This window comes from Pholcus phalangioides, unplaced genomic scaffold (assembly GCF_987345545.1).
Source record: "Pholcus phalangioides strain wild (caught in Gottingen) unplaced genomic scaffold, Ppha-v1.0 ptg000003l_1, whole genome shotgun sequence".
Classification (NCBI taxonomy): Eukaryota; Metazoa; Arthropoda; class Arachnida; order Araneae; family Pholcidae; genus Pholcus; species Pholcus phalangioides.
Window position 1 is genome coordinate 11,956,764 of NW_028301596.1, and position 288,358 is coordinate 12,245,121.

Consider the following 288,358-nt stretch of genomic DNA (forward strand, 5'->3'; position numbering starts at 1 on the left):
TATGAAGATGAGACCGACAATGAATAGAGGAATATTCTCATGAGAATATTATTAATTTAAAGGTAGTAAGGTCTGTCACTCGGTCATGAAGCAACAATTTCATGCGGTAGCTTGTTCTTCATCTTGTGCGGATGCCACCTATTTATCTCACGAAAACGCTATTGTAAAACCCAGGGACGCAGGAACCAAAGAGGCGATGGGACAGAAATTTAAAAATAAATAAAGAGGAAAATAAATTCAGGAAAAAGCAAAAACAGTAATAGAAAAATATCTTCAGTAAATATATTCCGAAAATACTAATTCAGGGACAAATTCAGAAAAGGGATAAAAAAAGCTAGAGCTGAAAAGCTAGAGAAATTCAGAAAAAGTGCAATTGAGAGATAAAATCAGGAAAGAGCATTCAAGAGACAAATTCAGAAAAGAGCCAAAAACGAGTAGAGAAATTCAGAATTGAGGGACAAAATCAAAAAAAGGGGAAAACAGTCGATTGATTCAGAAAAGAGCAATTGAGGGACGAATTCAGAAAAGTTGAAAAAAAGTAAAAAAATTCATGAAAAAGGGCAAAGAAAAGATAAATTCAGAAAAGGGCAAAAAGAGGAAGGGATGAAAATTCAGAAAAAAGACATTTATTGAAATGACTTACTTCAACATATTGTCATGCTTTTCTGGACTAAAACATGGACATGTCGTGACACATTAAATATACCGTATTGGATAAGTAATAGAAAAATATCCTTTGCCTTTTTTCTGAAAAAGCAGCACCCCCCTCCCGCTTTGCAATACTGGAGCCTCGAACTTCCAAAATTTAGGCTGTATCCCTTGTAAAAGTGAAATCATTTCTAGATTTTTTTTCAGTGGAAATTGTAAGATATAGAGGTTTAAGCATATGGTTTAGTAACTTGAACAGAATTGACACAACTGACAAAATCCCAAACCAAGTTTTATTCATGAAATAAGACCAGATACACTACGATGAATGATATAATCAAAAGTTTTGATGGAAAATGAATCAATAATTTTCCTAATAATACTGGTAGATCTTAAATTCAATCATACACATAATACACATTACTTCCCGTATAATTAATGCATCTTTATTGTAATCAAAGGAGTTCTTTATAGTGTTGTTGATCCATTCTAAGTTTACGGCTCCCTTGGTACGAAACGGAGCTGAAAATCTTCGGCCGGATGAACGGTGAAATTCTGTAAGACCGCGCTGATGAATAGAAATACTTCCATCTGTGCCAATGCTTCACCGGCGCAGGATCGCTTACCTTGAAGAAAGAAGAAAATACGCATAAAGTGCTTCAAAATGTCAGCCTGGGATGTTATGAAACTAAGACGACGACCTGATCCAGTGGTTCCCAACCTCTTGCGCTTTAATTCATGGGATCTTAAAAAGGTTCCATGGACTTTGGGGTCCTTGGAAAGGTTTCTGAAGGTCTATGAGAACTTAAATGAAAAACCAGTTAACTTATTGTTTTACTACTGGTTATTCTGTGAAGAGGTTCGTGGCTTCCATCTTAATTGCGATGCTTTTCATCTCTTCGGCTCACAAGCGGTCTGGGAAATATAAAAGGCAGAGAAAGCCTGCTTTAAATACCCCCCGAAATCACCTAAAAAGCTTTCGTACCCCTAGAATAAGCACAAGAAAGCATTCACACCCCTAATAGAATTTAAAAAAACAAAACAAAACATGCATACCTCCGGTTAAAATCTCCTTCGAAAGTCTCCTGCGTATAGTGGCAGGAGGCTTTCGTATTCGTATAAAGATGCAAAAGGATCGCATACTGCTAGATATTCGTAGGGAACTTGCTACTATATAATGCGTGTTTTCTTATCCAAGCCTAGGACCCCTGAAATCTTTCCAAGGAACCCAAGTGCTAAGTGGACCCTTGGCTAAGAACCCCCTCTCCATGATATACGACTTTTTTCATTTTACTAGTTTTTCTGCCGTTGATGATTGTTTTTTTTTGCATACTCCTGAATAACTTCTAACGTACTTCTCAGAGAAGGGGGTAGGTACACGTACCACAAGTTGGGAGCCACCGATTTAATCAAACAAGTAAAAAGTTGAGATTTCCTTACCAACGCCGAATGGTACGGGTAGTTCCTGTTTCAACCTTCGCCCATCTTCGGTAAGGAATCTGCAGGGGTCGAATCTGGATGGTTCCGGGTACGCTCTTGGGTCGTTATTGACGCTGTACAAGTTGGCTACGATTAAACTCCTCTTCGGGATGTCGTATCCACGGATGGTGGTTTTCTCTGAGTAAAGAAATTGTCGTAATAAAAATCAGTGCAGATAGATAAAATTGAATGTGTGGTGGTGCATTCATTATCACAACGATATTTGGCGACTTTATTTTTTATTGGCGAGATTTATAATTGTCTCGGAGCCCTGTCAGCCCTACCCTGTTATATCTATAGTAGTCTGGCATGCTATCTTAAATGAAAAACTTTTTTTTTTAATTTTGGGCGATTGCTTTTGGTTAAGGTGAACTATTTGGCGATTTCGTTGTTCGATAATGATTTTATTTTGGCAACCAAATTGTTTATAACTCTGCTGATCAATGGATATAGGAAAAAAACGTTGAATTTGCAAAAAATATCGATAAACTGGAAACCCTTTTAAAAAAATTCGCCAACTTGCACCTGATAGATAATTTTTACTTCATTTTTATTTTTTGAAAGTTGAAAATGTTGAACTTTTCTTTGCTCCGAACCACAAGCTTTGGTTGGCCACAATTCATAAACAAAAATATGGAAAAGTAGCTCCTAATCTTGGTCATATGTGCTCAACCTCGGGCCCGCGGACTAAATGCGGTCCGCCAGGAGGGGGGAGGGCCACAAAAGATGTTCCGGTAAAATAAGTTAGCGAACTTTTAATACAAACAATGCGATGTATATTTCTATGGCTGACCATCATGGTCCCAGATCCTTTGGCTGGGATCTTTGGCGGGTCTTCAAGCCAGACTTTTTTATGGGAAATTTTCTATAGCAAATTTATTGCACGAAAAAAAAAATTATGGCAACTATCTCGGAACCCTGTCAGCCCTACCCTTGGGTGATCTGACCATATTTCTTCAATAGAAATACGGGAAATTCGGAATTATCACGGTGTAACACGACTCATCGTCAATTTTCACCAAAAACTTTGCCAAAAGCATGCAAAACTGCCATTTATCACTGAAAAAAACCACCAATGGTGAGAGTTAAAGTGCCACTGCAAATTGGAATGAATTAAAATGTAATTCCCGAGAAAAACATTCAGTTTGACAAACATGTGAGTTAGTGAGAAGAATATTTTACAAAGGCTACAACTAATTATGATTTTTATAGTCGTAATCTATCAAAATAATTTGATTTTGGAATTAATTATCTTGAAGAGCTCGTAATCAATAACCAACCAAAGTTGCAATAGTAGGAGCTGACGGCAAATACGAGACTCGTCCGGAACAGTTCTAGTACCAAGGCTTCTATGTAAGGCAAGTTCTTCTTGTCGGACCAAGATGGCAGCCGTTCACGTCCGACGACATCGTCCAAGATTTCCTGAGCTTTCTTCTGGACGTCGAGATGCTTGGATAAGCCATTGAGTAGTGAAACCGTCGTACTGCTGATGGTTATGGTTCCTTCTATGAACATCCCCAGGAATACTTTCCGAAGACGAGTTACTGGATAAAAAACAAGAGATATTTATAAATGTCGAGAATACTTTATTAATATATATACACTCATTGGCCCAAAAATTAAGAACATCCCTCACTCAAACTCAGACTCGTCCGGGCACCACGTGTGCTAACGCAATAAACAAGATTTGCCGATAAAAAGCTTTCTCCTGATCATAAGCACCAGCTAACATTGCAATTTGCCTGTTCATGAAGAAAAGATGTTTGAGCGACTTTGAACTCGGCATGATTCTTAGCACCAGAAGGGGCGGTTCCAGTACCTCCGAAGCCGCTGACCTTCTTGGCTTTTCTTATAAACCAGCATCTCGAGTCTTCCAGGAATGGCAGCTAAGCAAAAAGACTTCGAGTGAAAATTGCTTGTAAATGAAAGAGGTGCCAAGCGACTGGCATGCATTGTGTGCAGCAACAGAAGAGCTACAACGCAACAAATTGCAGCGCAATACGACTCAGGATAATCGCAAAACATATCCGTAAATCTCGCCGCAGAGAGCAACAGGCCTGCAACGGTATACTATTCAATCATTACACTTCGTGAATAGTTAGAAAAATTGATGGCAGATGGCAGCATTACACTTAATAAACATTACATGGAAACAGACTTCACGGAAGATTCACTCCACCACGCACATTCCAACATGTACCAATTCGTTCCGCAGAGGAAGAGGTACATGTCTGGTTTAGTTGTAATAGTAGCATATCCGTACGCTCTACTGAAAAAAACCATCTTAAAACGAATTGCTTCTAATAGCCGGCAGCCAACAATAATCCCTTTGATTTCGCTGCAAAACCGAAGAAAGCGGCTTTTGTGGACCAGAGAACGCTGAAATTGAACACTTTGATGAATAGAAGAAGGTTGTCTGATCTGGCAAGTCAAGATTTCTTCTTCATGACGTTGATAGCAGGATCCGTGTGTGGCGCAAGTAGCACGAAGCCATAGATCCAGCATGCCCCATGACAACTGTTCAATCGGGTGGTGGTGGCAGAATCACAGTCTGGAGGAGCATTATCTTGGTATCCTAATTGGTCTCTTATTTCCATTTGTTAATGCCAGCACCTACCTCCACATAGTTGCTGACCACGTGCACCCGTTTATGGCCATAATGTTTCCTGATGATGATGGGTATTTCCAGAAGGACAATGCACCCTCCCACGGGGCTGGAATTATCTCAGATTGGTTTGAAGAACATGATTCAGAATTTCAATTGCTTCAATGCACCTCCGCCCAGTCACCCGATCTCAACCCAATGGAGCATTTGTGGGACGAGGTTGAAAGGTCTGTTAAAAGCACCGAAACACCATCTCCTAATTTAGGAGAATTAAGAGCTGCCATTTCATTAGCATGGGCAAATATCCCCCTTCTCATGTTCAACAACTTCTAGAGTCCATGCCTAGAAGAATATCTGCTGTCATCAAAGCCAGAGGAGGTCCCACATGATACTAGTGGTAAGTAGCAGGGTGTTCCTAATTTTTTGACCACTGGGTGTAGATATTAATATGTATAGATATACTGTATGTGTATATATATATAATTAACTCTTTAAGCGGTTTTTAAAATTTTAAGGATCCGCATTATAACTGCCACATTCTAAATTGTAAAACCTCCCACCCCCCAACAATAAAATTGACTCCATCCATCGCTTTTATTTCCCTCACTATGATATAAAAACCTCTGTCAAGACGTGTGTGGCTTTCTATAGGAAGAGAAATATTTTTTGGGAGGGAAAAATTCTTTTTGTATTACTTATACTAAGAGAGAGTACATATTTCTTTACTGCGCTGAAAGAAGGTGGGAAAACACACGCGCACGCACACACACAATCGCCTTTTTCTCATTTTTTCTCTTATCTAACCTTGAAAAAGAGTTATATTTGACTGTATATACACAGTCGATTCCCGTTTCAACGAATACCCCGTTATAGTGAAAAAAAATCGCGTTTTAAAGAAACCTTTTCTAATCCCCCAGATAAGTTTACATAGGAACAATATAAAAAATCTGGAATTCCTTTATAACGCAATTTTATTATTATGAAATGATTTCTCCGGTCCCTTGGAGTTCTTTGTAACGTTATTCGACTGTATATATATTTTTAGAATATTTCATTTTTTTATTATTTAGTTTATTTGAATACCACATAGGTGGCGCCAGATTCACTTACTGCTGAATGAACTGTTCTTAAGTTCGCCTTTGTCTTCGAGGTTCTTTATGTGGATCAAATAACTGTCGACGAAGTCTCTGGGGTTTTCGTAGTCGATTGTTAGGACGTGTTCATCTATGATCTCATCTGTCATTTTCTCTAGGACCAATTTAGTTTTGCCCATGCTCCGTCCTTCTGACGTGAAGTTCATCATCAAACTAGTACATGAAGAAATACAGAATAAGATTTAGAGATTGATCAAATAAGCGATTCTCACCAAAAAACGTTGCCACTCAAGAAAAAATAAATGTTTAAAATTAATAGGAAAATTAGTTTGAGAACCGACAAAAAATAGTAATAGGAGGAAATTTTCTTCAACATACTTATCGTATTTATATTCTGTTATTATACAGAATGGTCATAAAATCTCAAATTTAATAATATAATTAATATATATTTAATAGCCCCCCCCCCCCACCAGGCCACACAGCCACAAGCCAACAAGTAGCAGGAACCCCTCCCACAACTTCACCTCCTCCCTCCCCCCACACACACACACCATTCTTGGGCCAACCCCCCTTCCAAGTGGGCCCTGTGAGGGTGCACCTGTTGCACCTGCCTAGTTACGGCACCGCCTGTAGCACCATAAACGCCAGCAATAGGCGCAGACAAATAAACGTGGAAACAACCGATGCAGTCGCATTTCTGCTGCCAGAAGTTATTTTCCGAGACGTTAGCGCACCAGCTACTTCGCGATGCCTTCTTTGTCTGCGTCCTGCGCTGGCGTTTATGTTGCTACAGGTACCGTTCCAACGCTAGTCATGGCTTTTTACCGCGGCGATCACTTGGCAATGCATAAAAGTGAGTAATGTCATTTGAAATTTTCGAAATTTTGTTGCCGTAACTGCAAGAGAGCTAGCTATAATACCAATTATGTTTGCTGCAGAATTTCAGCAATTATTTTCCGTATGCCGAATATGACTGTAGCTGGAAAGTAACAGGCAATAATATACAGTAAAACCCCTCTTAACGGGCATCCCTCAGATGCGGTCACCCTTCTTTTACGACCAAATAATAATTTCCTCTTGTACAATAAAAGTATGCATTTCAAACTCCCACCCCCGAGCAACTGCCACCCCTCTCTTAAGGACGATTTTTTTTTTTTTGTCCCGCTGGTGAACGCAAAAGGGAGGTTTTACTGTATTTTACAGTGGTCAACCGACTACTTTGTGCAGTTGTCTTCAGTTTTAGTAGAAGACCGCAGGTGTTACATTTAAAAAACACATACCTACCCGTACTATACAATTTTTTGACAGTAAATTTAAATTAAAAATTATAGTAGTTTTAGTCGTTGGACATTGTGGGCATCGTACCGGACTCTCATCGTGAGGAACCAGGCTTGAACCTCGTTGGACGACATAGTGGGTGGTGGTCGGCTGTAGTTTGTTTTCGGCGGTCTTCTAACTCCAAGGCGCAAATGCGAACCGGTCTCCCATTTGAAAGTCTCACCTGAAGTTTTGCTTATCTGAAATCAAGGTTAGTAATCTCGCCCTCGACTATAGAAATTTCAGATTTTTGCCCTATAGTCCGTTTCAGGTTAACTTTGCAGTGAAGAGGAAGCTACGAGGGAACCGCATCACTCGTTGCTATGACAACGAAAGCCTCTTAACCTATGTATCGATGCGCGGCCTCGGTAAGGTATGGCTGATTCTCGCCAATCTCGCAGAAAAAAAATATTTTTTTTCGTATAACGTAATGCTTGTAGAAAAAATTGCAATCAGTAACAATTAGCTAATAAAAAAAAAACCATCGTCGATACTTTCAGAAATTAAAGTGCGGTTTTCGAAAAAAAAAATTTTTTTTTATTGAAAAGTATCTTAGTAACTCCTATTAACCCGGTTTTCACATTTGAATTTGGGAATAGCCCCAAATAATAATAATAAAAATGATAAGGAAAAATTTAGAATTCTTTTACTCACTTTTCTTGCCGCAATTTCCGTCGCTCACCCACCCGAACGCATATACGTCGATGCCACTTGTTATCACTACAGTTTTAGTCATTTTTTACAGATTCCCATTCACTTGGAATCCTCACTTGAAGTTGTAGAACTATCGGATTCTCTATTACTTATTAATTGTTGTTGCTCCAACATGTGTTCCATCAGGCCATCTGCAATCCAAAATTCCTCTTCCTTTCAATAACGTGCTTTATGCATTATTGCCAAAAAGAACGGAGAACGTTTTAGCGTGTCTATCTCTGGTGAAAAGATACAACTGTCACAGAAGGAAAAAATACACTGCAAGCCTAAACCATTGTGGGTCTCTCTCTCGCTCTTGCTTATTTATATTTATTGAATATTCGTCGTAGGCCTATAACTACATTCAAAACTGAATGGAAAATTCAACAAAATGACGATATAATATATATATATAATTGTACAACCAAAAAAAAAGCACGACAGTGATATTGGCGAGGAAAATTTCTTGGAAATCGCGCCAAAATGTTCTTGAGCTCGCCATGGATTTTTGATAATGGTAACCAATATTTTTTTATAATTTAAAAATTTTAAACAAATATACATTGGTTCAAAACAGTATTTTTTCAGTATCTTTTTCGAAATCATAAAAAAATTTGAAATATTCTATATAAATGATCATCAGAAACCTCCGATGTATGGGAACTATATTTTGCGGCGAAGGAATACACTCTCTACCTTTCTCTTCACTGCAAAGTTAACCTGAAACAAACTATAGTACTTACTCGACTATCAGTCCAGTCAGCAACATCCTCCTGTCAGCGAGAACCAGAACCATCTCGAGAAGTCTCTGGTTCGTTTCGTTGAACTTGGAATCGTCCATCGAGAAACGCTTGCCACACAGGACCCTCGATATAACATTGGCGCTGACATAAGAGAGATAACGGTGGACGCTGATGGGTTTCGATCCGTGCTTCTTGAGCTCGACCATTATCTCTTGCATCCGCTCGTGTATGAAATCCTCCAAGTCCAGCTTACCAAAACCGTGGACTTTGGACGTCGAGATGAAGAACCGACGTTGCTCTTTCCAGGCTTTACCTTCTTCCTGAGCGATGCCTGCGTATTGATCAGAACTTTAGTCGTCAATTAAGATACACTGTTTGTTTACCGTACTGAGTCTTTTATGAAGTGGTAATCGATGAATGCAAATGATACCAACCGTTCCCCATTTGCGTTTAGTCATTTTTTAGAGCTTACTGGAGAAAAGGGTCCCAAGGAGTCGTCCTCCAAAAATTATGAAAAAATTCAAGTACATTCATCTCACACCCAGATACACATAAAAACAGAAAAATTAGTGCCGGAATGCAATTACTAAAGCCACAAAAATGTTTTAAAAAATTACAACAATCGGCTACTTATCGCCTCATTCGCTTATTGGTGATATGTATGAAAAAACTTTTCATTCTCACACACTCTAACTCTTCTTTTTCTTTGTCCGTACTAAGGCGACTAGATAAGGATTCAGCCCCGGACTATAGCCCTTATTCTAGTGGCTATAGTCCGTACTATACTTGATCACGTGTTGCTCGAACGGGTGTAGGTCGATTGCGCCGAAGATAAACCGTTTATAGGTCGATTGCACTCACCCCGATTTCCAAAAAACCCAATTTCCAGACTCGGCTCAATCGACCCGTTGGGGGAATACAAACACTCCCATTTTCGGCGCAATCGACCGATAACACCGGGGGGTGTTAGTGTTTTGCTGACGTTTGCTGACAAGGGGAGGAGGGGGGGCTAAAAATCTGCTGGCGTAATACTTGAATGGCCCCATATATATGGGGCGTAATTCGTAAATAGATTAAAAATTCATGAAAACTGAAGGAAATGATGTGGATAAATTCGCTTTGCGAAAAAGTTGTTATCACGACGGGGACGGGGGGGGGGGGGGGGTGGAGGCTGTTTGATCGAGAGAAAAAAAATTAGTTCGATATTGACATTGGTGAATGTAGCACTATAGGTGAAATTGCTTCATCTCCGGCACGAATCGCCTGATGAGGCTTTACGAACGCTTCGGACACGGAAAAGATTGAAAAAATGTTCAGGTCGGAAATATTATTATTATTATTTTTTTTTTTTTTGCTTTTTGTACAGTGTCCTCTATCGACAAAAGGTTGAACTAGTTTTTCTGTATAAAAAGAGAAAAAAAAGTCTCCTTTATTGAGAATATCTTTTTTGCAAACCTCATTCAAATATAGTAATCAATTTTATGAAAATTTAAATTGCTTAAAAATTTATGGGACACTCTTTATATCAATGCATATATATATATATATATATATATATATATATATATAAATTGACGACTATTGTAGATAGATATAAATAAATTTGCTCAGTAATAAAAAATATTATGCATTACTGTACTTTCGTAATTGCAAAAGCTCGACCATTGTAGGATGGATGAGTGTATACGTGATCATCACGTTGGTAATTCAGCTTCCCAACTCTCTCCGTGGTGCAGATCAGCACCTTCTACAGATAGAAGGTCTTCGCACGGGTTGCCAAGTTTATCCGCAACGTCATTAAGACTACCTAGCAAGTTTGCCACATTTTGTACCACAGCGCCCTATTTCGTTTCTTCTTATTTTGGAGTAGAATCTTCCTGGTTGGCTCACAAATACCGCATGGTGATTGGATATGGGGCATATAAATCGTATATTCTGAGCCCGATCATTTCTTTTTCGCACAAAGATGATACTGGCACGAGCAGGGAATTTTCTCCCCTGAATATTCTGAGGGAAAATGGACCACTTTCTGACGTCACGAGTAGCGTGCGGAGGTCTCCTATCTCTAGGAGGTGCTGTGCAGATGCAGATCGTTCGAAATCTTTGCCATTAATAAGAAGCTCATCTACGACAACCCAAGCAGTTTGCACAGCCAGTGCTACAAGAAGCGGATCCATAGTTATTAGGGAAGGGGAGCCGTATGCAAATGATGGCGCTCTAAATGGTTTCTTGATCAAGAAAGGATCCACTGGAAGAGTCGGCTGGTAGATGGTTTCTTGGCGACGACGAGCAACTAAATGATGAGCTGGTGAGTGGTTTCTTGGGCAAGGGAGTAGGGGGGAGGGGGATATTTTGAGGACCAGCAAAAAATGTATGAATGAGAGAAATAACTCGTGGAATTGTAAAAAATTGATAATTTGAAGAAGAAATAATTTGCGGACTGGCAGAAATTAAATAAATCACAAAAACAACTTACGGAGCGGAACCACAAAAAGTAAATGAATGGGAAAAATAATTTGCTGACCGGCGTGAGGGAAAACATTTACAACGTTAAAACTGAAGTAAAAGAAATTACACAACGCACAATTCATTAATCCATGCATGTAATAGGCTTCACTTACCATATCCGTCATCGATCCATTTCAAGAAGTTATTCTGCAACGGTCTACCGATGAATTCATCGGCCCTGGACACGAGAACTTCTCTGATAGCGGAGATGCCATTCAAAACGATGAACCTAGTACCACCGAAGCTTCGGAAGCTAAAAACCTCACCGTACTTTTCGTACAATTCCATAAATGAACGGTAATGAAATTGTTCCATGTCGAAGTAGGAACCGACGACTGGCCATCCCCAAGGACCAGGTGGAACATTGTAACTTTTAGACCATATCCCAATAATTATAATGGCAACCACTGCTACGGACACCCAAAGTAACCATTCCAGTGAAGCCTCCATTTTTACAATGGTCTGGACGACTGTACGTAAACTAAAGGGGGGACTTCAAGGAAGTTCTAATATTAGTACGCACGTCTTACTTTTGTTAAGGTTCTCGAGCGACCTTGGATGATGTAATAATTCAATAATTACCATTGTTGACTTCCATTGGCTCAATCAAGTAGTTTTAACTTTAGTATGGAGGTGTTTTGATTGGCAAGGTCAAGATTATGCGTGCGTGTGTATGTGTTTCTTGGCAAACACAATTATGTGATTTCCCATATAATTTATTTTTTCTTTCTTCTCATTATTATAGCACGTTATACATTACGGCGAGTTTTTAAATCGCCAAATGGCCAACTGAAAGCTGTTTGAGAAATCCAATGCTATCGTGGATGATACTCGTCGTTATAGGATTATTGACTAAGTACCGAAAAATAAAACTTGTTTCTTCGTGTAATTGCTTTTACCATTTCGGCTTCTTTTGTGATTATGACTTCGTGACGTAATTCCTTTGAAGATGATTACCGCCATCTTGGGATCGTGTATTACAGTGAAACCGCTCTTTTTCGGGCACGTGCGCCAAAAAAAAAATTGTCCGTAAAAGAGGTGTGAGCGTATCGGGGGGGAGGGGGGTTCCTGTTGAATTGGATTATACAGTATTAACAATAACTGAAATGGTTCTTTACTTGAATATGAATGAAATTCTTACAATATGAGATGCATTTCAAGTCACGTAAAAATACATAATTATCGCGTAGACACGTAATTAAAACTACGAAAGCAATATTATACAAAGTTTACATACTGAATTTACATCTTTTGGAAGAACTGATCAATCGATTTTTGGTAGGTATTCCAACTACTTCCAAATTAACGGCGAGACGTAGTCCAATGACTTTCCGTCAGTGTGTTTAATCGATGCATTCAGTTCATTTTCAAGAGCACGAACTCCAATTTTACGTTTTCCAATGTATTCCAGACATCAATTTTTTTTCTCTTAGTGATAGCGAGCGATTATTAGATCATTTTTGTCGCACCAAGGTCATTTTCTGCTCACGAGGGCTAATTAGACCGGGACTTACAATTTATTGCCGATTCCGAACGGCAGGCTTGTTTTTTATACTCATCGAGAGGTTGGTGCGCTAACCCCTCGATGGGGACTCCCTGCTGTAGCAATTTTTTCTGCGGCCATGTCGCCGTTTTTGTTGTACCCCTGTTCAAGGACGAACCGGTTATAGAACTCGCGACACCTCTAAACACCCTTTGATACTTTAGGCGAGTATCTTATCGACCTGGGCTACCGCAACCCGATAGAGGGCGATGATTGTACTTAAGATGGCCATATTAAACAGAGTGGAATAATGTGAAATATAAGAGTACAACCAGAGCAACAACGTGATTTCAGATTCTTAACGGACATCAGTTGTGAAACATTAACAAACTTCAAGACGCAATTTTAGTCAAACATAACTAATAAATTCAGTGCAGTATAAAATAATTTGATCAAATATATTAAAATATTTGCTGCCATCTAGTGAGTGTAATTCCAACCAACATTTCAATTTTTTGGTATCCCTACAGAGGTTTTATCCAAATGATATGGGAAAGTGGTGTCCATGACGTATCTGAGGGTGACCGTTAAACAGGGGTTCAAAATACATTATTTAAATAGAATTTTTGTCTGGAAATTTTTATTTGGCTGTAAAAGAGGGGGATTTAGTCTCTCTCTCTCTCTCTCTCTCTGTACTAATATTACGGATTCCAGAAAAAAAACCCTGGATAAGACAAGCTGTATAAAGGGGCCATTCAAGTATTACGTCAGCATCGATGTGGGGGTTGGGGTCCAGATGTGCTGACTTTTAATAACAAGGGCGGGGGTTGAATGATGCTTACGTCATCAATCACCCTTTATAAAAATAAAAAATATTCTTAATGACATCTTACTGGGTGCGCCTAAAAACGAGAAAAACCTTTCACTAGTTTGTGGGCACATGAACAACATTCCCCCTATTGATAAGTCCTCTACAGAGCAACTTTAGCGATCTCTAAATGTTCCGCGGATCCTTCAAGTGGGCCGCTTAAGCCCACTATGCTGTGCTATCAGTCAGTCTTCAACTACAAAGATGACTGACTGATAGCACAAGACCAGTATAATGTCATGGAAATCGAACGATTTAAATTGAGGATGAAATCGATTATGAATTTTATCTGATTTATTATTGATTTCAATATGTGATTTAGGATTTTATACTCGAATTAAGATTTAATATGGAATATATAGGATTATGTGCTTGATTTCCGATTGTATACGTAGATTTGTGATCTCGCAATTGATTTTATACTTAGATTATGATTTTATAGTTGTTATGATTGTAATGTATATTTTGTAATGTATGCTTTTTTATGAATAAATTGCCAGGGGTATCCAGTCCGTGTGGACAATGAGCCGATATTGCCATATGGCGATGTCGCCTGGGTATCTTTCGGTTTGACGGCCGCTTAAGTGTTATCTTATATATGCTACAGTGTGATAATTACAATGTAAAATACAAAACTTAAGTGAAGCAGTCATTATAAACCCCAGGGACACTAAATTGCTGCTCGCGAGTTGTTAATGGTTGCTCCCTGGGGTAAGATGTAGAATTGATGATGATGTGTTTTTTTTTTGTGGAGAAAATAAATGCTCCCTTCGGGGAACCCCGTATGGCGAACTATGTTTGCCGGGCCGGGGATTAGTATCTCTTAACTGTGCCGCGCGTCCCTCAAGTGATCCGTAATTATGCCGCGGATCTCTCGAGCAATCTGGGAATGTGCCACGGGCAACTTGAGTGATGCAGAACTGCACTGAGGGCCCGCTTAAGTGCTCTATTAAAACTGTGCTACATGTCACTCAAGGACCCCTAAACGTGCCACGGACCACTTAATCGTTCTGGAACTGCGTCGCGGGTCAGTCAAGTGATCTGAGAATGCGCCACGGGGCCTCTTAAATGCTCTGGAATTGTGCTACAGAACAAGCCTAATGTTGTGCTACAACATTAGGCTTGAAGTGGTGAGCCACATCACAGATACACCCGAGGGCCACATTAGGTCCGGTGATTTGTCTTCTCCGGGAATCGAACCCGGGTCCCCTTGCAAGTGCGCTAACCAATACACCGGTGACACACTTTTCAATTCCTTATAACACGCATTATTAGCGTGAAGCGCTGAGTGCAGACATTGCACCCTCCCTTAACCACAGCAATTTTCGCCACAGGTGGCGTTTTGTATTAAGAGATGATATTTCTTTTCTGCATAACATACAGAAAATTCAATTTCTCAGTATATTTCGGGCCGGAAAAAAAAATACCATTTCTTAGCCTGTACAATCAAACCTCGTTAGTGCGTCACCCGGTTAACACGTCACTCCGCTTACCGGGTCACTTTTTGTAAGTCCCAATTGTCCTCATGCAGGAATTGGCACAGCTATGGCTTACTCCGCTTAAAGAGTCACTCCGCTTACTAAGTCATATTTTTCGCCCCCCCCCCAAGAGTGACTCATTGACGAGGTTTGACTGGAATTTTGAAATTTTAAAATGAACCGTAGAATTTATATTCCTTTTCGGTCAATTATGGTGAAGCAGCCTATGTATCAAGCTTGCTCAAAACTTCAGGAAATTACGATCCTAAACACGGGAAATCATTAAATTTTGCAAAAGAAATTACAATTCGTTGATTTAAATGGAATTTGCTAATTCGAGGATGACGTCACTCTCCGCTATCCGTACGAAGGTTTTTAACAGCTGGCTGATGCGAAGATATATTTTTGAAAAAGACAAGGAAAAAAATAAATTCAACTGCCCCTGCGGGGAATCGAACCCACGTCCTTTCACTTTCAATATTTCTCTCTTTCCAAAATTTATCTTCGCATCAGCCAGCTGTTAAAAATTTTTGTATGGATAGCGGGGAGTGACCAGGCCCGTCATTTGGAGGGTCAGGGGGGGGCCGTTGCCCCCCCCCTGCGTATGGTTGAAAATGGTATATATATACAGGGTGATTATAAAAAAACTATCCCGACATATGGGCCCCTAACTATCATACCATTCACAGAAACTGAATGATATTTTGGCATAAGGTATTTTGATGTATGCGCTCAAGAATGATATGGAAAACAAGTTTCACTCTAACAGTTACGGTTACAGTGAGAAAATTTCGAAAATATCAAATGGCAACACCAAGTTTTTTGTATTGGAATGTGATCTCCATTGTGAAAAACAATAAATAGCGTTCGAACGGCAACTGTAGCATGAAAATCACCGGCGGTAGATAGGCTAAAAGTGAGGACAACCAATAAGGACAGAGAAGCAGCATAAAATAAAGCATTTTATTGTGTTTTCCACACGACCTTGTGGAGGACTAATCAGGCTGGGATCTCAGCCGAAGAAACGGTGTGACGAATGAAACGGACATTAATGCTCTGGTGCACGGCAAAGTCCTTTTTCCTTGCCTAGCTCCGGGGATTTTCGTGCTACAGGTGCCATTCCAACGCTATTTAGTGTTTTTCAGTATGGAGATCGCATTCCAATACAAAAAAACTTGGTGTTGCCATTTGATATTTTCGAAATTTTCTCACTGTAACCGTAACTGTTAGAGCGACACTGTTGTTTTCCATATCATTCTTGAGCGCATACCTCAAAATACCTTATGCCAAAATTTCATTCAGTTTCTGTGAATGGTATGATAGTTAGGGGCCCATATGTCGGGATAGTTTTTTTATAATCACCCCGTATATATATATATATATATACAAATATATACATATATACGTACATTGAGTACATGCTGTTTGCCCCCCCCCCCCAGAAAAAGTTTGTCCTCCCCTGGAAAAAGTTGAAATGACGGCCCTGGGAGTGACATCATCCTCGGATAAGTCACCATCTGGTGGCCTTGTGAGCAATTGTAAGCTTTGACCTGAGTAAGGTCCGACCGTCCATGTACGGTCCAGTTCAGTGCACACGAGCTCCAAGGAAAGATTGAGATATTCGTTGCCTCTGTAGTCTAGGCAGGGCGTTCACCCGGAAAGTGAAAGAACGTGAGTTCGATTCCCCGCACAGGGGCAGTTGAATTTTCTCTCTTTCTTATATTTTATTCAAATATATCTTCGCATCAGCCAGCAGTTAAAAGCCTTTGTAATTTGCTAATTACTGCTAAAATTGTTGGAAGCGTGGAAATAAAGGGCTGCTACAAATCACAGTAAACAAAAATGTATTTGAAAAAAATATATATATTCAAGTGATCTGATGACCATATTTCATTGAGAAAAATAAACTTAGGTTAACTGTGTGTGACCATAAATAACAATCCCTGAAATGCGTGACATCGGCAATTGTCATCGAAAACGTTGTCAGAAGTAGGCACAATCACACCAATAGCAATTAACCCCCCCCCCCGTTAACGAACAAAACGTTAAAACTGACAATATATTTGAGATGAATATCATTTATAATTTCTGCCATAATTATCATAACATAATTTATATTATGAAAACACAAGCTGTCGACTTCAGTGAATATTACAAATTCAAATGGATATCATTAAAAAAAACGGGACAAACGTATGAAAAAAAAAAACCGGGGAAATGAAAATTACAGGAATGTTCTTGTAATACGGGACACAAAAATGGTCTGCCAAATTATTTCAGACATTTTACTGGTCCTTGTCTTGTAGAGAAATACTGCACTTGAGTGATCAGTGAATGTTCCTCAGGCCATTTACTGAAAATACGGGGAAAATGTCCCGCAATCCCAAAAAAACATATTTTCCCTGAACGTAATCATCTCTAATTCCAGGAATTTCTTGAGGAATCACCTTGGAAACAGAAGCAAAAGCTACGAGAAATGTGCCGTTATATCCGAAGTCATTGTGTTTTCATCGACTCTATAAGTCAGAATCATTAGCAACATTAATCTCTATGTCAAGGGCGTTCAACTGTTAGGAGAGTGTGGGCCTCTTCAATGATTTGAAAAAAAAAGAACGTGTAAGGGGCCACTTAATTTAAATGATCTGGAGCAGCACCGCAGGTTCTTTTAAGTTATCTATAAATGTGCCGCACTGCCGAGTGGCATGGTGGTAAGGTGGTCGTCTACGGCAGCGAAGGTTGCCGTAAGGTCTCAGGTTCGATCCCAGGGAAGAATATAGATAATTTTCCCTAATGTGAGCTTGAGGCGACGACCGATAGATGACACCTTCATTTCCAACCCAACTGGTTAAGGCAGTAAGTTTCGTATAGCGATATGGCCGGAGTTGGAGTGTGGTGAAATGTATGGTGGAATGTAAAAATGTTCCGCAAGCCGCTCGGATGATCTAGGAACATGTCGCGGGGCACTTAAGTGCTCTGGAACTATGCCGCCATGATCTGTAAATATGCACCGGGTGACTTAAGTAACTTGGGAATGTGCCGGGGGTCACTTAAGTGTTTTGGAAGTGTATCGCAGGTCACTCGAGTAATCTGGGAATGTGCCGCAGTCCACTCAAGTGATGTGGAACTGAACTACGGGTCACTTAAGTGATCTGGAAAAGTGCTGCGGGCATTTTGTGAGATTAGTAAAAATCTGGGCTACTCTTAAGTGATGTGGGAATATGTCACAGGTCACTAAAATGATGTGGGTATATGACTCGGGTCACTAAAATGATGTGGGAATATGTATCGTGTCATTGAAATGATGTGGGAATATGTATCGTGTCATTGAAATGATGTGGGAATACAACACCGGCCACACTGAAATGATGTGGAAGTGCACCGCGGGTGACTTAAGTGATCTATAAATGCGCCACTTGATTAATTTTTTGAAAATTAGGGGTTTCAGGTCAAGGGCTGCATCAAATGACTCCGAGGGCCATGGGTTAAATATGTGTGCTCCATGGGAATAAGTCGGGATCGAAAATCATTTACATTACGATGGAAGTCGTTATAACCGAGTTTGAGTGTACTGATGTCATAAACGACAATTTTCAAACGAAGAATGAACAATCGAAAAATAGCGTTTCGACTTTGGATACAGTCCAGATCTATGAGCACTCTCTCGGCACTAGACGGAGCTTGTAGTCTTCGGCTGGATATATAGTGAAATGATGCAAAAACATACAGATGAACAGAAACACCTCCATCTGCCCCAATGATTCGCCAATGCAAGATCTTTTTCCTGAAAGAAAAACAGATAATTGAGTGGTGGTGAAAATGCCTTTAAACAGGTCGGAATAAATTTAACCGGTATTAAAGCGGCCAAGAAAAAGATTAGTACGAGAAAGGATCTCTCTTACCGACACCGAACGGTATGGGTGCTTCCTGCTTCATCCTTTTCCCATCTTCATTAAGGAACCGGCCGGGATCGAACCTGGAGGGATCTGGATACGTCTCCGGATCGTTATTGACACTGTACAAGTTGGCTATTACGAAACTTCTCTTAGGGATACGGTATCCACGGATCTTAGTTTCCTCTAAATGACAAGAAATTATCATCTTAAAACCCATTGGTAAAATCATTAAAAATGCGATAATTTAGCAAAAAAAATCCAAAATCGGAAATTTCACATTTACTCGCAAAAAATGAAAAAGTAAAAATTTTCAAGTTAAAAAAAATTTGTGTTCATCCGCACAAAAAAAAAATTCGTATTCAAAAAAAAAAAAATTTCAAATCAATAATTTTGCATTCATTTGCAAAAAACAAAAATGATAATAATTCACAAATTTCACATTCATACATAAAAATATTTTTTTTCAAATTGAAAATTTCACATTCATCCGCAAAAAAAATTTCAAATAAAAAAAATTCACATTCATCAGTAAAAATAAAAAATTTCAAATAAAAAAATTCACATTCATCAGTAAAAATGTTTTTTTTCAAATTGAAAATTTCACATTCATACGCAAAAAAAATTTCACATTCATCCACAAAAATATTTTTTTCAAATTGAAAATTTCCCATTCATCCGCAAAAAAAAATTCCCATTCATCAGTAAAAATATTTTTTCAAATTGAAAATTTCACATTCATCCGCAAAAAAAATTTCAAATAAAAAAAATTCACATTCATCAGTAAAAATAAAAAAATTCACATTCATCAGTAAAAATAAAAAAATTCACATTCATCAGTAAAAATATTTTTTTTCAAATTGAAAATTTCACATTCATCCGGAAAAGATTTCACACCGGAAATTTTGTATGCATCGCCAAAATATTTTTCAAATCAAAAATTTGACATTCATCCGTATAAAAGCATTTTAAAAATTTAAAATTTTGCATTCATTCGCAAAAGCGAACTGAACTTACTCGACACAATTTTTAAAATATTTTAATTACGTGGCAAGTATTGAAGTATGTACTTAATTGAAAGCTCTAGAAATTCAAGTGCTCAGTAAAATTACTACCTATTTCGCTTCAAAAAGTGTAAATTATTAAGATTTCACGAAAAAGCACTCGAATTCAAATTTTTGCATTTATTCATCGAAAATGGCGAATTTCGCATTCGCATCTATTTCGTAAATATGAAAATTACGCATATTTAGTGATAGCTCATCAATAATTCTCATGTTTAAAGGGGTTTTGCTGTTAACTTTAAAGTATACCCTTCTTTCTTACGGCCAAATAATAATTTCCCCGTGTATAATAAAAGTGTTTTTCACCGTTAACGGTCACTACCCCGCTTTTACGGACGAATTCTTTGATGTACGCAAAAAAGAGAGGAATCTTCACTGTACTTAATTTAACAACTCACCGAAATTGCTGTAGTAGGTGCTGACGGCGAATACGATGCTCGTTCGGAAAAGTTCTAATATCAAGGCTTCTAGGTACGGCAAGTTCTTCCTGTCCGACCAAGACGGCAACCTTTCACGTCCGACGACGTCGTCCAGGGCTTTTTGGGCTTTCTTTTGGACGTCGACGTGCTTGGACAGGGTTGCCAGTAGCGATATCGTTGTACTGCTGACAGTAACGCTTCCCTCGAGGAACATTCCGTAGAATACTTTTCTCAGGCGAGTCACTGTCGTGAAAATTTGAAGCATTTTAAATAACGTTGATGATGGGAATAAATATAGGGTATCCATCAAATTCGTAAATGGTTCGAAAATTCATGAAAAATGAAGGAATTTGTACAAGCTGGAAGGACTTTTCAGTTCCTTGAGGGTACAAAGTGTTTGTATTATGTGTGTATGTATTTTTTTGTATATTATACAGGGTGTCCCACAAATGCTAATGCTGCCTTTATCTCATGAACCATTCATCGTAGAGGTAGGATTTCAATTTTAGAAATTCCCAAAATGCGTTCAAAAATTATCTTGTACCAGTTTTAAGAGTGTGAATACAGTGTGCCACCAAATAAAAAAATCAACATTTTTATATGCCCCCACCCCCCATCCTCGAACCTCGATTAGAAAGTTATCGTCCTGTGTTTTCTGAGCACAACTACAAAAATCCTATGTTTTTAAGTGCAATACGAGTATTCGCTGAGATATGTGAATGCAAAAAAACCGAACAGTTTTTGGAAAGAATAACAAAGATTAGCGGACAACGCTTCAGCATCCCATTTGTTGCTCATTCCGGACTTTTCTTCCCGTTTTGTTTTTAAATTCAAATACCTCAGCAAATATGGCACTTAAAAACAGGATTTTTCTTGTTTGGCTCAAAAGCGAAGATCTACAACTTTTTAATTGAAAGTTAGAAGACTCGGGGACCGTTTAAAAATTGAGATTTTTATTTTATTTTGTGACACACTATTTCTACTCTGAAAACTGGTACAGAGTAATTTTTGAACATATTTTGAGCATTTTTCAAATTGAAACTATACCTCTACGAAGAAAGGTTGGTGAGATTGAGGTCGCATTTGCACTCACAGGCAGTACCGTGTTAACGCATGGGCCCACCCGGGCACGGCTCGAGGACCTCAAGAGAAGAGGAGCCTCACAAAAATGACAACTGAAATTTTCCAGAATTTTCCAGGTAGGGTCCCAGAAAAATCAATTGGCCCGGGGGTCCCATGACGCTCTTAAGACGGCCCTTCTCACAGGATACCCTGTATAATAATTATTTGTGTATTATACGCTTGAATTTGTGAATATAAGTTTGTATTTGTGACAAAAAAAAAGAATGTGGTTTGCGAAAAAGTTATTCTCACGAAGGGGATTATTATTATTATTATTTTAGTAAGGAGAAGAAATTAGTTCAATTTTTTGTCGATAGTGGGCGCTGCACAAAAACAAATCGCTGGAAATATGCAAATCAGTGTCCTGTAAATTGCTGGGTTTACGATTGACAGCTCAATTCTGAATTTTTCCTGTTACTGGGGTGCTTACATAAGGTTTTCATTGTGATGTTGACATTGGTCGATAAAGCACCCATTGCCAAAGTTGTTTTGTCTAAACCACGAATCACTGGCTGAAGCTTTACGAACGTTTTGGACTCAGAAGGGATTAAAGAAAGGTTCAGAATTTTGGGATTTGTTTTCACGCAGATCCCTCTATCAACAAAAATCTGAATTAATTCTTTTTTTCTGCACCTTCATGAGAATAGCGTTTCCGCAAACCACGTTCAGGTTCTCCTTCTGTTTTTGTTTTTTTTTGCTTCGATTTTTATGAATTTTTAAAATATTTACGAATTTATGGAGATTCCTTGTATTTGATATTTGTTTCAGTCTTACATAGATGGCACTGCCGAATGGTGTGAAGTACTTACTGCTGAATGTGCTGCCTTTGAGTTCGCCTTTTCCCTCGAGGTTCTTCAAGTGGATCAAGTAACTGTCGATGAAGTCTCTTGGATGTCGGATGTCGATTGATCGTAGATGTTCATCGACTATCCCATCCGTGAACTTTTCGACTGCCGCTTTCGTTTTCTCCATATTACGTCCGTTTGATGTCCAGTTCAGAATAGGCCTTTACGAAATTGTAATAAAAAATAGATAAATTTTAACGCCATCTTTTATTTAACAAAATTATATTTACTATCATTTACCCGTTTTGAAATACAAATATATCGATCTGACGTCAGCATTTGTTCCGTGATTCTGACGTTATAGAATTACATTTTTATGGCAAGAATTGAAGCGTAATAATTCATTACTTGCTCCCCCCCGTTAAAAAGTCCCGCCACAGAGATCAACAGGCCTACAACGGTAAAACCTTCAATCATTACACATAGTTCGAAAAATAGGCACCAGATGGCAGTACTTAACAAGCATTACACAGAAACAATCTTCACGTTAGGTTCACAACACGGCAACCGGAGTCCCCCAGCTCATTCCACTAAAATCGTTTGGACGCTCCTGTGAACGCCAGCGCCAAATGGTTTTATAACTGAATTATATATGGATTTGTACGAACAAAGTTTAGGGAGGGGAGAACTCTTAGTGACGGACTCGCATCGCGAGGACGAGGATTCGAATCCCACTCTCATCACAGTGTTGGTCGGTTAAAGTTGGTTTTCTGTATTTCCCAACTTCGAGGCGCGAATGCAATCCGACCTCCCCGTTAAAACTTTCGGCACAGAGAGCAACAAGACTACAATGGTGCAATTATTCAATCATTGCACTTCACTCATAATTAGAAACATTGATGGTAGACGGCAGTACCACATATTTATTATTTATTTTAATATACAAACCTGTGCAAGGGCAGTAGGCTGTAACTTCACATGTGCACATAACAGAAACAAACTTTATGTTAGGTTCTCAATCACATACACGCACATTTCAACACGTACCAATTTCTTAGAAGTTCCGCAGAGGGATATGGACGAGATGCGTGTATGGTTTAGTAGTAACCAGTAGCCCCTAAACTTCAGCAAATGGCCTTTCCTCCCCAAATGGCGATAGTAACGAGATTGAGATGATCTTGATTTTTTTCCTCAGCCCAATAATTGTATGAAGAGAAGACTTGCTTCCGGATATTACGCCGGGGTGAACTCAGGAATCAAAAGGGGGGGGGACACACTCATACTTCCGGCACAACTCAATCGGTAGTAAATTGCCTATGGCGATAGACCGGAGTTGTGCTCGGTTTGAATGAATGAATGAATGTGCCTGACCTTCAGCGTGTCACGTCACAGAGCGTAAATAGGAAAGGGCTGGTCGTATTTTATGTGGTGTATAGGCGCTTGCCCGGATTGTAAGACCACGAACATAACGAGGCGACAAAGAGGTACGTGAGTGTAGAATATAGATTAGTGACGAAAACATTTGTATTGTTTTGTTCTATACCACACATACTCGAAGAGCGAGACAAAAGAGCGAAATAGACTACTCAAAGCGGCGCGCGACTTGAACAAACAAGTTTGTTTTCATCTCTATCTGCTGATTGGTTCGTTTTTTTTCTCTCCCTCTCTTTAAGAAAGGGCTTTTGCGGAGGGATCGCCATCATCATCACACAGCCTTACATTTCAGAACCCCTCTGGTCATTTTCTCTATCTTCCCTCCTCCTAACTATGTGCGGACATCTCTTCCTAAACCTCGATGCGTTTTTTTCTTCCTAGTCTCAATTCTTGTATCTCGTTCCTGTTCGTCATACTGTATGAGCGGACTGGGTTCTATTCCCAGCGGTCACTACTACTACTAAGTCGTACATGCGCACCTTCCCTACATTCCTCTGCGGAATTTCTAAAGAATTTGGTACATGTCGGAATATGCGTGTACGTGTTGTGAAACTAACGTGAATTTTGTTACTGTGTAAGGGGCCGTTCAAGTATTACGTCATCATCGATGGGGGGGGGAGGGGGTTTCCGATTTTCTGACTTTTAATGACAAGGAGGGAGAGGGGGTTTGGATAATGCTTACGTCATCAACCACCGTTTATGAAAATATGAGTTGGATTCAGCGGGGCAGAGCTGATGACGAAATTTTGCTGGCGGGGGGGGGGGGGGGTGTGTCAGCGTTTTGCTGACAAGGGGGGGGAGGGGGTCAAAAATGGCTAAAAATTTGCTTACGTAATACTTGAACGGCCCCTAATACTTGTTATGTATAGTGTGCTGCCATCTGCCATCAATTTTTATAACTATGGCTGAAGTGATGTGATTGAATAGTTACAGTCGAATCCCGATGTAACGAACGCCAAGAGACGGGAGGAATCACTTCGAATTCAGGTTACCCAGCATTGTTTCTAGGTAAACTTATTTGAGGGATTAGAAAAGTGTCCGTTAAAACGAGATTTTCGCTATAACGGTATTCGTTAACGGGATTCGACTGTATATCGTTGTAGGCAAGGCCGCAACTAGGCAGATACAACAGGTGCACCCGTACAGGACCCACTTGGAGAGGGGGTCCAGAAGGGGGGCCTAAATTCAAATTCTTTCACCGGACATTCACAGGACACAAGAATGGCTAGCTACGGCCCAGGTTGTAGGCCTGTTCCTCTCTGAAGCGAGACTTTTTAAAGGTGAGAGATCTGCTCGAAGTTGCGATCCACAGAAAACCAACTTCAGATTACCACCACTGTGGCAACGGTGGGGTTTGAAAAATCTTTCTTTTATACAATTGAGCGAAAAAATCGAAATCATCTCAAACCCACTAAAACTAATTTTGATTTTTGACTTAATGTACCAACTTACTTCACTGTCCAACCTGTCAATAACATCCTACGGTCAGAGAAAAACAAAAGCATATTGAGGATTTTCTCAATCATTTCGTGGAATTTCGAATCGTCCATCGAGAAACGTTTGCTACAGAGGACCTTGGATATAACGTTAGTGGAGACGTAAGAGACGTAAGGATGGACATCGATTGGTTTCTCTCCGAGCTTTCTAAGTTCGACGACCATCTCTTGCATCCTTTCGTGCACGAAACCTTCCAAGTCCATCTTGCCGAATCCGTAGTTTTTGGCCGTCAATAAGAAAAATCGACGTTGATCTTTCCAAGCTTGGCCTTCTTCTTGAACGACGCCTGCAATTTCAATACAGGTTTTAATACGTCTGACACAAAGAATAATTAAGAAGTCAATGAAATTGATAAAATTGAAGAATAAAATACAGTAGAATCCGTGCTATCCGGCCTAATGTGGGGGTAAGGCGGGCCGGATATAGGCCGCACTTCTATAAATGCTTACTTAATACCCCCCCCACCATACCATCGAAAACAAAATTTTAATACCAAAAACTACTCCTATTCATATTTTGAGGTCTTAAAATATGGGTCAGTACTTTATATATAAATGTAATGTATTACTTTAGCATAAATGTACATATAATGTAAATGTTTGTTACAAATCGTACTGTACGCTTTTAAACATTTATTACAGAAAAGGTCCAAGAATATATAAATATTATTACGAAAAATTACGTAAATAGTTCTTATCTATCATTTATTATGTCATTTTTTCGCCTGTAAATAGTCATTATCTTACGTAACAATGAAAATTAACGAATTCCACTGCAAATATCGCCAAATTGGCAACAAACTTAGCCGAAGTTTAGAGGGCGACAGCTCCAATGATTTGGTGATGTCATGAAGACAGGAGGCTAGGCCAGATAGTCAAAAGTCTACTGTTGTTTTCAAACGATTATATTGTTCCCCACAATTACATGACTTCTTAACCCTTAAAGCGGCATTGGCGAGATATCTCGACTAACTTGATGCTTTTTATTCCGGTAATTACGAGATACCTAGAATCCTTTAAACCCTCTCGTTTTGGCAATGACGGGCCTGGATACTGCGTTTAAGCAGGTAATACTGGTTTTTTTTATACAGTCAAATATGTTTTCTATCCCCTCAGCATGTCAGATCAACTGTCAGTGGGAAGACTCTGCTTTCGTTCAAAGTTTGATAGCAGAAAGAAAGAAACGTGTTGCCCCCCCCCCTCCCCCACGCAAGTATAAGAATCTCCGCACAGTATATAAGTAATAGAAAAAGCCGGAGTACACAGTGATACCTCTGCTAATGAAGATGATTCGTTCCGGCATCACGTTTGTTAGCCGAAATCTTCGTAAGCCGAAACGTGATTTCCAATAGGTTTCTATAGAGCAGCGGTTCTCAACGGAGCCCTAAGGGCGCCGCGGCCGCTCGAAGGAAATAAAAAAAGAACAGTAAATTTGAAAAAAAAATAATTATCAATATTTTTGAATTAATTAATAAGTCAGTAACTTTGATGAATAAATAAAAAATAGGTCTACGGCGCTCCGCCATAGAAATTACACACCGGAAAGTGCTCCGTGGGTCAAAAAAGGTTGAGAACCGCTGCTATAGAGAATCTTTTGATTCGTTCCAGGAACTGCCCAAAATTTGAAGATAAGATTTTTAAAACGCCGAGGAATGCTATAAATAAGACAGATACTGGCTGAAGGCTAAAATGAACAGCTTCAAAGTTAGGTAAATGAGGATCTATAGCAGTGTTTCCCAAAGTGGGTGATGATATGGTCCAGGGGGGGCGATATAAACTATAGACTTAACATTGGATCCTATGGGTTCATTTGAGTTGGGGTGCGATGAGAAGAAAAAAATTGCTGATGAAGTGGGTGATGGAATGCAAAGTTTGGGGGAAACAAATGATCTATAAGAAGATGAGAGATACTGAAGATCTTTTTTTTTACACTTATGTACGCACACACACGCAACCAACACAAGCTTTTGTGGACTAAAACTAGTGTTGGCAAAACCCAGTCAAATTCGTAGGTGTCCCCACCTATTTGTGATTTGGCCATTTCTGTGTCTGATACAAGCAGATAAAAAAGATAAGCTCCTATAATGCCCGGACTGATGAGTTTGATGCTAAGAATCTTGCAATGGAAAGAAAGCACACCCTCTAAAAACATATGCTTCTTTTTTTTCAATGTATTTTCTATTAGCTGAATCTCCCATTTTACATGAAATTATAAAGTTTCAGAAAGTGATGTAGAGGTACATCTGGGAAAATATTTCGAGGTATGAGTTAATTGCGCTCTAGTGATGTAATTTTCTCTCTGATGATAATTGCGCAAAAATTCAGCTCTCAACGCTGTTGTTTCATGTTAGTATGTGCATTTATGTCAACGAAGATTTTCGTTAGCCGAGGCGGACAAAAAATCTTCGTTAGCCGAAAAATTCGTAAGTCGAGTCGTTCGTTAGCCTAGGTATCACTTATGTTTCTCTTCCTCTGGTTTTTTTTTCATTATTCTTTGAGTTGGGGGCGGGGAGGTGGGAAGGCACTATCATATGCACAAAATCAAGGGGAAAAAATATTATTTTTGAAAAAAAAAGGTATGGCATTTTGCAGTGGGTTTGATGATTTTCACTGTGGCAGTTATAATGCGGATCCGTGAGATTTTGAAAACCGCTTAAAAGATTAAGGGAATGACGTTCAAATTTTTGACGTACGGTTCTGGCACATATCGGGTGTGGTATCCAAGAGAATACTAGCACATACGGTATTAAACAATCGATAATACAGTATGATCTCGCCGAACTGTGTCCCCTTCTGGAATAGCCTGACATTTCTTCACACTACTCAGCGTCGATCTTCGGTCTAGTTCTGTCCGATAAGATAAAATATCTTTCTCTAGTACCATGAATGAGACATGAAAAAAAAAAATGTAAACTATTAAAAATATTGTTTTTGTAGGATGTGTAGAATACACTCACCATATCCATCATCGAGCCATTTCATGAAATTAATTTCAAGCGGTCTTCCGATGAATTCGTCGGCCCTTGTCACGAGCACTTCTTTGATGACGTCCATTCCGTTCAATACGATGAACGTGGTACCACCGAAGCTTCGGAAACTGAATATTTCACCGTACTTTTTGTAAAGTTTCATAAAAGTGACGTAGTGCATTTTATCCATGTTGAAGTAAGAACCGACGATTGGCCATCCCCAAGGACCCGGTGGAATATTGTGATTCCTCACCCATACATCGACAATTAGGATGACAATCGCCGCTACGGACACGTATGGCAACCATTCCAGTAAGTTCTCCATCTTCAGTCTGCTATTAACGAAGTAGATGTTCCCTGAATGGACTTATTTGAGAAGTATGTTTGTTTTATCTTTTTTGTTGATGGCTTTATCGTTTTTTTTTTGTTTTTGTATGAACAGAGACCTTCACTGCCGAAATTATCGCACAAGGCCACGATGATTGACATGGTGAAGATTGTTTTCGAATGTCCATTGCAATCAGCTGCAAATATATATTTTTCTATTTTTATTGCGTATTTTCATTGTTATTACTTACTATACGCCAACACATTGCATTCTCACAGTTTCACCGATTTTCCCTGGCGGTAGATTAAAGTTATCAGAAATTTCATAGTGTTATCATTTCGACCAACGTCGAATGAACGTGGGTGTTAATGACTGAAAAAAGCGTTGTCAAGCTTGATGGAATTACATTACTTTTTTTTCTAGTTAAGTAGGTGCACATTAGGTCTCAGTGAAAAGTTACATTTGCTTGCATACAGGGTGATTCTCAATTCATGGGAGGAACTTCAACAGGTGATAAAAGACACCTGAACAAGCATTTTTGGTCATAGATTGTGGCCAACAGCAAAGGCGGTGAAGGGTTTTTTAATGAGTACTTCGGGAAAAAAAAAATTCAATCATATTTTTCGACGTATTTACTGCGATATGTGCTATTAATCATTCAACTGTGCGGGGAGGGGGGGGGGTTGTAATGTGATAGGCTTCCTCGTAGTGCAACCTGGGTAACGCCAAATCTACCACAAGTCATTGTACCGCTTGTTACGGCAAAGATCCAGAGAGGGGCGATGGGGGTGATCACTCCTCTCAAGAGCTGAATAGTATGGAAAAAATTGCCGTGTCCCGTATTTTATAGAACAATCAAACGAGCCTACACAATAAATCTCTAAAAACCTCCCAACACATTTTTCAATTTTTAACTTGGCACATGGCAACTTCAAATCATATCTTAAGAGATTCAACCTCAGAAGAGAGTGACTTATGTAGTTGTAGAAAGGAAAAGGAGGATCCGGAACATCTGACCTTTGAGTGTTAAAATGGGGAATAAACTGCAATTGCACTCGATCTGTGCGAAAGATGCCGATCAAACTGCCACCGGTACCATCAAAATTGGTGTACTCGAAAGAGACTCTGTGTGCCCTTCAAAGATCTATATATACTATAAAGGACTGAAGCTTCTGTTTTCTTTCTTTCGTGCTGTTTCCATCGTACATACATGTGTATATTAGAGGCTTTTCACACGGAGCGGATGCGGGTCCGGAGGAAGTTTTAACAATTGGAATATACTGAGCCTTTCAGACGAGCCGAAATATCTCCGCACCTAGGAAATGTTCATGCGGGTCCGGACGTCGTCCGCACGTGTCAAAACCTAAGTGCGGGTTCCGCATCCGCGCATAGAAGTTTTGACAATAGGTTTATTCGGGGCTATTCACACGATGCGGATGCGGAGCGAATTAGTCCGCATCTTTGGCTACTTTTTAAAGCTTATTTTGCACTGAATTTTTTTAATTATTTGCCATAAATATCCTTAAAAACACCATATGAGGGTCCCTGTTCATCAAATATGATGTACCCACATACGTGTATCCCTTTGTTTCCTTCTGAGATTGAGATATAGCAACTTTAACTGCCTTTTGTCCATACTTTACAATTTTATACAATAAAACCTGCCAACAACGGCCACTGACGGGACCGAAATTATAAGTCGTTCTGTTCATTACGAATATTTTAATTGACTACATACTTTAATAACTTTTAAATCTAATTTGAAAATGTTTATTTTTTTTTATTTTTAAATTTTTTAAATTATTTAAAAATATAAATATTTGAAATATTATTTTAAATATTTATTATTTTTTTAAATTTTTAATCTTTTAAACTTAAAAAAAATACTTTTATTAAACAGCGTTATCCACGTACGGCGTTGACTCGGGGCCGGATTAAGACAATGGCAGGCCCTAAGCACTTGAATAGTTTTGGTGCCCCCAATACCTACAAGTATATTTTACTCGATATTGAGTCTATAAACTGAAAAAAAGTGAAATTTTATATTTCAGAAGTGACTAATCTAAGGATGGGACTTCACTCTAAAAAGTTTATGAAAGTTATTTTATAAAACTTGAAAAAAGCAACCAATTAATTTATCAGTTGCATTCGAGCAAATGCAACCGATCAGCTTATTGGTTGCATTTTTAAGAGAATTATTATAAAATTTTTATAGTGCAATATGGGCTTAAGGCCGGGATCACACTATAAAGTTTTATAAAATATCTTTTATGAAAGTTGAAAATTCAACCAATAGGCGCATCGGTTGCATTCAAAGCAAATGCAACCGGTGATCTTATTGGTTGAATTTTTCACGTTTTATCAAACAACTTCTAGAAAACTTTTAAAGTGCAATCCCTTTTCTAAAACTCAAAAAATTCAACCAATAAAGCTCATAGGTTACATTCGAGCAAATGCAACCGATAATCTTATTGGTGGCATTTTTCAAGTTTTATAAAATTACTTTTATCAAACTTTTACAATGTAATACCTACCTTAGGCTGGTATTACCCTTTAAAACTTTGATTAAAAATTCTTTTATGAAACTTGAAAAACGTAACCAAACACATCTGTTACATTCGAGAGAACTTAACTGATCCGCCTATTGGTTGCCTTTTTCAAGTTTTATAAACGAACTTTTATCAAACTTTTATAGTGTGATCCCGGCCTAAGACCGAATTGTGATGTGAATATTTCTAAAACACAGGCATTTTGAAAGTCTCCACCCCTCCCCTTTTTTTCTACTTGCAAATTCTTTGATATCTCCTGAATATTTTTTTTTTTTCTGGAACATCGAATGTTTTGGATGTTTTTGGATTGGATTTTTCCAACATTGGATGCGTTTTTGGAATTTTTCTTTCATATTTTTCCGAAAAGACAGATTTTTTTTTTTCAAAATCTTTTGAAAATATCTGAAGACATTTTCTCCCATCGACTACTTGTGAGGATCGGAATGAAGCCATCTTTATTCCCATATTCTTTATGTGGCTCTAGATTAAACCACCAAAGAATGGCTCTGGGCTGCCTATGGGCACTGAATCAGGGGTGAAGGAGAAAAATAATTACAAAAATTGCGAAAAAATAGTTTTTATGCACGAATTTCAAACTAAACATGCGGGCGAAACATCCGCATCTTTAGTGCTCGTGTGAAAGGGTATGCGGACCCGCGTCCGCTCCGTGTGAAAGGGGCCTTACGTATTTCGTTTCCTTCCTTTCACGTTTTTATATACTATTTTTTTTTTTTTTAAGTGTTTATACCATACTTTCCCAACCTTTTTTGTCCCATCGCCCCCTTCTTCAGAAATTTTTTCCTCTGATCGCCCCCCAACGAAATCTAACCCATAGGATTGTATGTTACACCCGTAGCTTCTATCGCCCCCCTGGAACATTCCATCGCCCCCCCCCAGGGGGTGTTAACGCCTACGTTAGGAATCACTGGTTTATACGCTTACAACTTTTGTTTTTACTCTTTCCACTATTTTTCTTTTCCTTCTCTTTTTATTACTTTTATTAGTTTATTTTTTTTTAATAATAATTATTGCTTTTTTTTTCTTTTTTCTCATTATTTTCATGATATTATTATCGTCTTTATTATTTTATATTATCATTATTTTATATTATCATTATTTTATATTATCATTATTTTATATTATCATTATTTTATATACAAATGCAAATACAAGGGCACAACAGGCAAAATTTCCAACGAGGTGGCTGAAATACAGATGCAAATATTTAATTTATTGCGGTTTTGGTGGTCCTGAAGTGGGGGATCGGCTTATAACACGAGTATATACGGTATGTTTCTAATGTTTTAGTCAACGGTTGAAAGTAATATGCTGTGCAATTTGAGACAGCCTGTAATCTCAAGAAGTTGAGAGAATTAGTGAGACATCACACGGGGGGAAAAAAAATCCTATTTTATTGGTGACATAAACGATAAGCATCCAATAATTACATTATGCAGCTGTAAAAATGCGCCAATTACTGTGTCTCAGAATAATTAGCTTACATCAACATTTATAATATGTATATACATTTTGAAGGGTAAGATTGCCCCTTATAATCAACAATCAAGTCTCGTCATTTGGATGAAATTCTAATCTATAGCTAGCTCTCTCGGCACCAAACGAAGCTTGTAATTTTCGGCTGGGTACATCGTGAAATTCTGTAGAATCGTACAAATGAATAGAAATACCTCCATTTGTGCCAATGATTCGCCAATGCAAGCCCTTTTTCCTGAAGAAAATAGACAAGTGAAGGGTTGAAAATGCTTCAAAATATTTAAAATACGTCGGCAAATAGTACAAAAGTAAACTGGAGAGACTTAGGTATAGATTTTGAGAACATTTTTTTTGTATTATCTCTCTTCTGAATTAACATTTTTCACCAAAATTTGAACCACTGGAGAAAGAAGAAGTTTTTAGTTATTTGTTTATACACGATAATATTATTTTGTAACTTATTATAGAATTTAGAATTTTGTAACTTATTATAGAATTTAGAATTTTGTAACTTATTATAGAATTTAGAATTTTGTAACTTATTATAGAATTTAGAATTTTGTAACTTATTATAGAATTTAGAATTTTGTAACTTATTATAGAATTTAGAATTTTGTAACTTATTATAGAATTTAGAATTTTGTAACTTATTATAGAATTTAGAATTTTGTAACTTATTATAGAATTTAGAATTTTGTAACTTATTATAGAATTTAGAATTTTGTAAGTTATTATAGAACTTATATAATTATGAAAAATGAATGCAAAGTCGTATCCAAGCCACACCATCTGAAGAGGGGGATGACTACTCCATTGCCTCGATGTTTCGCTTTTCGATGCGCATGTTTCCATCTCACCCAAATGGAAGTAATTGGGCACAAACAAAAGAAAGCATGAATACATATAAACTTTGCTTTTATTGCAAATTTAAATACGTTGAATTATTGTTTTACGTCTGCAATTTAAATTGACCGTGTAGCGACGCCTGTTTTGGTGTCAATCTTCAAAAGTTGTGCTAATCTCTTAAATTAGTTAAAAAGTTAATTTGATATTCTGTGTAATTTCTATAGGGCGTGGAGTATAACATTTTCGTGGCGTCTGTATAACTGTGTATTTCTATAGGGCGTGGAGTATAACATTTTCGTGGTGTCTGTATAACTGTGTGTGCCTGTAACGGATATAAAACACTGTCCTCAAGTCCCTCCGCAAATAATAAACATTTCACTAATAAAACAACCAGCAATTAACAAACTTATTTAATTAGGTTAATTATCATCCACATTTAAAACAATAAGTGCACTTACGAAAGCAAACTCCCATCAACACCACTACTACTAAGCCGCACATACACCCCGTCCATATTCCTCTATGGAATTTCTAACGAATGAGTACATGTTGGAATATGCATGTATATGTCACGAAACGTAACGTGAAGTTCATTTATGGATATTGCTTGCTATAGTGCTGCCATCTGCCATCTATTTCCCGAACGATGAGTGAAGTGTAATCTGTATCGTCGAACTTCCATCAAGACTGTAAGACGCAGCAACCACTGAGCTCTGTGATCAAAGTTTTGCAATTTTTTCATGATACCTTAAAACAGGGTTAATGGTAAAAGTATGAGGGGGGGGATGCGGGCTAATTAAGATAGATTTGGACATAATTTTTAATCATTCAGGCTCGTTCTTGAATCTGGAATCATTTTAGTATTTCATCTACGATGGCTATGGCGTCATCCTAGATAAGAAATTAGAACAAATGTGCTCAATCTCAAGAGAGTGCGGATCACTTCATTAGTTTGAAAACATGTCACGGGCCACTTGAGTGATCTGGAACCGTACCGCGGTTCTTTTAAGTGATCTGTAAATGTGCCACTTATTTAATTTTTACAAAATTAGGTTTGAAGTCGTGGGTCATGCCAGATGACAATGAGGGCCACGGGTTGATAATATATGAACTAGATCGTGTACCAGTCACCCCGTTTCACGTGTATAACCGCCATATCGTAACTTCTTACGAGGTTCACCTCGATTGCCGCTGTGATGGTCGAGTGTTCATAGTGACGGACTCGCGTTGCGAGGTCACGGGTTCGAACCCCACCTTCGCGACAGTGGTGGTCGGCTGAAAATGGTTTTCTGCGGTTCCCAACTTCAAGGCGCGAATACGAGCCGATCTCCCCTTTAAAAAAAGTCTCGCCAACATCCGTTCAAATGTAATTCAATCATAACACTTCACTTCTGAAATATAGACGGCAGCACTGAAAAATCAACAACACTAAATACGCAGTCAGACTGTTATGTACACACACAGTTACACTTCCGGCACAACTCACCAGGTAGTAAATTGCCCATAGATGGTGATAGACCAGAGTTGTGCTCGATTTGAAAGAAAGAAAGGTTCGCCTCGATTGCCATGATCGTAACCTCTTTGCGATCACGGGCGGGCTATTACGCCATAACACCAACGTGACTCTGTTGTTCCTGTTCTGTGACTCATCAATGAAACATGTTTTCTCTCCTCTCTCTTCCCCATTGCGAAGCTTTATAGTAGCAATTGCTTTTTTTCTTTCACTATTCACCCAGTCATATAATGTATCTTTCTATACATGCAAGAGCGAAAGAGAACACGTAGGATATATTATATTTTTCTCCCCCCCCCTTCCGTTTTGTTCACGTGCGGTTAGGTTAGTACAGGGTTGCCAGATTTATTTCCGATTCGTCAAATATTCCACCCTTTTTTCGCAAAAGTAACATACAGAAAAACCGAAGCTATCTTACCGACACCGAATGGTATGGGTGCTTCTTGCTTCATCCTTTTCCCATCTTCATTAAGGAATCGGCCTGGATCGAACCTGGTTGGATCTGGATACGTCTTCGGATCGTTATTCACGCTGTACAAGTTGGCTACAATGACACTCCGCTTTGGAATGCGATATCCACGGATCGTGGTTTGTTCTAAATGAAAAAAAAAAAACAATTAACCATAAAAATTTATTGTTAATGGACATAATATATACAGGGTACTCTGTTAATGAATGGATCGACAAACTCAGGGGGTTGTTAGTAGGTATCAAGAGGAACAAAAATTTCAATGGAACATGGTGTCTACGTTGAGAGGGTGAAAATCGCGTAAAACGCATGCAAGTTTCGAAGTCGCGCTGTAACTACAAAAAGTACAATAATTACTGCAAAAATATTTATTTGATTAATTATTACAATAGTTGTTGGAAGTGGCTGCCGCTGACGTTATTGTACGGTCTTCAACGACGTAAAAACGATTCCCGAACGCGCTCGAAGATACCAGGTATGCTTTTGACGCCTGCCGCAGCGACGACTATGAGATCCTCCTGTGTGTGTCTACAGGCGTGATCCTACCCCAACGCATGCGTTTCGCGACGCTACTTACGCCAGATATGGGTGAGCAAACCCACGAACACATTCAGTGATCAACTGACATCCACTTTTCGTCTCCTCTGGACACGCTCTAGCGCGTTTCGAAACGGCCGCTCAGCAAACGGGGAAACGGCATTCCTGTTGAAATAATTTACCGGGAGAAAAAGAACATCTCATGCATGCAAATATAAACCGTATGCAAATCTGCGTCCCAGTGAATAAAAGGCGCGGACGCCCATCCCATACGTTACAATTGTTAGAACGGTTTTGTACGCTTGAATAATTTCACAGGGATGGCCCAGCACCTCCTAGAGATAGAAGGCCTCTGCACTGTTTGCCATAAACGTCATTCAGACTACCTAGCAAGTTTGCCACATTTTGAAACACAGCATCCAATTTCGTTTCTTCTTATTTTGGCGTAAAATCTTCGTGATTGGCTCACAAATACCGCATAGTGATTGGATGTGGGGTATAGAAATCGCCAATTCTGAGCCCAATCATTTCTTTTCCTCACAACGATGATAGTGCCACGAGCAGGGAATTTTTTTTCCCTGAATATTCTGAGGGAAAATGGACTACTTACTGACGTCACAAGCTGAGTGCGGTGGCCTCCTATTTCTAGGAGGTGCTGGATGGCATCCACGCCTTTTATTCACTGTTACGCAGATTTGCATACGGTTTATTCTTCTTCTTCCCCAGGTTATTACATTTGCATGCACCGTGTTCTTTTTCTCCCGATAAATTTCAACAGGAATGCCGTTTTCACGTTTGCGGAGCGGCTGTTTCGAAACACGCTATCGCGTTTGCGTTTCATGTTAGACCACCATTCTTTGATGAGTATTGGTTGTACTGGTGTACACCACACCTCTTAAAGTTCCCCCCCCCCATCTTTTCGGAATCACCCTGTATAACAACATTCTCGCAACTAACATTAAATGGGTGACTAACCGAAATTGCTGTAGTAAGTGCCGACTGCAAATATGATGCACGTTCGGTAAAGTTCTAGTATCATGGCTTCTATGTACGGCAAGTTCTTCTTGTCGGACCAAGATGGCAACCTTTCCCGTCCGACGACGTCGTCCAGTGCTTTCTGAGCTTTCTTTTGGACGTCGAGATGTCTAGAGAGGCCATCGAGCAGTGAAATCGTGGTGCTGCTCACTGTTATAGTCCCTTCAATTACCAAGCCGAAGAATACTTTTCTCAGGTGAAGCACTGCAACAAATCAAACAATAAGAATAAGGGATCTTGTTCGTTTGCATTTTTATGCATTAAAGCAAGGATGCTCAACCCTTAATAGAGTGCGGGCAACTTCATTGATTTGAAAGACGTGAAGAGGAAACCTCAATTTTTTCAGTCATCGGGAACTGCGCCCGATCACTAACTGATGTGTAAATATGAAACAGGCCATTTAAGTGTTCATTATATATGCCTTAAGTCACTTCAGTGATCTTGAACTGTGCCGCGGGTCACTCAAGTCAATCTGTTAATATGCCGTGGGTCACTCGAATGATCTGGGAATGTGCTGTTCGACACTTGAGGAATCTATAACTGTGTTGTAAGTCATTTATGTGACACTTGAGGAATCTATAACTGTGTTGTAAGTCATTTATGTGACACTTGAGGAATCTATAACTGTGTTGTAAGTCATTTATGTGACACTTGAGGAATCTATAACTGTGTTGTAAGACATTTATGTGACACTTGAGGAATCTATAACTATGTTGTAGGTCATTATGTGTAAATATGCCGCGTGCCACTTAAGTGATCTGTTAGTATACCACAACCACACTTGAGTGATCGTGAGGCAGTTCCGCCCGTCGTTTAAGTGTTCTGGAACTGTGCCGTGGGATCTATAAATATGCCGCGAGTAAGTTAAATTATCTGGAAATATGCTACTGATCACTTTAGTGATGTCGCATTTCAATGGGTCTGTAAATGTCCACGCGACAGTTAAGTGATCTAAAAATGCGCCACGGGTTGCTTAAGCAGTCTCGAAATGTGCCAATAAGTTCATTTTTGCAAAATTATGTTTGAGATCGCGTGCCACATCAGATGACTCCGAGGGCCACATTTGGCCAACGGTTGATTATGTGTGCGATAAAGGATATCAAAATATTGCTTACTCACTGTCGTATGAAGTGCCTTTAAGTTCTCCTTTTTCCTCGAGGTTCTTCATGTTGATCAAGTAGCTGTCGATGAAGTCTCTGGGATGTCGGACGTCAATTGTTCGGACGTGTTCATCTACGATCGCGTCCGTCATCTTCTCGAGCCTATTTTTAGTTTTGTTCATGCTCCATCCAATTGGCGTAATTTTCATGACCAGCCTTCACGAAATAATAAAACAACATATAGCACATACACAGTCAATTCGCGATAACTCGAACTCCGATAGCTCGAATATCTGTTTATGTCGAAGTTTTCACTCAGCCCCAGAACTTTTTTCCGTATTTTCGTGTTAAAGTTTTCCTTTAAGTCGAAGTTTTTGGGAATGAAAGAAATTTAAAAAATAGCATTTAGTAGGTAGAATTCAGCAATGGAAAATAGCATTTAGCAATGGAAAATAACATTTAGCAATGGAAAATAACATTTAGCAATAGAATATATCATTTAGCAATGGGAAATATCATTTAGCAATAGAATATAGCATTTAGCAATAGAATATAGCATTTAGCAATGGAATATAGCATTTAGCAATATAATTTAGAAACAGAATATAGCATTTATGAGTTATTCGGCCACTGTTGCAATATTGGTGATATTAGTGTGCTCATACATAAGCTTGAGATAACTCGTTCGCAGGGAGGACTCCTTGATGAGAAACAGTTACGTTCGCTGACTATCCATTCCACAGGTCACTTCAACTTGGCCATCTTCTTCAATTGACAATTTGAGTCTCTTGAACAAGGAGTCACTACCACTACTTATCCGTACATGCGCCTTGTATACATTCCTCTACGGAATGTCTAACGGATCGGCACATGTCGGAATGTGTGTTCTGAGTGTAGGTGTAGCCCTAACGTATTTATGCTGTCGAGTTATGTATTTATGTTGTTATGTTGACGCGGAGTCACTGACAACATTAAGCTAAACTGTAAAAGGATCTCTTCGAACGGGGAAACTTAAGTCGATCTCGAGTACCCCAGAAACAGGCGCGTGGATCCAGGAAAATGTGTCGAGAGGGGCGAATCGTTCAAGTTCTTTTAATCATTTCACGGGACAGACAAATTTTCCCATATTTTTCGACTCTTGGGAAGAGCAATCGTGTTACTATTCTTCCTCCCCTCCACTGGATCCGCGCATGAGCGAAGGCAATGAATGAATGGACGCCAGGGTCTCTGCCACCGGACTTATCCCGTTGCCGAGATCTCTTCCAGCCCAGCTTTGTGGCTGAGTCTGGAACAAAGTGAGTGCACCTAACAGTCTGAGTGTGTAGCTAGTGTTGTGTATGATATTTCAGTGCTGCCATCTATACTTTAAATTGTGAGTGAAGTGTAATGATTGAATATTTGTAACGTTGTAGGCCTGTTGCTCTCTGTGGCGAGACTTTTTAACGGGGAGATCGGCTCGCATTCGCGCCTTGAAGTTGGGAACCACAGAAAACTAACTTCAGCCGACCACCACTGTGGGGTTCGAACCCGGATCCTCGCATCACGAGTCTGTCACTATAACCACTCGACCACCACAGCGGCGCATGAGCGAAGGCAGTTATCTTCAGCTGTGAAGGGAGCTAAGACATATATTCAGCTGCGAATGAAGGTAAGACAGATATATTCAGCTGCGAATGGAGCGGAGACAGATATATTCAGCTGTGAATAGGGTATAGACGGATATCAGAGAGAGAGAGATCTCGTCAAACTTGATCTGTTTTATTTCAGTCATTCCGAAATATCTCGGGTTCTCCAAACGCTTTTATTTCGGCATCGGCGAGCTCAAATAGGCATTGAAGTTGTTTTTACAGTCAAAAATATTTTCCATTTCCCCCCCCCCCCCCCCCCATCATCACACCACTCGTTCAACTGCCAGTGGATGGAATCAGCTTTTGCTCAAAGTTAGATAATAGATAACAGAAGGAGAGAGAAAGAGAGCGAAACTGCATTTTTCCTCTTCCTTTCAGCACAGGAAAGAAGTATACGCTCAGTATAAATAAAGTGTGTTCCAAAATGATAGGAAAAACCAAAAAATACAGGTGGCTCTAAGTAAATATAAGTTTATCCTGATAAGAGCTGCTATTATAACACCCATACCTAGTTTTTATTAAATCTTTTTGAGGAAAAAATTTTGTTGAAATTTCAAAGGATTATATATATATATACATAAATTTACCGAATATATATTCCCTCTCAAAGAAAGTGTCCCAAAATGATATGATAGAGCCACCTAGAGGCTTATCGCGTCGTCATGCAAATTTCACCGCGTTTGCGCAGTGAGTTTTCGCTGCTAGACTGGAGAGGAAGAAAAAAAAAACAGTTTTATATTGTATCGACAACTGAGTAGTTTTCTGTCTCGAATTTATTTTTGTGCTTTTCTTCATAATGGGTCTAAATTATGAATTAAATTTAAGTTTGAATTAATTGAATTAAACTAAATTTAAAATCGAATTAATGAATTGCATTGGAATAAGCTGCCATTCCGAGCGATTGCAAAGTTAATTTTTCTATCTCGAGCAGTAGTTTCTAATTATTTGAAATTAAAGGGACTGTATGAGGCACCAGAAAGACTGGTCCCGTGTTGACGAAACGCCAGGAAAGTGTGATTCTACGCAAAGTAACTCTTCCGTAAATTTAAGAAAAATAGAATCTTTCCCTGACTTGAATGCATCTAAATTTTCAGTTCATCGAAGTAAACACGTCTGCCATCGCAAAATGCTTACTCCTCCGAAACTTAGTGAGCATCATAAACAGGAAAGACTTCGTTGGGCGAAATATCAATATGTCATGGACTTCCAAGTGGCATAACGTCATTTGGAGTGATGAAAAAAAAAAAGTTCAATTTGGACGGTCCAGATGGCTGGAAATATTATTGGCATGATATCAGAAAGGAAGAACTAAGTTACATTAAGCGTCAATGAGAAGGCGGAGTTGTAATCGTCCGGGGCGCGTTCGATGCTAGTGGAAAAGTGCAGTTAGCTCTGTTATATCTGAACGTCTGAATACCAGTGCCGTCTTAACGCATGGGCCCGCCAGGGCACGGCCCGGGGGGGCCTCAAGAGAAGAGGGGGCCTCACAAAAATGAGATCTGGTTGAAATTTTCTAGAATGTACCTGATAGGACTTCAGAAAAACCACTTGGCCCGGGGGCCCATGATGCTCTTAAGACGGCCCTGCTGAATGCTCAGACATATCAGGAACTGTTGAATCAGTATTTAATTCAATTTTTTGAATCTCAAAGTGGCTCCACAGCTCGATTTCAACAGGACAATGCACCCACTCTTTCCTCACAATGCAAATTCGACCTGGGAAGGGTTTCTTACGAATGGGATTCCAGTGGTGGACTGGCCCGCATGTTTTCCGGGCCTCAATCCGATGGACAACGTGTGGGCTACAGTGTCACGTAAAGTGTATGAGCATGGCAAGCAGTGTTTCAGAACTTGAAAGGGCGATCTTCAAAAAGTGTGGGAAAGATATTCCTCTGCAGCATTGCCAAAAACTTGTTGCATCGATGTCTAGACGAATGTTTAGCATTATAGACAACAATGGAAAATTCATTGGACGTTGAAAATATAACTGAACATGAGTTTTATCATTATGGCTTTATTATTTTGGGACAGGTTTTGATTCCACTATTCGATCTAATTTTTTTTCCCTGTCATAAGAAATGTAGATATACTTTTATTATACAAGGGGAAATTGTTATTTGGCCGTAAAAGAGGGGGGGTGACTGCATCTGAGGGGGTTATCCGTTAAGAGCGGTTTTATTGTAATATAACACCAACGTTTCTTCTTCCTAGAAAGCCTAACACTTCCTGGCAGGTGTCTTTGTATCATAGTAAGGGAAATAAAAGTGATGGGCGGAGTCTGTTTTCTTATTGGGGAGGGGGGTGCCATTTATCAGCTCCAATCGGGTGGGGGGGGGGTTGTTCTTGAAAATAGGTGGCAATTTCTAGAAAGTTTAGTGATTTCCAATGGGCACTTATAATACGTGTCCGGAAAATTCACCACCAGCAATTTCCTGTCGGAAAATTCACCGATATCAGTTCGACATGAGTGAATGAATGATTGAGTAAGCAAGTGAAAAGGTGGGTGAATGAATAAGTGGGTGGATGAGCTACTGAGTGAGTGAATGAATAAGTGGGTGGATGAGCTACTGAGTGAGTGAATGAATAAGTGGGTGAATGAGCTACTGAGTGAGTGAATGAACGCGTGAATGAATGAACGCGTGAATACATGGTCGAGTGAATGAATGAATGGGTGAAACCGGCTTGTCTAGCTCGCTCTCGCTAATTCACCAGGCCACTCAATCAATCACAAGGTAGATCGTTCTATCACTCATTCACTTGGTCGCTCTCTCTGTCACTCACTAGGTCACTCACCAAATCCCTAGGTCGCTCATTCACTCACTAGGCCACTCATTCTATCATCATTTCACATCATTTCACTAGGTTTCTCACTCTGTTATATACTCAATCACATGGTCGCTCAATCTGTGAAGTAGAGATATCGCATGCGTCGGCCTACTATATCCAATGCCTACAGTTGAAATAACTCCTTTAGTGACCTCGCGAGCTTCGTGCGGAGGCCTTTTGCTATAGATGGTATTGTCCTAGGTCACTCACTTACTCACTTTGTCATTCACTCACTCGGCCACTCTTCCTATCATCAACTCGCTATGTTGCTCACTTTATTATACATTCAATCACCTGATCGCTCACTCTGTCACTCGCTCACTAACTTAGTAGGTCGCTAACGCTCACTCGATTACTCATTAACTTCGTCGCTCACTCTGTCACACGCACCCAATCACCAGGTCACGCACTTTCTCACTAGGTCTTACAGTCAACCACTGGGTCGCTCACCCAGTAGGTTACGCACTCACTCACTAGGTCACTTACTGTATCTATGGTCACTCAGTCTGTTACTCGTTCATTCACTCAGTAGTTTGATCACTCATCAGCACTAACCACTCTGTTATTCACTAACTAACTACTGCATCGTTTGCTGACTCACTCACTCGGCCATTCCTCGCTCACTTATTAGCTCACTGACTCCTATAACGAATTGTTGCCGGTGAATCTTCCTAGCGGTGAATTGCATGGCGGGAGGAATTGTTGTCGGTGAGTTTCTTGAGGTTCATTTTCCGTAAACCGTTATAATGCGGATCAGGAAAATTTCAAAAACCTCTTAAAGGGTTAAGGGAAAAAAATCTCTGTAAGGGAAAGGGGATGTTAACCCTTAGACTTTTGGCCATATGGTGTACATACCTGAATATCCAGCCAACCAGCAACATCCTGCGATCGGAAAAGAAAAAGGCCAACTCCAGGATTCTCTCATTCATTTCGTGGAACTTGGAATCGTCCATCGAGAAACGCTTGCTGCAGAGTATCTTCGATATAACATTGCCGGTCACGTAAGACAGATAACGGTGGACATGGACGGGTTTCGTCCCGAGTTTCTTGAGTCCCACGATCATTTCTTGGATCCGCTCGTGTATGAAACCTTCCAGTTCCAACTTCCCGAATCCGTAAAATTTCGCCGTCGCGATGAAGAACCGACGTTGCTCTTTCCAAGCTTTGCCTTCTTCTTGGACGATGCCTGTAATCCAATATGTATATGCAGGGTGAGCAAAAAGTCCGGAAAAACTTTAAAAATTCATAAAAACCGGAAAAATAACCGAAAAAAAAACGGTTTGCAGGGTTGGCATCTTTAAGTCACTGGAATTTTTTTAAGACAGGAAAAAAAAACTAAAAAATAGTCGACAGGTGGCGCTGATGTACACAAGTCAAAGAAAAGATAACGAACAGAATGTCTCCAAATCGTTTATTACAGCAGTATGTGTTCCACTTGGCCACCACCACCACAGGGAATAACACATTGCAGGCGAGTCACAAATCCAGCAATGGCGGAGTGCAGCAGGTCCACACACACGGTTTACAATGGTGAACTGGTTGTGGATTAGGAGCGCAAGTTCTTATAACCGTCTCATTTGCATATTTCCACCGAAGTCGCTCGTACCAGTGCCACTTATCGACTATTTTTTGAGGTTTTTTTTTCTGTCTTACAAAAATTCCCGTGACCTGGTGATGCTAACCCTGCAAACCGTTTTTTATTTGGGGTCATTCAAGTATTACGTCAGCATCGAGGAGAGGGGGGAGTTCGGATTTGCTAATTTTTGATGACAAAGGGGGAGGGGGGGTTTGAAGGTTGCTTACGTCATGAAGCACCCCTTTTTGAAGATATGAAATATTCTAAGCTGCTGACGCAGCGCGGGGGGGGGGGGGGGTCAGTGTTTTACTGACTTTTGCTGACAAGGGGTTGGTCAAAAATGGCTGAAAATCTGTTTACGTAATACTTGAATGGCCCCTTCCGGTTATTTTTCCGGGTTTTATTCATTTTGAAAGTTCCTAAGGAATTCTTCCCACCCTGTATATATGTAACAGTAAATCATAAATCTATTATGCATACTTACCAATCGTCTTGGTAAGTTTGATAAATACTGAAACATTATCACTTTTACCGGTGATTATGCATAATACCCTTGTGTAATTGGTGAATTTAATAAATATGAAAAAGAATTCCATGTGAGTCTGTGTGTGATACAAATACAAATACAACGCCACAACAGGCAAATTGCCCAACGAGGTGGCTGACTTAAGACATCGTGGATCCCCGAGCCCTACCTACTACTGCTACACCACATATGCACCCCCTCCCCCGCGGAACCCCCCAACGAATACATGCGGGAATGTGCGTGTACGTGTAGTGCAACCTGACGTAAAGTTTGTTTCTGTGTAATGCTTGTTATGTGTAGTGCTGTCATCTGCCCCCAGTTTTTTACTAACTATGAGTGAAGTGTTATGGTTGAATGATTTACCGTTGTAGGACTGTTGCTCTCTGTGGCGAGACTTTTTTAACGGGGAGATCGGCTCGCATTTGCGCCTTGAAGTTGGGAACCACAGAAAACCAACTTCAGCCGACCACCACTGTGGGGTTCGAACCCGGATCCTCGCATCACGAGTCCGGCACTATAACCACTCGACCACCACAGCGGCCAATGATGAATATAGTCAAACCCCGATACAATAACAAGTTTTTCGATCGTACCCCTATATAATGATACAATACATGCGGGAATTATTACGTATAGTATATGATTGTTTGCGGCTCGCGACTAACAATAAGCAAAATTACTGCGTATTAAATTGTTTTTCTCATCATTCTTAACACAGCAGACCTGATTAATAGACTATTTGCATTCATTATTTCTGTTGACGGTAGTAATTAGCTATGTTCTCATCACATTGCTTTTCCGTACACACGTATTGCTATTTTTACGTCATTTCTTTCCGCAACCTCGTTTTGCATGTTGTCGCTGTATTTTTAGCTGAATGCATATCTGGTGTTCTGCTCACAGTGACGAAACTTTTTCGAAGTAGATGCCAACTCACAATGACACCTCCAAACTACAACCGTACTACAATATATATACAGGCTACAAACAAACTACAACTATATACAGGCTATACAGAACCCAGTACTTCCAGAGCAAAAATGTGTCATATGGGATGATCGGGTACACATTCTGTCATTAAGGGACAAAGGACGTTGAAATGAAAATTGCTTATTACAGTAAGTTTTTTGCTAAAAATGCTTTATATAATGACATTTCAGTATCAATATAACAATTTCAGGTCTCTTAGTTTAAAAAATATGTATTTCAACAAGCTTGTGGCTCCTTATTTAGACACTAAAAGGAGCCAAACTGGAGTCATTATTAAGTGATTTTTTGTTCCCTGCGTTTCGAATTTCACTGGAAGGCATCAATCTTTTTGTCGTTTGCTCTGTAGACATATATCAATAATTTGTATCATCCATTTTACTGTACGATTTTATTTCCATGATAATTTTGGGAAAAGGAGTTGAAAATGATGAAAAATTTGCAAATTTATGCCACAAAACAACAAGTTTATATTTTTTTATTCATTAATGGTTTCTCATAATACAAAATGCATTACTACCAGTCGTTGATATATGCCTATAGAACAAAATAAAAAAAAATTGATGCTTTTCAGTGAAATTTGACACGCAAAGGATAAAAATATCACCAAAATATGACCATTCCAGTTTGGCACCTTTTCGTGCCTAAATAAGGCGCCAAGCTTGTTGAAATATATTTTTTAAACCAAGAGACCTGAAATTGTTATTATATTGATACTGAAATGTCATTAAAGCATTTTTAGCAAGAGATACACAGCAATTAGAAATTGTCATTTTGAACGTCCCTTGTCACCTTAAACAATAGAGTTCCACACCCAGACACGATAATTTATTTTGTGTCGAAAACAGAGAAGTAGTAATCTCTAAATTTCGACATAGCCAACGTTGGTGACATTCCGCGTTGAAGAAGACTAGCACTTTCTCAAACCAAAGCACCGATATTCTGTTTAAATTTGATCATTTTTGTCGCACCACGGTCATTTTCTGCACACGAGGGCTAATTAGACGGGGACCTACAATCTATTGCCGATTCCGAACGGCAGGCTTGTTTTTCATACTCATCGAGAGGTTGGTGCGCTAATCCCCTAGATGGGGGACTCCCTGCGGTAGCAATTTTTGCTGCGGTCAAGTCGCCGTTTTTTGTTGTACCCCTGTGTCAGGAAAGTTTTCTGACAAGGACGAACCGGGTATCGAACTCGCGACACCTCTAAACATCCTTTGGTACTTTAGACGAGCATCTTATCGACCGGGCTACCGCGCCCATTCTGTTTAAAGAAAGTAATAAGTAATAAGAATGCATGTATCCAAATCTGGTTCCATGTAATCTCATGAGCATACAGAAGCAGCAGGTAATGATGCGTGTGATCATCTTTTCACATCTACAGGTAGGTCCATGTGAAGCTAGTCTATTTTATCTCGGTACCATCAAGGGTAAACCCATTCCGTATAGTGTATATTATCCACACGACTGGCTTTTGGCACGCTTTCCATCCCAGTAATAAAACTCCTTTCCAAGTCTACTTGAGCGTCTATTCGATCCCTGTGTGGCCCAATTGGTTGCCAAATCAGGAGTTACGGATAAAAACAATTGCAGAAAATGTAGAAAAAAATATTTTGTCTTTAAAAGATTCAAACTACAGATGACTTGATGAATGTTCATTCGAACTATTGAATGGATTAATTTATTTACAATTTATTATTATTACAATTATTGATTACAAACAAATAATTAGAAAAGAAATTGAGTAATTTTTGATGCATTGCATCTGCAAGCTGGGAACCAGATATACAAACGATATGCATATCATATTATGAGGAAATGGAGCCCGAGATAAAATTTTAAAGGCTAAATTGCCCACTTTTCACCATATTGCTTATGGCGGACACAAATCTGCGAGTTTTCTGGGCCATTTTTCTGATGCGACTTATACACCGGAGTGTTGTCCCTATTGCTGCCCGGGAAGCTGCAGCTGACTATTATGTTGCCCTTGAATAGTGAGAACTTCGCAACCCCGGTATACCACATAGTACGATTCATCATGTTTACCAACGACTCTACGCTTGGGGAACTATGCATAATCGCCGGTAAACTCTTTTGGTATTTATTAAATTTACCAACGACGCTTGGGTACTATGCATAATCACCGGTATAAGTAATGAATTTATGGAAATTTACAAAACTTACCAAAATGCTCAGTGATTATGCATAATAACCGATTATTATGTATAATAGGATGAATCACGTGCACCGTAACATATATATACGATTAAATAAGTAAAATAAGACTAGTTATTTCGTAAAATATTGTTACTACAGCACACGCCGCTTATCAGAATCACGGATAATGATGTACTTTTATCACTTTCGAAAGAACCAAACGGACCAATATCATAACATCGGAAAAAATTCGTTACAGTTATCAGGACTTCGGTTTATCATATCAATTTTCTTTTCTTTCATGCATATTTTGAAACTAACGGAAAACTTTCCAAGGGATCGTCGAGAAGGGATCACATTAACAAATGTGCCATTTCTTAATAAAATGCCCTCTGGTGGCTACATGTGCAACTAATTTTTTTTATTTTAAAAAAGGGATTTTTCTGCAGTCTTTTAACACCCGACTCTTCAGAAATTTTAGCAAATTTGTCATAAATTGAATTTTTTGATTGACTTCATATATGATATTGCGATTTCCAGTATTTTCTTCTATTCTAATAGATATAGTTACCCTAAGTATGAAGCTCTAATTTCTATTTGAACCCATAAGAATATTATAAATATCAATAAAAATATTTTTCATTTCGTTAGAATTCAAATAATCAAGTCTGCCTGCGGACCTCCTGTACCATCGTCGCGGACCATAGGTTGAGAAACGCTGGCCTACGTATAGTGAAGACAAACTGCAATTTAAAAAAAATAAGCCCCTTTCTTCAGTTCTTGGTCAATTTCTTACAGTTGACCAGATTCACAGTCACTCGGCCCCAAAAGCCTTTCTCAAAGGATTTATGGAATGTACATTTGAAAAACATTATCATAATTCGTAAAACGCATTTTAGAGTTAGATAGTTTTATTAAAACTCTTTATAATGGCTGAATAATAATGATAACAAACGCAAAACTATTATCGTTGTTAAAAAATATCTTGGTTTAGAACAATATGAAAAAAGAAAACGTCATGATTGAACATTTTGCAATCAGTTATGTGAAGAAGAAAACCATAGCTGTCCCGTTCGATCAAACAAGATGTGTGGTTATCTTATCCGCATTTGGATTTCTTTCGGATATAGTTATCAATCGGTTATTGTTAGGACTGACCTTACCAGACGCGGGGCCTGGTGCAAAAATATTAGCGGGAGCGTTGCCAGTTGTGTCTTGATAATTTCGGGGCCCCCTTAATCCCGAGTTTTATATATCCTGTGGGACGGGAGAATCGGAAAAATCATGACGAGTAGAATAAATGCAGGAAATAATTTCATCATCCATTAAAAATCAATAAATGCACAGGAAATAAATTCCATCATCTGTTAAAATTCGGAATAAATGCGAGAAATAATTCCAGGACCCACGAAAATTCAGAATGAATGAAAGAAATAATTCCAGAAACTGTTAAAATTTCAGAATTAAAAAAATATTGAGAGTTCAGAAAATTATAGAATTTATGAAAGGAATTATTATTACTGTAAGTGCGGGCTTCTAAAAACGCGGGGCCCGTCGCACACCTCTAAGGGTGGTTCTGGTTAGTGTTATCTCAGAAACCACATCAGCGGCGTGCACTGTATTTAATGTCTTAATGTCTTCCGTTGTGAGATTAAATAAATCAGCAAATGAAGAAAATGGGGCAACTTCCACGGGCGGCAAAAATTAAGGATAGGCAGTTTTAGGTGGAAACAAAGAATTCCGTTGTAAAATTATCGAATTTTAATGTTTTTTGCTGAAAAAATCCTAGTTATATACGGTCCCGATTAAATTGTCAAAAAACTGGAGCGTAACATAAACCGTTTTACTTACCATATCCATCGTCTTCCCATTCTAAGAAATTCATTTGCGGCGGTCTTCCGATGAATTCATCGGCCCTTGTCACGAGCACTTCCTTGATGACGTCCATTCCATTCAACACGATGAACCTGGTGCCGCCCATGCTCCTGAAGCTGAAAATTTCACCGTACTTTTTGTAGAACTCCATAAAAGTAAGGTAATGCAATTTTTTAATGTTGAAGTAACAACCGATTAATGGCCATCCCCACGGACCCGGTGGGACATTGTAATTTTTCGACCATACTTCTATGATTAGGATGACGATCACGGCAACGGACACCCATGGCAACCATTCCACTAACGCTTCCATTTTTACGCAGCTCTAGACGAGCAGATATTTACTGAGCCGACTCTATTTTCGTGTGCCGGGATGTTGGTTAACTTTTATGAATTCTTTCTATTTTACTTTCGTCCTTCAGTCCATTGAGTTGATCTCGTCGGTGTTGATTGGCACTGTCGGCGAACTTCGACGTTGATAAGGCGGCCCGACGATTGCCAAGGTCAATATTGCGCAGATGTGTGTTTAATAATAAGCAGCGTGAATCTTACACCCTGCAACTCAATATTTACTTCGATTTTAACAGCGTATTTTATTGTGATAATTTTTCCAATTGCGTTTTGGCAATTTATTAAATCGTCATGGTCTCTTTTGTGCGTTGTCCTTGATATATTTGACGCCATCAAGGATACATTAAGACTAGTTTTGACTAGAAAAAAAAAACTAGCGCTCTCTCTCTCTCTCTTGGCAGCTCAAGACTGGCTCATTCGCCATATTTGTAAGACGTGTGACGTCAAATCCCTGTACAGCCTTTCTTTTAAGGATTAGACGGCACTGTGGACAGAAAACTGATTTTGCCAGTCTAAGGGTGTGAACATTTTACGTACGTATTTCAGATTTTCGAAACCCGCGTCGTCTCCGATTGGTTAAAAACCTGAATTTCAAGTTAAAAAAAAAGTTGAAATTCTGGTTTTTAACCAGTCGGAGACGACTTGAGTTTCCAGAATCTGAAATACGGACGCGCTATGTTCACACCCTAAGGGGGTACGAACATAGTGAATGCTGGTTTCCGATTCTGAGAGTCGGCACCGTTACGGATAGGTTAAAAACCCCTAGATCCAGATTTTTTTTTTCAATTAGCAACGGCGCCGACTTGCAGAATCGGAAACTCGTATTCACTATGTTCGTACCCTAAGATGGAAGACTATGAGCAGTGGCGGCAAGTTCAGAGGAACGGTAGATTTGAGGAATGAGTGGCCGAGAAAATTAGTGGAATGGGAGAAAGGCGGTAAGATATGTGTAGCCCTAAATAAATCCGCTTCCTGCCGAGCAGTGCCGTTTTAACGCAAGGGCCTGCCCGGGCATCGCACGTGGACCTCCTAAAAATGAGATCCGGTTAAAATTTTTGAGAGTAAGCGTGTAAATTGTACGGACAAGCATTTCTAGCCGGGTAGGGCCTCAAAAATGCCACTTTGTCCAGGGCACCTCGATACTCTTAAGATGGGCCTGCGGCCGAAACAGTAAGGGACTATGTGAGTTACAAAAAGAGTGACCCTAGAGAAATTGCAAGCACTTGAGTGGGCAAAACACGTGACTAAATAACTAAAATGTGATTGACTAAATGAGTGGCTCAGAGAGTGTGTGAGCATGGGAGTGTGACCAAAAGAATGATTTAGAGACGCCCGCAGGCGGCGGAACCGCCACCGAAATTATTGAAATAATTTCCGAAACAAAAATTCAAATCAAATGAAACAAGTAATTCTAGAATTAATGAAGGAAACGATTTCAGGATTAATGGAAGAAATTATTTAATTATTTAATTATTATTATTTCAGAAGAAATTATTCAGAATTATTTAAAATTTCTGGGAACAATGAAAGAAAAAAATGGTTCTTTCTTTTTTTTTAAACAGATCCTCTGTTTGTATTACACCTTTATTTGCGATTGTATCATATACAATGAAACCTATACAAAACGGAACGTCAAAACACTGAAGCAATATTCCATTTTAGACAGGTTTCCATTTCATAAAGGTGTGCGTACACACACACACACACATAAAAAAACATTAATCAATGAAGGGACAAATTTTTTTTTTGATTCCGTATCTCACACAGTGTTTGTCATAGATAAGTTCAACCCATAGACTTAAGATATAAATAGACCGCGCACGCTATTCATAAAACTTGTCGAACGTGAAGAAAAGATGAGCAGTATTGTCGGGGAAAGAACAGGTTCTGCGCTATTACATTTGGCGCGTTTTCGCAGAAGCTAGGATGTTGCTGTAACGAAATTTGACTCAATTCGATCAAGTTGATGAAAACTTTCCTTCATTTTTTCAATGAATTTCACTCATTTTTATGTGAAATATTTAGGGAATATCAGATTTGAAAAAATAAATTCTATAAAACGGAACAACGTATATGTTGTAAAGCCTAATTCATTTATATTTTTAAATATTCTCTTCATTCACTTTGTCGCTTTTAATTTCGAAAATTTATTTATACTAGGGGTTATTAAAACAAAAATATATCTTTCCAGAACATTACAATTACTCTATATACTCATAATTAATGTATAATTAATTATAATGCATCATATTATGTTATGTAATGTAACACATTCACACTCATACCATATTCAGTCATGAAATAATATTCAAACAATAAGAAAAAGTTTCATTTCTAACATTCCTGAAAAACCTTTTATAACCTCATCACACAAAACTGTAAACACTTACATAATATTTCAGGATTAAAATAGATTTTACTCAAGAAAATTACAGAATCTCATCATCAATTTCTCTAAATTATAAGAATTAAAATTCCATGTAGAGTATATATGTAATAATTTAAAGTGTGTATATATATATATATATATATATATATAATATTTCAGGATATAATATTTCATATATATAATATAATATTTACACATGTCACATATATATATATATATATGTGACATATGTAATCTCTTCGCTCCAAAAGTATGCATATGTTAATCTTAATTTAAGGTATTAAATCGTTTTTAGAATGATTCTTTTTCAAGATAACATCTGAGGTACACAATATATGACTTCAGGTCTTAGTACAGATATTGACTCAAAAAATCAATTGAATAATTAATTTTCTTGTTTGAAGCGGCAATTTCACATACAACAAACATAAATTAATGAATAAAAAAATTTCTTTTCTGTAATAGTTTTATCTCAGGTGTGAAGAGGGGTAAAAATACTATTATTTTTAGAGGTTGTTATGCATTTTTATGAAAAACTGCAATTGTCTAGGGGGGGGGGGGGGAGTTTTCCTCACATTCTATTTAAATAGAATATTTTTCATAAATTTCTCCTTCTGAAAAGCATATTTTCTTCCAAGTTGAGCGAAACTCGAATGAACTCACTAGCTCGCCAAATCTCGCCAAATCTTGCGGAGACGTACATTTCAGTTAAAACTTCATAAAACTCACAATTTCAATCATTTATTGCCAAAAATTCTATTAGAACATTTAATAATGATTCATGACATTTGAATTTTACCAAAACTTGGAACTTTAATTGAATTAAATCCAAAATGGAGTCGTTAAAAACTGAGATTACGTCAGAAATCCATTGCATCGTCAATTTAATATTCCAATTTTTAATTTATAAGAAGAGGAATAAGCAAAAAAGTATTCCCTTGTGAAAGGATACTGGTCCCCCTTTCCTAAACCGCTCAGAACATCCGAAAGCTGCGCAAGTGTTGGCCATTCTAATCGAAAATAAGACAGCGCGTGTAGATCGTCATACGAGTAGCCATAAGGAAAGCATTGCCAGCGAGATTCCCTGACCAGCCTTTCGACCGGAGTCACCTGACTCCGGATCTTTGCTTCACATTGTAACCACTCGCGCGCACTCTATAGTATTATTACTCTGTGGTTCAACCTCGGCTAATGAACACCTCGGTTTACGAAGTTTTCGGCTAACGGATGTGATTCCGGAACGAATTATCTTCGTTAGCCGAGGTATCACTGTATTTGCAAAATATGAGTTTGAGTGCCATCTATCTTTCACAAAAGACAACTGAAAGAAATTTTACTCGGCCGTTTTGAGAGCAGCTTTTCTGCGACTATTACAACTAGCTACCTTAGGACTGATATCGAAATTTTTTTCTTTCTTCTTTTTTCTCTTCTTTTTCCACTCTTCATAGGCCTTCTTGGCCAGTTCGTAAGCTGACAGTCGTCCCCAAAAGGATGGGAATCGGCTCCAAATTCTATTCTGGTCTGATCTGGTCTGATATCGAAATTTCGAGCTGGGTTGAAAAAATTTCATAATATGAAAATTACTGATAGGAAATGTGTTTTTCATTTCACACATATATATGTACATTCATTTGACATATTCTGTGGTGTTTAGTTAGAACATGATATATCCAAAGTCACATTTTCATTGTTATTTAAAAATCCGAAATAAAGCATACACACAAATGCAAATTAAAATATCATACGTCAGCATGTATTTTAGCCGTACGCACACATTTGTGTATTTATCTCACTTCTAATTAGTTATAATTAGCAGGATTTACTACTAGATCAAAAAACTATTTTTTGGAGATATCATGTTCTGACCAAACACCACAGATATATGTACTCTGATAAATGTTTAATCAGTTAAATGAGGCTCTTCTCCCTTGGCTTCGCTTTCACCTGGCCATTTTCTGCTGGATAAAGAGTAAAATTCTGCATCAAAGCCACGAGTATGATGAAAACCTCGACTTGTGCCATCGCTTCACCAGGGCAGGAACGTTTCCCTAAAATAGATAATATAGGAATATTAATATAGTATGTATATACATATATACAGTCTATACAGATGTTCATCAGAAGTTTAAGAACTCCCTACAGGGTGTGACCGTATGCATAAAATGACCGTGAATGGTTATACCGAACATTTTTTGACTTTGTTACGTTTAGAGGCTAACTGTTGAATGATCATGTGACCGTTAGCCCCGTTTTTGTCCTCACACAGAAGCTTATTTACATGGGGGGGGGGGGGAGGCTTAGCGGGCAATACCCAGGGCAGCAAGTTTGGAGGGACGGCAAATTTGATGAATAAGTGAGCAAGAAAATTAGTAGAATGAGAGAGAAAGGCCAGCAATAGTTTTGTATGTTGTTACCAGGTGGCAAAACCATAAATCCGCCACTGCCTAGGGACGAGGGACTAGATCAGTGAGTGACCAAGAAAGTATGCAAGTGACCAAAAGAGTGATCTTGAGAGTGAGGGAACATGTCTGAGTGACCGAAAGCGTGACTTAGAGAATGTGTAGCATAGGAGTGACCAAAAAAGTGTATAAGCATAGGAGTGATAAAAAAATGACCTAGAGAGCGAAGTCAATGAACGACCAAAAAGTGACCAAGAAAGAGTGCAGGCATGTGAGTGACGAAAAGAGGGACCTAGAGCATGCGAAAGCATATGAGTGACCAAAACAGTGTGTAAGTATGCAAGCAACAAAAACAGTGCGCACGCATATGAGCAACAAAACCAGTGTGCAAACATGTGAGCAACAAAAAAAAAAACAGTGTGCATGCATGTGAATAATCAAAAAGAGGGACTTATAGTACGACCAGGTCAATGAACGACCAAAAGCATGACGTAGAGAGTGTATGAGAATGAGAGAGACCAAAAAAGTAACCTAGTAAATGAGGCCTCATGGAAGTGACCTAGATAGCGCATAAAAAGATCAGTGAATGACCAGAGAGTGATAAAAAAAATGACACCAAGAAAGTGTTCAAGCATGGGTGTGACCAAAAGAGTGAGACTTGGAGACAGAGACGTATTTGCAGGGGTTGGCGCTAAGTGGACTGTAGGCTAGGAAGGTAAATTTGAAGAACGAGTGCTCAAAAAATTAGAATAGAAGAGGAGAAAGGCGACAGAATTTGTGTATCCCACAGGTGGCAAAACCATAAAAATACGCCACTGCCCTCACATCCACCTCCACTGCCTTTTTTTCCCCCCTCTCCAACTAGTTTTCTCTTTTAAAATATCAAATCCATTCTTATCGAATTTCAAGCATGAAAATATTACGTATTGGGTACCACACACATACACACACAAAACACTCAATCCCGCCGAGAATTATACAAACTTATCCTATACTGTTCTATTCAACCCGTTCTCAAGAATTCCAATTGGATGATGAAAATTGGTCCAAAATCTCTGAAATCTTACCTATCCCAAACGGGATCGGGCCTTTTTCTTTCCAGTTAACAGCCTGCGGGCCTAAAAATCTGTTTGGGTCAAATTTTGATGGCTCTGGAAATGTCTCGGGGTTGTTCGATATTTCCCACATGTTGAAGATTATATCCGTTCTTTCTGGAATTCTGTAGCCACGAATGGTTGTTTCACCTGCGAGAATGCAATAATAATGGCACAAATAGGAATTAATACCGAGATACACTGCCCAAAAAAATTATGGGGGAAATGTAGTTATGTAATTGCGATTTTTCCCCATTTTAATTGATTAAATAGTGACAAAAAACATTATTAGGTATTCACAAAAGAGTTGTGTCACAAGAGTTAGTCGTCATCTAAATTTCAATAAATTTAAATAAATAAATTTAATAAACCTAAATAAATAATGCATTTGTTTTGAGCGGTGAATCAGTGTAATTAAGTCTAGATTTAACGGGCTAAAAGGGATCAAAAGTTGCCATTAAACCCCGAATTTTCTTTGATAAACAAAATATTGTGATCTGGGAATGTGTTTTCCGTGAACCACTTGAGTGATCTGGAACTGTGCCAAGGGTAACTTAAGTGATCTGGAACTGTGCCAAGGGTAACTTAAGTGATCTGGAACTGTGCCAAGGGTAACTTAAGTGATCTGGAACTGTGCCAAGGGTAACTTAAGTGATCTGGAACTGTGCCAAGGGTAACTTAAGTGATCTGGAACTGTGCCAAGGGTAACTTAAGTGATCTGGAACTGTGCCAAGGGTAACTTAAGTGCTCTGTAAATGTGCCGCTTAGTTCATTTTTATGAAAATTAGGTCGTGGGCCACATAGCCCACTCCGAGGGGCATATTTGACCCGTGGGCCATGGGTTTAGCATGTATAATTTAATGCACTGACTCTCAAACTTTTGAAACCCACGGTTCCCTTACCCAATTTATGGTTTATCTGCAGTTCCCCAGGAAAGTCCGATAGGTATTTCCCCCATGTGAAACAACGACTTCAAAGCAGGAGAGAATAGGCACACAAATCAATATCGCCAGCTCGACGATTTTCTCTGTGTGGTTACTAAATTGCACAAGCTGAGAGCAGCACAAAATGTTTGGAATTTATGGCAGCATGTCTGCCTACATGAAAGAGGATCACTGTGCCCTGAAAAAGTAAAAAAAAAAACATTTGGACCTTTTCTCTTCTGGTAAAAACAAATTTCTGGCGCCTAGATTTTTGTTTTGCGATTTCTTCAGTCCTGGTTTAATGTATGACGTATACATATGATAATGCGTCATATTTTTGACAGAGCATACTCACGGTGATTGTTGTAGTAGGTACTAATGGTGAACGGCCAAGTTACCCTGAAGAGTTCGAGCAGAACGGCATCCGTGTAAGGCATCTTAGGCTTATCGGTCCAGGATGGCAACCTCTCTTGACCGATGACTTCGTCGGCTTCTTTCTGTAGCTTCTGCTGGACGTCTTCGTGTTCCGCCAGCTTTAGGAGAACCAGGTACAATGAGACTCCCGTTGTTTCCATTCCTTCGATGAACATCGCGAAAAATATCATGGTCAAGCGACGTCCTGCGGAGAGAGACACAAATGCTAATTTTGTTCGCTTCATCTGAGGACATCAAGGAATTTGTAAGGAGTGAACGCGTCCGAACTTGTTCGGTTCATCTGTGATTATCAAGAGATTTGTATGGAGTGAACGCGTCCGAACTTGTTCGGTTCATCTGAGGGCATCAAGGAATTTGTAAGGAGTGAACGCGTCCGAATTTGTTCGGTTCATCTGTGATTATCAAGAGATTTGTATGGAGTCTGAGGGCATCAAGGAATTTGTAAGGAGTGAACGCGCCCGAACTTGTTCGGTTCATCTGAGGGCATCAAGGAACTTGTAAGGAGTGAACGCGTCCGAACTTGTTCGGTTCATCTGTGATTATCAAGAGATTTGTATGGAGTGAACGCGTCCGAACTTGTTCGGTTCATCTGAGGACATCAAGGAATTTGTAAGGAGTGAACGCGTCCGAATTTGTTCGGTTCATCTGTAATTATCAAGAGATTTGTATGGAGTCTGAGGGCATCAAGGAATTTGTAAGGAGTGAAAGCGTCCGAACTTGTTCGGTTCATCTGTAATTATCAAGAGATTTGTATGGAGTCTGAGGGCATCAAGGAATTTGTAAGGAGTGAACGCGTCCGAACTTGTTCGGTTCATCTGTGGTTATCAAGAGATATGTATGTAGTGAACGCGTCCGAACTTGTTCGGTTCATCTGTGATTATCAAGATATTTGTATGGAGTGAACGCGTCCGAACTTGTTCGGTTCATCTGTGATTATCAAGATATTTGTATGGAGTGAACGCGTCCGAACTTGTTCGGTTCATCTGTGATTATCAAGAGATCTGTATGGAGTGAACGCGTTCGAACTTGTTCGGTTCATCTGTGATTATCAAGATATTTGTATGGAGTGAACGCGTCCGAACTTGTTCGGTTCATCTGAGGGCATCAAGGAACTTGTAAGGAGTGAACGCGTCCGAACTTGTTCGGTTCATCTGTGATTATCAAGAGATTTGTATGGAGTGAACGCGTCCGAACTTGTTCGGTTCATCTGAGGACATCAAGGAATTTGTAAGGAGTGAACGCGTTCGAACTTGTTCGGTTCATCTGTGATTATCAAGATATTTGTATGGATATTTGTATAACGCGTCCGAACTTGTTCGGTTCATCTGTGGTTATCAAGAGATATGTATGTAGTGAACGCGTCCGAACTTGTTCGGTTCATCTGTGATTATCAAGAGATTTGTATGGAGTCTGAGGGCATCAAGGAATTTGTAAGGAGTGAACGCTTCCGAACTTGTTCGGTTCATCTGTGATTATCAAGATATTTGTATGGATATTTGTATAACGCGTCCGAACTTGTTCGGTTCATCTGTGGTTATCAAGAGATATGTATGTAGTGAACGCGTCCGAACTTGTTCGGTTCATCTGTGATTATCAAGATATTTGTATGGAGTGAACGCGTCCGAACTTGTTCGGTTCATCTGTGATTATCAAGATATTTGTATGGAGTGAACGCGTCCGAACTTGTTCGGTTCATCTGTGATTATCAAGAGATTTGTATGGAGTGAACGCGTCCGAACTTGTTCGTTTCATCTGTGATTATCAAGATATTTGTATGGAGTGAACGCGTCCGAACTTGTTCGGTTCATCTGTAATTATCAAGAGATTTGTATGGAGTCTGAGGGCATCAAGGAATTTGTAAGGAGTGAACGCGTCCGAACTTGTTCGGTTCATCTGTGATTATCAAGATATTTGTATGGATATTTGTATAACGCGTCCGAACTTGTTCGGTTCATCTGTGGTTATCAAGAGATATGTATGTAGTGAACGCGTCCGAACTTGTTCGGTTCATCTGTGATTATCAAGATATTTGTATGGAGTGAACGCGTCCGAACTTGTTCGGTTCATCTGTGATTATCAAGAGATCTGTATGGAGTGAACGCGTTCGAACTTGTTCGGTTCATCTGTGATTATCAAGATATTTGTATGGAGTGAACGCGTCCGAACTTGTTCGGTTCATCTGAGGGCATCAAGGAATTTGTAAGGAGTGAACGCGTCCGAACTTGTTCGGTTCGTCTGAGGACATCAAGAGATTTGTAAGGAGCGAATGTTCTAACTTACTGGTAAAGCTGCTTCCCTGGAGTTTTCCCTCCGCCTCCAAGGTCTTCATTTGCATCAAGTAGCTATCTATGTAATCTCTAAGATTGTTCGGATCGAAAGTCTCGATATGTTCGTCAATGATCTCGTCGGCAAATGCATACAGACCCTTGACTGCTTTACGTACTGAGTGTCCTGTGGGAGTTAGGTTCAGGTACAAGCTGAAAATGAGAATCAAGAAAATTAATTTTTTCTGCACGTTTAGTACTAAAGCTAGATCAACATCCGATGTGGAATAAATTGTGTACAGGTCGGCACTCGTTATAACGACCGTCCGCTACAATGACCATACCATTATAACGACCAGTATGACAGGTCCCAAAATGTTTTACTATTTTTGCCATGTTAATTTTTATCCAATATAACGACTAGTTGATATCATTCAATCCTGTACAACAACCAAACTCAGCTCGGCTATCCCATTTTTGTTGTTGTTGTTGTTTTTTGCAAAGAAATGGACGAAATCCGTCGTGGAGTGTGTTTACTGTGGGTGCTCGAGCATCCCCAGTTCCGATGCCACTGATAATTTGTGTACTGAGTTTAACGTTAATATATATATAATAAATGAATAATAAATATAAATTATATGCATATTTTTGTATTTGTTATTGATAATTTCAGCTACCACTCTGGCTGTAGTGCCATGGAAAGTTCTTGAAGGCTTTTGCAATACATTTTTGGTTGTGCTGCCGTCTATATTTTCGATTTTGAGACAAATTTTGCTGAGCAATGGAATGCTGCCGGATATGGCAGGTTGTATAGCGAGTAAACATTAAATAAAGCTGACCTGCATTTTTTCTGTAGCATCGCGAGTTCAGAAAGCTTCCCGTTGTTTAACTGGTAGAGGCACTGTTCACTTAGATCAGGATGAGAAAAACTTTAGACCACAGATAGACCTTTTAGACCTGCAACGCTCAAACCATAGCCGTCGTGTCAAATGTGGCTCGGAGCCACTTAACGTGGCCCGTGATCTCAAACATAATTTGATTGTTAATGGATAAGAAAATGTGAAAAATTCACAAAGTCAGTATTATTTAATGGCATGGTGGCTCAACACAGAAAATCCTGCGGGTGCCAAAATCATTTTACATTTCATCATAATGGCACTCCCTATACTTTATGCAAGATATAGGAAACCGGATAGAATGTAGATCATAGTTTCCCAACCTTTTTTTGTCCCATCGCCCCCTTATTCAGAAATTTTTTCTTCCGATCGCCCCCCAACGCAATCTAACCCATAAGATCCTATGTTATACCCGCAGCTTCTACCGCCTCCTAGAACTTTCCATCGCCCCCAAGGAGGCGTTAACGCCCGCGGGAATCACTTCTGTAGATGATGATGATTTTTATAAGGGCCTCTACGCCAAGGGTCTTCAACTCATGGCCCGCGGCGGGGTCAAATGTGACCCTCCGAGCTTTTTTGTGTAGCCCGCCGACCATTTTTAAAAAATGGTTACTTGACATAGAAAAACGATTAAATTCCAAAACAAAAAAAAAAGCGCTAAAACAGCGCCACTGAAATCTGTACTGCTGTATTAGAATTCTGAGGTACTTTCAGATTCAATAGTAATGCTGTGCATTTGGAGGTGCTGATTTGATATATTGAAAGGGCCGTCATAAGGAATTCGCGGGCCTCTACTTTTTTTTTTGTGAGGCCTATAATTTCTTACAGACTACATACTTCTAGACGACAAATTAGACATCCAAAAGGTTTACAGAATTAACAGAAATGCTAAAAAAACACCTTAATGAAAGAAATAATTTTAGAGTTATTGAAAAAAATAATCTCATAATTGATGAAAATGTATAATTAATGAAAAAATAGTTACAGAATTACTGAAGGAAATAATTGCAGAATTACTGAAGAGGAAATAATTGCAGAATTACTGAAGAGGAAATAATTGCAGAACTACTGATAGAAATAATTTCAGAAATTTTGAGAATAATTTCACAATTGTGAAGAGTAATTTAAGAATTGTGAAAGTAGTAATTTAAGAATTGTGAAAGTAGTAATTTTTTTTTCAGGGAGAAAGAGTTAACAATTTTTTAAATAAATAATTTCATAATTAATGAAAATTTAAAATTAGTTAAAAAATAACTTCAAAATTATCCGGACAACTTTTCGTGTTCAATAAAACAAAAATAACTGATTAAAAAGAAGTAATTAATTAATGAAAGGAAGTTATTAACAAATAAAGAAAATTCGATGAAATATAAAGGTATTCAGAGTAAATATAAAAGTATTGAATAAATTTGGGGAATCCGGTTTAATAACCGAGAATGCCATGGTGTGACTGAGGGGGGCCCCGGCCTAGTGGAAAGTTTAATTTGGTCCGCAATGTCTGAAAGGTGTTGGAAACCCCCTTCTCTCTCTACGCAAAACCGAACAACGTGTCGCCATCTGATGACCAACGGCGTTTACGAGCTACCGTATCAGCTGAATCGTGTCCGATTGTGCATTTCACGACGCTATCTACTTGCACTGGCTTTAAATCGGTATCAAATTACATTTGAAGAACTGAATCGATGAAAAATATTTCCAGGAAGGCGCGCGCCTTCAAGACCTCCTTAGGATCAGACTCAGTTTAATCGGTTTTCTGTGATTAAGTAATGGCTGTCATAATTGGAACGTGGCCTTTCAGTTTTCTCTGTAAATGCTGAAGGGGGAGGGGGTCCCTTCTCTGTTTTGCACTCTCGCTCTCGAAAAAGTTGAGCGTCCGTTTCAGACGTTTTGTCCTTGTGAATGACTATTCGTCAAAGCACCTGCATGGTCTCAAAAAGATCTGTCTTGAATACAGGTGTAGGAGCATGATTTCTCGGAGGGGAGGTCATCACTGTTTTTTCTGACCCCCCCCCCCCCCCGTTAAGTTTTTCCCAGCAAAATAGCACTATAATTTCGAAAAGAGGCTAGACCTTCCCCCCTCCCCCCTTCCGTGACGTATTTACGGAGGGGGGGGGGAGGCTTGGCGGGGCTGCAGCCTCAGGGCGACAAGTTAAGAGGAGAGGCTAATTTGAGGTATGAGTGGCCAATAAAATTAGTAGAACGGAAGATGGACGGTAAAATTTGTATAACGATAAATAAATCTGCCTCTGCGATACAGTAAGGTACTCAGTCAGTGAGTGACCTACAGAGTTTGTGAGTGAGCAAAAGTGGGACTTAGAATGTGAATGACCAAAAGAGTGACCAAGAGCATGGGTAAACGTGTAACTGATCAAAAAAAGTGACCCATAAAGCAAGGAACCATGTCGGTGAGCGAAAGAGTGACCTAGAGCGTGGGCAAGCATGTGAGTGACCAAAAGAGTCATCTAGAGTGCGTGCAAGCATGTGAGTGACCAAAACAAAAAAGTCATCTAGAGTGCGTGCAAGCATGTGAGTGACCAAAACAAAAAAGTCATCTAGAGTGCGTGCAAGCATGTGAGTGACCAAAAGAGTCATCTAGAGTGCGTGCAAGCATGTGAGTGACCAAAAGAGTCATCTAGAGTGCGTGCAAGCATGTGAATGACCAAAAGAATGTGTAAACGTGTAACTGATCAAATGAGTTACCAACAAAACAAGGAACCAGGGCCGTAGTGTGCATTCTCGCCCCCCCCCCCTTTCCGAAAAGGTTGTTATGCAAAACAAGAGTAAGTTTTTTTTGTAAGGCCCCCATTCGGCTCGACGCCCCGGTTGCCCCAGCCTAGTTACTTGCCTGCGAGGAACCATGTCAGTGAGCGACCAAAACAGTGACCTAGAGCGTATGTAAGTATGACAGTTACATACAGTTAAAACAGTGTACATATGTGATCAAAACAGTGTGCAAACACATGTGAGTGACCGACGGTATTGAATGACTTCTAGAAGAATAGCTCAAACTCGAATAAACTCACTCATAGACGAATCCTCCGACGAAAAACAGCAACGGGTGGAACAGAGACAGCATCTTATTGGCGCTCTCCCGGAATCCCAAATACTTCGGATCATCTCTCGAGAACCGCTTGCTGCACAGGAGTTCGCTGAACATGCTGCAAGTGGCGAATGAAATTGTCGAATGGAGATCAAACGTTTCGCCATTGTAAGACTCAATCTGTTTGATCAGGTCGTTTTCTATGACATCGTGCATCAGCTTTTCGTGTACTAATTTACCAAATCCATAATTCTTGATATTCGACAGGAAAAACCTCCTCTGTTCCTTCCAGACATCACCGTCCATGTTCGTCATACCTGGAAGGAAAAAAAACAGGAATTCACCCAGTGAGTATTTAGAGAAAGTCCCGGGGTAAGTTCGGAGGGACGTCATATTTGAGAAATGAGTGATCAGAGTGAACAAACGAGTGAGATATAGAGTTTGCAAGCTTGTGGGTAAACAAAAGAGTGTGGTCTAGAGAGCAAGAGAATAGTTCAGTGAACGATCAAAAGAGTGACCTGAAGAGTAAGTATGTGGGTGACCAAAAGAGTGTGAACTAGAGTGTGTGTAAACATGCAAATGTCCAAAAGAGTGACATAGGGAGTTGGGGGAACCAGGTCAGTGAGCTACCAAAAGAGTCACCTAGAGAATGTGTGTGGGCGTGAGAGTAACCAGGTTAGTGAGTGATCAAAAGAGGGACCTAAAGAGTGTGTCAGCATGGACGTGACCAAAATAGTTATTCATAGAACAAAGAATCAGGTCAGAATCTAGAGCTTGTGCATGTGAGTTACCAAAAGAGCCACCTAAAGAGTGTGCGAGCATGTGAGTGACCAAAACAGTGTCCTAGAGACTGTGTGAGGATGTGAATGACCTAAGGAGCGAGTGGCCAGGTCAGTGAGTGACAGAAAGAGTGGCCGAGAGCTTGTGCAAGCATGTGAGTCACCAAAAGAGCCACCTAGAGAGTGCGTGAGCATGTGAGTGACCAAACGAGTGACTAAGAGATAGATACGTATTTACAGGTGTGAGGTCCAAGTGGACTTTTTTGCACAGGGTGGCAAGTCTGAGGAATAAGTGGTCAAGGAAACGAAAGACTAGTTAGAATGGGAGAAGGGGCGCTAGAATTTGTGCAGCACACACGTAACAAAACCATAAATCCGTCTCTGGATTCATTGGTTCAAAAAAACTTCAGTTCTTACTTAGCATGTCGTCCGCCCAGTTCAGAAAATTGCTGTCCAACGGCCGACCGGAGAATTCGTCACCCCGGTTGACGAACACTTCCTTCAGGATTGGCATACCATGCAGGACTACATACAGCCTTCCACCTAACGAACGGAAACTGTAGATCTCACCGTACCGTCCAGCCAGTTCCGCAAGCTTGACGTGATTTTTGCCTCTCAAAAACGGGTAGTATCCCAATAGCGGTAAGCCCCAAGGACCGGGAGGGAGACCACGGTTTCTCATCCATGTCCGGAACAGCAGTATCACAAGGACAGTGAGCACCAACACGCACCAATCCGACAAGTACAATTCCATTGCAGATCCCGGAAGGACGAAGGAAAACAACAAGAGATCAAAATTTTCGTAGCGACACGTGCTTTCGATATAGGCCTTGTGTGTGTGTTTGAACTCTCTTCATCGGCTCTTTTTTGGCGGATTTCCAAATGTTGAGTGCGTTCTTATCGCCTCTGACGGCTTGTCGAGATAATGAAGTATATGTACATGGAGTAAATAATAACAATGAGTAAAAACATTGCGAAAAAAAAATGGTGAGAGGGCGTAGATGTCAAATGTGCGTGGGAGAGTTTTTGAGTGATGGGCTCGTGTTTCGGACGCTGTAAAGTGTTTCAAGGGCTTTCTTTCATTCGCTTTTATACTTTGTTCATGCCCCATTATCAAATCACGTAGAAAATTTCGTGTAAAATCTGAAGAGATTATAAATTTAAAGCTGTTTGGTTGATGGAGGTTGAAGAGCGCAAGTCTCGACCACTGTTGAATCACGGGGTTTTGCCATTGTTAACCCTCGAAGCCAGTGGTTGTCAACCTTTGGAAGCCCTTGGCCCGGTAAATCTCTTTCGTGTAAGAGAAAGGCCCGGTCACAAACACAACTAACGAGAAATTAATGGAAAAAATGAGACTGAAAATCACTCACGGCCCGGTGTGACTAGTGTTAGGGGCCCTGTACTGGGCGGCCCGGCGGTTGAGAAACACTGCTCTAAGTGGCGATGACGAGATACAGTCAGCCTCGCTTGATCGGGCAACGGATAGACACACAGATAGCCCGCTTAAAACGGATAGAATCCTCAAGCTAAAAAATGTCTCCACACACAGCGGATATACCGTTTTACCCGCATTTAATGCTGTTTTTTTTTTTTTTAACTTTCCTTCGTTTTTCGAATCGAATATATCAGTGAATATTGCACTTAGAGACGTGTAATTTTTATGTTGGCATCAGAAGAGACAGTGCAACAACTTTCTGATTGGTTTTTTGCATACAGGGTGTCCACATAAAAAGTTAATTTTTTTAAATATTAATAACTATACAGCCCCCCCCCCCCCCCGCTTTGCAACATGAATGGCATATCTCAATACTACACGTTATTTGGATACTTTTTCTAACTAGAAGTATGCCTCTAGGATCAACGGTTCGCCAGTAAAATGTTATACACCCTTTGTACCCTGTATATATATTTCTGTACGGAAATTTGTTAGCTTTTTTTTTCCTGAATATTTTGCAATAATGTATAAATTTTTGGATATTTAATTCCCCCTCTCACATAATATATAGAATCGGAGCCAAGGGGGAGGGCCCCAAATTACGCATTAAGATGCCTCTGGCAGCGCTATTTTTGTACTAGGCCCCTCTTCCGGTAAGGGAAGGGCCGTAGAAGCATCTTAATAATTCGATGCCCCTTAGTGTATATTTCATATATTGTGTGGGAGAGGGCAATCGAAAATTCATAAAACGAAAATCATGAAAATTCAGAATAAATGAAAAAATAATTGCAGAATAAATGAAAAAATAATTTCAGAATAAATGAAAAAATAATTGCAGAATAAATGAAAAAATAATTTCAGAATAAATGAAAAAATAATTTCAGAATAAATGAAAAAATAATTTCAGAATAAATGAAAAAATAATTTCAGAATAAATGAAAAAATAATTTCAGAATAAATGAAAAAATAATTTCAGAATAAATGAAAAAATAATTTCAGAATAAATTAAAGAAATAATTTCAAAATTGATGACAATTCGGGAAAAATGAAAAAAAATAACTCCTTAATAAATGAAAAAATTATTTTCAGAACAAATGGAAGAAATAATTTGAGAATAAATGAAAGAAATATATTTTAAGAATAAATGAAAGAAATATATTTTTAAGAATAAATGAAAGAAATATATTTTTAAGAATAAATGAAAGAAATAATTTCAGAACAAATGAAAGAAATTATTGTTACAGTAAGTGCGGAGCCCGGGGTCTCTCAACACCCACTAGAAAACAAATTCTCTAATACAGGCATCTTCAACCCGTTGCTCGCGAGCACCATGTTGCTTCCTTAAGTACCCAGAGTGCTCGATGCTTGTGTTCGATTTTGTGCCCACTAATTTTTTTTGTAGGAAAAGGTTGAAGACCTCTGCTTTCGTAGGTGTCGGCCCAGTGCGGCCCGCCCCGCGCCTGTCGCTCATCCCTAAGGGCGGCCCTGAGGAGAAAGAAAATCGCCCTTCATCTGAAAAAAATATATATATATGTATTCAGGTCAGGAAAAAAGGGTATTAAAAACGCGGTTCTGTTCAATTTGTTTTTCCTCCTATTTCCCAAGGGAAACAAGTAAAAGAATTGGAAACAAAAAAATTGGAAGAAATGCCCAGGGAAAAAGAAAGTAGATGACGTCATCAATCTCACGTGACGTACTTACTTACTTCCGACGTAGGCGTGACGTCACTTCCGCTAGGACCGGTTGCCCCGGTTACGGAATACTACGAGAAGGGGGGGGGGAAAGAAGAGGCTCGCAGTGATCGTCGATCGTCGTCGTGATCTTTTCAACCCGCCCGCACTCAGTCAGATTAGCAGTCGGCCGAGAAACACAAACACGGTAAATAAATGGCCGACAGTGCTATGTTTTTTCCATTGTTTACGGATTGAATAAAACTCATTGTTGTCCTGTACGATTGTTGAAAATGGCCCTGAAATTCGACAAGAACTTACAGACGCTCCTGCTGTCATTATTACTGCTAGTCATCTTCGGCCTCGACGAAGTCATCTCATCCGATTATGGAGCCAAAACATTACCTCTTTTAATGCCAGATGTGCGTCCACTGAAAGTGAGTTGTTCAATTTATTTAATTTTCCACTATTTAATAATCGATTTATTTATGAGTTATCGAAAATATATAGAAAATATTTCATTCATATTGTTATTAGATCCTCGAACAATTGGTTGATCGATTGTTATTCAATCGTTCAAGTGACCATATGGTTGATGAATGTCATCGACAATTGCCTTACCCAGATCATGAATCTTGATTGTTAGTGTGATTATTTTTATATATATTTAATGAAAATAATTTAAATTCATTTGTCGTGAATTAAAAACGTTATTTACTATTTTGATGAGTATTTAATGAAACTATTTCATTGAAATTAAAACTGTTTTAATGACCATTACAAATATTTCATGAGACTATTTAGATTAATTTGTCGTGAATTCAAATTGTTATCGACTAAATATTTAATGAAACTGTTTCATTAAAATTCAAATTGTTATTGACTATTTCAATAAATATTTAATGAAATTATTTGAATTCATTTGTCGTGAATTCGAATCCCGTTAGAATTCACGAACCTGGATAATTTCGAAATCGTAGATTTTAGTGTCAAATATGGACGGAAATTCCATCCTACGGGGTCCTAAATTGTTGATGATATTTACAAATATAAATACATACACTGTAGAAGGTTTTTAATGTATAAATTTTTCAAGGGCTCCAAAAAAATTCTTGTTCCCTGGGCATGGCCCCCACATCCTGGAGCAAGGCTCCTAGGCTAGTACCACAGAGTTAGAATAATACCTAATTATATCTTGTCTATGGCTGGTACCTTCGACGCTTTCCCCCTCCCCCAGAAGTTTCACGGGTCCCTCTATGGTATATTTATAGTTCTGAAAAAGAAAAAAATTAGAATTATCCCGGGCCCTGTCAGCCCACCCGTGTGGGGGCCCTCAAACTAAAATGGCCCTGACTTATTACTATTGACCCTCAATTGATTACTATGGTAAGAAAAATTGGTATCAATTTTGGTGGGGGGTGGTGGTTCTATCTAAATCCCCTCTTACAACAATGAATTTTCAAACAATGCTCTTAGAAACAATAGCTCGTGTTTAAGGAAATTGTTAGTGAAACGATTGTCAGGCACTCGTAATATTTTTTTTCCAATTAATTAATTTTCCAAATAATTTTAATAACACTGTATATATATATATGTATATGCAATAATTTATAATTTTTTTAGTTACTTTAATGAATAAAATAACAAATTTAATGAAATTTTTTTTAATTTATCTCATTATTCATGAGTAATGCAATTAATATGATAATGTAGAAAAATGAAAATTGGGTGAATTATTAACAAATGAAATTGGAGAATATTTTCTGAAAAAGTTTTTTAGCAATAAGGTTTTTTTTCCCTTATCTTATCAAGTCAACAGTCCTTGGAACAGCTGTTTTCCAACAATGATTTTACGTTTATTTAATGCACTATTTGTGTTATGTAATATTGTATTTTCTCGTAACAATGCTTACTTGACTTCAACAATGACTCTCAGAATGTTTACTGTTTTGTGACAATTTTTTCGTAAAATCTCATCGATTGTTAATCCACAAATCTTTTTTTCAACATATATTTGTGTATGAAATATTGTCATTGTATTGTGCATTTTCTGGATGCAATGAATTTCTGGCTCCAACAATGACTTTTTAGACAAGAATTTTTACTGTTTTTGACTCTTTTTTTTTTTTTTTTTTCATTGTCATCATAATTGTTATTCAACAAAGCTTTTTCAACAATGGTTCAACATACTATTTCATATATTTGTTTTAGGTCTTTGTGTATTGTATTTTCTAGAAACAACTTGGCTTCAACAATGATTTACAGAATGCTTAGTTTTGCGAAAGTAATGTTATTTTCATCTCATCTTGATTTTTATTCAACAAAGCCTTTTTTTCATATTGCATTTCATATATTTGTTTTAGGTCATTGTATAATATTGTTTTGGAAGCAATGACTATTTAGCTCCAACAATGTCATTCTATAGAATTTCACAGGTTTTTTGTTTGACAGATCGGTTGCTGAAGTTAGTTTTCTGTGGGTTCCCAACTTCGAGCATATCTCCCCGTTTAAAAAGTCTCGCCACTGGGCAAAAGACCTGCAGCAATACAAATATTCAATCATTACACTTCACTCGCAATATGAAATGTAGATGGCAGCTCTGAAAAATCGCCGGTATGGTGGTCATTGTCACGGACTCGCATCGCGAGGACCCGGTTTGGAACTCCGCCGTCTCCATAGTAGTGATCGGCTGAAGTTGGTTTTCTGCGGTTGCCAACTTCAAGGCGCGAATGCGAGCTGAACGCCCGGTTAAAAAGTCTCGCTGGAGAGAGCAACAGGCCTACAACGGTACAAATATTCAATCACTGCACTTCACTCACAATTTGAAATGTAGATGGCAGCACAAGCGATTCACACACAAACACTATGTACGCACTCAGACTATTAGGAGCACACACACACACTTCCGGCACAACTCAATCGGTAGTAAATTGCCCACAGCGATAGACCGGAATTGTGCTCGGTTTGAATGAAAGAAAACTCTGAAAAATCATTCGACACAGAGAGCATACAATTGTTCAATCATTGCACTTCACCCATAGTTAGAAAAATTGATGGCAGATGTGGCAGCACACGACAACGTGCGCGCACATTCCAACATGTACCAATTCGTTAAAAGTTCCGCAGAGAAATATGGACGAGGTGCATGTGTGGTTTGGCAGCAGCTCTGAAAAATCAGACACAATACTAGTGTAGCACAATTCGTTCCAGACTCTGCCACGAAGCTGAGCTGGTAGAGATCTCGGCAACGGGAAAGTTCGGTGGCAGAGTAATGGCGTTCATTCATTCGTATTGCTTTTTACGATAATGTTTTTTTTGGATTTTCTCCATATTGCCATGATCAAAATGAGACCAATAGTCAATAGTCATAGTCTTCAGGATGAGACCAATAGTCATAGTCTTCAGGATGAGACCAATAGTCATAGTCTTCAGGATGAGACCAATAGTCATAGTCTTCAGGATGAGACCAATAGTCATAGTCTTCAGGATGAGACCAATAGTCATAGTCTTCAGGATGAGACCAATAGTCAATTTTACTTGGAGAATTTAAAACCAATAGTTTTGTTCTTATTTAATAGGTTGCCACCTATTAAATAAGGTGGAAGGGGGTCACAGTAAGGATAATAAACAGGGGTCCCAGCGTACATTTTTTTTAATATTTCAATCAATATTTATACGCATATATATTTCTCTTTTCCGTACAAATACTTTTGAATACCGTTACAGCGAAAATCTCGCTTAAACGAACACTTCTAATCACCCAGATAAATTTACATAAGAACAATGGAAAAACCTGGAATTACTTTATAACGAAATTTTCGTCATAACGAAGTGATTTCTCCGGTCTCTTGGAGTTTGTTATAACGGGATTTGACTGTACATTATAACGATTCCTATTCAGGCCCTGGAAAAGCATTAATTTTTTTTTTGGGGGGGGGGGGGGTCCCCCTTATATACAGTGTTCTTTGAGATTTTGCTACAGTGTATCGTGATTAAAGAATGCGTAAGTACTATCAAAATAAACCCCCGTTCGGCAATATTCTACGGAAACTGGGGAGGGAGAAAGAGACGGTTAATTTGTGTGGGGGCCCTGGGCACGTGCCCCGTTTGACCATGCGAGATACAGGAATTGGGTTGAAGAACACTGCTCTAGAGTTTGATGGGCTGGATTTTTCATCGATTACGTGTACATATAAAAGTTTTACTTTATACGGATTCGAAATAATATTTATGCGATTATTATTTCTTTTATAAAATTTTCGATATTACATTACATTCTCAACAACATCGTGCGCACCCACCGGGGGAAAAACGATGGTCGATGGGCCCCCACCAGGCTAGAAGTAGACTCTTGATAATCGTGGGCTAGTACAGGGTCGCCCTCACCAGACGCGGGGCAAGGTACGTCTCAAATGTCTGGCGACAAAAATGTTTGAGAGACTCATTGCCCCGTTTTTTTTTTTTGTTTGAGTGGAATCAGCATCTATTATTTCAAAATACACAGGAATGCTGAGAAATATTCATACAAAATATTTTAAACACGCAAGTAAAACGTAAATTAACAGAAAAATTGACGAAAAAACTGCGCTGAAGGTAATTTTATACTAATGAGAAGAAACAAATTTCCTTATACCAATGAAAATTTTAGAATTTATGAATTAAAAATAGTTGAAAGAAATAATTCCAGCACCGATGGTAATTCAGAAATAATTAAACTGATAATTCCAGAATTGATAAATGAAATAATTCCAGAATTGATAAATGAAATAATTCCAGAATTGATAAATGAAATAATTCCAGAATTGATAAATGAAATAATTCCAGAATTGATAAATGAAATAATTCCAGAATTGATAAATGAAATAATTCCAGAATTGCCCACAGTCAATAGTCATAGTCTTCAGGATGAGACCAATAGTCATAGTCTTCAGGATGAGACCAATAGTCATAGTCTTCAGGATGAGACCAATAGTCATAGTCTTCAGGATGAGACCAATAGTCAATTTTACTTGGAGAATTTAAAACCAATAGTTTTGTTCTTATTTAATAGGTTGCCACCTATTAAATAAGGTGGAAGGGGGTCACAGTAAGGATAATAAACAGGGGTCCCAGCGTAAATGAAATAATTCCAGAATTGATAAATGAAATAATTCCAGAATTGATAAATGAAATAATTCCAGAATTGATAAATGAAATAATTCCAGAATTGATAAATGAAATAATTCTAGAATTGATAAATGAAATAATTCCAGAATTGATAAATGAAATAATCCCAGAATTGATAAATGAAATAATTCCAGAATTGATAAATGAAATAATTCCAGAATTAGTGAAAATAATTCCAATTGATGAGAGAAATAATTCCAGAACTGATGAAATAATTCCAGAATTAATGTAAAAAAAAATCCGCAATTTATGAAAATTAAGAATTAAATTCCACAATTTTGATGAAAACTCGAAAGTAACAGTATAAAAAATTTTCATTATTGATGAAATTTCAGAATTAATGACAAGAAATAATTTAAGAACTGGTGAAAGCCTCCAATAATTTACCGTAAGTGTGGGCCTGACAAAGTGCAGGATCCGGTGCAACCGCCCCTGTATCACACCCCTAAGGGTGGCGCTCTGGGTCTGTCCAGTAATCCAGCGTTTTTAAGTGGATTTTCTTTGAGTCCCGTAGAAGGAAACATGTCGCAATGCGTGCGCAAAAGTTTACATTATTTAAATGGGCTTTTCCATTTAAATTCCGGTGATGCGCCCGAGTAGCGTGGTGGTAAGATGCTCGTCTACTACCGTGAAGGTTGCTGTCACGGTCGCAGGTTCAAACCCAAGGGAGGGTATTGATAAGATATTTTCCCTAACGAGCTTGAGGCGAGACCACCGGTAAGTAGCGCCTTCATTTCCAACCCATCTCATTAATGTCAGTACATTTCAGTATAGCGACATGGACAGGACAGAGTTGGTGTTTAGTGAAATAGAAATCCTGTGATTTCGATAATCCACCACACCCTGGTCTGACCTGGACCGCCACAGGTCTGATACGTGCCTGAATAGCGAGAACCCGTTTTCTTTTTCATTTCATACACGGCCCAGGCTCGATAGGCAATTGCAAATTTCAGCTATTGCCCCTGCTGGGCGGTGTTTGGGTACTTTATTATGCATATATAAATTACAAATGTATTACATGCACGACAATAAAGCTCATTTTACAGATAGCAAAAAATCACAATAGCAATTACAGAAAAAAAAATTCACATCACAATAATTTCACAATAGCAATAAATTTACAAAAATTACACCATAGCTCTCGGATATCGTCGCCACGCGAACAGAAACATCATTTAGCGCGGCTGTGTGCTTTTCAATTGCCTTGTCTCCACGTTTGCCGAGTGCCTGCCGATAGGACTTCGTATTGCGGGCTCCTAGTTGAGCCACCCAGAGCTCGGTTGAGCTTTTTTCAGCCATTTCTCGACGTTGCTAGCGAGAGCCTCCTACTAATTACAATCTCTCGAAAATCACAGTACCAGATATTATTCTCATGGGGGCCACAGGCCCATGCGTTGAAACGGCTGCGAGTCAGTGTCATTGATGGATATCGAAGTAAACTCACCAAACTTGTCCATCAAGCAAATGTCCTCTGGAAATTCTCAAGGACCATCTCGTTATTAATTGACAGCTGTAATATATCAAAGGGAGTTGGTATTACATTGACCCAAAATAGATGCCGAATCACATTGTGTATGACGTTATTTCCATGTCAAAAAGAGGTGAATAATACATAGAAAAGAATGAGGAAAAAACATTTCATATAAAGGGAATGCAATGAAAGAGGCGAGTTAAAATTCATATGCACATTTTCGCGTGACAAAAGAGTTCAGGGACTTTTTTTCCTTCTCCATCACGATATTACAGTTACCAAAATACACTGGATATTTATGTAATATTTTTTCGCACCGGGAATTGTCTCATTAGACTGCGGGGAACCAAATAACGGGATCGGAGATAATGAGCTCAACTCATGTGAAGCGAGTTAATTACTGTAGCCTCCATTTTTTCAGAACGTTCACCTTATTTTTTATTTTTCCTGTGGATTCTATGCCCTTTAATTGAAGGGGTTTTTTTTTTTTTGGTACTGTATTTCTTTTCCGTTCCAGAGTTTATGTTGTGAGCAGAACTGGGTTTAGAGCCGCAACTGGATACAGTCAGCCCTCAATTTTACGAACTTAATTCGTTCGCAAACCGAAATACTTTTTCCCATAGGAATCAATGTAAAATGAATTAATCCGTTCTTGGGACTCCGAAGATTTCTTGTGTGATCTTTTCTGACAGCTCCCGTACATAACTAATGGTTATCATTAACCCTTTTTCAGCGGTTCTTAAAATTTTCATGATCCGCATTATAACTGACACATTTGAAATTGCGTAACCTTCGCAAATTGCCACCTATTTTCAAGAATTACTTTTTTTCCGATTTTTTTTGCGAGATTTCCCCCGCTTTCTAGGAAGAGAGATACTTTTGGAAAAAATATTTTTGTATTATTTATACTGTGGGGGGGGGGGGGGGTGAATATTATCTTATCTTTATACAGTGCTGGAAGAAAGGGGGGTGAGCACACGCAGTCTTTTTTCCTCGCTTCTTCTCGTATCTAATCTCGAACAAGAGCTGACTCCACCCACTGACAGTTGATTTATTGGAGGGGGGAATGGAAACCATATTTTACTGTGAAACCAATTTCAACTCGTCTTAAACGCCGAGATATTTCGGGGTGGCTGAAATAAAGCAGATCAAGTTTGACGAGATATCTCGGGATTGCCGCTTGAAAGGGTTGAACTACCGCTGAAAAAATTACCGCGATTCAAAAGAGATGAAATGCAAACGGAATGGAAACGATGTCTGGGCAAAGTCTGGGGGTGTACCACCTGGTTTTGTGAATCATCTATAATCTGTCAAAGCCCTCAAAATCTCCATTAGAAACACTATCTCCAACTCCAAGCCAAATTGATAGTTGTAATATTGATAGATCTGTAAGGCTGTATTACACTATAAAATTTCCATGTAAGTTCTTTTATAAAACTTGACAAATGCAGTCAATAAGCCTATAGGTCACATTCGCTCGAATGTAACCAACAAGATTATTTTATTTTACAAAAAGAACCTTCAAAAAACTTTTATAGTGTAAGAATGGCCTTATGCCGGGATTATAAGCATATCTGTTACATCCGAGAAAATGAAACACAAGATTATTGGTTGTACGGCCATGTTTTATGAAATAAATTTTATAAAACTTTTATAGTGTAATCCCGGCCTTAGATACTTGTTGCCAAGCTTTGTAAATAAAGCCGGGATTACACTATAAAAATCTGATAAAAGATCTTTTACAAAACTTGGGGAAAAAACAACCAGTAAGCCTATTGGTTACATTCGCTCGAATTTAGCCGATACGCTTATTGTGGTTCCTTTTGAAATTTTATAAAAAAAAAACTTTTATCAAATTTTTATATTGTAATCCCGGCTATAGAACAAACAGTCAGAAACCTCTGGAAACATTATTTTGTCTTACATTGCAAAAACTTTTATAGTGTAAACCCGGCCTATGTCGGATATTATTGCAAAACATCTCTGGAAAAGTTCTTTTATTCCGAAGCTTCGTGAAGTTTGAAATGATCTGCTTTGCTGATCCATGGGGGCTGGATATGAGGAGCTGCATTTGATTCTGAATGTTAAAGTTTGCTTGATTTTACTATCCGCTATCGAGAGTGTCCACCACTACTACTTAACCGTACATGCACTTCGTATCGAGTGTCCGCTAACGGGGAATGAAATACATTAAAGCCCTATTCCACGGAACTGGGGATCAGAAAAGTGTCCGTTAGGGGAGCTTCCACTGTAGTGACTCCCCATCTGTGTATTTCTGTTATGAGAACTCGTAAATTAACAAAATGTTTAGTTTCAAAACTAGCGAAACAAGAGTCTGGGGCAATGATTCCCAACGTGGGTGTTAACGCCCCCTGGAGGCGATGGAATGTTCCAGGGGGAGGCGGTAGAAGCTACGCGTATAACATAGGATCCTATGGGTTAGATTGCGTTGGTAGGCGATGGGAAATTTTTTTTTTCTGAAGAAGAGGGCGATAGGATAAAAAAGGTTGGAAAACACTGGTCAAGGGCATCTTAACAGATGGACCAACAGGGTCTGAGTCCAGGGGCCACGAATAAAACAGAAAGGCCCAAACTAACAAAAAGCTTTCACTAATTCTGAAATTATTTTTTTTATAAATTCCAAGTTTTTATTAGTTCTGGAATTATTTCTCTCATTAATTTCAGAATTATTTTTTAATAATTGTGATTATGCTCTTTAATTAATTTCAAATAATCATCGTGTCTGAATTTTCATTAATGGTTTCTTTTTTTCAAATGTGTTCATATTTTTATATAGGCTTAGATAATTTTCAGCATTTCTGTGTGCGTGCGCGCGCTCTTAAATATTGTTTTATGACTTCTCCCCCAGCCCCCCCCCCCCAAAAAAATATCGCGTATGATATCTTAGAGGGGCCGCAAAAATGTCCCGGTTCAAGCTGTCAAAACCAGCGAATCGGTTCTGAAATCAGTGGTGCAAAAAAATGTATGAGTATTTATGATCGAACAATTAGAAGTGAATTAATATGACCCATCTCAGGAGCCGCCACAGTGGCGTATTTAAAGGTGGGGCTTAGCGGGTTATAGCTCAGGGTAGCAAGTTCAGAGGAGTGGAAAATTTGAGGAAGAAAATTAGAACGGCAGAAGGGCGGCGAAATTTGTATAAACCCTAAATAAATCCACCTCGACCGATACAGTGAGTGACCTAGAGAGTTTGTGAGCACGTGAGTGAGCAAAAGAGTGACTTAGAGCCTGAGCAAGTACGTAGATGACCAAGACTGACCAAGATGACTTAGAGTGTGAAAGCATGTGAATGACCAAAAGAGTGATCTGGAACATGAGTAAACCTGCAAATGATAAAAAGGATGGCATTTAAAGCAAGGAGCCATGTCAGTGAACGACCGAAAGAGTGACCTAGAGAGTGTGCAAGCATGTGAGTGATTAAAACAGTGCGCAAGCATGTGAGTGATCGAAACAGTGCGCAAGCATGTGAATGACTAAGAGTGACTTAGAGAGTGTGTGAGCATGGGAGTGACTTCGAAAGTGTGTGAGCGACCAAAAGAGTGACAGGCTACTCAGGGCCGCCCTTACCAGAGCGGGGCTTTTTGCAAAAATAATAGCGGGGTCAAAGGCGTCTTGATAATTTCAGCCCACCCCCTCCCACTCTTGGCCCCGAATTTTATATTGGGAGAATATATGCTGTGGGAAAAAGGGGGAATCGGAAATTCAAAAAATGAAAATCACGAACGATATCATTCAGAATAAATGCAAGAAATATATTATAATTCCAGCACCAAAAATTGATGAAAATTCAAAATTCCAAAATGATGAAAATGCACAAAATTCCAGAGCTATTTTCTTTCTAGATGAAAATCCAGAATTCCAGAATTTATATGAAAGGAATTATCATTACTGTAAGTACCGGGCCTCCCAAAATACTTGCGATCCGACCGCACCTGTCGCACACCCTTAACGGCAGCTCTGAGGTTACTTGCAGGAGTTGGGGGGATGCCTTATAGAGCACAGAGTGGTGAATTCGAGTAAAGAGTAGCCACAGAGTAAGAATAATATCTTTAGTCTATGAGAGTAGCCAAGGAAATTAGAGTATAATGGGAGAAGGACGGAAAAATTCGTGTAGCCCACGGGTGGCAAAACCGTAAATGCGCCTCTGAGGAGCCCCGTTACCCATAAGTTATGAAAACCTTTGTTAAAGGATGAATTCGGTCCTTTCTGTATTCCAGAACTTCCATCTAGTTTTGGCCCTTATTGATACTGTTATGTCTTCATATATTATTATGGTGTTTTTGGTGAGAGAGAGAAAAATAGAGGTGTGATTTACCCTCGACTAATAATGGCGTGGTCGGCGCACACCAACCTTCGCCTCCGGTTCGATACATCTGTATTCGAATCCCGGGATTCCACCGTTCAAAATAGGCTCTAAACCAGTGTTCCCTCAATACCATTCCCCACATCGATTTTTCAGGATACCGTAGAGTTCCGCGGAACCCCGATTGGGAAAGACTGCTGCATACTGTACGTTCTTTCTAATCAGCACTCGTAAAATTAGTGTGGTGTCACAAAATTGACGAAGTTTCCGGCTAGTAATTTTTTTTTAATTTGGAATACGGGGTGTTCATTTTCCCAGATTTCGGTGATTCCAAGGTGCCGCGAAATATTTAAGGATGGATTATTATTGAGGATGGATATTAAGGATTAATTATTAAATAATTCAGTTTTTAGTGGGAATCAAGACCCTACTCCTAGCGAGTGTTTCGCAATGAGGCATTCTCATCTGTCAAGTTGTATTGGCACAGTGAAGTGAAAAATCCATGATATTTTCTAATTGATCAGGTGACATGGAGCTTGGACCACGGTTTGCAAAGAACCTAGGCTCCAACCGAATATTTTAGGAGCTTTTAATCACACATGGGAAAACTCTATGCTCCAATACCAATTTTTTAGTCACCATGATGGCCTGCCACTTGGGATTTGTCAAGACCCGGCTTAGACAAACCCAGATTTTTTTAATAAAAAGAGGCTAACTTGAATCAGCTCTCAAAATGAGCACACAAATGCATTTTGTCTATGTAGCTGCCTCATGTACGTCTCCACATTTGAAACTTTAAGTGTCTGCTGACTGTGTGCTCAGCTGCCTGGACGAATCTGAAATCATCCTAGATTTGCTGTTATACAAATACAGCTGCTATTCAGAGGTTCATCTTTCAGTTCTTTTTATAGCACGTTTTATGAGTGTTTTCTGATAGGGCCGTCGTGATGAACGCATTGAACTTAATCCTCTTTTAATCGGTGCATAATATCTTACTAAACCAACAAATTCTCTTCCAAGAGTTATTTGCATACAGCAGGGCTTGGCAAATTGAAAATTGGCGTGAGCCAAATTTTCTAGGAAGCAATGTTTTTTTCCCCCTCCAGAAAAAATGGCCAAAATAATTTTTTGGCGATTGAGCCTCGAGATGAGCTTCTCTCACGTGGTTAGAGAGGCTTACATGAAGTCCGTAATTTTCGCGTCGTCCTGACTCCAATTTAGTCATCATACATAGAAAATTTTAAGCCCCAATGCCGATTTTTTAGATGTCATAGTGGCCCTTGGGATTCGTCAAGCCCTTATTTACAGCATGTAATTGTAAATTGTGCAGATCTTAAGTCGATTGTATTCAGTGTCCTGGTGAGCCAAATACAAAGTGTCCATAAAATTCATAAATACTGTAATTCAAAAATTCATAGAAATTGAAAGAATTGGTACATTTGAATGTGGTTTGCGAAAACAAATTATTCTCACTGAAGGAGGGAGGGGGGGGGGGGTTGTACAAAAAAAAATAGTTCAAATTTTTGCCGATAGAGGGTACTGCTGAAATAAAATCACTGAAAATATGCAAATCAGAGTCATAAAATGCAGGATGTACGATAAACACCTCATTTCTAAATTTTCTTGTCACTGGTGTTTGCATAATGTTTTCATTGTGATGTTGATTATTGGTGAATGAAGCGCTATTAGTGAAGTTGTTTTACCTCAGACAAACAAACCGCCTGCTGAAGCTTCATTAAAGTTTCGGACACAGAAGAGATTGAAGAAAGGTTCAGATCTCCAATCATGTCATTCCGGTCGGACATTTGTGTATGGCCTCTATTGACAATAATGAGAACTAATTTTTTTCGGCACCCAAAAAATCCCTCTTTATAAGAATAGCTTTTTCGTATAAACTGCATTCAAATTCTCCAATTCTATGAATTTTCAAACTATTTACAAATCCATGGGATGCTCTGTATATAAAATCATAAGCCACATGCTGCCCAGATCAGATATTATTGCTCCCCAACAAGCAATTTCAAACTTGCATAATAGTGTTTTAATTTATATAAATACTGTTTTGAGCAGATTTCAAGTATATTCTGCCCCAAAAAAATGAAAATGAAAGAGCTTTCATCCATTTTTCCTCACTTAGAATAGCGAATTCAAATGTGGCTTCAACAGCTATCTACTTGCATTAAAGTGCAATTCAAAACACTTTTCTTTCCAATGTATCTGAAAAAAACAAAAAGCTTGGACACACTTATATTAAACTATCATTATTTTAGGTCGTGTTTTGTTCAGTTGCGCTCAACTAATATTATTGTTCGAATAATTACTCATGGCTTGTGTATGGACAAACCAAAACTAAAATTGCTCAAAAGCCTAAAATTTCCCTACCACTGATGGTCTGTTCTCAAGTGACAAGATCGTATCAAATTACTAAATTAAGTTATTTGTTTGACATAGGAATAGCATTTTTTATATTAATTTAAAGAGGTGCTGGGATGTCTGAGCTAGAGATCTAAAGGACAATTTTCCTTCTTCCCCCCCCCCCCCCCACCACCACTTCTTTTTCCAAAAGGGAGCTGCTGCTACTACTACTTATCTGTGCAAATATTCGTCATTCCTCTGGTGAATTTCTATTTCTAACAGCTTGTGCATACGCTGTACATGCCAGAACGTGACATATTTATGTTGTTTTAGAGCTATGCTTGTTTCATGCTATACAGGTGCTGCGATCTGGCTTTAATATTTTGGAAGGAGGTGATTGAAAAATAAGAGTTCATTCGTCCTGGTAGTTTGGATTATTTTGTAGAGTTTCAGTCATTTTAGCTCATCACTGGGCTTCGGAATTTGTAAGATATGAAATTTTTATGGCTTGTAACACATTTGTTTCCTCAACATATGTCAAACAGTGGGCTCAGGAACACTCCAAATGATTATTCCCTGCTGCTGAATCAACCTGTATTTAAAGGATTTAAGAATCGCTCTTTTCAGCTATACTCAGCCCCCCCGGAAATGAATAATAAAATTGAAATGTGTGTGATTCAATGCATTCACATGATTGTATCATATTGCAAACAGGATAAAATCTTGATGCTAAAGAAATGTTAAATTTTTTTTACGAACTTTTAACGAAGATCAAGATTGACTAGAGCCCCGTTTACATGTGCAATATTGCGGGGTAGCATTGGGAGTTCCAGCACCCGCTTGACGACTTTTTTCCTTCGTAAGGAAATAAATAGGGAGCAGATGGCCATACATCCCGTATTTTCAAGAAAATTCTCATGTTTTCACATAATTTAATAAAAAAACTACTGAAAAAGACAAGAAAAACAACTAGCAACTAAATGGAACTTGAAAAATAAAGTCTTCTATACCTGCCAGGGGATTTAGGACTATTGATAAATAACAGCCATTTTATAACAAAGAACAATCCAAAGAACTTGAATAAATAAATAAAAAAAACACTTATGAAAAGAGAAAAAAGGAAGAATAACAACAAACAATAGATATTATAAAAACATGAAAATAGAAAAATATGATACAAAATCTAATTGAACATGAATAGACAAAGGCAAAAAACTAGAAACAGTTTTAACAAAATTAAATAAAAATATATGCAACAAAAAACTAGATGGGTATTTTTTCCAACTTAGGGTCGTATTCACCGACATGGTTTAAACTGTAGTCACAACTTTTGGATAAGAGATCAACATAGATTGGTTAAAAACCTGAATTTAACCAATCCGTGTCGATCGCTTATCAAAAAATTGTGACTACAGTTTAAACCATGTCTGTGAATACCGCCCTAAATGGTAAAAAAAGACCAGATTTAGTTGGAAAATAGCTAGGTTGGCAAAACTACTCACATCGCGAGGTTCCAGGTTCGAACCCCACTAGCGCCACGGTGATGGTCAGCTGAAGTGGGTTTTCTGTGGTTCCCAACTTCAGGGGCGGATGCGAGCCAATCTTCCTGTTAAAAAGTCTCACTATAGAGAGCAACAGGCCTCATACAAATGGTACAAATATTGAATCATTACACTACACTCATTTCACTTCTAAAATATAGATGACAGCACTGAAAAATCAGACACAACACCAGATACTCACTCTGACTGTTAGGTACACACATTTATAACATTTATACTTCCGGCACAACTCACTAGGTATTAAATTGCCCATGGCAATAGACCTGAGTTGTGCTCATTGGAAAGAAAGTACCTATCACTTGTATTACCTAAAAAATTATATTTTCTTTGGTGAATTTTTTTCTCTTCTACTACTGCCAAAAATTGGATTTATAACTCTGCCTCCTGGCTGGGACAAAGAACTACCAACTCAATCACACAGGATGTTTTAGCTCAATAGGCTATAACATCTTCCACAGAATAATAATTGTATGGGGCATTTTAGCTCAAGGGGCTAAAAAATGCTCTTTACAATATCTCTGTATATCTCAATATTTCTAGAATTTACCAGGTGAAGCCTCAGAAAAACCACTTGGCCTGGGGGCCTATGATGCTTTTAAGATGGCCCTGATTTAACTTCTACTTCAACATTATAAGGAGGCGCCAAAATGTGTGCTTTCTCCAGCTAACCAAGTTCTAGTTGCAGCCCTGACAAAGATGCTAGTGCGTCACGTTTCCGAGTCGCAAATTTCAAAATAATCTGCAGTTGATTTACTCCTTACCTTAAGTATTATGCTATAGCGCTTCCACACAACATCAATGTTTTTGTTCACTCTGCTTGTACATTAATGTTCATTTTTTGATTATTAATCAAATTTTTCTGTGCTTTTTCTTTTCCAGAAAGAAACTTATTTATGTACAGCTTTTAAGATGCCAAAAAAAGATTACCAATACATAGGTATGGGCTGCTAAATTTGTTATTGCCTGTATTCATTCTATTTTTCTGAAAAATAAACTCGTATTTCAAATTTAGAAAGGAATTTATTGCATTGGAATGAATTATACCTGTTTTTTTTTTTTAGTTTTTAATTGCGTTTTTCTTTTTTAGTCAAATTTCACCCGAATGCGACAATGCACACAGCCCATCATATCTTGATATATGGCTGCACTCTTCCTGGATTGTGGGAGAGAGACACACCCAGGCTTGTATGGGACTGCGGTGAGATGAGTGGGATGATTTCTGGATTTCGCAGAGGACCTACGTGTTATAAGGGGTCTCAGATTATTTACGCTTGGGCGAAAGAAGCTCCACCACTAACACTACCCGATGGTAACTAAAATTTGTTCAGTATTTCTTTTTTTCGTATTCTATAATTATTTGAACTGAACATCACAATGAAGAAAAATTACTAAAATGCATTTAATGCCAAAGAGAATCAGAATTAATCAATGGTTCCAGCACATAATATTGAATCAAGCTGAGTATTTGATTATGTGTTCACACTGTTGCATATATGTGATCACACCATTAGTATAGTTTGTAGAATGTCTTAATATTTGAAAAATAATTAATGTCTAAAGTATTTTAAAAAAATAGTCTAAAAATTTCAAGTCTGTCTTTTTGGGAAATGTGAAAGAAAAATTCCAAAAAGTTTCAAAGATGTCCCAAAAATAAACAAAAATGATCCAAAAGATATTATCAATGATTTGCAAGTTGAAAATCTCTCCTTCCCTCTTTTTTTTCTATGTCCGTGATTAAAAATATTCAAATCATAATTCTGCCTTAGATTAATTAGTTACTTCTGAAATATATGAAATTTCATTTCATGTTTTTTTTCCCTTTATAGATTCGAAATCGAGTAATATATACTTTTAGGGACGTCAAATCATTCAAGTGCTTAGGGCCTTCAAATGTTTTAATCCAGCCCTGACCAGATGGCTACTTATCCAAGGATGGTGTCACTATCCACTTTCCATACGAAGGTTTTTTGACAGCTGGTTGATGCGATCAATTTGTTAAATTCCACGCAAGGGCAGTTGAATTTCCTTTCTTTCCCAAAATTCATCTTTGCATCAACCAGCTGTTAAAAACCTTCATATTGAAAGTGGAGAGTGACATCATCCTTGGATAAGTAAAAATTCTAACAATTTATAGCAATAAAAGTACTGAAAATGTGAAAATTCTGACTCATTAAATATAGCCTATTTTTCCACATTTAGGTGTTGGTTTCAAAATTGGAAAAGGCACAGAAATAAATTACTTAGTCCTTCAAGTTCACTATGCAAATGTTGATAAATTTTTAAGTAAGTTATTCAGATAATTCCAGCTCTGATGATCACTTATCCCTGATTTTTTTATCATTATTTTTATGACAATATTATTTGCTTCACTGTTTATATAAACATTTTGATTGATGGATCATGATTGAAATTTATATCCTACTGAAGGTTCCAATGAATTGAGAACTTTATTAGTGAAGACTATTTTTTCTCTTTGATTCACAATTCAAGACGTATGATTTTCTGTGATTAATATACACTTGTTTTTTTGTTATGTGTGTGTACAGGTGGAGGAACTGATGACTCAGGAATAATTTTGAGCACCCTTCCAAGCTGGACTCAAAAGTATTTGAATTCTTATTTACTCTGATTATCAACTAAGTTTTATTTACAGATTTATTAACAAATAATTTAGATATTTTCAGTTGTAATTATAGTAGACTCTCGTTAATCCGACACACACCAGGGTGTGCCAGATTATCGAAATCACTGGAATTTATAGTTGAAAAAGCCCATTTGAATAATAACGTAGACTCCACTTATTAGAATCATGGATAATGTTATTTATCGTTTGGATATTGTTATGGCTAGGGCTCGAATTTTGATGACAAGTCATATTTTAGGCATTTTCACTCAATTAGTCATATTATTACCGAAAATTTAAATCCATAGGTATTTTCTTCAGAGATGTAGTTACTCCTACTTACCATAAATTACTGTTACTGACTTATAATAATGACTTAGTATATTATTGTCAGTCAGAATATTATAAGTAAATTATTGTCTTTTTTTCCGAAAAATAATTTTTGCATTTCCAGTGGCCACTTTTTTATTCTCTGATGATCCTTTTGCTATGTTTCTGAATGGCATGCCAAGCACTTTTGAAAGATTTTATTTAATTGGGCACTCAAAACTTTGGGTTCAATGCATTTTAATCATGCCTGAACCACAGGTTTCCAAATAGTGTTTCGCAGAACCCTGTGTTTCACGTGAGCAAATACCACAGAACCGTTAAAAATCCCAGAACCCAGAGAGCTTTCGAAGAAAACTTTCTTGTTACTAATAGCCTACTCACAACTAGGCTAACACTGTTCTCTGTTTTGAATTTTAAGGCAATAGAGTTGTACAAAAAAACCCAGTCCACTTTTGCATGGCTAACCTGTAACTTGTGCAAGCATGCAAGTGAACAGAATAATTTGTGCAAGTATGTGAGTGACAAAAAGGATGACCTGGTGAGCCAGGGGATGAAAACATTGACATATAGAATACGAAAGCATTTGAACGACCAAAAAAGTGGCTTGAACACAGAGGCATATTTACAGTGTTGGGGGGAGGGGGAAGGAGCTTAAGGGGGCTATAGTCTAGGCTAACTAATTTAGAGCAATGAGTAATCAAGAAAATTAGACTGTGAATGGTGACAAAATTTGTTAGCCCATATGCAATAAAACTATAAGTCAGCCTTAGAAGGGGGAGCTGGGCAAAGTTTTCATCAGCGGGTCCTAAAATTTTGTCACCTTTTGTCAGTTGCTCAAATTTCCATGCGGAAAAATAAGACATTTGCTCCATTAACACCTGCTATTTATCATAGCAATTAGCCCTGTTATGGTGGAGTGCACCTGAGCAGGTCCTCCAGGTTGTGCTTGGCAGGCCCATGCATTAAGATGGCCCTGGAGTATATTAAAGAATCAGGTGATATCTTCCTTCTTCAATTAAGAAAAAAAAACCGAAATGGGTGAAACAACGCTCAATGCCAGATAATAAACAAACAATCCCCATTAAAAAGCACTGTTATAAAAATTATGCATATTTTTAAAGCAGTACTGTTTTGGTTGGAAAACAAGGCGCTGTTTCTCTGCACATAGAATTTCAATACCAGTTCTGTAAGTCCAGTCGTGGCCCAGGCTCTATCCCATGAGGGATATAAGCCTTTTACCCCAAGGGGTAGGACCACAACAATCAATACTAGTTTGGAATGACAAAGTAACATGCTTATACAGTTCTGGGAATTTTTTTTCTATGCAGCAAAAAACTACACTGAAGCATTCTCAGTTTCTAAACCTCCATACATTGCAAACTTATTCACCACTTATTCACCTTTCTTTGTTACTTTTGTCCATAAACGTATAAAAGTAAAATTTTTTTTGGAAAAATATGCCTTCTAGAAAATGTTAAGAACAATCAATCATAGTACAGTATTAATTATATTACATATGAGAAATATCAATGAACTGAAACACCTTCCGCCACCTATCAGATGAAACTGTAATTATTCTTTAATTGAAATTAGCAAACGGTTTTTGATTAATGTGTAGTATGCAAAACTCAGTATGATATGATCATTAGTTAATATATAAGCAATAATATCAATCAGATTATTGAATTCATGTCAAAATTTTAACAGCTGTTATGTATGTGGGGTAAAACAACATTAGTATAACCTGCAAACTTTAGCCACCCTTGACCCAATTGTATAACAATAACAAAAAGCCAAGGACAGCTAATCCAGGTGAGGAGTTGTACTCATGCAGTTTTACCACACACATATAACAACTATTAAAATATTGAAGCAAACTGGATAATTTAACTGATATTGTTACTTATAAAATATTAACTGATATCATATCATATTGATTTCTTTCATACAACAAATTAATCAAGAACTGGTCACTAATTTCAATTAAAGAATAATAACAGCTTCATTTGATAGATGGCGGAAGGTGTTCCAGTTCGTTGATGTTTCTCACATGTAACATAATTAATATTGTACTTTGTATGATTGTTTTCATTATTTTTCTAGAAGGTATATTTTTTGCTAATAAAAATTTTATTTTTATCCGTTTATTCATTATGGGGGAAAAAAGTAGGTAACAAAGAAAGGCACCCTTTTTTCATGATTAATTAGTTTGCAAAATATTCACATTTAGAAACTGAGAATGCTTCCATGTGCAGTTTTTCGCTGCGACAAAAAAAAATTCCCCATATTGTATAAGCATGTTATATTGTAATCCGCACATCCAAGCAGGTAGGGAAACAGGTCTGTGCGAGTGAAATAAAAGACAATGTGCACCCTATCTGGAGAAAAAAAAATTCACATTTTGTGTAAGAATAAAACTTTTCCCGCTAGCATCTTAGTGCTCATCGTGTCTCCTTCATCCTGGAGCTGGCCCCCCACCCCAAGAATGAGATCTGTGGTGCCGCTTCCTCTTTAGTGAATTTATAGTATAAAAAAAAGGTTTGTCCCAGGATCCCATGCTAGAACTCTGCCAGCTTACCCTTGTGGGGGGGGGGGGGTAATGTTGAGAATAGATGCTTGATTTTGTACTCAGGAGATGTTCACTGACAACTCAGATAAACGCTCTATGGTTCAATGATTAGCATTTTGATCATTTCAATTAGTCATATTTCAGAGTTCTTGTACGGGTGATTTTCTTCTCTTGATTGTCATAATCAAAGCTTTATCCATGAATATGCCTCCCGATAGGCTCTAACCTCGTGAATCCCAACCATGAGTTAGACCAGGTATGGAGAGGCCCCACATCCCGTAATAGGGCCCCTAGGTCAGACTCTTCATGGTTGCCTCTATTAGGAATTTGTAGTGGGAAAAACAAAGAAAATCGTGATGAGCATAGTTTCGGGTCCCCTGGGCAGGAGCCTAGCTAGACCCATGTCCATATAAAAAATTCATATAAAAAATGTGCCCTTGTGGGGGGCCATGCAGGAACTTCAGGTGAATGGGAGCTTCCACGATGAAATCTGGCAAAATAATTTGACAATAAATATGCAAATTAAGAGGTGGTGCCTAAGCCCTCTTTCATTGTGCTCTGGAGCTATGATGTTGTTGAGACGGCAGTAGGGGCACTTTTTGTACTATAATATTCAAAAAATTTTGTTCTGTAGCACAGCCTCTATCATCAAGGGTTATGTGAGAAACTTTATGTTGGAAACCCTTGGCCAAAACTCACAGGGATTTTTTTCAGGAGAAGAGGTTTGGTTTTGCCACTGCTTCCTGTCACTGTAAAATTCCAAAGCTCTATAACAAGATTTTTTGCATTGTGTTTTGAATTTAAAAGGAAATTTCCCTTTCTTCAATTCTAGCACTGCCTGAAATTAAATACTCAGAGTAAGTTACAGAATTTTTTCCAGGACTTTGTGGAGAATATTTTTATCATCGATGATAGCCACGCTGTGCGGTCATGTAGGCATTATGAAACATTTGCATCCTGAGAACATGGGTTCAAGTCTCACTGGTAGCACAGTGCTGGTTGGCTGAAGTTGGTTTTTTTGTCGTTTTTCAGCTTCACAGGCACTAGTGGAATAATGCCAATTAAGAATAGTAGTTCTATCCAGGGCCACATCTAGATACTTAATCAGCTGGGGCTAGCTCGAACCTTAATGCCCCTGTATAATGTTGAAGAAGTGATTGCAGAAAGAATTCAATGCCCCCTCTGGTTTAGCACCAGACCTGAGACTGCTCTCTTCCCCTAGTTGCAACCCTGGTTCCATCTAATTTGATAGTCGCTTATTAGATTAGATGTGCAAACCAAATTTTCTGTCCCTTGAAGATTTTTTATAGCAGGTTGCGACTGTATACCAAAGAAAATAAGTTTGATAATACTTAGATATGCAATATCATTATCTTGTGACTCTATTTTTGCTGGAGATAACAAAATATTCTTCGATCTGATAGCATGTAAAAATTTCTCGTTTCTGCTGCTTGGGTGTACTAACTATACATATTTTATGCTGATAGGGTGACAAAGAATGCTGGTGTATTACTTCTAAGCACTGGTGGCTACATACCTGCTAAAAAAACAGGTAAGAATCAGCAAACCATACATTTATAATTAGTCCTTTCTGAGGTGTGATGTGTAACTCTGAGTAAAGTTTATTGCGGAAATTTTAGAAAAGAATTACTGGTGATATGTTCTCGTCATTAAACAATTGACGATAGTTTTTAAAATGCTAAACCCCCAGTAACATCACATAATTAATGAACTTTCATCACACATAAATGACTGAAAATTAAGCAATGATTTCTTCTTTTTATTTCAAGCGCACATGGAAGCAGCTTGCACGATTGATGAACCTATGGCTATTCACCCATTTGCATTCCGCACGCACGCTCATGCTTTAGGTAAGTAAAATATTTTCTTTTTTTATGTTCATTACTCACTTATATAAGTTATATTTTTAATGCAATAAATATACAGGGTGGACGAGAAAATCCTGGACACATTTTAAAAATTAATAACAAATTAACCAGTTGACATAAATAGATGTGTAATGATACAATGAACCTCTCCAGTAGAGAAACAAAGTACAATTGCCTGAATTCCAAGCGAAGATGAATTTCGGGAAGGAAATTCATTTTTGCTTGATGAATTTCCATCATTCCTTTATGGGGGAATAGAACCACTAACCTCTGAATGTCTGGGCAAATGTTCTACCGTTAAGCTACAAATGAGAGAATACAAGGGAAGAAAATTTCAACTTAGTAGTTTAATGGTAGAGCACTCACCTGGAGAGGTTTGTGGTTTGATTCACCTACAGACAAATGTGAGTTTTCTCCCCAAAATTGATCTTTGCTTCGAATCCAGGTAATTGTACTTTTTAAAAAAGTGTGCGCGGTTTGCACTAAAATACTTATCATGGAGGTTCATAGGGTTTTATTTTTGAAAATTTAAAAAACATCCAAATTTTATTCTCTAGTAACACTGTAAAACAAAAAACTTGACATAATATATAAAATGCAGCACAAACAATTCATAATTAATGCTTGTGACAATTTGCATAACATAAAACTGTCACATTTCAATATAAACATCCTTTTAGATGTAGCTTGAGCTAGAAAAGGGCGCTCATTTTGAAATGTGATAGTTTGATGTAAAGCAAAATGTCAAACACATTAATTATACACTGTTTGTGCTGTATTACTAGCTGCTGGTTGTAAGGTATCTGGAAACACCGGAAAAGAACATTATTACTGGGCAGGTGATGGCAACACCTGGGGAGAACATAGATTGTCAATGACGAGAATGGCTACCTGATCCCGGTCTCCAAGAACAAGAATATCGCCATTTATATTTTATTATTGTATAATTATGTAAAGTAGTTTAATAAAACAAATATCCCACACTGGTAATACTCTGTGGCTAGTATACCCAGCTCTCCCTGGGTTTTCTCAATATACTGGGAGCATTGTTCATAAATAAATAAAAAAAAAAGGAATAAACATGTCTGAGACATATTGTTAGGGAACCATGGCAACAAAAGTAAACATTTTAAAAGTCAAGGCCGAGGATTTATTGTTGCATGATAGTTTTTTTTGCTCATCTCTAAAACTTTTAGAGTAGCCTATCATTCAAGTTGGGTCCTGTTTGTATATATGCAAAATTTGGCGATGATCAATCTAAAATTGTAGATTTGTAAAGAGAACAGACACACAGACAATCAGCTTTATATACAGTCGAATCCCACCTTGACGAATAACATTACAGTGAAAATCTTGTTTCAACAAACACTTCTTTAATTCCCTAGATAAGTTTACATAAAAACAAAGCAAAAACTTGAAATTCCTTTATAACAAAATTTTATGATAAGGAAGTGATTTCTCCAGTCTCTTGGAGTTCATTATAACGGGATTTGACTGTATGTTGAGAGTTAAACAAAACACTCAATATCATTGAGTTTTTGTTTTACAGCGTCACCTGCGAGTGAAATTTGAACTTTTTAAATTTTATCAAAAAAAAAACTCTAGACCATGATAAATGTTTTAATGCAAACCATACCTTTTCACGTCCATTACTTGATTTGCTAAAATATGTCCAGGACTCCTTGCTACCCTGTATTGTATGATTAAAAGACATGTGGTGTTTTTTTTACAGGTCAAGTTATTTCCGGTTATTTCATTGACAGAAATGGGAAATGGACTCTTGTCGGCAAACATAGTCCTCAGGAACCTCAGGTAAAAAATAGTAAAAGAAGAGTGCTATATTTTTTCCTTAATGTATTATTTTTGAATTATCATTTATATTTTTACTAATTCATTAGCAAATAGAAAGAGTTACATACTTTATCTCCATTACTTGATAATTCTAGCACTAACTTAGGTTTGTAAATTAACTTCAAATTTGATGATAATTACTCAGAGAAGATCTCTGCACTAATTGAAATCAGTGTTTATATTGATTTAATGTTCTCTACACATATTAGGCCTTGGAAGAAGCAGTTTCCGGCCTATATAGCCTGCTTAGACCATTTCAGCAGTGATTTGCGAATGGGCTTTTGAAATTCACTGCTCATGGACAGATGCTGCAGATAACTCAGCAGTTTCTATTAGCAAATGATGGGAGAAAAAACTATTAACTTCCCATGAAGTACCTTTTTTCAAAAAAAATACCAGAAATGACTTGTTTTTCACCGAAATCTATTTTAAACAACTGCATAAAATGGTATTAAAACACAGAATTCTCTCTTACAGTAGCACAGGTCTAAACAAGTTCAACACGTGCCTGAAAAATAGCGCAAAGTTTAAAGCTGCTCATCATCTGTATAGCCTCGTTTACATGGACAAGATTGCAGGATGAAAGAAACACCATCTATAGCTAAGATATAGGTGGTGTGGATAAAAGAGGGTGCAAATCTGGAATATTACAGCTTTTTCTCCCATAAGGAAAAAAGGGAGAATGAAAATTGGGGTGAATTAATGGGAGTTCATACCTCTTTTCTCATAAATGAATAGGTGTTATTTTTCCCCTATTGCCTCCAAAATGCTGGCTTTTTTATTTCCCATGTAAATGGGGGCTCATTGTCATAAGCAGGATTAAATACACTGAGATATACGTTACTGACAAAAAATATATTCTAAATGTTATGGAGACTGTTACTCAGAACATAAAATCGTAATTTGTATTGTAGATGCTTTTCTTATTTTTCTCTTTTGTTTTTTTTTAATTTCCAGATGTTTTACCCTGTAGAAAATAAAAATTTAGTTATCCATGAAGGAGATGTTATGGTAAGTCTAAATTAACTTTGACATACTGTTTTAGGGGTGTGGGGGTTGAAGCATTGATGAATTGTTTTATGGTGATAAACCATATAGTTTTGAGCACACTATGGTTATGGGGCCGTTCAAGTATTACGTCATCATCGATGCGGGGGGGGGGGGGAGGGGGTTTCCGATTTGCTGACTTTTTATGATGGGGGGGGGGGGGGTTTGGATAATGCTTACGTCAGCAACCACCCTTTATGAAAATATGAGTTAGGATGCAGAGGGGCAGAGCTGATGACGAAATTTTGTTGACAAGTGGGGGGGGGGGTCAAAAATGGCTAAAAATTTGCTTACGTAATACTTAAACGGCCCCTATATCTGAACCCAGTGTTATATTTTCCATGTAACTTAGAGATTAACAAGCAAATTAATACCATTTATCTGAAGATGCACCTGCAACACTTAGGAAGAGTAATATTTAGTCGATTACTTTTAGTTTCAGACTTAATGAAGGAATCAGTAAAATATTTAAAATTTGTTACTCGTACTACTCAAAGCTGCAATTTATCAAAACAAAACACTTTGAACAGTGTTTGTTTTAAGTTAGCTATGTTGCTTCAAGTAAAAACATTAAGAAAAACTAGTACTTCCAGGTTTGTTGCTGGGTTTCAATAAAGACCTTGAAAATTCTTATTGAACGTTATAAAAATGTTGAACCTGCTGTTCGAAACAATCAATGTGAGTTTTACATGTGTATAATATCAGGGCTTTTGACAAATAGGAAAAAAAATTAGGCACGAGCCCGATTTCTTAGGAGCCAAGCCTAGTTTTTTCTAAAGAAAAACTATCTTAAAAAAACTAAAAGGCTTTTTCGACCATTCCAAGACTTAATACCCATTCCCATTTTGGAAGACACACTGTCATGAAATCAGAAAATGTTCTGTTGTTCTTGGACTCTAATTCAGCCATCACATATAGAAAATTTTAGGTGCCAGTACCAATTTTCTAGGCATTATGGTGACCTGGCGCTTGTCAAGCCTGTTACAACATTCAAAACTGTGTGTGTGGGCTGAGATGGTGCATGCGAGAACCAAAGAAATGACACCAAAAGTGTGAAAATTGATTCTTAAGGTTGCTACTCTGACGTGAGATGGGACCACATCGTGCCAAAGTAGTACATAGCAGCCTTTAGATTTATGCGAAAGAAGCAAATTTCCACAATAAATGATTTATTAGTTTCAAAACCTCTTAATAACTTCTATGGAGATATTGACTCGTATCAAAAAAATGTTGTTACTCCAAATAGGAGAGAGAACTTTTTCATATTGGGAAAGTTATACCGTATAGCAAACAAACTTTATATTATACGTACAAAACATAAATGAGAAAAACTGACATTGCTCAAAAACTTTATTTCCAGGCCGCTCGATGCACCATGCATAACTTCCGCAACAGAGATACCTATATTGGGTAAGCTAGACAATGTTTCAATTTCAATTAAATATCTTTCATTAGTTATATCATGATTTTTCTTTGCCCCTCCCTCCCCACAAACAAGTAATATAACAAGGATTTTGCAATTCATGTGAAATAAAATAAATAAATAATGAGTTTTGTAATTTTGTGAAATAAATCTCTCCTTACACCTCTCTCCTCGACACGAGGTGTCGAGGAGATATGATCGAAGTGTTCAAAATTTTCAATGGGATGGATAGGAGGGACCATGAACTTTTAGTACACCGCCAATCAACCGCTTTTACAAGGGGACACCAGTATCGATTGGTGAGGGACAATGCAAGGTTATGGTGTCGCAGGGAATTTTTCTCTAATAGGGTTGTTAATAAATGGAATAGCTTACCCCCGGAGGTAGTAAATTGTAACACAATTGACACGTTTAAAAAGAAATACGATAAACATGTTGGGGTAAATCGAGAAGCTATCCATTCTTAGAATAAGACCATAAGTATTCTTTATGGGCATTGTATAATATTTTATCATGTGTATATATTGTTTATAATTTGTGTTAATTGCATTTTTAATGGGGTTGCTGTATTTTTGAAACATATGACATCCATATTTTTATGGGCATCTTTTTATCAGCCACCTCGTTGGGCATTTTGCCTGTTGTGGCGTTGTATTTGTATTTGTATATGTATTAAGTCTCGCAAAATTTCGATATATATATATATATATACATTTGAAATATACTTATGTACCTATTCGAAGCAATTCAGATATTTTATTAAATAAAATCTTTTATTAAAAGTTACAAATGCAAAATAAACTGAGTAAAACAGTGGGGTTACATGCACAAGCTGGGATTTATTTCCTTGCCTCATCAACATCATTATTTCAAAGATCATAACTCCCCATCAGCCCGCCCCCCCCCCATAAATTCTGGTACACCTCCGGGATCTGTCCTTTCCCCACTAGTATTCTTGATATACATTAACGATCTCCCAGAAACCCTTAATTACACTATTAGAGTTTTTGTGTTGATTGTGCAATTTACTGCGCCATAAATTATGAATCCTATCAAGAACTTCTCCAGCATAATCTGACTTCCATCTCTGACTGGTGCTCATTGTGGCAAATGTTTATCAATATTTCAAAAACTGTTTGCCTGAGAGTTTTTCATAAATTGCTTCCACTTGAATTTTCATAATTGATCAATAACTTTTCTACACCTCGTCTCTCAAATACCCTAGACTCGATTTATATCCTACGATGGAATCTACATGTTGATTACATTCACCAGAAATGTCTCCAAAACCTTTCTATTTTTGCTGCAGCCTTAAGCATTCTACTCACATTGTCTGACTCCTCCGTCATCATGTACTTACATTTTTTACCATACTCTCCTATACATCATAATCTGGGACCCATATACCTCAAGTAATATTGACAAGCAATATAAAATAAATCGTACCACTTTATCCACAACTGTTGGCCCTCCTTTGCGTCTGTTTCCAAACTTAAATGTGAACTTAATCTTCAGCCTCTTATTACTCACCATCTTATTTCTCAATTAACTATGCTGTATAAAAATTTCAATGGGCATCTAAACTTCGACACTTCACAACGAGAGTCCTGATGTGATCACACTAAGCAAAGTGCACTGTTGATAAAATAAAAATAGCGTCACTGTCTGACCTGTGTGTTAAAGAACCCCATGATTTTTAGGCTTAAAATTTGGAAAAATGTTTTCCTTAAAGATATTTTTTAAGATACAAAAAAAATGTCTTTATTCATCATAGAAGCCATAAAATTTCTCATCACTTTCACCTGATGCATCAACTAGTTCAGTATCATTATCAAAGTCAATCTTATAAATTTCAAGGAATTGAGTAATTTGTTAATACAGTAAAATTTGGTTAATTCGAACTTTTCATAATTTGATACAATGCTGGTGTATCATTAAAATTAATCACACTTTATAACAAAGAAATAAATACCCAGGTTCTAATTCTTGTAACAGCTGATTTGATTTATTCCACATCCAATTCCACTTTCAATTAACAATATTCAAATTTACATTTTAATTTAATTCATTGCTAGGTAGCAAGAAAGGGGGGAGAGAGAGAGAGAAGGAATGTGATAGTTACTCAATATCAGAAAGATGATCCTTCTTTTGTCACTGTCCAAGTCTTTCCGCTCTTGTTAGAACGAGTCGTCTTGCTCAAACTGTCACCAATTCACTGGCCTATCACCAAATGGTATGATCCTGTGCACCAACTGGTGTAAAATCGCACTTACAAATTTTCCCTACATCAAATTCAAACTTGTATGAACTCCCCTTGAGTTTTCTATCTAATTTAATGTTAAAATTTCTTGTTTAATTCGAATTTTTTTTTTCAAACGGGATTCCCAGGTATTCACAAGGGATCAGCATGATCCATCCAGGGAATTTTGTTAAGAGTAGGTACACACACCCAAACCAGGATTTGAACCCCAACCTGCACAGTGAGAGGCTAGCTCCCTAACCATTCGATTGCCAGGTGGCGAATTTCTAATGTTTTGGATAATTCAAAAAATTAAGATTTTTGTATGAGCAACTTTAGTTTGGGAAATTTTCAAAAGACTTTGCTTTTGTTTTATTTGACAAATTTTCAAAACAAAAGTTTTGAAAATTCTCTTCTCTACTCTTTCTTTGATAACTTAAAATGCCTATTTTAACATTGTTCAGCTGGAGTGCATCAAGAATGTATACCACATAATACTGATTATGTTGTTCAACCTGTCGATCAAGGTGTACCATTAAAAATCTGAATCTTTTTATCATCATTAAGAGTATCGGAAAGTATGAATTTTGTAATATGGTAAAATGGAAGTATATTTCCATGATAGCAAACATAAGAATGATAAGCAAAATTTGGGAAACAGTTTAGTAACGGATGATCATGAATTACCATAAATTAGGCTTTGAGTATGGTGAAGAAATTCTGAAGTGATTTTGATTCCAGAAGAATAGCTAAAATCTATTGTTATTTTAATAAATTATAAATTACTAAAATTTAGAAAAGTTTCGTAACAGCATAAAATTTAATAATTGATAATTATTATCCTACCTATATGAATGTTGATAAATTAAAAATTACTAGTATAAATCAGTGTGCTAGTAAAATTGTAGTAAAATTTGAGATGAAAAAAAGGTAAAAAAAATTCATTATTTTTTCATTTGCAATCTATAAATTTTAATAATATCGTAATTTTGATTCATATTTTAATAAATGCTATATTACTTTAAATTTATACATGAGGTGATGACTTATTGAGGTTTTACTGTGTGTGTACATATATATTTTGTGAAGACTTCACGCACTCAATTTTTTTGCAGCCAAGATGATGCAGTGAATATATTATTCATCTTCTCTCACAATTTTTTTTCCAGAATTTTATTGATAAATTTTGTGATAGTGCCTCTGGGAAAAGTGTGATTTTTCTTCTGAAAAACAAAAACCCTGAAAATTCAATTTTAAGTGCTGCCCTCTAATGAAAACCCCCTAAAGTTCATATTCATCATATTTCTAGCTCAAAACTTACAGAATCCTTCAAGTCAGGGGTTAACTTCCTGAGCTCAAAAGAAAAAATTCAACAGCGAGATAAAGCAACCCATACATTTGTGGCACCAGGGTCTGATAAGGTCAAGTGTTGAAACTTCATTATTTGACGAATATATCAGTAGAAAAATTTACTTTGACTTACATCCTTGGTCTTAGAACATTACTGATCCAAGTAGAGATTACTGAGATTATAGATTTTCTTACTGAGATATAGTCAGGATATAACTATCAAAATCTTCCCCTATAAAATCAGTTTTTTTAAATGTTTATCCCTCTGATTTATGTTGCAGATCAACTGCTGAAGACGAAATGTGCAATTTTTACATGATGTATTACGTGGATGGTGGGAAACCTCTCAAGAAAAAGTATTGTTATACTGAAGGGCCACCAAATTATTACTGGAAGTGGGACGAAAGAATTGAAAACATTCCAGACGAAATAGACATCGATGCAAGCAAACTGGACAACTGAATAGGAATGGAAGAAGTCAGAGTGGTCTAAGATCTGCAGTTATATTTACATCTAGATGGAGATATCTTGGCATGTATTTCCCCTAGTAATTTTATGTAATGGGGAGAGAGAGAGATTTCTTAATTTCTTCTCACATGCTATACTTGTACTTGCCAATATTTTTCCACCTAGATCTGTTGTATAAGATTGCAAGTCATTTTATGTGTTTACCAAAAAAATGAGCGAACTTTGATTCCTTGTGAATCTTTCCATTGAAATGTATCATTTTATTTATTTCCATTTCTCTATATTCTTCAGACAGGTGGGGAAAACATACCTTTTATAGATTAGTTTTAATGTAACCTGGATGCCATTTTAAATGATGTGATCTGATTGAAATTGCCAATTCAACTGGCAGCAGGCTGCAGCTGAACCTTCCAATACTATTTCTATAACTTCAGATTTTTTACAGTAAAGACCCAGGAAAATCCTTCATGGTTACTTGTAGGGCTGTTCCATACTTATGGACACACCCAGGTGGGACCCATTATAATCTTTCATTTGCAATTATATCTTGACAAGCTTGTAAAGGTTTCTGTAAATTGCTTTTCTTGGAGGACAAGATACTATCAAGATAGTCTTGCTTACTGGTTAGCTAATGTGAGTCGTCTTTTTTTTCCACAAAGCTCATTATATGCTGGTGCATACTGGATCGTTTTACTTATTTATATAATAGCGAACCATAAGCAAGTATAATAAGTTAGTTCTTACAACCATTTTTCCGATCTTTGGGACAACTCTTTTGAGTGGGTGGCTGGTAAGAAAATGGGAACTGAGGCAATTAACTCATCTTTATCAAAAAAAAAAAAGATTTATGTGTTAGCTTTTAGTATACAATTAGCAATATGTGTTCTAGGGGAAAAACTCAATGAAACAAATTACTGCATAAATCTCTGGACGTCAAAATGTCAGTAGCCGGATCCTTGCAGTTGCACGCGATTGGAAATCTCTTCAGCTATATTGATGCATACACCTATTTTCACATGATGTTCTGTTGAATTTTTATCTTGTAGAAGACATTATTGTTTGTGGTTAAAGTGATTTATTCTCCCTGTGATCGACCCCTATATTGTACAAAATTTTATTTTATGTGTACAATGTGTAAATATCTCTTATAAATGTTACAAAAAAATTAAATTAAAAGAAGATATATGCTTATTTGTTAATGATATAGAGTTCCTTTAAATAAAATGTTCAGTCAATGGTTGGAAATTCTTGTTTGTGTTGTCAAAGAAATAATTTCCATTGAAAATAGCCAAATACATTATGACTTCTATAGTGATGAGTAACTATATATATGATCTACAACATACGTAACAAATATGATCCTGCCAGCGTATTTCTTGTCTTTTAGGATAATTTGATGCCCATTTGATGTAGGTTGTTAGCTTAGTGGTCTTTTTATGGTGACAGCTCTTACTTTTGACTCAATGACTGCAAACCTCTGCTTAAAATTAAGTTTCTGAAGTGTTTCTTCTTAAGTTTCCCATGGTAAAGTTAGTTTTCTTCCAAAATGCCTACCCAGGGCCATAACTAGATGCTTTGTCAGCCAGCGCATGTGCATAATTTGGCGGCCTTGTATGGTCTGTAGCGCAAAATCCACCTACTGTTCCCTAGTTGTGGCCCTGTGTGTGTGTCTACCATTCCTTCATAAAGCTTGATCTGAGCCATTGACCCCCCACTTATTTTAGATACAATATTAGATATACAGTATTTTGGGATTGATCGACATCCAAAAAGGCAGTCATGAAATTTGCAGAAATGTGCTCATATTTGATCATTTTTGTCACACCACGGTCATTGTCTGTACACAATGGCTAATTAGACAGGGGCCCACAATTTATTGCAGATTCCAAATGGCAGCATTCAAAATTTTGCTTTTTTAAACTTGCCAAAAGTTTGGAACGCTAACCCCTCAATGTGAGACTCCCTGCAGTTGCAATCTTTTTCTGTGGTCATGTGGTGAAAGTTTCTGACAAGGACAAACCAGGTATCAAACACCTCTAAGCATCTTTTAGTACTTTATGCGAGTATCTTATTGATCTGGGCTACCACATCCAATGTGCTCATATAAAATGAGAATTTTTGAATGACATATTGCACTTATCAATTTTCTGATATCAGAAATTTGTCTTTCATTTTAAGCCTCCTGTTTGATGTGGAGCTCCTGGGTCTCATTGGCAAATTCGTCAAAATGCCACTGAGCTGAATAGAATACCCATGGATTTAACAGTTATGTTGCCCCCTACCCCATAACTGCTACAGAGAAGTTCGTGGACAAAGGTTTATGCAATAAAAACCAGGCAGCTTCTTCGCTACTGATCTTAATAGTACTTACCATTTTGATATACTTGATACTGCTTTTGTTGACCCCAACAATGTTTATAATTTGCACCACTTGATGCCGCAATGTACTTATGCTTTCTGTATAATATATTCATATGTTGATGCAAGTTACGCAATTCAACAGTATTCATCCATATCAAATCGTATAGTCTCTCTCGCTAATTCGTGTTATAACTTTGAGATGCTGGAATTTTTAAAATTATTTCTTAAAATCACACTGTGCTTTTCCAAGAATGAGTTTCATTTTACCTTTGTGTGCAAATAGTTTTGGTTTGAAGGGGCCATGATCCCTAGATTGGGGTCTTCGTGGACAATCCATGCCAGAATTTTTTTTCACGGGACATTTACTAAATTTATAGTTTGAAACAATGACATCAAGACTTTGTCATGATTTTTGGCAGTTGCATAAAGAATTAACTGGCAAATTAAGACCAAAAAACGGTAGGGGGAACCCATCCAACACACTCTAAGGTAAGTCCAGTTCACCTCGGATTACCCAGACTAACTTACTATACCTGATTATATATATAGTCACTAAGTTTAATAAGAGGGCAGCCAAAAAATTAAATTGGTCAAAATACCAAAGTTCTCCCAGGGAACACAGAAAAGTTGGTTCAACTTTTATTCAACATTCTGCACTCGCTACTCATCATAATCAAAAGTTAATATGGGGCCGTTCAAGTATTACATAAGCAAATTTTTAGCCATTTTTGACCCCCCCCCCCTTGTCAGCAAAATTTCGTCATCAGCTCTGCCCCTCTGAATCCTAACTCATATTTTCATAAAGGGTGGTTGATGACGTAAGCATTATCCAAACCCCCTCCCCCCATCGATGATGACGTAATACTTGAACAGCCTCTATGTACTTTTTTGATGAAAGTTTCAAAAAATATCTGTCCTAAACACAAAATGATTTCTGTTGTGCAATCATCATCTTGGAAAACAAGTGACGGCCGAAGGAAGAGTGTTAGCGCTACCTGTCGGCAACTGCATGAAACGTGATCCTCCCTCTTTCCACCTATACATTATTCCATCAAAACTGATTAAAAGCTGAATAGTTATGATTCTTTTTGAAACACCCTGAATTTATTCTGAATGAAATTGACTTAGTGTACTTCATCAAAACATCAATTGAACGTCTTATCACCAAACAAAAAGTTACATCAACGACAAAAACATTCAAGCATCTGGAAAAACATTTTATTGCATTTCATGCGGCATCTCTAATTACAACCATATACATGAATATAAAATTTGATTAGAAACATTTATAGAAAAATTCTAAGTTATATCTATATAATGTGTGTGTATATGTATAATATTATATACAATTTCTACAAATATAATACAAAAATGAAAAAAAAGCTATGCATTGTTATAAATTATTTTTCTGCTTCATCAAGAAGCATCTGGATATGCATATTGACAACAGCACATCATGCTCATTATATACAAGGGGTAAAAATTCAATAACTAAGCTTGAATAAATGCGGTATCAGGGTTTATTAGCAACTCTCGCCTATACTAATCGATTAGTCAATCTCGGGTAATGATGGCACTGAATCATTTGATTTATTATGGGGTTATCTTTGGGTTAAGCGGTTAAGCGAACTTCCACAAATAGCTTATTACATTTTACTTACAAAAATTTCAAGCTGTTATAAGTTATCACAACTGTATAAAATACAGAAATACTAATGATCAAAATTCCAGCACAGCTGGTAGTATTCTATGAAAAATTCTAATACTATACAAGAGGGAAAAGGGTGTATATTTGCATTTAAAAAAATGCATAAAGACATATAAAAAATATACAATTCCTTCATTTCCAGTTGATCCGATATTAGTTTAAGCATTATTGATGAATATTTGATAGAAGTGATGAATATTTTTGAAAAATGCCAAAAGGTATATTCAACGCTAACTCCTAAACGTCTCGACAATCACTACTCGATGAACTTAACCTATTATACCTGACACTATCTCATAATTAGAGTTTTCCAAACGTCATTAAAAGTTGAAATACACAGCTTTCATATATAATTACTCTATATGCAGATACAGAAGTTGAACGATTTTCGTTCTCTTCCCAAATTGAACTTTTTTATACAATATTAGATCAAAGATTTCTTGATTAACTACTAGGCACGAATTCTACTGCTTCAGAAATTTCATTGAAAGACTATAAGGCACCTACACAGTAAGGTATAATATCGAATACCGTTGTGACTTCCTACCATTCATTAATGAATATTTAGTAAATAAATAAGCATAATGATCAAATATGACGGTTTCGATAATTTACATTTTATTCAAATTTCCACTGCAAAATATTGCGATGAATAAATTCATAACAAAATTTTTAGTTACAAAATACAAATTGTATTTACATAAATGGAAATGACAGAACCTAAACCGTGTTAAAAATAGATTTTTCTTCCAAACACTATGGTCAGTGGATTAGTCTAATCATTTTGCCAGTTATGTCACTTGTATGACATTTCCACATGATTTTAATAAAATTACATTTTCCTCGACGAGATCTTATAAATTAATAATACATCAAAAAATATTTAATAATTTTTGTGGTAACAAAAATGTTCTTTATTCAGAGTCATAAAACGGGCAGTGATTTTGGATTTATTTATGAATAAGGGGAACTTTCGGATCTTCTGAATTTTGGCACTTTGTGGAAGATTCTTTCAATAAAAGGCACTTTAGCATCATTTAAGAGTTTCTGTCATTGAACAATTCCCTCGAATATTCAAAAACCTCCATCACCTTGCAGTTTCTCCACGACATGCTTCACCCAACCTTTGATTCTCGGTGGTCCTTCAGGCAAAGCACAATTTTCACTTGCCAAATGCCTGTGAGCGGGTTCCATGACAACTGTGTTCACTGTTGAAGCTGAATGTTCTGAGCTGGTTTCACTCTCTTCGCACTCCCGGCTGAGCACAGTGGGACACCATTTATCTGAATCTGGTTTCTTGTCGACAGTTTTTTTGGGAATATTTGAGATTAAATAAGGGTGTTCCTCTCTTTGGCTTTTGACATTTTCTTCCAATATGCGTAAACGTTCAAGGATAGCTTGATTGACAGGTCTTTTGCAGATCAATTCAAGCTGTTGTGGTATCCGGTAGCCATTTCGCTGCAGCTTGTGTGATGGAGTGGAATCTTTTTCTGCAGTTTGGGGTGGAGGATTGAGTGGGAGCTTAGGAACTTCCTCTGTGTTAAAGTCTGCATCGTCTGGATCACTGTAAATGGCAGAATCCCTAAACATATCTTCAGCTAGAACATTTTCTATGGCATCGAAAGTTCGTTCATAATAACTGTCTGCTGAGGACTCGCTAGCTTCGGAAGCGCTGTCCTCAGCATCTGCCTTCAGCAAAGTGCCTTCATTCACTGCTTTGTCTCCGTCACTGGATGATGTCGCATTCGAATACTCCGAGAATAAGCTGTCAGGCCTGAGATCATTTTTCCACTGCTTCAATTGATCAGGAGAGATGATATGCTTGGGGACACTGTACTCCGATTCCAAAGGATGGGCCATTCGAGCCCCAATCAAAGAACTCTCCGATTTATAGTTCTGCATTGATTTGCTTTTCTTCATTTTGAGATCTAATATTTTCTCTGCAGTTTTTATATCACATTTTCTCATCCTGTGCTTCATGACAGCAGAATACGCTTTGGCCACCGAATGAGCTAATCTAGAAGTCAGAACTTTGTGCCCTGAATCGCCTTCACTTTTTATGCTCGTTCTGCTGTTGCAACGCCCTATGTCTATTTTTGAATCATCATCGTCAGCAGAATTCACATTCGGCGACGAGTCTGCCTGCTCACGATTCATAGAATGAGAAACTACGGCTTTCAAACTGGCTATTTTAGAACTCATGCTGTTGAATACTTGTTTCAGAGTTGAGTACTTTGAAGCAGCTTGATGATAGATCTTCAGCTCTGGGTGGATAGTGTTAACATTTTCCATGCTGATAGCTGGAGTATTTGTGCACCCAGTGGTCTCTATGTCATAATTATCCCTCCGAACCAATAAACAATAGTCATCATCACCATCTGGAGAACATTCGAGAACAAAACATCCAGCATCATTACCACTAAATGCTGACTCTGATGGATTATCAGAGGCTATAGTGAATGGCCGCTGTTCAGCGTAAGAGCACTTTTGGTTATCATTTCTTAATCGAGTCCTATTCAGTTCAGATTTCGATGAATCAGACTTTGACTCATCATCATCAAGAGAATCAGACCCCATTTGGAAACTCCGAGGCAATGACCCACTCTTCTTCTCTGCATTGGCAAGATGCTCCTCTTGACGTTTTAGCCATGTTTCGGGTGCAGTTGGGCTCGATATCTCATTTTCTGATGGAAGAACTATATCACCATTCAAAGGCACATTTTTATCACTTTTTGGTCTGTGTGCAAAACCTGGTTTGGAATGATGTTTGAAAGATATGTTGTGATGTAGGGAAGACATCTTTGCTTTTGCAATTCCTGTGAACGACTGCACCCGACGCACAGCAGCACTCTGTTTCCAGGAATAACTGGAACTACAGCTTTCAGAATCCTGATCCTTGATAGGAATATCTTTTTTGGCATAATTGGTGTTACATGTCTTGCTGTTGTGATTCTCAACAGGAGAAGGTGTGTTGGGTACCGTTGTGCATTCACTATCTGCACTGCTGACAGACTTTTTCTTGTAATTTGATCGGTCTGGACTGCTCTGTGCAGAATATGGACCAAACTGCGCAATTTCTGGCATATCTCTCGTAGCATAGCTGTGTGCATAGAAAAATGTGACATATTCCCCGCTGCTGTCATAGGGTTCTTCCATAGACTCGCTCTCGAAAGACCTACATCTATAGTTTCTGTTATTGCTCTCCCTATCTGCAGCATCTTCGTTTTCTGTATCAGTAGTTTCTTCAGGTACGCTGTTCCAAGTCCTCCATGATGGCCTTGATCTAACTTTAGTGGCTGATCTCTGTGACAGACTAGGTTCTGGAAGACTGTGCCTTAATCTTGTATCACGGCTGAAAAGGAGGTTGTACGAGCCTCCTCGTAAGAAAGACAATCCACTTTTGCCACTGAAATAACCATTTCTGTGATCTGCGTTTTGATTCACATCATTCTAGAAAGAAAATTGTGTGTTAGAAAAATTCTCTTGATGGATTGATAAAATTAAATTTGCAATAAACAAAATTCACCAGCTAACATTTTTTCAAATAGATTTAATCTGTAAATTAATACAAAGCACCTAAATAATTCATAACATTTTGGCACATTATGTTTGTTTAATGTAAAAAAGCACCTGATTGGACTGGGACTAATAGTTCACCAAGTGGTGACCTCTACCTCTCTCATCATAGAGACATGTCCATCATACTTCCCTCACCCCCACTAAAAGATGCAGAGTCATGCAAAAACCAGTTTTTAACAGCAAAATCACCTCAGCCACACCTCATAAACAGGTTTTTCAGTGCCATGGGTGAGCACTGTGTGTGGAACTGGATTTACAGAGTGCCGAGTCTGGTGATTTGCATTTTATAAGGAAGGCAATTAAAATTTCTTTTTTCCCCCTTAACTAAGGATGAAATTTAAAAAAAAAAGGCTCAGAAAGATGAGACAAACCCAGAATTGGTGATGCATCAACCACTTGGCTTTTGGGTGGCATTTTTGTCCTTCAGTAACTTTTTAATAGACACAGTTCAGAATATTATTTTGTTACATGAAGTTATTGGAAATTGTTATTCCATATAGTAATGCATATAGTATAGCATACAACTGAATGCATTATTTTCATTGAAATGCAGCAATAAAATTTTCGTACCTGACTTCTAGACCAGCAGTTATGATCATCACTAATGTCCATTTGGCTGGACCAACTCTCTCTGGAATATCCTTCCTCTTCTCGAGGACTGCTGCAAACAGAGACACTCTTCCTACGACCAGATGAACTGACCTGTAGGAGAAATCATACAAAAAAAAATTTAATACAACTAGTCACTGTTCAGTGTGTTCTAAAATAGTCAATATTTCTTTTTTGGTACATATAAAATTTAATTTTTTTTTTTTGATAATTTTAAAAGTGTCTAAAAGCTTATAAAGAGAGAAACTTGTGAAGAGACTTACATTTTTTCCATTGGAAACATGTTCACCCTGCAACACAAGTGAACAGAGAATTAAATTTCATGTATCATCCAACATTTCGTACAAAAACTAACAACACATAGTACATAATGCTTGCAAGAAAAATAAAGAAAATCTTTATTTTTAAATACCAAACCCCATATGTAATGGTGACTAAAAACTTAATATTAGCGCCTAAATTTTTCTGTTAGCAATTATTAAAATGGAGTCTGTGGGGATAACAGATAAGTTTTAGAAGTTTTATCTACGGCATGAAGTTTCATTCTTAGTCATAGAAAGGGAACAAAATATATTTTACACTGGTTTGTTGGCTTAAAGTTATTTTTTAGCTTAAAATTTATTGCAATGAGTAAATTTTCAAAACATCAGCTTAATGATGAGCAAAAGAAATTGATAAAACGCAATCATTAAAAATAACTTGAATTAAGTAATACCAACATTGAATTACTGTATTTGCTGGTGAAAAAATTAAGTTAACAAGCTTTATCCCTGTATCTTAATAAATTAATTATTGGAGTTCAGAAATTTCCATAAATGTAAATCAAATACATACTTTAAAAAGTGATTCTTAATTATAGTAACATAGAATACCAATAGAGAACTCACCTTTTTAGGACCTGTTGGGAATGAAAAGAGAAAAAAATATGTTAGAGTTTGTTACATTGAACAAAATATTTATAAAAAATATATAATTTTCATAATTTTCAAAAACTGAACTGAATGAAACAAAAAAATTGAAATTTTAGATTTTCATTGAAAGTATCATACTAATTGGGAAGGTTCAAACTATCCAAGATCCTTGATGCAGAAAAATTATTTTGCCAATTGGTAAAACAGTTCAAGTTTATTATTTTAATAAAACAACCATTTTTGATTTGGATTGAAAACTCAATCTCGTAAAAATAAAAGAATCATGTTCCTGTGATTACAGTTCTATCACACAGTTGCATATGAACCAATTGGAAGTCATTAAGGAAAATGCCAATTATGTTTATCCCAACACACACACAATCATGCCTCTAAAATGGATCTCTATATTCATAATAATTGGACAACTAATGAACGTTAAACACCATGACCAGGATAGTAATTACCAGATGCAGTATTTTACTGTTCGTGAACTTTCAGAACTGTATATGTTAAAGTAAATTGGTTATTGTGCATATAATAACCAGTTATTATATATAATTACCAATCATATCTAAGTTTGATCATCACTTTTACCAGTGAGTATACATAACACCCAAGCACTGTTGGTACTTGGCTGACCAAGGTCGCTAAATGAGATATCAGGGTATAATCCTAAAATGTCAAATATGAGCTCACTATATCAAGGTCCAGTTGTAGAATTCATCAAATAGGACTTAATCACATCGTAATCTGACTGTATATGCACAAAAAATTGTGAATAAAAATCTAATACACCATGTTACACATGACACTTGGGCATTATGCATTACCATCTGTAAAAGTGGTAAATTTATCAAATGTGTGATCCGAATGGTCAGTGATTATGCTTAGTAACCAGATTTATCACATTTATAGTGACATATATGTGTCACCAATATTGAAGAATTTCCATGCATATTGATCAAGTTTTTAACATCAATAGATCATAAATGCAAATAATGATTATAGCTGAGAACAATTTTCCTCATTAAAAAATTGGCATAAATCAAAGAGTGTTGGCTGAATTGTGTTGTTCAATAGATTCTTTGGTGAGAGTGATTCAATGTTGATACAAAAGATACTAACCGTTCTTTACTTTGAGCCCTCTCTTCAAATTTATTTCAGATTTTCGCCTCTCCTGCTTCCTCTTTTCTAAATACTCAGGAGCCGACAGCTGTCTCTTCGATGTTGTCTTTTCTGTAGCAGAGTCTGTGCGAAGAAATGTATATACGCACCATTAAATTTTAATACTACTAATATAAATGAAAAAATCTGTATCAACAGTAGAAAAAAATTGTTCAGTTCCGATTTTAAAATGAGAGACAATTATCTTGCTCACCATCCGTTTTACTCTGGCCTAATTCCATCACTAACTGCCTTGCATGTGATGGAATAACAGCATTATAGTTCTCAAGTATCACTCGTTTAAGCTGGAGGCACCATTCCCGTTTCTGGTCCAAGTTTCTAGCCTAAAACAATAAAAGAAAGAAAAAAGATAAATTTTCAAAATTCAATATCATAGTTCACAATGAAAATTTAAAATATTTGATGAAAATTTCAATCATTTAACAAGTTGCTCATAAAATGTAACTTTTGTAGTCCTTGAAAGAGCACACCCGCTGTGCGGTTGTGTGGGCATCCTGCTGGACTCTCATCCTGAGGATCCAGGTTTGAACCCTGTAGACGGCAGTGGTGGTCGGCTGAAGTTGGTTTGGAAGTTGGTCAGCTTCGAGGCATGAATATGAACCGGTCTCCCATTTAAAAACGTCTCTCCCTAGAGAGCTGATACTAGCATAACATGAAAAATCAAGCATTTCCATCTTTACTTTAGAAATGGAAGCAAGGTGGCAGCATGAGTACGAAACAAGCGCAACTCTACAACATAGATTAAGGCCACACATTCCGGCATGTGCCAATTCGTTAGAAATTCAGAAGAGTAATGTGTACGAGATGCATGTATGGTTCAGTAGTACTAGTCCTTGAGAGAATGAATATTGTATCAAAATTCTTATGCAGTACGCTGAAACGGCAAGGAGGACACAAATACAGAAATTAACCATTCTTTGAATCACACAATGCAATACTTCACCAAAAACCAACTCTGACCATATCGCTATTTTGCAATTTACTGCCATTAATAAAATAGGTTGGAAATGAAGACAATGTCTATCGATGGTCGCCTCAATCTCGTTAGGAAAAAAATATCGATATCCTCCCTCCAGTTTGAACTTGGGACCATGGCAGTAAACTTTACAGTAATAGAGCATCTTACCACCATGCCACTCTGATGCAATTCAATACACTGTCATATTTCTGAACAAATTATTGAAATAAGAAGATAAACATATCAAATGCATCTCAAATCAATATGAACTTATCGAATAAGAGGCAAGTAATCCCTCTCCTGGCTCAGGTATTCTTGAAAATTGCTGCACCTTTGATTTGAATAAATCAAATACTCCTGACATAATTAGATTGTTTTCTCACATCATATTTTGGTGATGTTCAAAGCATTTTAAAGTTCTTTGAAAATTTATAAAATTACTCATAATCAACACAAAATGTACATTTTTCTCCTTAATACGCAGAAATTTTAGATGCTGATATTGATTACATAGTCACCCTGGCAACCTGGCGCCAGGCATTTATCAAGCCCTTTTCCATGTGTGTGAAGTTATGAGCATTCAATCATTGGAAAATTAGGAAAAGAACAGTAAAAAATTAACTTATATTACTGGCATATTTAAAATCAGTGAATTTAAAAAAAAAACCCATTTCGAAATCAAAATTCCTATTTATAAAATACAAGTACACCAGAACCTCCCTATAACAGTTTTCTCCCAAATTTATTTAATCTCATCTCTTACTTGAAGTGATCTTATTATGCTACTACTAAATTATGTATATATGTACAGAAAGTTATTCATAGTACAGTAGACTCTCTATCCAACCATGCACTAATCCATCCTGTCTAGTGATCTGCTGTTTTTAGACCGTTTTTTTTTTTTCGAGCATAGAAGAGGAAAACATGTCACTTCTGTCACGTACACATCTGTATTAAGAAGTGTATATTATTCAAATGGGCTTTTCCAACTAACTTCCAGTAATCCAGCAATTTCAGTAATCTGACACACCCTGGTCTAATATGTGCTGGATTAGCAAGAGTCTACTAATTATATAAGTTCCTATTGGCTTTACACTGCAAAATCTTATTCTACTGTAATTTATTTGGTCAGATTTTAAATGGTGTTCATATGGTGCAATAGCTCATTACAAATTAATGAGTGCCTAATGGATTCAACATATTATATATACATAATTGATTTCGCAACTTCCCTCATTTAACTAAATTTTCTCCATATGGCTGGCCCTCAGTCCTACTTAAATCGGATAAGAGGTTCTAGTGTAGTATGATTGAATTTTAGTTTGAATTTCTTATCATTGCTCTTGAATTCTCATAAAAATATGATCAAAATGAAGTAAAAGAAAAAAAAACTAACCTGGAATGTGTACTGGTAACGAGGATTATCAAATGGGATGACATGGAAGCAAAGTGGTTCACCTTGTATACTTTCGATAAGCATGAGGTTGGAACACTAAAATAACAATGAAATGATTGATTACATATTCAACATGAACTTGCATACATAGATCATTTCTGCACATACAAATATATAAAGAAAAGCATTATTTGTGTGAAATATAAGTACACGGGGGTCTCTTAACAATCTTTGAATGTTAGCTATCTGCTTAAATTAATTATTCCTATTTTATTTGTAGGTAATACCTAAACCTCAAAATTGAAGTGGATGTTAAAAAAACATTAATTAATGGTATTTGTTTTCTCATTTTTTGTTTAACAGCTACCTCATTGGGCTTACAGACTGTTGTAGTACTTGATTTGTAAATGCAAATGCTAATTAATAATAGCATGCCAAAAAGGGTTGTTTTACAATCACAGGAGGTTTTTATAAATTAGTTATTTTTACCATAATGTGCGTTTTGTAACTGAGTATCCCTTCTTCTTTCTTCTTTGCAATTAACAGCATCTTATCAAATAAAAATAGATGACGTAAAGCTTTGGCACGATACATTCGGAAGGCACCTTCAGCTACCAGCTCACCATATGTGGTCAAGTCTTGGCCCTAATTTGAATAAGACAAAAAAAACAAAAAACAATTTAAATTGAGCACATGCAAATATGAAATGTCTTACAAATAACAAAGCAAGTGGTAAACATGAAGGCACTATCAATTAAATAAAAAAAATAACAAACCTCCCATCCATACAGCAAACTCTGGATTTCTTGCACACGAACGGCATGCTCATGCTTCCTCTTCATGTCATTAATGTGATAAGCTATGCCAGTCATTACGGAGAGCGCATTCTTCACATCTGTACATGCATTGCTATCCTTCTCTGAATGTTTAACTAAATTCTATGGAAAAAATGAACATGAATGACAATATTTTGATAATGTAAAAATTTACCTAGCACATTCTGAGATGATATGCATATAAAACTGCTCTATGGGTTAAAAATTTTCCCTTACTTGTAACAATAAATGATATTTTAGGATCCTCTGAACAGGTTTCAATAAATAAGATCCTAATGGTAGACTGTGCTGTAATGCTACTTGTCGCTGCTGTAAAAATCAAAAAGAAAAACAAAATTCAATCATATTTAATTCCTCCTTTACAACAAGCCTTAAAATAGTTTCAAGTCTCAAACTAAATCACAATTTTATTAATTGTTTTTCTATATTACATATTTAGCCCATTATAAGAATATTTACTTAATTCCATCCGCTATTCAAAAAAAAAATACCAAAGTTATATTTTTCATCAGAAAAATATTTTTTTTAAGTTGATTAATTTATCTGGAGAGAAATATATTTTGAACATACCCTGAATACTTCAGCAGTTTCCAAGTTTCCCATCAACTCCGTCAAAACAGACACAGTTCTATGGAGAAAAAAAAATATATAAAATGGAAATTTAAAATAAAATACTGTATAAAATTTTCAACCTGCTGTTGACATTTTAATATCTATAAAAAATTAAAATCACACCCAAGAGAATAATTATATATAAGAATAACAGTGCCAACATACATTGTGGTCACTTTACTGATAAAATAAAAATGGTGACAGTACAGTTGGACCCATTTAATCAGGTAACGGGTAAATGAATATCCTGTTTATTTGAATAAAATTCTCTGAAACCAAAACTTTTCTCATAGAGACTATGTTAACCTTCCTCGTTTAATCGAATAGTTCAGCAACTTCTTCCAACTTAATCAAACATTACAATTCAAGAAAAAAAAACTGTTAATACACATTAACCACAATGTATATGACATTCTCATTTGATAAAACATTTGAAATTAATGGCGAATATGTTGCCAAAATAAGACAGAAAAAAACCTATAGACTTGAGAGTTATTAACGGTTCCAGCACACAACATCCAATTGAGTGGGGCATTTGATTATGCTGGAAACAATTCAATTGCTGTTTAGCGTAAGTTAGAAGAGTTTATGTATTTAAAACTGATGAGAAGGATCAATATTAATAAAGCATCTGGGAATAAATCAGACATCAAAATGAAATAAAAATCATATTAAATTACAATGATCACAATACCCAAGATTTCTACTTTTCGTTTCAAAAGTTATTGTCTTCTATGGGCTCAACACAGAGCAATAATAAAATAATTGAATGTACATACTGAAAACAACTTGGACACTGCTTTACCGCACACCAACTCTGGTCATATATATCGCCATATAGCAATTTCCAACCAGAGGAGTTGGGTGGGAAATGAAGTCTCCGTCCATCTGTGGTCGCCCCAGGTTCGGTAGGTAAAGAACTTGCTTCAAACGTTCTATGCCTGGATTCGAACCCATGGACCTTGATGGCAACCTTCATAGTGGAAGACGAGCATCTTACCACAGCACCACTAGGGCGCAATTTGGACACTGAGGCCAGTACCTCTTATGTGAGCATACAAAGGGGGGGGGGGTTCTTCATTTTTATTAGTCTTCTGACTTTACAAGCAGATTGTCATCCTCAGTTTTATAGCAAAAAATTCAAATCTAGTCAAAGACCATAGAAGATTCTGAGAACAGCAAACCGATTCTCCAATATTTCAGAGTCCATATCACATCCCAGAATTTTGTCATAAATTGTTTAGTTTTGCTTTTTTCTCTATCAACCTACAAATTTTACTGCTTTTTTCTGAATGGGTTGATGGGCTCCACCGCAAAAACTTTGTTTTGATGTGTACTATCACCCCAGTTATCAGCGGGATTCAACATTACTCTGCATAAGATGAAAATATTGGTAAAATACCATACATCAAGAACTTAACAAATCCCAGTCACCATGGAGACTAAGAAATTGGTATTGGAGTGCCTAAAACTTTCCATGGGTGATTACTACATTTAAGTCTGATTGTGATAGAAAATTTTCTGAATTCCCCCCCCCCCCCCATGACAAAATTCTTTACCGTGTTCCAGAAAAAATAGAGAAACAAAATTATTTCAAACTGTTTTCTCTATCAAAAAAATATATATGTTTGGCTCCTCCTAGCTGACACCCCAAATTTTATTTTGTCAAGCCCTTCAATACATACAAAGCCTCCTAATAGACAAATAGATATATTATTATCTAATAATATTTTTCACCTTGGATAGTTTGTGCAGTACTGAGTGTACACTTCAAAACCATTGCTGTTTTTAACAAAACAACCTGCTATTGCTACGGCATCCATTCCACACTGTTCAAGTTGTTCTGCAAACGAACTGAAAGATTCAAATGAATTGCATGAGACATTGGTAGAAAATAACACAAGTCATACATGGAGCACGAAGAGAATGAAATGTATATTTCAGTGTTTTTTTCTCTTTTTTATTTGACAATAACACTACAAGTACAATCTGATACAAAAGGACAAAAACAAACAAAAAAACCACACATGAATACATAGATTAGGAACACATTCACTCTGTGACTCTAACGGGCTAAGGTGTCCTTCCAGTAGATCTACAAAAATAATCTATTGTCTGTATTTTAGTGTTTCTAATCCAAATATTGGTTACTTATTTTGAATGTGCCATGGCTCTATAAATGTCAGGGGCGTAGCCAGAAATTTCGTTCGGGGGGGGACCGCTTTCATTTCGGGGGGGGGGGGGACCAAAGTGACAGAACAATGGATTTGGCCATCTTTTTCCCTTTTTTCGGTCATTTTCTCACATTTCGGGGGGGGGGGGGGGACCAGACCCCCAAGTCCCCCCCCCCCTGGCTACGCCCTCAATAAATGTGTCTTTTCTCAAAATGTACAAGGAATATTCGTGGGTATAGCTCGAATGTACGTACAATTATATTACAATCACACTTGCCAAGAAAATTTAATTGTTATACCTGTTGAAACTGTAGATGTCTTCAATATTGCTGAAAAGTTCGTCCAAGCAATCATTACTGATCATAGAATAATTGGCTTCTTTGACGTGCTTTAAATAACCCTAGTAGAGCATTCAAAAATGTAGTTATTAGTAGCGCAAGTGCATGTTTTCACATACATGCATAATAGTAATATATTGATAGTATTTCAGATAGTGTAAAATGTTATTTAGAGTAAAAGTCTGATATGACATTTACGACTTAGAACAAGAATCTTGGTATAACAAGCGATTGTGGAACAGCTAATGTTAAAGATACAAAATAAATTTATTATAGCGACTTGAAAATTATGAAGCATTTTCTATAATGTCAAACAAAAAATTCTTAAAAATGCCAGTTTTTGCTTCTCCCTCCTCTCAAGAATTAAACATGGCGACACTTATCATGCTCCTTGTAACAATCACTCTGAGGTACTTCTAACAAAGAATGGACACAGAAATGTAAAATCGTCATAACTCTTTCTTCCTATTTTTGTGATAACCCACTCTACATAGGTTGTGATGATTATTTTATTAAACTTTTGTTTCTCCTAGTGGCTAAAAGACTAGTAACCAGAACTTGCAGTTTAAGTCTTTTCCAAAAATGACTGAAAAAATGGTGGTAAAAAAACTTCCGGATTAGTGGGGAAAATGCTGATGAGTCCATACAGTCATGGAAGTGAGCAACGATATAATCACATTCAAGTTGACCAATTGAATCGCTTGGATGATTAAATCAAAGCCAATTAAAATTAAAGCATCTAAAAGCATTTTAATGCAAAGCAGTGATTTTCTACAATTTTATAACCTGACAGAGCAAAAAACGTTACATTTCCTTATAACAAGAAGTTGTTTTGCAACAAAAATTTCCCTTGTGATTGTGAATTGTTGTTATAGCAGACTTTTACTGTATTCATCACATTTACATGATGACTACCAATGACATCTTCATTTCGTATAAGTATATATATACAGGGTGTATGTAGTTGAAGTTCATTTATTCATAGCTGTCTATAACCATAACTATTCATCACAAAATCATGGAACTTTATTAATGACTCAATGAAGGGATTTGGGGGAAGGGGGTGCCAGTTCTGACATTTATTCTGACATTGTTATCTATGCAAACTGTAGAGCATGTGTTAATTTTCTGTCAATGAAACATCTATATTGATGGTACACAGCATTTGAACATCTCCAGCAAAACCATTTCTTCACTAAACAATAAGACAATGAATTCACAAGAACATTCTTTTTTGTGAAACTCTTTGGGACCCATTCAAGTGATACATAAGCACCCATGAAGCAGAGGGAGGGGGGCGGGTTCACATTTGCTGACTTTTGATGACAAAGTAAAAGGGGAAAGGTTCAAATTAATAGGATATGAAAAAATGAAATTGAGACATTATTTCCAAAAGCATGTATGTTAATTGGAAGGTCTTATCCTTCCCGTACTTGCAATCATATAAAGGGGTCCCCAGAACATCAATTAAGCAGTGGAGGGCGGCCCATGATGCTGTTAAGTTTTACAGTAATATACAGTAATAGCAAGATAGGGATAAACAGGGAAATGAAAGTTACATGTCAAGGACGGCAATCTTGAAGAGACTGCAAATTTGGGGGGGGGGGGGCATTTTCAAGTTCACCTTTATGGAGGCAGATCGAAAGCTTGTGGGGGGGGGGGCAGGTAGGGTAAACATTCTAGAGAAGTTATAAGTTACAATCTTTCAAAAAGGATTTTAAATTAATAGAAATTGACTAAAATAATACATAAAGGTATTTTTTCAATATACTGTATTTATATATTTCTTTTAATCTATATATATAAAATGACGTCCTGACTGATTCATCATCGCCGAGCCAAAACCACTGGAGTTATGAATATGAAATTTGGTAAGTAGTTTTATTTTATGAAGCAAAGAGACCCATTAAGAAGGGGTTTTAAAAATTTGACCCCTCGTGTGTCATAAGAGGGTTCAATGGCTACATAGAGAAATCACACCTAACCAAAACCAGTGAAGCTGTATTTATGAAATTTGGTCAGTTTTATTTCATGACATAAAGACTCACTCCAAGGTTTTCCAAAATTCGACCCTTAATTAAGGGAATCATTAGGGGGTTGAAATGCTATGTAGAGAAATCATGTCGAGTGAAAATAGCTGAAATTATAAATTTGAAATTTGGTTAGTATCTTCATTTTATGATGCAAAGACTCGCCAAGAGGGGATTTCTCAAAATTCACTCCCTAATGGGGTCGAAAGGAGGAATTTTCGGATTACCAAATTCACGCGAGTGAAGCCGTGGGCAACAGCTAGTATAATATAATCTTCAATATTTATATTTCTTTCTTCAACATGAAAGACTCTCCTTATGTCCCTACATAATCTTCTTCCTTATGTCCCTACTTAATCTTCTGGGGGTCGGCAAAGTCTCCTAGATAGGTACCTGCACATTTCTAGGAGGCTTTGGCACAGCACACTTAATTTTACTGGAAAGGGGGAAAGGTTAATGCTTCACTCACTTTTGCTGACAAAGCGGGCGGGCGGGCGGGGGGTAAAAATGACTTAAATTTTTTGCTTATGTAATTCTTGTATGCCCCCCCCCCCCATTTTATAAGCACATGGTGTTTACGCATCAAAATCTAAAAATCTATGCTGAGATTTCCGATCCTTGAAGGAGGGGGGCCTTAGAAAATTCTCTCCATCAGTTCATTATGTTCTAAAATTTTTATAATTTTCTGATAGGTGAGGCTAGAGACAGCATGCTAACTTTAACTATAGACATCCTGCACATGATAAGACAGTTTTATTTACCTGGATGATTTCATCCAAGTCGCGAACATACGTTCTTTCCGTGTCCACAATCTCCAGCAGCACCCGATCGGTATGACTGAGGTTAGGATCGCACCACCTAGGTTTCGACGACTGAAGACTGCTCAAGACAGAGCCGCCAGAAACTGGAAGCTGGCCGCGCTGGTGATGATGGTGCAACAGCTGGTCGGCGGAGGACGAGGCAGCGGCAGACCCTTCTTCGCCGGCGAAGTGGTCATCGTCATCCAACGACTCGATGCTGGCCAGATACGACTTCTTGACGTCCAGGCCATTGCGGGGCAGCGACGAGGACGAGGAGCTGGAAGACGACGAGACCGAGCTGGTGCTCAGGGGTCGCTTCTTCTCCTCGAACACCGACTCGGAGTAACTTCGCTGCTTCGAGCTCCCGCCGCCGTAAAGCCTCGAGGGCCGTCGACGACCCGTTGAACCTATAAGATTGTAAACACATAAACGATTACACAAAGACTAAAAATCACGAATACAACAGATAAAATTTACATAGGTACATCGGGGTCGCGAGTCTGGTGCCCGAAAGCCGAATTCACCCTTTGGCTTCCTCAGATTCCTCGCACAAGCTGGAGGGAGGGAGGGAGAGTCAAAATTCATACTTGCCCTGGTTGAATAGAATGCATTTTTCTAATTAGATGAATCCCGGTGCACGGATGAACTTGGTCACTTTGCGGCCTAGTGCCTTTCTAATGTTTATGTGAATTTCGGTCACGAGGGAAACGATAAGGCTCTAGGCCGGGAACAGTGCTCGTTTCTCGCATGGGTGAATGGGGGCATGTGTCCAGGGCCCACGAATTTTCAGAGCCCCTTAAATTGGTTGTTTTTTTGTATTTTAGGCACGGCCCATATATGCCCGCTTTCCCTTCATACGCCTCTGCCACAAATGCGCACCAGGCCGTAAAACTGAATTTCAGTGGATTAGGTAATGAATACTTCAACTGCCATGGCTTGAAATTCTATCGATCTATAAACAGGGATTGGCAAATCCCAAGCGCAAGGTCGACTAGAAAATCGGTATTGATACCTAAAATTTTCAGTCTATGGACTACTGTAGTACAAAGCACTCGCGTCAGAGTAATCTATAGTCAAGTTCAAGTACCTTCACACTGTGCAAACGTGACGTGTCACGTAAACGTATCGACAGAAGACTCATGGGTGGAATTTTATATCACATGCATTACAACGTGATCCCACGTCACGTCATAGTCTGCCTATAGAGTACTCTGACGTGTGGATCTCTGTACTACAATAGTCTATAGACTGGAAATTTTAGGCGCCAATACCGATTTTCTAGTCGAACTGGCGCTTGGGATTTGTCAAGCCCCGTCTATAGACCGATAGAATTTCAAACTATGGCAGTTGAAGTTAGTATTCATTACTTAATACACTGATGAAATTCAGTTTTACGGTCCGGTGCGCATTTGCACTTGCCTGAATAACTATATTCACCTGATTGATATCCACTTGACAGATGGACCGCATTGTTCTTGACGGACGAGCCACAACCTCCAGGATCACACGGTGGTGCCGAAGCACCATCATTCTTCACCACCAAATTCTGGCTCGCAGGCGGTGGCGGCGTCGGTTGCCGGCGACTGAATTTCCCGTGCAAGGAAGAATCAGTGCCGCTGGATCCTTCTTTAGTAGCACCATCGCTATCGCCGACGCCACTGGAAGAGATACCGTTCTTGGCAGCGATCGCGTCGAACATGTCCAGCAGGCTAGACGTTATGTCCGTCGACGTGCCTACGAAAATACAAAAACAAAACAATAAATACACAAGACCTCAAATCAGACAACACAAAAACAGGATGTATTAAACCAAGGGTGCTCAAACTTTTGGAGAGTGAGGGCCAATCAGTTGGTTTGAAAACGTGTGGCGGGCCACTTAAGTTCTCTGAAAATCTTTTGAAGGCCGCTCAAGCGATCTGTAAATATGCCGCAGGCCACTCGTGATCTGGGAATCAGCCATAGGCTACACTCAGTGATCTGAACCTGTGCCACGGGTCACTCAAGTGACCTGGAAATGTTTTGTAAGCGCTCAAATGGTCTCAAACTGCGCTGCTTTTCACTCAAGTGATCCGTGAATATGCCGCAGGTCACTTAAATGATTTGGAAATTTGCCGCAAGCCACTAAGTAATGTGGAACTGCAACGCGGGTCACTAAAGCGATCTGGAAATGTGCAGCGGGTTACTTGAGCGATTTGTAAGTGTTTCGCGAATCACTCAAGTGATCTATAAATATACTGCGGGGCTCTTAAGTGATCTGGGAATGTGCTGCTGACCACTTCAGTGATGTGTAACTGCGCCGCGGGCGACTTAAGTGATCTATAAATGTGCCGCTTCGTTCGTTTTTTACAGAATTGGATTCGAGGTCGCGGGCAACATCAGATGAGTCCGAGAGCCACATTTGGCCCGAAATTCAGAAGAAACAATAAATATTCAAGATTTCCCCCAAAAAAAAAAATCACAGATGGTGTCAAAACACAAATAAAACTCACGAAAACAGGATGTATTACATACTTAGGCTCAAAAAAAACAACAAAAATCACGGATTTCACGCCAAAACGGAGTTGTTCTTATTTTTCCATCCAACCAATCCAGTCAACAGAGCAGGATGCCGTCGCCGACACACACACACACGACAAAATATTTGCCTAGCAGTAGACACAGAGAGCCCCACCAAAAATCATTAACTCTGCCTGTGGTAGAAACCAAGACTAGGCACAACATATATATATATATATTTCAATAATCTTTTTGCCCTATCCTTTTCTGGAATGGATCAATAAAAGCCTTGGCACGGATGTCCCCGTCCGTCATGGCTGGAGGTGGGAGAAGGGGGGGGGGGGTACTTTCTTAATACTGGGGTGGCTTTTCCTGTCTCCACTGAAACAGACAATACCATACCAAAAGAACAAAACAAAAAATTAATTGCACTTTCACAAGATAATACATTGCCGCACGCGATACGGAAAAATTACCCACGAAAAAATTCGATTTCCATTCTCCCGCGAGAAGGATCTAATCCTCGTAGATTGGATCCGACTCCGCATCCATCATATAGCACCAATTTTTAGAGAACATATTCGTCACACACTGGTTTCGAAGTTGCAGTAAGTAAATTAGTAACATAGGCATTCCAACTTCTGCTCCGCGAGACCATGGGAGATTTTCTGAGATACCGCAGTGTCGGGAGCTATTTACAAAACTGTCGACACTGCGAATTTAAACTTCTAAAATGAATTTTTCATTGAAAATATCAGTATTGGAGGCATGTTAATAATGTATGTTTGGGTTCAAAGAGGAACAGGGTGGACGCACTTCAAAATTTAATAGCAAATCAACAGTGGATTTAAAAAAATGCGTTTGCGCTAAAATTAGGGCTGGGAATCGATTAAAATTTCACAACGGTTTAATCAAAAAATTTTAATCGAATATTTTCAAATGCAATTTCATTCATAGCAAACGTAGTATTAGTAACTATATAATATCAACTGATACTATAAAAATATAATCTCTTTTCATGTTTCACGCATCTGTCTACTGAATGGAAACAAATACAGAAATAAATTAATAAAAAAGGGCAGCGCCCGCTCGAAGCTATTTAACCCCCTTGAACTGAAAATGAGCTCGTTGCCTGAAAATAAATTGCAGTTCGAGGAGTCCCCTTTTGCCAGAAACATGAATGTGCAAATTTCTAGAACTTGGAAAACGACTTTTGAATGTTTTACTCTATGGAAGTTCTCCTAAAACGTTTTGTAAAATGTGTTTCAATAGGGAATATACATTTGCGTTTCTGGAAAGACAGATAGCAAAATAAGTGATCCAATCAGCTGTTGAAATAAACACAGTGATAAAAGTGAAAATATGCACATTCATGTCTCTGGTATAAGGAGAACATTATGCTGAACATGCTTGTCATATCCTGGAATTTCTTAACTTGGATTTTGTCTGTCTTTTAAATTAGTAACTTTAGAAATCATCACTAGCTTACGTTGAATCGACTTGTGTGTCCTCATGTCGAAAAATTTGATCGCGATATTGATTCAAATACGTTCACTTATCTGAAATGTTTGGTATAGGAACATAATCTAATCGGTTAAGTCAAATAAATCAATTTTATAATTTAACTTTTAATAAAAAAATTTTGATCGAGACGATTATCTCAGCTAAAATTTTCAACTGCGATTAATAATTGATCGATTAATTGGACCAGCCCTAACTAAAATATTTATCATGGTTGGAGTTTTTTTAAAGTTCAAATTTTACTCAGGGGTGGCGTTGTAAAACGGAAAACTCGGCATAACGCATAAAATGCAATACAAACAGCGCATAATTTATGTTCATGCCGATTTGCGTTACATAAAACTATCACATTTCAATACGAGCAGCTTTTTTTTTTTTTTTTTTAGCTCGGGCTACATCTAAACGGGTGTAGAATGTTGAAATATGGTAGTTTTATGCAACACAAAAACATTAATTATGCACTTTTTTATGTCGCATTTTATGTGTTGTGTCAAGTTTTACAGCGTCAAATCTGTGAGTGAAATGTGAACATTTTTTTCGAATTTAAAAAAAAGGAATCGGAAAAATTTCAGGCCATGATAAATATTTTAGTGTAAACCACACCTTTTTATGTCAATTGGGGTGTATTTGTTATTTAATTTTTAAAATGTGTCCAAGACTTGTCCACCCTTTATTTTTGGCCTACGGAAAATCTGTTTAGCCTCAGATTTGTTCAAAGGTTGATCGAGGGTTCCTCGCGAACTGAATTAAACCACTAAATTAGAGGATCCAATAGCCTTTTTAAGTCATGGTACGAATACTTCTGGGAGCAGAGGTAGGGACATGGAGGGTGGGGGCATGTACCCCCCAAAGACAATCAAAAATTACACTTCATGAGCGACACAGCAAAGACCACTACACCCCCCTTCAAAATGTCAAATTGTTTAATGAAGTAGGCTTTCTTCCAATTTTCACCTGGGGATTTTGGGTAAGGTGTTCCATCGCGAAATAAACTTTACAAAAAATCTGGGCTTGCTAGTGCTAAAATAAGAGATGTTTAAGTAAGCGAGATATCTCGTCAATGTCGCTTAAACAGTTAAAAATTTACATGGAAACATGGGAAGAAAATACTTTTTATGTTATCGAAATTTCTGTTGATTTAAAGGTTTTTTTTGAAGGTTAGTAACACGAAATTTCTTACGAGATTTCCTATGCTTCTCCTTGCCCAACTTCCCCCCCCCCCCCAAGGGTCAATCCAACGCACGCCCGTTTTGGAGAATGTGATTCGCCATTTAAGGGAGCTCACGAGAAATCATAACGGCAAAGTGATAAACTAATACAAAACGATATCGTACAATGTATGAGAGTAATACACAAGTCACGTGAGCAGGAAATATTCGAAGCATTATAAAATACAAAGTACCCTAAATAAATAATACATAAATATTGGAGATTTTGGAAAATAAGAACCAATCTTCATACGTCATAGAAAAATGAACAGCAAAATTATCAATTAGATACATGGACGTTTGAAGTTATACATTGACTCAGGACAGTTGGGTCACATTGCAACTAATAAAATAGAAAAAATGAACTTCAAAGACATGAAAGTTCTCAAAAACCAATATAAACAGATCAATGTAAGACACAGGATTGCCGTAAATGAATCTCCTTTTAACTTTCTTTCTCATCATCTTCCTGGCAAACTGTTGTTACACAGGACGAGTAAACTCACCCACTCGTAGTGAGATTAAAACTGAGACTGAATGACTGTGAAAAATGAAAAGTGGGACTTTCGGTATCCAGCCGAAACCGTCTTGGTACGGTGTGGACGTACCCACCGTACTGGGACCGCCCACGATTAAGATAGCATTTGCACGAGTAATAATCAATCAGGAGACAGGAATTATAATTTGCTCAAATCGTTGCTGCGGCTCACTTGAAATCAATCAATCTACATCAAAATTGTTCAACAAAAATTTAAAAAAAAATTGACACATAAAAGGTGTTTTAGATATTTTTTCTCAATTATTGTTGGTTTAAAATCCTGTTTGAAGCAGCTCAAAATATCTCAAAAAGATATTCCTTGAGCATCCCCATCAAACTCGGTGTGCACCTCCTAAAGTCGATCCCGAGTATGCCCTGGGCTTGGGCGTATGCGTCATTTAAAGTTCCAGAAAAAATAAAGTAAAGCTATATGATGACAACACGTTAGTTATTTTGCAATATACGAGGATAGTACGTAAGTCACCTGTGCAGGGGTTACTCGAAGCATGAAATTGGGAGCCCCCCTGAGTCAAGGCCATGTTGAAAGCATCATAGCCCCCCCCCCCAGCCAAGGGATTTTTCTGAGGCCCTATCTGACAAATTCTTGAAAATTTTAACCGGTTCTCATTTTTGCGAGAACCCACTTCTCTCGAGAAGTGACACAGAAGTTTACACAGAACGAGAAACTCACTCGCTGAGATCAAAACAGACTGAATTATTGGAATGAAAAGTGGGACTTTCGGTATCCAGCCGAAACCGTCCTGGCGCGGTGTGGACGTAGATAGACGATGCCTTCCACTGGGATCACCCACGATTAAGATAATATTTACACGTGTGATAATCAATCACGACAGAAATTATTATTTTTCAAATCGTCGTCACTGCTCACTTGGATCAATCTACATGAAAATAGCTAAATATGTTTTTAAAAAATTAAAATATCGAAAAAACACCTTTATAATTGTCAACTCAACCAATTTTTGTTGATTTAAAATGTTTGAAGTAACTCAAAATGTTTCAAGAAGAAATTGCTTTAGCCGCCCCCCCCCCTCCTCCAAACCCAGTGTGTCCCACCTGAGCTCAGGTTTCACGTGCGCCCCTTTTTCCGAGTATAAGATAAATAATTTAAAAGGCCAAAAAAAGGTAATAACATGAAAGTGATTATGATACTGTATTATAATGATACAAAACGTTAGTTATTGCACAATATACGAGGGTAGTAAGCAAGTCATATGCGCTGGAGCTACTCGACAAGCATGCAAATGGGAGCCCGTGGAACAAATATCCTAATTCGCTATCTAGAGACCAGATATACTTACAATAAGACGAACTTTCATAGGTAATATAAAAAAATTGACAGAAAAATTAACATTCGGATACACGGATAATTGAATTTAGATATCGCCTTGAGACAGTCGAGTCACGTGGTAATAATTAAAATTGGAGAAATCAACTTGAAATTTCTCAAAAGCCAAGATAAACAGATCAATATAAGAAAAAAAAGGGATTACCGTAGATGAATCTCCTTTTACATTTCCTTCTCATCTTCCTCCTGGCAAACTCTGGCATGACCATAAAAACCCGAAACAAACACTATTACACGGGACGAGTAACTCACCCGCCGAGATCAAAAACTGGGACTGAACGATCGGAATGAAAAGTGGGACTTCCGGTATCCAGCCGAAACCTTCTCGGCGCGTTGCGGACGTAGATAGACGACGCCTTTAGCTGAAAATCACCCACGATTAATAAGATAACATCTACACGTGCGATAATCAACCAGGAGACAGGAATTATTTGTTCAAATCGCTGCTGCTGCTCACTTGAATCAATCTACATGAATGAAGATAACGTGAAACAGTGACGTATATCATTTCAGAAAGAGAAAAAAAAAAACCTAACCTCGCCCTGAATCTGATAAAGAAGTCCAAGAATTTTTATATTCAGCAGCCATCATCGAAAAGAATCTGTTGATGATGATGTGGATGGACGCCTGCCGTGACCGGCTAATCTTGATTCCTGGCGTCAGCCTGGCTTATCATAACTGTAGCGATGACAAACTCCGTAGAAAAACATTGAAGAAAGTCCTCTTTTTCCTTTTCAGAAAAGAAACAGATTTTTCTCTTCTTCATATCCGACCTCGTCATTCGTCAGTTTCATTCCACTTAGACGTCTTTTTTTGGCCAAAAACAAAAGACAAAAAAAATTTCTTCCGTGGCGCCGATTTAAGAAAAACAAGTAAAATAAAAAAGGCCACGGGGGTAATACATATATAACATCATTATACCCCGGTAGTCCCTTAAGAACTCAGACGTACTTAAATGATTTAAAAAAAAATTACGCTGGTTAATGAAGAGCGTACAAATAAAACGATCATCATCAAGAAGCAAAGTCATAGAGAAGTCATTGACCCTCATATTCGGAATGCTCAAGCGCCTGGTCTCGTTGGTTGGTTTGGCTGGTTTTTGGGTGGGTGCCCAGTGCCACCGAAAAACGGACCACGGTGTCCCTGGCGCCAATTACGCCCGTCTTCGCAAATGGACATTTTTTTCCCCCTCTTAAAAAATTATTATGACAGACAAATCTAGTTCCACCAATTGTAAAGACGCGTTTCAGTTATCCAAAATGAGGTTATTATAACATAGAACAAAAATATTGACGTAAACACTTCGACCACAATTTTGGAAAATTAGTAATCGTAACAAATCGTGAGTCGCAGATTCTGAGGATGTCACCTAACCTTGGTGAATGGTAACAGTAAGGCTGAGGATGTTGATGACTGTCTTCAAAGTGATTAGTAGAAATTAGATTTGAAACGACCAATTTCCACAATTTTTGCTGCCGTGAAAATGTGACTGGTTAGGAGCAAACATCGCTGGTTAATGATCACTGGGACAAGATGTGCATAAGCGGGAGCTAGGGCAAGAAAAACGTAAGAAAATTATCACTGGGACAAGACGAGCACATAAGTGATCACTAGAGCAGAGAAGACATACGTAAATCAACACTAGGGTGAAGAAGATGCTGATGAATGATCACTGGAGCAACAGAAACGTGCATAAATGGTTACCAAGAGCAAGAAAGGCACGCATAAATAACCACTAGAGCAAGGGAAAAATGCATGAATGACCGCTAGAGCTAGAAAGATGTACAACAATTATAACTAAAGCAAAAGGAAGACGTACATAAATATACTCTAGAGCAAAGTAGACGTGCTTATGAATTAGTGTAGAATACACTTTTATATGAACTAGTGCATTCTACACTAGTTCAAAGAAGACATGAATGAATGAATGATCACTAGGGTGAAGGAAACAAATTATCACTAAAAGCGAAGAAAATATGCATAAATGATCACAAGAGCAAAGAGAATGTGCACCAATGTACACTGGGGCAAAGGAGACACGGACGAATGATCACTACTGGTGAGAAAATATTCATAAATGATCGCTTGAGCAAGGAGGGCATACACAAATGATCACTACTGGTGAGAAAATATTCATAAATGATCGCTTGAGCAAGGAGGGCATACACAAATGATCACTACTGGTGAGAAAATATTCATAAATGATCGCTTGAGGAAGGAAGACATACACAAATGATCACTACTGGTGAGAAAATATTCATAAATGATCACTACTGGTGAGAAAATATTCATAAATGATCGCTTGAGCAAGGAGGACATACACAAATGATCACTAGAGCAAGTAAATGTGCATTAATAATCAGTAAGAGCATAATTGTGCATAAATGTATACTAGAGCAAAAGGAACATGAATGAATTATCACTACGACGAAGGAGACGTGCACAAGAGCAAGCAAAAAATGCATAAATGATCACTAGAGCAAGGTAGCAGCAGATTAATGAACGCAAAGACAAAGGGAGCCGTGATTGCCAGAAGTTTGAGAGCCACTGTCGCAAAGTGTAACTCAGTGTTGGCACACGTGTATTGGATAACAGAAAAAAACACCACCAAAACATCTGGTGTTGAGGTTAAGATCCATGCACGATTACATATGCATGGCCTTGGAAGTCTGAACGCGATTCTCCCAGCCTATGATTTAAAAAAAAAAAAAAACCACAAAATCATTCACGATTATCCTCAAGCCAGCCTTCGCGTACGAATTTCAAGGTTCCGCGAGATCCGTGGGTGTCGTTGGCAGGATTGAATTGTCTCCAAGCAGCAGGTGCAAATCTAATTAACGGGAAAATGCACAACAAAAAAACCGACTCTAGGCATAGATACAGAAAATTGGCAAATTACCATCTCATCCCGACGTACATAGGGATGAGTGAATAGGATGGTAATTTGCCAATTTAAGCATCCATCTTTTCCTAAAAGAACGAAACTCTGTGGTTTTATTTCCAAGTATAAAACAGATGCGTGAGAGTTTCTTCAAAGTGGGCGATATCGCCCCCCCCCCCCCATAAACACTGGAAAGCACCAGACTGAGCGGGAGAAGTTAGATTTCGTGTAGAATCACACTCTGCGGGTGCTGAAAAATAATCAAAAGGGTACCCACCCTTTTGAGGAGCAACAGATAGAATAAAGCAGGGGTGGCCAACAGCTGGCCCGGTGAGGTGGTTTTGTGCGGTCTCAGACAAGGTAAAAGCACCGTGTATAAAAAAAAATTTACGATCATTATTTGGACATCACTTGGAGCAGCAAAACCTCGTCTTTGCTCAAAGATGAATGATGAGTCCTCTCACCTTTAGGCTAGGATTACACTATAAAAGTTTTAGAAAAGTTCATTTATAAAACTTAAGTAATGCAACCGATAAGCGAATCGGTTATTTTCCAGCAAGTGTAATCGATGCGCTTATTGGTTGAATTTTTAAAGTTTTATAAATGTACTTATCTAAAACTTTGATAGTGTAATCCCAGCCTCATAAAAGCTAAAAAAAAAACTAAAGCACTATGATAACCGAGTGGGCTCATCGTCCTTAATCTTGGAGCGGCAAACCCAGTTTTGTTTTTGCTCAGTGACGTCTAATCGTTAAAAAACTGCATAAGGAACAGCGATTGGCTATAGCAGTGTTTCCCAAAGTGGGCGATTGAATGGTCCTGGGGGCGATAGAAGATAAGAGTATAACATAAGATCTTATGGGTTCACTTGAGTCGGGGGCCAATGTGAGAAAAAAAAAGTTCTGAAGAAGGGGACGATGAACAAAAAGTTTGGGAAACTATGGGCTAAAGCAATAATACTGACGTCGCACTTGGCGCAAAGATGGCGGATAAGTCAGCCTGGGTTTCCTAGCGCCCGAGAGGAAAAACAGCTCGTTCCGCGACGCAAAAGCATTAAATTCGCCTACCTAATGGTCTGACATTCAGCGAGTAACAGTCGAGGCCATCCAAATACTAAAGCACCAATGCTGCAAAACACCGAAAATACACAACAGCAAAAACAAAACAATAACTCAGACATACTCTTGAGATCTATTTCTTTCATCTTTTTTTTTTTTTTTTGGAAAAAACACGAAAACAAAAATATATTCAACGTGTGATCTGAACCAAGCTCTAAACACGTTTCAAGGATCGACAACAAGTGTTTTACATAACGAGAGGGGAAAGTACCGGTTTCCTATAACGAGACACTATTGGGTAACACGATATTGAAAATTTCTTATATATGCAAACAAGTGCTGAAAACAAGCGAGTTCCAGAAAGTTGTAATGAAAATGAATTGCGTTGTGAACGGATTATTAACCTTGTCACATGCAGTGATCGGCAAAAAATAAAATAAAGAGACAAACAAGCGCAGGATTTATGATCAGGCCTTACTCACAGTAAAAACTTGTTTACGTCCTGCCCTCCAATATAGGCCCACACTGGATGCCGTCGTCCGTCGGCACGTATCACTTTTCCATCATCTTAAAGAACTGCCTGTGTGTACTCTCATTACGCAACACATTCCCTCTATTTTTTTTCATTTTAACACCACACGAAGCACGCCGACGTCATTAAATTCAAAGCACGCTCGGAACGGGACACTATTTTTTTTAGATTTTTCGAGAAAATTAGACATGTGTCACTGAAACTAAATATTTTTTTTTTATTGCATAATGTGATAGAGGCTCATTCGAGAGATTTCCTGTCTCCATATTTCATACGCTGCACATCAATTGAATTTTGAGAAAAGGGAATTTAAGTTATTAATTTGTTCTCTAAATTACCGCTAGGGGCGTTGATAAAGTTTCTATTTGAAAGCGTAATCTTTATTTAATTTTCTTTGCTGTGCTCTTATGTTTGAGAATCATTGTATGGATCATTTACGCTAATGCGTGTAATGATTTCTGTTGAAAATATTGTTGAGCGTCGAACATTTTTAAAGGCATTGTTGAGCGTGGGAACTTTTTTAAAAGTATTGTTGAGCGTTAGAATATTCAAAGGCATTGATGAGCGAGAGGAAAGTTTTGAAGGCATTGCTTTTAGAGTGGGAATTTTTTTTAAAAAAGCATTGTTAAGAAACTTTTTATAGCCAATTCTGAGTATTTACGAATTTTTTTAAAGGTGTTGATCTCGGGGAATTTTTGAAAATGAGCTGTTGAGAAACTTTTTAAAGGCATTGATTTTCAAAGGGAATAATTTTAAAATTATTGCGGTACAAAATACAAAACTGAATAATTTTGGACGCGTCTTTCCATTTTTTTTTTAAACGAATATTCTGTAAAATTGAAAAAGCAATTTGAACTCACTTATGGTGTGATAATGCAAAATATTCTTGAAAACATACAAATTAGCTTTCACTGATCCTGGAAATTTTAAATTGTATTTATTAAAATAACCGCTTTCCGAAATATCTCATGGGAATCGTATATAAATGGGAAAAGGTTTCACGAAAAATTAAAAGGTTGAATAGCACTGTAAACAAAAGAATGTCATTCCTAGACTTTTAAAATAGGTGCAGTATTTGTAATTCAGAGCTATTAGAAAACGCTGCTTACTGTGTTTGAGTAACAGTGTTGTTTTACTAGTTGCGTAGTTGATTGAGCGGCATTGACAAGCCTAGATATTTTATAAAGATAATTTCTCAATGAAGCACTTCCCCCCTCCCCCTTAGTTTGCACGTGCTGAAGATTAGAATAAAGACTACTTCAATAAAAATATATATAGCATTTTACAGGGGAAGGGGATATAAAGTCCCAGAAAATTTGAAATTTTTTTTACAGTAATTGGGATAGTTTTTCTTGGGAACAAAACCATGCATCATGGCTCCTAAGAAATTTGGCTGGTGCCTAATTTTTTTTTTTTTTTCATCAAGTTCCGACTAATATTTTAATAGGTCGACAGCGGGAAAAAGACGGCCATAAATACCAGAATTAAAATGAGGGAATTGGTGCCGAGAGATCTGAACATTCGACCAATCCATAGTTTCCCCAAAGTATTTGTCCCATCGGCCCCCTTCAATATTTCTTGCTCACTGGTCCTAAATTCAAGCTAACACACAGGATTGCATACTAAACCCATAGGTCCCACCGTCCCCTGGACCATTTCCATCGCCCACCAGGGAGCGATGCTTTCCACTTTGGGAAAAACTGGAGTAGATCCGGAGAGATCCTCGACAAGATCCCAATTATCCCCTGAATGATGGATCCGACGAGATGAAAATAAAAGGAGTAAAAAATTCACATACCATAAAACCTTTAAATCTCCGATGGACATTTTACACAAGTTCTTCAATCCAGTAAGACTCCAACAACATCTAATCAAAGGTAAGGGTAAGTTGTATCCAAGAGCCACGAAGACAACGTACGACGTCTTGAGGTAATCAATTTATTTGAGGCACGTTCCAACGTCGTCACATTGAAGAATTCCGTACACGCACATGACATTTCTCGCGACATTAAAGATAGAGAGAAAACAAAAAAAACTTCGCCAAGGGCTCAATCCCATGCATTTCAACAACAACCAAATGAATGCATTAGCAGAAGAGTTTAGCGAGAGGAAAAACTTTAATTCGTTTCTCGTGGCGCCCCTAGAGGCTTGACCAATTAACATACCAAATTGCTCTGAAGTACCAAGACACAAGTGGGGGAAGAAAAAAAGAGAGAGCAGAATATGCTTAAGTAATCTTTAATAACCCACCAGCCACCATCATCTACTTTTGCTTTCCACTGGTGTTGGTGGTTGATCATTTTATATTTAAGAAGGAAAAAAAGCTCCTTAAAGTCATTGCTTCTTTCGCTGCAAGAAAATGCGTTCACACAAAAGAAGCCGTCGAATCTCACGACTTCCACCCAGACACAGGCACAACGAGAGTAAGTATTATAAGATAAAAAGATTGCGCATTCTACTCCACTGCTCGAAATTACTTCCCATTGCCTAAACACATCAGCCGATCCTAACACATTAGCGGCACAATGGCTATTTCGGTTCAATTACCGTCGAAATCAATTTGCCTGCTGTTCAACACAAGAACGGATCTTTTTTTTTCCCGGGAAAAAAACATTCTAATGATGCTCAGCAAGAGACTTAATTGGATTTTTTTTGGAGCTTTCTTCGATAAAAAATTCATTAATAAGGCTTTTACAGCAAGTGTTATTTTGCTGTACCTAATCGTCCAAGGCTGGAACTTTGGTGCCTACAGAATTTCCCGCTTATAACGTTCCCACTTAGAACGTTTTTCCCGCTTCGTTTGATTTATTTTCGTGACTCTCAACTCTAGTCATCGAAATTCTCCGTTTAAAGTCGCTTACGACGTTTTTTTTTTTGAAAAACGTTATAAGTGGGATCCACTGTGAGAATCGGTGTTTGTTAGCAATGTTCTTTGATTTTTTTCGGTGTTCTTTGGACTGTGATTTCCTCTCGTCATAGTTTGAAAAATAGACGGCAGCAAAAAGTTTAGGAAACTGGTCATTACCTTAAAAATTTGTTCCTTTTTCAATCTTATGTAGGCGTCAAGCGTGATAGCTGGCGTTATGGCCCCCTTTCCATCCAAGATCATTTTTAATTATTTTTTTATACTTTGAGGTCAAGAAATACTGATTCAAATCATCAATAGCTTAGCATATAGTCAACACTCGTTAAAGCGATCATTTCGTTATCATGGCCGGTACAAAAAATCCCAAAATTTTTCATAGGGACTATTCAAAACGTTTTCTTTCCGATATAATGACCACCTTATATAACATCCGTTTTGGATGGGAGTCGTTACAACAGGGCTTAACAAATCCCAGGCATCAGGTTGCCATTGCGACTAGAAAATTGTTAATTACGTGCCTAACATTGTAAACTGGTGTCTAAAGATGACAAAAAAAAAAAAAAATCGATTACATGACGGTGTTTCTTTCTACAGGAAAAAGCGCCAAGTCACGGAAAAGTTGAAAAAAAAAAAACAAAAAAAAACCCTTATTTGAAATCATTTTACTTAAGAAAAACCATACTTGTGGTTCCAAAAAAATTCACTATATATATACTGTTCATACTCTGACGACAAAAAGATTCAGATTTTGAATGTTTCACCTTGATCTGGAGATTGTATACCACTTAACACCGATTGTGCCTTTCAGTCTCGACGCACTCCAGCTGAACAATACTAAAACGGGCATTAAATCAAAAGAAGAGCAGAGAAAATCAGAATTTTCAAACTCTGGTCATTAAAAATTTGTTGTTCAACAACTTGATCGAGAAAAGCAAAGTCTGTCTTCTTGTAGAATTTTTCCAAACTAAATTTGCTTATACGAAAATCATTGTTTCCTTTCCCCCTCCCCCACCCCCAACTTCGAATTATCTATAAAAATTAAAACAAGTTCGAATTAAACAAGAAATTTTAAGATTAAATTAGATATAAAACTCAAGGGGAGCTCGTAAAAGTTCAAATTATCCAAAATTCGAATAAACCAAGGTCGAGCGCGCGTGCGTGTGTGCGTCTGTGTGTCCGGCCGTTATACCGGAACTCCAAGAGACAGGAGAAATAATCACCTCGTTTCGACAAAATTTCGTTATAAACGGAATTCCGGGTATTTGCATCATTCATATATAAATTTATTTGGGAGGTTAGAAAAGTGTTCGTTAAAACGAGATTTTCACTATAACGGTATTCGTTAAAATGGGATTCGACTGTATACACATGTATATATATGTACAGTACAATATATATATATTGCAATTTTGTTATTTTAAATCATATTTTTCACTCCCGGCGCTTCAACCACGTTTTCGGTTATCCGTGCTCCCCTTCCCCCACTATTAGCCCGGATAATCGAGGTTCTACTTCATTTACGATCACACACCAAAGCGGAAAAACAAAATTTTCTGAAAAGAGTGGAGAAATATAAAAAAAAAGCAAAGACCACGAGAGCTTTCTCTAAAATTAATAACAAACAACACAACAGTGTAGGCGCTCGACTGAAACCAAATTCCTCATTTAAGACAAAAAGAAAAGAAATACAATACCACTACTCTTTCCTAAGTTTACAAAAGCCTTCGCCTTGGTACTCGGGGCTGGCAATAAAAAGAAAATGACAGCGGAAAGAAGATGGAGTCCGGTCTATTTTTAGACTGGAACTTTATGAGAGAGGAGAAAATATAAGAAGAAAACAAAAAAAAAATGTCTCAAGTTGAGGGTGTTGGCTGGTTGGTTGACTGAGTAGAAACACCGAAACCTCTGTGTGTGTGTAGAGCGGTATATTCCTTGAATTCGCTTCCATCTTGTGCAAATTTTCTTTTTCTTACCCTCAACTCTTCCATCTTATATAGCCTTGATTTTCGACGCAATGTCGCGACAACTGGGAACCCTATTCATTTCCATGCTTTTTTTTTTTTTTTCTTTCCAACGTAAGCATTCGTAACGCCCGAATGCTGTTTTTATTTTTTAATACATTAGAATAACGAGATATTTACGTTTTTTAATAAGACAGACTTTCTTCCATAAGCAGCTTATTTCGCGGTAGATCTAAAAAAAAACCATAAATAACTCCCCTTGAATTCTTCAGTACAAAAATTATACCGCTCCTTTTTTTTCCCGGACTGACATGTTGAAATATACAAAATAATGAATGAGTTCGAACAAAAATACGCTTTCTAGTTAGTTATGTCATCGTTAATTAGCGTCAATGAAGGGAATATTCGCTTTCCCCGCACCCTCCTACACTGCGAGCGGTACTGCCATCTGTTGTCGCGCCACGAAATACACTACTACTACTACTACTACTTAAACGTACATCAGGGCTGGATTAACCATTAAGCAAAATAAGCACGTGCTTAGGGCATGAAGAGAAAAGGGCCACCGCAAAAAATAATCAAAAAATATTACTTTTTCATTTTTTAATTAACAATTTTTTTTTCAAGTATAAACCCATCCGGTAGAAAATCCTAAAATTTTGAAAGCACTTGATTGTACAGTTGGATATCTTTATCGAAAGATTGACCCAGGGCTGGAAATAAGGTAGGGTAGAGGATGGGGGGGGGGGGGGTCTGGTGCCCGGGCACTGGACTAGGAAAGGTGCTGCGAGTTTTCTATTTTTCGTTAAAAATTGTGGGGAGAAGGGGGAAGGCACCAAAATGGATACAGATTTCCCCCAAGTAACGGGGTAAATGTTAGTTTTCTCAGTTACGGCCCTGAGGGTGACACAAAAGCAGGGAAACTAAGTTAATGACGAACAAGAGCTCGTGACAATACTCTCAGTTTTTGGATTGAAATTTGCTCTATTACCATGGTAGCGAGTCAAAATCGGACGGGACATATGCGGACAACATGGAAATAGGGTCAAAATCGGACAAATTTTGCCGCGCCCTCGATGTTGGCGCTGTATCTCCCATTTGTTTCTCCAACCTGTTAAATGGCGACAAAATGGATACAACAAGAAACCGGGTCAAAATCGGACAAATTTTGCCGAGCCGGCGATGTTGGCGGTTTATCCCTAATTTTTCCACCAAGCTGCTAAGTGGCGATTTTCTCTTGGATGGACATACAGAGAAACTTTTGATGAAATTTGAACAATGAAAGACATGAGTCGTCTACCAGTCGTTAGAACAAGTTAAGAAAAACCCGTCCTCTTTGAACCACTGACAAGTGATGGATTGCTACACGAAAAAAAAAAAAAAAACGCCGACATAACCAACACTATAATAATATATAGCTTCAGTAGAACTATTGTCATTATTATTACTGGGCTCGGCGCGGAGGTGATCATAAGTCCTTATCCCGAGGGATTTCTATCCTAGGAAGGGTCTCTACAACTAATCTCGCCTGAGTATTATCAGCAGAGTGCGTGGACTACGGCATTGTCAAACCAAAGGAAGTTGATTGTTTCATAAGAGGGAAAATTAGTAAAATCATACATAAATTAATGAGCACTTATACGATCATATACATAAACGATATCGATTGATCGTACATGCAAGATATATCGTGGGAAAATAAAAATAACTACATCAACTGAACTAAATTTAATCAATAAAAATCACGGCAATTCACAGATGTCACACGTGGATAGAAATATGATAATATAGAAAACATGTGAACTAGTTCGACAGAAACATTAAAAAAAGATTTTATTCTAATGAAGTGATCTAAAACTATGCACACACACACACTTATTCCGATTACAGTCAATCCCGTTTTTAACGTTCCCGCTTAGTACGACTTATTTCTGTGGTCTCAACTCTAAGTACAGTGGATCCCGCTTATAACATTTTTCAAAAAACCTGTCACAAAAACATTGTAGGCGGGGAAATGCTTTAAATGGAAAATCTTAGAGCGAATTAGTGAGTTGGAAACACCAGAATAAGTCGTACTAAGCGCGAAAACTATATAAGCAGGATCGACTGTAATTCTCATTAAGATTTCCCATTTAAAGCGGTTCTCGCTTACAACGTTTTCCATGACAGTTTTTTGGAAAACGTTATAAGCGGGATCCACTGTATTATTTAATATTTATGCATTTGCATATAATAGGTGGTCTATTAAAAAATCTTTGAGTTGAGCATAATGAATCGAAATGATAGATATCAAGTAGATACATGCGATCTTCATGCTTAATTAATTCAGAATTGAAATTCTATTACCGTCTTATTAAGGATGGGACGAATAGTGATTTGAGCGAATAACCGAATACTCGGCGGCCGAGTATGTATTTTCTTAAAATTCAACACAATCATATATAAAACTGGTGTTTTTAAATGAAAATAAAATTATTTGTAATTTCAAATGATTGACATTGAATTTTAGTTATACTATTTATTAGTTAAATAAATATTAAAAGATTTTTATTGCCAAGATAATGACAATCAAATTTAAGGATGATGTACTGTATTTCAATATTACTTATGGAATCAATTTTGTTTTCAACACTCGTTACCAGTTTCACGTCTTCAATCAAGAAAATGTCTCGGCCATTATTTACTCCCAACTATATAGTAATGTATCATAAAATTTACGACTTATTTTCTTATTTTTCCTCTCTTTCCATGTTCTTTGTCTCATTCAGGAGCTCAATACGTATCTGGTCTAGGTACAACCTTCAGTTAGTGGAACTTGCGTAATTCATGCTAGCTTCCACCTTATTGAAGAAAAAAATAAGCGTGACCATACGTCCCACGTTTAAATAAACTTACCCGTTTTGTGGTCCAGGATTTTTTATTGTTCTTGATTATGCTTGATAACTTGATCCACATTGCAGCTCTTATTGATGAACCATCATTAGTTACACTTGTCCGAAAATGGGCGAAGAGCACGAATAACTACATTTACTAAGAAATTTATTTCAAATGCTCCAGAGGAGTACGGACCGGAGGAGGAGGCCGGACACCCTTTGCTTATATTCAATCGTTCGAGAAAAATTACTGGGATCACTGGTCGAAAATCTGGGGGTGAATGGCACCGAGACTACCTCAAATTACCAAGGACTAAGATCAGGAGTTTCGGAAGTGTTTTGAACCAGTAGGTACTCATCTTTGTTTTAAACAAATAAATTTGCTTTCTGATCGATTCTGCAGGTGTCGGATGCATGCCAAAAATTACCATTACCATGGGTGCTCAGAACCCACAGCTCGGATTATCCGAAAAACGATAGAAAACGACTCTCGAGAGGGGGGGGGGGGGCTATATTGATTTAAAGGTAAATATAATAAAAAATGTTAAGAAAATACTACGTTTATCCTGGGTCACAAAGCTGGAGCCCCATCCGCGTTCTACTTGTGTAGCGGCATTTGAAACATGAGCAGTTAACGGCTATAAGGAACTTACTTCCATTTGATGACATACTGTATAATAATTACATTAAAACAATTATTTTTCTAGTTTCTCTTCTTTGGACCTGCCTATTCAGACACAATCTCCCCTGCTTTGTTATTAATTCAATAACTTAATTCGTTACAGATTAGGACTGCGAATACCCATGAAATCTTTATAAGGGAGACTCACATGGTTTACAAATATATGAATGCTATATTTTTTGTTTGATAGCACAGTAAATTAACTATTATGCTTGTGAAAAATTTTAGCAAATTATTATAGGTACACGAAAGACCCCAGTTCAGGAGAAGACTCCTTCTGTCCCAGTCTAGTTCAAACGGGAACTGTAAGTACATTGTGTGAGCAGCGAATTCCATTCAGTAGTGTACGGAAGATTTTCTCATGAGTGCGGGGGAGGAGAGTAAACTTTTTTTTCGTCGAAGGAGAATGATAGTTAACTTACAAAATAGGGTGGATAGATCTGTTGGTTTTACATGGCAGTCTCGGTTTTTGTCCAATTCGGATCCCGCTTATAACGTTTTTGAAAAAAGTCATAAAGAACTTTGAATAATGAATAAAAAAAATTATAATAAAATAAATAAAAACGAATTCCCTCAGAGATAGACAGCCAGACTGGGGCAGAGACAGGGAATGTCTAATTTCGTTAGAAGTGTTAAAATATCCTCTATAACACTGCTCAAAACAAAAAAAAATCGGTTTACCAAAGAAACTTCAATGGTTTTAGGGTAAAGGTTTTAGTGGGCTGCTGATTCCAAAACTGGTGTTGGTTTTGACGAAATGACTCTAGTTTTGAGATAGTACATATTGTCAACATTCCAATGCAGTCTTTAATCACTATTTTTTGCGGCAGATTTTTACTTTTGTTTTTTTATTTATTTTCCTAACTTATTCTCAATATTATTGCGTTCATATCATCATTAAGGAAGCGTAATTTTCATATTTACGGAATAAATGCGATAAAAGTGAAATTAGCCGATGTAGATGAGTAAATACGAAAATTTTGATTTTTATAACTTTTCCTCAAAATTTCGAAGATTTACAATTTTAAGCGAAAATAGGTTGTGATTTTGCTGAGTAAAATGCTTTTGAATTCTAACTCGTGAATTAAGAGTTCAGTTGCCTTCCGTTTCTAAGTTCTGTCCGAAAATTATGGATCTTATTGACTATTTATAGAAGGACCAAACTATATATCCATTTGCGCACGTTTTGCGCATCAAGTTAATTTTCTCATGAACGCAAAAGTCAGAGCCATTTTTTTCGAAAAGACAGAAAAAAGTTTGACAGCAGCAGAAGAGTTTAAATACATTTATTTTACACGATATTCGACGCAACATATTATTATTGCGTCTATAGTTGCTGCTATAGTTGCTATTAATATTGCGTCTAGTGTTGTCACGGCGTCAGATAGGCCTGACGCCGTGACAACACTTACATCAACTTTGCACCCAAATTTTGTGCTTTGGAAAGCTTCTCCAAGATAATATTTTTTGCAACGTTATGGCATGGTATGAAGTCATTGATAAATAGAATCATACTACTTTCAGTAGTCATCTAAAAGACTTCTGTTGATGGCCATGCACATGTTAAATATAATGAAATTCCACTACCTACTTTGCAAAGGCAGTTATTCAAAGTCTTCGTAGTCCCGCTAATAGCAAGAATGCTGACACAGTCAACCTTCGGTTTACGAACGTCTCGGATTGCGTATAATTCGGTTTACCAACAACAAAAATTGATTCGGTTTACGAACACGCAAGCAGGAAAATATTTGACTAAATTCGAAATGATAATGGAGAAATTGAAGTGTCTACGGCCGCATTTCGATTTTTTCAAATGCATTCCTCCGAATTCGACACCTTTTATCTAGCTCATAGATCAGCTTGTCATTTCAAATTTTGGGACGGTTTTCATCGAAGAAATTTTTGAAACACGTTTTACAATAACCTCTGACACATATATAATTACTACTATCTGATTTCTAGAAACATCATTTTAATGTCCCACATTGCTTATAGAACTTATTGATGAAGTTTGGCAACAAGTGACTTATAAAACCATGAATTCGGTTTGGAACGCATTGTAGCCAGATTGCTTTGCAGGTAGAAATTTCGAGAGCTTTGACACTGAGATTAATCAGACTAGACATGGGTACAGCTCTGCCCATATATAGCATATATGCCCGTTTTCTCGTAAAGTCTGGATTTTCTCTGGAAAAAAGTGTTCTTAGTGTCAGTATGATTATTTCAATAGGTTTCGAGTTATTCACTTGAGCGTGAAAAAGTGCAAAAATTGACACTGTAGGAATCTTCGGGGTCTTAGAAACGAATGAATCTATTTTTACATTAATTCCTATGGGCAAATGTGTTTCGGTTTGCCAACCTACCTCAGGAACGAATTAACTTCGTAAACCGAGAGTCGACTGTATTATGTACCTACAACGCCGTTACTACTCACAGAGGGAAGTACTATTAAAGAAGGAGATATGGAGAGAAATATTAGCTTTTAATTAAGTACTTTATTACTTCGCTTCAAAATGAAACCTGAAGGAAAAATATATCGTTAGTTTTGTTCATTTTTGCGAATAAATGCAAAATCTCCGATTTAGAAAATTTTATTTTTGCGAAATTTCGAAATTTTATGCGCAAGATTTACGTATATCACATCATCAGACATTCGTTATTTTTCATGATCATGAGCTGATGAACCTCTTACTGGGACAACAAAGAAAATATTTTTAGAGAGCCAGCGGTTCATAGACAAAATACATCTCCCAACACTTCATATAAAACTCGGCTTAGTGAAGCAATTCGATAAAGGTGCTCAATGAATAAAGTGGCGAGTGCTTCCAATTAATTTGTAAAACGTTTCCTGGACTGAACAATGAAAAGCTGTGAGCAGGGATTTTTGATGGTTCTCAAATTCATAAATTTCTTAAAGATTCGAAATTTTCAGCATTTTTGACGGATATTAATCAATATCCGTCCAATCCGGTCGATCTTCAATTTGATCATGTTTCGTATCGGTTGTTGAGAATTTTTTGAATGATTACAAAGCAGAGAACGATGAAGAATTGCAGTAAAATACGATTAATTTGTAATTTGAATTTAAAAATTTTCAAACGTTTGAAAAATAGGCTGTTAATATGAGCACAAAGGCGCATTTTCTTCTTAGTTACTTGGTCCAATTTCACAGACAATCTGAGTCATTTTAATGACAAGAGAGGCGGTTTCATCAAGATATGAAAGTAATGGAACAGAATTATCAAGGCAAGCTCGAGCCTCGCGTATGATGGCTGATTACTCTACCGAAGCCTCCTATGAAAGACATTCAAAACCCATAACAGAAAATCATGCAAGTGCTTCCCCTTGAATTAATTTAATATCATTTTGTGTTCATTTTAGTGGACAAAATGCAACATTATAGAGCATATTATTACTGCATTGATCTATTCTGATATCCTAAATATATTCCCTTATTTTCATTCCCTATATTATACGATATATAAATGTATACACGATATGTATAATGTATATTATACATATATTGTTTTACTTTTATACAAATACAAATACAACGCCACAACAGGCAAAATGCCCAACGAGGTGGCTGATAAAAAGATGCCCATAAAAATATGGATGTCATATGTTTCAAAAATACAGCAACCCCATTAAAAATGCAATTAACACAAATTATAAACAATATATACACATGATAAAATATTATACAATGCCCATAAAGAATACTTATGGTTGTCTTATTCTAAGAATGGATAGCTTCTCGATTTACCCCAACATGTTTATTCTGAACATAAATGTACCACAAATTTCGTGTGACGTGCATTGCTTGCATATTTAAATCTGATAATTGAGTGGAGTGTTTTTAAAGATGTGCATTTATTGATTTACAAATACGCATTATTTTATTATCAAGGACGGGATTAAGCATTTTGTGGCCCTCGAAAACGGAGTTTCCTAACTATAAACACCCTGGAGCACGCCAGGTTTACATAGGCAGAATGAACATCAAACTACTATTTCATGGTCATAGAAAAAAAATTATTCAACAATAAATTTAAACGATATTGCCCGCTGCTTCCAGGCATTTAAAGGTTGGAGAGCTGTCGGGGAAATTGAACCGATTACCTACCCAGGACCTCAACTTCATACTCTTTCAGCCGGTCAAGTATGCATTATGTCTACCTTGTGTAATTTCTTAAATTTTAAAAGAAGAATTTAGCAACCCATCATCCGGAGCACTAGATCCACCTCCATCCTTTACTTGACTTGGAGGAAGGGGTTCTGTGAAAACCCTAGGCAAGAGGAATAGGGTTCGATGTCTGAATTTTAAAGGATTTAGACAAAATTTTAAGCTACAGCGAAACCTCGATACAACGACTCTGCAGACCAAGAAAAAATGTCGTTGTAGGTTATGTAGGGATTATATATCGTTATGTCGAGAGGTAACAATTTAACATTAGAGTATAGGCATTTTCAAACAAGGCTTGAAAAAATATCGTTATAGAGTAATTTATCGTTATATTGAGTATCGTTGTAGCGAGGTTTAAATGCATTCGCTTTGTTGAAAACGAAGTTTTTAAATTAAAATGCAATCAAAGTATTTTCTTTCATCACGTTTTTGCGGCCCCTAACATTTAACGCCCCGGTTGCGGCCAACCTTCACACTTGCCCAAGTCCGGCCCTAAATATCATCAGTATTGACTTATCTTCCGATTTATGTATTGATTACTTTTCATGATTAAATTGATTACTTTTCATGATTAAATTGATTACTTTTCATGATTAAATTGATTACTTTTCATGATTAAATTGATTACTTTTCATGATTAAATTGATTACTTTTCATGATTAAATTGATTACTTTTCATGATTAAATTGATTACTTTTCATGATTAAATTGATTACTTTTCATGATTAAATTGATTACTTTTCATGATTAAATTGATTACTTTTCATGATTAAATTGATTGATTCATTCCATTGATTCAATCTCTCTAGTGATGTAAACTCCGCTCGCAGATTGAAATGCGATTTGTGTGCTGCTTATGTAGTACTACTGAAATTTAGTTTTCACTTTATGTTAAAAATTAGAGCGTTTGAAAAACAAATAATGCCAGATTCACACACAGAATCAGCACTCAAAATTACCCTGAAATCACTAAAAAGTTTTTGGCAATAAAATTAGTGTCAAAGCACTCGAAATTTCTGCCTGAAAAGCAATCTGGTTATAATGCGTCCCAAACGGAATTCATGGTTCTGTAAGTCTAGAGCCGCCCTTAGAGGTGTGCGGCAGGTGCGGTTGCACCGGGCCCCGCACTCACGGTAACTTATTGGAGGCTTCCATCAATTCTTAAATTATGTCTTGCATTAATTCCGAATTTTCATCAATTCTAGAATTTTTTCTTCCGTTCATTCTAAAAAAAATCAATTCTGTTATTATTTTCCTAATTCATTCTGAATTTTCATTGGTGTTGGATCCATTTCTTACAGTTATTTTTAATTCCTCAATTCTAAAATTTTCATCAGTTTCTGGAATATTGTTTCCTCTCATTACTTTGAAACTACCTTTAAGTACTGAATTATCATTCATTTTTTTATTTACATTTTATTGCGTATTTAAAATTTTTTGTTAGGATATTTCTCAGCATTCCTGCATATTCTGAAATAATAGCTGATGATCTCTCCCCCCCCCCCCCCACAAAATATATAAAATCGGGGCTAAGGGTGTCCTAAACATTTTTGATGCCTCGAAATTTTTGAGATGGCCCCGTGTCTGATAACGGCGCCCCTGTGTAAGTCACTTTTTGCAAAGCTTCACGAATAAAAATTATGAGGAATGTAGTGTATTAGTGTATTAAATTATGTTTGCAGAAGTCAGCGATTGTGGCAGAGATTATTGCAAAACACCTTCTTAAAAGTTCTTTGATTTAAGCCTTCTCAAAGTTTTAAAATTACTTTTTTATCCATGGGCTGGATAAGAGTCGTATTTGGAGGTACGGACGGCAATGTTAGAAAACGACGTTTCTCAGAAGAAAACAAGGCAACAATTGACTCTAATCTTCCCAGCTCTCAGTCAATTCATTCTTCTTCGTAGTGCAATCTCCCATGGGGTCGGCAGCTGACATATATTGATTCTTCTTCAAACTTTCCAGGAACTTATTCTCTCCCCCCCCCCCCTCCATTCAACACATATAGAAAATGTAGCTCGAAAAATCGCCAGAATCATTCGCCAATAAGTGTTAAATTATCGGTAAACATAAAATGTCCGATTTTGACCCGATCGCGACCAGAGAACGTACCTTGAAAATCGCCAGAATTACTCGCCAGTAACGTTTGATTATTGGTAAACATAAAATGTCCGCATATGTCCCGATTTCCGACATGTCCGCATATGTCTCGTCCGCTTTTAACCCCTAATCATTACCATAAAGTAAGCCTAGAGCCGTCTCAACAGCATCAAAGGCTCCCGGGTAAAACAAATTTTTTCAAGGCCCCACCTAGCTATAAATAACTGCCTATCAATTTGCGAACTCCCTCCAAAACTTTAACCAGATCAAATTGCCATGAGGCCTTCCCGGCATTCGAGGCTCCTGAGCCGTGGGATCATGGGCCTCGTGTGAAATGATTTTTCTGAATCTCCCCCTTACCAATTTACATACTTATTCTTGAAATTTTTAACCAGATCTAATTGTCACGAGGTCTCGTCTCCATGCGTTACGGTTAAAAAAAAAGGGGACCGGGGGGGGGGCCCAAAATCACTTGTGTGCTTAGGGCCTTCATATGGATTAATCCGGCTCTGTACATCATACCCATGGGTAAATGTGAAACTCGAAGTCATCAGATGTGGCCCGTGACCTGAAACTGAATTTTGTTAAAACGCACTGCAGTTCCACATCGCTTAAGTGGTCCGACACATTTTCAGGTCACTTGAGTGGCCCGCGACGCATTTCAATATGTGTGTGTGTGCATAAAATTGTAACACCAAGCGTATAAATCAACACAATAATTATGAATAGTGTAACATAATGTATTCGGAACAGTACTCAGTGTAATGTCTATCGATTTTAACGTCGTTACGTCTACAACGTCATTTTTTAATTCTTTTCTGGCACAATTAGCAAAATCGGACATTCCTTAAATCACCCCACCTGTAAAGTCATTTTCATTCTCTCCCTCTCAGGAGACACGTTATACCGAGATTTGACAAATATTTTGATGACGATTGGCAACATTTCGGTGAGAATTGGCGATGTCCCGTATATATGATACGAATTGCCCGCACTTTTTTCGATCAAATATGATCACTCCGATTACAATGAAACAAAAACTTCACGCTCAGCATTTAATAATATTTTTCGTCAAGAATGGGTTCTCGAAAACGTCAAACTCGACAGAATTCCACAGAATCTTCGATGTCGTTATAACCGAGTTCACTGACTCGAGTTTTCGCTTATTTAATACACCAATGGCCATTTCAACGATAACATATGTGCTGGTTCATACACAAAGCTGCACATAAATGAATAATTTCGTAATAAAAAAAAATTCTAAAACTTTCGGAGGAGATAGGGAATCACGTAAACAATATTTTAAGATCCAGGATATCTTGAGAAAGACTGAAAAAGAAGAGTAGATAGCATATTTCGCAGATAACGCAGTAAAAACCGTCAAGAATAATTGCAATGATTCACTCGCGGGGAGTCCCACCCATTTCGTCCGTTCTTTTACCCAAATGCAGAGATATATATGCGCGAAAATATATATAGCAATAATAATAACACACCGGCTGGCAAATATCCAACACGGAACTCGACACTAAAAGAAAAACAAACGAGGACGACGAAAGTCCATAAGATACGAACGAAGGTGATAAAAATACATCAAAACACTTCATAAAGCACTAAAAGTTGGGTATCTTCTATGGGAATCTGAGAAAACATTACCCACCTCCGAATCAATATAACAATGTCGAGTTTCAACAAGGATGCACGCGTAGATTCAAATCAAAGCAATAGAAATATAAGAATCAGTACAACAAATAATGTAAACGTGAAATCAAATGGAATCAGTCGCAACGCCCGGATGTCCAACAGAGAAATGAAAAGGGGGACAGAAATAGAACCAGTAACAATGTTCTGATCAGTTCAAAAATAATGCACCCGTAAATCCAGATAAAATCAGAACAGTGCCCGGTAGTTCAACACGGATGAATGCAAGAATTCACATCGAATGAGCAGTCTGGTTAAGTTCAAAAAGAAAGTAAACGTGAATTCAAATCAAATCAGTAACAATGACCGGATGAGTGCAAAAAGGATCCCTGCAAGAATTCAAACTAAATCTGTAACAATGACCGGATGAGTGCAAAAATAGTTCATGCATGAACTCAAATGTGACCAGTGACAACAACGCCAGAATGTGTCCAGCAAAGACGTAAACTTGAATTGAGAAAGAATCCGTAACAATGGCTAGACCACTTCAAAAAGAATGAACCCGTAAATTCGAATGGTATTAGAAGGATGCACGAATGAATTCAAATCGAGGCATTAAAAATATTAGGATGAGTTCAGCAAGGATGCAAACGTGAATTCAAATCAAATCAAAAACAACGCCCGGATGAATCCAAAGAAGAACTACCAGGATGATTGAAAAAGAATCAGTAACAATGCCTTAATCAGTTCAACAAGGATGCATTCATAAATTCAAATCGAATCAGTAACAATGAAAGCAAGAATTCACGTCGAATGAGCAACGCCCGGTTAAGTTCAAGAAATAAGTAAACGTGAATTCAAATCAAATCAGCAACAATGCCCGAATGAAAGCCAAAAGAATTCATGAATGAATTAAAATCGAATCAGGATGAGTTCAAAGAAGTAAACATGAAATTAAAAAAAAAAACCAGTAACGATACGCTGATCAGTCCAACAAGGATGCACACAAATGGAGTCAGTAGAAATACTCGGATGAGATGAATAAGGATGCACGCATGTATTCAAATCAAATTGGTAACAGTGTCCGGATGAGCTCAATAAGGATACACAAAAGAATTCATGTAGAATGAGCAATGCCCAGTTAAGTTCAAGAAATGAGTACACGTGAATTCAAATCAGTAACAATGACCGGATGAATGCCAAGGAATTCATGCATGAATTAAAATCGAATCAGTAACAATGATTGGATGAGTTTAACAAAGCGATATCAATGAATTTGAATCTCATTCTGAATGATTTTCAGCTTTTTTTTTCAAGAATTTCGAAGCTCAGTCCTCTGCCAATTTTTTTTTTTTTTTTTCGCTCCGACATTGCATCTGCCTCTGTGGCACCTCGGATTGCTTGTAACTGGAAATAACGTGAAATGAAAATACAAAATCACTGACAATGCCTAGATGAGTTCCACAAGGATGCACGCACGAATTCAAGTCCAATGAGAAATGCCCGGATGATTTCTAAAAGGAAGTAAGCGTGAATTCAAATGAGATCTATAACAATGCCAGGATGAGTTCAAGGATTCACACGTGAATTCAAACCAGTAATTCAATCCACCAATATGAATTAAATGAAAAATATATTGATGAAAAAAAAATTCCCCCCCCCCATGTTAAGCGTTTATTCAGCAAACTCTGCCCGAGTATCAACTCAATTAAGGATGAAAATAAAAAAATGAAGTGACTAGTGAACTCGTCAACGCACCGTGTTCAAATCCAAGGGGTTAATTAATCTAAAATAGTACAAAAAGTGTCGCGAAATGTCCTGACATGTACACAAATCGTCTCTTAACTTCTTCAAAATAAAAAGTCAGCACTTTTTTTTTCCACGCATACAAAATATAGCGATTCTCCCTTTTTAATACAGTATATAAATACTAAGAACACGAAGAAATTTGCAGTTTCCAAGGAATGGGAAATATTTCTGGTCGCGGAGGGAGACGAAAATAGGGTCCCCTCTGTTCAAAAGCAGTATTTTATAATATTTTTATTTTTCCTCAACCGACAGGAAGAAGGCGGAGTGAATGAACGCAGGTAAGAAATACACTCCGGAAATACCAATCTCACACAAGAAGGATCCATAGTAGTATTTATAAAAGGCAAAAAGGCGGGGGGAGGAAACCTGCAGTATTGAATTTTTTTTTTTGTTGGAGATGAACCAGAGAGAATGCGAAGTGAAACTTACTGCATTGTTGGAGAAGAAAAGGATTCGTTTTTATTCCCATGGGCTACAGAAGCATCGAATCCAGCATGCACATACGAGAAGTATTCAGTCAATTCACGATAACGAAAGTTTGGTATCTGTTTAAGTCGAAGTTTTCACTCAGCCACAGAACCTTTTCCGAATTGTGCTGAAATATTCCCTTAACTCAATTTTTTTGGGGAATGAGAGAAATTTGAAAATAGTGCATTTAGTACGTGCAATTTTGCAATAAAATTCAGCATTTAGTAATAAAATTTCGCAATAAAACTCAGCATTTAGTAATATGGTTTTGCATTTAGCTGAATATAGAATAAAATATAGCATTTAGCAAAGGAAATCGGCATTAAGCAGATTCATTTTTCTGCTTGCAAATTGCGAATGAATTTCTCACGAGAGATAGGCAGTCAAAAATCACGGCATTTTTTGACAGAAAATAATCGTGTATACATGTATACACGATCTTAACGATATAATTAAAAAGCTACTAAACTAACTCCGAAGTCGAACTAACGATAACTCGAAGTTTTCTGCTCGGCTGCTGCACATTCGATTTATCGAGATTTGACAGTACAATGCGGTGAAACCTCGATATAACGATACTCTGCGGACCAAAACAAAATATCGCTGTAGAGCATAGTCTCCCAAACTTTTTGTTCCATCGCCCCCTTCATCAGAAATTTTTTCCTCTCATCGCCCCCCAACTCAAGTAAACCCATAGGATCCTATGTTAAATCAGTAGGTTGTATCGCCCCCCTTGGACCATTCCATCGCCCACTATGGGAAACACTGCTGTAGAGGGACTATCGTTATATCGAGTACCGTTGTAGCGAGGCTTCATTGTGTACCAAAGCGTATTAAATATTATTAATACGCTTTGCTGCATACTGTATCAGTATCCTTTCTGTAAACCATCTAAACCAGTGTTTCTCAAACCTTGTTCCGCGGAACACGGGTGTTCGATGTGGATAACGAATTCATAAAAATATATCCATCATTTTATATTTCTTCTGAAAATATACAAATATATAAAACATATAGAAGTTTTTCAGAAATATCCTTCGTAGAAAATGGATCACAAAAACACATTTCAAAAGCGTGAGTCAAACCTAAACAATTTTTGTTGAATAAACATCTTATACTGGTCTTTGTAATATTTTAGTTTAGCTAAAAATTATGTTCGTTAACTGCAATTGTTTATCAGTGTTCCGTAAAACATTTTCTGAAGAGTAGAGTTATTTACGGTTTTGAATTTTTAAAATGTTCCGGAAAGAAAAGAATTTTCTTTTTAAGGCAACAGCAGGGCTGGACAAATCGCAAAAAAATCTAGGCGCCAGAAAAAATATTTTTAGGTGCCAAAATATTTTTTACCCAGAAGGTCCAAAAATAATGCTTCTTTCGACTTTCTCAGGGTATAGTGATCCTCTTTCATTTTGGCAGATAGGCTGCTTCAAATTCCAAACGTTTTGTACTGTTGTTCTCAGCCTGTTTAGTAACCATACGAAGAAAATTTCAGGCACCAACACCAATCTTTAAGTCGCCATGGCAACCTGGCGCCTGGGATTTGTTTAGTCCTGGCCAACGCCATTTTTGAAAAATTCTTTCGACAACGAATGGATTTAGAAAAATTCTTTCGACAACGAATGGATTTAGAAAAAATGCTTCCGACAACAAATGGATTAAAAAAAATGCTTTTGACAACAAATGGATTAAAAGAATGCTTTTGACAACAAATAAATTTCCAACAATGCTTTTGACAACAAATAAATTTCCAACAATGCTTTTGACAACAAATAAATTTCCAACAATGCTTTTGACAACAAATAAATTTCCAACAATGCTTTGGACAATTTGAATTCGAAAAATTCTCTTTGGCACAATAAATTTTGAGCAATGAATGCTCCGTTGCAAACACCTTGAAGAAATTTCGAACAAACATTGGTGAAACAATAATCATTTTTTCAAGCAAACTCACATCATCTTTTACAAGGTCTTTCTCTGCATATAATGTTACTCCAATTAGTGGGTCTTTAAAACCAATATTTGAATGGGTTATTCCGACGATACTCCAAACAGCAGCAAGCTTCTTTCAACAATACCCCGAAAAACAATGGTTTTCTCCAACAAAATATTTAAAACACCAATGGCTTTTTTTGAACCATACTCTCACCTAATAATGTTTAATAATCGAAACACAATCATTCCTTTCCCATACCATATTTCAAAGCTTTTCCCGACAACACATCAAAACGCAATGAGGGGTTTGGGCTATCAATATTTCACAAACAAATTTTTTTTTCTAATAATACTTGATATCCTAATGATATATTCAACAATTCTGGGAAAAACACGCATTTGCTTTTCAATCAAGTGCTACTAATGGCAATGACATGTATTCATTCCAGAAAAAAATCACATAATACGCACTACATGCTTTAGTAACGAACAACATATAATTTCTAAAACTTTAATTTTCAAAGTTTTCCTTTTTAAATATAACAACAATTTTCATATGAACCTAATATCACAAAATTAGACAAAACTAATACACATAGATTATTTCCCGCGGATTTTCTAAAAACCACGTATTTCATAAAAACCCATAATCGACATTCAATTTTCGCTTCGGTGAAGTAAATTATAATTCCACAAATTTCATACTAACGTGCATTGTTTTCATTTGAAAATCATTATTCTCCCCATATTCTCAATAAGAAGTCAACGACATACAGTTCTTTACAGCTCTACGAGATGAACGCTTTCATTAAATAATATATATATATATAATTACTTAGAATGGATACACCAATAGATGAGAAAAAAGCAATTCTTTCATTCATTATAAATATCACAAGACCAATGAAATGAAGATTATATTGATATGTCAATTTCCCCTTGTTTACCAAACACGCATAGAAAAGTAAACAACATGGAAAGTGAAACTAAAAATTATAGTTTACACCGAATGGGAACTGAATACGGGGTCTCCAGTCAAATTAACTTCAACTTTTACTTCTTTTATATAAATATTACGTACCTTGGAACATGGAATTGATGAAGAAAAATCTATTTACACAAGTAGCAAAGTAATTGAAAAATTCCGAACGCGTGACGACCTCTAATAACAAAACAGATATTCAACGATGCAGTCAGCCATAGTATTATGTGAAAAAATAACAAGAAAAGAAGGTCGTGGTACCGACGTATACGACTGGAGAAAATAAAATGATTGGCTACTTACTCACCTAACTTGAAACCTGCTGAAATACATTTCGAAACGAAATACTAAATGGCCCGATGTTAGATATGAAATTGACGGTTTTTCAAATGCCGCGAGAGAAATAATTGTATTTCGCACAGATTATTTCAAGTGATTTCTTGTTACTTCAATGGCCATCAACAGCAAACTTTGCTTTTTCTTCAAGCACAGTTATTCAGGTAATCAACTAGAATTCACGAAAAATTTCCATAGTGTGTCCCAAACGTTCGTAAAGCTTAAGCCGAGATTCATGGCTGAGGTAAAACAATTTCCACTGTAATCCGGGCCTTATCCGTCAATGGAATACATCACAATGAAAACCTTGCGCCAGTGACAGGAAAATTAACAAATGAACTAACTGTATGTCGTATACCAAGCATTTTATAGGACTCTGATTTGCATATTCCCAACGATCTGGTTTCGTGCAGCGCTCTTTATTGACAAAAATTTGAACTAGATTTCTTTTCTGTATCAAAAAAATATTTTCGTGTGAGAATAACTTTTTCGCGAACCGCATTCAAAATTTGAAATGTAAAAATTCATTCAATTTTTATGAACTTTTAAACTACACTGTATTTACTAATTTATGGGAATACTACTGTACTATGCCGGTATTAATAAATGCCATGAAAACAAGTCCATCCAACAATTACATATTTCCTTAATATGTGTTTGTGTTCTGGATAAACATGAATTTTCGGGCCTAAATAATCAAACAATGCTTTCAAATTAGATTATGAAATATGCTACAGCAGCGATTCTCTCAACCTCTTCGTAATATTCACTCAAGTCCGCAGTGGTCCATCCAGTTTTTTCAGATATTTTACTGGCCCTTGGGCTCAAAAGGGTTGAGAAACGCGGTGATACGGGATTAACTTAATTGACAACATATCACTGCGTTCACGAGCACCATTCGAAAATTCAACAAGATGAGAAATAAAATTTGTTGGAACATTTTAACTCCTGGGCACGTGCTCGATTGTCATTTTGAGAAAGAAAATGCTACTGAGCTTGAGTACATGTCAGAGTTGCGCCACATACGCGCCCGCGAGCGATCTTCTCTCTCAATTCCTCTGAAGAATTTTTAACGAATTGTCGCATGCCAGAATGTGTGCTGAGGGTATCTGGGGAGCCGTAACGTATTTATGTTGTCAAAGTTATGCATGTTTCGTGTTCTTGTGGTGCTGCCATCTGCATGCAATACTTTGAAGTGCAAATGGCAGATGTTTGAATTTTCGCGTAGAATATCCATGCATCAACAGCCTGCCGCTCGAGAAAAATTCGCGCATTATGGCGCTCAAGCACATAAGAATGATCGATGCTCTCGTCGAGTTTTGTGCTGGTGGAGTCATGTCTGATTGACATCCCAATTAAACCACCATATTATTCAAAACAGGCATTATTTTGGTCTGAAGTTTTTGAACATTGCATTTACAGTGAACTTGATTAATTCGAACTTTTATGAACTCTTCTTGAGTTTGCTATCTAATTTAATATCATGATTGGTTTTTTGGTACGGACAAATTTAGTTTGGAAAAATTCTACAAGAACTCAGACTTTGCTTTTCTCGATAAAGATGTTAAACAATAAATCTTTAAAGACAAATGTGAGACAAAAGTTTGAAAATTCCGTTTTTCTGACCCATGCTCGAGAAATCCTGCATTGATGTTGATTCCAGAACAGTGGTTTAATGTAGCAGCTCAGATTAATTATTATAATCATAAATTATTAAAATTTGGGAAATAGTTTTTTATTCTATGTGAACGCTGATGATCAAGTTACAATTTGTTGTCATTTTACGGATCCGGGATGTATTTGGATAATTCGAACTTTTTTTCAGTTACTTTGGACTTCGAATTAACCAAGTTCGACTGTATTATATTAACCCATAAAAGCGGAGTTGCTAAATGGGTGCTTTCCTTATTAGACTGGGCATAAATAGTGCTCATCAATCGAAAAGGATGAAAATCCCAGATCCCTTACCCATAAAAATTCGTGAATTCATAGGGAATTAATTATCACAACACTCCCAAAATTTTCTCGAACCACTTTAGACATCTTTGTATCAGTTTTAGGAAAGTCATTGGACATTATGAGAGAAGGACGGACACAACCCGCTTCCCATCTCAAGCAGATATCGAAGCGTTCCCCGAAAGATGGGGGTGTGCCCGGAATTTTATTAAGTAAGTGTACGCATTTTTTGTTTAAATATAAATATGTATAATAGAATAACAAGAAGTTTTCGGACTAAAACAAGATTTAAAAAAAACAAAGATCCCAGGACTGAGTCACCAAAGATAAGCTAATGATATATACAACCGTGTTTTACATGACCCCCCGTTATATACCACACACGGCCAGGTCCTTGAACCATATAATACGAATACAAAAAAAAAAAATCCACACACCAAACCTACCGAATATAACATATTTCCTGGTCCATTGAACACGCTATCTATCAATTACATCCTCATCGGTCGTCAAGATGCATCAGCCACTGTCTTAGTCGTCCGAGTTAAAAAAAAACACGACATTTCGTCACTGTAATCGATTTTTTTTTTCTCATGCAAATAATTAATTCAGGTATTCGATTTTCGTTCATTTTGAAGTGCAATATCTCAAGAAAGGAAGTATAGGATAGTTTCCTGTAGGAGAAACACACCCTGGAATTTCCGAAGAAGACAATGGAAGGATCACACACACAAAAAAAGATCAAAGAATACATTACCATAACATGGCGATGAATTCGCACACCCTTAAGACAAAAATAAGAGAAATCATTGGTTGTCCGTGAAAATAAGATACAAACAAACACTGGACAGGTTTCAGCTCTTTGGAATAAAACAAGTTCCATTCAGAATCGTATTGAAAGTGGTTTTTCTTTATGCCTAAACTGCACGCAGCGGCCAATGGCCTTAAAGTAATTTCATTTCACTCTGTCCCTATCTTTTTTTTTATTTTAAAAAGCAACATCCCGTTTAAGACAAAAGTAACAGGAAATGAGCTTTTTAGTGTTACCCTCAAGAACAATAATTATTATCATCAAGCAAATTCCCTTCATTTGGCGTAAAGACGAATTATCACGAAGTCACCGTGCCCGGATGATTATATACAGAATGGTATCAAGTGGATAGACTCGGTCCGGAGCGGAATCGATTACGTGAATTAGGGGTTGTTGTTGTTGTACTATTTTGTATGACTGTCACGACAACATACCAAGGTGGTTACGGTAATCACGTGCATTAGTGTTTGCTCGTTTTTTTACGTAGATAATACATTATGAAAACACTGAGCTTAAAAAACATCATGAACGTTTGTGGTGTCGTATCATAAAAGTCGTTCCGGCGGCGTTCGAAATGAGCGTCGCAAGTACCAGGTACGACGCCGAATTTTGTCGAAGGTGTCGCACGGAGCCAAATATATTGATGTGCGTCTAAATAGTGATTAGTTAAAATTAGACTTTACCAGACTACTCTGACGTGACGTGAGTGGTGTGTAGCGGCCGTTAGAGCAAGAGTAAGTGATGGCTAGGTTAAAATAACAAGCGGGAAAATGATGGGTAGGGCAAGGAAGCAGTGGGTGAATATTGTCAAGGGGAAATAGGGAAAGGAAGCACGAAATAAATGGCGCCTAGGGCAAGGAAGCTGCAGGTAAATGAAGGGGTAAATTTATGTAAAACAAAAGCTGGTAAATTATGGCTGGGGCAAGGAAGTAAATGATTGTTGGGGCAAGGAAGTAAATGATTGTTGGGGCAAGGAAGTAAATGATGGCTGGAATGAGGAAGTAAATGATGGCTAGAATGAGGAAGTACTGATGGCTAGAATGAGGAAGTAAATGATGGCTAGAATGAGGAAGTACCTGATGGCTAGAATGAGGAAGTACCTGATGGCTAGACAAGAGCAAGGAAGTAAATGATGGTTAGAGAAGGGTGGCTTATAACGGATGGAGTACGGAAGCGGCTGGTAAATGATTACTCAGCATGGAACCCGTTAGAAAAGACCGCTAGTGCAGTAAAGCCCGTCGGTAAATGATGGCCACGAATGCCGTGTGCGCCAAAGTCAAAGAGCCACAGCTGTAAGTTTGACTTTCGAGCATTAAGTATGGGAACAGGACGGAAACAAACGTCACCATCACTGATGGGTCCGTACTTGCACATCCACTCGAATACGTGCTTTATTACTTTCCCGTTGTCCATATAAGTCAGCGGAAACGTCACGATATTTTTTCCTACCAGAGCTCAGTAATAAACAAGAAAGTTGTCATGTTGTCATATTTCAAGGTAAAGATGCGATCATCAGCCAAACAACTCAAACACTTCGAGCGGCTTGTGTCAATTTCGGCACAAATAAATACGACGAAAACGCATAACATCCGGTCCAACGCAAAACTACAAAGGCAAAGGCGTGAAAAGTATAATGATAATATGATATTAATCCTTCCCTTTTTTTTCTTAATAATCCCTATGACAACATACCTCATGTGCAGCTGTGCATCTTATACTATAAAGGTCACGGCGAAAAGGAAATGAACATAAAAATAACCGTTATTTTTTTTGCCTCCAATGCCATGTTTCACGACAACTTACGAACCGAAGGTCGTACTTTACGTCGTTGAAGACATGCAGTTGATGAGAGGATTCCATTTTATGACACGAACGCCAGGAAAAAAAAAACCATCACCGAACTTATCTCTTTCAGCCTATGGCAGAGATTAGGATCCCATTTCGGAAAAAATTCAGGTTTCAGAACAGCATCTCTGGATGAATTTTGCCTGTTGTGGACTTGTGTAACCGGAGGCGGATTTATGGTTTGGCCGCCAGTGGGCTACACAAATTTTGACGCCATTATAGTCTAATTTTCTTGATCACTCTTTCGTCGAATTTGCCACCCGCTTCTATGCATACGCCGCAGTCTCTAAGGGGCCGTTCAAGTATTATGCCATCATCGATGGGGGAGGGGGGTTCGATTTGCTGACTTTTGATGACAAGGGGGGAGGGGGTTTGGATAATGTTTACGTCACCAGCGACCCTTTATGAAAATATGAGTTGGATTCAGAGGGGCAGAGCTGATGACGAAATTTTGCTGACAAGTGGGGGGGGGGGGGTCAAAAATGGCTAAAAATTTGCTTACGCAATACTTGAACGGCCCCTAAGTCGCTCTTTTGGTCAATCACAAGCTTGCACGCGCTTTAGTCACTTTTTTAGTCATTCACTTGCTTGCATACTGTTCTGGTCACTCACGTGCTTGCACACTGTTTTAGCCATTCACGTGGTTGCACAGTGTTTTGGTCGTCAACATACTTGCACATGTTCTTGGTCACTCTTGGATCTCACAAGCTTACACATGCTCTAGGTCACTCTTTTGGTAGCTAACAATGCTTGCACAGGCTCTAGGAGTGACCAAGAGCGTGTGACCTGTTTTGGTCACTCACTAAGCAAACACACACTCGCTCTCTTGATCATTTATAGCCTTGCATACTCTTTCGACCTTAACATGCTTGCACACGCTCTAGGTCACTGTTTCAATCACTCATTCGCTTGCACGCTGTTTTTGTCGACAATATGCTAGCAAACTCTCTAGGTCACTCGTTTGGTTACTCACTGGCCCCCAGTCCACCGCTATCTACCGCCGTCCACCACAGTGAAGGTTGCCGTCAGGTTTCAGGTTCGAACCCGGGGGAAGAATAAAAAGTTCTCCCAACGAGCTTGAGGTGAGCTCCGATAGATGGCGCCTTCAACCCAATTCGTAAATGGCAGTAAATTGCGTACGGATATGGGGCCCGAGTTGGCGTGTGTTGAAGTAGTCGTCGCTATGTATTCAGAGGTGGATTTACGGTGTAACCACTACTGAGCTATACAAATTAATCCGCCTTTCTCCCATTCTTCAGGTTTTTAACAATTCATTCAGCAAATCGACCGCTAATCCGAATTTTCTGCCCAGGGCTATAGCTCGCTAACCCCCCCCCCCCCCCGTAAATAAACGCTTCTGCCGGGATCCAAAAACCATACACAATCTTACTTCTAGAAAAAAGTGGAATACGATCTTGGCACAGTGACACCAAAAAAAAAAGTGGGGGGGGGGGGCTACATTAACATAATGGCTACTGGAATATCCAGTACAAATAGTAAAATCATTAATCGCAACCGTTGTTTTCTTTTTACACTGAAAAATCCCCCGGAGGGATTTCTCCGAGGTGCTTGACTTGAGATTCAACAGGCGTCGATCATATTGCATGTTTTCGTTGCCGCTTGCTCGCTGCCATTTTATTCTTTTCTTTCCTTCCAAGATGCAAAAGAAAGCAGCAGTAAAAAAAAAAGGCAGAAGATTATTATTATTCCTATTAAAAAAAAAAAAAAGAAGAGGCTAACAGACCCACGTCATGAACCTGAAAGAATACCTACGCGGTGAGTCATCGGTTGAACCTCAACAGAGAGAGAGAGAGAGGCTCTCGCATGTTTTAACTTCTACTCCACGTATCCTATACGTATTATACGTTTACCTTGTTATCACCACCTGAGCATATCAACTAACGCCAGGTGAAGGAAGACGTGACTAAAGAAAAGAAAGATAACCTGTCACAATAATAACAAATGAGACAAAGTGCGTCGCGATGATTTTCTTCCCGCGTGATTCATAAGAAATCCGGCTCACGTGAAATTTGATGGGAAGAATGTGTTTCTACAAAATTCAGAGGAACTGTCCAGAGAACCGAACCATTTTAACGGATGGGTCCATCCGCGCACGTTGGTCTTATGGCATAGAGGGCCCTACACGATGAGATAAGGCACTATGATTTTCGAGGGTAAAGTATAGAAATATGTAATCTGTAACTTCCAGTTACGTACGGGGGGTCCCAAAACATGACTATGCTCGGATTGCCATAATTTTGAGACGCAGGTCTGCAAAGAACCCCCACAACAGGTAAGCTCACTCTAGCAAAAGGGATGGGGGTTCAGATTACTACGTTATGTATAAAATTTCCTATATATATTCATTCAAAAAAAATCAAGAAGTGGAGAGTGTCTCGCTACTGAAAATTGAAGAGAGAGGGGTTGGATAAGACGGGCCAGAAGAAAATGCGGTCCAAATGTGCGAAAAAATAGGGTTAAGAAACACTGCACTAGGTGATACATATTACAGACTTTACTCGACTATAAAAGCGTAATGATCGGTAGGTCAAGGGAGCCGAGGTCGCCTACAACTCGAGAACCACCGCTTGTACATCGAAAAATGAACGAATCCCCAGAACCGACATGGTCTTCGGAAAAAGATCGCACAAAGAGACCCCATTATCCATATTTTTTTTTCCGAAATGACTTTTTCGATCAGCAATTAAAAACCGATTGGCTTCAAGAAAGACAGGGAAGTATATACGAGAATATAATTACCTATTTAGTATTTATTTACACGGAAACCGTCGTCATCGCGTTTCGAGTTGTGACGTTTCGTCACAACAAGACCGTGGAAAAGGGCGTCTCGAGGTAATTTACCGAGAGAGAGAAAATATCATCTTACACATGCACAATAATAATGATGATAATAATAATAATGACATTTGATGTTATACGCGGAAGAAGGAGCATGAACATAAAAACTGCTCAGTTTCATAATTTCGTGGAAAAAAATAAATAAACCGGTTCTCGTTTCTGAAGGTCCTGTCACTTATTAGAAAGAATAAAATTCACGCTCTTCAGAAATTATCGTAAATTAAAACATATATTGTGCAGGTAAGATTGGCTTCTCGTGCATGGGAGGAAGAAAAAAACTCACACCCACGTCTGACAGCTGCAAACGTCTGAACAGCAGCTGCAGACAGCTTTTAATAACTATTCTCGAGAAATTCCGGATGATTAAACGAAAACAAAGACCTGCAACTACGTGACTTGTTATTGTAATAAAATCGATTTATAATTCGCTATCACTACCGGGATCCGAATCCCGAATAGATCCTGAATATTCGGCCATGATACGGGCACGTTGCAGAATGGGCACGAAGGTCATCAAAAAATATATATGGCGGATCCCGCTTATAACTTTCCCTCTTAGAACGTCCCCCCTCTTTTGGTACGATTTTGCTTTGTCCCACAACTTTTCCAGATTTCTCTTTCAAAGCGTTTTCCCGGCCTGTAACGTTTTTCCTGAAGGATTGTTGAAAAATGTTATATAAACGCGCTATCCACTGTATATTCCTTTTTACGAAGATCGAACCGTCTTGGCGAGTTCGGGGCGGAACAGCATTTGAGCCAAAATTACTTATTTACAAATGATATTTTTCACATGCGTGCTGTCACAAATCTTCAATAATTTTGTGACAATTTTTGACACTGAGCCCCGTCGGCCCCAGTTGTTGAGATACTATTAATGGGGGGGGGGGGCTATTTCGAGCTTTAGCCATATAGATTAAACATTCGTCAATAACTGACCAGCAAGAGACAATTTCGTACGAAGCAGTCTTTAGAACTTGTCTCATCGCCCTCTTTCCTCTCAAGGAAAAATTTATTTCGCCCCCCCCCCCCTGCTAAGCTCACCCATAGGATCCCTGGTTGTACAGGGGAACTTTCCATAACAAACACTTTTTGAATTATGCTGAAGAGCGTTTTAATGTATTTTAGATTAAAGATTATGATACATTAACGGTCACTTCTCTTTGTCGGACAAAATTTTCGGTTCCGTAGTGCCCGTTATCGAGAGGTTATGCTGTATTTGTCACTTTCACTAACCCCCCAGTCCATTTCTCGCCCTCACGGTACAATTTTGCCCACTTTGAGAAACACTGACATAAAGGTATGCAAAAATCCGTACAGGCATGGTGGTATAAACGGGTTCAAGAACCCCGAGGAGGGAAATGTTTTGCCTTGGCAGGATTTTAATTTTTGGAGTACAGAAGTCGGCATCCAAAAATTCATTTATATAAAAAAACGTAAGAAAAATTAATTGAAAATTCAGAATAAAGTTTTCAACAATTTTGAGTACCGTCGTTCTACTTGGGGTAGTCGTTGGCCCATTCATTAAGGCGACTGACTACGTGCGGGGTACTTTTTTTTAAAAAATGTCATTTTGGATGAAATGCATATGTTTTTAGTTTGAATATGGAATGAAATTAAGAAAATAAATGTTTTTTCATGAATATTTTGGCAAGAAAAATTTATATTGCTAATTATATGCCTAAAATTAGCATAATTTCAGTGTTTACGCTAAACATGGTACATGAAATACTACTGCTTATATAAACTTGTTTTTCACACAGAATGTTGCTATGGTATTGTTCTGTGCAATGAACTAGAAGTTTTGGAGTACTATGAAAACTTTTTGAGATATGGTTGTTTACGTGAAAAAATACACATTTTTCGTTTAAAAAACTTGATATTTTGAATTCAAAATGATGTAAATCCAAAAGTTTCAAAGATATTGCTTAGATCCTAGTTCATTGCACAGTCAGGCTCATATAGAACCCACTAGAAAAAATTCATATTGATATCTTGTAAAGTTTTGGAGATATCATGTTTTCCGCTGGCAAGAATAACGTAAATCGCAGTTTCTCAGAAAACGCATTTAAAGATTTCATTTGAAAAAAAAAAGGTTTCTCATACACTGTAAACATTCAGAATTCTCCACATTTGTACGTCAGACCTTCCTTTGCTTCAAATTTCTCCAACTTCGACTTTCTTGCTCCTCTTTTTTTTCTTCTGGCCATTTTTGCCATTGGCGTTGCATGGTATCTCGAACACTTCACCCGCTCTTCATCCAACCCAGAATAAGTAGATGCTAGTTCTTCATCGATTGGGATTCCTAGGTTTTTAAGAACCGGCAATATGCCCACATAACCAGAATTGAAAAGCAGAACTGCAATATTGGTCCCCAGCAGCATTGTTTGTAGTTCGACAAAAGTGCCCTTAGGCAAAATCGTCCAAATCACACTGTTGAAGCTTTCGTTGGAGTTCTGTGTCATGCCGTGCAAGCACTTTGAAAGCAGGGATTGTGCACAGAGACTCATGTATGTTGGCTTTATTACATTTATGATGTCACTAGAGAGACCAGGAGATTTATCAGTAATTTTATGTCCTTCATGTGCAGCTTTCTGATGCTTACACCAACTGTCGGGACCTCTTGGACATTGTCCATGCATGTTCTTTTTATCACTGGAGCAACAATGAAAAAATGCAGCTATGACGGCAGACTGCATATTTTTTAAATTTCCCACATTGCTACGAATAGCAATGCCATAGTAATTTTGGAGTTTATCTATAAGTTTATCGGTTAATTTCCCTTTACCACTCAGTCCTTTCGTGGTTTTCTTGAGTTTCCTCAAACGCGCACCAACCCTCTTCTGAACATGGCCAATGCATTCCAGTTTAGTGACACTATTTCTGCCATAGATGTCCTTTACATTCATATATGCCTTGGAGTCACCATCCCCATAATATTCTGCATATTTTAGTTCCCGCTTTAGAATTGATCTTTCGAAAATTCTATATGCTCCAACTACTTCCATACTTGCAGACGAGCCCTTGTGGTTGGAACACACATGAACTGTTTTTAAAGATTTTCCCCTACAAATTCTGCAGTACTGCGACATCACTTCCAAATCTAATATCTTTCCAGAATCAATAGAAATAGCAGACACACAACCATTTAGAGATGTATGACCACGTCGCTGCCAGGTACCGTCGACAGACACACCACAACTTGGTATTTTTTCTTGTCCAACTTCCTTCAGTGCTCTTATCTCATTAGCAGCCTCTTTCATATTTTGCTCAGTAGCAGAACGAACAGCTTTTTGTAACAATAGTTCACGGTCCCTGAATGCATTTTTTGAAAGAAAAGGTAAATTCAAAGTTACCAGGAACTTTCTACCAGCAGTGTAGCCTTTGCCAATAAGTCTCAATCCAAGGACCACTAATGAATTTATAACATTTTTGCTGCTGCTATTTTTTCCAGTTGAGGTAAATGCTTTCGAATACCCACATTTACAAGATAAGGCGAAGTTCGAGCACAGTCCGAATCTTGAATCTTCGTTCAGTTTCATACCAGTCTCGTAACACATTGGGCAGCAAAGAACAGAAAACACAGATACTAATATAGAAATATCAAATATTCTATTTCCCTTCAACTCTCCACACTGTGGAGATGTGGCTTTCTTTTTATCAGTATAAATGTTCAATTTCGATGAACTAGCAGTCATAATAGGTGTGTCAACGGAGGCAATGTTAGAATCAGGGGAGACAGCTTTCGTATGACGGTTTCCACAAAATGAACGTTTTTTGCTCCTCTTTGCACGTACCTTCGGCATCGTGAATGTTCAAAAAAGCGTTACAAAAAATTATATAGAACTTCAAAACCAAAAATTCGAAGAAATACAAGTTAAAATAACAGTTGTTTGGTATACAACGTGCAACTAGAATGTAAACAAACAGTGTTTTCGATTTTGTTGCCACTCGCCTGATTATGTGAATTTAACATTAATATTTATTTATAAACATTACACAGAAATATTTCTAACTAATCCATAAGTAAAAAATATGTGATTCAAGGGTATTTCTATGCAAAATAAGTATTTATTACAACAGAAACGTCATTGTTTACATATTTTAGGCCCTTTAAATAGTACTTCCGGTGCTGGAAATTATCACTTCCGGTTAACTAAATGAGCTATAACTTCGGTTCTAATTAACGTAGGAACAAAAACAAACCATTTTTAGATTCCTGAATAAATATACTTTCAAATGAGCAAATAAAAAAAAATTCGCAAATTTTCAAAAAAATGGCCGTTTCAACGTAGGCAGTCGCCTTAAGAAGCCATTACGTAGAGGGCAATAATCATTGACAGTAGTTATCGTGTCCATCCATCTCCTGCAGCCATTGATCATTTCGGAGAAGAAAGATATATTTATATACGCATTGCCCCGGGTTTATCTACAGCGTCCTTTTATGGTAATGTTGGGAGGTGTCCAAAAAATAAACGACCTGGGCGGGATGGGGGGTACTTCTCATTTATTGCAACTTCCGAAAAACATCCGGGTGATTTATGCCGGTCGCTTGTGACTCGACAAACAAATAGATCGATTGAAGTACAATGCAATACAGCTGAAGTAAATATGCAGTAATTCCATCGTTGGTAAATCGAGTTATTAACCACATCCTTCAAATATACTACAGTAAAACAGACATGAATAAAGCTTGTTTTCGAACAATTATAACTATTGTCAAACTATGATGTAACCAGATCAGGCCATAAAATGGGCTTGAAATACAGAATGTTGATCCAGTATTTTCACCTTGATTTTCCGGAACGTGATAAAAATCTCATCAATAAAAATATGAGTCTTACGCTTTATTTACGAACGCGCATGCACATAAAAACCAGGACCCCTTCTTCCCCAAACCTTCTAGAGCGCGCACCCCCCCCCCCCCACCACCCCAGAGACTTCCTAATGAACGTATAGAATAAATAATTTGGGGATTTTGGAACTTGATCCTCGGACTTCTAGATATCGCGAAGCACTGGCGTACACAAGAACGGGGTTTCGTGTTCACCCCCGCCCCCCAGCGGAGATTTTAGTGCTTGTTTTCAGTAAAAAAGAGACCCCCCCCCCACCCCGTCACAAAAAATCTGGCAAGAATTTACAGCGTGAAAAAACAAAAATATAATCAGAATCGCCCAGGATCCCCCGGCTGTGAGGGCATTCATTCCTCGCATGGGCAAACGGGCACGGCACCCAAATTCCCAGAGCCCCAACAAAATAGGCGTCTTCTTTCGATGTTTAATTTTTTTTATAAAAATATTAACAAATATGTTCAATTTTTGATCGTCTCGGAGGTCGGACACGGACCCTCCATGGCTCTCTACTCCTTGCGTACGACTCTGCCTCAAAGAATGCTATAAATAAAGGGCCCCAAAAAAGTCGTGTTTGCCCAGTGTCGGGTCCATGTAAGTTCAAGCCCCGTGCAAACACGAATTAAGAATCCCTGGTTTTGGGCCCATTCTAAGAAAAACAACACCCACATGACATTTCTAACTAAAATAAACATGACTAATTCTAGCAGGTCCGTAAACTAGACTGAGAAATTAAAAATAAAATTTACTCATTTTATATAACAATAACCCCACCCGTTTCAAGAAGGTGGAGGGCCCCCGAGAAAAAGTCTGTTCTGGGGCCCTGAGAAGGCACGCTAAGGCCATGAAATCTATGAGGATATTTGAATGGAATCTTAATCAAGAAATGTATCGAGACAAGCACCGCCGTGATGGATAGGTTGCGAACCACAACGCGATCCAAAACATCGAATTGTACATTAATGATTAATTTCTATGAATATGCATGAATGCATGAAAATTAGTTGAAATTTGATTTATTATGATCGAATTGTACATCAATGATTAATCATAATACATCAAATTTCAACTAATTTTCATGCATATTCATAAAAATTCGAGCGAAAAAAAAACCGTTAACATCAATCAAACTCACCAAAAATAGCATAGGTTCGTGAAACTTCCAACATTTCACAGGAAACGAAAAGAAAAACTAAAATAAAATTATTAGACGACGTTGATTCAGGGCCGAACTTATGAGAAAACAGCCCCTGACCCACGAATTAAGAATCCCTGGTCTTTGCCCATCATGAGAAAAATAACACCCACGTGACATCTCATACGCAAACTAAAATCAACATGACTAATTCTAGAAGGCAATTTAAGCTATTTGAATGATCCTATATCAATGAATGCATCCAAGCAAGCACGGCTGTAGTTAGAGCCACCCTTACCAGACGTGGAGCCCAGTGAGAATATAATAGCGGGGGTGGGGAGGGGGGGGGGCTAGCCCCGATTTTATATTGTATATTCTGTGGGAAAGAGGGAATCGGCACATCCAAAAATATCCTAATTATACAAAAAAAATCCTATACATTATAGGCCTAATAAAATACACAGGAATGCTGAAAAGTTTCCACACAAAGTTATAGACACGATAAAATTTGAATCGATAAAAAAAATTTAATGAAAATTTCTTACAGAACGAAATTTTAAAAATTAATGGAAGAAATAATTTCTAAACCAATTAAAATTGGGACCAAATGAAAGAAATTGTCTGAGAACTAATGTAAACTCAGAATCGATGAATCAAAAATGAGAAAAATAATTAACAGAGATAATCCCAGCATCCATGAAAATTATCAGAATATAAATGAAAAAATAATAATAATTCGAGACCTGATAAAAATTCAGAATAAACAGAATTGATGAAAGAAACACTTCAACAATTGATACAATTGCAGATTTCCCTAATTGATGAAAATTCAGTATTCCAGAATTTACGAAAGACATTATAATCTAATTACGGTGGGGGGGGGGGACAAAAAACGCGGGGACCAGTGTGACCGCACCTGTCGCACACCCACTAAGGGCGGCTGTGGTGGATAGGTTGAAAAAGTGATCAAAACATCAACATAAATACTATATACAACTCGATCATAATAAATTAATTTTCATGAATATTCATGGAAATTCTTGAAAAAACACATCATTAAACTCACCAAAAAAATACCATAGATTCGTAAAACTTCGTATTCACAGGTCACAAAAAAAAGGACTTACAATTATTAGACGACGTCCATCCGAACTCACAAACCACCATCGATGAGAAGAGATCACATATGATTCCGTACGTACTTTATAATAAATAAATAATAAATTTTCTCACAGGGTGATCGGTACACGCTACGGCCAATGTCAGAAGATGCTTTCGTGTTCATTTCAGCCCACGGGGCAACAAGAAGAGAAAAAGACCATTGGAGAAGTACATCCGTTTTGCTGGTTGTTGTTATGTGGACTGCAGGCACACACAAGCTCCTCTTTCTCTACCCCCTCGAGGACAAGAAACCAACCAAGCAATCATTGCACTTTCCAAAGGACGGGGGGAAGAAGAAGAAAATAAGAAAAAGATGACGGACGAGGGAAGAAGATCTTTTAAGGGACATCTGGCAAGATCTGGCAACTTCTTTTTTTCCCTAAGATAGGGAAGATGGAGACTTTTAAGAGAGCAGGAAGTCCCTTTGGAATTTCTTATATAACTGTTCCTCTCTGTCTCTGTTCTTCATAATTCATGGCGTGGCCGTTGTCCATTAATGGCCAGTCTCTGGTAAATGTTACTTCCCTCTCGAACTTTTCTTTTACTATATAACGCAATTATACGTTATAAATGGGGTTGCGTTTGGCAACGCAGAGAACGGCTGGAACACTTGCAGGAAGCGTGTGGAGATCCATTCTGCGTCTTTGGATGTGTGACGATTTGTCTTTTTTGTTTACGAAGTAACATACCCTTGATGGGAATTATTTTTTTTATGCCCACCACAGAAAATTTTCTGAAAGTCTTGAAATCTCATTGAGCGAGAAAATATTTGATGCTTTGAAGAGCGAGCAAAATGACAAAACGTTGACACAACTATGACTGACTTGAAATTGTCCTGACCAAAGCATCCCAGACATAGCTCAGATTTTCGGTTTGTCAACGAATACAAGGTGTCATATAAATTCGTAAACGTTTAAAAAATTTCATAAAAATTTAAAGGATTGGTATACGTTGTATACAGCGGATCCTGCGTATAACGTTCCCTTTTAGAACGTTTTCCCCGCTTAGTACGACTTATTTTCGTGGTCCCACTCAGAGCCGGAACTAAAGGGGAGGGGGGGGGGCAATTGCTCCGGGTGGCAAAATTTAAGGAGCAGCAGTTTTAGGTGGAAACAAAGAACATCGTTATAAAATTATCGAATTTTATGTTGTGGGGGGGGGGGGGGCAAAAATCACAGTCAAGGTCCAGTTCCCACCTCCTACTAATTCTTATTGAGATTTCCCTTTTAAAGCGTTTTCCCGCTTACAGCGTTCTTTATGACGATTTGCTGAAAAACATTATAAGTGGGATCCGCTATATTTTGGTGTAGACCATGTTTTTATGTCAATTGGTTGATTTTTAACTAATTTTTGAAATGTTTATCCAGGTTTTTTCACCCACTCTGTATAATTGAAAAAAAAAATGTCGGATACAACGATACAATTCGGGCCTCTAGGTTACATTGTGTACCTCTTTCACGTGTGAGGGACGACGCAAACAAATATTATAGAGGGCCACAAAAGTCCCAAGCCTAATAGTACAGTACATCTTAGAGCACGGTCTGGGAAGAGCTTCATGATAAGTTCTGATTAGGGTTAATTTCGAAAGTATGTAAATTGAGATATCTCTAGCCAGGTAAGAGGCCCCAGAAAAATCGCTTTGTCCTGGGAGCCTATGATGCTATTAATTCGGCCCTGAAGCCCAGCCCTGTACACGATGAACCCTCAAACTTGATATGATGGATTTCCAAATCCACTAACTTCAAACCAATTTTTCGTCTCTTTGGGGATAAAAATATGGGGAGAAAGCGTTCATTCACGAAGGACTCAAACACCCCTCCTAAAGGAAGCAAAGAAATAAAAAAGCGGGTTTTTTTCGTAGAAATCCACAGAAAAATCGGAAAAACAGGTTCGAGGGTAGGGGTTCCTCCCTTCTTCAAAAATTGAGCCACAGGAAACGGTGCACCAACTGCACAACAAGGAGACGAAACAGCTGTTGCTCGCACTCAACCGATATAAGCGCACGTATAGGATACCCATACGTCTTGGTTCCTTTCTATATCAACCTCATCTGCTACACACACACAAGCTTCTTTTCCAACGCAAGGTGCCAAGGTTGGAGCATTGGAAACAAAGAGCCTTGAGCAGTTTGGGGCCCGCCGTCATCCATATGATCCCCCCTCTATGAACCATCTCTACTCCTCCTACTTCTTGCAAGATCAGGTCCCTGCACTAGACGGCCAGGTGGTGTCGCGTGCCTGAATTCACCATTTCCATTTAAAGAGATGGGCACGGGGCAGAATGCAACAGCCCCGGTAAAGGAAAAAAAAATGCTTTTCTTTGATCAGCTGACGTTTCAAGGAAAGTTACTGCGAATAAGCCGAAAGCGCCTCTGAAAAAAAAAAGTTGGCAATGATAATACGGCATCGATGGCATTCAATACATTTCAATGCATTCTAAGCAGTCTAGGTTTCATTTTGACTGCTCGCAATCAACCGCAGACAGTTTGGAATGTTCTAGCATTCATAATCCAATAAATAGAAAAGTCTTACACAGTCGATCCCGCTCATAACGTTCCCATTTAGAACGTTTTCCCGCTTACAACATTTCTTTATGACAGTTTTTTTTAAAAAAAGGTTATAAGCGGGATCCACTGTACACGAAATAACTAACAAAAACAATGGTTTTAGATCAATCTACTTTATCTACCCATTGGTGGGAGTTGACGGGCTCCAGGACGATTTGTCGTGTTATATATATATATATATTTTTTTTTTTTCACATTACAAATTCACTATATTGGGGGGGGGGGGGGGTTGATAGGCTGCTACAGTAAGATGGCACACCAGACAAAAAGGTCTGGAAGACTCGTACTGCCAAACACATGACAATTTCACAGCTACTAATAAACACAAGCACCTCTCTCGTCCACATTCTTCTGCAAAATTTCTAACGAATTAGTACATGCCGAAATGTGCATGTACGTGTTGTGAACGTGAGGTTTGTTACCGCGTAATGCTTGTTATGTGTGGCGCTGTCATCTTCTATCAATTTTTTTTAACTATCAGTGAAATGCAATGATTGAATAATTGTACCGTTGTAGTCCTGTTGCTGCTCTCTGTGGCGAGATGTTTTTAAAGGGGGAGATCGGCTCACGTTCGCTCCTCGAAGTTGGGAACCAAATTTCATAGCTGCCAGCTTTGGAGAATGGTTATTAGGGAGATTTTCATGCAGATCCAAAAAAAATTCAAAATTAAAAAGGGATCTTTCGAAAACGAGACGCAGGCATTTTTCATTGATGAAAGAAATTTTACGGATTTCTCCAGGGTCACAACCGGGGGGGGGGGGGGGGCTGGCGAAGCTGGTGCCCAGGCGCTGGACAAGAGAGGGGGGGGCGAAATTTCACTCTTTAACCACTCCTTCAACACCACGGAGGCGGGGGAGTCAAAATGCGTGCTTACCCCAGCTAACCAAGCACCTAGTTGCGGGCCTGGATTTTTAATTAATGATAGTAAAATTCTAGGGATTTTTACCCTTTGCGAAAACTCGACATTGTGCAAGCCATCGCTGATTAGCACCGAGTCACCAATCATCACCAGCCAGTAGGTGTAATTCCCTGTCGTACTCTTAAATCAAATCATGAGAACAAAATTCGCCATCGGGCCTGAAACGGGGCATCTCTTAAATATTTGATGCCGAAAAGCCGAATTGATTCTGGCTGTTTGTCGAATTTTATTCCCCCCTCAGCGAAAATGAAATATTTTTCTGTGATTTGACGCAATGGCGACAATTTACGTCACACTTGTGACGTCATTTTGGGGATTAAAAACAAAAGCAACGTTCTTTTTTCCCCCGGTAAATTCTTTGGGAATAATTTTATTTCCTCCAAAAACCGGGATTTTTTACTATCATGGTCGAAATTCCGGAAATGCAAGAATTTTTCGGGAGTCCAGGAGATGGGGCAGAGAATCGGGAGAGTTGGCAGGTGTGCAATTAGGACCGCTCCAGCGAGTTTAGAAGCCCATATATTTTTGAGACCCTTTATTAGCTTTCGTAATATAGTCTTACAGTCAAAGATTACTGAATCGAATCGCCAATGGCAAGAAATGAAATATTAACAGGATAAAGACTTATTGAAAATTTTACGTGGTTATGCCATGTTCGAGTCTGTATTACGGATAACGTTTCGTCCACTACTGCGGTAAACATTGTCAGTGCTAGAGACGGAAGGCAAGGAGACCGATTGACCTCCTTGGAAGGCCGCGAACTACGGGCAGCTCACGGGACAAATGAATTTAAACGGGATAATGAAATTAAAGGAATAAATGAAAACATTAATAAATTATACAAATGTTTTAGGACCTACCCCTTCCCCTCCCCAAAGTCCCATTCACCTACATTTATAATAATGACGAAATCTTTCAGGGGTGTGCGCTATCAGCTATTCATACGATTTTTACATCTTTTATATTGCAAGACATAATTTGACAGGACTTCGGGCTTTCAAAGAACGTGAACTACTGGTCTAAACACTGAGCTATATAGAAACTTATAGCTCAGCGGGTCTAGAACGGTGCGTTTCAAAAGGTAGTCCACGAGGATTGAAAAGGGATCCACGGGATGCGTATCAGAACAAATAATACATTAGAATAACAATGAATAGAAGTTTAGGGGAAGTCCTCGGTTCCGTGTGTTCGACCGACCAAGGGATCCTCGGGTAGGTGCTGATTGAAAAACGCTGCTTCGGAAACGGAATGAAAAGGGGGGGGAGCATTTTTCAAGCTCCATTTTCCTTTAATCAGCAAAAACAAGTTCCATACGAAAAATTAGGATTTTTACCATATCCACCATACTTAAAAAGACATCCTAACGTCTCACTTTCGTTTGTTTCACTCCCCTTCTCAATTTTTTTTTAAGCTGGTGATGCATAGCTGTCTAAAGCCACGTTCACGATTTTTCTGCCTCCAAAGACTGTATTTTTGAGGGTGGCTTTCTACGGGCTCGAATTATACGAAAATTTGCGTCCTGCTACCATTTGATCCCTCCGATGGAACCTTTTCGAACCTTATGTGATATCACCCTCTGGTTCTGTATCGGGTGTCTTAATACTCTCGTAAATTTTTCAAAAATTGGAAAGAGAACAGTCAACCAAACGTCAATAGAAAGCGTCCGATAAACGCTAAGCCACTTCAGCACACAATGAAGAAATATCAGTATAAATGAAAATTACCGTTCTTATTATTTTTAGCAACATGGGCACGACCATTGTTTTGCATCAGGACCAGTTTTCCTGCACGTCAGTGATATGAAGTTATATCAATGTGATTAATGAATTAATGAGGACCAAAGTTCTTGTGAATGACCGTCATGCGAAGTCTTTAAGGACCGTCAGTGATAAGAAATACGATTTGTCACAAGAAAAAGTGACATGAGCCTTTATGACCTTACGTGATGCGAAATCATATCAATGTGATGCATCCCTTATGCCTGTCCGTGACGCCCGCCATATCAATGCATCAAGACTGAAGTCCTTATGATTGTAGGTGACGTGAAGTCCTCATGACGATCTGAGATGCATCAGAATTGAAGTCCTTATGATAGTCTATGATGCGAAACCATATCAATTTGACCCACTGTTGATGCAACAAACATCAATTTGACCATTGCTCACATCAGAGACGCAAGTCACTTCAATATGATTAGCCTTCGCTGATGCATCAGCTGCAAAAATTTATATCTTATTACAGCGTGATTGCTTATGCTGAAAATCAATGAAATTGGTATATTCCAGTTGGATAAAGTTAATTCCAGATTCCATCACATACAACACAAGATTATTGTGGGATTATCTACATAAAGACAATGATACGACTTCGGACTGATTAACTGTGGACGATGTTACGATTACAATTTTTATTCTAGATTTCTTATTGTATGTGCGTATGTATATATATATATATATATATATATATATGAAATGTTGTTTGTTATTTCAACATAAATTAATACATTTACGGATACACCTATCCTCCAGAAAAGCTACGATATCTCTGAGATGGGAAGAGGGGGTGTGTCCGAATGTTCAATGTATCAGTTGAACACTTATCAATACGTACATTTTCAGGAGATGGTTACAAACCATGGAACTGTGATCTTTGGAAATTTTTAAGTGCCTGAAAAACAGCCAGAGGTTATACGAAAAAAAAAACGAATGATACTTCAAGAAAAAGCGGTGAAGTCTCGTACCTTTCTGGCTAAAAAGACAAACGAAAATGACGTGATGACTTAATTCGATTATTCGTCGACCAACCGAATTCACCAGACCGCTGAATACCAGGAAATGATTAGTAACCCTAACATGCTCCAGTAGTCAAAGGGGCTTCAATAATAATAACCGAAGTCTAGCCGGTGCAGCCGAAACACCTGACAGCCTCATAGCACGCGAACGAGATCACATGGAAGTCATGGAGGGGCGGATGCCATTGTCACACAAATCTGTAGATATTCGATCCATTATTATCATTACTACACGAAAAACTCGGAGCAAACCATCTGTGGTAGAGAGAGAGCGAGAGATCAATTTTGAGCACTCTCGACGTATAACCATCGTTGGGGCGAGGGTCGCCGAAGATATATATATATATTTTTTTTTGTAATTCTATTTTACTTTTCCATTTTCGGGCCCCGCTGCAGCTCGTGACCCGTATGCCACCTGCCAGGGACGCACAAGCCCTATACGACGACGTACCTAAATACACCGTATTTCTATATTCTACGCGGTACTCCTCTCCCCCACCTACCGTTTTTATTACCAGTCACTTCTTCACCAGAAAAAATACGTGACTCACGGCAGCTGCTTCAGGTTAAATAACCACGAGTCCGACGATGGGGCGTAGGACGAACATTGAAAAAAAACACACAGAATAATACGGTACGTGATGAGACTTTGGGGGCTTCATAAAAATGAATAGTTTAAACGAGAACTTAACCTCTCTGGTTTTACAGCAATTGTATTACTAATATCCTGTAAAGATTTACGAAACTAATGAGCATCAACTTAAGAGTACGATTTATCACAAGATATTTTCAAAGACACTAATTCCGCTGCTTCTGAATGAAATTGAATTTTTATGGGCTTTCGATTATCCGAAAATTGGCGTTCTATCACCATTCGGACCCTTTTATGAACCCTGTGCCGATCTCTTGGTACTTTAGTAAATCCCTCCAAAATTGAAGGAAAACAAACGACGTACAGTAGTTAGTTAACCGAAACGTAAATATTTCAGTACTATAAAGGAATGTTATCATGAAATAAAAATTATTCTCATTATTTTCAGCAACATTGTGTCCTTGTGATCGTCGGTGACGTGAAGTCCTTATGACCAGGGCCGTCTTAAGAGTATTATGGGCCCCCGGGCCAACTGATTTTTCCGAGGCCCTACCAAACAAATTCTCGAAAATTTCAATCAGATCTCATTCTTGGGAGGCCCCCCTCTTCGCTTGAGGGACCCCGGGCCGTGCCCGGGTGGACCCATGCCTTAAGACGGCACTGCTTATGGTTTTAAGATACGAAGTCCGTATTACCATCCGTGAACAGAAGTCATATCAATGTGATACATCAAGACCGAAATCATCATGGGCAACCGGGCGACGCGATTTTTCGAGCCCCCCCCCCCCCCCGCCGCCCCAACCTGGGTAGAAATGCCTGCCTACCGATTTGCGTGGTTACTTTCGAAATTTTTAATCCGATCTCATTTTCATGAAGTTCCCGGACAGGGCCCAGAGGAGCCCTGGCACTGAACAGCCTCTGTAAAAAAGTCCTTATGACCGCCCATAGTGAGAAGTCGGAATGCATCAGGAACGAAGTCCTTATGATCGTCTATGATGTGAAGCACGATTTATCACAAGAGATTTTACAAAGAAAAAGTCAGTGACATGAATCCTTATAACCGTCCATGATGCTAAATCACGTCAATGTGATGCATCGGGATGAATTCCTTATGACCGCCCATGATGCGAAGTATCAATGTCATGCCTCAAACCCCTAAGTTCTTATGACCGCCCCCCGTAAGGCATCATAATTGAAGTCCTTATGATTGCTTGTCAGTGACATAAAAAATCCTTATGACCGTCAGCGATATCAGTGATGCGAAGTCATATCAATGTGACCATTGCATACAACAGCGACACGAGTCCCTTCAATGTGATTAACCTCGAAGATAGTTACAAATAAATCAGTGATCTTATGAAAGTTCGAACATTCAGACGTTTCGTCCAGATGTGCAACAGCAATATTCAGTAGTGACGGGTAATGGAATCGCTGCGATACCTGTGGCTGTACTGAGACGAAGACCAATGTGACACCACTCTGAGCTGCTCCATTCGCCGATGCACATGCAACACCAGCGACACACGCCTCAATGTGACCATCGCAACGGCAATAAGCAACGCACATCTGATACTAGAATATTTATAACGTTCATATAAACAGCAGAAGATTGTCTTAATATTATGCGAACAAAATTATTCTTACATAAGATAAAAAAGAGGAATTAAAAAACGTGATTTCAATCTACTTAATTTTCCAAGTGGGTCGGAAACTCTTTATACAACAAAAGATTTCTTGAAAATTTTCACCATTTATCTTTTAAGAAAATCTTCACACATCATTCATCTTGAAAAAAAAAATCCCCCTAATAATCGTGATACATTCTGTAATTACTATTATAACTCACAGCGATAAAAATTATTTCACCTTTTTTTTTTTTATATCGCACTGAATAATCAACGTAGAAATAGAGAGGAAAAAGGTCTGTGACACGAATACAAAAACGGGTATTTTCCTCTCTTTTAAGATAAAATTCTAAAAGATTTCTCAACTGACGTCCGTGATGTGACTCCAAGATTGGAAATTTCTTCTACAATTTCGAAGGAGTGGGGAAATTAAGGAGGCGATGAAATAGGGTCCAGTGAATTAAATTGACACCTTTTTTTCGTTCAAGACTCGAGAACGAAACACGTGGGCATTTGCACTGTGATTGGCGTGATTCAAATGTAATTACAGTTAATATAAGCTCCAGATTTGAGGTAATTGTAATTATAACCCTTTCAATGCCGACGGTTGCGAAATAAATCTGGCATTCACGGAGAATAAATAAATTCGTCTATAATATAAAACCAATATCATGTTACAAATTTCTTCGAATGGCAATTTCCAAAATTGCAAAATCAGAGATATTGGTGAGAAATAACAATATCTCTGATAGGATGCTCTGAAAACAATCATCATCAACAGAACTTCCATAACTGCTCATCTCTCCAACAGGATGCTGAACGACACGCATCTATGGAAGAAAACCTTCCGAGAAACATCCATGTCTCTAAAGACGACACAGAGAAATGCTAATCTTTCAAACATGACATACTCTGAGAAAAACTGATCTCTTTAATAGGCTGCTATGAAAAATGCTCATCGTCAACAGAAATTGTAGCAAACACTACTCTGCTACAGAACGCTCTGAGAGTAAAACTCCTCTATATACGATGTAAAAGGACGCCGAGAAAAACTCATCTCTCTCCAACACGCTTGAGCAATTGTTCTACGAGGATGAGACCAACTGTTCATCATCTCTCTATGAGGATGCTGAAAAATGCTATCCAACAGGACGCAAAGAAATGCATATCTCTGCAACAGGACCCTCTATACTAAGAAACGACGATGCATTTTTCTGAGTCATCTTTAGAGACATGAGTGTTTCTCAGAGAAACTCTTTCGCAGATGTGTGTCGCTCAGCATCTTGTTGGAGAAATAAGCGATTCTTAAAGTTCTGTAGACGAGCATTTTCAGAGCATCCTAAAAACAAGGCATTACTCATCTATCCATCGAGATGCTCTGAAAAACACTCATCTCTCTCAGACAATTTCAACTTTTTTTTTTCATCTCACCCCCCTTCTTCAGAATAATTTTTCTTCTCATCGCCCCCATCCCAAGCTAATCCATAGGATCCTGTACTAACCCCGAAGCTCCCAACGCTTTCCCCTGCACACTTCCATTGCCCCCGGGGGGGGGGGGGGAGCGATATTGCCCACTTTGAGAAACACTGTTCTAATGTTAAGCGGCGCTCAGTGTTAGCGCTAAATGCTGACACTGGGAAATGCTCAGCTCTCTGACAATAGGCTCCGAGAAAAGTCTCTTCAACAAGACGTAGTGAGAAAATAACACTTTGAGAGCTGTTCATCGCTGTATGAAGAAGTGGAGAAATGCTCATACCTCCAACAGGACACAGGGTAATACCCATCACGCTAGAGAGCAGGACAAATTTCAAAAACACAGGCCTCTAATTAAACGCTCCAGGTAACAATGACCCCCCGTTAAACAAATGAACAATGCAACCGATGACAAAAAAAAAAGCGTTGAAACGTCCTCAAGGACACACGTCAAATCTATTCCAATATCGGAAAGAACCTTCAGAGGAAAGGTGTGTTCGAAACAACACCGATGATTCACGCGACTTTTACTTTTTTTACGTGCTCTGCCCCAATTTTTCTATTATGCATAGATCTCGTATTACATGGAATTGAGGATTTAAAAACACGGATTGTTGGGCCTAAACCTTGTAGGATAAATAAAATAAAAATCGACGAGGAAATACAATACGGAAGTTTTTCTTTTATAAAATACAAATACTAAAAAAAAAAAAAAAATTGAGGATTATAAAAATAACAAATATAAAACTGGAGCAAAATGAATGGGAAAGTTTAGAGCAGGAATCCCCGTCGAGTTAAAACGAAATGGAAATTGAATAAGCCTTTTGATTTCGTTCACAGCTTGACGTACGAAATACATATAAAGCCTTGAAGAGCTCTGCCCCCTCTTGATTCTTATACAATTCATCAATAAAGCGTGATCATTACGTTAGCATAGACCATGGGTTTCCAACGCGAAGTTTTTAGCGGAACCCTTGTTAGTTATAAAGCTGTTCCGCGGAGCCCTTGATGATAAATGAGGCGGTTCTACGGAATTCGGACAAATTTTGGAATATACCTCAAAAAAGAATATATAGAAGGTATATCTCAAAAAAGAAAAAGTGTATCGCTACTGTCGTCAATAGCATCATAACCCCAGGTCAAAACGAGAAAGGGCTTAGGCCACAAATGCGGGTTAAACGCGTTTTACTCCCGTTTATGGTGTTTTTCCCAAACTTTTCTCTGACATTTCAATTCGAATATCTCAGTGAATATTGCACTTAGAAGCAGTTTCTCGTTGGCCTCAGGAGAGACAGGGCAATAGCTTTTTAATTGGGTTTTTGAACATAGGTTGTCCACACAAAAATGTTAATTTTTCTTTATTTTGATAACTATACGACTCCTTTTAATATGAATGACTATATCTCTGAGATATGAAGTGGGTTGTATCCGGTACTTCAATGTTCAGTATGAATGCCTTATCTGAGGTCAACACCTTATTTAGATACTTTTTCCAATTGGAAATACGTTCGTAGGTTCACCGGTAATTTGCGGTGCGTGCTGTTAGCTGTGCGCGCTTTATATGTATATACATATGTAAATCATTTAAACTGACACTTATGCTGCCACCTATCAAATAAAAACAATTGTTTTAATAAATGTAATTGGATTGAAATTGGTGACAGATTCTTGATCAACGCGCAGCATTAAAAAAACGATACAGTATGATATTACTAAATGATTTATAAGCAATAACAATAGTTGAATCATTAAGTTTACCTCGAAATTTTAACAATTGTTTAGAAATTGTAAAATATCATTAGTAAAACTTTGCAAAGTCCTCCAAGTCCTCCTTGTCTTTTATGACCTTTTCCCTTACACTTACTGAAAGCGAAGGACGACTTGGATGAGGTAAATTTTTAACAATGCCATTTCACCGAACCGAAACATCAAATGCTAAAATTTAGGAGGAAACAATAATTCAACAAATATTATTCCGTATAAATTATTTAGTAATATCACATCAAGATCCGGTAAGAAATTAAAATAAAAGAATTATAACGGTTCTGTTTTTCATTTGATACGTGGCAACACAGATTCCAGTTTAAATGATGTTTCCTACATGTGAATTATATACCGGACTGTACTTTCTGGTCTGTCGCTAGTTGCTAGAAGGTAAATATTTTTTGCTGATAGAATTTTTATTCTGACCCGTTATGGACAAAAGTAACTAAGAAATTAAAAAATACTTTTGCGAATGAATGTAAAATTCTCTCTCTCAATTCAAAAATTTTATTTGCGAAATTTGCGTATCTCTTGTTGTAATACAGGGTGGGCAAGTCCATAGAAACTTTAAAAACTCCTAAAAACTGGAAAAATAACCGAAATAAAAAACTGTTTGCAGGGTTAGCATCGCTAGGTCACGGGAATTTTTTTTAAGACAGGAAAAAAAATAACAAAAAAACAACCGATAGGTGGCGCTGGTACGAGCGACTTCGGTGGAAATATGCAAATGAGACGGTCATAAGAACTTGCGCTCCTAATCCAGTTCACCGTTGTAAACCGTGTATGTTAAGCTGCTGCACTCTGCCATTGCTGGATTTGCGACCCTCCAGCAATGTGTTATTCCCTGTGGTAATGGTTATGTGGAACACATACTGCTGTAATAAACGATTTGGAGGCATTCTGTTCATTATTTACGTATCTTTTCTTTGACTTGTGTACGTCAGTATACCTATCGGCTGTTTTTTGAGTTATTTTCCTGTCTTAAAAAAAATTCTCATGACTTAGCGATGCTAACCCTGCAAACCGTTTTTTATTTCGGTTATTTTTCCGATTTTTATGAATTTTTAAAGTTTCTCCGGACTTTCTGCCCACCCTGTATTTAATTATCATCTCAATCTAAGAACAATAATTGCCTCGGCAAAACGGTACATGATTCACAAAATTACTAGGTTCAAACCCCCGACCATAACGCTGACCTTGAATAAAAAGAAGCCGTTATTTTTGAATCGCTCTATAAAGTAGATACCAACACGCATTTCAGAGAGGTATAAACAGCCAGTAGCACGTGTCACACACTCCGACAAGACAAACTGGTACAACGTACATATTTTTTTCCTATTCTGTTACACACACACACGTAGACGCATAAACATATACTTATATAAGAGAAAGAAAGAAATGAAGAAAAAAAAGCCTCATTAACATTCATTTATTCAGGGCTTGTCGCAATTCCCTTTCGGCCGCAACACGACAACACCTATGTAAGATTTTAGAAAACCCCTAATTAATATGTATCGAGCGGACTCCGGAGACACTTGCATTCGGAATGAAGACCGAAGTGACATGAATAAACACTTTTCCTCCATCATTCATTTCACTTTCTCAGCGACGGGTGTCATTTTTTTCTGCACACTCTCCTGTTTTTCTGTTATATATACAGTCCATGCTGACTCATAACGATTCAAAAAAAATGCTTTTGTCTTTTTTCATTTCTCTTCTTCGAGATAACGCAAATGACAGCAATTTCCGACGGCGAGACAAACTATTCTTCTCGTCCAAACAAACAAAAAGTTATCCATAAATTATAGCATTATACCCAAAAAATGAAAATTTCCAACACGATTTGTTTTTAAATATGTTTCCAGAATGGGGTGTGTGTGTGCTTTGAATATTCCAGTCATGGAAAAAACCTCCTCAAGACGTTTCCGGTGGATCCAGACTGCCAGTGTGACATAATTACCATAATTTTAGGATTCTTCTCCACGCAACGCTCTTGTTTACTTTTTTTTAACGGGAGTCACCGTATTCGATTGTAATGTCAATAAGTAAATGGAAAATACCATGTCTCCTAGAGGTGGTAGAGTATAAGCATTATGTACAGGGTGCCCCATGAATTCGCAAAGAGTTTAAAAATTCATAAATTTCAATGCGGTTTGTGAAAAGGTTATTCTCTCGGAGGGGATTTGTTTCTGGTATAAGGAAAAAAATTGTTAAAATTTTTGTCCACAGAGAGCGCGGGAATTCAGTCCGGTAGGAATAATTAGACCCCGAACCTTTCTTCCATCTCTTCTGTGACCGAAACGTTCATCATAAAGCTTCAGCCGGGTGAAGTAAAACAACTTCACCAATAGTGCTTTATCCACCAATAGGGGCGGGACAGCAATATGTGATTGATTTATCCAAAAATATCAACATCACAATAGAAACCTTATGTAAGCGTATACCCTGAATTTCATGAGATTTGCGCATCTTCAGTGATTTGCTTTCGTGTAGTGATCCCTATCGACAAAAATCTGAACTAAATGTTTTTACTGTATCTAAAAAATGTTTAGTGGAATGGAAGGGCAGCGAAATTTGTACCATGGATACGGCCCTGCCTATGTGAGGGACTGGGTCACTGAGTGACCTAGAGAGCAAGAGACCAGGTCGGTGAGAAACCAAAAGAATTTGCAAGCACGTGAGTAACCAAAAAAGTGACCTATAAAGCAGGGTACCATGTCAGTGAATGACGGAAGGCGTATAAAAACATGAGAACGACAAAAAGGCACCCAGAGAACAAGGGATTAGGTCAATGAGTGACTAAAAGAGTAATTTAGAGAGTGTTCAAGTATATGAGTGACCAAAATAGTGTGTAACCATGTAAATGACCTAGATAATGAACGGCCAAAATTGGTAATCTAAGTGATCTGGAAATGTGTTTCGAATCACTTGAGTGATCTGGAAATGTGTGCAAAAGCCAATTTACGTAATCGTTAAAAATGCTACGGGGCGCTCAAATGATCTGGAAGCGTGCCGTGGGTCGCTCAAGCGATTCCGACATGTGTTTGGGGTCGCTTAAGGGATCTAGATATGTGCTGTTGGCAGCTTAAATTATTTAAAAATGTTGCTCGAGCCACTGGAGTACTCTGGAAATATGCCAGGTGCCCCTTAAGTGATTTAATAATCCTTCGAAGCAACTTGAGTGCGATTTGAATTTGTCGTGGGCCACATCATACGACTCCGAGGGCGACATTTGGCCCACGGGGGGCCATGGGTAGAGCGTGTACTCCCCCTAATATACCAGATTCCGGGTTTTAAAGAAACAGCGACATTTCAGAAACAAAGAAGTCCCACTAATAAAAAAAAAGGGATCTGAATAAACAGAAAATCAATCCAGATACGAAAAAAAATAAAATACATATTTCATAAACACGCAATAAAATGGAAGCCATATGCCAGAAGGGATAACAGATCGCTGTCAGCACATAATATGTGTTTACCGGAGAGTTGGGGGAGGGAGGCCCCCCATTTCCTATTCTTCTGCCCCTCCTTCATCGGGTGTCGCAGGCATACAAGGGTGAGAGATGAAAAATACTTATATGAAAAAAAAGTGGGAATATCTCTCTTAGAACAACCGTGTGCCACATTCAGCCCACCCAGACCGACACAACGAGAAAAGGAAAAATATATATATATATATATATATTAGACCACACACATATTTACAGAAAAAATACACATCACTTGGAATGAATCAGTTTGATATCTATTGTGGGAAAAAAGAACAACTCGATTTTTTTTACTCCCATTTCTCTTTCATATGAAAGGCTTATATATATATCTTATCTGAATAAATAATCCCCAATGAGATGTGAAAAGCTTTTAAAGCGATTTGAATGGCGGCTGCTATAATTCCGTGGATTACGCATGTTTTGCAGATGAGGACATGATTGATTGCTGATCGGATTTGACGGGATCTATTAATAAAGAACGGTGCATATGCACGTTGCAGCAACATAGTTCGATATGAGGATTTTTCAGAAAATTCCGAGAAATGTTTTATAAAACTCTCAGAGATCATAATTTTGTTGAATTTAAATAATTTTGAAAACCTGATTTGTGAGATTTTTTAAAATCACAAAAGCTGGAGAACCACTGTTCTAGCGGCTTCCCCCGAACTCCTAAAATCAGCATGTGTCTCCCCAAGTTCAATTTCAAATAGAACAGTCATAAAAAAAAGCCTATCACCAAATAGTTCTGGAAAAGATATTTGCATTATACTTGTTACAATATCTAAAATCATCAAAATTCAACATAGAGAAATCACATTAGATTTTTTTTTTAAGAAATACACTTCGAGTCATAAAGCTTCTGAAACTCAAATAATTCTATAATTCCGAATCTATTTCAAGATCTAGAAAGGAAAAAGAAAAAAATCAAGAAAGAGCAAAAAAACGTCGATCATGCACGTCACTCGCATCGCCACTTGTGACAAAATGGCATTAATTCCTTCGACTATGTCTCAGAGACGAATTTCCCAAGCACATAATGGTCTCGAAGAATGTAATAATCGCATTAATAGATAATGCCGATCTCGCGTTCGATTATTTCAGGGAGTGAAAAAAAAAATGCTATAGACGAGGGAAAGAAGCGATCGAAACGAGCTCCCCCAAGGCGATAATATTTCTTTTGTAATCTCCCTAATGATCGTCATCATATGATCAGCGAAGAACAAGTAATCGAATGTCTGATCATACATAGTAGAGAAAGAAGAGTGTTTGGCACGCGGCACGCAAAAGGATGAGAAGATTGCATCAAGAGGACACGCATAAGTTAGGCGTGGCCTTGCGTGAGAGAAAGAGCCTGTACCGATGCTCACGAGACTAACATGTGCGTTTACAAGATTCGACTACAACTGAGAAAAAAAAAAATTGAATATTTTTATAAAACTCATTATTCAATTTGAAAAAATAAATTTAATGTACCCTACATCTCGACTATTCATCAGCAGCCAATCGCACAAACGCTGCCAAAATTAAATTTTCCCAAATCAGAGGGATTACAGTCCAAATGACATTCGCCGAAGAGAGCTGGCAGCATGGACCTCACAAGGGGTGGGCTGACAAGGCTCCAGCCCTGGGGCCCGGGATGATTTTTATCTTTTTTTTGTTTTTTCAAGCTATAAATCCATCATAAAGGGGCCCGTAAAAGATTCCAGCCTAGGGGCTCTGCTTCAGGATGTGGGGGCCATGGCTGGCAGACCTAGAACACGATACTTTCAGCAGGGCTAGGCAAATCCCAAGAGCCAGGTCACATTGGCGACTAAAAAATTGGTATTGGCACCTGAACTTTTGCACAAAACGTTCGGAATATATAGCAACATCTCTGCCAACATGAAAGAGAGTCACTATGCCCTGAAAAAATCAAGAAAAGCGTTATTTTGGGCCTTTACTTTCGGGTAAAATATTTTTCTGGCACCTAGATTTCTTTTGCGATTTACCCAGCACTTACCTCAAGCATTAACCATACTCACTTTGAAATATGGAAAATAGATGGCAGTCCAACACGAAACATGCACAACTCTGATAACACGAATACACACGTGCACTCAGAACACACATTCCGGAATGTGCCGATTCCTTAGAAATTCCACGGAGGAATGTGTACGAGGTTGCTTGTACGGATAAGTAATAGTAGTCTAAATGACACTGAATTTTGACTACACACATTCCACATACCACCATGGCCTACTATAAACAGAAGAAAAATATCAAAAAGTTCACCTATAGGTGGCACCACAACTAGAAACATTCTACGGATGTTCAGTTTGTAACTTTGGATAAAAAGCTATGTTTCCCACAGCCCACTGAGTCTGTGCATTCATACTAAGGGTACGGGAGGGGGGGGGGGGCGCTTTCCAAAAAATTAGGGAGGAGGACGCGGAAGTAACCCGAACTCGCATGTTCCTACGATTAACATATAGCGTACGAAAGATGAATTTCTATGGGTACACGTTCGGAGATTTCATTACGATAATCAAAATATAATGATCTTAATAGTGGCTGGCTTGGATATAAGGTTAGCCACCTCTACCTTAGTTTCAGCGTCTACCTTAGAATAAGCCTAGAAAGGCTGGCTTTCATTTGCGAAAAGGTTACTGGTTGTTCCAAGTAGACCTGTGAATAAATTAGTGTAGAAAATCTTGGGGAACACACACACAAATAAAACACGCGTCGAATGACTTTTAAAGGAGTGATGGCAACACCTATCAGGAAACGTTTGTAGTTTTTAATTTAATAAATTGTGAGCGCATTCATCTAAAAGTGTCTGTAGTCAAAATTATGTGGCACTTGGACCCACTCCACAATCTTCTCTAAGTTGTGTAATTTCAACTTCCATAACCCTGTGCAATCAATAATTTCAGCTAGAATTCCTCTCAGGACTCTGAAAGACTTTTCCCAATCAAAGTACTAATTGGATTTTGATAACCCAGATACACCGGATGGATACTCAGATGAATTTTCTGAACGTTTTCAGTGTCTAAGCATTAAAAAAAAAAGATTGTCGGTTTTTATTTTCCCCATACTTAACGAGTTATCGTGCGCAGCTCGCGTTTATACGTTCAACAAGGTCCAGCTGAGCCAGTCGTAACGGCCTCTTCACCCAAAAGTGTGGCGTCTTTTCGACGATGAACGCCAACGCTATGAGTGACACAAGTAGGTACTGTAGTTATTTAGTAGTTGTGGGTGCCACTACGATATGCCACAAAAAACGTAGAGCCTGTCTCATCTCTCATTCACTTTATTATTATATTTTCACTAACAGGAAGTATGAAAAAACTTATCGTGGGTAATCAGAATCACTTCACTCGAGGACACTAGGTGGCGCCAACGTAGTAACAGACCGAAAACTCCCCATAATAGAAGTGAATCAACGCTTTTGTGTTGTCTTCCTTCGACAGCTTGAAAAAAAAAAACACTTTTTCCTTCCTTCAAATATTTACTTAAAGCTATTTTTGAAAAGGTATTTTCCCCCCACCCTCTTTGTGCTGGCGTATATACTACGATCATGAAGTAGATAATATAATATTTCAACAATTTTGCAGATCTTCTGGCCCAACATACCAAGATAAAGCATCTTTCTACCTCATTCCAATGCCTCATCTTGGAGCTTCCAAAGGTTAAATCTCAAAGAAACAAGACGAAAGATGCCATCGAATGGAAAACAGTAGTTCATTTCACAACTCGTGAACCATTTCAAGGATCACGTCGGGCGCTCTCTCTCTCTCTCTCTCTCTCTCCCCCGCGTATAATCCCAGTTCTAAACACATGGAACTAATTATGTAAAGACTTGAACGCACAAGTCTTTCAAATCAATGTCAAATTTGAAGAAAACTAGAGAATCAAACGAATGTTGAATTAAGAACATCTGATGCCATAAATGAGTTTGGGAAACTGATTTAGCGGATACAGTGTTTGCTAGTTTTAGTGGCAAACCTTTAGCAAACAGCATTAATCAACCGCATATTTCGTTAATTAATTTTTTGTGTATAATTTTGTTTTTGCAGTTTCCCGCATATTTCGATTGATTATCGCACATTATAACATGAAATCAGACTGATATGCGGTTAAGTGAAAATTTTGTACGATTGTATGTGTTCTTTGTCGGCCATCTTGAATTTATCTCTACTTGGCGCAAAAAAAAAGTCGCCACGTTAGCGCTGACCACGCTTATGGAAAATTAACCATAGGTCGCTTTTTGAGAACAAAACCACTATATTCAAAGTTTTTTTCTCAAAGCCCCCGGTCCCCACTCAAGCCCACCTATAGCACTGCAATACACAAAAGTTTACGGAAAAACAATCGGACTCAAAAATCCAATTGAAAGAGGAGATATAAAGTACAGGGTGATTTTAAAAAAACTATCCCGACATATGGGCCCCCTAACTATCATACCATTCACAGAAACTGAATGAAATTTTGGCATAAGGTATTTTGATGTATGCGCTCAAGAATGATATGGAAAACAACAGTGTCACTCTAACAGTTACGGTTACAGTGAGAAAATTTCGAAAATATCAAATGGCAACACCAAGTTCTTTGTATTGGAATGTGATCTCCATTGTGAAAAACCCTAAATAGCGTTCGAACGGCAACTGTAGCATGAAAATCACCGGCGGTAGATAGGCTAAAAGTGAGGACAACCAATAAGGACAGAGAAGCAGCATAAAATAAAGCATTTTATTGTGTTTCACAAATCTTCCACATGACCTTGTGGAGGACTAATCAGGCTGGGATCTCAGCCGAAGAAACGGTGTGACGAATGAAACGAACATTAATGCTCTGGTGCACGGCAAAGTCCTTTTTACTTGCCTAGCTCCGGGGATTTTCGTGCTACAGGTGCCATTCCAACGCTATTTAGTGTTTTTCAGTATGGAGATCGCATTCCAATACAAAAAAAACTTGGTGTTGCCACTTGATATTTTCGAAATTTTCTCACTGTAACCGTAACTGTTAGAGTGACACTGTTGTTTTCCATATCATTCTTGAGCGCATACCTCAAAATACCTTATGCCAAAATTTCATTCAGTTTCTGTGAATGGTATGATAGTTAGGGGCCCATATGTCGGGATAGTTTTTTTATAATCACCCCGTACATCTTTCTATCACGAGAACAGAATAAGTGGTGTTAGGAGTTCGAAACCTCTGCAACAAGAATCCGTAAGTTCATGAAAAACCACAAGAATAAAATATATGCACACACACATTTATATACGTATATATATTCGTGGTTTACCAGTGAGGCACCCTCTATCTTCCGCCTAAGTACATCGACCGATAACAACTCGATGTACGCGTATGTGCGTGCGCGCGCTCTTAACAGCATTTTGTGGGTTTCGCCCAAAACTTTCTCACTCTTATTTCACACCCCTTTTTATTTACTTATATTTCACCCCAAAAAAAAAAAAACCTTCGCCTTTTTAACCTCCAGCTCGGGTTCACGAGGGCCTACCAAGACGTGCATCCATCCCATAAGCCTCAACAACAGTCAGTACAAGGAAGGGAGCGTGACTGGTGGTGCTCAGTCACACACAAGAAACCGCGTATAAACGCTGATTCACGCTTTCAAATCCCAAAATTATTGCCAAGTCGGTTGGTCGGGCCAGACTGGGCGCCTCATCCTCCTCCATCCACTACAATATGTTAGTTTACACGCACACCGCACTGTACTTACTTACTCCTCCCGAGTCCTTGAGATGAAATAAGCGCATAAAACTCCTACTGAAGGCTAAAAAAAAGAAAAAAAATATGGAGAAATAGAGGAAGTTTTATTACGAAAAAAAAGAAGTATACAACTCTACAAAACGAATGATCTTCTCATAGCAACTCCCTTGAACTCAGATGAAATCAGACAATGGAAAAAAAATCTAACAGGAACTACGTAAACTATGCGAAAAAAACTCATTGATTATATACTGGAGAATAGCATATTATTCGTTTTGATCGAGTATAAACTTTTCAATCCACTCAAAAACATCCAATTACCAGAAATTCGAGAAAAAAAATTCAAAAAAATCAAATTATATACTGTGCATATATTTAATCGATTTCCACTTCTATTATATAATCTCAAGGAAAGTCCTCAATATTGTACTTGTTTGAAGGTCGTTCAGTTAATTACGCGGTGAATGTTTGGGTTATTGGTTATACAAACTATATATTGGAAAGCCTTTCGTTTTTATGATTTCTGGAAATCAAGTTTTCACAAATTTCTGTTATATTATAGTTTAAAAAAAAATCAATTTTAAAGGTTGATTCTGAACGTCTTGAACTAAACACACAACAATATACAGCAAGGCTTGAATTAGGAAAGAAAATTAGATGCCAACCAAACATTTAAACAAAAAAATGGTCCTATGGGGTTTTTTGTGATTTTTCAAGGACTTAGTGGCCCTATTTCCGTGTTAGACACATTGACATGACTCCCGAAACAAATTTTTAGTTCTTGGACTAAAGGTAGACTAGAGGGACTAAGCTGGTTAATAAACAGGGTGAACAAATTAGGACAAGTGTGAAATTTCGGTAATGGTTGGTGAAGAAAATGCTGCTACAACGGGAAGCGGTTGGCAAAATTGGTAGCTCAGTGTTTGCTAATATTTTCAGGGGTCTGTCCAACCGAAATTCGGATCCATTTTTCGGCCCTTTCACGAAATTCAGTCTCAAAAACGGACCCTTCACAAAATACAAATTAACGAACCCGTTAATATGACATGAATGTCGCTCCCCACTTGTTAATACAAGATATACAGAAGACTGGATGCATGCAGAGCACTCGTCCGGCAATCGAGGGACCAGGGTTCGACTCCAGGTGGAGGCAGAGATGAGTTTTTTCCTTCCTTAAAAAAATTAACATCTCAAAATAATAAATATCTTCACGGCATCCAGTCTTCTGTATATCTTGTATGAACCCGTTAATCTTAAAAATTTAATTTCTTTCCTGCAAAATTAACTAAATTGTTTCGCTTCACAGAAAATTACTTACTTTTCACAAAATTATGAATCATTTTCACAAAAGCAGGACCATGAAAAATGTGTGGACAGACCCACCCCCCCCCCTGCTTTTGTCCCCCATAGCCCCTTGGACATTTTTTTTTTCCTTGCACCCCTATAATCAGGAGTGTGACCCTCGATATTTTATCAATTAGATGTCTGAGGCTACGCGTAGTTCTACAGCAAGGATTCTTAATCTTCTGTGCTCTACGGATTTTTTGTGCCAATAAAATGAAGGCCACTGGCCCTTTAATAAACTAATTATTCGGTATGGAGGAATGTAAAAACAATGGTTTAATTTTTTCTCGTCCAAAACTGACGAATCCGCTGAAATCTCCCCGTGGACGCCTGGTTAAAAAATCACGTTCTAAAGAGGATTCTGAAAAGGAGTCGCAATTATCACCGCAATATTTCACTTAAATCAGTGGTTTCTCAAAGTGGGCGTCGCCAACCTTTCTCAGGATCGCCGCGGCGAGCTGGAGATATTGATGTGTGCCTATTTATGCTTTGAAATGGTTCTTTTATATGGGGAAAATATCTATCAAACTCTTCTGGGTAGCTGCAGATGAACCATAAATTGGGTAAGGGAGTCTCGGGGTGAAAAAAGTTTGACCACCACTGACAAATGCTTTAAATCTGCGTTTTTCCTCTACAGTCTCTCCCCCCCCCCATTAATCACCTACCATGGCTCCCCTTCTACTCGATTTTAACCCGATTTTCTTGAAATATCCCAGGGCCACTGGGTAACAAAACCGTGAGTACGCCACGGTCTACGACTGTAATTCAGTCATCACACGTTGAACCAATCATTCGGACAACCTGGGATTTTTAATGAATGCTATGATATACAGGGTGAATCAAAAGTCTCTAAACTACCTAAAAAATACATAGAGAGCGAACAAATCGTCGTACGAGCATGCTTTTGCATTAAAATTTATGCCACCAATTCAGATTCACTGGCAACGAACAAAACTTGATTCAGCTAGTTTTGCATTTGCGGGAAGGGGCACTTCTGCGTAAAAAATTTAAATATGCAATTAGGACAGGGCATGACAAATCATTAAAAAAATCTACGGACCAGAACAACTTTTTTAGGAGACAAAAAATTTTTACCCCAAGAAAAATAAATCCAAAATAATGTTTCTTTAGACTTTTCCAGGACATAATGACCCTCTTTCATACTGATGGATATGCCGAGAAAAAAAATTACAAATTTTTCCAATCCTGAATTAGAAATACTCATTACTTCTTTATTATGAACCACAGATTCCCGACCCCGGTGTCCACGTCGATACAGCACCCAACACATTTTTCCCCCCTTTGGCGTCCAGGAATGTGATTAACAAGTGGTTATATCACAATTAAAAAGCAATTTGTGACAATAAATTTGGATGTTTCTATCCGACGCCCTCACAAAAAATTACAAATATGCTCCTAATTAATTACAAACGTTTGAAAAAACTGTTATAAACATACGAAAAATTGGAACAGCAGATGCTCTGACCGACTGGTCATCTTCATCGTCACGTACCATATGAGGACATCATTCAGTAATTTGGGTTATCTCGTAACTTTTTTTTTTTCTCGTATAATCCGTCATGTTTCTACTTGTACCAGAAACGACAAGTCCTTCATGGTGACATTCTAGTGTCACACACACAAACGGAAGAAAAAATAAAATTGCATAGCACGCAATTAACCTATTTTTATGGACTATCTGGATCGAATTATCCCTATTATGAGGCTTAGTGAAGACACTAGTATGAAGCTCTTTCATTTTCTTCATTAGAAAGATTTCTCATTTTCCGTCTATGAAAAACGAAATCAGATTCGTTTTGACATGTTCTCGTGTGTCTCTCCCCTATTTTATGAATGGCTCCTGTATGATTTCTACAAAACTAAAGACGAGCGAGAAGAAGTGGAAAAAACCGTAGATTGATGACTCTGTTGACAGATCAACGTCTACATTTCACAAGAGAGAGAAAAAAAATGTCTTCCGTTTCTTTCAATACGAAAAATTTCAGAAAGAGAAACGTCACACTTATTACTTTACGTACATGTATCTCGGTCTGGGTCATTTCTAGATTTGATTCGTTCAAGTATGTAGTAAGAAATAGATCCGTTTTTATCAAATGTTCTGGAAGAGTCTGATCTCTTGTACATGAATGTCTTCAACTGACGAGAATGAATCGACTCCATGTACAGTCGGCTCCGTTTAATCGGATACACTGCTCGGATAATATCGTCCTGCACCAAAATTTCACCCATAGAGACGAAGTTACCCGCTTTTATATGATAATTTCAACGACTTTTCCCCGCTCAATCGAATATTACGCTACTCGCGCCAACTGTAAATACACACATTAACCACTATGCACATAATGCTTTTACTGAATGAAACATTTGGCATTAATGGAAAATATGTTACTAAGTTAAGATATATGCATTAGAGAATAAGTACTGGCCTCTAAGTATTGGCCGGTATTACACTATAAAAGTTTTGTAAAAATTATTTCATGAAACTTGAGAAATGCAACCGATGCGCTCATTGGTTGCATTCCAGCAAATGTAACCAATAAACTTATTGGTTGCATTCCAGCAAATGTAACCAATAAACTTATTGGTTGCATTCCAGCAAATGTAACCAATAAACTTATTGGTTGCATTTTTCAAGTTTTATGAAAGAACTTTTCTAAAACTTTTACAGTGTAATTCCTGCCTAAGTTAAGATAAATACATTACAGACCAAATACTGTCTTCTAAGTATTCAACTTGTCTTCAATACCCAAATTTAATTATTTTACTTTTGTTCTCTGTTGAGCCAATAGAGAATGCTAACTTTCCTGATGAAAAGTAAAAACCTTGGGTATTGTGATCATTGTAATTAAACATATAATTTCCATTTAATTGTTTATATATGATTTATCGAGAAACTTTATCAATATTTATATTTCATCAGTTTTCAATACACAAACTATACTAACGTTGTAAAATGACAATTGGATTGCTCCCCCCACTTAATCGGATGTTGTGCGGAAATCGTTGACATTCGATTAAGCGGGGCGACTGTATTTTCCTGCATCGACTTTCAAGAGAATGTACATCAAAATTATACCATTCATCAAGATTGCATTTTTCGAATGCGAGCCAATACTCGCTGGCTTCGCAAAAATTGACGAAAAACTAACCAACTCGAGAGACATTGGGATTAGAGACATTTGGGATAGAGACATTTGAGACTCATTGGGGAGAAAATTCAGGCTCAGACAGTAACTTCTTTATAGGGGAGATTGTCCTTCAGAAAGGTTTTACTTTATTTGTGGTAACCATCATACTTCTCGATCTCGTAGGATAACTTCCGAAACGGCCAAAAAAGTTTATGTGGGAACCTGGATGTCACGATCGATAACAGTATTTCCCCAAAGAAGAAAAGAAGCTTTCAGCTTCACGTGTTGTCCACATGGATTCCACATTGGTAACTGAGATACTGAGTGAATCCATGTGCCGCGTGAGCACAACCGATGTTTTCAAGGCCCTGTAGGGCAAAAAAAAATTATCTAAGAATACACTCGCTATCAACGCTGTTGGTGATTCTTCAGTCGTTTGCCTGATTAGGAAGTTCGGCTCAGTGGGCGAGCTGTGATGCTCCCGCAGAGACGAGTTTTCACTCTCAGAAAACACTTTTTTTTCCATCTCTTTTCATAGGTGCCGCTATCTAATTGAAAGCTTTGATACCGGCTTTTGAAAACAAGCCTCCGACTGCCTAATCGTTTGCACACGAACAACATTTAGTTTTGCATACACAGTCCCAGGGTGTCCATAATCTAAATAGAGTTTTAGTCATTAGCTTTCGCGTGAGAAAATGACCGTCGTAGAGGGCAGGCTATACATTTCCGATTAATCTATACCAACGTATCTCAATCTTTTTTTGACTTGCGTTTTTAGTCTCCGATTCCTATTGCTGAGCCCCGTAGGCCTCTCCTCCCCCCCCCCCCAAATTTATTAATCTGTTTTATTGTGCTTGAGCAGCCGAGGAGCTTCCGGGAAGCGCATACGGAGCTCCAAGGGTTCCGTGGAGCACAAGTTGAGAACCCCCTGATCTATACGATTAACGAGTACGGCTAATGACGGGAATCTCATTATTACTCCTTTGAATACGTACTCCTTCGAACACAGGAAATTCACTCATGCCCCTAGAAATGCATAGAAAAGTTACTGATGCTCCGGTACACACACCCGCGCGTAGGAAGCATGCGCACCTAAGAAATGTGTTGCATGTTCTTTCGCCACCGGCTAATTTTTTTCTGCCTAGTTCTAAATAGTCCTTCACGGATCCGTAAAGGTGCGCATACCACAAGTTGGGAACCACTGCTACAGATTCTATCATCTGATAGGGCAAAAATACTCCTTCTTAACGATTATTTTAATTCTTACCGTAACCCTTTCGGACCCTGGTGCCACAAATGTGGTGCTTGCTTTTTCTTACCGTAGATTTTTTGTTTTGACCTCGGAGTTAAGCCCTGACCAAAAGAATTGCGCAAATTGTGAGTTAGAAATATGATAAATATGATCTTTGGGACTTTCATCAGAGGACAGCACTTGAAGTTAAACTTTTAGGAAAGATTTTTTCGGAAAAAGTACCAATTATTATATAAAATTTGGCAAGAAAACTTTGGAAAAAATTGAGTGCGAAGATGGATATACACTGCATTACCTTGGCTGATTGGCTGAAAAAATTTGAATAACGGGAATTATTTCTTCACCAAATAAGATTTGCTGACATTTATGTTTTTAATAAATTTTTCGGATATCAATAAAAACATTGAAGATTCAAAAAATAAATTCTCAGATCTGAAAGAGGTAAAGTCCTGTAATAACAGACTCCGACTGTATTTAAAAATAGCTCTAGCAGAAAAAAAAAATTGTACGCCATTCATATCTTGAGAAGAGATAAATATATTTGTTGAACATTAAAAAAAATTATTCAAATAACCTCTTCCTTCAACTTTCTTCACATCATAATTACGTATGCGATGAATGATAAAAGCACGCGCACACACATACAGGAAGGACAACTTGATGGACGATGACCAAAACTGACCTTGAACGAGTTCCGATGACGACGACGACCATAACAAGTGCAAAAAAAAAAAGACCATTAAAAAAATATTACATTTAATTACCCTATATTTCTCTCTAAAATGGCGACACGTTTGCGAAAAGAAAAAGAGAAGTTTGTAGCTAATCCCTTCCATCGATAAATAGAAAAACATTCATTTTCTCGCTTAACAAAACATCCTACGCGGATAATAAATCAGCTGCCGTAACGAGGTCACCACAGAAATTCACTTCAATCAGCGGTGGGGGGAAATATTTATCAACACTTGGGATCAAAAAATTCATGAAAATCGCATTCGAAAGCATTAACACCTCATTTAAATATAATTGCCATGATCTAAGGCTCCAAGTGATGAAGTTAGAACAGCAAAAAACGCCCCATTGTGGGTATCTGGACTTTCTATTGATGGTTACGAGTAAATCAGATAGGAGGAGAAGGAATGCGCGTAGTACATCCGGCGTTATAATTGGCAATTAATTGGTGTTTTTACTCACAAAATCGTGCGCTAGAAACGATGTACATTGATTACAAAGGCAATTAGAAATCTTGTCCGATGTTGAAGCTGTCAATGTGACAGCAATTTATATTCAAAGGCAGACACGAGCTACTGTGTAATCACACTCGGTTATAACGACGAAATCGTGGCGTTATCACTAAGAAGTTTTTAAAACTAATGTCGAGGTTATAAGAAGAAGCTGTATTTAATATGGGATATATCCATGAGAAAATGAATTCTCACAATAATTTAATTTACACAAAAATAAACAGAGTTTGTGTGTCCCACTTCCCTAGAGATGGTGATTGAATCTACCGATACCGACGCGTACTGGTGATACAGTTAAGGCAGTGGTTCGCAAAATGTGAGTCGCGGCTCCTAAGGAGGGCGCCAACCTTTGTCAGGGACATCGCGGAGAGCTAGAGTTATTCATTTGTGTGAAGTACTATTGCGAATCGAACCGCCAACTCCTCGCTGTCCGGCCGAGTGCTCTACCGTTAAGCTACAAAAGAATAGGGAAGACAATCCCTTGTAGCTTAACGATAGAGCACTCTCCTGGAGAGTGAGAGGTTAGTGATTCCATTCCATCGCCCCCACATCCTGGAGCAGGGTCCCTAGGCCAGTGTTTCTTAACCGCCGAGCCCTGACATCAGTCAAACCGGGCCGTGAATACTCGCAGATTCATTTTTAACAATTTATACTCCCCATTAGGAATGCTTATGACCGGGCCTTCCACTCACATAAAAGACATCATCCGAGCCGCAGGCTTCCAAAGGTTGAGAACCACTGCTCTAGGATGAGATGCGATTTGCGGATTCCCTCAGAGCAGACTTTCACGGACCCCCTTCATGAATTTATAGAGGGGAAAAACAAATTATTAGAAAATCATACCGGGCCCTGTCAGCCCCACCCTTGTGGGGGGGGGGGGGTGCCCTGTTCTTTTTTTTCTCCACAGAAGAACTTTTTCCTCCCAAATTCATCTTCACTTGGTATCCAGGCAATTTTACTTTGCATAATTAGCGAAGAGGTACATCGACTCCCCCCCCCCCTTTCTTTGTGTGCTTATTTTATACTTTAAAAAGGTTCTGTTACATGGAAAAATAACTACAAACTAAGAAGCCGCAGATGAAGAATGAGTTCAAGGGAGCCACGAGTGACAAAAGTTTGAGAACCACTGAGTTAAGTTATCGTGATAACCGAGTTTGATAGTATTTTTCAATTTCACGATTGGCCAAACAAGACCTATTATATTACGATTGGCATCAGATTTCTATGATTTCCAGGAATGTCAGAAATAGACGGAATGAGGGTGGCAACATTGAGGAAATACATACTTGAAACACTTAAGAACTATTTTCTCACCACAAGTGTGGAGCTAAAAAAAGCCAACTTGTCCGAGAAGCTGTTATAGCGATATACAGTGCATCCCGTTTATAACGTTCCCACTATAACGTTTTCCCGCTTAGTACGCAATGACATGATCCCAACTGACATGGTCAATTTCACGTGGCTCCAATTCTACGTAATTCTCATTAATATTTCCCGTTTAAAGCGTTTTCCCGTTCACAACGTTTTTTTGAAAATCGTAATAAGTGGAATCCACGGTATAATTGTTGCGTCACGGCAGGGCGAGACAAATCCCAGGCGCTAGATCGCCATGGCGACTAAAAAATTGGTATTGGCGCTTAAAATTTTCTTGTGTAGTTACTAAATTGAAGACTTCAAAAATGTTTGAAATTTATAGTAGCGTATCTGCCAACATGAAAGAAGGTGCCCCGAAAAAATCAAAAGCATTATTTTGGACATTTTTCTTCAGATAAAATTTTTGGCGCCTAGATTTTTTTGTGATTTGTCCAGCCCTGCATTACGGTAAATATGATAAATTGGTAATCATGCACAATCACTTGTTATTTTATGAAATTAACTTTGTCTCTAACTTTGTAACATTATTGCATTTATCATTTTTACCAGCGATTATGCATAACTCTTAAATGAAGTTGGCAAGTTTGATATATATGGAAAAATCATACGGAGTGTTATGTTATTGTTATTTATCCCAAAAACTGCCAGCACGTGATGCGTGTACTGCACATATGTGTCCATGAAAATTTAAAATAGGTGTGAAGATAGAAAAATGAGTTTTTTCATCAGTCTTGTTGATGACGGCTTTCTTCGTATTTATCAACATGTGCAACCATAACCCAACATTGCCTATCGAATTTGTCACCCTAAAGGCCAGTGGTTCTCACACTTTTGTCAACCGCGGCTCCCCATAATGGTTTAGCTGATATTCACTTATAAAAACAAAACCACTTCAAAGCATAAGCAGGCACATAAATGAATATCACCTGCTTGCTGCGACGCCTCTGACGAAGGTTGAACGCACACTTTGAGAAACACTTCTATAGACTGAAGTTTCAGCATAATGTCCGGGAAATTTAAATTATTATTCATTGACGATTTATCATATTCATCAACACGAGAGCTTGGGATTATACATAATCACCGTTAAATGTGATAAATTTCACAAAACTTATCAAACTTACCAAACTGGTCGGCGATTATCCATAACAACTGGATTCGTATTATATCTACCTAAACACATATTAGATTACTGGAACCATTACATGTCATTATATGCGCATTTCATATTTCACTGTGAACTTTGCAATACAGTCGTGTCGACTGCACTTTCAGAATATAAATTATTGGATGTCATTTCTTTTTTTGTTCGCCTTGACATGCGTACTAATGGAAAGTGGCACCAAAATCACGTCTTGTCTTTACACTTATTCAAATAAAAATGCCAAAGTACGATAAATAGCGGCGGTGGTAACCGATTTCCGAATTTTCCGGACCAGAACAGTCTAAAAAAATCTTCAACAGGATACAGGACCGGATAAACATCTTAACATTTTGAGCGCAGCACAGCAGAAATCATTAACACTCCCCTCCCCTGAAAATGATGCAATATCTTTTTTCAATGAAGTAGGCTTTTTCCCGATTTTCAAACTAAGGGGTATAGGAAAAGTGTTCCGTTGAGAAAAATCAATTTCACATATTACCTGGGCTTGCCAATGCTAAAATAAAAGGCTTTTGACCGTTTAGAGCTGCAAAGACGAGATATCTCGCCTCGAGATAAAAGCTTCTTATTTCAGCATTGGCAAACCCAGATATTTTGAAACGTCGATTTCTTTATGGAAAACTTTTCCCTATAACCCTCAGTTTGCACTTGCTGAAAATCGGAAGAAAGCCTACTTTGTTTTAAAAAAAGTGGCACTTTGAGGAGGGGGGGGGGTGTTAGTGTTTTTTAATTACATAATTTTTTACTGAATACTTTGAATTGATTTTTAAATACTTTAATTTGGTTAAAAGGGCACTTTAATTTGCTTCTTCTCGTGTTTGGTACACCCAGTAAGATGGCACCAAGAACATCTCATATTTTTATAAAGGGTGGTTGATGACGTAAGCATTATTCACACCCTCTTTCCCCTTCCGTCATCAAAATTCAGCAAACCCGAAACTCCTCCCCTCTGCCATCGATGCTGACGTAATACTTGAATGGCCCCTTAACACGATTTCTCACTTCATATGCAAAGTGTAAAAAAATTCAAGAAATCGGTAATTTTTGTTTACCATTTTATTTGTGGATAGATGATCGATGATATCAATAACTTAAAATAAATCGATCGATGAACTTTCCGGTTTTTACACCCTGTACAAACACTGAAACCATAGAACGGTGGAAAAAAATGAAATGAAGCAAGATGGTCAATCAAGACAGACACGTGACATGAGCGACCGGCCACTAAATCACCATTTTCATCAGACGTCATTATTATCGGCATTAAAAGTAGAACCGGTTCTGTTGTACAATAGCATAAGAGCGAGCGAAAAATAGAGGTTGGATGACCATTCATGGAGAAAATTATTACGTACAATGACTGGCTCGGGCTTTCATGTTCAGCAATATGAAGCATGGACCTTTTCCACGAACGCGTTTCCAAATATAATCGAATCGAGAATTTATGGATATTCCTAATAATTCTTTCTTTGAAACTTCATCAGAGCAAATATTTATTTCTTCATATTTTCCGATTGTTTAGAAGCACTGGAAAATCTAATGAAAACGATTTTCTAAGAAAATGTTGTCTATCAACCGATCAGCAAAATAAAATTCGGTGACGGTCACCGACCTACCATGAAATCTGTGACTCGGAACCAATTATAAATTGATCTGAAATGAAATTACTCAAAAAGACACAGATGTGGAGCGAAGCAGGGCCGTCACTAATACAGGAGTGTTTGGTGCTACGGGATTCGGACCAGAAGAGCCGTGTTTCCTCAACTGTCAGGCCCAGCCATAAGCGAATACAAGTTCCTTGAATGGAGATAGGGGGGTGCGAATCAACGAGGGTGTGGAATGTCCAGGAGAGCGAATGTCCACCTCCACCCTTCCGCCAATTTCAATTTCAATAATACAAATTTTTCAATGAACGGGGGTAGAAGCGATCGTTCTTACATCGCCCTCCCCGTATCCGCCAATGGATAGGCCTATCTGACCCTTATGGCTAAGAAATCAAGGGTAAATTGCCATTACGGCGAGGAAGCAGCTGGTAAATGATAAATACTGAAGGTAACCACACAGGCCATTTCATAAGAAATGAAAATTGGTGGACCACTTTGATTAAAAAAAAACAATAGGTCCACGAGTGAACATTTTTTCTCTTCACTGGTGAGCCAAATAGAAAGGCTGGTGGTCCAAAAAAACCTCAATAGTTAACGTGTTAAAAAAAAAGACTTGGGACCACAGGTAAATGATCACTAAGACAGGAATGTCACAAAGCCATAACAGGCGGTTGGAGGTGGCTTATAGAGCAATTTAAGAAATTCAGATGTGAAGAAATGATGTTTTTAAGAGCAAATGTGGGGAAAAAGTGTGACAACTTTCAGAATCCAGCAGAACTGCCCAAAGGAAAAGGACCACTTGACGCATGGCCATGAGTCTACCTATATGGATGAGATAATTTTCGGGGCTATGTAAATACTTATGTAAGATGTTACTTTAAGCTAAGATATAGATACCCAGTATAAATACCCAGAGTATAGATAGATACCCAGAATATCACTTTGCCCGTGGACCCTAGATAGAACCCATGATAGACGGCCCTGTATAGAATCCCCACAAAAAAATTTTCAGGTATCCAGAGATCGGCCTTAATTTTAAAATTTTGTTCCTTATAAATCTATTCATTAAGTGGGGGGGGGGGGGTCTCGCTCCTGGATGAGTGCGGGTCCCTTTATAAGGTGCCAGGAGAGAAAAAATGGTTTAAAAGAGGCCATGGACAAAAAAAATCACTTGAACACTGGACTAAGCGAGATCTCTCGCGTATACACACACACAGGCGTACGCACAATTTTCTCGAGGGGGGGGGGGGGTTTCAGATATTTTTCTTTCTGGGGGGTTACTTTTTTTTCCTGCAAATAACACTAATTTTGGCTCGGGGGAGGGGGAGATGTTAGAACCACGAAACCCCCCTTTGCGTACGCCAATGTATAGCTACCATTAGTTCTCATATTCTAAAAGCATCTTCAATCTTCAATTCCCTCAGATATAGAGTAAAATTATTTCATCACGATACTGCGCCGTTTTCATGTCAATACCTAAAGAAGTATTCCTGTCAATAAGGATATCGTTGGATCTTTCAAAATTAGATCTATCAGTAAGCATCCAAAACTCATGTTTCGCATACACTCTGAAATAAAAGAATTCAAAGTATATTTTCTCACCACACCAACTTCAAAAAAAAATTCAGCCGGTTCAGTTAGGCGGCTGATTTGAAAGACCTGAAACGTCAAAAAAAAAATTATCCGCGGAATCAATAAAGGTGAAGACAATTTCAATTTGGAGACAGTTCGGAACCGTATACAAGTTTGATTGGCGCTAATACAAGGAAGAACCATTAAGAGAAACCCATTACGGTAGCGAACCAACTTCTTTTTTCCGACACGAAAAACTTTTCTTTAATTATAGGTACCGACGAATGCCCCCGAGCAATGGCGCCAAAACTGTAAGAAGCTACTTGATACCTAGAACATGAACATCAAAACGTCATCAATCAATGAACGAGGAAAAGTCGACCGAAACACTTCTCTCTTGAAGTTGGGAATCTCTTCTCCCCTCATTCCACTCTTTTTCACATTTTTCATTGGCATTCTCACCGAGACATAAGTGTGACCGCATTTTTCACAGAAGCGCCCTAACTGCCAACATGTTGAGAAGAAAAATTCTAGAGCCATAAGGTCCACTCTTACTTAGTGTGCGAGTCCTTTATTTTGATAACGTATACATTACACCACGCGGCTTGACACCATTCCGGTCAAGAGGCAGATTCTCTGTCAGGTCCCAGCTGTCGGTTGTGCCAGGAGCGAGCAGATTCAGACATTAAGTCCTTACACGAGATCTTAATTAAAGGAATGGGAAGAGAGATTGGTATAGAAAAACTCTAATTTTGGAGAAGCTAAATACATCATTTAGAAGTAAATAAGACAAGAATTTAGTAAATAATTATACGTCTTGATCCGACTGGTGAAAACTAATGTCAATTAAATTGTGAGAAAGACATTTAAAATGGCCGAATGTTATTATAGGTATCGACTGTACTCTAATCAAGAATGATGGCCATAAGCATTCGAATATACCTCATCAAATCATGAATATCGGACTTTTATAAATCATCTGAAGATGTAGATTAGCAATGTTTTCAGTTGTTATTTGGCCAATACCATTTCAATGAAAATGGATTTGAACAAATAGGTTAATACTTTTGACGAAAATGGCAATTAATCGTGTTTATAATGAATATTGATTACCATAATTTTTGAGAAATTGTTTTGTATAGTGCTCTTTAAGATTAATTTTAACAATGTTTTGCAAAATAATTTTAACTCCGCTTTTAGTAGAAAAGAATTTTACCAATGCTTCCAATAAGAAAATTTTTCAGCAGTGCTCTTGGAAATTAATTTTAACAATGCTTTTGATTAAAAAGAATCACAGCAATGCTTTTGGAGATTAAATTTTAATATTTTTGACGAAGATTAATTTTATCGTTTTCGATCCAAATAAATTTGAACACTTTTGATGGAAGAGAATTTCATCTATGCTTCCAATGAGAAAGAATTTCAGCAATACTTTTGGAAATGCTTTTGATGAATATTCTTAGATCATTCAAGCGGCCCGCGGCACACTTCTAGATCACTAAAGTGACGCGCTGTGCAGTTCCACATCACCTGAGTGGTTTGTGGCATATTCTCAGATCATTTGAGTGACCCACGGCACAGTTCCAAATCACTCTCAAACGACCCATTTATAGATCACCAAAGTGTCCCATAGCACAGTTCCAAATAATTCAAGCGGCACACAGCACAGTTCCAAATAATTCAAGCGGCACACAGCACAGTTCCAGATCATTTAATTAAGTGGCCCACGACGTTTTTAAATCAATGAAGTGGCCCGCACACTCATCAAGTTTGAAAACAAACCCAATAGGCCATGACATTCGACAGGATTGGTTTCACGAGGTCGTTTTCCAGAGTGACCCTCAAAAATTAGTGTGTGTGTGAAAATTTATTTTACTTAATTTTCTATGGCAGCAATTCTCAGCCTTTTTGACTCGCGGAGCCCTTTCTGGTATATAATTTCTATGACAGAGCCCCAATGGCCTATTTTTTATTTATTCATAGAAGTTACTGATTTTTGTTAATTAAAAAAACATTTATAATTATATTTGTTCCTTCAAATTTACTTTTATTTTCCTCGAGCGGCCGCGGAGCCCCTGGGGAGTGCACCCGGAACCCCAAGGGCTCCGCGGAGCACCGGTTGAGAACCGCTGCTCTATGGAACAGTGAACTCCAAATGGCATACGGAACAAAAATACAAGTTACCACCCGATGAGGAGGGTAAAATAATTATAAAATTTATAATTTCACTCGATTCCATTAGTATTGTCTGCTACCACACCCCCCCCCCCCAACCCACAAACTCGAATCTTCCGCCAGGTTTTAATTTAACAAAATTGTGGGCCATCGACCTAGGAGTAAATTAAAATTGGATACGCGTACATAAGACTACATCAAATAGTATTATAACGTCCAAAAAAAAATTAGTTTTATAAAATGGGAGAATCCCATCCACCCCGTGGTATCATTTCCAACACAAATAGGTGCGGCGTTTATTTACCTTTAAGCCATAAAAATAAGGATGATGGCTAGAAAAATTTTCGTTGAAGATGAGTTTTCGCTATCCCAGAGGTGTGGCGTAAGAAAACCGTGAAATTATTTCCTCGCTTAACAAAAGCAATGAAAAATATTTTTTTTAGGATTTTAATCTTAAGCGCTCTCCCCCGCTTTTTTTTTTATATCAAGGCTTTATTACGAGAGACTGCCCTCTTTTCTCTTTTTTTGTCTATGTTTCCCACTCACGTTCATCTATGAAATAGATTTTCTTAAATCTAACGATGGAAAAAATAGATCTGGAAATTACGTTGGGTAAATAAAACTCACTGTTCCATCAAAGGTCTGGAGACACTCTGTCCTGTCAAAACACTCTGTCCTGTCAAAACAGGACAGAGTGTCGTAACATTTTTTTCAAGTAACTAAGTCCATTTACGCAGTCTATAAAATATCAAAACCAGTCGGATGTACCTTGAAGAGCAAATAATTCCAAACAGATCTCTGCAACAATGAATTCCCATAAGGAATTGTCTGTAACAATCAATTTCCAGACAGAAATTTCGGTAGCAATGAGCATCCAAAAGGAGTTGTACGTATAGATCAGTTTCAAAATAGAGCACTCTGTAACACAATGAATTCGCAAACAAAGTAGTCTTTAACAGATAGAGCTCTGTAACAATTTTTGAACGGAGGACATTGAAAAAATAAATTTCCAAACAGATTTCTGTGACAATGAGTTTACAAAATGAACAACAAATTTCAAACCCAACAATCTCTAACAATGGATTTTAAAACAAAGCTCTCTGTAACAAAAAAATTTTAAACAAAGTACAAAAACAAACGTTCAAAATAGAGCACTGTACAACAATGGATCCTGAAACAAACCCGTCGTTAACAGAAAGAATTATGTGCAGGGCTGTACAAATCGCAAAGAAATCTAGGCACCCGAAAAAATTTTAGCTGACAAAAAAGTTTCTCCCTGTAGAAAAAGATCTACAATTCCTTTGGCATTTCTCAGACCCTTCTAGTGACCCTCTTTCATATTGGCAGATATGCTGCTATAAACTCCAAACCCTTTGTGCTGCTCTCAGCCTGCAATTCAGTAACTATACTAAGAAACTTTTAGGCGCCAATACCAATTTTTTATTCACCATGGTGACCTGGCGCCTGGGATTTGTTCAGCCCCGATTATGCGTAACAATTATTTTTGAACAGAGGACATCGTAACAATGAATTTACTAACAGTGCTTCTCTGAAACAAAGAGTATAAACAAAGCACGACATAAAAATGATTTCCTAATCGAAGCCACTGGTAAAAAAGTAGATCTCTCTGTACATTAATGAATTTTCACTCAGAGCACTCTGAACAACCAATTTCCCAGCAAAGCAATGTCCATTAACAAATTTCCCAACAAAGCAATGTCCAACAATAAATTTCCAAATGGAGCAATGAGTTTCTGACAGTGCTCTCGGTAAAAAATACGTTTTAAACAAAACACTACGTTCAAAGTAGAGCGCTCTACAACAATGGATTTCGAAATGAAGTCATTTTTAACAAAAAAAAAACTGACATTAATTTCCCAACAAAGGACATTGCACAATTAATTAACTTCCAAACAGATCTGGATAACGATAGATTTTTGATCACAGCTGGCTAAAAATTTCAAAACAGTACTCGACAACAATGAATTTTCGAAAAATAAATTTCCAAACGGAGAAATGGTTTTCAAATCGAGCAATCTGTAATAATGAATTTTCAACAAACCACGCAGCAAACAATCGATTTCCAACAGAAGCTCTCTAAAAAACCGAGGTGTCTGTACACCAATGAGTTTCCAAATACAGCTGCTGTGCCTCCAAACAGAACAGTGAGTGTCTAACAATCAGAGCTCTCGGTGGAAAAGAATTGCTGAACAGAGGACTCTAACAATAGATTTTCTCACGAAGCTATCCAAATAACATTGCCAGAAATCTATGTAATGCTGTGAAACTGCACTACAACGGTACTGAGTGTAAAGTCACATCTTACAACGATATTTTTTTCTTGCTTCGCGGAGTATCGTTATATCGAGATTTCACTGCAAACAGATTTCCACAAAATTCTCACAGCACTCAACAAACAAATCCAATAAATCAGCGATCAAATAGAGATGAAATGATCCAATCTTCAACATAAAGATGAGTATCAAAAAGACGTAAAGGGAAAAAGAAAAATCACGGAAATATAAAAGCAGTAAAACGTTATATTTACCTTCAAAAGTACAATTTTTCTTCTCTCACACGAGAGAAAAAGATCTCGAAGCACGTCCTGAAAAACTGACCGAAATAGGAAACGAAATACTCTACGTGACTCCACCGAGTAAGAATAATGTCCATGTAGCCAACAGGAAAACGAGATTTAAAAGAAAAACTTCATATATACATAGTATGTGTAGTAGTACTTAAATTCCACAAAACCAAAAAATAATAATAATAATAATAAATGTTATTTCCTGCGCGGCGGCACCCCGCAGAGCACGTACGATCTGGAATGTCATTCCTGAACACAACAAACAATATATTACACGTTATGTACTTATATAACATAACAACCGAAATTTCAGAGAACTGGGTAAAACTGTCTTTTTCTTATCCTCTCCCGTATTACAGCGGACAGACACAATTCTCTGAGGAATTCAAGAACCCCTCGAAGAAAACAGCGCAATAGAGTTTACTACGTACTCTTTTCCTTCTAAGGTGAACATAATAAATCATGAGATTAGAACCATTAGTCCTAAATCAAACAATAAATGACGCGAGAAACTACAATAATCTCGTCGAGCTGTGATAAACAATATTACGGGTAGAAAAAATTTCTCTCGGCTCCGCCAGAGGGTGTTTTTTTCCCTCCCCATTCCATAATTTCAGCATTCTTTCATTATTATTTTATATCCTATACCAACAGTAAAATCTCGACAAAAAAAAAATTTCACAGAGGAATTTTTATTTCCCTTTGGAATTTTTTCTCGGGTCGCATTTTTTAGTTTTATTTTTCTCGCCTGGCGTCACTGAAATTTATTGGACTTTTCACACTCTTCGCATTACAATTGAGTAACGCCACTAAAAAAAAGACGAATATTTCAGGATTTACAGAGATATATGCTGATATTCCGAGCGTATTCGACCCATAAACTACAAATAGTGACCACTTCCAAGTATCGACGTGAGTATGCACCTACCTTCGTGAGACTTTTGGACGTGAGATGTGCTACAAGCTAGATCATATCTATTTTAGATTTTTTCAGAGATGTCTCCATTATTTTCAGCCGTATACCTCTTACATATGCGTTACGGGTGTTGATGCATTCTTTGTGGGGGGGGGGGGGGTTTAAGCTACTGTAACAATGAATTTCAAAACAGAGCACTCCGTAACAATTACTTTCCAAATTTCCAAATGAAACGAGCGAACTTCGATTCCAATTCTGAAAAGAGTAGGCCTACACTTTGATCCGAATCAGGAGAAAAAGTGAACTTGGATTTCTATTCCAAAGAGTGAGCTTTGATGCGAAGCGACTAATGAAAAAGACTTCGATTTTAATAATGTGAACAAAAACTTCGACTCGAATTCCCGAAAAGAGTGAACGCTGATTCGAATTATGAACATGAACAAACTTTGATTCGAATACTGATAAATAACAAACTTCGATACGAAAAAAGAGTGAACTTCGAGAATAAAAATCATGGGGGGAGAGTACTTCGATTAAAATCATGAAAAAAAGAGAATTTCCATCATAAGAATGAACTTCGATTCTAATTCGGAAACAAGGAGTGAACTTGAATTTGCATTCTCATTTCCCCCCCCCCCTCAAGAAGAATCAATAACTCGTATCACGGGATATTTACCAACTTCCACGCCCCCCCCCTCCGCGTCAAAAGCACTGATGGACTTACCCCCCCCCCCCAAAGCACAGAAAGTTTTGCATTGTTCCGCAACAAGCCTTCGGCTGAATGAAAAATATTCTGCAGTAAAAATTACCATAATAGTTGGATTTCCCCACACTTTTTCCTTTAAATTTTTCCAGATTGTTCTGCAGCAGCAGTGATTGTTATGCGACCTGCTTTAGGGCGTAATAACACACAGATGTGCCAGTAGCGACTGTTTACAAGCTCGATTATCAACATGTATAAAGCACGTTAGCAAACAAAACGATTATCAGTTCTCCAACGGGAAGAAAAACCTATTGAAAACCCGTTAACAGAGATAACGCATTTCGGTGATATTATATTCGAAAGGAACTGGCCTCTTGTTTGCGTCTCTCACTTATACTTATACTTATTATGTATACATACATACAACTTTTAAGTACACAAAATCTGGATGTTGAGCAACAAGATTTTCAAGAGCCTACCCCTGAAAACACCGAGCAAAGTGCACTCACTCTTTCTCTCTCTAAATATATTTGAAGCCTTGAGTTTGTCAAGCGAGAACTTCGATGAATATCCTCTCTCTATCTCTAAAAAAAAACCTAAGCGACCAGAAAAGAAACAACACAAATGGGATAAGCTGCTTATCTTTAAAAAATAAATATGAAAAAAAAAGTAAAGTAACTCAGTAGAGTAAGTAGGTGGATGTTTTTTATTTATCTTCTTCTCCGGGAGCACTTATAAAACAAGCCTTTCGCGAAAAAAAGTGCTTTCTCTCTTTCTTTAATGTTTCAAACACAAATTTCAGTTTCTCTCTCTCGTGACACCCACGTGCTATGGTGTGATCACTATCTTTAATATATACATCCGCTGAAGACACGGGCGGAAAAAGAAGCCTTTTTGGCTCATTTCCATCTCATTTAAACGATCGAAAATCACTCGCTTTAAACGAATTTTCGACCATTACGTTCATTTTTTTTATAATGTCAATGACAGATAGGATTAGCATTAAATTCGTGAAGAAGTGGGCACGAAATTATGTCACTAGTTCACCAGCCTTCACGGATGAAGTTCGTCAATGCACTAAACTCATTTTGTGGGAAGCGAAATAATACAGTTAATCTATCACAAAAGAAATGAAATGCAAAATTTATGGTTTCATTAATTTTTATTTTCTGAAGAGTCCGTTTTTAGATCCAGAATTTTGTGAAGGGTCCGGAAACCGGACCCAAATTTTAGCTGGACAGACACCTGCTATGGTTGTATAAGGCCACGTTTTACAATGGGTCCCTTGTATTGATATTAAGCCAAAATCTGCCTTAAATCGTACAGGCTGTCCTGTAAATTAGCAAATAGTTTAAAAATTTATAGAAATTGACGGAACTAGTGTATTTTTGAATGTGGTTTGCGAGAAAAAGTTATCCTTCCAAAGGAGTGGTTTTTTATATACCATATATAGGGAAAAAATACGTTCAACTTTTGTTAGATAGATGACACTGCGCGACAGCAAATCACTGGGAATATGCAAATCAGAGTCCCGTAAAATGCAGGATATACGATTAACAGGTAGCTAATTTCCGAATTTTCCTGTTACTGGCGATTACATGAGGTTTTAATTCTGATATTGACATTGGTGCACAGAAATTTCACAATTGGTGAAATTTTTTCACCTCAGCCTCCAATCACCGGCAGAAGTTTTATGAACATTTCGGACACGGCATAGATTGCAGAAAAGTTAGGGTGCAATCATTCCTGCCGGACTTTCGTGCAGCATCCTCCATCGACAAAAATTGGAACTCAATTTCGTTTCTGTACCAAAAAAAAATTCCCCCATCTAACAAAAGCTGAACCTATTTTTTCCCCATATGCTTATATATATAAACCCTTTGGGAGAATATCTTTTTTTTGCAAACCACATTCAAATGTACCGATTCCTTCAGTTTCTTACAAATCTGTAAACTATTTACGAATTTTTGAGACACCCTGTATAAAACAATCAGTATTAGAAGTAAATTAATGAGAAAAAGAATTGGCAACTCTCTCACAAGACATATTAGAATATTTAATACGACAAAGGTTGGTTATAACACGTACTGTAATTGATTAAAAGCCGCACAATCTATTTTTCGCCTACCGTGAAGCTTGTCTTACCCAGAGGGCAAGTGACTTTTCCCTCATCTGCAATTATCATCGTCATTTCCACAGATCAGAATCCATATTAATGGCGTGTCAACCGAAAAATAAACATAACTCATACGGTAAATTGAAAATCGCCCTTTGAAACAATCGGGCGACACCGAAAGTGCCTCTGAAAGTAATTTACGACTCTCTCTCTCACACACACACCCCCATGAGTCAAAAAATAACAAAATAATGACATAATTCAATGGAAACATCAACGCCAGGACCATGTGGAAAACGGTCGCGATTCACGAACCAGCTGACGAAGATACAGCGAACGGTGGATATGGATTACAGTCACAGCGTTAATCAAGTTATAGGCATCGCCCCGTAAAAGAGACCGCGGACATTTAATCCGTCCACAGAAGGGAGGGATCACCGACAGATAAGAGACAGACAGAGAGATCAGCAGGGGTGTATATGATGATGATGACGACTATGGTTCGAGCTTTTTGGAGACCCCAGAGGAGGGTAAAAACTGCATTTTCACATCAACAGATGGGAACACGAAGCTGCACAAAAAGCTGCAGGAAATCCGAACTGAACGATGATGATGAGGGAGAAAAATAGAAAGAAACGTCGAAAAATGTCCTACAGAGAACGGACGGAGGAACCCTGCAACACATCGTATGTCTCTCTCTCTCTCTTGGAAGTCTGGCATCCACGTGGGAGCAATTAAGACTACACGACATCCTAACCTTTTTCCAGCTATGCCATTAATTGCCCAATTCATTCCGAAGAAGAAGCGCGCCATCTCCGATTGACGTTCAAAACCACGACATGTGTCGGATCGGGATAGACCACAGGTTGCCCAGCTTGACAGCTCTCGTGGTCGTGGTGCGTATTTTTGATTGCTATCGCCTGTAATAACACGCACACGCTACGTTTCAGTTTAGGTCGTCCTTATCAACGGCTTTCTTTGTGACAGTATTCTTCCTCTTTATGATTATGTAAATCAGTTGAGAGCAGTGGTTCTCAGAGTGCGCGTCGCGGTTTCAATCGGTGTCGCTAATCATCTCGAGGGTGTTAATGTTCGCTTCAGCAGGGATTACGCGAACCTATTTTAACGCCATGAGAGCGTCGTGGATATATGATTGCAAAGGGGTAGGGGGACGCGGGCGAACAATGTTTCTTTCAAAAACGCGCACAACTCCGGTCTATCGCCATGGGCAATTTACTATCGAATAAGGGTGCGCAGGAATTGTGAATGTGTATCTAACAGTCTCTGACTGCGTATACATAGTTGTTTGATTTTTAATTGTTGTCATCTATATTTCAGGAGTGAAGTGTAATGACTGAATATTTGTACTGTTTGTATGCCTGTTGCTTTCTGTGGCGAGACATTTTAACGGGGAGATCGGCTCGTATTCAAGCCTCAAAGTTGGAATCACAGAAAACCAACTTCAGCCGACCACTACTGTGGCGAAGGTAGGGTTCGAACCCGGGTGCTCGCTATGCGTGTCCATTACTATGACCACTCAACCACCACAGAGGCTGGCGAACAATCACAAGAGGGTAGGTCTCCTACTGGTGGTTCCACAAGAGTCTTTCACGAATTCCGCGGTATCAAAAGCTGTAAATCTTTTTAGTGGCGTTATAATAAAAATTAACTATATTGGAGAAACACTCGTTTTTCTCATTGTTTGCGTTCCATGGAACAAATTTTTTAATCGTGATGAGTTCTGTGAAACATTGTCGCAATCATCCAGCATTCCGTGTAACACTCACGTCCGAGTTATTAACATCAAGGTTTCTGTGTAACAGTCTCGTAATCATCCAGGGTTTTGGGTGACGATCTCGTAATCTCATTCAGGGTTCTGGGTAACAATCCCGTAATCACCAAGGCTTCCGTGTAAGTTAGTCTCATAATCACCAAGGGTTCTGGGTAACAGTCCCATAATCTCATCCAGGGTTCTGCGTAACAGTCTCGTAATCAACACGAGTTCCACTTAGCTGAACTTTTCATTTTCAGTTAAATAATTATTACTGGTGAACAATAGGAAATCCTGAACGTTAAAAAAAAAAAAAATTGTACGCCGTGCTATTCTGTATTCAACTGCGCCTAATGTCGATCATATCAGGGAGCTGGGTTGGGCAAATTAAAGACAGTCTACACACCGTCAGACCAGACGCGACTCAGGCTCTGTCCCTCCCGGGATATAAGCCATTACAGTCTACACACCGGCTAGACCTATTTCAAATACCTAACCACCTATGACTTGACATATTACGTCGCAGAGCCCAAGGTCATGGGGGTTGCCTGTGTGTGTACCATTTTTTCTTTTTCCTCCTGCAGTTTTCGATACAGTGCATTTACCAGCTCTGAAATATATTCATAACTCGGGTCGTCTAGACTACGAGTGTCATCGCATGGGCACGTACGAGATGCGATGAATCCAATCGCTCGAAATTACTAGACAACACCTAATTTTTTTCCCCCTTTCCCCCGACATTATGACGACGTCGCCACCCAATCGACATCGAAGACACGAATCATTAAATTTTCCCACCTACAGAACAAAACCATGCACACCAGATATGTTAGTGTTCAAGATAATATAAGATGAAGTAACATAAAGGACGGTTACTGAAAATCTTGATTTTCATAAAGCCTCCCAATCTTATCAGCATAAATATATTATCCACAGGTTTATAAGATTTACTTTTATAAGCGGGTATTTTTAAATGATGTATAATTTTGGTAAAATCAAGTTAAATTTACTTTTATATAACGATTTTATTTATTAATAATTATAAAAATCGAAGAGGTTTTATAACCTTGTGCAGGAAAAACGTGGCATCGTGCTCAAGACCGTCTCAAGCGCATCCTGGTCCCACGGGCCAAGCGATTCTTCTGAGGTCCCTACCTGGCAAATTTACACGCGATTAGTCTAGAAAACTTCGGCCATATCTTTTGTAAGCCTTTCTCTTCTCTTGAGACTCTCGGGTGGGCCGATGCGTAGAGACAGTCTTGGTCATGTTAGCCACCCCCAATTATGGATGGAACATGGAGACACCTGGACCACAGGGTGTCTCCATGTAAAAAGTTAATTTTTTTTATTTTAATAACTATACAACCTCTTGCAACATGAATAACGTATCTTGAGCTGTAACGTATCTGCTCGTTATTTGGATACTTTTTTTCTAATTGGAAACATGCCTCTAGGGCAGTGTTTCCCAAAGTGGGCAATATCGCCCCCTGGTAGGCGATAGAATGTTCCAGGGGGGCGATAGAAGCTACGGATTTAGCATAGGATCCTATGGGTTTACTTGAGTTGGGGGGGCGATGAGAGAAAAAAAATTCTAGAGAGAAGTGGGCGATGGAATGAAAAGTTTGGGAAACTATGCTTTAGGGTCTACGGTTCGCCAGAAAAATTCGACAATGGGAAAATTATGGAATCACCCTGTGTAAAATATATATAAGAGGGCGAAAAGGAACGGGGAGGGTGAGAAAGAGCGGCCGAGGACGAAAGAGAACTCTCTACTGTACTCTTCCCCTCCCCCTCTATTTCTAACATGCGCACAAGGAAACCGGGTTTTGTAGATTTATCGTCTATACTTCAAATGAAGCTCTCCAAATTTGTTACCAAAAAACGTCTGTACGCGTGATGGGCTTAATTACACTTGTCATTGCCACACTAAAATCATAATCGTCATCAGGCCAAACAACGGGACAGAACGACTTAACGAGTGACACAAATCACCTCGCCAGTTATTGTGAAGAGATAACTAACGCTGGCTGTTTTTTCCTCACCAAACTGAAACATTTCTGTGATTTCGAGTAATGGCGAAAAATCTGGGATACCACGTAGCTAGGCGAATCAGCACATCAAAAAACAGAATTGAACGAGAAGAATTTCAGTTTTATTGTATTTTCTTTCCAAAGGGATTTGCAATTCAAATATCAATCGCCCCCGCGCATGTATGTCGCAGTTTGGCAAATAAAACCGGAACATAATAAAATATGGTGCTAGGGCACTCCTTACATCACGAGTCGGGTGAAGCACTTACACTGCCACCAGACACGTCCATCTCCTTCTCCTCCATAGTCTCATCGTTGCCTAACAACGTACATTTCCGGAGGATCCGGATCACCCCTCGGAGCCGATCCTCGAACCGTTCCCTTACTTCGGTTCGTTCCTGCTTCTGCTTCCTCAACATGGACCGGAGACTTTCCGCGGCCTCCTGCGGCCTCATCTCGTTGATGATGTCGAGCATGTTCATGAACAGCAGGTCGATGTCTCGGACTTTCTTTCGGAAGTGTTCGGGAGAGTCGGGGCAGCTGACCAATACATCCAGCGCGTCCAAGAAGTTCACCAGCGAGGAGTGATTGAGGCTCTTCAGTTCCCCTATACGATCGTAATCCTCCGGATACAACCTGGTTATTTCTCGGTTGCCTGGAGGTTTCACCAACGACTCGTCCGTGTCGCAAGTCTTACCGAACATTGCGTAAGGTCCACCGATAGGTTCCGGTGGGAGGGGGGCAACACCTTCCTTGACATTGTCGTCGGTGTACATGGCGACGTACTGGAGAGGTGGAAGTGGAAAAGCGCTCACGCGGTAAGCGTTTTTCGACATCTCTTCGATAAGGAAAAGGCCTTCACGAATGATGAACTAATCTGTCTAATCGAACGGAATATCTCCAAAACACAAGCGGCCTTGACCTTCAATTTCTCAACAGGAGGATTGATTAGTTCTTTGTATTGACTGATTGAATCTTCAGATTTATTTCGTTGGTAACGTATCAACAGAGACGAATTAACGTCGGTTGGAGGCCAGGGGCGCAGACGAAAATATTGGGCCCACTGAATTAGAAAAAAGTGTAAAATTGGGCTTTTGCGGAGTCCCGGGTACACACACGCTGTTAAATCCGCCTCTACGTACCAATACAACACCGAGAGATAAGGATCTTTAAGATATCAGATGGGCGCGGTAGCCCAGGTCGATAAGATACTCGCTTAAACTACGAAAGGATGTTTTAGTGGTGTCGCGAGTTCGATACCCGGTTCGTCCTTGACAGAAAACTCTTTTGACACAGAGGTAAAACAGAAACGGCGACATGGCCGCAAGAAAAATTGCTACCGCAGGGAGTCTTCCAATCGAGGGGTTAGCGCACCAACCTTTCGATGAGAATAAAAACAAGCCTGCCGTTCGGAATCGGCAATAAATTGTAGGTCCCGTTCTAATTGGCCCTCATATGTGGAAAATGACCGTGGTGCGACAAAAATGATCGAATGATTGAATATTAGATGAAGATATCAAAGTAAACGGCCTCATACTATTTATCAGGGTCTGCTTCTCGCATGGGCCTGCTGGATTGTTTTCCCTGATACAAGTCGATAAAAATTTGAACATTTTTTTTTTTCCCTGTACCAAAAAAAGCCCTCTCTTGAGAATAACTTTTCGCAAACCGCATCTAAATTTACCCAACTCCTATTTTTACGATTTTTAAGGAACCCCCACCCCAAAAAAAAAAATACATATTTGTCTAGGGCCCGAACTTATGAGAAACCACACACACAGGCTCTGCTTTTTATATCAGTATTTTCAACCCGCTACTGCCATAATTGTTGCAAAAATATTGAGACGAACATTGCCGAGAACTTAGGTCACAGCCGTTGCGATCAAAGACAAAAACAATACAAATCGAAGGTACAAAATTTCATTCTTATGTGCAACTCGAAGGTCAGAGAAGATGCTTCATAAAAATAAGTTCTTGAAATATGAGAAACCCGTCCCGGTCCAGCGTTGGGCACCGTCATCGTCACCGCAGCAGCAGCGGAAACCAAAGAGAGACCATGTCGGCAAGGCCCTGGACGAGATGTTTCCACCCAAGCAATACGAGCTCGACGACAGACAAGTGATACAGTATGTGTCGAGCTACCCAGCATCCACCAAGGCCATCCACGAAATATCCGAGAAACTGGAGGCGTTATTGAGGGACGAGGACATCCCTACGGTAGGGATCAGCGAGCCGAAATTGCAACTCTACTCGGATCTCTTCGACGAACTGATCCGACAGGAAACCACCGAGTCCACGATCAGGGGACGTCTCCTGAAACGAGTCAAGGCCGAGATCTACTCCAACATCAAATACCTCCGGACCCTGAGCAAGACCACGCACTCGTACGGGGTCAGCAAGCTGGTCCAGGCCGACAGGTTGTACAACGCCCACGACGAGTACACACAGAAAATGAAGGCTGACCACGAGGCAGCCAAACAGGAACTACAGCAGTTGGAGCAACAGTTCAAGGAATTCAAGAAGCAGTCCAAGCAGGAGCTGTACACGCAGTTAGATGTCTACAACGTCGAGGAAGAGATCCTGGAAGAGGACAGAAACATCCTGGAGGAGCAGCTAGAGCACGCCGTCGATCCGAGGACCGTGCCGGCGTAATAATGTATATAGACAATGCCAAAAACATTCTGTAATATAAAATAACACGTGGAAAACGTGCTCGGGGATGATAGGCTCTACCTTGGCGTGTACCCGCACGGGAATGTAAATAAAGTGGATGACCTTGTGCGTTACTATGTGAGAGCGGCTTCTATTCTCTTCTTAATGCCAATTCTCCGATAAATAAAAAGATCTTTTCTGTCTTCTTCTTCCGCGTCTCAAGTAACATTTCGTAACAAACAAAAGATCGGGTAACTCATTGAGGGAGGCCGATCGCTAAAGTCGATTTTGTCATCTGTGGCTGCGTGAATTTTGCCACCCCTACTCCCTTTCCAGTGCGAGTTTCTTGACCACTTATTCGTCGAATTCACCGCCCTATGTTATAACCAGCTTGCCCCCGCCACCCAAATTCCCTAGCGTCTCCAAGTCACTATTTTGGTTACTCAGATTCTTGCATACTTATTCGGCTGCTCATTGACCAGGTCCCTTTTTCTCTAGGTCGCTCCCATGCTCACACACTCTCTAGGTCATTCTTTTGGTCATTCGCATGCTTGCACACGCTTTAGGTTAGTCTTTTGATTAGATCCATGTTTGTGTACTCTTTTGGTCGTTCATTGACCTCATCCCTTGTAGATCACTCAGGGTCACTCTTTTGGTCATTCACATGCTTGCACAAGCTCCAGATCATTCTACACACATCATTTGATCATTCGCAAGCTTGTACACGCCTTAAGTATGGGCTGGGCAAATGGCAAAAAACCCAGGCACCAGGTCACCATGCCGACTAAAAAATTTGTATTAGCACCTAAAGTTGTCTGTGTAGTTACTAAATTGCATGCTGAAAGTAGCATAAAATGTTAGGAATTTATAGCAGCATATCTACCGACATGGGGGGGGGGGGGGGGTCATCATGCCTTGAAAAACCCAAAAGAGTCATTATTTTGGACCTTTTTCCTCAGGGTAAATTTTGTTTTTGGCGCCTGGATTTTTTTGCGATTTGTCCAGCCCTGCTGTAGGTCCACTCTTTTGCTCACTCACATGCTTGTAGACCATAAGTCACTCATTTGGTCACTCACTGACCTATTCCCCGCACTCTCTGGCTAGAGGCGGATTATGGTGGTTTTTTTTCCTTTCTTTCATTTAATACAGCCAATATCGGAAATCAGAGGATTCGGTGAGCTGGACACAACCATGAACATGTCACACATTCAACTCCCAATACGTCCAACAAGAGTCATAAAAATGAGAAGCAAAATGAAAATACAACTCATTGCATTTTATCAAGACAAATCTCGGGTGGCAGGCAATTATAAAATTGTTAACAGCGCCTAAAATATTTATATGTGTAATTACTAAATTGGAGAACGGTAGCAAAGTTTTTGGGCTTCATGTCAGCGTACAGTATCTACCATCATACAAATGTGTCCCAGAAAAATCATTATGGACTTTTTTTTTGGGGGGGGGGGGGGGGTTGGAAAATACCTGGGCCCCTAAAAAATTTGGCTGGCACCTAGTTTTTTTTTATATAACCTGTTCTTATCATGCGCACCGTTCGCGCCCAGCATCTGATCACCTAAATGGCATTTCTGGCTATAACTAAAGGTGCCTACATAATATGAGTTTTTTGAATGGTGATTCGAGACAGAGATGGGTTCATTAGATTTCTCGATATCGCTTTCTTAACCCTTTAAGCGATTTTTTAAATTTTCCTAATCCACATTGGAAATAAAAGCGTGTTAAGAACCGAAATAAAGCAGATCAAATTTGACGAGATATGTCGGAATTGCCGCTGTAAGGGTTAATTCATAATCTCATCCGGGAACAGCCAGGAAGTTTCATGGTGCATGAGGAGCCTCGGATGACCTGTACAACAATTAGCCTGAATTGTTCAAGTCTTGTAGCCCCCCCCCCCCATAATGTTGAGATGGCCCTGGTATTCGATCAAGATCACGTGAGCACAAAATCATGCACAAGCATCGATCACTCTCAACCTCTTCGATGAGTGAAGGATTGAAGATGCCAGGCATAAATGGCTTTTCGATGCGTTTCGTCTATGAAATTGGCAGTTTGAACCCACATAAGTTAGGGCATTGCTCACTGCACAATATTTCGGTTTCTGGAGCGCGCTTCTCATTCAAAAAAAAAAGTTGCCTGAACCGGAAAAGGTGGTAATCATTTGAGGTGACGTCTGGAGCTCTGAATGTGGTACAGAAGTTCCCAGGGCAATTCTCGGATTTCGTTGCAGGTCATCATTGTCAGGCGATTGATTTATTGCTGGACAATATTGAAGCCCATAGCTCTATGTTGATGGAGGCGAGTGGGGCCATGCTCGTTTGCAGGGCTGCTGAATCAGTTGGTTTGGCTCCTCTGTGACCAGACAAAATGAAGGGCCAAATCAATCCTTGGCCACCCGTTAAATATGACAGGAGATGGCGGCAAAATGCACGCTTGACTCGGCTGCGATGCCAGTTCATATATCTGTCCGGCCAACTTCCGCATGTTGATTGAAGATTGGAATCCACTGATGTTCTTACATTTCTCACTGAACGTTGATGGTCAATCCGATAGAAATTTTGTATAATCCTTGTGGAAATTTTAACCAAGCACCTCCTACCCCAGCGTTAATAATTGAGCCGATCTTTTTATTTCATTCCAATGAGAAAAACAATTGTTAGTCTAGGGGTTCTTAACTTTTTTTTTAGCTGCGACCCAAAATCCACAAGATCAGCTTCCGACCCACGGGAATGTTTGTTTTCCGAAATTAGTGAAACCAATGACACAATGAGTGCATTTATAACAGGACTGCTAATGGATTCGTACGACCCATCTCGGAAGACCCCTGTGAATCAAATTTAAGTCGTGACCAGGGAAAAAAGTAGTTAAATTAACAGAAATTGTTTTGTACAGCATATAAAGGGTATTTTCTTTCGATAATTCAATTTTTCACCGATATATTAAATTTTTTTCTGGTCGGATGGGGGGGGGGGGGGGACCGAGCCCCCAAGCACCCCTGCCTACGCCTCTGGTCGTGATCCATAGTTCAAGAGTTTCTGACTGTTTGTGGGTTTGAACGGACTCATAGGTTACGAACTCGTGTTAATCACTAGCAGGTATAATCCAGTATAATTTGAAGTTGAGGACCATTCAAGTATTACGTCAGCATCGATGGGTGGAAGGGGTTTCCGATTTGCTGACTTTTGGTGACAGGGGGGGGGAGGTTTGGGTGTAATGCTTACGTCATCAATCACCCTTTATGAAAATATGAAATATTCTTAATGGCATCTTACTCGGTGCGTCAAAAATTGAAAAACCCTTTCGATAGTTTGTGGGTACTTGAAATAACATTCGTCCCTATGGATAAGTGCCCTACAGAGCCACTCTAGTGATCTCTAAATGCTTCGCGGATCCAAGTGATCTGGAAATGTGTTCGGGCCGCTTAAGTGAGCTGGAACTGTGCCACGCATCACTCAAGTGGTCCGTAATTATATGCCGCGGATCACTTAAATAATCTGAGAATGTACCGCGGCTAACTTGAGTGATGCAGAATCGCACTGGGGGTGCCACTTACGTGCTCTAAAACTACGTCACATGCCACTAAAGGATCTATAAATGTGCCACGGATCGCTTAAGTGTTCTGCAACTGTGTACCGGGTCATTTAAGTGATCTGTAAATGTGCCGCTTAGTTAATTTTTCCAAAATTAGGTTTGAGGAGGCCGCATCAGATAACCCCCAGGGCCATATTTGGTCCGCGGGCAAAGGGTGTTTATGCGATTTATCATTATATGGCTTAAAGGGTGGGTAGCAATGAATTTATTAAAGATAAATTTTGAGTTCATAACCTTCAAATAACATTGAAATTAACAGAAATAATTATTACAATAACATATATAGGTATTTTCTTCCAAAATTTCAATTAAAATATTTTTTTGCATTAAAAAATAAATTTTTGATCGTCGGTGGTGGGGGGAGGCACGAGCCCTCTATGCCCTCCCCCCACCTGTGTAAGTCTCTGATCCCACCAATATGCGTCAGGATTCAGAGGGGCAGAGCTGATGACGAAACTTTGCTGGGGGGGGAAGGTGATCAAAAATGGCTAAAAATTTGCTGACGTAATACTTGAACGGCACCTTGCAGCCTTAGGCCAATCGTTCATATGATGTGAATGCATAGTTATTGGCCTTGAACTCGAATTGTCAATTGTATGCACACACCATGGCAAAGTCATAGAAACTACCCAATTTTTACTTTTTCCCTCGAAAACTAATGTTAATGTCAGTCTATTCATCGTTACTATCAAGGCGAAAAGTGAAATTCTATCCACCATTATATCAAAGCTAATGAAAATTTGAACCCCTTTCTGGTTGTTCAAGTTCTATCGAAATGGATGGGACAGTTTTTTGAATAAGATTATTATTACAAACTTCTCATGAATTCAAAGATTTTCATATTATCAAGTTATGAATAGCTTTGTAGCTCAATTATGGCCGCAACTAGATGCTTGGGCAGCCAGGGTATGCATGCATTTTGGCGCCCCCCTTTTAATGTTGGAGATGTTAAATGGTGAAATTTGTGCTCCTTTTGGTCCGGCGCCTGGGGCACCAGACCCCCCCCCCCCCAGTTGCAGCCCTGAGCTCAATAGATATTCTAAAAACAGTTCTAATATTATTAATAGCTACAAGTTTTATGAAAATTCATGAATAAATGTTATCGAGACAATTTAAACTCAAGAAAAATTTCATCGTTGTGGCTATTATTACCTGGTGGATAAAGCAAAACCAAACTCATCTATACCTCTTTCTTAAAGAAAATATCAGATTACCTACACATGCTTACATGCATTACGAAATTTAAACACTAATAATTGAAAAAGAATACCTGCGAAAACAATGATTATGGTAATAAAATATTTTGGCGAGTGTGGAGAAATAAATCTTAATACAAATAGTATTATTAATGCACGATTCACATCTTATTAAAATCAATATCTGTAATCACAGCATTTGTTTGCACAGATACAATATGCTTCATATTGGAATTTCGAGTTGATTTGGAAGTGAATGTATAAATTTATTGCATCAAGCCTATCAGTACCAGCTTTAGAATGGGAAATGTTGTCAATACTGAAAAATCACTCATTATCCGGTCCAGGTAATGTTAGCTAAAGTGAAACTGAAAAGAAAAATTTGAGGTTTTTTCAAGAAAAAACCACCTTTACCTCAAAGTAGTCCGAGCTGCATGCCACCCATCTGAACTCGTTTCTGGTAAAGTGGTAAGACAAGTGAATTTTGCTATAGAAATGCTAAAATGCAGGTCTCTAATGCTAATAAAAGGCCAATTATAATTCTGAAAAGAAATGGGTTTTTTATTTGTACAATTCCATTTGACTCAAACTTGGCTGACAAGCACAGACGTTAGGTACTGGAAGTATTAGGGGAAGGGGGAGAATTCAGACTCAATGTTTCTATAGGTGGCAAATACTGATGAAGAGACACTCGCCCCCCCCCCCCATGGGCAAGTTGTTATCCTATTAAGATTAACAGCACACCCCTAATTTTTATTTCAGTGTGAATTCATAGAATAAAAAATTGTGAAATCCAGGAATCTGATCTGCAGTTTCAACGCTAAGTGATCTTTGGTCAAGTCGCAAGCACAATAACACCTAACACAAATCTTCACACCACCTTCACAAACACCTAACACGATGCATATATGTAAATTTTTTTAACAATCATAATCCTGCCCTAACCCCAGACCTTCAAGTCTATCTTCGTCTATGTACCAAAATTTTGAAAAATCCGAGGGGTAAAACTAATTTTGGACAGTTTTTCTTTAGATGGGGAGAGGGGGAATGTTTGGCTCCTAAAAAATATGACTGGCACCTAATTTTTTTTTTAATTTGTCAAGCCCTGAATATGCTAATGAGTGAGTGATCATATGAATGACAAAGTGAATGAGTAATCGTGGAAGTGATCCAGTGACTGTATATATAAGTGATAAAGTGAATAACTGTGTTATGGATTGCACGCATGTGTTGCTAACTGAGTGAGCGATTGAGTAAGTGAATGTATGAGTGGGTCAATTTAGTGACCATATGAGGGAACTGCTGAATGACGAGTGACAATGTGAATGAGTAATTGAGCAAACCAATGACCCCAAGAGTGACTGAGTGAGCAAGTCAGTGACTGCAAGAGTGATTGAGTGAGCAAGTCAGTGACCATGTGAATGACTGGGTGGTGAGTGAATGGTCAAGTGAGTGACTGACCATATGAGTGACTCACTAACTTCCTGACTTACTTGCACATCAATCACTCACCTGCTTATCCACTCACTATGTTGATGAATTTCTTGTTCTGAATTTTTCTATTAGTGAATTGTCACTTGAGTTTTCCATTGGTGAATTATGGGCAATGAACTTTGCACACATGCATCTTAATGTGCATTTCACTGTTTTTACATGCCCATATTGCTATTCAAGGCCGTCATTTCAACTTTTTCCGGGGGGGGGGGGGTCAAAGAACATGTACTGAGTGTATGTGTGTGTGTGTGTGTGTGTGTATATATATATATATATATACATACATACATACCATTTTTTTTGTGTATTTTCAAAAGCCAGGGGGGCAACGCCCCTGACCCCCCCAAATGACGGGCCTGCTGCTATTCAGCATTTATGGCATGCCTATATAATATGTATATCACACGTAAATATATTCTACATCCCAGCTAGAAATCATGTTTGCACGTGTAAATATTTTAAACTGAAATCTCAGATTACCAATGTAATTATATCCAGGTGCAAATAATTGTATTACTAAACACCACTCACCAAAGAACTCTTCCCACTTGAAATCATCATCGGAATCCGATTTAGCAGCGACATCAGTATTAGCTTGGCACATGTCGCTATTTTTACGGTTATGGTCCGCGCATTTCACGATAACCATGGAAAAATAAGAAGTTGGGAGAAAAATATATATATATGAAAAAAATCACAGTTATCGGTTCCACTTAATTATCAGGAGGGTGGCAGTGATGGTAATCCACAGGTGTCATTGCACCGGAGTTAAATACCACGCTATCCACTGTATTATCTCGGCAGTGGTGTAATAATTGTAAAAGACTAGAACCATTACACTGAATCACTAACACAAAAACTTATATCGGACGAAGTAGTGTCTCCTCCGGTCCATTGTCCGACTCTTCGCAAAATCCAAATTAAATCCCGTTCAAACGCTAATTGCGGACGGCTATGACCACACGGACTGGTCCTTGACTTTGTCGTAAACAGGAAGAAAATTGTCAAAAAAAAAAAAAACCAACATAAAAATGAAAGAAAATAATGATGAAGTTTCCTCGGACGAACTAGACCATGAATTTCCACAATACCGTTGTTGTTGTAACGGTAAGAAAGAACGAATTAGGATGAACACACAGACACATTACACACACAAGAACCGATGTTGTTGAAGGCCGCAGGTAAGTAAACACAAGGAATCACCAGGTGCATGCGTTCAACACGGGGAAAAGAACTATAAAATAAACACAAAAATCATGTACATGTCTGGCACAAGTAGGTTTACATGAACACATGTTCGCCGGAATGATGTTTAAATCCCTAATTTAAATATAGGTCCTCTCTCTCTCTCACTCACATACACACAGAACTTCAGTGTTTGGATCGCATTCCGGCAGCGAGAGGGATTTTACTGTTGTGTCGGGTTCGCTCGGGTGATTTGGTCATTCAAAAACGTGAGTCAGGTTGCTACACCAACAACTCACTTCTTTGTCGCCAACGGAACCATTCCGTCGCCGATGACGAGAGTGAAGGCAGAGATGTTGGCGAGAGGTATGGCGAGAAAAGGAGAGATAGATATTCTCCGATATTTTCTCCCCTCTCCTTTTTCTTCTCTCTGGCGCCGTGATGCTCAGCCAATGTTATTTTTTTATGTGTAATATATATATGAATGAGAAAAAATCTATATTATTTAGTATAAAATTAAATAACACATATAGATTCAGGGTCTGATAAAGTTTCTTACTTTTACCTAGACGTTTTCAAGAATATGAACAGAAAAATGAAGATAATGTATATATATCTTTCTTTCACGATTTTGTATTTCAATCTATTCATTCTGTAAGTATTACGTCAGCAAATTTTTAGCCATTTTGGGCCCCTTTCCCCCGAAACTCTGACCCCTCCGTTCCCTCCCCCGTCAACAAAATTTCGTCAGCACTGCCCAACCTCCCAACGCATATTGGCGGGATTAGAGACGTACGCGAGAGGGGGGGGGGCATGGAGGCTCGTGCGCCTCCTCCCCCCATAAGAGGAAAAAAAATTTCTTAATGCAAAAAGTATTTAAAAAATAATTAAAATTTCGAAAGAAAATACCTCTTTATATATGTTATTATAATCAATTTCTGTCAATTCCAATTCTGTTTGAAGGGCTAAGAACTCTCTCTCTCTCTCGAAATTTCTTTTTAAGAAATTCATTGAGACCCACCCTTTAAGCCATGTATGGTAAATGTGGCCCTGAAGGTTATCTGACGTGACCTGCCCCCCCCCCTCCAAACGTAATTTTGTAAAAAAAATGAACTAAGCGGCACATTTACAGATTGCTTAAATGGCCCTTGGCACAATTCCAAAGCATTTAAGAGGCCCGTGGCATATTTTCAGATCACTTAAGTAACTCGCGACACATTTCCAGAGCACTTGAAGGATCCACGAGACATTTAGAGATCACTTAAGTGGCTCTGTAGGGGACTTATTGGGGAGAATGTTAGTTCAGATGCCCACAAACCACAGTTCAGAATGCCATTAAGAATATATCATTTTTATAAAGGGTGGTTGGTGACGTAAGCATCATCCAAATCCACCCCCCACCCATCGATGCTGACGTAATACTTGAATGACCCCTAACCCAGTAATTCCCGAAAGGTTGATCGCTAAACTCTTCATGAAGTAACGCAGGACCGTCTCAATAGCACCGTGGGTCCTCGGGCAAAGTGATATTCTGTGGGTCCCTAATTCATTGAAAGTACCTGCTCATAAATTTTTATGTGTCTCGGAAACCATAGCACTAAATCTCCTTATTACGGGTTCCCTGATGCACTTGAGCGCCCCCTTCCGGGCCGTGCCCAGGCTGGCCCCATGCGTTGAGACGGCACTGTCACTGAAGCGCATGTGAACATCAGGCCCAGATAACAATCAGCTAAATTCCTGAAAATACAGACAAAATCAGGCTCGGAATCTATGGTCAACCATTAACATAGTTATATCCAACCCGTTGCCTGTGGAGCCCAGAAACGACTTCGTTGTTTGAAGCTTTCTTGAAAATCATAGTAATCTGAGGCTTTGTGGAATATCATTTGTTACCTGAAGCTTTGTTTAAAATCATTTGTTATACAAAGCTTTGTTGGAAATAGCTGTGTTTTTCGAAGCTTTGTTGAAAATAATTGTTATTTTCATGTGAAGCTTTTTTAAAAATCATTGTTACATCATAATTTTTTTTTAATTATTTTCATCTGAAGGTTTCTTGAAAACAATTGTAATCTCAGGCTTTATCGAAAACTATTTGCTATCCAAACCTTTGTTGAACAGTTTTTCGAGGCTTTGTTGAACATATAGTTGTTATCTGAAGCTTTGTTGAAAATGTCTTCTGAAGCAATGTCAAAAATTATTATTATCTAAAGCTTTGTTGAAAATCATTGTTTTGAGACGTTTTATTGAATAATGGATATCAATCTTTCTGAATCCTTATTGAAAAATTTATTCTTTCCTAAGCTCAGCTTTAGCTTAGATAAAGCTCATGAGTTTATCTAAAGCTCAATTGAAATCAATGTTTTCTGACGCTCGGTGCAAAAATAGTTATTATTAGAAATTTTTGATTTTTCAGCGAATGTATGTCCCTTAAATATGCTGACCAAAAACTACCTGGGCCCAGTAGAAATTTCTCATTTACTCATTGGGAAATCAGGCTAAAAACTCATAGTAACACAGCAAAAATTTTGAAAAATAAATTTTTCTGAAAAAATATTATTTGTTTCATTCAGTTAACCATGGAAATGAGACGTGCGCTCAGATCTGTTTCGAAACTGACTATTCTCTGATATTCGAAGGCACTGGAATGTAAATATTTAGCAACGCGTTTCCCATCTCCGTCAAGAAGCAAGTTCAGTGTCACTGACTTATGGTAAAATAGAATTCATGAAAACAGCAAATAGTGCTTAAAAGAAAAGGGGGGATGAGATTAGAATAGAGTGTTAAACTAAACTTCGAATCCCACCTCGCAAATAGAAAAAAAAAAGCCATTTTTTTTTCCTCTGACAGTTCCATTCTAGAAGGTCAGGAGTTCATCCAGTGATTGGCACGAGGCGTCATTACTTATAGAGAGCTCAGCATACAACATAGCGCTTGACCACTGGCGACACATTGGCTCTTCGTTTATGAGTTTTTCTGTTAGGAAAAAAAAAATGTTGCCTTTTTTTCACTTTTTTTTTGTTCTCTGCGGTTGCAAACAAATACTCATCATAGAAAACTTTTTCTTCAACCTCAACCTCGAATCCGTTTTCACTCTGTGTGTGTTGAGTAGCAATGATAATATTTTCTACTTACAGGTAATTCTGAGAATTTTTTATATGTATGTCAATGTGGTTACGCTTATGTTTGCTACCCGACAGCAGAGTGGTCACTGAATCAACCTCCGGTTTAAAGGGTCAGTTCGGATCATGAAATCGTGGCAGGGAAGCGAAATGCTAACACCTACTATGTATCTCAACATCATCATGGGCCACCGGGCAAAATGGTGCTCTGAGGGTCCTGCTAGGCTGGAATTACCAGTCTCATAATTTACGCATAAACTTCTGAAAAACAAATGGGCCCGGGTAGACCTATGCGTTTAGATTGTCGAGCCACTCTTGGGGGTGTGCGACAGGTGCGGTCGCATCGGGCCCCGCACTCACAGAAATATATAATATATATAATAATTTCTTTCACATTAATTCTTAATATCCATCAATTTTGGAATTATTTCCCTCATTAATTCTGAATTTTCGTCAATTCTGGAATTCTTTCATTAATTCTGGAAAATTCTTTCTTTCATTAATTCTGGAAAATTCTTTCTTTCATTAATTCTGGAAAATTCTTTCTTTCATTAATTCTGGAAAATTCTTTCTTTTATTAATTCTGAAATTATTTCTTTCCTCAATTCTGGAATAAGTTCTCGCATTAATTCTGAATTTTCAATCTCAATTTTTTTTTCTGGGATTTTTCCCTCTCATTATACACAGTAATTTTAAATTTTCATCAATTCTGGAATTATTTCTTTTATGAACTTGGAGCTTTCACCAATTCTGGAATTATTTCTTCTGGATTTTTATTATTGCTGAAATTATATCTCTCAGTTATTTCTCATTTTTAATTCATGAATTCTAAATTTTCATCAGTTCTCATTAGGACTTAATTTTCATTATTTTTGAAATTATTTCTTTTTTTCATTGATCTAATTATTTTTCCCCCAGTTCTAAATTTTTACCGATTCAAAAATTTTATTAATTTATTGTCTTAATTTACATTCATTTGTGTTTATATATTTTAGATTAAATATTTTACAGCGTTTCTGTATATTCCGTGATACTGCATGAATCGTTTGGGTGTCCGATCAGCCTCCCCCACAAAATATATAAAATCGGGAATAAGGAGCCCCGAAATTATTTTCGCCCCCGCGACTGACAAGGGTGGCCCTGACTTGATACTATAGTTTCCTGATAAACTAACTGGTAATCTAACTGGAATACGAGCTTATGATGTCCTAATAACGCACTCCAACACTTCGGTCATTAAGTCCATTTATTTATGTTTCGATTGACGTCATCAAAGTGAACCGAAAATAGAACTTGAGGAACCGAAGACCAATTATAACTCATTCTAGGGATTAGATGGATCAAGATTTCCTTACCGTCGATTTATTTCTCGAGCAAGAATTTCCCACTCTAGTCCAAGACATCGTATGGTAATCATTCAGCTATCAATCATCTTGACTGCAGAGCCGTCTTTTCGTAGGGTAACGGCCCAAGCAGAATTTTGAGCCATTCAGTCCAGTTTTATACATTAAAAATCTTGGAATAAGAGTGATATTAAAAAATCTTCACTTTTCTGGAAGTGCCGGTTTCACATATAGGGTCTTGTTGGTCTGATGACATCTCCAAGTGTCTATTATTGACGTTAGTTAGTGAGACCTATTATCATGCTATCCTAAAGGCGAAAACACACTATATCAGGGGTTCTCAAACTGTGCGCCTCCAACCTTTGTCAGGGTCACCGCTCCGCACTACACTGACGTGACATCAGTGTAGTGCGTTTCGGCCTTTACATCATACAATATTTTTGCTTCCAGATGCCGAATCATAACGTTTTATGGTTGGATCACTGAAAGCAAGTGTGGTAAGGGGACAGTTAGAAAAATTTGGCAGTGTAAATTCTAGAAAATGACAAGGTAGGCAGAGTAGATGGAGGTAGGCAAGGGCAAAAATTCTGAAAAGGCTTAGGTAGGAAGGATAAATTCAGAGCAGTGCAGAGGGTCAAAAATTCGGGAAAAGTGCAGAAGGGGATAAAAAATGCCGAAAAATGTAAAAAAAGCAAAAAATTTTGGAAAGGCAGCAGGAATTTCGAAAATGGCCAAAATAAATGTATTAATTTATTTTTGAAAATAAATTCTAAAAGGAATGGGTGTTCGTCGAAATTCTGAAAAAGTGCCAGGGAAGCAAAAATCCATAACAAAACATTTATTGCAATTCCATTCCCTCCTTTGAATAATTGGAATTTCAACATATTTCCATGTTGACCAAACGCATAGAATAATAAAACAAATCCCATGATGCAAAATATAACTCAAAACAACATGAACTTATTGGATAGATGACAGATAACAATCAAAACTACCAAAAGTCCACTATTCTCCACTGTCTCCCCAACGTCCTCGACAGTTACATAACAGTTACGGCAGGGAAGGAGGGTTGACATGTCAGATTTTCACTGGCCATGGAATGAAAATAAAAATCACATGCACTACATCATACAATGAAGGAGTTTTTACTCTCTTCTTTCTTGTTGAGAATGGTACGAGTAGTCGCCTCAAGGCCATCAGATTCGTTGACGAATCGAATTCAGTGGTGTATCGTATTTCTTTCAAAGCCCCCCTCATCATAACATCAGGCATATTGAAAAATAAATAAATAGAATTTAGATGATGGCCTTTGGAAGGATATGTTAAGATATCATCTTCTCTCTACTTTCTGGTAAAACACCAGCTGTAGTGCAAAGTATGGGAGGAGGGCGAAGGGAAAAAAAGGCATTAATGATTATCTCTGTTATCTCTTGAATTTAAATTAGGTAGAAAAAATATGGCCTACGCATCAATGTTAATGAGAGGCCCGGCAGATGGGATATTAAGGCCTTCATTTAGTGATATAATGGATTTCGAATGTGTCTCTTCGTGTCCAATGGAATATAAGCTCGATCATTTCTCGTGTTGCTCAGGATTGTGAATCTTCCTCAGGGCTAATGGCTACTAAGATGCCAGTGGCCGATACTGACCGATCTGATAAGGGGCCGTTCAAGTATTACGGCAGCAAATTTTTTTGCCATTTTTGCCCCTTTCCCGTCAGCAAAACTCTAACCCCCCCCCCCCATCTTGTCAGCAAATTGTCGTCAGCTCTGCCACCTACCTCCTAACGTATATTTGGATCTGAGACGGAAGCGAGGGTGGGAGTTTTTTCTTCCGAAAAATATTTTTTTTAATTAAAATTTCGGGAGAAAATGCCCTTATATGTTATTATAATGAATTTTGGTTAATTTCAATGCTATTTAAAGGCTAAGAACACAAAATTTCTCTTCAAGAAATTCATTGAGACCCACCCTCTAAGCCATATACGGTAAACCCTTGGCCTACGGGCAAAATGTGGCACCGAGGGTAACCTGATGTGGCCTGCAACCACAAACCTAATTTTGTAAAAATGAACTAAGTGGCACACTTACAGATCGTTTAAGATCCCGTGGTACATTTTTAGATCATTCAAGTAGGCCCGTGGCAAATTCACAGATCACCTAATTGGCCCGCGACACACTTCCAGAACACTTAAACGATCCGTGGCACTTTTAAAGATCTTTTGAGTGACATATGTTGTACAGAGCACTTAAGTGGCTCCCAGTGTGGTTCTACATCACTCAAATTACCCGCGACATATTCCCCAGATCATTTAAGTGATCCGCGGCATAATTACGGATCAATTGAGTGATGCTGGCACATTTCCAGATCACTTGAATCTAAGAAACATTTAGAGATCACTAAACGGGCTCTGTAGGGGACTTATCAATAGGGAGAATGTTAGTCAGGTGCCCCCAAAATATATATATCGAAAGGTTTTTCTATATTAAGAATATTTCATATTTTCATAGATGGGGGTCGATGACGTAAACATCATCTGAACCCCCCCCCCCTCCCTTGTCATTAAAAGTAGGTAATAGCACCCACGGCATTTTACTGGCGAACCGTTGATCCTAGAGCTACACCTGCAATTAGAAAAGTATCCAAATGGCGCGTAGAATGCATTCATTATTTGTTACCCCCCTCTCTCTGTTGATGCCAAAAAAAAAATCTCACGTTTCTAAGTGTGATATTCGCGGAGATATTCAAATTCGAAAAATGGAGGAAACTTTAGAAAAAACAGCATTATATAAATGCAGTTAAACCGTTTTACCTAATCCTAATCTATCTTTATAATGTAGGGCTTGATAAATCGAGAGAAAAAAATTAGTCGTTAACAAAAAATTTTTATAGGCACCAAAAACTTTTCTCCCGCCAAAATTGGTCCAAAATAATGTAGTCCTTGACTTGTCCAGGACCCCTTCTTCATGCTAACAGACATGTTGACATGATTTCAATCATTTTGTGCTGTCTTCAGATTTCAATTCAAGTATCATACATAAAAGAGTAGGGCACCAATGTCAATTTTTTAGTCGCCATGGTGAAATGTCGAATGATATTTGTCAATCCCTGTATTATATTAATGTAATAATATATTATAGTAGTATTATATTAATGTAATAATATAATAATGTCCCTTATTAATAATATATAATTAATGTATTATTAATGTCCCAATGCCCCCCCCCCCTTTACATCCTGCAGCAATGTCCCTAGGCTGAAATCTTTTTCACGGGCCCCTTCAATAGCGATTTTTTTTTAATTTAAATTTTCCCGGGCTCCCGTGCTGGAACTCTGTCAGCCATACCCTTGTGGAGTCCATTGAATGCTTACTTGTTCAACATTACGAAAGCGGGAATAAAACATAATTAATCCAAGAAACATCATAAATTTTTGTTTCCAGTTGTGACTGTATAACCCAGGGGCGTGACAAATCTCAGGTGCCAGGTCACCATGGTGATTTTAGAATCGGTATTGGCACCAAAAACTATCTGCATCGGACAGGGGTTGTCAATTATTGCCGGTAAAAACTGGTTTTGACCAGGCCACTGGCCAAAAATGGTTTTAACCGATAAAAAGTGGTCAAAACTGGTCGAAACTAGTGGAATGGTCTTCAACTGACGTAGTAATAGTTTTAACTGTTTTCTTTCATATTAAATTTATAATTTAGATTGTCTTTACTTTTAACAAGCATCAGAATGTGTTTTTTTAAAAGACGGTTGCGTTCACTTTGACCAAGTATGGTTCTAACCATGCGGAAAAGCTGTTTCGATTGTCCTGGTTGATATCAGTTTTGATCATTTTGAGTTGTTTACTGCTATAGACGACTTCAAAATTTTCGAAAAAGAAATAAAAACCAATTTTTCCATTATTAATTTTTTCCTCATACAGCTGCCATAGTATCATGTCACCTCCTTCTCCTCACAACAGGCAAGACAGCAACTGGTAGAGAGCAGGGGGGGGGGGGGTGTAGTGTCCTAGGCACTGGATTAGGAAGGTCACTGAGTTTTCCCTGTTCCTCCGTTCAAAATTACGGGGGGGGGGGTCAAAATAGACTCAGCCCCCCCCCCCTGGTGACAAAGCAAATTTTTTTGTTTCTAGTTTGAATGGTTTATATTTATTTTTTATCAGTTTCTGTAACTACAGCCCCGAGAGCAGGTCCTACAACTACTCAATGCCATAGCGGGGGGAGAGACTTGACGGTTTGGTCTCCCGCGAAAAGTTCAAAAAATCATAAAAAGGAATCAACAAGTACCTGAAAAAGAAGAGAAAAAATTCTTGGCTCTCTCTCTTGAAAAAATTTGGCTGGGCTCTAAATTCTTTTTCGATTTGTCAAGCCCTGGTAATCATGCCAAAAAAAAGTTCATGTTGACAATTACAAATCATGTCTAAAAATCACACGATCATAACTTTTAACCCAAACGGTCAGTATTAGGTTCTTGAGAGCTGAAACAGCAGAAAAAAAATACGTGTGTTTGTGTGTATATATAAATCAACCTCGAGGGCATCGGATTCGCCATCTTTTTTTTTCATTATTATTCTCATTTCACTCATGGTTTAATGGCGCCCGAATGTCTCAAAGCATCATCAGCACATTTACTACTCTCGAACCATTTCTTTCCCCCTCTCGTCTCTTTCCATTCATTTTTGTGGCCTAATGTATTTGATGCTAAACCCCAAACGGCCTGTTTCTAGGAAGGAATCACATTAGAGTATGTGTTGCATTTTATGCCATATCTAATGCACATTCGAAATGTATTTCGAATCTTCTCTTTTTCCTTTTCTGAGGCTCCACGGTAATAATTGCCGTGTCTACATTGCACCGCGGTCGTTATTACCAATTAGGAAGGTTAATAAACTTAATTTTTTAACGGCCCGATATGATACGGTCGGGCCCCCGTCTCAAAAGGAAGCATGAGAGATGACTAAATTCCTCCAATAAAGTGATGTCTTGTTACGAGATCAGATGATAACGAGCCGATTATTATTATTACTATATGGGCTATGGCGTTGGATATGAGATGTGAATCGGAATGAGAGAGATATTCGGAATGAACTCGATGGATACATTCCGGTTCCGCTCATTCCGAGGCCACTAGTCAATAATTGGTAGGGAAGTGCAGTAATTAAGATGTCAGGGTTAAAAAAAAATTATTATCATTATTGGCAATGAAGTCTATTGTTGTTTAATCTCATCTAAAATTTTGATCTTTTAATGAAATGAAATCTGTCCAATTATTGTAATAACTTAAAATATCTATTTTTTTTAGTCTACCGTCTATGGCTGGGCCTAGGCGGCACCTCCTAGAGATATAAGGCCTCCGCGCACTGCTCGTGACGTCAGCAAGTAGTTCATTTTCTCTCAGTGAATATTCGTGGAAAAATTTCCAAAGTACGATTTTCAAATTTTACAAAGTACGGCTGGCTTAAAAATTTTTAGAGTCACGAGCGTTATATATACCATAGTTTCCCAAACTTTTTGTTTCATCTCGCCCCTTCTTCAGAATTTTTTTTTCTCTCATCGCCGCCTCCCCCCCCCCCCGACTCAAGCGTACCCATAGGGTCCGATGTTATACTCGTAGCTTTTATCGCTCCCCTGGACCATTCCATTCCTACCAGGGGGGTGATATATGCCCATTTTGGGTAGCACTGATTTATTATCGTCATCAGCGATGGTGAACACCCATATGGCAAATCGAACATTTGCTCTTAAATCTGGATCAACATAATTAAAGCTAATCTTTCAATGGGAAGCTTAATTGGGTAATACGAAATCGAGTTTTGTGGGCTTCATTGAGCATGGCTGTGTGCTCTCGCATAAGTTGAAGTCGTACATACTGTACACCCGCAAACCAATCATTGCTGAAGAAAGGTGGAGCTGACCGGGCTTTGGTCAGGAACCCACCACAATTCTTTTCTTTTTTTTTTGTATTTTTATAGTACACAATCATTATGGGGGGGGGGGGGCCCATGGCCCCCACATCCTGGAGCGGGGCCCCTAGGATGAGACTTTAGGTGGGCCCCCAGACCAGACTTTTCATGGGGCCCCTTTATAGTGAATTTATGGCGTGAAAAAACAAAAAAATGATTAAAATCGTCCCGGGCCCCAGGGCTGGAGCCCTGTCAGCCTCTCCCTTGTGGGGGGCCATGAAACCAATATTGACTCTCGGGGGATCCCGGAAATCTTATAACTTGAATAAAAATTGTTTAATAATTGTTTGATAAATGTGTATCTAATTTTTATTTGTCCATCTATACAATATTGTTTGCCGTGGGGACCCATACAAGAGGATGCGATTGAAAGTGACAAAGATATTGTTTGAGTTGAACAAAAAAAACTAGTGATGGGGAGTCGACAATACAGCAGGGAAGTTTGTTCCATTCACCAATGGTATGAGGAAACACCTGTATTTAAAGCAGTCAGTGGAAGCAAAAGTGAGTTTTGTTTTAAGGAAATGGTCGAGTCATCTGGAGGCGTAGGATGGTTTGGCTGAAATACCAGAAGTATCAAGGTTGGGATAACCGTGGAAAATCTTATATAACAGGGTTGATCGAGCAATGAGACTAAGAAAACACAAAAGATGACCAACAGTCGTGAATAAATCGGATGAATTTATTTTGCATTGACTCGAGTTTGTGTATATTACTGGAGGTGTAGGGGGCCCCAGATTTCGGCGGCGTAAGAATGAGCGATGGGCCACCGAGGCTCACTCATACATTCAAAACAGGCCCAATACGACAATTATGTAAACATAGAAATTAGAATGCAGTACAGCATCGGCGTACGCAAAGGGGAGAGGAGGGAACCCACGCCCCTTTGAGAAGAGATTATAGTGTTATTTTGTAAGAAAAAACGTAATCATTCCTTCCCCCCTCAGGAGAAAAAAGTTTTGAAACTCCCCCCCCCCCCCGAGAAAATCCTGCTTACGCCTACGCAGTATAGTACAGTATGTACATAGTTAGAACTATATGTGTTATATCTCCATAAAAATAAGAAAAATTATATTTACCACTCTATATCCAATATTGTAAGTCCAATTAATCCTGATCGGAAACACACTAGTTATTGTTGTAATCCATTATTGTAATTTATGAAAACACAAGACACTTTCAACAATGGCTTTTCACGTTCAAAGAAATCACTTCTAATTTTTAGACGAGAAAATACGCTGAAAACAAACAAGAAAGCACAGATATATACAACGAGAGAGTTGTGTGTTCCTTGCTGTCGACCCTCGTAAAAAGGAAAGAAAAAAAAGCATCTTCCGATAATGGACTGGTCCCTACAGGTGCCAAAGGTCATTTTTGCAGCAAGAGCTTCCCATTGGTCTAACGACCTCGCTTGTAGGTCTCAAGGTCAAATTCCTCTCTCCCATCAAACAATAGAGTCCAAGTCACTGTCTTGATGACCTCTTCCTTCCACTGTACTTATAATCCATAACATACAGGTGCTGCTGATTTCCCTCCCTACCTACAGGGAGTCGAAACTACAATAGGATCTTAGTGCATAGTGATACCTGTTTTGGCAATGTATAGGGCGGGGCAAACACTTCAGCAGCATGGTGTCAATGATACATTTTTTTGAAAGCCATAGTTATATTGTTGGCCATGAGCTCTATAATATCTTTGTTTGGTTATTAAAGGAACCGACTTCATGACCATTGTGGGGTCGAAGCTGAATTGAAATATACAGGGGATCAATGGATTCTGTACAATAAGATAACATCCTTTTAACACAAGTATGGTAAATAAAGAATTCCACAAAGAAAAAAGCATTGTTGTACAGTACTATTATTATTAGTATTGATGTCTGGAAAAATATGTTTACGTGAGAAGTATATAAAGAGCAGGTTATAATAAGATATTATACAGGGCCGCCCTTACCAGACGCTGAGCAAGAGGCATCTAGATAATTTCGGGACCCTCCACCCCCTTAGCCCCGAATTTTATATATATTCTGTTGGAGAGGGGAATCGAAAATTCAGGAAATATTGAAATTCAGACTAAACGCAAAAAATACTTTTGAAAATAATAAAAATTCGTAAGGGGAATATCTTCTAGCCTCCCTGTCGTTATCCTTTTGCAGCGTGATAAGCTGATAACGATAACTCACAGGGGGAAAAAATAAGTTTGGTTAAACCTTAGCTTCAGAATTCACAAAAAAAATTTCGTCTGGAAATAAAATTGATAGCATTATCCGAAGTTCTAAAAACTTTTAATGAATTCTTCCGCATGTTATGATATTGGCCTTTTCCGTTCTAAATATGTATTAATTCATTAAATTTCACCTGCGGGGGAAAAACCGATGTTATGAAAATATTATGAACAATATTTATTTGAAAAATCATTAAAAAAAAATGAAGTGAGTTTAAATAAACCTTCAAAAATATGCACTTACACTGAAAATTCTTTGATTTTATGCATTTATATGCGTTAATGCTGAAAAGGGCCAAAATATGCAAATGCATTTGCAGATAATCCGGGCTCTAGTGATAAAAATACCCAAATGATAACATTTTTCGTCATTATCAATTCAGATCGTTTCTTAATTTTGGGAAAAAAGAATATATTTTCTTAATTATGGAAAAAAAAGTCTTTCTCTGATTCTGAAAAAAATCTTTTCTTAATTCTAATTTTTTTTTTCTTCGTCTCGATTCTGAATTTTTTTCATCACTGAAAAAAATAATTTTCCCTTATTCAAGGAAAAGATTTTTTGATTGATTCAGAAAAAAGATCTTTAATTGATCCAGGGAAAAAAGGCCCCTTTATAAATTCAGAAAAAATATCTTTCTAAATTCAAAAGGATTATCGATTGATTCAGAAAAAGATCTTTGATTATATTCCAGGAAAAAAGATTTTTTTTGAACTCGGAAAAAATATCTTTCTGAATTCAGAGAATATATCTATGATTGATTCAAAAAATATCTTTCATTAATTCAGAAAAAATATCTTTCATTTATTCAGAAAAAATGTCTTTCATTAATTCAGAAAAAAATATCTTTCATTAATCCAGAAAAAATATCTTTCATTAATTCAGAAAAAATATCTTTCATTAATTCAGAAAAAATATCTTTCATTAATTCAGAAAAATTATCTTTCATTAATTCAGAAAATTTTTTTCAATTAATTCATTAATGCAGAAAAAATATCTTTCATTAATTCAGAAATTTTTTTTAATTAATTCATTAATTCAGAAATTTTTTTTCAATTAATTCATTAATTCAGAAATTTTTTTTCAATTAATTCATTAATTCAGAAATTTTTTTTCAATTAATTCATTAATTCAGAAAAAATGTCTTTCATTAATTCAGAAAATTTTTTCAATTAATTCATTAATTCAGAAAAAATATCTTTCATTAATTCAGAAAAATATCTTTCATTAATTCAGAAATTTTTTTTCAATTAATTCATTAATTCAGAAAAAATATCTTTCATTAATTCATTAATTCAGAAAAAATATCTTTCATTAATTCAGAAAAAATATCTTTCATTAATTCAGAAAAAATATCTTTCATTAATTCAGAAAAAATGTCTTTCATTTATTCAGAAAAAATGTCTTTCATTAATTCAGAAAAAAATATCTTTCATTAATCCAGAAAAAATATCTTTCATTAATTCAGAAAAAATATCTTTCATTAATTCAGAAAAATTATCTTTCATTAATTCAGAAAATTTTTTTCAATTCATTAATGCAGAAAAAATATCTTTCATTAATTCAGAAAATTTTTTTCAATTAATTCATTAATTCAGAAAAAGTGTCTTTCATTAATTCAGAAATTTTTTTCCAATTAATTCATTAATTCAGAAAAATTTTTTCCAATTAATTCATTAATTCAGAAAATTTTTTTCAATTAATTCATTAATTCAGAAAAAATGTCTTTCATTAATTCAGAAATTTTTTTTCAATTAATTCATTAATTCAGAAATTTTTTTTCAATTAATTCATTAATTCAGAAATTTTTTTTCAATTAATTCATTAATTCAGAAATTTTTTTTCAATTAATTCATTAATTCAGAAAAAATGTCTTTCATTAATTCAGAAAATTTTTTCAATTAATTCATTAATTCAGAAAAAATATCTTTCATTAATTCAGAAAAATATCTTTCATTAATTCAGAAATTTTTTTTCAATTAATTCATTAATTCAGAAAAAATATCTTTCATTAATTCATTAATTCAGAAAAAATATCTTTCATTAATTCAGAAAAAATATCTTTCATTAATTCAGAAAAAATGTCTTTCATTTATTCAGAAAAAATGTCTTTCATTAATTCAGAAAAAAATATCTTTCATTAATCCAGAAAAAATATCTTTCATTAATTCAGAAAAAATATCTTTCATTAATTCAGAAAAATTATCTTTCATTAATTCAGAAAATTTTTTTCAATTAATTCATTAATGCAGAAAAAATATCTTTCATTAATTCAGAAAATTTTTTTCAATTAATTCATTAATTCAGAAAAAATGTCTTTCATTAATTCAGAAATTTTTTTCCAATTAATTCATTAATTCAGAAAAATTTTTTCAATTAATTCATTAATTCAGAAATTTTTTTTCAATTAATTCATTAATTCAGAAAAAATGTCTTTCATTAATTCAGAAATTTTTTTTCAATTAATTCATTAATTCAGAAATTTTTTTTCAATTAATTCATTAATTCAGAAATTTTTTTTCAATTAATTCATTAATTCAGAAATTTTTTTTCAATTAATTCATTAATTCAGAAAAAATATCTTTCATTAATTCAGAAAAAATGTCTTTCATTAATTCAGAAAAAATGTCTTTCATTAATTCAGAAAAAATATCTTTCATTAATTCATTAATTCAGAAAAAATATCTTTCATTAATTCATTAATTCAGAAAAAATGTCTTTCATTAATTCAGAAAAAATATCTTTCATTAATTCAGAAAAAATATCTTTCATTAATTCAGAAAAAATATCTTTCATTAATTCAGAAAAAATATCATTAATTCAGAAAAAATGTCTTTCATTAATTCAGAAAAAATATCTTTCATTAATTCAGAAAAAATATCTTTCATTAATCCAGAAAAAATATATTTCATTAATTCAGAAAAAATATCATTAATTCAGAAAAAATGTCTTTCATTAATTCAGAAAAAATATCTTTCATTAATTCAGAAAAAATATCTTTCATTAATTCAGAAAAAATATCTTTCATTAATTCATTAATTCAGAAAAAATATCTTTCATTAATTCATTAATTCAGAAAAAATGTCTTTCATTAATTCAGAAAAAATATCTTTCATTAATTCAGAAAAAATATCTTTCATTAATTCAGAAAAAATATCTTTCATTAATTCAGAAAAAATATCATTAATTCAGAAAAAATGTCTTTCATTAATTCAGAAAAAATATCTTTCATTAATTCAGAAAAAATATCTTTCATTAATCCAGAAAAAATATATTTCATTAATTCAGAAAAAATATCATTAATTCAGAAAAAATGTCTTTCATTAATTCAGAAAAAATATCTTTCATTAATTCAGAAAAAATATCTTTCATTAATTCAGAAAAAATATCTTTCATTAATTCAGAAATTATTCTGATTCTGAATTTTCTTTCACCAATTTTGAATTTCACATTCTTCCAATGTCCCCGCTAACTTTTCTTGCAAAAGTATTTTTCAGCATTTCTTTATGCCTTTTGGGGTTGCTAATTTCCTCCCTCCTCCTCCTCCAAAATACACGAAAATCAAAGTTCAAGGGGGTTTCCCCCCACCAAACTCATTAAGACGCCCCATAGAAGCGTCACGTTCTTTCTCTATAGCCATCCTTGAATTATAAACCACACAATGTATTTATTTGCTCATCTAATATATATATACCAGGTGTTTCAAATACTTGATAAATCGAATACCCGTAAGTAAATAATGTTTTCGGAGAAATCGTGCGTCACGAATCACATGGCGTCGTTACTGATTTCGTATGGATAATGCCACTTGTGACAAGAGCCGATTCCGTGACCATCGTCCAAGGCGTGAGCCGAGAGAATCCGACACTTCCTTCTAGTAATATAATTGCTTAATTACTTATACCATCATGTTCGTGAGTAAATACCAATAGCCAGAGATGTTAATTAGCAAATCATAATATAAATATAACCGGTAGCTATAATAATGTTGGGAAGGTCATTTTCTCACGCCATCTTTTGATTGGATTTTTCCTCATATAAAATCTCATATTACCAGGAATCTTATAATGACTTAGATAAAACCTGTCTTAGGCCGGTATTGCACTATAAAAGTTTGATAAAAGACCTTTTATAAAACTTGAAAAATGCAGCAAATAAGATCACCGGTTGCATTTTCTAGAATGTAACCAATAACCTTATTGGTTAGATTTTTGAAGTTTTATAAAAGGGATTTTATCAAACTTTTATAGTGTAATCCCGGCCTTAAACGGTATTAGCAAGGGACCGAGATATTTTTCCGTTGAACACAGGTTTCCGCTTAATACAGATTCCGTTGTGAAGACAGAATTCTACTGTATATATTTCTAATTTTTTGAGGTTCTGAAATGAATGGGATCTAGACTAGTGTTTTTCCCAAAATAGGCAATATCGCCCCCTGGTGGCGATGGGAAGAAGGGGCGATAGAAGCAACGGATTTGACATAGGATCCTATGATTCACTTGAGTTGGGGGCGACGAGAGAAAAAATTTCTGATGAAGAGGGCGATGAAACAAAATGTTTGGGAAACTATGATTTATATAGACCAGTGATTCCCAACGTAGGCATTAACGCCCCCTGGGAGCGATAGAAGCTACGGGTATAACATAAGATCCTATGGGTTGGATTGCGTTGGGGGCGATGGGAGAAAAAAAATTCTGAAGAAGGGGGTGATGGGACAAAATAGGTTTTGGGAATCTATGATCTCTGGACCAAACGTGGCCCTCGGAGTCATCTGAAATGGCCCGTGACCTCAAACACAATTTTATAAATATGAACCAAGCGACACATTCACAGATCACTCAAGCAACACGTGACACATTTACAGATCACTTAAGAGACCAGCAGTGCAGTTCCACATCAATTAAGTGATCAACGGCATATTTACAGATCTTTAAGTGACTTGCGGCACAGTTCCGGAGCACTTAAGTGGACCGTGAAAAAATTCCACATCACACAAGTGGCCCGCGGCACATTTGAGGATCATTCAAGTTACCTACCACATATTTACAGATCATTAAGTGTACCTGAAATACTGTTCTAGAGCATTTGAGCAGCCCACGGCACATTTACAGATCACCTACCGTGGCGTGTGGCCTAGTTACAAATCCAGATCACTTAATTGACTAGCGGCGCAGTTCCTTCAAGTTACCCACGACACATTTACAGAAAGTGATGAGTGGCACAGTGCCAGATCATTTAATCGGTTCGTGGTACAGTTCCACATCGCTGAAGTTTCTCGCGGCACAGTTCAGAACAGTCAAGTGGCCCACAGCACATTTCCACGTGACTTAAGTGGCCCACGGCATGTTTACAGATCACTTAAGCAGCCCGCAAGACGTTTTCAAACCAACAAAGTGGTGCGCACACTCCTGAACGTTGAGCACCCTGGATCTATTCCACACATACTCAACTCATGCCAAACGCGGCCCTCGGAGTTCTCCGATTTGACCCGTGACCTCAACTGTAATTTTATAAATATGAACTAAGCGGCACATTTCCAGATCACTTAAATCACCCGCGGCCCGTCCTCTCCTAAACATTGAGCATCCTTGATCCTCAAGATTTCTCAACCATTAGTACAGTACGGGCCACTTCATTGGATTGAAAGCTTGTAGCGGGCGACTTAAGAGGTCTGTAAGAGTGCCGCATGTCACTCAAGTGATGTAGAACTGTGACGCGGGTCACTCAAGTGACCTGTGAATATGGTGCGGGTCGCTTAGGTGATGTGGAACTGGTGACGGGTGGTTCATTTTTACTAGATTAGGTTTGAGGTCGCGGGGCCACATCAGATGACTCCGACGGCCATGGGTTAAGCATATGTGATCTATAACACTCTCGTATTTTTGATGTTACGATGATTGTTAATGACGATACACGTCATTATTATGGTCACTAAAACGTTTGGAGTGAGTCATTAAGGACCGTATTCACCGACATGGTTTAAACTGTAGTCACAATTTCTGGATAAGAGATAAACATATCCGTGTCCATCTCTTATCAAAAAATTGTGACTACAGTTTAGACAATATGGCGGTGAATACCACCCTACAAGGGCGTAGCGAGGGGGGGGGACTTGGGGGTCTGGTCCCCCCCCCCGAAATGTGAGAAAATGACCGAAAAAAGGAAAAAAGATGGCCAAATCCATTGTTCTGTCACTTTGGTCCCCCTCCGAAATGAAAGTGGTCCCCCCCCCCGAACGAAATTTCTGGCTACGCCCCTGCCACCCTAAGTCACGTAATTTTCTATTTTTGTGTAGCATAGCATTTACCCGGATGGGAACGGATGGACATTTGTACTCACTGAATTTGAAAAGCATGAGATCACGCTGGTTGCGCTTCGGATGTGCAATACCCAGGGCACTGACCGTACCGTGACTCACACTAAACACAGCCTAGTTTCATTAACATAAAAACAATTATAGGGGCTTTTTTTTGCCTGAACAAGTTTTTCAGGGACATCTCGACGATATTGGGTGGGTGGGGGGGGGGATGTCCTTTTGAACCTTAATTACATGGATATTTTTTTGGGGGGGGGGGGTGTGCTTCTCATTCGAAATAGCTCGGAATATAATGGAAGTTACCACTCGAAACATTTGAGCATACAAGAAAAAATGGTAATTGAAATTGAGAATGAATAAGAGTCCCCAATAGTTTAAGGCCCCCCCCCGTCTGACTTGTGGCCCTAGGAAAAGCGCGGATCGAGAGGGGGTGATCGCCCCTTCCAAGAGCAGGATAATATATAAAAAATGAGTCTGTCCCCCGAAAAATACGATATGATCCTACGATTTTACGCTGTACGTTTCTCCTCCCGACACATTACCCTTTATCCACGCCTGCTCTGGGCCAATACTCCTATAGACGTAGGCGTAAACTTGTGTTCGGCCCATGTGTGGGCCCGATACCCCCTTCCCCCCCCCCCAACATTTGCTACTATACCTCCATAGTAACCAATGGAAATATTAGGTTTGCGCGCCCACCTCAAATAATTCTGAACCCTCCCAATATTTTCAATAACTCTATGCTTATAGATACAGTATGATATACAGGGTTGTCCTGTAAGTGCTAGCACGGCCTTTATCTCATCAGCCGCCCGTCGTAGAGGCATGGCTCTACTTTACAAAATGCTCAACAAAAACGCAGGAAATTTGCCTTAGAACGCGGAAAACCCGTTTTACCCGCAGTTATATATATATATACCGCTGCTATTTCCCAAATCTCCTCCGTTTTTCGAATTCAAATATCTTAGCGAATATTGCACTTATAAACATGCGATTTTTTTTTTTTTTTTTTGCTGGCATGGGGAGAGACAGTGCAGCAACTTTCTAATTGAACGTTAAAGCACGGAGAGACCATATAAAAATTTAGATTTTTTTTATTTTGCTACACTGAATTTTCACTCTCAAAGTTGGTACAGGGTAATTTTTTAACACCTTTTCAGCATTTTTTTAAATCAAAAGTATAGCTCTACGAGGGACAGTTGATGATGTAAAGACCGTGCTAGCAATTACAGGACACCCTGCATACCATCGCCACCCCTTTCTTCCGAATTTTTTTCTCTCATCGCGCCCAACTCAAGAGCTATATATTCTAGAACACTTGACTCAAGAGAACCCATAGGGTCCTATGTTACAGCCCCGTAGCTTCTGTCCCCCCCCCCCCCCCCGGACCATTCCATCGTCCACCAGGGACGATATTGCCCACTTTGGAAAACACTGCTGTATACCCTGTGTATGAGGAATTGCCTGGGTCAGATTTTGTTGGCCCACCCGTTCAGGTGTCATTTCAATGGCGGGGAATACAAGAAATTCTGGAATATGCCTGCTATATATTAACGACGGCTATGATCAGGACCTGTTGCTCTTCATGAGTTCGTTTTCTTCATGTTCCTGAGCAAATATAAATTTTTTAGGGCCCTTACACAAGGTTTGTTCAAAACGAAAACTTTCTTGTTTCTGATACTCGCAACTATGTACAACTGTTCTTTATTTTCAGTTTTAACGAGGTGTGTGTTGTGTCGTTAAAAAAAAATCACTTGGATGACTAGCCTAGAACAGTGTTTCTCAACCGCCGGGCCCTGATATCATTCATACCGGACCGCGAGTGATTAGCCGTTTCATTTTCCCTCATTCATTTTCTTTGATCGTGTGTTTGACCGGACCTTCGACTCACAAAAATGAATGAAACCGGGCCGTGGGCTTGAGAAGGTTGAGAACCACTGGCCTAGAGAGTGTGCGAGCGTGTGAGTGAGTGCACAAAAGAATGACCTGGGACTGTATCACCTTCATGTTGGTAATAGAGTTAAAATCGGATCATCTCGATAAAGTTTGATAAATTTTGCTACATTTATCACATTTACCAGTGATTATGCATAATTCTCAAATTTTCAATCCAAAAATATCATGATCGATGGTTCGTATATACTACTTCAGATTTTTTACGTTATGGGAACTAGCAGATTTGACAATTTTTTAAGCTTAAAAAGTGAAAGAAGTTTGAATTTTTCACACAAAATATGTGTGTGAAAAGAAGCTCTAATCGGTCAAAATGTAACTGCACATGAATACAAAAATCATTACTAACCTGCTGCTGCGTTTGTTTTTTCCCTACACACTTCCAATGTAAGTTAAAAAAAGCCAACATTACTGAGAAGCGATGTCAATTTTTACCATTAGTGTACATTATCTGATCACTATTATTTTCAATTTACCACGAAGCACCTATGCGATGAATGTACAGTACCATGCGTATTTTCCCATGAAAACTAATTTATGTAAACATGAAGCATATTATAATAATTATTGTTAGTCTTGTATAATGTTAGCTTTACTTACGTACATAATGTAAACATAACGATGACTCATTTATCGCATTAACCATAGATTGACCTGCATAATGACCTGCAAATGTGGTAGATTCGTGGTATGTGAGCAAAATTTATCAGACTTACCGAAATAGCCGATGATTATTCATTCAACGTGGAAAAATTGCATCTTTCTTTGTCACTTTAGTCCATAACCAATAAAAAGGTAACAATAACATTTTATCATAAAAAATATGCCTTCTAGAAAATATTGAAAACAATTATATAGTACAGTAATGCGTATTAAATGTAAAAAACATCAATGAACTGGAAATCCTTCCGCCATCTATCAAATGAAACTGTTATGAATCTTCGATTGAAATTAGCAACCGGTTTTTAAATAATCAGCCATATAAAAAATCAACACGATATGGTATTAGTTAATACTTTATAAGTAATAACATCAATTGAATTATCGAATTTATTTTAAAATTTTAACAGTTGATGTTTCTGTACTGTAAAATATATTAATAAATTTTGCGAAATGTAGCCGTCCATCACTTTCAGCAATCGTGATCAAAACAAGTATTCAGAATATTATAACATTCATAGAAAGCTAAAAGGACGGCTACACTTCGTGAGATATACTAACGTTATAATATAACGCACGAATATTAACTGTTAAAACTTTCGCGACAAATTGGGTGACTTAATTAATATTATTTTATAAAATATTTATTTATATCATACCGTATTGTTTTTTTCATGAAGCACATTAATCAAGAACCGGTCACATATTTCTATTGAAGAATTATAACAGTTTTATTTGATAGATGGCAGTAGAAGATCTACTTTAAAGAGTGTGTAATATATAATGCCTTATTGAGGGTTCAAACCATTTTTTTTAGTCCATGGACCAATTTGGTCATGCTTTTTTTCTCTTGACACCCCCCCCCCCCCCGCCACTCCTACCTAGGGCCTCTACTCTCATCCAGGAGCGAAACCCTTTCTGCTTATTTAATTGAATTTAGTGTTTGGTGCGTTTCTGGAGTTGGGGTCAGCCATAACGTGAGCTCTATCCCTCTCGAGTAAGTTTTTAAAAGTAGTATTTATTCGAAAAGTATTTACTCTGTAATGAACAAAAATTTTATAAATAAGATCGATCTCTTCAATCCTGGGCCAGGCACAGACCCGGGAGGCGGCATAGTTCATTCTTCCCAAGTGGCGAATTATATAGGAAAAATAGGTCTGGGTAAAATACAGGAAGATGGAACTGGCCTGCATAATAAATTGCTCTTCCCGACCTATTACCCGCACCTACCCTTTGTGATCAGTTCAGTGGGCTTCCTTCTTGTGCATGGCATCTCACCGTCATGGGTCCCTGGGCAAAGTGCTGTTCTGGGACATCATGCTTAGCTGAAAGCATGTATCACGCATGTATATACTCAACATACATCAATTGCACTCAAAAATCATAGTACAAAATCTCATCATGTAGGCAGCCCGGGCCATGGCTCGTGAGGACATGGGCTAAGATGGCCCTGGTTCCAAGGGCGGCTCTGCTGGATTCTGCTGAAAGTGGTCTCATTTTTTCCAACGCACTGTATTGCACTTGAGAACGTTATTTCTTGACAGTTCTCTGTGCCCCCCCCCATCTTCACCACTAGTCGTGGTGGTTCCCCCCCCCCCCCCCGCCATCTGATGTTAACCCCCTCCTGGAAAATGTGAGGACCTCAAGGAGGCCATATGGCTCCAGGTTGAGAGTCACTGCTGTACTGCATAGCCATTTTTTAATATTTTCCAAAAGCCGGGATTAGACTAATTAAAAGTTTGATGTAAAATTTAAAAAAAAAAACCAATAAGCCTATTGGTTACGTTCGCTCGAATGTAACCGATATTTAGAAATAGTTTTTGAAAGAACTTTTCTAAAACTTTTATAGTGTAATCCCGGCCTAAGACAGCATGTTATTTTGTCATTCCGCGCAGATATCGAAATTCTGTAACCCCAGAGAAACAGGTCAGGGAAGGTGAAATAAATGACAATATGTCCGTTAATCTGGTAAAAAAAGTTATTCCTCATTTTATGTATAAAAATTTTCCTTTACCCACAAACATCTCGGTGCTCATCATTCCCCCCCAAACCCCCACAAGACTGAGATCTTTGGCGGGACTTTCTCTATAGCAGTGTTTCTCAAGGTGCGCGTCCAGGCTCCTGGAAGCGTCGCCAACCTTTGTCCGCGTCGTCGCAGTGAACTGAGGATATTGATTTGTGGCCTTATTTATGCTTTGAAGTGATTCTTTCTCAAGTGGAAACATCCACTAAACTATTTTGGGTTGCCGCAGTTGAATCATCAATTGGGTAAGCTAGCCGCGGATGTGACAAGAGTTTGAGAACCACTGCTCTGTAGCGAATCAATTTATAGTGAAAAAAAAAACAAAAAAAAACGATGAGATTTGTCCTTTGCCCCTCGTGCTAGAGCTCTGCCAGCCCTATCGTTTGAGGGGGGTGGGGATCATGGTGCTCACTTAAACTATTGAGGATAGATGACCGACAACTCAGGTGAACACCTTATGACTCAATGATTGATCTCATGATCATTTCAGTTGAAGCATATGTCAGAGTTTTAATACGGGCTCTTCTTTCTTCTGGTGGTGGTTAAAATCAAAGCTCTTGATTCGTGAATATCCCTCCACCCCACCATTTTGTGAGGACTTCTGTTGAATAAGAGCTTAAACGAAATGATCTGGAACAATCATTTATGAGAATAAATATGTATATTAAGAGTTGGTTTGAGCCCTTTTTAATTTTGCCCTGGGGCTATGATGCTCTCGAGACGGCAGTAGGGGATACACTTTATATAGATATTTATTCAAAAATTTGTTTGAGTTCCGTAGAACCGACTCATTATCATCAAGATTTCCGCGGAACAGCTTTATAACCATCAATGGTTCCGCGAGACACTTTACGTTGGAAACCCCTGGGTAAGTAAATTAGTAACATTGGAACCCATTCCTATACGATTCCTTCTAGTCCTCAAAAATACGGCAATTGGAGTGTCTCCTCCCGGTTAAGTCATAACTAAGAAAATATTTAACGGTTCATTTTTTTACAAGTACTTCATGCTATATATAAATAACAGCACTTTCTTCCCCCTTTACTAATTTCCAGCAGCTTTCCTTCAAGTGATTTCGGACGTCACAAGTACGTATACGTATTCGAAATGACCCTCACTCGAATAAAATAATAATAGCAATAATCACTCCACAACCGCTACTGCCATCAAGAACAAGGCATAGGTTTGTCTTCAGAACCTAGTCAATTAAAAAAGAAAAAAGGCGTGATAACTCGAGAAGGGTGGCTGCTGTGGGACATGGTGTGTCCATTACATATTATACTCAGGGCGGCACTTTGCCTATTTTAGGCAGTGGAATCCTGCCAATCCATTGCCCTCTATTTTTTTTATCTTTCTTGGTTCGAATCTTATTTTTCAAGTGGTTCGACACAAAAGCAAGTCTAGTGACCAGAAGCAGCGGAACAAATCTTAAAGAGTTGTTTCTTTTTCTTCTTTTTGTTTTAATGCATATAAGAGAATATTATTAGAATATTATTCATGGTTTTGCGGGCTGCACAAATTTTGCTGCCCCTCTTCCATTCTAGTCTAATTTTCTTGACCACTGATTCTTTAAATTTCTCACCCTAGACCAGGGGTTCTCAAACTGTGCGCCTCCAACCTTTGTCAGGGGCACCGCGGAACGGTCACCCTTTTTATTCACTGCCCTCCCCATCCCCCGAACTTTCCACCGTGGGTATAGCTTAGCCCGTTGTAAATACCCCGGGTCAACGGGGTACAGGGGTCAATGCAAATACAATCGAATCTCATCTTCGAGTTTTTCGACACGAAAGAGAGTCTGGTGACCAGAAGCCACAGGACATTATATTAAAGAGAGTTTTTTTGTTTTCCCTCTTTTTCAATGAATTCCAAAATGAGTCGGAAGGGAATATTATAGTGATTACATAAATAGCAATATTTCCTTGTACCGTAATTATAGATGAATATTTTCAAAACTGATTCGAAACACGGCCGTCATTTTCTGCTTGAATACATCTTCCGCGTTCCGACATATCTTATCGGAAAAATTGTCAATAGCCATTTTTTTTTCCATTGCAAGATATTCTCAAACAGGATACACTTATTTCGATAATTCGCGCTTTTACATACAATACTAGTTATCTCCATGCCCTACTCGTGTTGGACCGAAATGTGTAATTTATTTTTCTATTCATAGAAATTTAATTTTTCTATTCTAGATCGATATTCCAAATAAATACGTTTGTAAGGATCATGATTTAAAACAGTGTGTTTCTCACAACCAAGTTTCTCCTAAGGTCGTATGGCCCCCTTGCGGTACTGGAATATTCTAGGGGGGGGGGGGCACGGGTAGAAAGCAAATGGAAGGGGGAGCTAAAGCAGGTACCTGAGAAGGCTTCAGAGAGAGAGCTTTTAAAAAAAAAACGCAAGTGTGAATAAATGAAGCTTCAAAGTGAGATATTGGTGTACGCAGGGTCATCTTTTTCCTAACCCGGGACGTCGCCTTTTTGGGAATGTCCCGGGGGTGGTTATAGTGGTCTCCCATGATAATGAGATGTGATGCTATGATTATTTAAAGAATGTAAATCTCGGTAGACTGATATTTCCAGTCCGGATGGCCCTTGAAGGATTCCAGCTAAGGGGACATCCAGGAAAAACCTCGGGTTCCTCCCAGAACATTTCCTCGGGGCACATGGTCTGTTAAGATGGCCCTGTCGATGGCCGTTTGTCCATTGAAGAGCTACACAGTGAGATCTGGTGCTATGATTTTTAAATATGTTAAGTATATAAATATGCAACGTATGCAACAACATTAAAAGGTTACTTCCACAGCTAATGGGCCTTCGGAAAATTCCCATAGCATCACTTCCCCTGAGGCTCATGATGTTGAGATGACTGAACATAGAGCACCCACAAGGAAACTTTACTCTAGGGGTCGGAAGATTGACCTTACTTATAAAAAAAATTACTATAAATTACTCAATAAATTTACTAGATGCTTACTCGCACGCCTTCCACACTTCGAGGTGCTATATTTCTAGGTCATTCACTCATTCTCAATTTCTGCGCTTTTCTAGGCATACGCGAGCCCTCTACACATTCTTAAAGATACGCAAGTTTTCTACACATTTCTAGGCATATGCGTGCCTTCTACGCATTTCTGTGTATACGAGCGTTTTCTACGCATTCTAGGCATACGTATGCCTTTTATGCATACGCGTACTTTATACGCATTCCTATGCATGCACATACTTTATACGCATTCCTATGCATGCACATACTTTATACGCATTTCTATGCATACGCATACTTTATACGCATTTCAAGAGATACGCACTTTTTATATGTATTTCTAGGTATGTGCACGCCTTGCACGCATTTCTAGGCAAACGCGTATGGCCTATTCAAGGGCCTAGCAGATACGCACTTTTGTATGTATTTCTAGGCATATGCACGCTTTGTACGCACCTCTACGCATACGCACGCCTTATGCATTGCCATGGATATGTAAGCTTCAAAAACAAAGACGTAGGAAAGCATTCCAAGGGATACGCATCCTTATACCCATTTCTAGAATTCCCCATGCCTTTCATACCTTTCTAGAAGTATGCACGCCTCCTATGTATTTGTAGGGCTATGCAGCGGATGTTCTCTTTCAAATTCCTAGGGCTACATAGCGGATGTCTCTTACACATTTCTAGACATACACAAGCTTGCTTCCTGAGCATTCAAAGAGGTGGGGGGGGGGATGCTTTACCTTCTAAGCATTTCTGGAGGGGTGGCTACACACATTTTCTACCCACCCACGCATTTCTAGCGGGATATTCACCCAATAAATTTTGTAACGGGTCTGAGGCCCCCCCCCTCTCCACCCACAATAATTTCTGAAGAAACAATGCAATGCACCTTGCTCTTCCTCCTGCGTACGCGCTTGAGTCCCGTATATACGGGACGACCAGCGACTTTCAGCCCCCTCCAATGTTTCTTTCTCGTCGGCGCCTCTGTTCGGTGGCAACAAACAATATAGCACATTGATCGGAAATTATAGTTTTAATTAATTAATTTAATTTAAAATTCAGACATACAGAAGTTTTTATTTTCCGAAATATTTCACACCTTCTTATCAATCAAAAAAATTAACTATTTTCAGTTCGTTGATCATTATTTTAAGCTTTATACTACTTAGCCAATGTTGTTTTCTCATTAGCATCGGAGCCATAACATGATCATTTCAGAAAGGGGGGGGGGCTGTAATATAAATAATTATTTAAATAATTTCTTCAGCTCGATTTGGCGACTTCCATCCAATAACAATAACATCGTTAATGAATTCGATTCCGTGGCGACATTTGTTGGCCGGATGTTTACGAAAGCTTCTATCCATACAGCAGTAATAATGATCGAATTTCGATCCACCATCAATTTCGATTCGATTTGGTGTTTGTCAATGGATTCTGGTCTACGCCCTTGTGGTATTTATTTTGCTTCTTCTTTTTTCAATTGATGTTAAACTGCATTCCGTACACGATGTATGTGACGGCTCATACGGCACGAACTGTCTAAAAAGCGTGGAAATTCCTGAAATGACGGGCGTGACTTGGCGCATGGGATGGAAACTGAATGGAATTAATTATTATTTGGGTTGTGTATGTATTATGGAATTTCTGTTGATTTGATTCGGAAATTTCCTCAATGCCGTGAGACCTCGCAAACGATGTCATTGAAATGTCGACTGTCTTGTTATGGCTGTGGACAGGGATCGGTAAACATTTCGGTAATAAGATGACTATACACAGATTTCCAATTATGTAAATGATATCATTTAGGGCCTTTAATGTGTAATTAGTATAGTCCGTCAACTTTCTTAAGAATTTCAGTCGATAGATGGATGTTTTGATGGACTTGGTCGACTGCCCTCAAAATGGAAGGGCTTGAATTTTCAACATGTTCCCGCAACAGGTCGATTGCCTTCAGTCTGATGATTTTCGTCTTTAAGGGTGATGGGGGTGGGGGGGGGGGGGAGTTAAAACGTCACAAACACGCGTTATTCTAATATTCAGTAATCATATGTAAAAGTTGTGTGTAATTTGGTTAAGAAATTGGGAGAGCGATGTGTTGATGCGCGTGCAAGAAAAAAAAAATATTTTTGCTAGCGACCTCTGCTGTTAATTTGAAACACTAAATTCTGAATTACTGTATTTATAGAAATATGTTAATTTTTCCTTTTGGAGAAATTTATTTTGTAAGCTAATTATGTATTTTGATGATTATGTGGTTCTCAACTTTGAGGCACGAATGCGAGCCGATCTCCCAGAGAGCAACAGGCATACAACGGTACGATAATTGTATTAATCATTACTCTTCACTCATAGTCAGAAAAATTGACGGCAAATGTCAGCGCTACACGTAACAAGCATTACACAGAAACAAACTTCATGGTTAGGTTCACAACACGTACGTGCACATTCCAACATGTACCAATTCGTTAGAAGTTCCGCAGAGGAACGTCGACGAGGGACAAGTGCGGTTTAGTAGTAATATTATTATTTTGATGAAATTTATTACAGTTAAACTCAATCACAGAGAAATTTGAGGCTTTTAAATATCTACTAATATACATACAGGGTGCCTAGGTGACGGGGGTATGGTATTTTACTGGTGAACCGTTTACCCTAGACTCGTACTTCTAATTGTAAAAAGTATCCAAATAACGTGTAGTGCTTAGATATGTCATTCATGTTGCAAGGAGTTGTATGGTTATTAAAATACAAATATTAACTTTTTATATGGACACTCTGTGCTCAAAAATCCAGTTACAAAGTTGTCGCCCTGTCTCTCCTGATGCCAAAACTTCACGTTTCTAAGTGCAATATTCACTGAGATATCCAAATTCAAAAATCGTAGTATAGTTTGGGGGGGGGGGGAAACAGTGTTAAATGCAGGTAAAATTGTTTACCCTTGAGATACCACATACGTCCTGTTACCTATGCTCCCTATATATATTTAGATCATAGTTTCCCAAACTTTTTGTGTTCCGCACCGTCCCCTTCTTCTACATTTTTTTTGTTCTCATCGCCCCAACTCAAGAGAGAGCCAACCCAGATCATTCCACCCCCCCCCCCCGCCTAACAAGGAGGCAATATCGCTTAGATGGGGGTGAGGGCCTAGGCTTTCTGAAATTGAGGTGAAGGCGCGCGCGCACACACACACAATCGACTCTTTTTTTTTTTCTTCTGAAAATCGATTCGGTGTGGGAGCACCGAACTTACTTTTTTAATACTTAGATTATGATTTTATAGTTGTTATGATTGTAATATATATTTTGTAATGTATGCTTTTTTATGAATAAATTGCCAGAGGTATCCAGTCCGTGAGGACAATGAGCCGATATTGCCATATATCGATGTGGCCTGGGTATCTTTCGGTTTGATGGTGTGAGAGCACAATCGACATACAACACCTCCCCCATAAAAGACGAAGGATAAGACGTATTCTCCTCCAAACTTTTGACAGCAGACTCATAGAATAGTTAGTGTACATTGTTTCATAAATCAACCAATTCGGAACAATAACCACATTGCCAATAAAAACCGACTGTTAATTTACTGCCAAATGATTTCCAGTAAGAGCAGAGCGTAAAAGATGTAAAAACGACACCCTTTTATAGCATTATAATGAACAGAGGGAGTTTGAGTGGAAACAATATGACAGAATTAATCGAATCATTGTCTTCATTTTCTTACTCATCCCCCTCCCCCCGTACGCAACCAATGGGTAGTTACTCGCAGTGATTCATTGGATTTGTCATCACATATCCTCACACTTCATCACTGATTCACAATATTAGTAACAACACTCAACTCAGCAACCACTGGGTGTTTTTCTTTCCCCTCCCAAAAAGTACCAACACAAGACCGTTGAAAAACAACAACAACAGCAAAGTTTATGTAAATCACCATAAACATCTAGTTAAAATGTAAAAAAACGCGATACAGATCGTCATCATCAACATCATTGGCATTTTTCAATCCTTTCCCTCCCCCCCACATCGTATTTATACGATAATAAAAACACGTACGTTGTGACGTCAATGGCGTGTTGCCACATCGCCACCCATGACCACCACTTAAATCACTGTTTAGGGCTTTAGGCGACAGTCGACTTGGCTCTCTATCGGGTAGAAAATCTACACATTTTATATTTTTATTCGTTTATTTTGCAACCGATACGCATCTCGATTGGATTCCAATGTCTACGCAGTCGATATTCGTCCATTTGAACGTATTAAAGTGGGACATATTGCTCTGTTGAGATAAAGAAACCTGAAATGCTTGTCGCGATTATATGCGGTGAAGGCTGATATTTTGTGACAAATCTCTATACAACCCATGGCCTGCTGGCCCGATGTGACCCTTGAGGCCCGTGAGTTCAAACCTAATTTTGTAATAATAAACTAAGTGTAGCACATTACTAGATCACTTAAGTGACCCGCGTTGCCGTTCCACATCACTTAAGTGACCCGCGGCAATTTTAAAAACAGCTTGAGTTCCCCGCGGCACAGTTCAGGAGCACTAGAGCAGCCTGCGGCACATTTTAGGATCACTTAAGTGACTCGTAGCACATTTACAGATCTTTTAAGTGATCCACCGTATGGTTCAAGATCTTTTAAGTGATCCACCGTATAGTTCAAGATCTTTTAAGTGATCCACCGTATGGTTCAAGATCTTTTAAGTGATCCACCGCACGGTTCAAGATCTTTTAAGTGATCCACCGCACGGTTCAAGATCTCTGAAGCGGCCTGCGGCACATTACCAGGTCAATTAAATGGCCCGCGATGCAGTTCCAAATAACTTAGATATCCGGCGGCACAATCAAAGATAACTTGAGTGACCCGCGACATATTTACAGAATGACCCATGGCACAGTTTTAGAGCACTTGAGTGGCCCACGGCACATTTACGGATGGCTTAAGTGACCTGCCGCACAGTTCAAGATCTGTCAAGCTACCTGTTGCACGTTGCCAGATCACTTGAATGAATACTAGTATTCATCTTACATCTTTGTCATGATGTAAGATGATTTTTCTTCTTAAAATGCACTTTAATCCGCTGCGATTTGCTGTAGAGCTCTATCCTGCCATTGACGATCTTTCTTTTCTTTTTTTGATGATTTTAGCAATATTTGACTTTTCTTACATTTCGCATTCTTTTGGCGACAAATGGCGATTTCCGCTATTTATACGTATTTGTGATGTCAATAATGTGTGCGTGTGTGGGGATATTTCTTTTCAAACCGAGCCTATATATAACTCTCTCTCTCTCTCTCTCTTGGACCTTCCTTTTCCTCTATTTTTTGGCGCCACAATGGCTTAAATTGTTTGTTAATATGCACTTAATAAAAAAGTCATTTGCGACCCTATTGTTGCAATTACGTAATTGATGAAAATTTGTCTGGTTTTGATTCGTGCTTACATGCTACCTATCATGTGCATACCTACTACTTCACCGATTCTGGCCATATCGCAATTTACTGCCATTAGTGAGATGGAAGCGAAGGCGCTGTCTACCGGTGGTCGCCTCGAGTTCGTTAGGGGAAATATCTTACTTATATCCTCCCTTGGGTTCGAACCCGGGACCCTGACAACAACCTTCACGATGGTAGACGAGCATCTTACCACCATGCCACTCGGGTTGTGCGCGTACCTGAAGCATTCCATTTATATTGGATTGATCCTTTTTGAGATGAGTCATTTCGTAGCGACTTTGTAAATACTGTAGATGAGGAATCATCATAAAAAAAAAAAACCGCCGGTTTATTTACTGGAAAGCAGAATTTCCTGTTGAAGAGCCAAATTTCTTTCAATGTAGCACTTCAGCTGCAAAATAGTGGGGGAGGGGCGAACACATAAACCGTAAATGCATTGAGGAGATGGAAAGAGTTGAAGACAAGGGGGGGGGAGTAAGAAAACCTTTTTCCTCCCATAATATCCCACTAAAAAGCTAGAAATAGCATTTGGACAAGGGAGGTTATTGTACTTTTGGTCATAAGCAGGATGCGGCTCTTCACCAAAGTGCAGACTGATCTATGACAGGCTCATCGCATTTCGGGAAACGATAACGATAGAAGGTGATGAGCAGCTCTTCTCATTATTTCGCTTCGCCTAATTACTATACACGCATATTATTACTGCCCGTATTTTTCCCGTTTTGAAAGCTTCGGAAAAAATATGAAGGATCTCTTATATTATATCTGAAAGATAAACATGTAGCGAGAGTTTATTAATAATCTCTCTCTATGAACGGATAAATAATCTCGTAATGATGGGCGGTTAACAGATAAGTATCATCGTTGATGATGGATGTTTGAAGCTGCAAAAAGAATGGAAGTTTATTTATTTTTTGAAAAGAATAAACTGTAACTGAAATTACACTGTATTTTGTCCCCCCTTGTACACCGAGATTGAGTTACTGAAATAATTTTTGATCGTTTTTGGTGGTTTTTTTGGTTCATTACTTAGCGATAATTATGCAGTTTTCTTTGTGAGTTTGCCATAGGTAATAATTTAGCTGCTTTGATTTCACTTCATAAGCTTCCAGTGCACAACGATTTATCGCCAACTTGAAAATCCTATTTTCAATTTCGAATCATTTAATCAATGCATTCTAAGTAATTGTTTTTACAGGGAAGGGGGTCCCACAAGGTGCCGGCTCCAAAGATGTTTTGAAAAAATTGCCCCTGATTCATTCTACTTATTTAAATACGCACAAAAATATATAAAAAAATCCGGCAAAATTGTTATGAGTCACATGACAGTGTGAGCGAGCAGGTGATTGAGTGTATAACAGAGCGAGGAACCTAGTGAGTCGATGATAGAATAAGTGACCTGGTGAGTGAATGACAAAATGAGTGACCTGCTGAGTGAATGACAAAGTGGGTGACCTAGGGAGTGAATGGCAAAGTGAGTGACCTAGGGAGTGAATGGCAAAGTGAGTGACCTAGGGAGTGGATGAGTGACCTAGAGATCAAGTGAGTGACCGGTGGTCAATTGAGTGATATAGTGCGTGACCTTGTGAGTGAGGGACTTAGGGAGTAAGTAAGTAATGAGTGACCTAGTGAGAGAGTGACAGACGGAGCGACTCAGTAAGTGAGCGAGTGATAGGATGAGCTACTTAGTGATTAACCTTGTGACCCTGTGAACTGGCCTTGCGGTGAACCGAACCCATGTCCTCTAACTTGCCGGGTCACCTTAGACCACTAGACTACAAAGCCAACGATCCTCTTACCTTAGTGGTCGTGTGCATTGAAGGGGCCGTACATGGACAGCCAGACCTAACTCAGGCCAAAGCTCACACCTTCTCTCCCCGATTTATCTTCGCATCAGCCAACTGTCGAAACCTTCGTAGTAATAACGAAGATTGGCATCTTCTTCGGACAATACCATCGCTCGGCCCTAATAAATGTATCACCAGGCTTCAAAACCAGAAAAGATACGATTAAAAACTTCTTTTTTTTTTTGCAATTTACCTGTGGCTAGCCACTCGACCAGAACTGATCCGTCATCTCTCTCTCTCCAGTGCGTATAAGTAAAGAAAAATATGTTTACCAGAAAAGAAATATACAGTAAAAAATAATAATAATAGCTCGCGCACACGTACATACGTATTTTTGAACGGGAAAACAGTAGTAAATCGTAAATTAAGAGGAAGATGAGGAGGAGGCCACAAATTTACGGCCTCTCTCTCTATTTCTCTTTACGACCATCGCGTCAGAAGCCATACGAAACTAACCTATTAGAGGTTTTTCAGAGGCTGAAAATGGGGATCAGAGATACCCTTTTTCTTTTGAGGATGGAATATGTCTTTATTTTTTCAAGGTCTGAATACCCTTCCTCGTTCTCTTGCTTTTGTCGTTCCTGGGCTCGGTTATTTATAAACAGGAGACATTTTCTTTTATGTATCCACTATCCTTACTGAAAACTACAGTTTTTTTAGAAGAACTCTGCTTTTCTAGGGCCATAAAGTCTCAAATGTCTACATTTTTTGCAGGAAGAACTCTTTAAAATCGCTGTGAAATGGTAGAAGTATCCTTACAGCTCGGCAAACTACGGTTCGGAAGAAGAAGTCGGAGTCTTGTGGATTGTTGCAAACGTTTTATAGTGGAGTACGGATCCAGTTTGGATCCTAGTACAAATAGGATGATTATACGAAGCGTATTATTCCGTAATTTTGGTCGTGGTCAGAGGCACGGACACGAAGAAAACATTGACGGGGCTGAAAATTTCTGATCGTCCCGTATATACGGGACTCGAGCACTCACATACGAAGGAGCGAGAGGGTGCATTGTATTTTCAGAAATTATTGGGGGAGGGGGCTCAGCCCTCTTACAAAATTTATTGGGCGGGAAGGGGGGCGGCTCAGACGGCATTATCAGCCCCCCTAAGTTCCGGCGTCAATGGTCGTGGTATTTCTGAAATAGTAGATGATGATTTTCACAACTTATAAGCTATACTGTATTATATGATAGTAATTATGACATTACATACGGTATATAAATACTTATCTCTGATATTTGGGGTAATATTAAGTGCACTTGAATTCGAATACTTTGCACTTGTTACATGTAATCCGAATGTTTTGCACTTTAAATATAAATGCAAAGAATCAGTTTTATAGTGGATATCATCCAAACTAAATTGCAGTTCATTCCGTCCCTTTAAAATTCATATGCTTAACTACAACCTAATTAAGAGTCTCGCTAATTATAATTTGTTAATAATAATTATAACTAGCTGATTTCCAACATTTTTTTTCCGTGAGGGAGAGAGAAGTATATTTCAATTACAATTTAAATGTTATTTTAATTATAATTTTATTTGAATAATTTATTTAAAAGGGTACAAATACAAATACAAATACAAATACAAATACAACGCCACAACAGGCAAAATGCCCAACGAGGTGGCTGATAAAAAGATGCCCATAAAAATATGGTTGTCATATGTTTCAAAAATACAGCAACCCAATTAAAAATGCAATTAACACAAATTACAAACAATATATACACATGATAAAATATTATACAATGCCCATAAAGAATACTTATGGTTGTCTTATTCTAAGAATGGATAGCTTCTCGATTTACCCCAACATGTTTATCGTATTTCTTTTTAAACGTGTCAATTGTGTTACAATTTACTACCTCCGGGGGTAAGCTATTCCATTTATTAACAACCCTATTGGAGAAAAATTCCCTGCGACACCATAACCTTGCATTGTCCCTCACCAATCGATACTGGTGTCCCCTTGTAAAAGCAGTCGATTGGCGGTGTACTAAAAGTTCATGGTCCATCCTATCCATCCCATTGAAAATTTTGAACACTTCGATCATATCTCCTCGACACCTGCGTTCATCCAATGTAAACATATTCAAAAAATGAAGTCTTTCTTCATAACTCAAGCCCTGTGTGCCAATAAGGACACGCGTAGCTCTTCTCTGCACCCCTTCAACCAAGTCTATGTCCCTCTGTAGGTATGGTCTCCAAAACCTTACAGCATACTCCAGTCCAGGACGAACTAAGCCTCGAAAAAGCGGAAGAATGACTTTAGGAGAACGCGAAGAGACCTTTTTGAAAATGAGACCAAGCATTCTATTCGATTTTTTGACAACCGCTGAACAATGTTCAGAAAACTTAAGTCGCTCGTCAATGAGAATTCCCAAATCGGTGACTCTAGTTGCATCCGGGATAGTGACACCATTCAACTCGTAAGAGAACCGTGGGTTGTTCGAACCAAAATGAGCGACCATGCACTTATCTACGCTAAACGTCATGCTCCATTCATTTGCCCATGCTGAAATCTTGTTTAAGTTGGTCTGGAGCAACTCCCTATCGCTTTCATTCCCGATTACCCCCATTAGCTTCACATCATCTGCGAATTTGCTAGTAATTCCATCGATACCCTGATCGAGTTTATCGATAAAAAGTGAAAAAAGTATGGGGCCAAGGACACTTCCCTGAGGAACTCCACTTGTGACGTCTGTCCAACCAGAGAATTCCCCGTTCACCATAACTCGTTGCGACCTATCTCTTAACCACGATTCTATCCAATTCAGCAAGTTGCCCCCTATTCCAATCTCGTGTAAACGCTTCAAGAGTTTGCCATGTTGGACCCGATCGAATGCCTTCTGGAAATCAAGGTAAACAACGTCGACATTTTTGCTCTTACCCAAAGCCTTAGTCACGTAATCATAGAAGCAAAGGAGGTTAGTTACACATGACTTCCCCTTCCTGAACCCATGCTGATTATCCGACAATACATTATTCTCGTCTATCCACTTCACAAACTGCCTTTTGATGATAATTTCCAAAATTTTCGAGAGGGAGCTCGTCAAACTCACTGGACGATAATTAGACACCACTTCTCTACTACCCTTCTTAAATATCGGAACAACGTTAGCCAGTTTCCAATCTCTCGGGACGATACCCTCAGCAACACTACTCCTGTATATCTGTGCGACTGGCCCCAACAATTCATTAGCACCTTCCCTGAGAACCCTGGGATAGATATCATCTGGTCCTGGTGCTTTGCTTGCACATACATTTCTTAGAAGATTTAGGACCTCCACGTCTTCCACTTGAATATCGTTGAGCGTTTTATTACCCCATGCAACACCCGTATATCGAATATCATTATCTCCATTAAAAACCGACGCGAAAAAGTCATTGAAAGCACTACACATGCCTACATTGCTCTCTACTTTTGAGCCTCCTATCGAGAGGGGGCCAACTGTCCCCTTACATCCATTATTGACGTATCGAAAAAATGATTTTGGGTCAGAGCCAATGTTATCTGCCAACCTAGATTCAACTTGCTTTTTACTATCCCTTATCGCTTTCTTCAACAGTCTTCTTTTATCAGTAAACAATGATAGGTCACCTCGTCCACTTTTATACTCTCTGAATGCTCTTTTCTTTTCAAGATAAAGGTTCCGCACGCTATCCGTGAACCATAGCGGGTGTGATGTACAAACACGCTTTTTTCGAACAAAGGGTATGACGTCGTGCAAAACAGAGGACAGCTTCGTACTAAATTCTTCCCATTGACTTACCACCCCTACTGATTCCAACCGGTCTTTGAAAACTTCCGCTAACCTTCTTCTCAAAACATCAAAGTTAGTTCTCCGAAAACAAGGAACCAGTCTTTTGTTATCAACCTTACCCGAGGAAAAGTTACAGTGATATCTGACGATACGATGATCACTGGAAGAAAACTCTTCCCCCACCGAAACATGCTCAACTAGATCCTCAGAACTAGTAAGAACTAAATCCAAAATAGCAGTACCCCTAGTGGCTTCTGATACATGCTGATACAAAAAATTTTCGAGCACCAACTTAAGAAAGTCTCTTTCATACTGATTTCCAGATGAAAGGTTCTCCCAATCAATACCCGGGTAATTGAAATCCCCTAGTATGAGAACCCTCTTTCGCTTACACATGTAGGAAATTTCATCATGCATTTTGGCGATATAGTTTTGATCCCTATTCGGTGGATTGTAACAAACCCCAACAATAAGCTTATGACGTCTTTTGTTCTCAAGTTCAACCCATATGGTTTCAATATCACTTCTCTGCACGTTACACTCTCTAGCCTTCAAACATGATTTCACGTATATCAACACTCCACCCCCTTTCCTATCAGATCTATTTCTCAAAAAAGTATCGTATCCGGAGATGTGTAAGAAAGATTCATCCCCATCGCTTGCCCAAGATTCTGTAATGGCTATAAGATCCAAGTCCTCCACAACTATCATAGTTTCTAAAAAATCTTTCTTGTTACCCAAGCTCCTGGCATTTATTAACACACATTTTAATTTGCCCGGTGGTTTGTTGTCAATCGAGAAGCCATCCAAGTCAGAGGTGGGTAATTCCCCGTCAGTACTGTTGTGATTATCATTAACTAACCCGCATTCCCGACTACGTGGTCTGGGAGTAAAAAACCTGACCTAAGACTATCGTAAACCTCCCAGACCCCTCTCTTATTTAGATGGATCCCATCCGAACGAAGCCACCTATCGGTAAATGCGGGAAGCTCCAAGAACGTGACCCCAAGGGTAGAAGCCCTTCATGATTTTATGCCCATTGCATGTTTTTATGCCCATTGCATGTTTTTTTTTCTTCTCAAGTTTCACATGATTGGTGGTTTTGACTATAGTTGGCGACGATTAGCAGTGCCCAATATTCTGTAGTACAGCGGTTCTCAACCGGTGTGAACTCCCCAGGGACACTGCGGCACCTCGAGAAAAATACAAAAAAACAGTAAATTCGGAAAAAATAATTTTAAGTATTTTCGAATAATAATAATAAATCAGTAACTTTAATGAATGAATAAAAAAATAGGCCTATGGGGCTCCTCCATAGAAATTATATAGCCCGAAAGGGGTCCGCAAGTCAAAAAAATGTTGAGAACCGCTGCTGTAGTATCCAGTATAATGATCGCACCTTCCCGTGTTTTTCTTGATGAAATATAGACGGTCAAAGTATAAATCGATAAATCATCGAATGCTCTGCCAAGCATCCAAGAGATGTGGAATTCCGATATGGGTGCTTCTCTTCTGATGATAGGCATCGGCTGATGATTACAGGAGAATCACAGCGGGTTAAAGCCCGGTAATTTCGAAGTGGTGGCAAATTAATGGTGGTCAAATAAAGAAAAGGTCAAGAGAATTAGTAGAATTGGAGACGGGTGGAAGAATTTGTACTGCCCGAAGGTGGTGGAAACGTGAACTCACCTCTGCCCAGACAGCTAGGATATCGCTTATCGAGGATTAAGTCAGTGAATGACCTAAAGAGTGACCTAGAGAGCGAGGGACCAGGTCAATGAGCGACATAGAGCGTGGGCATGCATGTAAGTGACCAAAACAGTGTGCGAGCACGTGAATACTCAAAATAGTCTGCAAGGATGTAGATGACCAAAAGAGTGACCCAGAGAGCGAGAGAAGTCAATGCGTGACCAAACCAGTGTGCAAGCATGTGAATGAACAAAAGAGTGAGCTAGAGCGTGTGCAAGCATGTGAATGACCAGAACAATGTGCAAGCATGTGAATGACAAAAAGATTGTGCGAATACAATGACCAAAAAGTGATCAATTATGTGAATAACAAAAGACTGACTTAAAGGGGGGGGGCGAGAGACTGAGAGTGACTTTTATAGGCAGAGGCGTATTTATGAGGGCTGTGTGCAAAGTGGGTTATAACAACACCCCCTCCCCTATATTTAAATATCTGATCTATAGGGAGTGTTGGCTATAACCAGGGTGGCAAATTTGTGGGATGAGGGGTCAAGAAAATTAGACTAGAATGGGAGAAGGGTAACAAAACCATAAATTCGCTTCTCTGGGCATAGGCGGTGACTCAAACAACGTTAAAGACTTCTGCTGTGATTAAACGTAGTTTACCCCACGTGGTTGCCAATATGGCGGTTGCATTTCACTTTTGACTTGACTGTGGTGATGTATTCTGAAAGAGTTATTTAAGCCTTAGTTACACCATAAATGTACATTGCCCAGCTCACCTTTAAGATCTCGCATTCTGGATTTCGGTGAACGTATCAGAGATTCTATAACAATCGAGACTCATCATATGAATACCTCTTGCGCCTGGATTTTCTCATGGCTCTTATGCATAGAAAAATATTTTTTCTAAAAAAATTCAGAAATCTTCCTTTTAAGAATGAGTATAAGATGCATCAGAAAATGAAAAGACCCGATTTGTTATAATACAAAGGTATTTATACTCCTCCTTAGACATCGATCACGTATTATCTCCATGAATAATTTATTCGAATTCTTATACAAAAAGGATTTGCTTTGAAGCGTGTGTAATGCGATTATACAAAATGCTGATTCATTCTGTTGTGACGGGTTTGGATGTCAATGACCAATGTTTGGACGTTGGTATCTTACTTCTAGCGAACAGTCGTCAATCAATTATAAGCTTACAATTTTTAAATTGTCAAACTTTTCAACTTAAAATTCATTCAACGGTTACCAACATCACTAAGATAGCTTTGAGTACCGTTTTGGTCTCTAAATTCTATAACTTTGAACCCAATCGAGTATATTTGGACCCAATTTTATCTATACAGTTTTCCCGGTACGCACTTTCTAGCATCTATTGCATTCATTCAAAATATGGAAGGCAGATGGCAGCAAAAACACAAATAAAGCTCAACTTCGCCAACATAAATACGTTAGAGGAGGCACACATACACTCAGAACACGTGTTCGGGGATGTACCGATTCATTAGAAATTCCGCAGAGGAATGCGTACGAGATGCATGTACGGTTAGTAATAGTAATAGCTATTGAATGTACTGCGGTCACTTGTTTTAAGGCGCCAAGAGAAGGAGGCGGATTAATCGCCCTCCACTTTGGAGCGGCGAAACCTCGTTTTTTTTGTTTAAAGTGACGTCTAATGGTTAAAAAAAAATAAACAGGATTCGGGGAACAACGATCGACTGTGACGATAACACACTTCGTTCAAAGATAAGTCAGCCTGTCGTGGGTGGGGTTCTCCTAACTGCCCAACTTGTTGTTACCGGGGCTATACGAAAGCAGAATCATTTTTATTGATATGAGCTGGTACTCACAGCAGTGCGACTCGATAGTGTATAATACATGTTACCTCAAATTTATACGAGCAGGGCCGGAACTAGAGGGAGGCGGGAGAGGGGGAAGGGACAACTGCCCCAGGCGCTAAAATTTAGGGGGGTGACAATTTTAGGTGGAAACAAAGAATACTGTTACAAAATTATCGAAATTTAAAGTTGTGGGGGGGCCTCAAAAATCCTAGTTACGGCCTATACTTCTATACGAGGGCTACTTTTTCGCAGTTTGGCATTCGTAATTGCAGTGTATACATACAGGGCTTCGTGCTCATGGGTGGAGATACTGGGGTGGGGGCAAAGTTAAAGCCGTCTGATCCAATGCACCCCCCCCCCCACCAGCAATCATCGTGCCCCCCCCCAGACTTTCAGGTCTATCCCCGCCTATAATCATGCTGGACTCTCATGCTTAGGATCCAAATTCGAACCCCCGTTGACGGCATAGTGGTAGTCAGTTGAAGTTGGTTTTCACCGGTTTTCCAGATTCGAGGTGCAAACGCGAGCTGGTCTTCCATTTGAAAAATTGTCTCCGCAGAAAGAAAGTAGGCCTACAACACGATACTGACATGACATGAAAATTCAAACACTTCCATCTTCACTTCAAAAATGAAAGACAGATGGCAGCATGAACACGAAACAAGCGCAACTGGAAAACATATATGACATGAATGTCGCTCTCCACTTGTTAATACAAGATATACAGAAGACTGGATGTTGTGAAGATATTTATTATTTGAGATATTAATTTTTTTTAAGGAAGGAAAAAAACCTCATCTCTGCCTCTACCGGGAGTCGAACCCGGGTCCCTCGATTGCCGGACGAGTGCTCTGACCACTAAGCTATAGAGGAGATAGAGATTTTCCTTCGCTAGAGCGTATATATGCCGAACGGAACCGTGCAATGGACGGTGAAACCGATCAGCTAATAGCTCATTGACGACGAGCCACCAGAGGGCTATATATATGACATGAATGTCGCTCTCCACTTGTTAATACAAGATATACAGAAGACTGGATGTTGTGAAGATATTTATTAGTTTAGATGTTAATTTTTTTTAATATCGTTAATTTTTTTTTAAATACGTTAAGGCCTCAAATGCACTCAGAACACACATTCCGGCATGTGCCGATTCGTTGGAAATTCCGTAGAGGAATGTGTGCGAGATGCATGTATGGTTAAGTAGTAGTAGTAGTGTCTACCGACATCTCATGCACACAAGCGAGCATCATTTTGAATCTTATGCGCAATATTTGCTTTTCGTCTGATTGAAATGTTTGTGGGGGGGGGGGGGCTGTGAAATAAGATTTTTTGCTTCATGACCCCAAGAAACATGACAGCATATAGGCAGTTCTGCGGATCGTGTGGTTCAAACACCATGAGTGAAGACAATGTCCATGAATGCTTGAGAATTAAAAAAAAAGGATTAGAATAACGTGATTAATCACTCTCATGCATGATGTCTGTAATCACCGAGAATTTTACGCGTGTAATGGGCAACATGATTCGCGAGTGTTCTCCCAGCCTTCCAATAACAGTTTCACCCATTGATGCGAGCACGGATTCAAAGGGGAGGGGGTAGGACCGATCACGATCAACCCTCCCAAGAATCGAATGGCACGGAAAAAACTTGTCTGTTCAGAATACGGGATGATCCTATGCACCTACACAATAAGTCTCTTCTCCGATGCACCTACACAATAAGTCGATGCATCGCCCCGGATCCGCCTGCGACCGCTCCATTCGAAGCTGAAGGTATCTACCTCGGCTTCATTCGCATCTAAAGATGCCTGCTTCCACTCCGTTCGAATCTGGAAAATGTTTACCACGGTTTCATTCGCAGCTGCAGATGTCTACCACGGCTTCATTCGAATCTGAAAAATGTTTACCACGGCTTCATTCGAATCTGAAAAATGTTTACCACGGCTTCATTCGCAGCTGCAGATGTCTACCACGGCTTCATTCGCGGCTGAAAATGTCTACTACGGCTTCATTCGCAGCTGCAGATGTCTATCACGGCTTCATTCGCAGCTGCAGATGTTTACCACGGCTTCATTCGCAGCTGCAGATGTTTACCACGGTTTCATTCGCAGCTGAAGATGTACACCTCGGCTTCATTCGCAGCTGAAGATGTACACCTCGGCTTCATTCGCAGCTGAAGATGCCTGCCTCCACTCAATTCACAGCTGCAGATGTCTACCACGGCTTCATTCGCAGCTGAAAATGCCTACCACGGCTTCAATCGTAGCTGCTGATGTCTACCACGGATTCATTCGCAGCTGAAGATGTCCACCTCGGCTTCATTCGCAGCTGAAGATGTCCACCTCGGCTTCATTCGCAGCTGAAGATGTCCACCTCGGCTTCATTCGCAGCTGAAGATGCCTGCCTCCACTCAGTTCACAGCTGAAGATGTCTACCTTCGCTCTATTCGCAGTTGAAAATTTCTACCTCGTCTTCATTAGCAGCCAAAGATGCCTGTCTTCGCCAGGTCACATCGTCCTGGATCCGCGGATACACTGGCGAACATCCCTATTAATCATTCGTTCACATTTCTTGTGCTCAGAAAGGGAATTATAGACTCTTATTTCACGACTTTGGTTTTCTCAGACATGTCCATCAAGACATGATTCGAAATGCTGCCTGTTTGAGTGCAAGCGACGTCACTTGTTCATGAAAGAAACCCCGGATGTTGAGGATGATGCATCCTCGTTTATTTACTCTGACCTCTTTGAAATGATGATATAACTCTGAAAGAATACGAATGACGGAAATGATCTACATTGGCACGCACGCTAAGAAAAAGTCTCTGATCATTTTCTGTCATCACAGAAGCTCCATGATCGGCTTTCTTGAAGAAGAACCGGAACAGGGAAAAGAAAGAGTGAAGTCTTACGGAAGTCCGGCCGGAAGTCGTTGATCCTTGAAGCTGTTTATTCATAGGCCATCGTCTCACTCCTTAATGTAAGTTTCCGCCATTTTTTCGTTCGAACGCCAATGTTTATACAATTATTATTATGTTAGTTTATTCCCAAAGGATCTTTTCTTTTTTCCAGTGACGGAAGCGAAAACTGGCGGAAAAAAAATACAGTTATGTATTCTATCTCTAGGGTCCGATTTTTCACTCAGACACTACAAACATCCTCTTGTACCGTGAAAGAATGTTCTCAAGCCAATGTTATGAGACTAAACTCGCCAACGGATCTGTTCATTACGGCTTTTCCTGTCAGGATAACACTATTCGATTACGTACTGTGTCTGGATCCACAAATCACTTGGCCTGATTCTCAGTCATGGCGGGAATCAAGCCTATAAAGATTATGAAACACAGCCTTAAAAAGAGAAATTTAATAAAAACAAGTATCGGAATCAGCAACACTGAGGTTTATTCTCATAGATGGATTAAAAATTTCGCAATTATGCAAATTTTGCCGTGTTCTTGATCTGTTTTTGGGTTGTCCTGGGAGAATATGATTTGGACGTACTGGTTGGTCTTATTTGGCGAAATTTGGTCGTAAATGGCTAGATATTCTTATTTCGCCTGAATGAATTCTGGTCACTCAACTCTTAAAGATACATTAGCTATAAAACCGTACCCGTGTTAATCCAGCACCATGCTGGAAATAATGGGTAGTGGTTATTTCTAGTGTGGTTATCTCACACAATGTAAAGCGAAATTCTTCTCTTCACTTTGGAAATTTCAGTATGCCTCACTGCCTCAGACTGTGTGTGTGGGGCCAATCTAAACCAAGACACTGAACCCAATCCCAGTCTCCAACAGGTTATAGCCGTTGGGGGGGGGGGGGACGGTCGGAAACTATGGCAACCCACTTAAGCGCCTAAACGAGCAAAGACCCAGTCGAAATTCAAATTGGTCAACCCCACAATCTTAAACCAGCTAAGTTCAAACGGCTGACAAGTTCACTTATCTCAAAGTGATGACTTTCTCTGCTATTTCTGCAGACATGAAACCACTCGAGGCTGCTGCGCCGGATGTTGCAAAATCGTCCGTGTAAGCAAAATTACACGTCAAAACATAATTTTTTCCCAGTAGAATCTGGGATTGCAAATGACTTTTATTTTCAGCACATCATAACATGGAATTTGAGCCACTGGCGCCAAAACAGGGATAAAAACATCCTTGAGTAAGCCTAGGGAAGGGGGGGGGGGAAATATTCTCTACCCTACACAAAATCTTTCTGATCGAAACTATATTCTCAACGAACGTGTTGGTCAACAGTAAGGGATTTTAAGAATTCTCGGCACCGAAAACAGTATAAGCATATAAATTCATAGCTTCCTGCATACTGTTAAGGTAATTTGCAGTCCATTCCTTGTAAATGATTTGGTCGCCAACACCTCTACATGGCAGCTAAAACACAATTCTTTTACTACGAGGTACTGTCTATGTAGGCTGATCATGTTCATTAAGAAAAATACAGGAAACATAATTGCAAAATACAGGACTTCGCCAATTCTTGTCAAAGAAGTCACACCAATCGGTAAACTTGTCAGTCATCACTAAAATTGCTGAAATATTGCCAATATTGGTGAAGGAAAGACTATTTCAAAGCCCGAGTTAAAATGCACTTCACGGGAAAAAAATGAAAACACATGAGATAAATTTTGGAGGTGGATATTCATATTAGTCTTAAATATATGCAAAAACTACCTTCAACAATGCTTTCAATGACGACTACAAATTCAAGAAAGCCTGGTTGGAAAAAACGGGATGACAATAATTATTTAAAAATACAGAAATGTCCCGTAAGATATAGGTCATATGGTCACAGTATACACATCCTATCGAAATCCTCTCCCAGCCTTTCAAATCCTCAAATGAATACATAACCCATCACGTTTCTATTTTCACGCTACTTATCACTTATCCCTCGTGTCACGGACAAACTCACACTCCACTTATTAATTGCTATTATCAGCAACCAAGCCCCAGACTAGAAACAACTCAAATAAACTTTAGCGTAAATATTTAGCAACATCATCGATGATTTTCGCCTGTTATCGTCGAAATCAATGGATGATTGAGTTATTATTATTACTACTTGGACTGGACGACGCTTTGGCTCCACCTAAGATGAAAGGATCATTCAACGAATCCTGGAAAGAAATAGGAGATATAGGATCAGAAATAAAAAAGAAAAATAGAGAAGAACTAGAACACATGATACGCGATGAGAAGATGATCATCTTTCGTCTCTTCTTTTCTTTCTTAAAGTTCTTCGAAATCGTTCTAGTTTAAGATATTTCATCATATTTTTTTTTTACTCCATGTCTTGATATCTTAAGCCGCCATTATGGAGCCAATTCTTGCCGCCATGTTTACAAACAAGTTCTTATTTTTTACGCCAGTCGGACAGGAAGACGAGATTTTTTTTTTTGTTTGTTTGTTTGTGTCTTGACGCCATCTTCAAGAATTTTTTATACCAAGATGCCAATATGGATAGGGTTGAAATCAATGAAATCTATAGTACAAGATAAATTTCACACAACGTGGTTATGTGTTGTATCCCAAGGTTCATCCTTGTCTCCAATGATGCGGATGAGGGAATGGACTATTTATTCATTGTTGTCCGTAATGTTGATCTGGAGGAAGTTGACGAGAGGATTGACAATAGAAAGAATGATGTAAATTGTTTGTTTTTTTAATGGGAAGGATGCCAAAACAAAACCAAGATAGTCGACGGGACTGTGGTTGTGTTTTCGATCTCACGGATTCCATCCTTGTTTAGGTGGAGCACATTGGAATTCGACCGGACTTAGCTCTGTCCTTGAATGAAATATATATCTGATCGAAAGAATTTGGTCCTCTGGCAGCGTTCTAAATTTTGAGAGTGGAATATCGACACATATTTGTGCTGATAACAAACACATTTGCTCATGTATCTGGTGATACTGTATAGGACTACTCCCGATTTAAGATCGATTACGACGGTTATGAAACAGCCACAAGAGAGTGCGGCAGGAGTTTTTATCCCGTTTCGAGTCACAAGAACGTTCTGTGCCCACGGAGGGGCTTTTCACACTAGGATACGCAAATTGGTGTACGATAGCCAGGTGACCAAGAGACTGGGAGACTGCACGAATCGCCGTGCCCGTTTTCAATCCTGCAACGCTACTGAAACCAATTGAAAACTCGGGAGAATCGATCAAACGATCACAAGAACTCATACACAAAATTCTAAATCGCTGCACTGGAATAGCGAGGAGACCAACATTCTGAGCCATCACTCAAACAATCACGTAGGTTTCTGTTCGCCAATACACCGCTATCCCCCATCTCAGTTGTTCCACAGAAACTTACATTTTGGGTCGCCTGGATGCCGGGTCTTTCAGTATCTTAATCAAAATCTATATCCTCCCCGTATGACGAGTGCCCTAACAGGAAAAGAGCTCAACTGAAATATGGCTTGAACTAGGGTTCATGCTGGTTCTTTTTATAACTGTGGCTATTTGGCTAACCAGACAAAAACAATTGTAGTCAAATTGGGGAAAAGATCAGCCAAAATGACGAAACTCCTCTTAACCACTTCACGTACAAGCTTTGGCAAAAAAATTTGGATTATCTCTATTTGAAGAACTGGCGATAAATCTGGTAACCTTGTCGTAACCTAACCGCACGTTAGAAGACGGAAGACGGGGAAAGAAAAACATATGTAAATGTAAGAAGTATAATAGATAAGATAGATAACAGAGTGATTTTTTTTTTGAGTCCGCTTTTCACTCTCATCCTACGTGTTCTCTTTCGCTCTTACGTGTATATTGCAAAAAGGTACATTATATGTGTGGAAAAATATCATTAACAGGAGTATAGAAAGAAAGGAGGGGAAAGAAAAAGCAACTTCAGTTGATAAGGTTAGGTTTACTTTAGGTTTTATACTAGAAGGTTCGCGATGGTGAAGATAGAGGAAAGGAAAACACAGAGAACTTGTTTGAATTTATTCCACTCACGTTTGGACGTAATATTGCCCCAGTGATCGTAAAAGGATTAATTAGCCAAGAAAAGTGGCAAATTAGAGCGTATGCGTTCATTGAGACAAAAATGGGACATAGCGGCAATATTCACTGAGATCATCATAGGTTATCTGGCATTACTGTATGTACCAAACAACAATCGCGCCAAGATAAAATCGCCATCTAAAATCGCCAAACCAAAACCCGAACAGTCCTATTTGAAATCGGACGTACGGTCACCTCAAACATACGTAAGGGAAAGGGGAAGAGATTATACCCACCTCCACGCTCTTTCCTATGCCAATGATACAATTTTTTAATGGGGGGGGGGGATGTATTCACCTACAATGGGAAACCGAATATTTATTTTACGAACCAAATGAAACATTTAATTCTTGATTTGGCGTAATTAAGACACTGATAAAATTGTTCGTACAAAAGTGTGAATTTGCGCAATGGAGCTTCTCCGAAACGCTATTCCGGCCATTGATTCGATGTAACACCAAAATTCTTTGGGACGGTTGTTGACGTTAAATCAGGTTCGACTGTCTATGTTTGAGCAACCAATAATCAAGTGCAATTTTGTTAAAAACTCAAAATATGCCGATGCGCATTGGACAGAAAAAATATTTTTACTAGCATCATCTGCTGTTAATTTATTCTGCTGCTGAATTTATGCAAATTTTAGCAATATGTTTATCTTTATTTCTTTTGAGAATTACATTATGAGTTATTTATTTTAATGAAATTTATTACAATTCAGCAAAAAACCAAATTAAAATTGAATATACAGTCAAATAGCTGTTAAAATAATTTTTATTTATTTTGTTCTCGTGAACCTGAATCATTGAAATCACTATGCATTAACGTCCATTTTAAGTTTCGGTTTCGTTAATTACGCGTTCAAATTAAAATTAGTTTCGGTTTCATTGGAGGCATCATCTACATTGCCAATTATAGATGATATTTTCTGATTTTATGTGTATGTGAACGAGATGATTTCTTTCTATTTTCTTCTGAAAAACATTTTTTTAATATGTTCTAATTTATCATTTCAACAATATTTAAGAAAGTTCGCCCTCTTACAACAAAATCGGATACACTGAAATATCGGTTAATACGATTTTCCCAACTTCGTGAACGTCAAGCTATGAAACGTATAATAGTTTTTCAGCGTCATTCATATCAGTGGTTCTCAACCTTTGGGAGCTCGCAGCCCGGTTAATTTCCTTAATGTGAGTGGAAAGTCCGGTCATACACACGATTAATGTGAAACAAATGGGTAAAAATGAAACGGTGAAACTTTTGCGGCCCGGTTTGACTGATGTCAGGGCCCGGCGGTTGAGAAACACTACTATTGGGCAGTGGTTCTCAACCTCTGGAAGCCCGCGGCCCGGTAAATCTCTTTTGCGTAAGTGAAAGGCCAGGTCAGACACACAACTAACGAGAAATTAATGGGAAAAATTAAACTGCGAATTACTCACAGCCCGGTGTGACTAGCGTTAGGGCCCGGTGGTTGAGAAACACTGATCTATGTCTTTGACTTGAAATGATACTTTCCGATATCACACTTATGAATTTCGGAAATATTTTTTTTTACTTTCTATCGTTTCTTTTATCTGAAAAAAAACCTTAATTATTTTGATAAGTCACGCCCTCTTATACAAAATAATCGGGTACAGCGAAATGTTCGTTAATACGATGTCTCTTTTCTGATTAATCTCGGATGAAACTTGTTCAGATCTCACTACTTTACCAACTGTCACTTATTGTTAAATAGAAAACGGGGATGAACGGTTTCGCTTGCTGTCCGAGTAAGGATAATGGTGGCGGCTAAAATAATTTAGATAAAGGTTTTATCTCCAATGTTAAAAAATTATAATGGAATATGTGGTAATCACATTAATTTCAAAATAATTAACGGGCAATCGTGCGCACCGTGACTTATTTTTTTTCTAAATGATTCATTGTGAGGGCAATTAACCTACACCTGTCAGCCTCCCTCTTGTGCGGGCTTTACCGCACCCACAAAAATAAACTCACTTTGAGAAACAATGGAATTTACCAAGGGAGTGGTAGAAGCTACAAATACAACAAAGCAGAGTTTCTGAATCTAGGGTCATATGGCCCCTTGCGGTTCTGGAGTGCCATGTGTGAAAACCAAATGGAAGGGGAGCCATGATGACTTTGAATGGTTTTGTCCTAAAATATGATGTTTTTCACCTTGCCGCCCCCTCCCACTCCTGCTGACGAACCATTCACTTTATTTCCCCAAATGAGATCATAAAAAATTTGCAGTAAAATGGCACAAAATGCATTATACAATCATTATAAAATTCCGGATACATCAATCTTTCGGGAAGGCTAGTAGGGCAAAATCCCCCACCAGTTAATATGCAATAAATTGCTTGGCGGAGAGTGACATCACCTTCGGATAAGTCACCACCTTCCAAACCGAGCCAGACCAGATGTCTCAGGTCTATCGCCATAGGCAATTTACGGTAAGTCACCATCTGGTGGCAGCGCTGACTTTGGCCTGAGTTAGGTCTGACTGTCCATGCATGGTCCCGTTCAGTGCACACGAGCTGTAAGGAAAGAGTCTCGTAACCTTTGTAGCGTAGTGGTCTAACGCGCTCACCCGGCAAATGAGGGACGTGAATTCGATTCCCTGCAGAGGCAGTTGAATTTTCTTTGCAGAATTCATTTTCGTATCAGCCAGTTATTTTAACCTTCGTAACTTCTCCATGTATTTCAATATCTACTCGAAACAGTTACGTCTCTCAATCAGAGGCACATTTGCCACTTGTTGGCTAGATGAATTTTGCCGCCCTCCACCCATTCAAGTCTAATTTTCTAGACTACTTCGCCACCCTTTACTTTAAGCAGCCTGTCATGCATAGGCACCGGAACCTGGGGGACAGGCCATTTGAGCCACTCCCAATAAATTTTATGTTGGGGGAACGTGGGTAGAGTACCGTATATGCGGGACGAATGGCGATTTTCAGCCCCCCAAATGTTTTCTTCATGTCGATGCCTCTGCTCACATGCTTGCACGCTGCTTTGGCCGCTCACATACTTGCACACGCTCTGGTCACTCACCTTGCTTTGTAGATCACTCGTTTGGTCATTCACATGCTTGCTCATACACAGACACTCTTCTGCTCACTCGCATGCTTACAAACTCCCTAGGTCATTGTTTTAGTCACTCACTGACCTAGTCCCATGCTGTCTGGGTAGAGGCGGATTTATTGGGAGTTGTACAAATTTCGCCACCCTTCTCCCATTCCACTAATTTTATTTGGCAACTCGTTCCTCAAGTTTCCTGCCCATCTGAACTTACCACCCTGGGTTATATCCCGCTTAGCCTCCCCCTTCCCCCAACGTAAATACACCACTGCTCACAGTCTCAGTTCTTCTCATTGCAGAACAAGTAACGATGATCATTCTGTTTCAGCAGCCGGTATATACGTCACGTAGAATAATGCGATTGAAGTTAAAAAGATCAAGTGCCATCACTCAGGATGGATCCGACGACAAACGAGACCAAAAATAGCAACCAGAACAGCAAACAGGGGGGTGAAGAAAAATAGCTGTAGCTAAAAGCTGTTTTAGTCAAAAGCCCACACGGCCTTTTTAAAAAAGCAACCTTTCTCGAGAACACACACACACAACACAGGCCTATACCACCACATAGCAGTCCAGAAATTCCTTTATATCCCAACGGCAATAATTACACCAAAGATACCAGTTCTAGGACCTGTTACTTAATGACCGTTTCGGATGGAACCCATCCCACATTTACGCCACGCCAGCAGCCACATCTGCAAACGTTACGAATCTTTAATCTCTCAAATTACTTTCCATTAAATATTCGTATATCTGGGATTGAGGCAGATGGTCATTTGCCGAGAGAGTGATGACCTCTCTCTTCTTCGCTGGCGTTAGAACGGAATTGGAATTGAGTTATTTCTCTCGAAATAGCTTTTGTTTTATTCACATTATGTACATAGGTAAGGGCTTTTTCTGAATAATAGCGTTTTACGAAGATGTGACATATAAGATAACCTCTTTTTATACGCTTCAAACTGTTTGAGAATACATAGTGCGATGACATTAACAAAGAACTAGATTACGTTGTTCTTTTTCGTTATTATGGAAAGAACGGATTTAGATAACAGCATCGATAACAATCTAATGGAAATGGAAAGTTTCAGACAAGACGAGGATAGCTTGAATTTAAACGTCCAGAATATAAATGGATTTTTAAACACTGTTGATGCAACGAAACCACGTTCTTCAACCTCTGGTCTACTCGCCCAATCTATGTTGCCGCTATATTGTAAGTGCTAAAGTGGTCTTTACCTTATCAACCGTCCGTCGTAGAAGTACGATTCCAATTTGAAAAATGGTCAATAGGCGTTCAGAAATTATACTATAACAGTTTTGAGAGTGAAAATACAGTGTGTCACAAAATAAAAAAAATATAGATTTTTATACGGTTCTTCTGCCCGCAAGTTATTTTTCCTATTTATTTACGGTCCCAAATTATTTTCCCTATTTTCTACTTATTTTTGCGTTTTAAATTGTTCTTCTCGTTTATTTATTTTTTGCAGTCCCAAATTATTTTTCCTATTAATAAAATTTGTTTTATGCAGTGATAAATTATTTCGCCTATTTATGTCTTTTTCTGCAGGTCCCAAGTTATTTCTCCTATTTATGTCTTTTTCTGCAGGTCCCAAATTATTTCTCCCATTTATGTCTTTTTCTACAGGTCCCAAGTTATTTCTCCCCTTTATGTCTTTTTCTGCAGGTCCCAAATTATTTCTCCCATTTATGTCTTTTTCTGCAGGTCCCAAATTATTTCTCCCATTTATGTCTTTTTCTGCAGGTCCCAAGTTATTTCTCCTATTTATGTCTTTTTCTGCAGGTCCCAAATTATTTCTCCCATTTATGTCTTTTTCTGCAGGTCTCAAATTATTTCTCCCATTTATGTCTTTTTCTGCAGGTCCTAAATTATTTTTCCCATTTATGTCTTTTTCTGCAGGTCCAAAATTATTTCTCCTATTTATGTCTTTTTCTGCAGGTCCCAAATTATTTCTCCCATTTATGTCTTTTTCTGCAGGTCCCAAATTATTTCTCCCCTTTATGTCTTTTTCTGTAGGTCCCAAATTATTTCTTTCATTTTATTTAGTTTTTGAAGTCCCAAATTATTTTAATTATTTACATTTTTTTTCTGTCATAAATTATTTCTACAATTTATATATGATTTGTTGCCCCAAATTACAGTATTTCTCCTTTTTTTTCCTTAACGGTCTTAAATTATTTCTCCCATTTATTTATTTTTTACCGGTCCGCATACTATTTATCCTTCCTCCAGTTTGCTAGTCATTTTGCTGGCCCGCAAGTTATTTCTTCTATTATTTATTTATTGTGGTCGCCTGATTATTTCGCATATTATTTATTTTTTAAATTAAAATAAAATCCGCAAATAATTTCTCTTATTTCCACCGATCTTCAAATTATTTCTCTCACTTTCACTTATTTAACTGTTCTACCGGCCCGCTGATGTAAAAAAAATTGAATGCGAGCCCCGATCTACCAATCGAAAAAATCTCTCCGCAGTGAGTGCTGGCAGACCTGCAACATGATACAGTAAAACCTCTCTTAACGGACACTCCTCTTTTACGGCCAAATAATAATTTTCCCTTTTATAACATAATTAAGCATTTCTAACCCCTCATTAACGGGTCACCATTCTTTTACGGACGAATTTTTTTGTCCCACCAGTGTCCGCAGAAGAAAGGTTTTGCTGTTCTTATTTAACATGATGACTTAAACTTTTGCCACTTTAAAATATGGAACACAGATGACTGCACCTGCAAGAACACGAAACGAGCTCAACTCTCACAATATAAACACGTTCGGGGCCACACATGCCCTCAGAACACACATTCCAGCATGTACCAATTCGTTAGAAATTCTACAGAGGAATATGTAGGAGGTGCATGTACGGTGAAGTATTAGGTGCAAAAAAATGTAAGAACACTTATGTGTACTATAGGTTAGTTGCATTTAACCTTCCTCCAAAGCAAATGGATCTCCCTTGTCCACACCCATACGCATGCTCAATGGCAACAAGAACAAAGACTATCATGAACGAGAGATCTAACGTACAATGGTCATGACGCTTTCAAAACAGATGCAGTACATCTGGATGAAAATTGAATATGCGGTAGATTGCGCAGCACTACAGTGTCACTATGGTCTCCAAGACGCTTGCAGAGCAGCGGCATTGGATTGCATAACTGCAGCAAGACGATGGAAGCTTTCAACGGAGGACCCTCGGTCTAAATTACTGCTTGAGGAATGGCTGTAACTGATCTGTAACGGATGACACAATACGGTTCCTCTATCTCTGATTGAAGCTTAAAGTAAGTATTAGGAAGCAGTGCCATCCTAAAACATGGGGCCCTCATGTCTCCCTTAAGAGGGCCATAATAATTAGATCTGGTGATATGATTTTCGAGAGAGATTGTTTAAAACGGTAGCCTGCCACTTCTAGCTACTTCCAGAGGGGGGCTCCTTCCCCCAGAATATCATTTTTCCCGAGTGTCAATGGTGTTTGTTGAGACGACCCTGTTGGGAGTGGGTGTTCCCAGGGCCGTCTTAAGAGTATCCTAGGCCCCCGGGCCAAATGGTGTTTTGGGGGCCCTACCTGGTAAATCCTAGAAAATTTCAACCGGATCTCATTTTTGTGAGGTCCCTCTTCTCTTGAGGCCCCCCGGGCCGTGAGAGAGGTTAGGGTGGGCCCATGCGTTGAGATGGCACTGGGTGTCCCAATAGCTTGTCTAATTGCCGAGAAATCGTAGGGACTCTACCAATACCGGAGCGTATGGTGGATGGTACAGCATATTCCCAACTCCAACGATTGAACACATATCAGCCATAGCCGGAGCTGCAATCACTCGAGTATTCTTTAGTGTCTTTCGTTGAATGCCTTCACCCATCACGCTACTCTTGGAATCTTGGGTGACAACGTAGTTCTGAGCAAGCTCTTGCACATTCAAATCTTATCCGAATTTGCTGCTTCTGTTTTGAAAGAGCCGATAATATACTACGTTACATCTCTCGCTGACAATAGTTTTTTTTCTTACCATTATTGCACGTGTGCATGCAGTGGACCCGAAAGGCCCATTTGTCTTAGTAGGTAGTGGAGTAGCTATGCAATTTATCTATTACATAAACGGCATTCTCCGGTTACGTTGGACGACATATCAACAGCGGTGTTGTCCCAAGTTGACCAAAATACTTTTACCACAAATATTTTTAAAACAATGTTAAGAACCACTTGCAAATCAACAATAAGGACAGTCTCGCGAGTGTTATGAATCTCTGTGGACCCTTTGAGCAGCACTTCTCTTCAGTGAATAGTCCAAATCACACAGTTTCTGTATGAATCCGTCGTTCGGTAGGATCTCCCGTTTCTCTCGGACCATCCGAGCAGCTTCCTGTATGGTGTAATTCTCCACGATGACCAAAAACGCTAATACTAAGCAGGCTGAACGGCTTATCCCCTGCTTGCAATGAACGAAAACTTTATTTCCAGTCCTGAGTCCTTCACTTATGAAATCCGTGGCTTCTCTGAAATACATCTCGATCGGGAAAGACGTCAGGTCCAGAGCAGGCACGCCGAGGTAACGCACACCACAGGATGCATAATACCCAGGGCCAGTGTCTACCTGATTCATCGAAGGGTCGTCACCGTGAGCAGCGTTCAAGACGAACCCGACGCCGAGTTTCTTCAGGAGTTCCAGGTCTCGAGCTGCCCAACAGTCTCCGAGGTACAGACCCGGGTAGACTTCATCGTAGTCCTCTTCTGGGAGCACCATGATGCCACTGGTTGGCCATAGCAGGATGTTACGCAGCTCTTTTATGGTGAATGGTGGGTCGGATCTAGCAGAATCCATTCTCCCCCCTTTCCTTAATTTTCGCAGTCTTGTTGCTCGTGACATCTCATGGCGGTGATTATGATGGAGTTCATATCAGGTCTTTTTGGTGTCATTATTCATGGGAAGCGGAGCGTTGAATGCTGCTGCTGTCCCCTCGTTCTTCCAGTTTAAGGTCTAGTTTAGGGAATGGGGGAGTTATTTCAAGCACAAGACACCTATGCCGTCCTCGCAGAAGCAGCGAAAACGCGACGTTAAGGTGAAAATAGTTCTCGACGCTCCACCTTTTGTTATTAACTTCCAAGATGGAGGCGAAGGGAAGTGAAAAGGAGTCACTTTCCTTAAAAATAACCCTTGGCCCTCGAGGAGGAGGGCGTCGTTTCTTCTCTTCTATTTATAGGGTGATGTGGATTCACTACGAAGGGCCTCGTTGTCGACAAGAGCGACATGCTGCTGGAGGACGTGCATGATTCAGTATTATTAAACACGTTAAATTGTTTTAAGATTACTATGCGCGTATCATTTTGTAATGTTTACAGCAGTGGTGCAAAACGCCGATGAATTCCATCTGGACCGCGAAAGTTGTTCTGATAGAAAAGTATGAATATATACATGCAACACGATAAATACCTAGGCTGACCATATTTATTTCATAAAAATACGGGATATCGCACAAAAATGTTATTAAGAGACAAGTAAAGTTGTGCCAATTACAGCAGAAAACAATTGCAAAAGACAAGTAAAGTTGTCAGTTACTGCCCAAAAAAATAAATTGTCGAAGTCAAATGCGAGTAAAGTTGCCAACTATCGCTAAAATTTGAGAAAAATCGCCAATCGCTCAAAATAATGGATACTGGAAGTCAAAATGTAATTCACCAAAAAAAACATATTTGTTTCACAAATGTGTGAGATTAATATATTTGTATGACTATAATTAATTATGGTAGTAACAATTATCACAATATAATTTATAACGCATGAAAATAAGTGACACTTCCATATAACGATACTATGCGAGCCAAGAAAAAATATCGTTGTAGAGGGATTAGTGTGTGTGTGTCTGTGATTGCGTGCGTGTGTTACATCAAGACACGGCAGTTTATCATTAGAGTATAGGCATTTCCAAACAAGATTTGAAAAAACCATCGTTGTACAGGAAATTATCGTTATATCGAGTGTCATTATAGTGAGGCTTCACTGTGTTCAACTGAGCCTTTTTGAAATTAATGGGAAAAAAAAGGGGCATTTTTTGTAAAAAAGTTAGAAGGCAAAAATTACGGGATATTCTTATAAAATAAGGTCATTTTTATATACATGTTTCTGGCCCGCGAGCGGCCCGTATATGCATCTGGCGTGGGGATTGAAAAATGTTGTCCACCCTCGGAGTTGTGTGTATTCATATACGTATTTCTTTGGGAACCTTTTGGTGGGCAAGCGAATCGGAATTTGAGCATCCCTACGTTCCGCAAACTATCTAGCAATCGGTCACTGACTGACTGGAGACTGGAGTCACTGACTGACTGAGGTAAATGCATTTTCTCAGGGCTTACCGAGTCTATAGACTTCCTTAAGCTCCCCTGTTCGATGCTGCTCCGTACGAGTTTCGTACCACGAGCTGCATACGTCCAAGCGACGGCTGGGAGCAAATCGGTCATTTGTTGATAATTTTGCATATATATATGTTTCCAACCTAAAGCCGGAATTACACTATAAAAGTTTTATTGAAGTTCTTTTATAAAACTTGAAAAATTCAACCAATAAGCACATCGGTTAAATTTGCCCGAATGTGACAGATGTACTTATTGATTGCATTTTTCAAGTTTTATATTGCGATGCATCTCGTATTTTTAAATTCATCAGAACCATTGGTTTATACGACAAATTTTTAGGATCTATGTCATTGTTTTGGCGCAGCTTGACCAAATTGGTCCTTTGTGCCAGTAAAATCTAAATCCAATCCAATCAAGTTTTATAAAAGAAATTTAAATCTTTTAAATTAAATCTCTTTTGTAAAACTTAAAATATCCAATCAATAAAGCTCATTTGAGCAACACTCTTATAGTGCCGGGATTACACTTTTATAGTGTAATCCCGGCCTTATATCAATATTCAAAAATATATTACATAATATTAACGTAATTTGATAAAACGCCTGTAGATGACAGGTATGATTCTGTTCGCAGAAAGAGGATAATTTATGGATCAACTTCAATTTTAAATTGTGCACACTGGAAGAAAAATTATCAGATTATGGTTTTTTTCATCTACACAAACTCGTTATAACAATATCGAAGATTTAACAAAATTTTGTCGTTATAACCAAGGAGCCGTTACAACCGAGGTTGACGTTTTCAAGACTTTTTTTTTTTTGACGAAAAATATTATCAGAGGCAATCGATTACTTTGCACGTAAATTTTTATTTGTTTATTATTAGGGGTGGCCATATTTCATTAAGAAAAATACGGGAAATTTATTCTGTATAATTAATACGGGACATGGCCGATTCTCGACAAACATGTTGCCAAATGTCGACGTAATTACCAAATATTGTTTATAAATAACTCTTGGCGAGAAAACGAGAAAACAAGTGCTACAACAAGTGTGCTAAAATGTATTTCACAACTTGGCAAGTAGTCATGGCCCCCACATCCTGGAGGGGGCCCCCAGGCTGGAATCTTTTGTGGGCCCTCGGTAAGACTTTTTACGGGCCACTTCTGCAGTTAATTTATAGCGTGAAAAAGCAAAAAATGAAGAGAACTGTCCCGGGCCCCACGGCTAGAGCCCTGTCAGCCCCCCCCCTCTGTGGGGGGCCATGCAAGTAGTATATGCGAGATGAATATTTATGCCCGTATTAATAGAGAGGCTGGCCATATTTATATCTTTAGCTATTCCAAGCTGTGTAGATCAAGGGTGCGCAAAGTTTATGAGAGTGCAGACCACTTCATTGGTTTGCAAACATGTCGCGGACCACTTACGTGATCTATAAGCATACCATGGATTGATTAAGTGAGCTGGAGATGTGTCGCGGGCCACTTGAGTGATCTGAAACTGTGCCGAAGGTCACAATGTGCCACAAGCATAGGCGCAGATGGACTTGAAAGTCTGGGGGCATGGTCATTATTGCTGGAGGGGGCACGATGATGATGATGATGTCAATTCGTATATATACATTAGATCAAGACGACTCCACCTTTGACGCAACCCCCGTACCTCCGCCCATGGCCATAAGTGATCTGCGAATGTGCTCCTGGTCTGGAAATGTACCGCGAACAACTGAAGTGATATATAAAGAGATACGGAGACCGTACCACTGTCAATAAGTTAAGTAGCTCGCGGTACATTTGAAGATCACTTGAGTGACCGGCGACCGTGGGCCCCACAAGAGTAGGGCCGACGGGGCTCCAGCCCTGGGGCAATTATCATAATTTTTTCGTTTTTTTCATGGTATAAATTCACTACAGAAGGGCCCATGAAAAGTTTATCTTTGAGGCTTTGCTGGAGGATGTGGGGGGGCCATTCCCGCGGCACAATTCCGCAGCACCTAAGCGGCCCACGGTACATTTCTAGATCGCCTAAGTGACCTGCTGATTCGAAGCTGACCTTGTTGATGATTTCGGGTAGCGACTAAAATAAAAAGGTTAAGAACCCCCTGGACTGTCTAGGGCAGCGGTTCTCAACCGGTGCTCCGTGTGAAGTTCCAGTGGCTCCGCGGCCACTAATAAAAAAACAGTAAATTTGTAAAAAAAAAACTATTAATATTTTTGAAGAATAAAAATAAGTCAGTAACTTTGATGAATAAATAAAAAATAAAAATAGGCCTACGAGGGGGTTCCGCCATAGAAATTTTGAAACATGACAGCGCTCCGCTGGTCTACGGCTCACGGTTACACGCGTAAGATCTAAAACATAGGGATAGAGTGGAAATTAATTTTGGAATATTATTTATTAATAAACTTTTATCGTAAACAGTGAATAAAATTTTTTTTATGGTTTATTTAAAATTTTCTTATTGTTTTCTAAAAAGTAATTTTTTTTCTCTTCGAATTAATAAAAAATATACACGATTTTTTAATTCCTTTTATATTTGTCCTCTTAAATAGTTACAAATAATGTGCTTAGATGGCAGCACTAACGTTGCTTTCTTGTAACTTGTACATAACTGTTGTTGTAACTTGTAAATTGTAATTGTAACTACGGCTAAATGGAAAATCAGACATTAGAGTGTGCCAAAGATTTTATCTATCTATATATATAAAATTGATTTTCTGTGTGTCTGTGTGTGTGTATGTTCTCTATACAAATCTACAATTTTAGATCGATCGTCGCCAAATTTTGCATATATTTGAATATGAAAACATTAGCCGGACCTACTTTCGAGTTGGATATTCATGCAATAACATTGATTTCAACTTTTTATTTATATCTTCTCGAGCATGAAAATTAATGTCTCCGTATTGTCTTTTAGCATTCAACTGCATAAATTCATATAATTTAGGTTGTTTTAAAATTAATTATGGGCCCGTAAAACAGGGCTGTCTCAAGAGCATCATGAGCTCCCTGGCCAGTTGGTTTTTCTGAGGTCCTACCAGGTAAATTCTAGAAAATTTCAACCAAATGTAATTTTTGTGAGGCACTTCTTCTCTTGAGGCCCACGGGCCGTGCCCGGATGGGCACGTGCGTTAAGACGGCACTGCCGTAAAGTGCATCGCGCGCGAAGAAATTCCACAGCTTTAATAAAAATTGTTTTTTCGGGTTCGAAGACCGTCGTCCGTTTGAGTTTGTTCTCAACGTTTCCCCAACACTAGTGGTTGGCATCATCAGGAGAATTGATAAACTGGATCAAAGTCAAGTTTTCCAAGTTTTCAGACTCCGGAAAACTTGACTTTGATCCAGTTTATCAATTCTCCTGATGATGCCAACCACTAGTGTTGGGGAAACGTTGAGAACAAACTCAAACGGACGACGGTCTTCGAACCCGAAAAAACAATTTTTATCAAATGATGGCCGCGAAAACCTTATAGACTATCCACAGCTTTAGCTAAGCATTTTTTGGAAGCTTAAATAGGCAGATGGATAACCTGAAGTTCAGGGGCGGAGGGATCGAAATACCCAGCGCCCCTTGAAAAAGGAAGAAAAATATTTCCATTTCTACGTTTCTTTAAATCCAGATTTGTTTATTTCATGAGTCACGCAGGAAGTCGCCATATTGGTTAACTTAGGTACGGTTTGTATGTCCCTCAAAGAAAGAGAGATCACGTGATATCCAAAAAAGCCTCATTGAAGAAAGAAAACCCATATTTTTCATATATGCTATAACTTTTATATATTCTATGAACCTTGGACTTTATGATATGATATGATGGCAAGGCTGAGCTCTGCCCCCCCCCCACATCATGGAGCAGAGCCCCTAGGCGCAAAGGCGAATTTAACGCGCGCTCCCAGGGGCACCGACTTCTACAGGGCCCGAAAAACCAAAGCGTTACACTTTTTCCTAATTTCAGGGGCCCAATGTTTTCTTTCGCTCCCGGGGACTCGACCGTCCTTAATCCGCTACTGGCTAGGCGGACCTAAGCCAGAATTTTCACGGGCCCATCTATCGTGAATTTATATCATGGAAATACACAAAAGGTTTTACTTTTTTTTTCGGTTTGGTAATTGTCTCGAACCCCCTCAGGGCTGGAGCTTTGTCAGCCCTAAACTTGTGGGGGCCATGGACAGGGCCATAACTAGGATTTTTGCCACCTGGGGCAAACATTACTGCGCCCCCCCCCCCACACACACAATTTTAAATTCGATAATTTTATCATGGTTTTCTTCGTTCCCACCTAAAACTGGTGCCTCCTAAGTTTTGTCCTGCCGGGGCAATTGCCCCGTTCCCCTCTAGCTCCCTGTCATGGAGCTACCCTTACAGGTGTTCAGAGCTGCTGGTGCTGCTTTAGCTGGTGTTGGCTTACATCGAACTCCATGCTCGATGAGGGGACATGGGCCCCCGAAGGATGGGTTGACAGTGTTCCAGCCAGGGCAGCAACTAGGGGCGAGCAGGCGGGTCTCGTGCCCCGGGCGCTAGACCCGAGGAGGCGCAAATTTTATTCTGGAACCTCTCCTTCAACATTACAAGGGACGTCAAAATGCGCGCTTGCCCCGGGTTGCCGAAGCATCTAGTTGCGGCCCTGTTCCAGCATGAAGGGGGGGGGGGGGAGGGATGATCATTAACTTTTTTCTTTTTTTCACTCCATAAATTCACTACAGAGGGCATGCCCCCCCCCCCACACCATCTGCAACAGGGCCCCTAGGTTGGGATTTTTTTCTGGCCCCAGGTAAGACTTTCTTGGGCTCTTCTATAGTGTGAAAAAAACAAACAAACTACAAAAATCACGTGAGTTATAGTCCTGGGCCCTATCAAATATCTTAGCCTGGAAGCTCGTTCTAGGATGTGGGAACCCTAGGTCGATTCCTCCCCCCCCCCCTCCCTTCAGATACTCGAGCATAGCCTAAATTTCTATATGGTCTCCCCCCCCCCCCAGAAAAATTATATAATCATCAAATATATATAACATTATTCTAGGCCCGGGCTCTATCAAAGATACTCGAGTATAGGCCGAATTCGGGTGATCTTTTTCCAGGAAAGAGCATCTAATAATCAAATTGCATAGTATTCCAGGCCAGAGCCTTAAAATCTTGGATAAAAAGCTCGTTCAAAAGATATTGGAAACCTGGGCCGTTTCCCCGGTCACTCGAGCATAGGTGGCCTCCAACTTAAAAAAATTACGTAATAATCAAATTACATTATTTCACCCCTGGACCCCCAACAAAGGTCTTAGCCTAGAAGTTCGTTATTACTCAAGGGGGTGGGCAATGAAAAATCCTGGTCCGGGCCCCATCCATAGGCGGAGATAGACTTGGTAGTCTGGGGGGGGGGGCATGGGCATTACTAGTTCTGGGGGGCACGATAATGATGATGTTAATTCATATATGCTTATATACATTAGATCAGTCAACTTTACCTTTGACGCTGGGGGGAGGGGGCATTGCCCCACGCCCCCCGTATCTCCCTCCGTCCATGGCCCCATCAAAGATCGTTCTACAATGTGGGAGTATATACTCGAGTATAGGCTGAATTCTTACGGCGTTTTCCCTGGAAAAGTGTCTAATAATCAAATTGCATTCCCTGTAACCTTTCCTGACCCCCCCCCCCACACACACACACACCACTGATGCCGGCCGTAGGCCCCGGCCTAGACTTTTTAAAAATGGATTAACGCTTGATCATAAATAACTAATCAAATTAGCCTTTCGAATAAATACGATTGCATATTTATTTTGACGGCAAATAATGGGTTTAAGGCCTAAAATTAATGGGCACCGAATCCTTCCTAGGCTTCTTATTTCTTATAAGGCCTTACCAACATTTGTCAAGATCGTTCCGCTGCCAGCACGTGGTCGGGGGCTCATCATCATTACCATCATAAAAAAGAAGGCCGGGCTTTCAGGTCACACACACATAACAACATTCATGGGTTAGGCTTCGGGAAATATTTTCTACTGCGGCCCACGCAGAAAAGGGGCGTCAATGACAGATTCTGTTATTATATAACGAATAGTTGTATTATGGGGGGGGGGGGGAAAGAAAAATATACGTGAAGCCTATTTCGGGCCTCAAAAAAAGGCCATATAAAAGAGCTTGACAGGCAATGGCGGACAAAATCCTAGCATTTGACTGACGCCATTATCGGCCGGCCTCCGTGAATGAACTATGTAATAGGCACAGCAAGGTCAATAGGAAGCAACTGCTTAAATGTGAATTAGGCAGTTTAAATGATATGGGGGGGCCTTCTTAGGTAAGAGCACCCCCTAGCTCCCAACTTCACAGTTGACAACACGGTCGTAATAAAAGCATAAAATTGATTACGTGGCTTACGTACAAAATGCCTGAATTATTGAAAAAACTCTTGAGGGGGAGGGGTGCCTCAATTGCATTCGGGGGTATCTGGCCCCAAACAGTTTTGTGCTTCTCAAGGCCCTACATAAAAACCAGAAATGTTAAGAATACCCCTACAAATATATTCTCACATTTGAAAAATTTATCAATGATAAATTTTAAGCAAATTTTTGCCTCCCCCCCCCCCACAAATCAGTCAAATTTTGTCTTGGAGTGGGGGAGGGGCCTAGACAGAGCCTTGACTAGAATTTTTGTCAAATTTTGCTACCTGCCTACAACGCAAAAACTGTAATTCTAATACTTTTTTTTTTTACATTCTTTTATTGCTGAATTTTTCTGCCTCCTCAAAATTCCCACCCGGGGCAATCGCACCCCCCCCCCCCTGCTGCTTTCATAGTTCCGGGGCTATGCAAGTATTAGAAGGCTCCCCGTGCCCTTTTGGTTTTACAGTGAAGATATGTTTTTCAAATTTGGGGAGGGGGATGGGACAATAATTAGTAGAAGGCATGACCCCTCATAATGGTGAGGGACTGACGGGGCTCCAGCTGGGGACCCGAAACGATTGTTGTCATTTGTAGTTTCTTCACACTATACATTATAGGAAGGCACGTGGAAGTCTGCTTTGGAAACCTGTCAAAGCTCCCAGCGTACGGGTCCTGCTGCAGGATGTGGGGACTATGGTAGGCGGCCCATACAGAAATCATATCGACGAGTCAGGACTGTCTTCACAGCATCTTGCCGGCCCCCCCCCCTTCCCGGGAAAAGTGGTATTCTGAGGTCTCTACTTAATTAAAAGTACCTTGAAAAGTCTGCTTTGGGGACCCGTCAAAGATCCCAGCTTAGAAATTTATTATTTATATCGAGGAGGCAGGGCTGCCCTTACAGCAAGGGCCGCAACTAGATGCTTGGTCACACGGGGCAAGTGCGCATTTTGCCGCCCCCTTGTAATGTTGAGGGAGAAGTTTGAGAATAAAATTTGCGCCCCCTCTGATCCAGCGCCCGGGGCACGAGACTCGCCTGCTCCCCCCCCTCCCAGTTTCGGCCCTGCTTACAGCATCTTATACTCTCCTGGGAAAAGTGGTATCCTGATAATACTGCTAAACTGGAGAAGCACCACTTATATGTATATATATATATACAGGGTGGGCAAAAAGTCCGCAGAAACATTACAAATTAAAAAAACAACCTCAAAATAGCCGATAGGTGGCGCTGACGTAAAAAGTCAAAGATACGCAAATAACGAACAGAATGCCTCCAAATCGTTTATTACAGCACTATGAGCTCCTCATGATCACCACCACAGGAGATAACAACAACTTCACAAAGCTTTTCGCACCCAACATCCTCGTTCACATACAGGGTTTACGACGGTGAACTGGTTGTGGATTGGAAGCGCAAGTTTTTATACCCGTCCGATTTGCCTATTTCCACCGAAGTCACTGGCGCCATCTATCGGCTGTTCTTTTAGTTATTTTTCCCCTGTCAAAAAAATTCCCATGACCTAACGATTCTAACCGAGCAAACTGTTTTTTATTTCGGTTATTTTCCAGTTTTTATGAATTTTTAGTTTCTACGGACTTTTTGCCCACCCTGTATATACCGATTCCCTTATACTCAAAAAATCATGCTGCCCGTATTGATTATCGAGGGGCCCCCTCCCCCCGGACCCACAGGTGGGCCTCATTTTCCCGATTTAAAATTTTTTGCACAATATATATTCACTAGAAAATCAACGTGGGTGCCCACTGAATTTCTGGAAATTGCTGGCAAAAAGCGCAACTACCCGGAAAATTTTGGAGATAATGTTGAAAATTAGACAAGAAGGGGCATCCTCGGATGATATAGCTAATAGTTAGTGGATAAAACAGAACTGTCCTGTGGCCCACACATTCACCGGCTCCTAAGCAACACATCTCCTATAACTACATATTCTACTAGCTTGTCCTGGTGGCTCCCTAGGCCAGACAGCCCCTATATAGGTAATTCACATTTAAATTTAATGTAAAATTTAATTTAAATTATCATAGGTAATTCAAATAAAAAGAGAAGAAAAATAAGAATCGTCCCGGTTCCGGAGGGCCATCTTTGAGGGCCAATCTCTATACATAGCGCCTCCCAGGTACGACTCGGAAGCCCCAACAGCGTAGGAGGGAACATGGCATCGTGATTCTCGAGAATAAATAAGAAGAGACTGGTATATAATTATCTCCTCTCTCTTCCTCCAGTTAGGTAGAAAGGCCTCAGAAAATCACTTTGCTCTAGGGCCCCCCCCCCCCCGATGACCCTGTGGTAACCAACGAAACAATATAATGACCGCTAGATTGGACATTAATATCCAGTGAGCACGCTACGCCCACGAAAGAAACGGGCACTATATAAATACGCTTTTGAGCACCATCTTAAAAGCCACCTGTCTCGCAAATTACACATTCCAGTCGTAAATGTCCGACAAGAATTTCCAGGGGAGGCCACTTTAAGGGGCCCAGTTTTAGAGATTGTGTTATTCTCGACAAGGAAGTCAATATAAATTCCAGTTCATGAGTTGATGTTCAAAGAGGGCTATTTGTTCAGCAAATTATTGAGTGAGCCCGGTCAAAACGGCCTCTCATCCTACGCGGCGCAGCGGGACAGAATTTTTATGGCCTTTTTTTTTTTCATTTACAGGAAGTTATAAAATTTTCTAGGCCTCGGGGCCCAGTATTTTTACAAAATAGATGGAGATTTCGATTGTGGATTCTCATTTGACTCGATGGTTTTCCGGGGCGGCCGAC

General features: G+C 38.5%; 5 protein-coding genes, 1 non-coding gene and 1 pseudogene across 10 annotated transcripts; 1 reads left to right on the forward strand and 6 right to left on the reverse strand.

Annotated features, from left to right (window-relative positions):
• Window positions 1-927: 927 nt before the first annotated feature.
• On the reverse strand, window positions 928-11,583 carry LOC149088086 (cytochrome P450 2U1-like). Its single transcript, XM_089252740.1, has 6 exons — window positions 11,204-11,583; window positions 8,583-8,913; window positions 5,843-6,039; window positions 3,408-3,671; window positions 2,089-2,265; window positions 928-1,274 (listed from the first exon to the last, which is right to left on the reverse strand). The coding sequence occupies exons 1-6, from the start codon at window positions 11,538-11,540 to the stop codon at window positions 1,144-1,146; spliced, it is 1,437 nt and encodes a 478-aa protein (XP_089108866.1). The 5' UTR covers window positions 11,541-11,583; the 3' UTR covers window positions 928-1,143.
• Window positions 11,584-16,748: 5,165 nt separating this feature from the next.
• LOC149088087 (cytochrome P450 2C44-like) lies at window positions 16,749-28,455 on the reverse strand. The gene is made up of 6 exons (XM_089244164.1): window positions 28,087-28,455; window positions 25,086-25,416; window positions 22,224-22,420; window positions 20,272-20,535; window positions 18,819-18,995; window positions 16,749-18,700 (listed from the first exon to the last, which is right to left on the reverse strand). Exons 1-6 carry the CDS (start codon window positions 28,421-28,423, stop codon window positions 18,567-18,569), a joined length of 1,440 nt encoding a protein of 479 aa, XP_089100290.1. The 5' UTR covers window positions 28,424-28,455; the 3' UTR covers window positions 16,749-18,566.
• A 3,969-nt stretch (window positions 28,456-32,424) lies between these two features.
• LOC149088088 (uncharacterized) lies at window positions 32,425-64,957 on the reverse strand. Its single transcript, XM_089251527.1, has 12 exons — window positions 64,531-64,957; window positions 63,318-63,651; window positions 59,415-59,611; window positions 57,055-57,318; window positions 55,750-55,926; window positions 54,195-54,331; window positions 49,520-49,868; window positions 43,278-43,608; window positions 37,989-38,185; window positions 36,810-37,073; window positions 35,247-35,423; window positions 32,425-32,704 (listed from the first exon to the last, which is right to left on the reverse strand). Exons 1-12 carry the CDS (start codon window positions 64,865-64,867, stop codon window positions 32,565-32,567), a joined length of 2,904 nt encoding a protein of 967 aa, XP_089107653.1. The 5' UTR covers window positions 64,868-64,957; the 3' UTR covers window positions 32,425-32,564.
• Window positions 64,958-67,345: 2,388 nt separating this feature from the next.
• Phm (Peptidylglycine-alpha-hydroxylating monooxygenase) lies at window positions 67,346-99,130 on the forward strand. Its single transcript, XM_089244173.1, has 11 exons — window positions 67,346-67,655; window positions 82,976-83,033; window positions 83,184-83,405; window positions 84,296-84,379; window positions 84,643-84,700; window positions 89,106-89,170; window positions 89,409-89,489; window positions 91,240-91,319; window positions 92,316-92,369; window positions 93,766-93,815; window positions 97,699-99,130. The coding sequence occupies exons 1-11, from the start codon at window positions 67,512-67,514 to the stop codon at window positions 97,877-97,879; spliced, it is 1,077 nt and encodes a 358-aa protein (XP_089100299.1). The 5' UTR covers window positions 67,346-67,511; the 3' UTR covers window positions 97,880-99,130.
• A 2,320-nt stretch (window positions 99,131-101,450) lies between these two features.
• On the reverse strand, window positions 101,451-233,236 carry GEFmeso (Guanine nucleotide exchange factor in mesoderm). Of its 5 annotated transcripts, none has more exons than XM_089244229.1 (16): window positions 233,007-233,236; window positions 118,820-119,116; window positions 117,344-117,789; window positions 114,514-114,614; window positions 113,778-113,894; window positions 111,999-112,056; window positions 111,645-111,737; window positions 111,369-111,530; window positions 111,082-111,237; window positions 110,593-110,688; window positions 108,432-108,561; window positions 108,179-108,301; window positions 107,030-107,040; window positions 106,406-106,432; window positions 106,104-106,235; window positions 101,451-105,404 (listed from the first exon to the last, which is right to left on the reverse strand). In XM_089244229.1, exons 2-16 carry the CDS (start codon window positions 119,079-119,081, stop codon window positions 103,029-103,031), a joined length of 4,290 nt encoding a protein of 1,429 aa, XP_089100355.1. In that variant the 5' UTR covers window positions 119,082-119,116; window positions 233,007-233,236; the 3' UTR covers window positions 101,451-103,028. The 5 variants fall into 5 exon arrangements, with proteins under 5 accessions (XP_089100355.1, XP_089100327.1, XP_089100346.1 ...); XM_089244201.1 differs by lacking the exon at window positions 233,007-233,236 and adding an exon at window positions 220,842-221,750; XM_089244220.1 differs by lacking the exon at window positions 233,007-233,236 and adding an exon at window positions 165,397-165,678.
• Window positions 233,237-263,512: 30,276 nt separating this feature from the next.
• On the reverse strand, window positions 263,513-263,584 carry TRNAA-GGC (transfer RNA alanine (anticodon GGC)). Its single transcript has one exon. It is a non-coding gene; the product is annotated as a tRNA-Ala (tRNA).
• A 12,596-nt stretch (window positions 263,585-276,180) lies between these two features.
• On the reverse strand, window positions 276,181-277,807 carry LOC149088092 (dual specificity protein phosphatase 3 pseudogene; annotated as a pseudogene).
• Between the last annotated feature and the right edge of the window lie 10,551 nt (window positions 277,808-288,358).

Bases quoted from the DNA above. Each gene is read 5' to 3' on its own strand.
- Phm (XM_089244173.1), top strand. From the start codon at position 67,512: ATGGCCCTGAAATTCGACAAGAACTTACAGACGCTCCTGCTGTCATTA. The intron at 84,380-84,642 runs GTAAGTTATTCA...GTGTGTGTACAG, and splicing joins AAATGTTGATAAATTTTTAA to GTGGAGGAACTGATGACTCA. The intron at 91,320-92,315 runs GTAAAAAATAGT...TTTAATTTCCAG, and splicing joins ATAGTCCTCAGGAACCTCAG to ATGTTTTACCCTGTAGAAAA.
- LOC149088086 (XM_089252740.1), bottom strand. From the start codon at position 11,540: ATGGAGGCTTCACTGGAATGGTTACTTTGGGTGTCCGTAGCAGTGGTT. The intron at 8,914-11,203 runs GTAAGTGAAGCC...ATCAATACGCAG, and splicing joins ATGGATCGATGACGGATATG to GCATCGCTCAGGAAGAAGGT. The intron at 6,040-8,582 runs GTAAGTACTATA...TTCATGTACTAG, and splicing joins CTGACTGGACTGATAGTCGA to TTTGATGATGAACTTCACGT.
- GEFmeso (XM_089244201.1), bottom strand. From the start codon at position 220,959: ATGGTTATCGTGAAATGCGCGGACCATAACCGTAAAAATAGCGACATG. The intron at 111,238-111,368 runs GTTTGTTATTTT...TATTCAAATTAG, and splicing joins GTTTGCTGTATGGATGGGAG to GGCCAAGACTTGACCACATA. The intron at 110,689-111,081 runs GTAAAAATAACT...TTGTTATTTTAG, and splicing joins GTTACAAAACGCACATTATG to TGTTCCAACCTCATGCTTAT.
- LOC149088087 (XM_089244164.1), bottom strand. From the start codon at position 28,423: ATGGAGAACTTACTGGAATGGTTGCCATACGTGTCCGTAGCGGCGATT. The intron at 18,996-20,271 runs GTGAGTTGTTAA...CTTGTCATTTAG, and splicing joins CACCTACTACAGCAATTTCG to AGGAAACTAAGATCCGTGGA. The intron at 18,701-18,818 runs GTAAGAGAGATC...TTTTTCTTTCAG, and splicing joins ACCCATACCGTTCGGTGTCG to GAAAAAGATCTTGCATTGGC.
- LOC149088088 (XM_089251527.1), bottom strand. From the start codon at position 64,867: ATGGAATTGTACTTGTCGGATTGGTGCGTGTTGGTGCTCACTGTCCTT. The intron at 57,319-59,414 runs GTAAGTTAGAAC...CTCTCTCCGCAG, and splicing joins CCAGGGAAGCAGCTTTACCA to GACGTCGCTTGACCATGATA. The intron at 35,424-36,809 runs GTTAGTCACCCA...TTTTTCATTTAG, and splicing joins CACTTACTACAGCAATTTCG to AACAAACCACGATCCGTGGA.